This window comes from Corvus moneduloides, chromosome Z, assembly GCF_009650955.1.
Source record: "Corvus moneduloides isolate bCorMon1 chromosome Z, bCorMon1.pri, whole genome shotgun sequence".
Taxonomy (NCBI): domain Eukaryota; kingdom Metazoa; phylum Chordata; class Aves; order Passeriformes; family Corvidae; genus Corvus; species Corvus moneduloides.
In genome coordinates this window covers 11,156,733-11,445,090 of record NC_045511.1, presented here as the reverse complement: position 1 = coordinate 11,445,090, position 288,358 = coordinate 11,156,733, and the positions used below count along the sequence as shown (strand labels likewise).

General features: G+C 39.7%; 6 protein-coding genes and 2 long non-coding RNA genes across 8 annotated transcripts; 2 read left to right on the top strand and 6 right to left on the bottom strand.

Annotated features, from left to right (window-relative positions):
• Positions 1–57,266: 57,266 nt before the first annotated feature.
• LOC116438257 lies at positions 57,267–90,492 on the bottom strand. The gene is made up of 2 exons (XR_004237659.1): positions 82,978–90,492; positions 57,267–81,884 (listed from the first exon to the last, which is right to left on the bottom strand). It is a non-coding gene; the product is annotated as an uncharacterized LOC116438257 (long non-coding RNA).
• A 317-nt stretch (positions 90,493–90,809) lies between these two features.
• On the top strand, positions 90,810–101,449 carry PTGER4 (prostaglandin E receptor 4). Its single transcript, XM_032097083.1, has 2 exons — positions 90,810–91,995; positions 99,291–101,449. Exons 1-2 carry the CDS (start codon positions 91,165–91,167, stop codon positions 99,882–99,884), a joined length of 1,425 nt encoding a protein of 474 aa, XP_031952974.1. The 5' UTR covers positions 90,810–91,164; the 3' UTR covers positions 99,885–101,449.
• A 4,124-nt stretch (positions 101,450–105,573) lies between these two features.
• Positions 105,574–150,853, bottom strand: TTC33 (tetratricopeptide repeat domain 33). Its single transcript, XM_032096365.1, has 5 exons — positions 150,744–150,853; positions 150,339–150,567; positions 126,451–126,532; positions 117,675–117,806; positions 105,574–108,914 (listed from the first exon to the last, which is right to left on the bottom strand). The coding sequence occupies exons 2-5, from the start codon at positions 150,557–150,559 to the stop codon at positions 108,564–108,566; spliced, it is 786 nt and encodes a 261-aa protein (XP_031952256.1). The 5' UTR covers positions 150,560–150,567; positions 150,744–150,853; the 3' UTR covers positions 105,574–108,563.
• A 1,015-nt stretch (positions 150,854–151,868) lies between these two features.
• Positions 151,869–174,771, bottom strand: PRKAA1 (protein kinase AMP-activated catalytic subunit alpha 1). Its single transcript, XM_032096143.1, has 9 exons — positions 174,368–174,771; positions 168,679–168,820; positions 166,837–166,930; positions 165,011–165,155; positions 163,241–163,328; positions 162,136–162,360; positions 157,585–158,071; positions 157,082–157,208; positions 151,869–155,007 (listed from the first exon to the last, which is right to left on the bottom strand). Exons 1-9 carry the CDS (start codon positions 174,756–174,758, stop codon positions 154,763–154,765), a joined length of 1,944 nt encoding a protein of 647 aa, XP_031952034.1. The 5' UTR covers positions 174,759–174,771; the 3' UTR covers positions 151,869–154,762.
• Positions 174,772–183,065: 8,294 nt separating this feature from the next.
• RPL37 (ribosomal protein L37) lies at positions 183,066–185,815 on the bottom strand. The gene is made up of 4 exons (XM_032097164.1): positions 185,723–185,815; positions 184,927–185,062; positions 184,531–184,615; positions 183,066–183,255 (listed from the first exon to the last, which is right to left on the bottom strand). The coding sequence occupies exons 1-4, from the start codon at positions 185,723–185,725 to the stop codon at positions 183,186–183,188; spliced, it is 294 nt and encodes a 97-aa protein (XP_031953055.1). The 5' UTR covers positions 185,726–185,815; the 3' UTR covers positions 183,066–183,185.
• A 14,488-nt stretch (positions 185,816–200,303) lies between these two features.
• C7 (complement C7) lies at positions 200,304–223,853 on the top strand. The gene is made up of 18 exons (XM_032096794.1): positions 200,304–200,490; positions 200,784–200,839; positions 201,539–201,614; positions 202,542–202,683; positions 203,484–203,625; positions 204,398–204,536; positions 205,197–205,319; positions 206,486–206,729; positions 207,375–207,488; positions 207,915–208,081; positions 209,092–209,320; positions 209,900–210,071; positions 210,439–210,526; positions 211,748–211,880; positions 212,664–212,855; positions 215,018–215,114; positions 220,031–220,215; positions 222,164–223,853. Exons 1-18 carry the CDS (start codon positions 200,485–200,487, stop codon positions 222,349–222,351), a joined length of 2,493 nt encoding a protein of 830 aa, XP_031952685.1. The 5' UTR covers positions 200,304–200,484; the 3' UTR covers positions 222,352–223,853.
• A 12,454-nt stretch (positions 223,854–236,307) lies between these two features.
• C6 (complement C6) lies at positions 236,308–260,309 on the bottom strand. The gene is made up of 18 exons (XM_032097146.1): positions 260,036–260,309; positions 258,338–258,495; positions 257,330–257,486; positions 254,926–255,070; positions 254,169–254,310; positions 253,189–253,327; positions 251,004–251,204; positions 249,036–249,276; positions 248,239–248,361; positions 247,127–247,293; positions 245,973–246,198; positions 244,608–244,779; positions 243,497–243,608; positions 242,911–243,043; positions 241,730–241,921; positions 241,096–241,186; positions 239,419–239,660; positions 236,308–237,518 (listed from the first exon to the last, which is right to left on the bottom strand). The coding sequence occupies exons 2-18, from the start codon at positions 258,493–258,495 to the stop codon at positions 237,337–237,339; spliced, it is 2,823 nt and encodes a 940-aa protein (XP_031953037.1). The 5' UTR covers positions 260,036–260,309; the 3' UTR covers positions 236,308–237,336.
• Positions 260,310–274,949: 14,640 nt separating this feature from the next.
• LOC116438638 lies at positions 274,950–282,077 on the bottom strand. Its single transcript, XR_004237858.1, has 3 exons — positions 281,808–282,077; positions 275,760–275,807; positions 274,950–275,239 (listed from the first exon to the last, which is right to left on the bottom strand). It is a non-coding gene; the product is annotated as an uncharacterized LOC116438638 (long non-coding RNA).
• Positions 282,078–288,358: the final 6,281 nt, after the last annotated feature.

Genomic DNA, 288,358 nt, shown 5'->3' with positions numbered 1-288,358 from the left:
AGGCAGAGGTGTGTTCTGAAGTCTGCAGTCCCTGGAAGATGGCAGACTTCAGAAAATGGCACACATGGTCTAAAGGAAACACCAATGGTTTTCATCTGCATTTGTGTACCTTTTCTCAAATATGATGAAAAGAAATCTGAGCCATCTTTTTGCCCTTTGACCCCAAACTTCCCTTCAATTTACTGTTTATAACTATCTGAAATCTTTGTTCTCTTGCTCTGGAAAACATAATTTATGCAGTCAATAGAAAGACCCATTGTTCAAGAGTTAGTGATAGTGTTTCCTGCAACTGCCAGATAAACATGCAATGTCCTACCCACAGAAGTTTTATTACTAGTGAGACAGAAGCACAACAGTCTCATCAAACAGATGGATCAAGTGCAATCCACTTAAAATGGAAGCATGTAAACCAGGAAATCTGGGACTTTTACAAGGCTAAGCTGTAAATGAATTTAGTAGAAAGACATATCAAAGCTTAAAGGTATAAAACATAAACATGCCCATGAATTCCAGGATAGTCTTTGATCTCAGCTTTGACCTTATTAGTATGTTTGTCATTAAATGCCTTCAAGAAAAAACAACTTTCCCTTTATTCTCACAAACACTGTTACCACTCCTATTATCTCTGCAATGGCACAAGAATGCAACATATGGGGGGTTTTATCTGAGTGGAATGACAGTTAACCAGGCCTCTGGACTTGGAAATCTTAAAAAGCTTTCCAAATGTCAGTTAGTATCATCATACTCATAAAGTTGGGGAAATCTGAGAAAAGTGATGCCAAAAGCAGACTGAAGTTTCATTTTGATTCTCCAACGTGGGTTGCATTTCCATGCACTTACTCTGCATTGACTCTTATTTGCCATCCATATTAAAATGATCAGAGGAGAGACAAGTGATTGGAATCCACACACAGGGTGATTCACAGCTTCTTGCCACATGAAAAGAGACATAAGCACAGAGGAAGAAGAAATGAGGTTTTCCACTTCAAACATTTCAAAGTTGTTGATAAAAATGCAAGCACTCAGGTTTTAATGACTTTTCTGGAAGCTTAGTTCAGCACACGGCTGAAAGCAAAAATCTGGATTATGACCAATAACTCTGTGCACAGTTCTTCACCTAAAAACATCAGAAATTCATTTTTGCTCCCCTGTAAAAGGTATTTTTAATGAAATTCACAGATTACAGCAGTTCTGGACAACTAGAAGAGCAACTTCACACAAATTGTTGCTAGAGGAGGGACTGACAGGTTAAATCTAATTCCTCAGAATGTACATTGTTATTTTAATGGGTAAAAGATGTTCCGAAGGGTGGCGCAATCAAAGAGATTTTCTTCCTCTATTCCTTGGATTACACACACAGCATTTCTGGTAGGTGGCTCGAAACAGTAGCACCAATGCTAGAGGTACGTCCAGACATACACCAGTAAATACTGAATGATGTTCAAAAGCTTCCTTTATAGACAAGATCACATGCAAAGCGTTTTAAAAGAGGCACCCGTCTTAAAATTTTGAGTCGGAGCTACCACGTTGCATATGCTTCTTGTGACATCCTTGTCATAAATAAAATCAAAGTGACTAGCACTTTCATGACCCCACTACACTTATCTCCACTATATGTCAGGATACCTAAAATGGAAACTGTTCTGAGGGTTCTCTTATATCAAAGTCTGGAAAGGAATTACAGAATACTGTAAAAGAATGTCTGGACAGCTGAGAGTTGGCAGAGTTCACCAACATTCAAGTGTGATGAATATGAATTAAAGCTCTGACATTTTGCAGCTCAGAATCAGTGTCAGAGACTTCCACAGATCATCTTCTATCAGCTTCCTTCAGGGTCAACTTGTGATGAAAAAAGTTCCAAAAACTTTGTTTATTGTTATAAGCTCAACAACTTTAAGAACCATTTGTTAAACTTCAGAGGAATCTGCAGGAGACAGCAGCAGTGTATGTCAGCTTTCACAGCAGTTGGCAGCAACCAGTATATTCATCTGCTGCAGAAGTGGTTTTCTTGAAATTCTGTAAGCTGCTACAAACAAGTTTGATGACAATATGAAGTCACTGTGAGGTCAGTCATAATCGACAGCAAACCCTGCCTATTACTAAGTCAAGGTAAATAGCAATAAACTCTGTCTGTATTTGGTTTAATTTGAGGTTCAACTAGTTAATCTTCTTTAACCTCACCCCACAGTCCTAAAACAGACTAACACCAAAAGCCTTTCAAAAAAAATTTTTTAGGATTGTGACATATGTGCCACATAAGTAATTACATAAGTAATTACGTCTTGCTAGTATTCACATGTATGTTGTTTGTTTCACAGCAATTTCTTATAATTTTAAAATAAGAACCAAAATTTAAAAAATCTTAGTTTCCTTTGTTATGCCTTGCATCTATCTTATCATCAAATTTCACAGTTTACAAAAATTACTCCAGGGAGACATTTCAAAATGCTATAATACAAGAAAAGACTGGGATTGTATGCAATTCCTTCCCTACCTCCCTCAGATTTCAAGTTTTCCAAGCCCTCTGCTTTCTAGACTTGACTTAATAACCCTAAATATTTCAGGGCTGTCAACACTTCACCAGTGATTTATCTTGTCCATCTTGAAGATCATGAAATTCCTTAAGGGTTACAGAAGTGTCATGCCAGAGTCTTTTCTGCTGCTACCCTGTTCTGGCAAAACAGCCTTTACAATCTGATAGCAAGCAGTTTTACCATTTTGGGGAGTACATATTGCCAACACTGAAGCCATCGAAAAGGCAAATCAAACTGAAAACCCCAAGGAATCAAGTAATGATTAATATCCAAAAGCTTTTGTAAAAGTTTAAAAGTTTATTGAAGAAAAGGCCATATGTGAAAGCAATGTATTTACTGAAGATAGATCTGCATTATCAGCACATTCTGACAGGGATTGCTGCTTTTGCTTAAAAAGTAGAGCAATAAAATACCAGAGAAAATGTCAAGCAATGAAGTACCGTTGTTATTGACAGTGTCCTTTTTGCATATCTCTGAAAAGTTAAGTAGTTATTTCTTCAAAGATAGGAATGAAAAAATACTATTAAAAGATCCCTGCAGCAAGATAACCCTATATTTTTCCCTCATCACTTTGTACCTCTCTACTCCTGCTTTCAGTGTTTTAAATTATGAAAAAGCCTGGAGTCATAAGATGAAATTCCTTTGCATTCATTGGCAAACCAAACTGAGAATAAGGGATAGTTCCCATTTGGAAGATCTGTTGATCTAAGCAACAACATAGACAAGGGAGCAACAACATGGACAAGGGAGAAAGGAGGGATTATTATTGGCAAGTTAAGGGGAAAGTCTAGGTCCTAAAACATAATGAAAAGAACCCTTCTTGGATTTGTACATACATGTCTGTGTATAGCTACCAGTCCACAAAAGCATGACCTGGTCAAAGTGTCTTTGGCAGAGCCAGTTGTGGCATCCTGATTTTTACAGTGGCAGTCAGCCTGAGTAATTTCATTGTCTTACCAGGTTTTGATATCCTTATCCATCAAACCATACATTTTATATTTATATGACAGCAGTATGATTAAGTTTCATCCAGACCATGTGTTCAGAGGAGCTTGCCTCTTTCCCTCTGCCCCAGCCCCAGACAGGGTTGCAGCTCCACAACAATTCGGTTCCTTTATTTACAAAAGGCTGAAAACTCTGTGGGTATATTGATCTCCTGAAAATTTGGGTCTAGTTGTGATTGTGAGATATACTGGAAATTTAGTTTTTCACACACAGAACAACTGCCTGACCTAATGAGGGACTTTAGGAGAGGTGTATATTCACAGGGGAACTAGGTGGGTAGGAAGAAAGTTGTGGAGTCTAAAAAGAAGTGATGAAGGATCCAAGCCAGGGATATGATAGTTCATGGGAATTTCATTTGTACTTTCAACTGGTTGTAGACATGACAGTAAGCTAATTCCAGGCTGGAAGCCAGGGGATGGGCAAGTAAGTCTGCTTGTTGGGTCATGAAATATTCTAAAAACTAATTCAAATTATGTTTGAAATGTTAATTTTCCAAGGGAGGAATAAAAGAGGTTTTTATGTAATAAGCTGGGATAATATTTTGCTTAATCTAAAGCAATTTGTATTTTTACATTTTGTTGTATATGTACATAATAAGAAAAATAACAAAAGATCAGAATAACAGGTTTGCTGGGGATATTCCTGATCTCTTTCTGGTTTACTGCTTTTCAAGAGATACTCTGAACTTAAAAATTAGCCTGTCAAAGGAGGAAAACTATCTGAATCAGTTGGTTTTGCAGATGTGTTTATCTGGTAACGCTAACTTCAGTTCTCCCCTAACCTGAATAATAGCATCTCCTGTAGCCTCAAGCAATGAAGCCTGCTACCCTGGTTTTTGAAGGTCAAACTGAAGGATTTTGTGCATTGCTTTAATATGGGCCTTTGATATTTCAGGCATTTGGGGAATGATGGTCAGAGGTCCTCCAGCAAACCTTCCACACCTTGGGAAGGGTTAGTGATGCAAAATAATGCTAATGAGATTTATATGCATGCTTTAGGTATCAAAAAACACAGGTACAGTGTACAAAACCGTAAAGGATCAAAGTGTTAGTGTGACAGAGACAGAATTTAAATAACTTCACCCTATTGCAGTTGCAGTAAAGCCCCCAAAACAACGACATAAATTCATCTGAAACAACACCATAAGTTGGTGCATGTAGCGTATGCAGCCATGCACAGGTTTCCCAACAGCAAAGCCCTGGTGGAACTCTCCTGTGCCAAGGAAGGTAGGTAGGGACTGTGCAGGGATGTGGTGATTGCACAGTGCGGAGGCAGGTAGTCACAGTCTGGCACTATTCATAGCAACATGCAGTCTGCAGATGCCCTTCCGAATGACTTTCCAGACTAGCCATGAAGCAGGAGGAACCATCAGTTTGCTACCTGTTGAAACTACCTTTCCTTGCCTGTGCCAAAGGGGGACTGGGTGCCATCCTTTGAACTCATGGTTTCTCACTCAGGCCCAGAAAACTAGGAGCCAGACCTTGCAGCTCATTCATTTTGATCAATGCAATCTCATCTGGGATTAAACCTTACACTCCAAATAGGCAAGATCAGACCTACTGATCTGCCCGAGTATCCCTTTAGGCAGTATTTGTGCTCACACTTCCAAGAAAGCATGCAGCCAGGTCCTTCCCAGCACTGACTGGAAGCATTTCTAGCTCACTAGGCAGCAAAATGAAGAACCAACACATGGTAAGAAGCACTCTCTGTCCTTGGGCTGGATGCCTAACTTTCTCCTAAACTCTGTCATCAGCAATGATCCAGAAAGAGAAGTGCCAAAATATTGGGTTTACTGAGTCTTGTGATTGGAGCAAAAACCATGTATTACCAACCTTCAAAATCAAATTAATAAAACACTCTTCATGGTCAAGATCCTGAGTGGATGGGAATGTCTCAAAATCAGTTCTGGTTGCAGGTACTATTGCTCCTAAGAGAAGCTGAAGGGCAGAAATATTCCTGAACTTGGGTTTTAATTGGCAGCTGTCAGAGGTCAGTGCCTATGGACCACCTTTCCAAGGTATCCAAGACAAGTGGCACTCTGCATAGCCTTCCTTACAAATATTATCTACTCTCAGTCTTGCAGTGCTTACTCTGAGCATCATAAGGAAGTGGTCTCCAAACATCTTGTTACCAGTTTCTGCAGTCCTGATCCCAAGATCACTTGTTGCCCTGATAGTTACCCAGCTTTACAATGGACCTACTGCAAACGGTTTGATGTGACCTGCCCCAGGCACAAAAAATTTCTTGTAAATTCTAAAACGTGTTCCCAGGAATCTCTGGGGCAATCTGTTGTTACCTTCCCACAAGGGATTCTGTAGAAGAAGCAATTATAGCCAGATTTTGGGGAGCACAGATTCACTGGAAAACGAAACTTTTGCGTAAGGCCACTGCAGGATGCCTGAAGAAAGAGACATTGAGACACCCCAGGCTTCTCAAGGTGAAGAAGCATTCAGAAAATATTTTCCTATATAGATGAGACTAGAGCACAGAGGAGAACTCAATGGAGTTGCAATACAGCATTCATTTCTGCAGTTCCATGCAGAAAAGCCCTCACAGGCCCTGAAAGCTATTTTGCCATGTTGCCAAATAGCCCTTTTGCCAGTAAAGTTAAACAGTTTGAATTAAGCACAGTGCGGGCTTTGCTGTCCTTCCCATTTGTTGGACTGGCTTCTTTTTCAGTTGTCTTTTAAGTTTGTAAACTGGGTTGTATTGTAGGGTTACACAGACAAAGAATCCCCTTCTCTTTAATGCAAGGCCTCTTCTGCTACAATAACATTCTCACCCTTGGAGAGTCTGCCAACAGATAAGTAAGGATGACACCATTGTGTGATTCATGGGTGAACCTTCCACAATCACCTTATAAAGCAAGAGGATTAAGGACAGGAACCCTGTGACTCCATCCAGTTCAGGTATGCACTCCCAATAGCCTCGTTTGCCATGTTGCTAGGTGGTCTACCTACATGCCACATGCATCCCACACTGCTGTCAGGAGTTTAAAGAAATTATCAACAATTAAATGTTACTGATGGCCAGAGCCAGGCACAGTGTCAATATCTATTATGCCCTCCTGACATGCTTCTGCCAATGTACATGCACGTCTGCAAGTGTGCATGCCATTATAGGGCGTGGGCTAGTGTTAAAGATGGTGTCAAGATGGAAGAAAAATACTAAGAAAACGGAAACAAACAAAAAACCAAAAAAGCTCTGAGTCACCAACTAAAACCTGCATGCAGAGTTTTCCCTTATTCTGAGCTCTTAAGTAAAAAGAGAGCATTTACTTCCAAAAAAATATTAAAACCTGGCCAAAATTATTCATAATACTCTTTTCCTAATTATTGCTGTACTATCAACAAGGTTTTTCTTTTTAATAAAGGATAGCATCCAAGTATTTACAACTCATTTAAGCTCAATATGGGAGATGCATAATAAATAGGCCAGTACAATGTACAATTTGATTTTAATGTTAAAAGGGGAAGAGAAGCATCATTAAGTACAAAATAACAACCCAAACACCCCACCCAACCATCCAGAGCATGTCCTTATGCTTAACCCTTTCTTTTGGCTCTCTCTCAACAGCTTACGGGGTTTGAGGATACCATGCTCGGGCACCTGGGTGTTCCCACACACTGCAGGAACCTTGCCTACACAAATACCTCTCCATCCAGGATATCACTGTGGGAGTCAGATGGAGTAAGCTGCTTTGGCACCAAACGTGTGGGCATCACAGTTTCACACTGGATCTAACCCAAAATTCCCAGATGCAGTAAAAGAGCTCAGCACATTTAAAGCCAGAAGAGTTGAGCTGATTAGCACTACCTATAGAACTGGTCCTAATAGTACAATACATCATTTAGAGGTTTTGGATGACAAACAAATTCTTTCCACTGAATTCAATTGATCTCGAATCTCTAATTCTGTGAAAAGAACATTTCCAGGTGTATTTACAGCAAGTCTTTTCTTCTCTATTATTTAACACTACCATTAAAATCCAAACAATTACTGTGATTTTTATATTTTATGCAGTGATAAGTATAGTCCACACTTGCCAAATTGATTCTCACTCTACTGTAATGTCTCTCTGGAGTCATGGTTGGCATGGGGGTCTCATTGTCACCTTCTCTACACTGCCAAAACCAAAAAACAATCAAGGTATTCTCACTTTTCCAACATGGTGAAGCAATTTAGCAACGCATAAAAAAAGGATCCGGGTAGAAATAATCAGAAAAATAAAACACCCTGTAGATTGATGTCTGCCATCGTGAGAGGTCCAATTTTTCCTCTGTCAGTGCAAAATGATCACACTACCTCTAGTCATGTGCTTGGCCTCCTGTGTGTGTTTCTTTAAGAGCTGAAAACCATTTTTTCTGGTGAAACATTTGTCTTCCAGGTGGGGAAGTCCCCAGACTTGTGTTGATGACTCTCCTCTCTGACCACTGGCTTTCTGGGACACCAGGGACTCAGACTTCTCTGTGGTTTTCATTTTATTCCTCTTTGAGACTTACATCATAGGAATAGGTCACGAATGACCTTTAGAGACATGTGGTATGCCTAGCAATATCTGTTACTCTAGATAAGGAGTGACTGCCATCCATTTCATCGGTTGTAATTATAATGCTCAAGAGTTTTGCCTTAGGGCTAGGTGTGCTGGGTTGAAAATACTTGACTGTCATACCTGAAGAAAACTGGCAGAGCACTCCATAAGCTCATTCACTGTTTTTCTCTTTCTTTGCAGGAAAATTAGCCAGTCTATAAGCTTCTGCTTGTGTAAACAGATATGTGTTGTATCAAAGAAAGTTCAAGTGAATATCTTTAAAGTCAAGTTCAAACTATACTCCACTTTATAGCACAGGGCTTCCCAGAGCTGATTTAGCTGTGTGGTGAGTGAATGGTGGAGAAGAGAGAAGGGAAAATATCAAAAGAGTTCAGGATAAAGAGAAAGATGAGAAATCTGAACTACTTGGGGTTAACAATGTCAGTAAAACATGTAGATTTAGATCACTGAGTCACAGTGATTTTTCTTTCCTTGTACTACTGTATACCCTCCATGTACCACTGAAGTACTTCCCTTCTCTCTGTGATTCCAGCTGATCTAGACAAGGAGACCAGAGCCACACAGCTCCTATGTCAGAGCAGAGAGTGCATCACTCAGGGACATGATTGTGCAGTGTAAAGGAGCAAATTGGTGCAGTCTGTGGATTTATGTCCTCAACTGTAGCACCCAGTCTCTCTCATCACACGTGCTTCATTGTATACTTGAAGTAGGAAAGCGCAAGGCTTGGATGCCAGGATATGCTGACCAGCTTAAGCTCACACAGTTCAGGCTACAAGAGCTGTCAATATGATATTTGCTGTTTCTGTAAATGAACTTTTCCATCTTCCTTGCTTTCTGCTAAGACAGGAAACAGTAACACAGATCTAAAGGCAGCACATTTCATATAAAACAGAAGTTCTTGTTAAAGCTCTCTATTCTGCACTGCATTGCATCAAGCAGCCTGGAAACACTGGCCAGAATAATTGTCAGTGCTGTAACAAGAAGATGTGTAATGACATGTAAATATTTCTGCATGTTAGAAATTATGTCATAACAAAATTGACTTGGCTTTTACACAAAGTTCTGCATCGAAGATGAATCACTTTGGTGCGTAATCTAGTAACGTTCTCTTTTTTTGTAATTGTGTTATACAAATGCTTTTACAAGGCACATATAATCCAGGAACACTGTGAGGACTGAATTTCCGGGACACCTTAGTATGTTGTTCTTCACTAAGAACATGTGCGGGTGAAAAAAACACCCTGTATTCCAGTGAAGGCTTCTTTGCACTCAAATTAGCAATGAGATAATTAGCAAAAGTTAACATCAACATGATTTTAACAATAAAGACTATGTAGAACCCAGGAGGGGCAGAGCCCTTTGAACAGAATTGGAAAGCGAGTCTGCATTGTGCAAGGGTGTGCAAAGCGAGAGCCTGAGCTAGCATGTACCCAAACTGGTCTGTCTGCATGGCAGAGCAGAGTGCTAGGTTACCCACTTGTGTCTTGGAAGCAGGACAGCAGCAGCAGTGCGATACCGCACCCAAGTAATGAGCTTGGCATCCCTGTGCTGACACGGCCACCCTCCTCCAGATTCCAGGGCCCCATCGGCCCAGGCATGCATGCAATGTGCTGTGCCACACTGCAGGGATAGGCTCGGAGTTACATGGATCTTTGGATCAAGTGCAAAATGAACGCTTCAAGAGAGTGAAGAAAAGCAACCCTCAAGTACAGGAAGAACAAGATGAAGAAGATTAGAGATTACTTTAAACAAGGAAGGCCAGTGATAGAAACCTAATAAAAATCTGGGGAGATAAGCTAGTAAAAGATGGGGACATTAATAAATTCTGCAACAGGCCAGTGCAAAACATATGCACAGTAATAGCCATGCAGCTAAGTAATATGTGGCCTTGTGCTGAGTCACTGCATCCAGATGACCTTCATACCCAGGGATATATTAAATTAAATCAATAGCCCAGCATATTTTGAGATATCACATTTGAGCTCAACCAGTATGAGAAACCTGGGCTTTATTCCCTTCTCTGTAGCTCATTCTAAAATAAATATTTGCAATGCTACCTCTAAATCAGTTTTCAAAATGTCTCATGAAAGATATAAATGTCTAAAAACATTTCAGAAGTTAAGGGATCTTGGAACTCCTAATTCTTTCTGGTGTTATGCTAAACATCGTGTTTTCATGAAACATAAGATCTCTCATATAAACCTTCTGTAAAATACTGTGGCAGAAGATAATCTTGCTGGTTGGTGTGGTTTTACAAGCTGGTTAAAACCATATTTAGATTATGGAGCATATATTATGCAAATGAATGACAATGCACCCAATGAATGCTTTGTCAAAAAGGTCTTGGTAGTCACTGCTAACATGCAACGACTTCTGGAATAAAACAATCAGGAGCACAAGTTGGAAAACCGATAGCAAAGGAGAAGGAAAAGTCCTCTCAGCATCGGTGCTGGAAATCAAATAGCAATTTGCTCTGTATAAAGCAGTTAACAACGTTAGTTAAGGCAGAAACTTTATAACTTAATAGCTACAGTCTTTGAAGTATTTATCCCATTTTAAAATCAGCTCCTTCCATAGCATCACAAACTGTGAATACACCTCAAAAGTTCAATTTTTGTTTGCTTGTGTATAGAAATAAACATCCCTGTGGATTTAACAATATCTGGAGAAGTTACAAGGTCGTCTCCTTCTGCCAGCCGCTTAGAGGAATCAGGAACATCTAGGATCTCAGCACACCTCAGATTCCCTGTCACCAGCTCAGCAAATGAAGTGCCAGCAGAGAACTGATGAATCCACATGTCAAAGGTTACGTTTTTCCTGACTGAGGAAAGGCTGCTTTCATTAAACTCCCTGAACCACCCTTCCTACCAGTGTCTTATGCTAAATAAATATTTTTAAAAGGGAAGAATAGAATTGAAAGGTCATTTTTCTGCTTGCATTGCCTCATATTTGTCACTTCTTATGCTACTTCCTCTTCACATCTATTTATAACTTCCTTGTATGAGCTGTCACACCACAAATTTATATGACCCAGTTAACATGTATACAATTGCTTCAAAGACTGCACTAGTAACCATCTTGGATTTCTAGGTCATAAATTTAGATCCTATTTCTGCCTTTGCCCTACTTAGGAAAATGACCACACTGCTTCCAGAAGATTGCATAAAACACACCAATGACTGTAACCTGGCATTTCCATAACCTATACTGTTTAAAGGAAGTTTCTGATTTCTGCCTTACTTCCCTAAATGTAGCTTCTCTGCCGTCTCACTTAAAATGCATGACCTAAGGAGCATGTTGAGGGGAAGACAGAAGCAACCAAAGGTAGCTGCAACCAAAGCAGAGGATGTCTTTTTACATGCTCTGGCCAAAGTAAATGATTGTTAGATCAGGCAAGTCCACACCTCTACAGTCAGGGAGAAATTTCAGCAGAACAAAGTCTTCTGTTGACCAATTCCAGAGGTTCTTAGAAGGTTTCCATCATCAGTCTCAATGCCACCTTCTCAAGTTTCCTCTTGGAGATGCTGTAGAAAACTTCACTTGATGTGTATACATATTGTCAAAATGTGTGCTGATGGCTGTGCTCACGACAGTGTGTTACAGTGCTGAGCCTAGCAAAGCAAAGGAGTGGCCATGTCCAAGCTACTCCCAGAACACAGAAAGGACACAACGGACAGTTGTGTTAAGGTGACAGGACTTAAGTCATGATGTTATTACCTGTATCACCCAATTAAAACTAACTTTACTGCATCTTTCACAGGGAGGTAGAAGCTCCACACAGCTGAGATGGTTCTTACTGAACTCATAACACTGTTTCCATTACAGAATCATTGCAAATGCACAGGACAGCCCCAAGACTCACACCATGTGCCTGAGAACATGTTCCAAATGTTTCCTCAGCTCTGGCAGGTTTGGTGTCGTGTCCACTTCCCTGGGGAACGTGTTCTACTGCACGACCATCCTTTGGCTGGAGAACCTAATCAAGAAGCTTGACCAAGCACCCCAACACAGTGACAAGAAATTTGAGACTTTAAGAACTGTTCCTGTATGGCAAGATTCAGCACAGCTAAAAGCAGATGTTGGCCAGCAATGTTTAGGTGAGCTACCCCAAGATAAATAGAAACTCACAGCAAGCGCTCCAGGAAACAGGGTGTGGGCAGTGTCTACTTCTATTTTGGTGGTTCTCGCTGTGTCACAAGTTGCCACGTGGGGCTATGATTCAGTTTATGTAGAAGGCCCTGTGTGTCCCTGGCAGAACAGATAGCTTAGAAGGTAGACTGGACAGCACTGTCATTCGGATAATCACACATCATCCTGTATTGCAGCGAGCTGCACTGGACATGTAGTGCTGCACAGTTGCATTGTCTTTCATCCAGAACACATTCTCTCCATCACTAACAGAGGTTGTGAGCTATTTGTTTGCACTGATGAGAATCACTGTATTGCCAGGTGGTATTTATTAATCTTATTTGAATTTGCTGTCATTGCTTCTACAGAGGCACCTTCTGTCTCTAAATTGAGTTTAGGGAAACCATAAAGACCTTGAAATTACAATTTTATGAACAAGTACTTCAAAAACAAGCAATTTCATGACTTCATGAAATAGGAGAATTTAATTCTAAATATAGTAATACACTAAAACAGCAATCTGTATTTGACAGCATGACTGGTGACTGACTTGCTTCTATATGCCTATGAAGAACTCCTTTCATTTGTGGAAGCAAATATCAGCATTACGCTTGAAGCATTCTGGAGTCTGATTAAAGTTTTTTGCCAAAGTATGTGCCCCTAACTCATTACAATTTTGTTACACTACAGACACAAACATACCCATGCTCTTACCCAAGCACACAGAAGGAGACACGGCATCTCCTCAAAGTGGGCCCACACTTTAAGTGCTGTCCTCAACCTGGGACTTGCACAGCAGGGCATGCAGCAGCCTCTCCTCCAAAGGAAGGAACAGATTAAGAGAACTCCCAGAACACTGAACATGACATTTTCCTTCACCAAGAAAAGTCATGTTCAAACTACATGTTTCTCATAATGAGTCCACATGATCCTGGTTGTTACCAGCAGAGCAGATTTTCAATCACAGGAATTTCCAACCTCTGAAAATACAATACTTTTTATTTTATACCCAGCATTTATCCAGGTATTACATCACCATTAGCAGACTTGAGCTTTTAGTGGCCATCCTATCACGTTTTCTGATTTTTGAAAACATTTGTGTTTCTGTTTGAGACCTGAAATGAACTCCAGTCATACCACTGTGCATGCAATACATGGGGACTGCAAGTGTTTTCAAGAAAGTTTCCCAGGCCATTTTTTTTCTTTTATGTCTATGAATTGTCACAGACCTGCCCTTCACCATCATTTTCTCTTGTCCAAATTGCTTGTGTTATAGATTTTAGTCTTACTCTTAGCTTTTCCCTCACATTCAAAAACTGTCTTGCCTGTCTTTGTTGTTAACTGTGTCTATCGTGACCTGCCTTGCCTATGCCTGCCACAAACAAAACCACCCTCAGGACAAAAATGATGATGTGGGTATTCCTCTGAATATTCTTTCATAAGTCTCATTACTATGGGGTATTTGAAAGCCCAATGTGTTACAACATGGATTTTTATTTACTGTGCCCAGCAAAGTTGAATTTAGATACGCATTTTCTAGACACTGTTCCAGTTCACTCCATTCCTATTCCCAGCATTTGAGTCTTTGAAAAATCAGTGTAGCAGCAGAACTGCAAAAAACTTCAAAACGAAAATATCTCAAGGAAGGTTTTATGGCAATTTAAGTTAAAAACATATATTTTCAAACTTCACAGAATCAGGACAAACTCTAAAAAGGTTTATTTTTCCAGAATATCCAGATAATGTTTAAATAATATTTTCTCTATCAAATGGCCTGGCCTACTTTTACCTTCCATCTAATCCCGATCAATACAGAGTGAAGAGTCATCAGATTTTGCTCACAGAGAATCAGGGTACTTGAATCAAATTGAGGTCTGGAGGGAATGACTCATAACTGTGCTGAATAAAGGACATCACCTATTTGTGTAAATATAAATATGCAATATCAACATAAAAATATATAGTAAGATACAATCCACAGAGTGTTTACAGTCAAAACAGACAGAAGTTCCTTCAGGCACCAGCCTCACACTTCGTGAACCCTTGCTTTCATATGGCATTGTGTTTTGGAAAGTGTTAAGGTAAATAACTTGAGATCAAGTAACCCTCTCTGGTGAATCAAAACAAGGGACTGGGACAGCATGACCCTTGGTTTAATCAAGGAATTTTAGAATCTATAAATGTAATCACCAGGCCTGATTCTGATCTCAGATATATTAATGTTGAAACCACATATTATAAATTCAGGACTAAAAGAATGATAACAGCTGTGGTCAATCTTGTTCTGTTTAAGAAAATGCATCAACAGGTATTTCAATAGGTTTGCATGAAGTACCTATATTTGATAATGATAAAATTCCAAGCATAAGGAGAGCATAAACCAAGTAGATTTTAATGATAAATCTGTACCTCATGGACTTATTTAGAAGTCTACTAGTTTAAAAACAAACCAGTGGGAGGTACTAAGTCAGAATAACAATTTAATAGGGAAATTTAAAAAAAAAAAAAAGGCAGAAAACACTGGGTTAAACTGACATAGTCAGGATACAACCTGACACCCTGGTAGTCAGGGTGGCAGTAGAAGTCCAATAAAATGGGGGCTGCAGTCCTCCTGAAGTGATGGTTGTGGTTCTGTCGAAGCAGTGATCCCATAGAAAGGGCCTGCTCTTCCTCAGAAGGTCGGGTGGTGGCTTTGTAGCTCCTGTCCTCTGGGAATCCAGTGGAAAGGCTGTCTGCAGTGTTTGGAACCCCAGATTATATCCAGGATGGAATGCTTGCTTCCTCCCTCTGGGTGGAGCATCTCAAAATGGGGTGATGAGTCATGAGGCCAAGTGTTGATAAGGCTCATTAACAGAAGATGGTCTGGAGGGAGTTATCTCTGAGTCATGTGGAAGGGCCATTAACAGAGAGATAGTCTGGAGGGAGGAGGCAAGGAAACACTGCCCCTCCTGGTTTCAACAGCTCATGAGGATGGTAACCCAGGACAAGAAGTTTTTTTACACAAATTATTTCTATAATTTACCTATGCATTGCCTAAGCAGAGCTCCACATCTATTAGCATCTGCCACAGCTTTTATTAATGTGAGCATTTTCTTACTCTATATTACTTATGATTCTGTCAAACCAAACTCGTTGTAAACCAATGTAGCATAATTTAATATACTTCATAGACCCATCAAACAGGATAAAGAAATATTGCTTTGAGAAAGACAAAAGTTAGTATTTTTCAAAGAATTAACTGTAAGACAGAACTAATATTTGTAAGGTGACCTGCATGACAGAGTTAGGATATTTATGGAAAATATATTTGGAAGTTATTCTATATGACAATGTTAATTACCCACAAGAGATGGGTGTTGTGGGTAGGAGAACTACCTACATTCATTTGGGGTATTCACATATAATAATTATCTCAGTTATGCCTACATGTTTATAATAAATAGTTCTTCCTTTTTTATATTGAAATTCTTCTTAGTTTAGTAGAAAAAGATTTTTCATCAAATACCAATCCGTTTCTCTACTCAGTAACACCCACTGAATTTAACAGTGCAAAAAACAGAGAACATCTGACTCACATCGTACAGACTGGAGTAGAGATTTAATATAAGTGAATTGCAGTCGTGCTAAACTACAAATATACCCAACCAGTATCTTTATAACCCTCTAATGAACTTCAGAACTATATAATTTTTTACGAAATATAGTGTTATAAAATAAGTATCTCGCACTATAATGCCAAACAGACAGATTAAGTTGGCTTTGGAAATGTAACAATCTAGTCTCATCAAATCACAGCTTCTGACACCAGCAATTTTTTCCAAGATCCATATGACTAAAACATATCCTTCAGCTGAACAGCAAGAAAAAGTAGTTCACACTGAGACAACCCTGATGAAGCTGCCTCGGTATAAAACCAGCCATCCTGGAGCACTAGGAATACTGTTTACCACATGCAAGTCAAATTAATACAAATATTTCCAGAGAAGAAAGCTGCACCTATTTGATTAAATCATGGGTTTTTACTGATATGCTTAAATGTTTTTTTAAGCAGTATACTGATTTATTCTAATCTGTTTTCAAAGTATAACATAGCATTATAATGATGTACATTTTTAGACTTTTTAAACATATGTGAGGCAGAATGAATTGTCAGTTATATCAATCAATTTTAAGGGTTTAAAAAAAAAACCAACAAAAAAACCAACCAAACAAACAAAAATGAAACAAAAAAATAAAAGAAACAATGTCAAAAAAATGTAACATTAAAAAAACAAACAAAACAAAATAAAAGCAAAAACAAACAACCAACCACAACATAAAACACTAATCGGAGCTAAAGTAAGAGGAGTCTGAAATATGTTCAAATGTGATCAATGTCAACCAACAGTTTAACAGGCTTCACTTACTAGGACGTCTGCAGGAACTGTCAAAGTGCATACAAAATATCATCCCTGATTTGGGACGAGTTTTTTGTATGAGAAGTTGACTGTAACTCCTTTCTGAAACAGTAAACTTTTTTAAAACGAGTCACTCTGGTTAATTCTCATAGAAATCACTGTTTACAAAAAGGGAGGATTCAATTAAAATAATTGTGAAATATGGGCTGCTCATGAAAGGGAAAACCTCTTGTCATTTACACTAATAAAAGTTAAAAATTTCTGAAAGACAAAGAGGCAACTGAGATCATCTTTCCCCACACTGAAATAAAAGCAAAAGCCAAGTCAAGGATCAAAGTCCTCAGGTTTGTTAATTCCTGTTAAAAACTGAAATGTTTTTCCAAACCCAGGACTGGTGTAGATATATGAAATGTTCAAAAGAAAAAAATCATTTAATCAGCATCTTTTTTTTTTTTTTTGGTCTCATAGATAAGTTAAAGCAAGGCTATTCATATTTGTGCCAGCCTTATAATTTTTACTGCAATTCTTGTAATTGAACTCCCCTTTGAGTTTGATTTGTAGAAGTTTTCTCGTGCTGCAGACACTCAGGATGTCATCAGGTTTTTAAAAGACATTTGCAATGATGTATGACAGCACAGACACTCTGAAAGAGACAACACATACAACAATATCTCCAAGGGGTTAATATTATGCCTTTTTTTCTGTTTGTTTACTTGTCTGTGCAGAATGGACATGTCCACTTCAAAATGGAAATGATGGATTTATTCTTTTAGCCCAGAGGAGACATGCTGGGAGAGATTTGAAATGGTCTTCTGGTTTGACAACACCACATTAATTAATACTATCAAAATGAGCAACAACTGAACACATGCATATGCTGATTTAATCTAGATTGTATTTCCCCAGTTTTCTTGAGGGGAAAATAAATATGGATAATGTCAAAATAAGACTACATAGTATGCCCTGCTTATACTTTTTCCATTAGACTCATTAAAGACAGAAAATAAAGACTCTGAACCAGACTTCTGCTTCAAAATAGAGATAAAGTGCATTCTATTGACTGCTTTTGGAGATACAGGTTTTGTACCTGTCATAGGGATACAGTGAAGTTCTTTTACTAGACCAAATTTCCCCACTTAACTAATGGCAAAAATAGTTTATATTAGTTGCAGTAGTACTTGGACATGTTGGGTATGAATCCATGCATGTAAACAAGGTCCCTTTGAGGAAGAAGGGGAATTGCTGCACAGCTTTTAGTTGAACCACCTGCCCAAAATGTATCACATATGGACTTCAGTTTAGGTTTGGGTCTCCGAGAGCAGCAGAGCAAAAAGTTCATGTAGAAGCAGCTCACTGTTGTGTCAACGTTTGCAAGTCAAGTGGACTCTTAAAAACACTTAAGCTTGGGCTTTAATAATTTTTTTGCTTGCTCTGGATTTGAATTTTTTCTCCATTAGCATTGCAGAAGGTGATTCTATCTCCAATTAAACAGCTTTGTTTTGCTGCTTCTAACCAAAAGCAATTTCTCCTGGCTCCTGTCAGATTCCCTTTTAAATCTAAATTGTTACTAAAATAACAGAAATACTTAGGAAAAACACTTCTGTTTCCCTTGAAGAAGCACAGTAGCCAGACTGTGAAGCTGTGCAACAAGTACACAATTTTTTTTTTCCATTGGCAGGTAATATTGTCTATATAGACATAAACTACAGCAAATCTAGAGATGCTGCAGCTCTCACAGTGCACAGCAGCAGAGCAGTTCTTATTCCTGCTTTGCATCTTTTGGATTAGGCAAGGCCCCAAGCTTTCTTTGATCAGTATGCTGTGGTTTGGGTCCTACCCCAGATGACTAATGTCTTGGTGGAACTATTTTCAGTCAAGGGATTATTTGTGTACTCCCTCTTGAATACTGATCCTGCCACATCCACTTTGTGTCACAGCGCTAAACAACAAGAGAGGAAGTGCTGCCAGCACTTCTCCTGTGATCTTTGTGTGAGCATCCCCGTCCAAATTGCTGCCCACTCACTCTTCCTGGCACTGCAAGACTGCTGTGGGAATTGTACAGCCATTGAAATGGCACCTTCACACACAGACAAAACACAGCTTCTGTTTCCTCATGCCTTGTTTCCAACATCACTCCATTTGGTTGTTATTTTTCTGGGAAGAACCCCTTTGGCTTTCCCCTGTTGTTAAAGTACTTAAAAAGTACATAAGAATTAAAGCCTCTGTTAATAAGGTGGTAATGAATTCAACCAACAGGGTTACTACTGTCAGACTGACCACAGGGAAAGCAGAAAGAGCACTTGGCCTCCTTACATTTCAGAAAAAAGTAGTCCTTCCCTGGACCCTGAACTATTAGTATATATATTATTGTTGGTTTAACATTCAACAGCAAATGACCATAGCCACCTTGTGGTCCTCAGATTTTCCCACTTTTGATTCATATCGGTCCCTACTCAATGTGCTTCTGATTCTGATTCTGAGTAACCTGCTAGTCCTTGTTCATTGCAGGTGGGACCAAGGGCCACTTTCAGCTTTGGACTCCTCCACAGAGATTATATGCCTTAGCTGTGCAAGCCTCAGCATTGCAACACTTGAATTTCCATTTGGATGCAGCCCTAATTTGCTGTACAGCTCCTCAAGCCTCGAGTAGTATATTGGTAATGCATTCAGAAACACTGAATAAATTGCTATGTCTGATAAATACACTAAAAACTTCTCCCTGGAAGAACAGTCTAAATTTTCACATACAGAAGAAACCGTGGCACATTTTCACTGTTTGGGATTCAGGGCCATATGCAGATTTTCCCTCTGAACTTCAAGAAGACAAGTGGACCTGAAAAAGTTGTCTGTCCTCCTGTTAGTAGCAGGATGCTGAACAAAATGTCCATGATTATATGGACAAGGCATAGGCAAAGCAACATTCCTTGATTTAGAGCTGTGGGTGTTGTGCTCCATAAGATATTAACAGCCTCATGACCTGGATACACACTGCTCTCCTTGGCTGAGGCAATTCTCCAAAAGCATGCTGGCTTTTTGGTTATGATTTTCATCTTTATCTATTTATCTATCTCCATTCAATGTATGCAAACCTCGGAGCCTAATTGAGGGTCAGAATAAAAACAGGCATCAGAGTATGGTGGTCTAAATGTCTTCATCTAACTGTGGACCTACCTAGGTCACATAAACTGGCACACCAGTCACTCTCCATCCTCTGCACAGCCAAAGGAGCCAGCTGAGGGCACCTGCAGGGAACCAGCCAGATCCCAAGTGTGCTGAATTACCTTCCAGAGGTGCTTGTACTTTCCAAGTAGACATGAAGGCAACATTAAGTAAGCTTCTAGTCTAGATGCCTCAGGTAAGTGCCATGGCTTAGATGGGATGTATCTGGGCTCATGTGCCCCTGTGTCAGCTTCAGGAGAAGCTGACAACACACCCAGCTCTAATGTGGAAGTGCAGAATGTTATTCATAATTTGTAAATTGGCACCCTGACATCTCCTTCCTCTCTGCAGCTCTGCACTCAAGGACTTGGTTGTGATTTACCCCACTGCAACAGCTGCCAGGTCTACATCCAGACTACCTTAATTAAAAGCAATTGTGTTAGATAAGGGCAAGTAAAAACACGTCATAAAAGAAATCAGACAGAAAGAATAATCTTAAATATGCCTCAGGTTAAAATTACTCTGAAAATTGCTAAGAAGGCTAAATATTGTGGATTTAATTTTTAATGTGCCTTTAATATGATGACAAAGTTTTAGTTTGTAGTTCCTTGCCTGAGAAAATTCACCTTCTTCCTTTTGTCTGTCTGGTACCCCAAATGCCTGTAGACATTTGTCCTTGGTAAGCTCCTTCATCCCTAGCTACTTGAAATTGCATTTAACCTAACATTACGTCTGTGTTTCACACTGGCTAACATTCAAAAACAATTGTAAGGGTTTAGGAACATTTCCTCTAGCCAAACCAATGCTTTTGCATGAATAACTGATTGTTCTCTTTTTCCTCCCCTGAAAGCTGTTTGCACAATATAAACAAGTTTTTCTGAGGGACTGCCATGAAGAAAGTCAATTTGGCTCTGTACTGACTGTGTTGGAAAATGATTCTCTGACCTGCCTTGTGTGCGGTATGTGAGCTAAATCTCCCAGGATAAAGCAGTTACATATCTACACAAAGGGAAATCAGGCATTGCATGCACAGTACATTTCTCACACAGATAATCAGGAGCAGCTCTAGACTAAGACAAGGACAGTCACCTTGAGCAGTTTCTACAGGACTGGCAAAGAAGCCACAGACTCAAGGTGCACTGGAAAGGCAAATCTATTGGTGTTGCTTCCACCACCAACTCAGAATCAAGATTTATGAGAAACACAGAAAGTTTTTCTGACAGCAAGGTCACTTTCCTCTCTTGCCTGCACCTGCAGCAGCAGTGGTAGCAAAACTAGGATTACTTTCTCTCACTCCCCTGTCATGCCTTTTTTTGCTCCCTGATGACAGTGGGAGAAACCTTGCAATGGTTTGCAACCCTTTGTGTGTCAAATTCCCTTGTTCCCACATGACTGGGATGTCTCAAGGCAAGTCTAGTTGTCTAGCTGTCCGTTTTTGTGAACACATGGGGAGAAATGAAGTTTTAACATTAAAATCAAAATCCAGAGTTAGATCCAACTAACAAAGGGGAGGAGTCCCTATGTCAAATAAAGACAAAGAACCCAAAAGTGGTAGGGAGATGACTGACTTCCCAGAAGGACCTCAGAACACTGGCATTTCAAAGGTGTGACCATGGAAATGTCTGATTGCAGAAAATCCTAGACAAAGTCAGAAGTCCTGATCCAGGAGCTGGAGACAAAAAAACATGGAAGTCCTTTGTGGAAAACACGATATGAAGTGGACTTCTGCTTCTATGGACTTACGTTTCTCCAGAACACTTGGGGAGTGTATCTTGCACATGATTTCCATTGCACACCATGCAATTATCGTCTGCATCCATGCAGGTGCACTCACCTTAGAACTGCAGTAGACCGCCTGACTAAGTACAATTACGATACAGCTCCTGGATTTTAGAAATTATACAAAGGTCTATACTCAGCAGACAATTAAAATTTGAATATTTGCAGAAGCAAGCTGTTCCCAGACCTGCAATTAAACAGCTAACTGGGTTAGAAGACTGTTTCTGTGAACAAGCTTTTCTGCTGAATCACATTGGCTTTCATCAGCATGTCATAATATACAGGGTTTCAGAAAACAGCATTGCATGGGGAAACCTAGATAAAATCTGCTGGTTTTCATACAAAAACAGGGTCAGCCTTTCTAGAAAAAGGTTGAATTCAGAGAGAAGCACTTTTGCATCAAAATGGTTTCTGTTATGTAATGAAACACAGACATAAACATTTCATACACAAATACATCCTCATTTTAGTGACCAAACTGCAAGATTTACATGTATGTGAACTACATAAGCATACTGTCTGTAAGTTAACCATAGATACCCCTCATCTCTTCTTTGTTGCAGTAACCTAAGTCCCAAATAGCATATAAAATGTCCTGTTTTTTCATCTGTGGGTTAGACTCATCTCACCAAATACTACCCATATCAAAGGTACACAGCCAGGATAAACTACTATCATACTTAACCAGGGAGAAGCTTCCCGAGAATGACACATCATACCTACCCCATCTAACAGGAATAGTCTTTCTCTACCACAAACTACTGAGAAACATCCAATTTTGGACTAGATGACTGATTCGCTGGTGGCCAAGACGAATCCCAGTCTACATATGCAATTGGTAGAACAAGAAGCCATTGTTTTGATATCATAATTAAAAAGCAATAAAATACTATTTAGAAATGCGAAAGAGCAGAATGAAGATATGTTTTTGGATTTATGATATGCTAATTTTAAAAAGTATTTAATATTTTAGAAACCATCTCTAGTCTTTCTTTAAAATGCACCAGCAAACTATCCTCTCATGCCACTCAAGCACTTGATATTATCGTCCTGTCTGTTTCTCCACAATCTTTCCATGTTACAGACCAAAACTTTGGTTCTCTGCAGCTGATGTCAATTTAGACACATTCTTATAGGCGTTTTTACTGCTTTTCAGATCACAGAATTGTTGAAAACTTTGGAAAAGACCTCTAAGATCAGCAAGTTCAACCTTCAACCAAATACCACCATGCCCACTAAATCATATCACAGAGTGCCGTGTTAATTTGTTTTTTGAACACTTCCAAGGGCAGTGACTCCACCACTTTCCTGAGAATCAACTTGAAATCTCAGGATATTTTACCTTCTTTGACTATAATGTCTTCCAATGTTTTTTTTCTCTTCATTTGACAATAACTCTTAATTCTCTTTCCAATATTTTTAAAATAATTTCCACCAAAGTCCTTCACTTGCAAGTAATCCATACCTAGTTAAATATTTACATGCACTTTAGTGAAACTGGGGGTGCAAGCTGAACAGTTTTGAAAATGTGATTTTACAACTGTATTGGTTACTGTTCATTTTTCTTCATTTATCTCAAAGATAATTCAAACATTGATGAAAGAATCTTGTCTCTCCAACTTTGTCTTTACAGCAGAATAGTTTAAGAATCAACTAATCTGTTGATTCTTAATTTAATGCTGTGGATGTTGATTTTGTCATCAGTAGTTAAAGCTGCGATGAAACAACTGTCTCTATAACCTCTGGGTAGTGCTCTGAAACTTTCAGCTTCAGGCTGAAAACCTCTTCTTAGTGTCAGCTTGTAGCTTATTTATGTAAAATTAAACACCCACTGTAGCAAAGTCTGCTCATTGAAAATTGAACTTTACCAACATCTGAAGATGCCACAACCACTACTTTGCAGCTTGGTGACAAAGATACCATGAAAAATAAAGGGAAGTTGCAAATGCGAGGATACCCTGATGTCCAGTACAAAATATATTTTTATGATGATATGGGAATTGCCAAAAGCTCCAAAATATGGCCTAGGATGGATAAGATTGTTTGTCCTTTTACCATCAGACTTTTTTAAAGAAAGGAGACTGGAATTTCTCTAGCTTGTGCTGAATTCATTTCTGCAGTTTGGGCTGCACTGACTGTATTAAGCAGGGTCAGAGTGCCACAAATAAAATGTTTTTTCCACACTCTTTTGAAACCAAGAGATACTTTGAGTGAAGAAAACTTGGTGGTCTGGTCTCGTCTTTTTCCTTCATGGTAAGATATTAAATCATTTTTTCTCAGAAAAATGCCCAAATTGCCAGTTAGATTAGATACATCATATCAATCACACAGTTCCGTTACATACATCCAGAGGGTTTCAAGGAGGTCAGAATATTTGATGAGAGTTAAAAAAACACTATTCAGCAAAGATGACTTTCACAGCTGAGATAATGTGGTTTCAGAGAGGAACTTCCCAATCTTACAGTAAAAATCTTAATTTTCTTTCCTGTGGAGAGGTATTTTTTTGTTATTATTATTTTATTGCATTTAAGACTCACTAGAACATTATAATTATGAAACTATTAGTTTAGGTAGTTAGCCCTTTGACACTCTTTATCAATAGAAGAAATCAACACACTAATGGAAAATAAATTACAAATCAATATAGCAATATTTTAAAACAGCACACCAAATAAAAATGAAAGCTCATTTTTACTCCAGTTTCTGATGATATGAAATACAGTCTGAGAAGCTGAAGACAGGAGTCTTGTTTTGTTGTTGTTTTTTAACAAACAATTTCTTTAGAGATTATGTATCAACAGATCAATTTCATCCAGATTTACTAGCCTCATTGATTATTGCTACAAAGATTGAAATTTTTTTTATTATTCTTGGTTTTGATCAGAATCAAAGGCTGTTTGGTTCTAGAACTTGTTTGAAAATATTTAAACATTCTTTACTGGAATTATAATTTTAAAGTAAAAAAGTGATAGGCTCATGCAAATAAACAGTAATCTTTTGCAGATCATTCACACAAGCAGTGTTAGATGTATAAAACCAACAACATATAAAAGCTTCTAATATTAAAAAAAAAATCAAAGCCCATATCCTTATTTTAAATCTGTTAACATAAGAACAAGTGGCTGCTAGATTATCAATGTAATGTTATTTTCTATCAGCCTATTAATGACTGAGTTAATCATGAGTTATGCAAAGTAACTGACCCATGAATATTACCTATGATCAGCTCTGGTTACGTTTTGATCTCTATCCATGAAAACACACATTTTCCATGTATTAACAAACACACTAGTTATAGAAATTTTTTTCTGATTTTATTTGTTTTCTTGCAGCTGAAGATGCTGCTGGTCAAGATACATTTTCTGTACAATTGCCGCTTACCTGTCTGAGCTATGCAGGACAAGTGAATTTTCTCCTCATTCTTTCACAGTACAGGAAGGAAAGATGCAGAATTCAGTGGATACTGCTTTCATTTGACTTTTCAGTTGACCCAAATCAGATTTAGTTATTTATTTATTTTAACTTCCCTAAATGACTGCAGATATTGGGAAAGGTTTAATTTTGTCATCTTAATAAACAATTGAATTGGTTCCCTGAGAATTAAGTGTAAAATTTGTATTGTTATTAAAACCTAGGCTTACTTTCAGTCTCAGCAACTAAAAATACCATGCAAACCTGCACAGAGGCAGTGTGACACCCACACATAAGTACAAAACTACAAGGAAATACTCTGTATCTGCAAGTACTAAGCAGTCTTGCTGTCCTGCTCTCAGAGTAAATTCAATCCTCTAAGCAACAGCATCTGGCAAGGAAGTTTTTGTTGACAGGGTTTGCTCATAAAGACTGAGCCTGGTTCCCCCTCCCTTATTTCTCAGGCTCTGACTTACCATTTTCCCTACAGCTGAAATACATCAACTGATGAAAATTCTGGGCCAGATCCTGAATTCTGCTGAGATTTCCTAAGTAGCTGCTTGGCAAAAGCAATGGAAGAGGAGTCAGAATGGTGGTGGATTTGGTAAAAAGGGATAGTGTAAGGACTAGCAACAGGATCAGAATCTGGAGACTGTGAGAAGAGTCAGATGAAGTCCTACAGCTGTGGTCAAAGAAAGCTGCTGTATCTCTTTTCATCAAAGTCTGATGTGGCAAGTGCCCATGATGTAATTGCTGGGTTTTAGTTCTTCATATGAAAAAAAATCCAACAAATTTCTTATTAAAATTGAAAGTCAGGACCTACAGCAGTTGACAGGAAGATAAACAGAGTTAATTCAAAGAGAATCCTCTTCTGACAGTAGATCACTGTATTTTTCCCCCTTTTCAGTCATTAACAACTTGTGAACCTCCATGAGAGCAAAGTTAAAAGAGTTTTGGTAGTTCAAGGGAAATATAATTGCTTTCTATCCTCCTACCATTCAGTCCCCTCATGGAAGCTATCCAGTTGTCATGAATCTAACAATATCCAGACAAAATAAAACATCTGCCATTACTAAAAACCAAGATGAAACAAATAACATGCTTTACCAACTTAACAAACCAGAGCACTCTGAAAAAAGCCAACAACTTCAGTTGTGCACAACAAATCTGAAAGCTTTATCATGCCTTTTTCATAGACATACTGAGATCAGAGGAAGACCTCATGACACCATACAAAATATCATGCTTACCTGTCCTTGTCTGGTGACAAGTTACTTTTAAGAAGTATTACCAAAATCTGACAGTACAAAGCTCAGGCCAATCAATCTCAGATAATGAGATATTAATAGTTTTTCCTCACCTCTTTTTTTCCTTCACAATCCTGAGAGCTAACTATGACCTTTAATGAAATGAGAACTGAGATTCTAAAACCACATGATTCAAAACCTGCTGAAAAATACATGAGTCTTGACATCATAAGACAAGCTGTGCAAAGTGCACAATATGTAGGATTTTATTACAATTATTATGATGATTCTTCTATTTAATTTGAACAGGTTGTATAAGGCTTTGCAGAGAACACAAAACTACTCTGTAAGAAATGCAAAATGTGTAACAATTTTATGAGTTCTGAATAGTGATACAGGTAATGCAACTGTATGGGTTTTACCCTTTGTGTGTAGTGACCCAGCTTAATAGAGGCACTGGAAAAAATAACTGGGAAAGCCACACAGGACATTTGGATAACTAACCTCCTAAAAAACACTGCAAAGCAACTATCAGACACCAGTTCTCTTCCAGGCTAACTCAATATTGGTCAGATTTGGAAACCTGGAGATGAAGGCTGTTGAGAACTAAATTTTCTTTAGAACCTACTAATAGTGTATTCAATTTCCAGAAATGTAACTCTTAACCTTTCTTTAGTACATCCTAACTCATAAAAATAACTGCCTCAACAGATGGCAACAGGGGTCTCTAGATTGAATGCTGCTAACTGAACTCAAAACTTTCTAATTTTCTAGTTTTTTCTAGTTTCCAATCTTGAGTCCTTTCTAGTACATGGAGAAGAGAGGCACCTAAAGTCATCAAAATGTGCAGGGACCCACCCACCTATGCACAGGAAGGCACTGTAGGCAGAGTGCAAAGTCAGAGTTGAAGGACAGTCCTGGAATGGACTTTACTGCACAAACAACTGCTGCAAAGCTTTTTTCTACCTCCAGATGCTTTGAATCACCAGAAAATCTTTCATTCTTCAGCCTTACTTTAAAACTTACAGTGTGCAAGTTCTGAAACTTATAGTGAGTCCATTCAATTGAGTTTTCTCTATGCTTCCCCTGTTTCTCTCTGCTTATGCATTTAAACTGAAGCCATTCTCCAGGCCCCACCTTCCTTTGCGCATATATATGTATTTTTCATATTGCACACTAGTTTTTACAAGAAATTTGTCAGAGAAAGGAAAAAGAAGGCTCGTAGCAAATCCTAATCAGGTATTGGCAAGACATCTACAAAATAAATCTTTAACTGGAAATTAAAAGTATATGTTTTATTAAATTTAAAACCTCACATTGTACTTTCTGTTCTATTAAAATTCACTCTGAGTTTACACTATATCAGCTCCCACCACAGGGCTGCAAGATTAAACTGTCATTGAAGAACTGTCGTGAAATATGAAGTGAATCCAAGAGAGAAGTGCCCAATGATTCTGAATGATGTAATAATTCCTTCCCACCTTCTACAATGTAGAACATTTTGAATTTTTAATCTTGTTTTTTCCAGCAAGTCTTCAGTGATGTCTTCTTTTTGTCAAACATCATCATTTGTACTGATGATGCCTTAAGAGGCCTCCTAGAAACAGAGACTAGACAGGACTAAAGGAACAAAAGTAGGTATTTATTTGAAGGGCCTTCAGAGGTACCCCTGGGGAGCCCAGAGGCTACTGCCAAAATGGACCCCAGGACGGATGACAGGTCATGAGTTCTTCACACTTTTATAAGTTTGGTTCATTTGCATATCAGGGTTAATTCTCCAATTAAAGCTTCAGTTTAATGATGTAATTCCCCTCAGCTTGCCCCCCTTAGAGGCTCTTTGGTTTACACATTTTGGGCCTACAATGGTCTGAGTGTCCTTGAAGAGCGGGCCCGGAGAGGCTTTGTTATGTCTACCTAGCATGAGAGAGCAGAAATTAAGAGGCTACAAGAAACTTCAGAGTTACACACTAAGCACTACAGGATTTGAAAAATATTAAAGTTAAAACCTAAGGTATCACTGGGGGATAGCATGAAAGTGGAAAAGGGAAACAGTCACAGGTCTCCCAGAGGGTCTCATTATCTGATGTTCCTGGGACAGGCACAGTGAGCTGCTGCTTGCTACATGTTCTTTCCTGAAATCATGCTGCAAGGAGAGGGCATCTCCCTGGAATTAAGTCATCACAGCTGAATCTCAGCTAGTGTAAACTGTTTGCACTCTCTGCCCCAATCCCTGGCAAGGGTGATAGGACACCTGTTCCAGAACTCTGCAGGAACAAAAGTTTGCATTGCTTTCCCATGCAGCAAAGGATACACAAGTTCTTTTCCTCCATCACAAGGACCTAATATTTGCTTCCTTTTCCTTAGGAAGTAATATCAACCTTGAGTGCACTAAATGCATTTAGTGCTGTCTGAGGCGCAGCAGCAATCCACAATAACCGCAAAGCTCTGAAGATCAGCTGCAAAAATATCAGTGCTCATGCTACTGCTTCTCCATAGGTGTACCTGTTGAAAACACTGCCATAGGAACTAGGCATGTTTGCTCCCAGTTATGTTCAGTAGGAGCCAATCCTTAATTCACAGCTCTCTGAGAATGAGTAACAGGAAGACCTGAAGCTCTTCTCAGGACAGTTAAACAATTCCTCAGTAGCACTTTTAGGACTGTAGAATAAGGGTACATCAGAGTCTTCTAGTCACTTTTAGATTAAATTTCTCTCTAATTAATATAAATAAACCAACACTTTGTTGTTGTTGTTGTTGTTTTCTATTTGGAGCCTAGACACATTGTTTTGAGAGAAGATGAAGGGTGTAGACAGGAATGAAGCACCACCGCCGTTCTTGTCTGCTAAAACAGAATTCCAAAGCACTAATGAAGTCAACATATTTTTGCTTATATGTATGCTGTCAAGGTTGTGTCAAAAGAAAAGGCACAGAGTAGATGGTAAGGCATGAAAATACTTGTCCAAACTTATAAATGTTATTGGAAAAATTACAAGTAGAGCCACATCTCCAGAATGCCAGCCTGGTGCGTTAACTAGGAAAGAATACTGCCTCCCTTTTAACTTATTGTAAATTCTCTTTTTTATCTGTCAACAAACAGTAAACAAGATATTGCTCACAGGACACTATAAGCTACATATATATGCTATGTGTATATAAAATTTTAAAATTATATTAAACATGTTGTGCCATTTAATTCATTACTTCCAGGAAACAGAAGTTGGTTTATAGCAAAGCCAGCTGAGCACAAACTCTGTAGGTGAGCTGCTCTGCAAAAAGTGAAATCTGCCCCCTTCCTAAACACATTTTTTTCTCTCACTGTTGCATTTCATTCAACTCAGCTTTCAAGTTTATTGGTAACTTGCATTAGAAGTTTGGAACCAAGCTCTGAACAGAGAGATTCATATGTGCAAGAGTGTCATACCAGCTTCATGCAAACTGCACTCCAATTCCTTGATTCTTGTAATGTTGAAATTTTTCATGGCATTCTCCTCACTTTCAAAATTATATCAACAATAGAAAACTTAAATAAGAACTTTTTTATTTATTTCGTTTTTAAATTTTTTTCACAATATGAAAAAAACACCACATTGTGGTTCCACCTAAACCCTTTCCTGGTAAGGATTGGTCATGCCTGATGTTTCTGATTAACATTCTTTCCTTGAGAAAAATTTACTTCTTTTTTTTTTCTGTGAAAATTCATAAAATTCTTAAATCAACACATACAACATGCATTTAATTTGTTCTGTTACGCTACAAATATTGGCAAGCAATTCTAATAATATAGTAAAAGGCTGCACTGATGAAAGTTTACTTTCAACTACCAGCATAGCAAGGATACTTACATGGGAAACATTTTCTTTGTCAGAGTTACAGAATTCTTAAATTGAACATTTTCACCTCTATTTGTAAAATACTTCCAAATTGTATTCTAAAACTATAATCTAAGTGAATATAGTTCAAAAAAACCCCAAAAGTAAACGTGGGGGGTTGAGGATGGAAACCAAGGCGGACAGGCTAACTCACTACCTTCCAGAACTAGGCAGTATCACATAACTTTCTGGAAAAGATCTACAATAATGAGAGTTGTGTTGTACAAGATTCAAATGACATAGGAAAACAGACATACACTTTGATGAGAACAGGACAAATTGGCATTAACCATAAACAATGTGGATAAATAACACCTCTCAACCACATAAACTCAGAATGGAGAAATTTTGTAAGACCTTTACTTACCAGAAACTGAGGTCTCCCCTGCACCTTCAAATTAATATTATTGCAAAATATAGAATCACTCCATGAAAGTTATCTCTTTGTTTTAAATTCTTTTCTTATCACTTAGGTATTTTAATTTTCTATTTTACACCAATTTTAATATTCAGCAGTAATTCCAAAAGACATTTTTATTCAAAACTATGTAGTGTCATAATGTAAAACAGCTCTTTCCATTTCCCTCTCCAAAAAAGAGTACAATTTTTTTTTTTTTTTTTTTAAAGTTTAAGCATTCTCTCTCAACTGAAATAAGAATTGGAAGTTTACTGGACACAAACCAATAATTTCTGCACACACAGATAATTTAAATAAAACAAGTCATTAATCAAAATCAACCTTCTTTCAGGAGCAAACCCCTGCACAAAGTACTCAACCCATCTCAAAGTTAGTAAATGCTTATGTGTGCTGGGTAACTTGACACCTTGAGGAATCTGAACCTCTTGTGAGATTATAAACTATAGCAGGACTTTGGAAAATCCAGGTCTTTCAGGAAGTGCTCAGCTCCCACCTAAATAATGTTTTTAGAACATTAAGCTTAGTTTAGTTTTGGGGCTTATTAGGTTTGTTTTGGTTAAGGGAGAATATTCTGGAGCAAGTCATTCATGGCTTAAAATGTAGAGTTCTTTTCTGTGCTTCGCTACAACAGAGGATACTTTCTCCACGGGTTTGGGTCAATGAATGTTTAAAACGCATTTCTTAATTTCATCAGTGGAATAAAACCAAGAGGAAATGTAAATAATAACACTAGAAGTTGTCTGAAAAGCATGTATAGCTGTAGATTCTGTACTATTTATTTGTCCCACAAACTTTTGTGATTTTAAGCAAAGCTTACTTACTTTTACTGAGTGAACCAACTGATGTCACCAGCCCTGCAGACATCAGGGATCAGGGCCCAACATTACAATTGGCTATCCTCTGTGTAACCCCAAATGTAAAATAAATATTCAGAGAATCATAGAATGGTTTGGGTTGGAAGGAACCTTAAAGATCATCCAGAGCCAAGCCCCCCACCGCAGTCAGGGACAGCTTCCACTAGACCAGGTTACTCAGAGCCCCATCCAACCTGGCCTTGAACACTGCCAGAGATAGTGCATCCACAGCTTCTCTGGGTGACTTGTGCCAGCGCCTCACCACCCTCTGAGTAAAGGATTTCTTCCCAATAGCTAATCTAAACCTGCCTTCCTTCAGTTTAAAGCCATTCCCCTTTGTCTGTCACTACATGACTTTGTAAAATGTCCCTGTCCAGATTTACTGTAAGCCCCCTTTATGTAGCAGAAGGTCTCTACATACTCTAAGGTCTCCCTGAAGCTTTGTCTTCTCCTGGGTATCAAATCTCTCAGCTGAAACACCATAAAAGAGGTGTTTCAGGCCTCTGATCAACTCAGTGACCTCTTCTGGGCCTGTTTCAGCATCTGCATGTCCTTGTGTTGGGGATCCCAGAGCTGTTATTGTGCAATATTTAGTACAGCCCAAACGGGATTATATATTTTGTTTTGGGGTTTTTTGTCTGATTTCAGTGGGAACAAAGCTGGGCCTTAAAAGCTAAACCAAAAAGATTAAAGAAATTGCTTTAAACAAAGTTGATGTAAACACAGTGGTATTTTGATAGTGTTATCAACATTCCAAAAACTGAAATGCACTCAGATCCCTAGAGAAAATATCCAGAATGTCTCATTTTATAGTTGCTAAGCAAGGAAAGCTACTGCCAAAATACACAGTTAATTATTGCCACATGTGTTAGAAAATTATGTGATTTCGTATTTATTTATTTATTTATTTATAGACAGTTCTTGTTTTGGTTCTGTTTGTCCATTTTATACATCTCTGCATTATTTCCATGTGCAAAATAAAAGAAGTGAGTACTTATTCATGGGACATCCGAGTCTCAATCTGTCATGACTTGTTCTTCAACAGTATTTATTGAAGTTATTTATTAATATATGAAATAAACTGTCCTGCAACTCTAAATATATTCTGCAGTACTATTGCATTGGGATATGGAAAAAAAAAAATCATTGGAGAATTTTAGAAGACATATGTACATTGAAAAGAGGATTTGATCCTTCCCTAGCATCCATCAGCCACTTCTAACCCAGAAATGTCAGAAGTGACAGATTTCAGCAAATGTGGCCTTTTGTTCATACAACAATAGATTTCACATGGACACAGGTGCCTATGGACCTACTTTCCATCAGAAGAACAGTGAAATATTTCAATGTTTGCAGTTAGCATGGCAATGATGAGCTTCAAACACATTGCTTGCAATGCTCAAATTTTAAGTGTCAGTTAGTGTCTTTCAATATCTTCAAACGAGTTTCATTACATGGTTTGCCAGATAATTGGGGGAAGTTATGCCAGAAAATCAGGAGAAGTCACACATAAATTTTCTTTGTGAAACAGAGAAGAAAATTAAAAGAGGAAATGGGCAGAGTACCTTCTTACTGGTATCTTGTTGTGGAGTACAGGAATGAGATACCCTTCCTTGAAGTCATGTGAACACTTAAAATTAATGGGCAACTTTGGAGCAATGAAGATTCATACTGAATCTAAACCTCTACTGCTCTTTGTAGTTTTATTTTTAACTTTTGCTCAAAGTCTATTAGTTTAAAGTTTCTAATTTAGTTTAGATAATCCCCAGGATTTGGGATATTTCAGGCACAAAAATGCAACCCGGCCTCAGTTGCCATTATCTAGTTTTACAGTTCTATGGATGTCCTAGGCAATAGGACTTGACCACTGTAGCGGGTTGAGTTCGAAACCGGGCGGAAACACCAATTAAATGTAGTGGTTTTGATTCAAAATATCCATTATTTACTTATTTTCCTTCTGTGAGATAAGAATTAGGAGAAAAGCAAAGCAGGCACAAACCTTAAACAGTTGCAGTACAATGAAAGAGCTTTATTACTAACAGAATTAAAAGTAAAGAGAAAACAACAAAACAAAATTAAAGTAAATTCCCCCCCCCCCCCCCCTTTCTAGCACTTCTCTCCTTTTATCCAGCTCACACAAGGGATAACAGAACATGGGATGTTAGTCAGTGTTGCAGTTCTTGAAAAGTCTTTCTCTTATGCTTAAGGAAGAAAAGGTTTTCCTTCAGTTACACGTGGTTCCCAAACTGCCACCAACAGCACACCCGCCCGGAAACAAACAGTCTGCTGTGTGTAGAACATCTCTCCCATGAAGAATTTCACAGTTCTTTCATACTACAAAACATGGGCCATCACATGGGGTTATTCATCTTTTTAAGGATAAGTTATTTTGGCCTGCACACAGAGGCTTTTCTTCGCCACAAGTCTCTAACAGCCTCTCACTACTTCTATATAGCCTGGCATAGGCATTCTTCACAATCTTCACAGGCACACGAGGATACTCCATCCCCCCATGTTCTTTCATTGGATTAAAGAGACAAACAGTTTGTGGTATTACGGTTTCTTACCACGGCATGCAAGAAGGTTTCTTTTAAGCTGCGCGCCAGAATTGCGGCACCGCCCTCTTCTCTCCTGTCGCCATTTCCAGCTCCGTCCCACGTGACTCACTTCTCTTTCTCTGACTCTGAAGCCGCCATGTTGAAGGGTGTTCTTGTTCGGGCTTGACGGTGGGGAAAGCCTCGCTCCCTCTGTGCTGCTGGCTGCACGGTGTCCTCTTCAGTTCAGCACGAAGTGTGCTGGCTGCAGACAGGAGGCTCTGCTGGCTCCCGTTGACTCCGCCGGCTCCGCATGGAGAGGAGAGGGACCCGCCTGTCCCCAGAAGCTGCGCTGGATGGGTTTAGCTGTGAGCAGTCCATGGCTGGTTTTAGCTGCCTGCGGCTCTGGGACAGTCCCCCCCAGCGACCCAGGGTCCGTGCCGTGGTGCTGAGAAAGGGGGAAAGGGGCAGTGGCCCCGGCCCGGCCCAGCGGGGCCGGGAGGCTCGGAGCCCCCCCACCTTCCAGCAGGCGAGCTCCGACCAAAAGGGGAAGTCCCGCCTTTCTGTGCGGTTTAAATATGTAAATTGTGAGAAGCGTAATTGGTCTTAAAGAATGTCCATCAACTCAGGGTCAACCCAACACAACCACCTGTAAGTGAAACCCTGAGATAAGTTTTATGACATGTAATTGCTCCCAAATAACTCCCAAATACAGACCAAGAGTTAGAACAGTCCATTCAAAGGGGCATGTTGCGCATGGACAGTGTGTTTTGAAGGGTTGAATTTTGTGAACATGGGCTCTGTGTGTTGGCTGAGCGCTAATGCCAGAAGGAAACATTTATGCAGTGACAATCTCTGCTTGTTACTTCAGACTGACTTTGAACCCTCCTTTTATTTTCTGGCAAATATTTATGTAGGTGATCCCATCTCAATGCTAGGAAATGTGATATTTTAACAACATAAAAGCAGAGTCTATATACCTATAAAGATACCATGGGTTAGCTGGTAATTAAACAGACTAACCTCTAGTGAAATACTATTGAGAGCAACATGTAAAAATGAAGGACATACTAGGTCCAGTAAGTTACCTCTTCAGATTTTGTTATGATCTTGTTATTTGATAAGTAGAATACCCAAAATATCTCTCTGGAGCAACATTTCTAAGAACCAAAGCAGAATATGTTCTTCACTGGGTCCCTTTACTCTCCTGTGGACAAGGTCAATGAGACTTAAAATGGCTATAAATCATATTACTGGGGTGAAGTGCTGGAAAAGGACTCTGGCGCAAGAAAAAAAATATATCCATATCTGTGGCTTTCAGCATGTTCCTGCTCTCTCACCAGAACCTTGCATTCCAATGAGATCACATTTGAAATTCTCTGCCATAAACAGTTAATGGGTACAGGGTCCAGCCAGTTCACAAACAGGGGGAAAGACAAGAAGCAGAATATAGAACATTCATTACTTTCCTACTCCCTGCCTTGAGGAAAAAAAAATCTTCCAATTTTTCACTCTCTTAACCTTAGATTTCAATACATCAACACTTGTCTGTTTCTGGAGTAGGTAAAATCCAACGTCTGAATGAATATAGTGAGAGCCTTAGAGGATTCTCAGATTGAAATAAATTGCTGGGGGGAGGGCAGGTGGAGAAAGAAAGTAAAAAAACCCCAACACTTTACATTTTTTGCTATATGTATGACATTTTTACCAATGGAGAGGACTTTTCCCAAAAATTCTGCTGTTTCTCCTGGACACAGCCTGATCATTAGAGCCAGCTGCTGCATCAGAAACAAAAGTAAGATGGAAGGCTAATGACCCCAACCCTTTAAAAACCTTGCTCAGGCAGTGCTACAGAGCAGAAAACACAGCTGTCTTCTTTCAGGTTCTGACAGGCACAAGGACATATTTTTGCTTTATCATTTTTACTGAAAAGTGTTACCAGGTGGGAGAAAACAGTTGTGGTGGCTTGAAACTATGTCAGCTGGTAACTTCAAGTCTGTGTATGACATACAAGTTTCTAATAGCTACAACCCTGCCTTAATATATTTGCCTTGAAAATTTTCGTGTAAATTAGTTTTATCATGGGGATATAGAAGAAGGTCTCATTGGTCCTGCTGAAGAGATCCAAGTGAGTTTGTATAGAAAAAGTTCATGCATAAATTACAATTGATGATATTTGAATATTAATTATGTATCCATTTTTGCAGAAAATGAGCCCAGTACTGGAACAATTTTATTACAGCTTTTCTAACCAGTGTTTGTGTATGTGTTGCTTTCTAACCTGCATACGTGACACACAAGTTGTTACAGATAATATAGAATATTATTTGTTCTCTGATACCCTTATGTGCATCTAAATTACACTGAAATTGAATGGTGCAGTTATGAAAACCCTGGGAAAACTTAGCTGGTCTTCATAAAAGTATTAACTCACATGCTCATCCCCCATAGTTCGCAGTATAGAAGACCTAGTGGAAAAGCAGTAAGATGTAGAAGATATTTTACACTATAAGTTCAACCCAGAATATTTTATTGAAAATTTTTTTATACAACTACTCTTTAACCATACATTGATGAGCTGAACACCTGTATTAATTTTGGAGCATTTATATGTTTTAACAGTTTTGTGCTACTCATTTCTGCTACTCATAAATAAACACTTCTAAGAACATCGGTGACCAAGTTGTTTGCAGGCTGCTACTGATCATGGGCAACTTTTGATATCAGAAAACACTTTCAAGACATTTTCAAAGGGCACAGATGTCTAAGACAGAAGAACTATTAGAAACCAATTTTTGTAGTCAATTTTGTAGAGTCTCTATATACACAAAGAACTGATTGTCCATAAACTATAAAATAAATGAAAAAATAAAGGCTGAAGGATCCAAGGAGATTTTAAGTTTAAACTACTATTCACTTTCTTGTCTTTAACCAACCTTCAGCCCATGGAAAAAGTTCTCATCCAACCTTCTGGCAACTTGACTTCTTTAATAATCTCTAATAATCTATGGTGGAAAACAAACTGCATCTCTGGCTCTCTTTTATCTTTGTGCTTTAGAGATGCCCTCAGAGAGCTCCAGAAGGCCAGCAAGAAGAGAATTCTCTTAGCAGAAGCCATGCTGACTCCTTCCCAACAGGCCATGCTCATTCATGCACACACTGATCACATTCTTTATTGTGCACTCCAGCATTTAATCAGGAACGGAAATAGGACCCACTGGTCTGTGGTTCCCCAGACTCCTCCACACCCTTTTTCCAGATGGGATTACACAGCCCCCTGCTCTTAAACTGCAGCTATTGGCAGCAACCTTGGCCAGCTCTTCTGCAGCTTCACATCGGAGTTTATTCAGTGCTGTCAGGAGAATGACATCTGGCCCAAAGTGTACCTACTTTGTCTAATGCTTCCTTTACACTTACCTCAAATTCACCTACCCCCTCAGACCTATCTGCTGCATCAAACCTGTGAGGGAAATCTTCCCAGCTATTTCCCAGCAGCAAAGTCTGCATGCTAGAAAAATATCCAATAAAAATCTTGTCACTGTGGCTGGCAATTTTCCTGTGATTTACCATTTCCCCTCTCATAAGTTCAATTAGAATTTTAATCTGGGTACAAAATTCTATTGTCTCTAAAAAGAGAGTATTCCAGGGAATGTATTAAAATTTTTTGACGTTCACACCATAGTAATTGATTGCAGTATTTAACCCTCCATATTATTTTAACATAAACAGTGCATATAATTACAGATATTTCTACAACAGAAACAAAATATAATGCACATTCTTATCAAGAAGAAAGTTTGCAACAATGGACAAGTATTAGTTTTACATTTCCTTTAAAAATTAACTGGAATCCCTAGGTAAAACTACAGCTTGTCACACCACATCCTAGTATTCCCAGTATTGCTTCCTGGATTATTTCTTTTTATTTCAATTGCCAAAGAGTGTATTGTTTCCCAGTTACAGTTTGCCAGGAAAATAAGCATAATAAGAAGAAACAGACTAAACAGCTTAGATGATGGGGAGATCTAAAAAGATTTCCTCAGATTCACCAAGCTATGACTTTTTCTGGGATTTTCAATTTAAAACATAACCCTCCCTGAATTGAGGATTGCATTTGAAGGATTTTGTGCCGTTTTTCTTCAGAGCTCATTTTGAGTATGTATTTGCCAAACAAGAGTTAGACTACATAAACTTCCTCTCTTATATTATGAAGAAACCCACAATTTTTTTGACAAATATAATCACAGATAAATTCCCTACCTTCATTAGTTACTTTAAAAATCTACTTTCCTCATTCAAGATATAAAGGTGTAGTTTTACTTTCTGAATTAAAAAATGGCATTACTATTATTTGATAATAGCATTATCAATCTCAAATTCTCTATTTTATGGATATCCCTTTTTATAAATACAAATAATCTATCCAGTGCTTATCGTTTATGCCACCTGCAAGTCAGGAGAGCTTGGAAAAGTTAGCAGAACAAAAAGCATTTTGCTATCTTGAACAGTCATAACTGAATGTTTCTGTACTGTCTGTAGTTTGGCATTTCTGTACTTCCTATATACTTGAAGTTGTTGAAATAAATTTAGTATAGTCAAGCAGAAATTCTGGACTCTTTTCCAGATTTAGTGTCACATCTTGAATCAACAATTTTATATTTATAGTGCCTAAAGTACACTAGCTGTTCAAATCTGTTTTGGATGGTTGAGTAAATCACCAAAACCCAATGAATGAACTTACCTGTTAATTCTTCAAATAAGCAGAATGTTAGATTTAAAGAAGTTTATATTTAGTAGCTAATTATCAGTCTAAACTGCCATTGAACGAGCTGACAAGGTGAACTTAATACAACTAAATTAGTAATACACAGCAGCTTCAAACACTTCAGAAGTGTTCCCAATCAGGAATTTAATTCAAGATTAAGGTCTTGAATCAGAAAACTATGTCTGCACGAAACTGAGTCTGCACTGTTTTTACAATGCCAAGTGTATCTGGCAAATCATGATCACGTAAACACACAAAAAGAGTTTGCCTGTTAACAGTCCTGGCACGATTCCCAGTGATTTTGTCTATATGAACTGAAAATAACAGCACCTGGAGGTCATGAAGTGAAGCATTTTCATAGTTTTTTCCTGTTCTTGCTAACATTCAGTGTAAAGTGAGCCTGAATCTGAGAAAATCTGTACGTGTTTAAGAAACGTATTTTAAAACTTTCTTAACTCATGTAATTCTGGAGAGACTGATAAGGGAAATCTAAATTCTGAGACATTTTACAGATACTGGGAACTGAAGTGTATGGCCACCATGAGGACAGAGCTCTGCTAGCATTCTCATAGGATTGACAACACTCCAAACCTTCACCAACTCTAGGGTTCCAATGCCTAGTTTTAAAAGCTTTAGACCTGCAGCCAGTGCTCTAATGAGATTTAGTACGATCTCTTACAAAATGAGAAAAGAAAGAGAGAAAGAAAGAACTGAGGCCTCTTAACTGCTCTGATTGTCTCACTGTACTACATCAAGAATCAGGTAGTTTGGCCACATCTTTTCAGACACCATCCGTAAAGACTAAGATCTTATTCTAACAGAATATAATAGACAATATCTATTTTATATATAATATAAAAGAGAATAATATGATACTAAGATTCCAAATACTGTGATCTTACACAGTGATGGACCAAGGGGATCTCAGTGCCTTGACCTGGAGGACCATGACTGTGACAATGATCAACCCACACTCAATCCTGAAATTGTTTGAGATCTGCTGCTCCAGCTCCCTCCAAATCTATGGGGCCTGATGGGATTCATCCAAGAATCCCCAAATTCCTGGCTGATGTCATCACGAAGCCTCTCTCGATTTTTAAGAGGTCTTGGGATTTCAGAGAGGTCCCAGCTGACTGGAAGCTGGCAAATATTGTCCCAGTTTTCAAGAAGAGGAAGAAGGAGGACCCGGAAACTACAGGTTTGTCAGCCTCACTTCAGTGTCTGGTAAAGTTACAGACAAGATTATTATGGGAGGTATAGAAAAACATCTGAAGGATGACACAGTCATTGGTCACAGCCAGCGAGGCTTCATGTGGGGAAAGTCCTGCTTATCAAACGTGATTTCCTTTCATGACAAGGTAACCCACCCAGCTGACCAAGGAGATCCAGTTGACTGAATCTTTTTGCATTTTAGCAAAGCTTTTGATATTGTCTTTCACTGTATCCTTCTGGACAAAATGCCCAGCTCACAGTTGGACAAACACATCATGTGATGGGTGAGCAGCTGGCTCATGAGTGGGGCACAAAGGGTTACAGTGAATGCTGGTGACCTGTCACTGGTGGGGCTCCACAGAGCTCCATCCTTGGCCCTGTGCTCTTCAACATCTTCATAAATGACTTCGACACAGGACTGGAAGGAACACAGAGCAAGTTCACAGATGATACAAAACTGGGAGGAGCTGTTGACTTCCTTGAGGGCAGGAAGGTCCTGCAGAGAGACCCAAAACTTAGAGAGATGGGCAATCAGCAACGGTAAAAAGTTCAATAAGGGAAAGTGCCAGATTCTGCACCTGGGATGGGGCAACCCTGGCTGTATTGACAGACTAGGGAATGAGAGGCTGGAGAGTAGCACTGCAGAAAGGGACCTGTGGGTTGTGGTCGATGGCAAGTTGAACATGAGGCAGCAGTGCCCTGGCAGCCAGGAGGGCCAACCCTGTCCTGGGGGGCATCAGGCACAGCATCGCCAGCCGGGCAAGGGAGAGGATTGTCCCCTCTGCTATGAGCTGGGGCAGCCTCACCTCGAGTGCTGGGGGCAGTTTTGGGTGCCATATTATGAGAAAGACATGAAACTATTAGAGAGTGTCCAAAGGAGGGACATGAGGGTGGTGAAGGGTCTGGAGGGGAAGCCATATGACAAGAGGCTGAGGTCACTTGGTCTGTTCAGCCTGGAGGAGACTGAGGAGAGAGCTCATTGCAGTTACAACTTCTTTGTGAAGGGAAAAGGAGGGGCAGACACTGATCTCTGCTCTGTGGTGACAGTGACAGGACCCGAGGGAATGGCCTGAAGCTGAGTCAGGGGAGGTTTAGGTTGGGTATCAGGAAAAGGTTCTTCACCCAGAGGGTGGTTGGGCACTGGAACAGGGTCCCCAGGGAATGGTCACAGCACCAAGCCTGACAGAGTTCAGGAAATGTTTGGACAATGCTCTCAGGCATACGGAGGGATTCTTGCGGTGTCCTGTTCAGGGCCAGGAGATGGACTTGATATTCCTTGTGAGTCTCTTCCAACTCAGTATGTTCTGTGATTCTGTGAAGTCTAGATTCTCTGACGCAAAACATGGGAAAAAAGTAAAAATTTAAAAAGGAGCACATTTTCAAAACTTGCTCAGCTTTGTCTACAGATTCTGCTCTGCAGAAACTCTGAGTGTAAAGTTTAGACTACAAACACATGCATGTTTTCCATAGCGCATTGCCTTCCCAGGCTTACAGGAAAAGGAAAGGCTTAAAAAAGCTTCCAAAGTCAGCCCCCTCACTAGCAGAGTGTTTTTAGCAGGAATGGTGGCATCCAGTTTGACAAATTATCATTCTTACATAAGAAAAAATAATGCTTGTGGTGATGTAGCATACAAGGACTAAGTGATATTGCAAACATGTGATTCGTGTACCTGAACTGAGAGAAGAACATTTTCATTTAGTCCGAAACTAAGAGCCATCAAGAATTCCCATGAATTAGAGGTTTTCTAAGTCTTGAAGGGAAAAACTCAGTATATAGGACTGTCTTATATAAGATTATCCTTAGGGATAAAGCTTGTTTATGTGTTTTGTCCAAGAACAGATAATAATGAATCACTAGCTAAATATGAGTCAACAAAGTACTGCTCTTGCAAAAAAACAGACAAAGGCATACTCAGATGTTTATCCACAAGTATTGCTTTCTGCTTTACTGGTCTTTAGTCAGGCCCGTGATGGAATGGTGCATTCAGTTCTCTGAACTGCACTTCAAAAACTGTGAACTAAGTGCACGGGATCCACAAGAAAGGAAATAATATTATCATACCTATAGAAAGAATAAATATGAGAAAGGACAGGACTGTTTAACCTGCAGGTAAGAACAATCTTGAAACAGATACCAATTTGCTGCAAAAAGAAAGGGCTTGTTTCAATGGTCAAAATAGATTTAAAAGAAGAAATAATTTTTTGGGAGAAAAACTCCTGTTGAATACTGGAAAATCTTTCTAACACTGGGGTAAATGAAGTATTGGAATACTTTCCACAAGAGGAGATAGACATTTTTGATGCTTGCAGCTTTTAAAAACGCACATGTTCACCAGGAACACGAGATAATCTCTCTTTGAGGTTCCTATCACCTTTTCTTCTTTAGATCTTGCAAACTATATAACAATTCCTGAGAAAAGGGTTCAAAATTCAAGTTATTTCTCTTTCTTTGTAGCAAAGTGATACTTTGCTACAAAACAAGAAACCCTTTTTGTCACTGAATCTTGATTTTTTGATGGGCTCTGGATGAGCTGAAAGGTTCTTACACCCTGCTGAGGGGTAAGAACTCTGGGTTTAATTCTTTTTCAGCGGAAAAAAAAGTTATAGCATCTCCCACACTATGTAGAAGCACTAACTGTAGCCTGATGCAAATGGCTTTAACAGTTTTTCACAAAAGCCATTATCCTGAAGCACAAGTGTGAAGCCAGGCTGTAGCACACTTCCCTGAAGCCCAGCATGATGCTGTCTACCTCTTCTCTTCCAACAGCCACTTAATAGCTGGTGTGCAGCAGAGATCATCTCTGTCATGCACAGAGCGGATATAAAATACTTTCTCTTCCCATGAAGGCAAAAAAATGTTAAAGAAATGGAGATTCCTTTTATTCCAGGATCTCTGTCTAATTTTAAGTTGCTTTACATTTCAGTCTGGAGTTGGAAGGTCCCCAGGAGCAAGAGTGGGTATAGAAACTGCATCCTCTTGAGACTTCAGGTGAGCAAAGGGCTACCATTATTACTTCTCTCAGTGGAAAAGGTGCAGATTTGGTGCTGTAGTGCATGGCCTTCACCCACCGATCCCTCTTCCTATCATCCACCTCTGTATGAGAGGAAGGAAGTGGCACATGCTGCAGTTGTCCTGGTCCTTCAAAAGGCAAAAATGAGTGGCTAAAAGGAGCTAATTACATCCTGGTACCCATACTGAGTATTTTTATAAGATCTGGCACTGTGCAGACTTTAGGAGCCTCTCATTCTATGTCATGCTTAATCAAAGACAAGAAAAATAAAATTTGCAGGTATTTTTATTTGATCAATATATTCTGTTCATTTGATCATTTCTGATCATTGTGATATTTGATCAAAATATTCTGTTTTATTAGCTGTGAGATTGGTCTCACATTTCCTCAGATGTGTCATGTTAATTCTTGCCATACTAGATTGCACAAATCACACTGGGTTGCTGGATCAGACACAAAGGGAAGTGACTGCCCTAGTTTTGTGTAATATCTACATGGTCTTCCAGACATTTAACAGATGGAGAGCTTCAGCAACAGTGCTATGCTGCCAAAACCATGGAGAAAAAAACATTACAGAATGCTTGGAGTTTTTCTTTGAATCAGTGACAATTTCAGGGATAATAAAGGAAGCTGGACTCCCCTCAAGTTTCAGCTTTAACTTCTTCCACAGGAAGGTATTATTTTCAAAACTGGAGATATAGGGATCAGCTGCTACACATATAGAACTCTTCTGCAGAGAACCTTGCTGTTTCTCAAGTGGCGCCCCATAATAAGCCCATCCCAGTGTTTATTCTGTACTGCTGTATATACCTATATTGCTCTGTAGTCTTCGGAATTTTCTGTAGCATGGTTACCTGGTTACTGGGCTCTCTCTGAGAGAATTCAATCAGTTGCACTCTCCCAGCAGGAGCTGGATCTCCAGTGCTGACCAGTTGTGAGTTTTGAAGCAGGTAATTCCCTTTCTGCATCTTGCTGTGTTTCACAACATTTTCCTCAAGCAAAGCCATTTTACTTGTCTTCTGTCCTGCTTCTTGGGCATTGCTCCAGCAAAGACCAGAAAGATCAGCTTTAGACACAGTCATACAAAAGTATTTGCATGTAACACCTAACAGGCAATAATCAGTTCATCCCATATTTAAAGATATAGAGCTGGTTTTAAAAGCAGATAAAAGTCTAACCCCAGCAGTATTTATTAACAAAGCTAGTGAGTACAGCCCTCAGCCCCACATGGTCTGATTTACAAACTGAACAGAGCAACACTGTCCTTTTCAAAAGATTGAATCAAATGAGTCAGCAGGACAGGTCATTCTGAGATACACAAAGAACATCTTCCAGCTGAGACAAGCAAAGAATCAGTGACTCAAATACTGCACTTGATAGCAGTACCTGCTGCACAAAGAATATCTCAGTCTGATACAGCAGGTTCAACAGGATCAATAATAAAAGTAAAAATAGAAATAATTCCTAATGGATTATGAGAGCTACACTAGCAGCTCACTAATATATTCCAGTTAGAAATTAATTTCATAAGGTCACTCTTCCCTGCAGTAGATTTGCTAGAGTGACATAGCAGTTATGGCTCCTGAAACATACACAAGTAGTCTCTGCAGGCAACAGGAGTCCACAAAGGATTCTGAGGCACGAGAAGCACTTACAGAGAAACAGAGAAATTTTTGTTTAACACAGCTTGAAAACATAAAGACTTTAATTATCAGGGGGAAAAAACCAACATGCACATAGACCCTTGATGTATGTATGTATATATCTTCCAGATATGTTATGTAAGTGTAAGGGTGTACATATTATATGAGGCTGCAGGAAGATGCCAACTGTATAACCAAAAAAATGCGCATCTCTTAACCACAATCAATCAGAAAGTTTTTGCATTTTAAATTGGGGGGGGGGGGGGTAAAACCAGCTTAATTAATAAGAAAATAAATGCTTTTTACCAGTTTCCTACAGAATCTGTCTAATTTTAATATCAATCGTTGGACCGACTCACAGACTTAAAGTTAAGCACGTGCCAAATAGGGATTTCAATCACTGCAATGTCAAAATCCTGATTTACGTCATTTGTGAGAGCTCCTATACTTATGTTCTCCAGAACCTGATATATTCTATTGATTCATTTTTCTTTGGCTGACTGTGTGGCCCAGACTTTGGCTGGGAAAATCATTACTCCTTCAAATATTTTCTTCTTCAAATGATTTCTCAATGGGGATAGATTACCTACTTCTTGCCTTTTCAGAGTTTATTCAAAGGTATCTTCTGCAGTTTAAACTGCTTTCTCTTCTCTGTTGCTGTTGAGGGAGACTCAGCTTGCCTGTAATTCTGCTTAACATAAGTTAATAATTACTTTTCTGGTAAGTCTCCAGTGCTGATAGGACTAGGTCAAATGCCAGAATCCGTTGCTAATGGAACAATTTTTAAATAGTTCAGAGTGGAATTAAGTGTTAAACAAGTGCGTGGTCATATGGTCCATATGTATGCCCATAAATTAAACAGCCCCAGTGAACAACCCCAAAAGGATTCACTTTCCTATGCTGTTACTGCCTGGGTTGTTTCATGCAACCCACATTTCATGTTTTTATTGCTAGAGCACAGCCCTAACACTTCAATGTTCTCACACATATCTATGCAACCACTAACTTACTCACTTCAACCACATACTGACACTACACTTTTTTAGCCTAAAAGCAAGGATTAAGCTTGCAAGTGAACTTCATGTAAACTTGGACATATAAACATTAAACAGTATACAGACATATTGTCTGCAATTTTATTTGTTGGTAGGACAGACCATTACAATTATTAATTAATTAATTTATTTATTATTTCATTGTTATTATTACCTGTGCAAGATCTACATTATCATGATGTATAAAGTAATAAATGAGATTAAGTGTTATTTTAAACTCTTTCGAGCAGACAGGAAAATTACTTAATGCCCTGCTGCCACAAGAAGTTATGCAGCCTTTAGAAGTATTTTGGAGTGCACTGGAGACTACAGAAGAATTTCAATGATCATTGAAAAATATTGTGATTGAATTTTCAACTCATAAATCAATAACATGACAAATAAAGGAAGCAGATGTAGATGGAAACGGCCCACTGTAGGAAATAATATGAAATATAATACTTAATAATATTTATGCCAATTCTTTTCCTGTATTAGGAAAATTAAGAAAAAATGAAGTAGGTAGGAAAGGACAAATAAAATGGGCAGTTCAACAATACGTGGCAACCAGATTTAAATTCTGCCCCTCTCATTCCTAGTGAAGATCAGGAACTAGAGCACTGTTAGCTCCTCCAATTCACACTGAGGATGTTCTCATGTTTGACCCACCAGTAAAGCAGAGTCCTAAAACTGACTACAGTGGATCGTGACTCAGCCTCTGTTAAGGAACTGTTGTAATCATGTGTAAAGCACCATTCCATTTGTTTCTTTAGGGGAAAAAAGCATGCGCACACAGAGGCTAGAGGTTATCCAAGTCTCTTGTTACATTTCATGGTTTGTTCTGCCAGGACAAAACTGTGATGTGCCCAAGGAGTTTTCCAGCCAAGCAAAACCATAACACGAGCATTACCACTTGTACGGGAGAACTGGTTCAGTACTCCTGTCTCTGAGGTCAGTGGATGATACAGCAGAAAAACACCCCTGGCATTTTATGCAGCAGTGTCTCAGCTAGTTCAGGAATGATTCCAGCCAAAAACCACATGTTCTACATTCTCAGCCAATGAAACATCGTAAGTGGGACTGTGACACAACAAGACTGCCATGCCGAAATACAGACTGACAGTGCTCAAGGATGTGGGACATAGGAATAAGAGTACTTGATTTTCTAAATTGGTTTCTGACAAGTACGATATTGAAAAAAACCCCACTTTTTAAAAGAAAATTTTAATTACCAGAGCAGTCTGAGAAATAAGGACACACAAAGTGTAACATTTATTCTCACATCCCTGTGAAACAGGCACCAATTGAAGACTGGCTATTTAAAGATTTTTTATGCAACTACAATCATAGTATGATTTAAAACATTAACTCATTCATAGAAACCACACTTGTGAAGGAATTACTTAAAATATTTGAGGAATAATTCTTGTGAATTGATACCAAAAACCTAGAAGTTGACTATGGAATTAAACCTCAACCAAGGAAACCCTTAGCTAACTTATTTTTGAAAACAATATAGCAGAAAAAGTGAGATAATGCTAAATAAAATTCAAGCCTAAGTAACACTAACAAACCTAAGCAAGGTTAATTTCTGAGGAGATCTCACTGATGGAAAGAAAAGTCCAACATCATGATAAGTTTTCTCTAGGTGTACAGAAAGAGGAAAAATAAAGGAGTAGCATGAATGATAACCATAGAGTTCTGGAAGAATGAGGGTTTGCTTTTCTCACTAAGGTTTCTCTTACTCTGTGTAAAAAATAAAACTAGGAAAACAAAGACTGACATAAAAATCATTTACAGTGCTTGAAGCTTGTTCGAATTGTGAGAGATCGAACAAGAGCCTAAATTCCAGATACTCTTTCAATCTACTTCAAGAACTGGATTAAGAATTAAAATTATTTTGATTAGAATCATAGAATCATAAAAATCATAGAATTGTAGAATCACTGATTAATTGAGTTGGAAGGGACTTTTAAAGACCATCTAGGCCAAATCCCCTGCAGTGACATCTTCAACTAGATGTGGTTGCTCATCATGTCCTTTCAATCCCACTGGAGTTTTAAGACCTGTATTTGCCAGTATATTTTGCAGTCTGTTATAATCTCTGGTAATATTTCACTTTTACGCTTTTGAAAATTTTCAAAACTTCTTACATAAACAGGTATATGTGTGTATTTTTGGATGGATGGATGGATGGATGGATGGATGGATGGATGGATGGATGGATGGAAAACTGTATATTTCTCTCTGGAATTTTATGTGAGTAACATAAAGTAACACCCACGGGGCAAATTTTAGCTGTACCATGTAACCAGAGAGGTGTTTTCAGCCAAGTCATGGCACCAGCATTTACTCCACCTCGTTGAAGTCCGTCCTGTATGAAAGCCTCCTATTTTCATATTGTCTCGGCACTCGACAACATAAAGAGATGTGTCTGCTTAATACCAAGAGGCTGCTGTATAGAACAGATTTGTGAGTGAAGCTTCTACCAAGTTGTTGCAAGAGACTTTTAGAACCGAAAATCCTGGCAGTCAGAAGAGATAGACCATCTCCACAGTATAACAATATCTGTGTATGTTGACTTCATCCTGAAAACCATGAGGCAAGAAGATTTAAAATAAACTGCCAGCTATTTGCGAAGTTCTTACAAGTTTTATGTGTCACTAAAACATTTAATACAATTGCAAATGACTACTCATAATAAAACACTTTTTAGGTTCTTAACTACTAAAATTAAATTCTGTTGGTTAACTCTAATATTTATTAATTTTATCATTTAACAAATTAGAAATCTCTGATCACGAATTTTTATTTTTATTTATATTATGCCGATAGTGAGTCAAGCTATCTAATGCTGTGAAAAAGTAAGTGAACACCATCTAATGGAAACTTCTCTTCTAAGTGTTACATTTAATCTAAAGCATAGAGAGGTCATCAGGAGTCTTTCTGTAGCATTCAATTAAATTAAAATTAAATTCATAAAACTGAAACAAATTAAATTAAATTAAATGCACTCTTAAGTGCTTTTCTACTTTTGCAGCATCTTAATATAGCTGAAAATACTACATCATTATTTATATGCAGTTGTATAAATTTCATTCTCATAGGCAAGTACTTATTTAATACAAGTCTTTCTTCCTTTTCACATAAAATCTTTGGCTGCCCTTCATTGTAGACCCCAAAGAATTTGGATTCCTCGTGCACTAGGAATGAAAGGATTTCCTTCCTATACTCCAAGAACAGTTTTAATAGCCACTTTGCAAATTTATTGTGTAGATCTATTTGGTCTGTTAGGTTTTTAAACTAACCACTGGTTATTATTTCTCACTCTCTGTGGCCTCTGCTTCAAGGGTGATGAATCTCAGTTAAGATTCTATTCTAGCACATATCATCTCTTTTTGAGTTTCTCGTAAGTAAAGTGTCTTTGACTGACAGGGTACAGAATAATAAACAGATACAATGTCAAGTGATTTAAATTTTCCATAAATCTCCGTGAAACTGAGTTCTGCCAAATATTTACTTTTCCACTCATTTCAGCTGAGAAAAATGTAAATTAATGACTCAAAAAAAGGCTCTTATTATCTTTACCAAGATTAAATAAGTCAAAATAAAAATATTGACATAATAAACTTAATTACAATTAAAATGATGAAAATATTGATTTTATTTCTTTGTATAGTGTGCTAATTATTGATTTAAATAAATTACTTTACTAAGTTAAAAAACCAAAATATTTTCATATCACATACTGAACAAACATGAGATGAACTTCATTAAGCTTTAAGCACTTTAATTGTATTATGAATAATTCATATATTTTACAGGCAAAAATGATTTTACTTGGCATCACATCAATAATCTCTCATCTCTGAATCTCTTTGTTTCATTCCTAAGGACATGTGTCCCTAACACAAAACCCACTGTTGATAAAGCTAGCAATCACTTACTAACTATGAAATATAACTGGTAACCAAACAAGGAACAAGTCACAGAAGCACAAGGTTGGAAGGGCCCACTGTGGGTCAGAACACACGGCACAGGATTGTGTCCAGATGGTGCTTGGGTAGCTTCAGTGAGAGAGACTCCACAGCCTCTCTAAGCCCGTTCCAGTGCTTGGTCACAGCACAGTAAAGAAGTTCTTCCTCATGTTCAGGTGGAACTTCCTGTGCATCACTTACTGCCCATTGCCTCTTGTTGTATTGCCCAGCACCACTGAGCAGAGCCTGGTCCCTCCTCTGACCCCTCCTTGCAGACACTGACAGACATTGGAGAAGTCCCCCCCTCCGTTGTCTCTTGTCGAGGCTGAACAGGCCCAGCTCCCTCAGCCTTTTCTCGTAAGACAGATGCTTCTGTTCTTTGATAAACTTCGTAGCTCTCTGCTGGACCAGCTCCAGGAGCTTTATGTTCTCTCTTGTGCTAAGAAGTCCAGAGCTGGACACAGCACTCCAGATGCAGTCTCACTAGGGCTAACTGAAAATTATGTATGTATATACATACATTTCCCAGTAATCCCCCATAAAGAATTCATATCTTTTTTGCCATTCATTGAGATAGATTGACTTGATCATTCTGTACCTGCAACCTCGACTTTGGCTTTCAGAATAATTAGTTAAACATTTTGAAGTTTAATTCTTAGCAGTCTAGAGTATTAAAAGCCAGCAAAGCACTTACACATAAATAGGTTTGATGTTCTCATTAGGCCCAGTATCACCTATTGGGACATATCACACAAAATAACTTTAGTTAAAGTTTCAGTCTTCCAGCTGAGCATGCACTTAGGCCCACTATGAACTGTGTCCACTCACCTGAGATCAAATTTTAGGATCCAACCCATAGGCAATGTATCTACTTTAAAAGTTTATGAATGATGTGGGAATGGACTCTAGCTTGGGCTGTGGCTTTTGAACATTCCTATTTGTTCACTGTGTATTGCTATGTGAAGTCCTTTTGATAAGATACCAACATTCCTCTTTCATCTGGCATGATTAGATTGTCTCTTCTTGAAACGTGAATTTCCCAATAGGAGACTCCAGTCTCTTCCATGCAGAGACCGGGATTACATGCAGAAATGGTAAAGGCTCAAAAATGGAGAAGGAAGTTTAAGAGAGCTCCTCTGCAGAGATACAGGCACATTTGCATGTTTGTCCACAGACGGTAAATATAACACCACAGCTTTGACAGAGGCATGGCTCAGGGTTTGGGCCTTGGTCTGTCTGGTACCAAGGAGGGATAAATCTGACACTTTGACATATATTGATATAGCCATAAGACTTCTAAGGCTTCTCTTAATGTGAAGATAACAGCAGAAATAGTTGGTTTATTTCCATACTCAGATACAAAAAGAGGCTGCAGTTCTATTCCCTCTGTTTGAGGTTAATTCACCAATCAAGAAGGAATTACGAAGTGGGTTTTTTTTAAGATCAAGATGCCAGTGATTCTTAGATACCAAGCCCCAGCCTCCAGTGTATGCCATCTTCATTGTTTGTTTCCTGATCAGAGGACAGAGCACACAGCCCCTCCACTGCAGCAATGGGAGGAAGGCATAGCAAATTGCAGAATCAGGGAAACACCTACTTTGTTACACCATTCCAAGGTTATTTGGGAGGGTAAGAGGAAATCACTTGCTCACATGAAAGAATTGTACAAGTAAAAAATTTGGGACTATATCACTGAATTAGGACCAATCTGAAACTGGAAGTACTATGTCCTTCATGCACTTTTAAAGAGAATGGTCAATGAAAAACCATCTACTAGTTTAGGTAGAAGTACCTGCCTATTTTTCCATGCCTACACATGGAAAAGTTCTGGGACTAAAGGCTTTTTACAGGATTTTTTCTCCTAGTTTTGAACAACATATCATCAATTTCAACTATGTTTGTTAAAATTCACATTTCATTAGCAATGTAGCAAATTTTAGAACTCAGTCTTCTCTTTTCACTTCAGATTCAGTTTGCTCCTTATATGCATCCTAACCTAGTTCCAAGAACTTATGTAAATGTTTGGTATTAAGCACAAAGAATTCTATGGTGCCATGAGTAAACACTCATAAAAGTGATCAAACATTATAGTATATAAATATGAAAATATTCAATTAAGCCATACCTAGTCAGTGTAAATTCCCATCTCAGAGAAGGAGGCAAATCTGCACAAAGAATGTAACAATTTAATTTTTTGTTGTGAGTTCCAGTATTCAGGACCTAAATGGAAATCTCAGGTAACCAAGAAAGGAACAAAAAAAGAGAGAGAAGTTAAAAGGTGATGCTTTTGAATGAGGGACACATATAGGTTTTAACAAATGCTTCATTTATATGGATTTGAGGTTACAATCTCAGAACAGACATTTTGAGAGATTAGTCCAGAGACTCTTCAATTCCCCATCTCATTCAGAAAAGCCACATGGTAAATTCCTTATTACAGAATCATAGAATATTCAGAATTGGAAGGGACCCACAAGGAACATCAAGTCCACAGGGATCAAACCCACAACCTGGCGCATTATTAGCAAAATGCTAATGTCAACTGAGCTAATGCTGGCATCTGTAGACAGGATGACTTATCCTCTAACCTTCTACAATCATCCTGTTCAATAATCACATTCAACATTTATGGGAAAAGTCTTCTGTAAAGACAAATGGAGAAAAGATGGCTCCCACATCTCTTATCAGTCACCGTTATTCAGGCTGTTTAACTTAAACAAGGAAAGTCTCTTGATCAAGAAAAGAAGAAAACTAATTCCTTTGGATTATTTACAAATCACTTAATAGAGATTAATCCTTCATAATGGGTGACAGAGGATCTGGTACGTCTGGTTTCACACAACTTTTGATAGATCTATAATTAACCCAGACAGAACTTGATCCAGCAATTGATCGATTCTTCATTATGAGAAACACTCCTATCTTCCATTTACCTTTGTCCATTGTGAACATATTCACTAAATTTTCCCTACCAGCATTCTACTTTCATGCAAGAAAAGTTTTTTACAGGATTACTTATCTTTTCCCCTCCACTTTTTTCCTTTACTTTGTCAGCAGTTGAGCAGAACGCCCAGTACGTGCTCTATCGTCTTTTCACTTGTGGATAAGGGCTCATTGTTTTCCACTCAGACACGGAATTGCTTTACGAAAACTGTTTGGATTTGCAGTCTCTTCCAGTCTACTTTGCTATTAAAATTTCCCTTACTCACTGTCTTCATGTGGTTTCTCTCCTATAGGAATGACTCTTGCCGGGTCTCAGGAGAGCGCAGTTGTGCCGCAGCACCTTTCTCAGCTTGCGTCACTAGAACATCATAGTCTGGAACCGGTTTTCCATCTTGCGGTTCACCCATTTTATTTCCCCTGCCCGCCCTGAATTCTCAACAAGGAGATTTTTTTTCCTTTCTTAACTGTGGGGCTTAAGGGATCACAATGTTGCAGTTATTTGTGGCTTGGCTTTCACTCTCTGTTTCTCTCATCTTACAATGCTGGTCTCCCACCAGTTCAAACTTCTAAGGTAGTTAGTTCTCGCAAGTCTAGAGCCAAGAAAAAAAAATTCTTTCTACGTCTCTGTTCTCATTTAAAGCTATTGTAAGTGAAGTGTCATGGTACCATCTAGCAGTTAGGGAGATGATATGGTGTTCTAATTACCTTTGTTATCTGTATGCACACACAAAAAAATCAAAGGGACGTGCCCCTTTCTGACTTGGTCCAGCTTCTGCATTAAGGCTGCAAATGCATAAAGCTTTAGTTAGTGACATCTGTTCTACCCACTGAATTCGGGCTTTTGTCAACTGCTTCATCGGTAGAGGAAATTCCCCATGAAAGAAGATACTAGGGAGGTAAATTTAAACATGGAAATTTTTCAAAATGTATTTGTCTTTACATACCATTGTTATTATACTTGGATTACACTTTTACATTTCAGCATTTTAACAAGAGCTTATTTAAAGACATTAACCAACTACTAAGGCAGAAGCAATCCCTATGTCAGGGATAATGATTACCCACCTACACTGGATTTAGAATAAACTGCCTTGTGACAGAATACCTTCCATAAAGATAATGAACACAGTGCAAATCTCATGCATGTCTTTTCCTTAACAAAGGGATAGATTTTAATCTAAAAATATAGTGATACCCTTTTAATAGAAAATTAAATGTAATGCTTCTGAAAAGTCAAGACACCTAAGTTCACACAGTTCCTGGAGATGATACTGCTAGAACTGATTCAGACTCAGCTGTTTTGGCAGCTTTCAGTCTGATTAAAAATGCTTCTGAGGAAACATCATTAGGTGAACATCAAGCCCATGGAAGGCAAAAGGACACACGAACTTCTGTAATACAAAGCATATGTAAAACAGTCAAACCCCATGAGTTTCCCCAGCACCCTGATGTAATTTTACTTTCCTCAGCAATTTACACAGTCTAATGTGGCAACACAGCCACACTGCTTTAGGGTGATAGATTGAAACACTGAGTTTGTTACTTTTAAATATTAAAAGCTGTGTGTTTTGTGGTGGATTATAGTCCAGTTTTAACAACACAAATGTTCTCCACATTCATCTGAAGCATACAGTCTGCTTGGATGCACAATAAGGAATTTAAATTAAGGCCTTTAGAATGCCACCCTCAAAGTGGACTCTCAACTAGGCTTTACCCTTGGAAGCACATGCACTCATATTGTTCCTTTATAGCAATAAATCCCTTTCAGCCAGTCACGTTTCTCCCTTGGCTTCAATGAAGGCTGGATCACATCCTTAAAGACAATCAGTTACAGAAACTGTAGTCTATAATCTTAAATAATAACAGTGAGTGCAGCAGGGATAGCCCTACAGATGCAGCTACTCAGCCAGTCAGAAAGACCCTTTTCCTTCACAAGGAGGAAAAACACATGGACACCTCCTTGATGAATTGTGGGACTTTGTTGACATTTCTCACAGGAACAAAATGCAGAGGGCACAGTGACTGCTACACCACAAGAAAATATGAAAATAGTGATTATCTCATCACCAAAGCGTCTAGTTTTTGGCTTCTAATGCTCATACTCCTTTAAATACTCTTTAAAGTACTTTACTCCATTTTCTCTCTGAGGCACCAAATGGTGCCTAGAAAAAGTTGACAGTTTTTTTCAGTCCAAAAACTTTTTCCTGAATTCAGATACCATGTGAATTATAATACATTTAAGAATAAAAGATAAGAAGACAGCTATCTGTTATAAATGTATTCATAAAGGAACAACGTTTTTCACTTTAGAAATTGTATACCTTGTTTATAATCAAGTTTGTCAAGGTCAGAGGAAGATACACTTTCCTACAGGATACAAAAATTTTCCACAGGTACAATTTTCCACAGGATACAAAAATTTTCCAGGGACTTACACAGTAAAATGTATTGGGTGCACAAAAAGTTTCAGAATCAACGATTTCTGCTGTGGCATTGCTGTTTTGAAGAGGCAGGATAAGTCTGGCATTTTGTTACTATTTGGACTTTCTCATACCTGCAATAGCTGCTGATGCTGGAACAGGGGAATAAAAAACCCTTTCCTTCCAGTACCCGAGACCTTTTATACCTTTGACATGCACCTTTCCACCACCACTCAACTTATTTAAGAAATGGCAGTTTGATATTGCCAGTTATGAAGCAATGAATATTTTATGGCATTTCAAGTTTCCTAACAATTTGCCAAAATGTAGAACTGAAATTGATAATGGCAAGGCCTTAATCATTATCCAGCAACCTTTCCCACTGCCATGTAGTACCACTCTCACTGTACTTCACTTCCTTAAGTATTACCACTGGCTTATGCCAGACTAAAATGTTTATGAATTTGTTGTACCTGTTTGCTATTTTGAGAAATATTTTTTGCCTTGGTAAAGAGTAATTACAGGTGTGAATTTTACTTGCTCTAAAAAGGATCTACATGTATGACAGCAGAGCAGCACTGAAACAGGCAACCAAAGAAGTTGTGGAATCTACATCCTTGCAGGTTTTTCAGACTTGGCTAGACAAAGCCTTGGCTGACCTAATGTTGGTAGTCTTCCTTGGAGCACAAAGTGTGACTAGAAACTTACAGAGTTTCAACCACATTTCCATGACCTGTGATCAGAGGTACTGAAACAAACCTGGTAAGCACTCACTTGAATAAGTCTCTCACTGTCTGTGTAGACAGACAGACCTGGCATTACCTCTCAAATCTACTTTATCCTTATAATGCAGATTTTCAAAATACTCCATAGATAGCAAAATGGAAAGTCCTTTATGAGAATTATACGAAACTGAGATTACTTCAAATTACATTGTCTTTCCCTCACACTTGAAGGGCAGAAAATTGGAATCCTACTTAGCCATATGTTCTCGATAACTTGATTTTAACTGTTCTAAATACCTGGTTATCAGATTGGGTCCTTCTTGTGGAAGCCCATCCCTAAAAGTGGGCTTTAGGAATAAGGACACCACACATACCATTGCAAGAGGCTTGCAGAATATAACTGCAGTGGGGAAATGATTACCCAGCTGCATAAGGAGTGCTGGGTACATGGATATGCAGGAGGCAGTCTAACTCCATAAGGATCTCAGAACATGTGCTGGGAAGTAAGAGGGATACATGAAGAAGGCAAAAAGAATGGGTCACTGATAGGCCAAGATGCATAAAGGCAGACCTGCTTAAGATATGATACTTACAGGATATACCACCGTGGCAGATATTTTTTCACTCTGTAATCAAGAGAGTACTAGATTATTTCTAATTTAAAATGAAAGTGAAGATTATGGTCATGAGATAGGAAAGTGAGGGTTACTGAAATGTTCTTAATGTCCTGGTGATTTCCTGAAGGAGTCTCTTTGCCAGGCTGCATGGAGTCCTGTGCATCTAGAAATTATGGCAATTGATTGTTTGGCCAATGCACAAGCTTTGCCCAGGTGGCAAGGTTATAATGCATTCCCAAAAAGGGTAATGGAATGATGTTCATTAACAAACATGAGCTTCTAAGCCTCATCTTGGCCTTAGAGCCAAGGCTTTGGCTTCGGCTAACAGCTTAGAGCTCAGGGCTTAGATTTTCATCTAGATCATCATTTTAATAACACAGGAATAACTTAAAGCGCCTGAGAAGTCCCAGTGAGGTCCATGCAAGCAGGCACTCAGACATCTGCCTGGACTGACTCACACAAGAGCTAACAACCGAAACGCTGAGTAAGTATTGAAATAAGACCCTTCCCTTAACAGTACTCCTTAACAGTACTCCTTAAAAAATATTTTCAAAATATCACTACACCACACCTTTTAAGAGCTTCGTTGAATAAATATCTGAAAAAGTTTATTCTAAGCATTTCCTACACATGCTGTTTTTTGCACAGTATGCTAAGCAAGATTACTGTCACTGCATTGGTTTAAAACAAGGTGTTTATCTATGCATTTTCTTAAAAAATATTAAATTATATACCTCTCCATTTATACCTCGTGGCTGCACAACTCTAGAAAGATATTCACCTTACATTTTTTACCCTCCAGATGCACCTGTTCTTCAATCATAATAAACTAGTGTGCTATACTCACTGTACAATTTGTTGATGTCATGTGCAGAAAATTTCCATAGCACATTTCACAGAGCCCTGTCAAAAAGATTTGGAAGAGTCCTTCACAAAAACTAGAAAAATATTCTTGATTAATATTTCAGAACAATGATTTTCTTATCAAAATCCACTGTTGAGAAAAACAAGCTGCCATACTACAGGAACTGGTATTATTTCAGCTGATACTGGTTTTTATCTTCTGTAAGTTTAGAATGCTTATATCACCTTTTAAAGAATAAATCATACAAACCAGTTGATTAAGACAATACCAATTCTTAGGAGCTCCAAGCTAGTAACTGTATCATTACTCTCATTTTGACTAAATGGATTTACATCGCTATACACATAAACTGTTAAGCAGCAAAAAGTATATAAAGAATATATATATATATATTATATAATATATTTTTTGTGGTAAAATCTGCTATAAAGTGACACTGTCTGTGTGAAACAGGTTTTGATTACAGAAGAAACAGAGTATTTGGAGTAGTAGAAAAAAACCCAAGAGAACCAGTTGGTACTTTCAGGAAAAAAAACCCAAAACACCTCAGTAAGTTCTGATTATGAAACTAGGCCAACCTGGATGGGGCTTTGAGTCACCTGTTCTAGTGGAAGATTCCCTGTCAGTGGCAGGGGGGTTGGAACTAGATGATCTTTAAGGATCCTTTCAATCCAAACCATTCTGCGGTTCTATGGTTGTAACGGTTCTTATGACTATTTCCTGGTAATTTTAAGAACTATAGTAAAAACTGCCTGTTGACAAAAAAACAACAACATTGCTGTCCAACCAAAAAACTCTTTGAGAAATAAAGAAGGTTGTAAACACTGAAATATGAATGTACTAGTAGTCTTTTGAGTAGTGGAATTGATATATTCTCTTTCCTCCAAATTCGTGATTTGTTTTACTATGCATTCCACTGCAGTCCTCCCTACCTTCCATAGATTAATAACCAAGTACATCTAATCAGACTGAGGTCTAATCAGTGCTATTAGAGCTACCAGAATAGTCTTGTGCATTTGCTGGTCCACCAGCAAATACCGAGTAAGTTGATCACACATGGAGATGGACAAAGTATTCCCTTAGCCAGCTGGGTTTCTGCAGTAACACTACCTAGGAACTGCTTATTCCAACACATTAATATAAGAGAAAGCCACAATTACATTCCTGCTGTGACTCACCACAAAAAAATTCTGGCCTAAATTAATAACTGAAAGTGTTCTTAAAAGACACAAAAACTATTTGTAAAACTCCACACCTTTTCTTACACAGTTAAATATAGTTTGGTACTCTTAATAAAATATTTTCTTCTGATGTACTTCCCAAGGAGCAGCATTCATGAACACCACTAGGGCTTTTTACTGTCAGGGTAACACCTCTGCAAACTCTGGTGAGAGAACCCAGGATAGCCATGAATTTATGCTGCAGGAAGAGTCTCAATTGCTGGAGCTGTTAACAGTTATATTTTAACTCCACTCAGTTCTCAAAACTTCAAAGAAAATCTGATGGCTCTCTGACTTTTCAAGGATTTTACATAAAATACACTTAACAAAAACAGAATATTTCGTCTGCTAAAGTCAGAGGAAAGTCTTCTGCTGACTTCACTGGAACAACACCAAGCTGTATTCTTAAAAATAAGGATAGGCATTATCCAAAACAAAAAATAAAATGAAAAAAAAATTTCTTGCCTAATTCACCATCAGCTCTTTATTTAGGACATCTGATCAGAATTTAGGATCCTGGATCTGCTGATCCAGACTTTATCCCAAAATAGAAACAGTGGTATTAAAAACCTCTGGGAAAACAGGTGCCCAAACAAAGAGTTCCTGTATTGATCATCTGTGGGAGTAAATGCATGTAGGTTGCAAAACCCTTTGATAGCAGCAACATTTCACAAGAGCCAGCAACCTGGCCTGTGTGCTTTCTAATGCAACACTGGAAATCTCTCCTGCTTAACTCAGGAATCCATGTCCTACTTATATTTGCCTTAGTAATCAAGAGTCAGAGTAAGATGTACTCCAGCAATGCATGTTTGCAGGATCAGAACAAGGTTCATGTGTGTATTCACCTTTTCACTTGTTTAACAAGTGGGCTTAGCCTGAATGATGTCTTTGCCATATACTGTACCATCAATGTCACAATGAGACAGAAGAGTTTTTCTACTTGCTATGAAAAGAACAGTTTTGCTCTGTAAGTAGTCATTTGTGAACAAAATGTTAAAATTAATTGTTGCTCATAGCAAATGAGCATATATAAATGGACTGATTCACTGTATTTTAAAAAAGAAATTAGAATATTTTTCTATGATTATCTCTATGGAAAACCTATGACATTAATCTTAGAGCACTTATAGTCCTAATTAGCACAATACAAGCTGAGAAATTGCATTTTCTTCTGAAAATAAATACAGCCTAATGTTAAATACGACAGAGGAAATGAATCTTTAAAAAATTCAGAGAAATTATGGTGAGAGAAAGTCAAACATGTCCACACTACTGTCCCATGCAATACTAGGAGGTTGAAAACCTGAAAGATTGATGATTCCAAATAAGTATTTCTTGTTTGCTTTATCCAGAAAGCTACAAAAGACTTTGCCAAGTGCTGTTCAAACCAGTTACCCTCATTGCTGAGCTCAAGTGGAACTTCACATTACTGTAAAAATTTTTAAATTCTAACATTTTACTCTTGCCTGTGTAGAAGGACAATTACTGAAATTATTAAAATTAAATTAATGTAGATGTCAGTAGATATAAAATGAGATTCACTGTATTTCTTCAGACATCTTCACCCTTCAGATATGGCTTTGCCTTCAGTGTGGAAAACAACTATCTGATCTTGATAAAGAGAATAAGCATCTGCGAGGCCTCCTACACACTCCCATGTAGGTGGATGCTGGAGCTATGTGGGTGTATGTACTTATGAGCTTTATGCCTCATTATTTTTCATTTAATATTCTTATTAATTAGAAAAGTTTATCTCATATTTCTGGCATGTGATCAAAATATTTATATCTCCTCAAATCAAATGTCCATGAAATCAGACATACTTATACTGCATAACTGTGCACTAGGCTTGATACACTTTAATGTCATCAGCTCAGTGGTTTTCCCTGTTTCAGTACAGCAGGAACCAAACCAGAATGACCCTGGCAAGATAAAACCTACCTAGAGAATCCAGAGAGATACTAATTATATATGTATTTAAATATGAGTGATGTCTGCTTAAGGAATGAGCTGAGAAGTTAAATTTCTCAATAGGCTTGTTGTCATTTGCCATGCAGAAGAAAATCACTGTGGAGCTCAGGAAGAGCTAATTAATTTATCAGAAGCCTATCAGCATTACAGAGAAACACCATTTGCACAAAGCATGTGACAGAAAGCTCCTGTCATTTTTCTCTCATTCCTCTAAAATCAATTTTGCAGAAGCATTATATCTGAATACTCAGGTTATACTAGCCACAGGTCTAGCTTACATGTCAGGGACAAGGGATATGAACCTGGCAGTTTCAGTCACCTGGATTTATTGGTCATCACATCATGACCAGCTGTTTAGCATCACAACAGATGCCAGCACAGATATCAGTGAGTAGACTGGGATTTTTTTTTTCCCTAAGGAAGAAGGATTATTCTTTCCATTTGTAAACAAACCTTTTTTTTTGTTTGTTTTTCTGAACTGCAGGGTCATCCTCAGTCCCAGACCTTGTCATTCCACCATGGAGCAGATGGCCCCATTTGTCTAAGGAATAAATTCTGCCTAGCATTTCCAAACTAGTCTACAAACATGGGCATCTGGCTTTATGAGAATAAAACGTGACAAAAAGCATTTAGTCAGACTGATGACACATGAGCATAATAGTGCAATAGAAAATGAATAGGCCCAAGGGTAAAATTGGTGTTGTGTGAGTTACACTCATCATAAACCTAAAAAAGCAAGAGTATTTACATTTGATGTCATGATGGAACACATCATGGCAAAAGACATGCAATTGAAACAGTAATTGCTCAAACAAACCTTTTTGGAATGGACATTTTTTTATCATTGAGTACTTTTGCAACAACATGGATCTTGTGTTTGAGTTTGCTCTTGTGCCTTACATCTCAGCTTATGGCATACTTGCCTTATGCATTTGTAGGAAGACCTATCTTGCAACACATTGATTAAAAAAATACTAACAGCTGAATTGATTTTGCCCAAACAGAATGAAATAGTGTTACACATGACATCATAAACTCTTTCCCACATGCTCACAGACTTGAAAGAATGACCTTTCCCTGGAGAGGCAGTGAAACAGATAGCAATTAAGGCTGGAAAGCATAAATTGAGCCAGGGATTAAAAGCAAAGTTAGCAGAGAGGTTAAAAAGTGTCTTAATATAGACAAAGCAGTGCCTTGCAGGGAGAGCAGAAATACCCCAACATGAGCCACCGCCAGAGCTGAGAGCAGTGGGGTGCTGGCACAGAGCTCTTCAGGCAACAGCCTAATTCATACCGAGCTGGTAATCACAGGCATTGCTACACCAACAACATCCCAGGTAACATTCTCAGATGCAGCTTAAACTACCTCTGCCCACACTGTCTTGTGCCATAATTACAGAGGGCTCTTACTGCACAGGGTGAGTTTGGAGGCCACAGTCTGACAAGGCTAGTCACTGAAAATCAGTTGTAGGAAAGGGAGGAAGAGGGAGAGCAGCAGACTCCACAAGTGAGAGTTACCTCCTAAAAAACAAGTGCTGAATACCTTGGGACATGTCTTCAGCAACTGTCAGCTGGCACAGAACCACCAAAATCTCAGAGCTCTGCAAAATGCCTGTGGTTGGGACATGGTCACACAATTAAATCCAATGCTGAGCAGTTACTTCTGAATGTGTTTACTTGTGCATTATGCACTGGGCTCTCCTTTCCTCATTACAGGAATCATCTGTGTACCTGCCAAGCTGTGTTGTACATGTTCCTTAGGCATTAATGTCCCCTTTCAGAAAACATTGTCCTAAGGGTGAGAAAAAAATGTGGACAGCCAAAATCCACAGATGTTCAGACTGGTGAAAAGTGGGAGAATTTTATCACTGAAAAGACATCTAGGCATATTTAGTAAGAGCTGATAGGTGATAAAAATCAATTATATATTTAACAAGACTAGCAGGATATGTTTAGAAATAGGAGGGGAGTTTTATGCAAACAAAACCAAGGATGATAAAATTTCCAGGTAGAATAATTCATTGATTCTCAGACAGCCACATTACCTGACTATGCAAGAAGCAAAACAGATGGTAAATGTTAATACAGCTGGGTTTACAAGCAGCATATCATAATGAGCAAATATATACTGTACAGCATGTGCAAAGGACATTCAACCTATATTATCCATCCTTTAATAGGAATACTCTGGATGTAATACAGTTCTTAGACATTTCATATCCAAGTTGTGTGAGCAGAGATACGGGCATGTCTGTTGCAGCTGAAATGCAGGAAACCAGAGGCTACCAGGTCAAGTTTATGCATATTCTACAACCCCATGAAACAGAAGGCAGAATCACAGTACAGACTTCCCAAAACCATCTACGTAGTTTAAAAATAAAAAGACAAATTTGTTCATACTGTCCTAATGGAAATCCTCCAGTGGTATTATCTTGAAGTATTTAGACTGCACTTAAAAGACTGATTACACCTTATGTACAAACAGTAGCTGACTTGGGGATAGATAGAGCACTACCCAGGGTAGGAAAATGCAATGTGATAGCTGATCATTTGAGGTTTATATAGCTTTCCAAACATACATTGCATTGCAAGCTCAGCCCCACAGTTATGTGGTTATCAGCAACAGAACTACTTAATTCTGGTTGGGCATGTTGGTGTGAATTGCTCGCATACCTAAGACTTCCACACAGATACTTCCTCCTCACCCTCCCCACAAGAAAGCCTGAATTGGTGAAGCTTTAGAGCCTGGGCTAATTAACCCCTGGCAATCCCAAAATCTTTGTCAATATCTGAATGTCAGCAAAATACTAATTCTGTAAGTAAATATTTGAGAAAAACTTTATACAAGTCATCAGAAGAAGCTCTCACACTGGTTGAACATCTGATAAAAGACTGGCATGGTACAGACTGAAATTTGAAGGGTAAATACATAGAAAAGAGCAATACATTAGTAAATTGAAGGTGGGACATCCAATCTTCCACACTAAAATGAGTCATTCAAGAAAGGTAACAAGCAATGCAACAACAAAATCTGCAGATGACACAATCTTGTTGTAGATAATCAAGATTAAACGCTGTGAGATTATCAGAGGATCTTTACAAAGCTAGGCAAATAGAGAGCAACAAATAAAAGTCAGGACTGTGCCATTGGAAGCAAAAATGGCCTAATCTGAACCTTTTTTACTTCTCAATTAACTGCCAATCACTGATGATCATTAGTTAAGAATGCTAGCCAGTGTGTAACTATGTCCCAAGAGGCAAATATTCAGCAAGAATGTTCAAAGAAATGTTAAAAAATCCATTCACAAAGCAATATTGCACGTGCACCTACGGGACACTGTTCAGTTCTACTTATCTTATTTCCAATAAAAACTAACAAACAAACAAAAAAATTTAAAAAAGATTCTGTGGGAGAAACAGAAAAAGAAAAGGTTTGGCAAAGCTACATGTAGCTTACCCTTGCCAACTGAGCCAACTGACAGCTTTGGCTGGGCAACAGCTGGTTTTCATCTGCAGAACTCAGAACACCTTTAGTCAGCTAAACAATGTACTCAATGGCCCACCATTCAGGATCAGAGCAGTGTTCGTTCTTTGCTTCATTTAATTTTTTCCTGTGGAGTCCATTCTACAAAACACCATTCTACAAACTCTGCCTCTTTGTCTTACCTCTTTCCTCTGTTGTCAAAACACATGGTACTCCAGAGACAGCAGAGTATTCATATTTGCAGAGTGCACACCTAAATCTTAGCACTGTTTTACCTTGTCTTAGTCACATAAATACAGTGAATTTCCAAGGGTTCCTCAATTCTGGCTTTTATTTATTAAGCCTAAAATATGTTACACCCTCTTCTTTCTGATCCATACTACATAAAAACAGATTTCTTCACCACAATTTGCCAACCTCTCTTCAAATACAAACTGAATTATCTGGGATCTGTAAGGTAATCGTTATATTTTCCACATATTTCCCGCATTATTGTAAAAATATTTAATAGGTGTGTCAAAACTGTCATCTAGTTATTTATGAAAAAGCCGGAAAAAGTTTAAGCAAATAGTTTACACCAGAGAAGGCATGGGCCTTCTCATTCCCTCCCAGACCAGGAAGACAAAGAATCATACCACCAAGAAAATAAAAAGTCTCTTACTTTTTCATAATCTCATCCTTGAAAGTTCTTTAAAAAAAACAAGATATTTAGCAAAGGTATCTCATAGATTTTTTAACATTGTGTGGAATGATACTGCAGTAACACTTCTACAATGAAAATATCAGCTGGAATGTTCAACAGAATCATAATATAAAAGTCAACAAAGCCAAACTTGCTGAGGCTATCCATTCTATCTCTCCCAGCAAACACACTTTTCAGTCTTGATAGCAAAGTCTCAGGAGAAAAACTGAGATTCAGAGATGACAGCTGATGACAGATATCTGGGAACATCAATGGAACCACCCCCTGGAGATACTAGTGGAACAAACTGCAGATTTGGGGCTTTCCTTCTCTTTGACACTCTCAATGTTTTTGCTTTCCAGTGTTTGAACCTGCCTTCCTGAGATAAGCTTTATGTGACTACCTTGGTTGTGCTCAGCTCTGTGAAAGTGTCAGCTGTGTCCAGTCTGTAGAACTGCACTGCACAGAAGTTGTGCATGATCTGAAAATGATACAGCATAGAACAATAATAATTAGAAACTTAGAGCTCATGAACACTGAAAAAAATAATAGAGAATGATTACCCTAAGGAAGAAAAGACTGAAAGTGAAATCTAAAACCACACTACAGTTACTGTGATAACACAAAAGAATGAGGGAATAATCTGTCCTCTGTGTCTCGGATGGACAGGCAAAGAAGCCATTATTTTAAATTTCTGGAACAGTGATTAGGTAAGTAACAGGAAAGTCTGGAAATGTCCAGGAAATTTTTGTAAGAGTAAGGACAGGTTAAGATCTGAGACAAATGGCTTGAGAGGCATCATCAGAGACCGTAAGAAATAGATGAAACAATATGAATGACACATTTTACACCATGCTTCACCCCATCTCCTATGACATTCACTTACCCTGCTACTAAACTGCAAGAACACAAGACCTCTTTTCGTTTCACCATTGAAAAATATGACAGAGAGGTGATAATTAGAGAAGAAGATTTATGCAGCAGCACTCTGAGAAGCCACGAGTTCATGTGTTACAAATCACCATGCACAGAACATGTATCTCAACAAAACATTTTAAAAAATCAGATTTCAAAAAAGTCCGTTTCCAAATGTCAGTAGAGTATATTCAAAATTTGAGCTGTGAAGTATTGTCACAATCAAAATTGGCTAATACACAGAAAAAAAGCAGCAGTGGTGAAGCTCAGTTTTCTTTACTGAAAAAGTAAGTTGTCCAGTATAAAATCAAGGTGGTTGTTTCTTTTCAAGTAAAACTGAAACAAAAACTGGGACAAAGGCTGAGTAGTAATCAAGGAAAACTGCAGGTGCTTCAAAGTTATTTAGGGTGGTCAAGTCCAGACAGGACTGTGAGAAGTTTACAAGAGAAACCAAAGTAATCGCCAAAATGGCAAATGAAACTCAGTGTTAGTACATACAAAATAACCCACATTGGACAGAAGAAAAAAGGAAGAGTGTTCTTTCATCATCCTAAATTAACTGTATGAACTTTTGAAAATAGTCTGGTATCACTGTAGAAAACTCATTAAAGACCTCAGCTCAATGCTGAGCTGTGGTAAAAAAAGCAGACATGATGTTTTGAAGGATAAGACATAGGATGGTGAATAATGCAGAAAGTATTGTAATGCCACGATATAAATCAGTGGTGGAGTCTCACCTGGAATGCTGTACGTGCTTCTGATTACCCAGTCTCAAAAGGGATACTGCAGAACTAGGCAAAGTTCAGAGAAAAGCAGTGTAAATGATCAAAGGCCTGGACACCTCACATACAATAATCAGAAAGGATAAAAAAACATTAGCTTCTGTAAGGAGCAAGCCAACAATGACAAATGTGCACTGCAATGAAGTATGGAGAAAGCAAATAAAGGTCCTCCTTATCCCTGACTCATGACACGAGCACAAGGTCATTAACTGACATGAAAACACTAGAAACTTAAACACAAACAGGAGATACTTCACATCTAACACATAATTAATCTGTATAAAGCATAAATATAACGCCAAGTACTTACATTCTGCCGTTTGTTCTACACGTTACAAAGCAATTAAACAAAAAAAATTTAGGAACTACAGAGTGCTAAAAAAATTTGGATGGAACAGTAAATGAATTAGGATTACGGAGTAAGCCAAACCTAGGAGGCAGATTACCCTTTGTTTTAGAAGCAATTTCTCATACTTCCTCAGCTAACTGGACAGAATTGACTGCAACTTGCTGAAATAAACCAACAACAAAACTCTTTTTACTCTGGTCCTTTCCCTACATCTGTGAGAGAAAAGGGAGTGAAGGGTACTGTACATCAGTGATGGAGATGGCTAAGACAGAAGCTGTTAGGAAATTGAAATAAACAGTGAAAAGCAGTTTAAAAGAGGTTGTCAAAATACACCAGCAAAGTTGAATTTGAGAATGACAGGAATGAATGGTAAACTAAATGAAGGTACAAGGGTTCTCTGAGCATAACCATAAAATCTACACATACAGAAAATAAAGTGGCTTTACTAAGGCAGAGATGTGAATACACAACTAGCAGAGGTCAAGCTTAGGTAAAGAAGATAAATTGTAGGCCTCTATAGTGTCAACTAACCTATTTAAAGGTGAAAACATAATAAATTGCGCTTTCTTTAAAATGGAGCATATATGCATGAAAGCAAAGGTGTGCTGGCATAGGCCTAAGAAAAGACACTTAAGTTTTAAAGCTGAGTTAACATTCTAAAAACAGATGGGAAAATGAAAACTCAGTCCAAAATGTGACTTAAAGAGTGACTGTAGTGTGAGGCTCCACAAAGACACTTAGTAAACTGACCTGTATTTCAAAGCATGTGCCTGAGTGACTAAAAATTTTAGGCACAACTTTTAGGGACTCTAACAGGAGTTACACTTTCAGGGCCCACTGATACTCAAAATAAATTGCTGATTGCATATGATTTGCAAATCTCCTCTTTATAGAGCTAAGGTTTCTGTCATATATATATGGGGGGGGTTTTTTTGTTTATATATGCATATTTTCATATGTGTATTGAGATAGATATAGATATAGATATAAGGAAAAGTGGCCAGGACCATTTTCTGACACTGAGGCCACCTGGCAATGAACTCATCAGGCACTACTGAAGTGCCTGAGTCTGCAGAACAGAGAGGGTACAACCTAGAATTAGATGTTAGACAGAGCCCACTCCCCAGTCCTGCCCAGGAACTGCCTGGGAGAGGGGCAGCTGGCCTGGGCCAGGGCATAGTGGTGGCTGCCCTGGTGACACAGCAGCAGAGATGACCCAGTTCTAATGCCATCAGACATCCTGGTACTGCTTCCTGGCACAAAGCAGCTCATGGAACCCTGTCCCTGACTACCAATGTCTGAGCTATGTTCTTTTTAAATTATGGTGGTATTTTCTTCCTTACAGTGGGGGTAACATCAAATAAAACAGAATTAATTATAGTTATTTTTCCTTACTTCATTGCTGGTTTCCTTACTCTCATTACTTAAGTCCCAAATAGATAGACAGTTTTCTCTCTTGCAGAAATCCTTCTCCTTCCCCCCTAATACGCTTAGTCCACACAAAATGAAATGCATGTGATACTCAGGTAATGTCAGAGCAGGCATATGGCAACAACATAAAAGCCATATATGGCCAAGGAGGCAGACTGCTGCCTTCTACTATGCAAGGACTTATGACAACATCATGCTGAAGGGTTTGCATGACTAAAATTAGGCAAAACATACTCTCCATGAAAGAAAGGCAAGGCAATCTATAAGCAGTAGCCAGAGGCAGCTTCAGACATGTCAATTCAGCTGTGTAAAGAATGTGCCAGTCTCACTCTTGGAACAGTCTCCACACTTAATATACAGAACGAGTCATTAAAAATGAGGGGGAGAAACATGAAAGGGTGAGGCACATGGCATACAGTGTGCTACCACAGCATACCATATATTCAAGATAATAGCGTGCATTAGAAAATCCATTTACACTTTCACTGATGACAAGTACAGCTATTGCCAATTAACTTCTCTCTCCATCTCAACTTCTGTTTCAAGGTAAATTCCTGACCTTAATGAATCCACAGAAAATTTGCTATGAAGGTTAGTAGGAACAATATTTACTTGTTCAGGATTGTGCAAGTGTTTATATTCTTCTAACTCAAATACACACATTTATTATATGTTTTAATACATATGACCTGTTTCACCCCTCCATGTTACTTTCCTCAGTTTTTTGTATTATTTGGTGTAGCAAAGGCTGAAAAATATTAAACTGCCCAGACTACTGTTATATTCAAAAAGACGGGTAGCTATGTAAGATGCTGTCCTCTCTCATTTCCAGTTCCAATCCTCCTTTAAGCTTTGTACTAGTGTCCTGCAAAAATGGACACAGTAAGGCATAAGCAACAATAGCCAACTCAGATCCTGGAGGTCTGTGTGGCATGAGTTCAACATTTACACCACTTTATATTTGCCCAGTGCAATGGCAACCACATTCTGATGGTTCAGGGCCTAATCCTGATCCACAAACTTCAGTGCAAGCCATGGACTTCTGCTTTAAGGAGATTCAACCCTGGATTACAAGTGACGTTCCAGTGCCTTCTTGGAAAGAAAATAGCAAATATTGTTAATTCTCTAGTGATGACATTGGTAGCCTAAAGGATTTAAACAGATCCATTCCATAACTATATTAAAATTATAATATCACATGCCGGATTGTTTAGTTTGCTCTTCTGTACGCAGATGGTATACATAGTGGTGAATGACTAATATTGACAGTCAGGAAGGAGCTACCCACACCATTTAAAATATTCCAGTGCAACAATAGAAGATCACTTTGATCCATTACACAAGTAAGGAGGCCTGAGCTGACCCAGGAAAAAGGGAAAAAGACCATGGAGAAACCTGTTCCAGTTTTGAGGCTGTTGGATTGAATATTGTGCTGTGCACCTAAGGGCTCTGCGTAAACATACAGCTACTGAATGGACTCTGACGAAACTGATGATACACACACAGAGCATTCCTGGCACGGACATGTGAGCACAACACCAAGCCTCACTGAATAAATTTTAACTTTCATATACCCTCAGTGTGGGGCAGTTTAATTTTGCCAGAAATTAATGTTGACACACTCCCTCTGAAGAAACTCCAACCTATCTGCAAAGCCCACCTGTACAACCCTTCCAGAGACTCAACAGCCCCACTGATGACAACAGTACTGTCCACCAATTGCAGTGGTTCACTATAGGGAATTATGCTGTGACTCAGGCTGGCCTGCACTTTTTATTACATTTAACCATAAATCTTACTCATAGAAGTAAAACTGCATGAGCTTTAATTTCATAAACAGAAAATATAAGTGCTTATTTTATTGCAGTTAGTGTCTAAAAGGCCACAGGAAATCTACCCACTCCTAGACGACTACACATCTTCATATTGTACAAGAGATTTTTAATTCATGTCCTGTATGAAATTCCTCTATTTGGGGTAAATTAGTTGTGGATATTTAAAAGCAGTCCCCATTCTGTATGAAAAATCCATGTCTCTTTAACATTTACAGAACTTACGTACATTCTCTAACCAGGAGGGAATTTTTTTCTTACACCATAATAGAGAATTGCACAAACATAAAAAATACTTAGTCCACCTTTCTGCTAGTAATTAATTAAAAAACAAAGCCAAAAAACCTTCTGATGTTATTTTATTCTGTCCAACTAAATTAATTAGTCCAGTGCCTCTATACCTTATTTTCTATTTCCAGAATCACTATTCCCTCAGTAAATGACCAAATTCAACTACATAAGCAGGAAGATCAATGCAAAGACCTTGTGCTAAGGGTGAGGGGTCCAGAGGGATGATCCAAGGCTATAATGCAATTCCTAAAATATAGAAATGTAGAAATTGTATGACCTAATGCTTCAGTGTATAAATGAAGGTGGTGAAGAAGTGGAAGGAAAAGTCAGATGTATTTCTAGTGCTTCAAACTCATAGAACCCATCTGTACTAAAGTCAGGATAACAAGCAACTCAAGTGACTTCAAGGATGCAAACACCAGCTGTGTTTTTTGAGTCAAATGTAGACATCATTTGTTTTGTTCTCAAGAAACATTTTCGAAAAAAGGACAATGGAACAAACATCAAGCTTTAATCAAGTGCCAAGTTTGTATACCTGATGATTGTACAGGCTTTATTTGTCAATCTTCTTTCTTTTCGGAGTTGTCTAAAATGAAACACCAATGAAAAAATGCTAAGAAAAAGCAGTTGTCCAAATAAGTGGGACCATCAAAACACATTCATATTATTTGACTTAAACCAATTCCTCCTTTATTGCATTCATCTAACTTTTTTAGTATGGGAACACACATCTGCAGTCCAAGCCATCAAAAGAGGAAAAATTAAAGCAACACAGCTGTCAAGTGAAACAATTATCAAACATTGTTCCAAAATACCACCTCAAAAATGAAAAATCAGACCTTCCAGATACAAATATGGTCTATGATTTGTACACTTTGTACCTCTGAGATTGTTAGTAATGTATGCAGTGACAAATGGCCTTTTTCCAGTACAGGAGGTCGATGACCAATACTCTAATCCTAACTGAGTCCATCAAAGGCAATCAAGAACATTATTCACACAATTTAAGCCAAAGGTGAATGTCAATAGTTTACATCTAAAGCAACAACAAAAATAGTTTCTTCTATGCAGTATTTTCTGTACCTGTCATGTGCTAGAATGGTTTATAAACAAGAGAAGTACATATCAAGACTTTGGCCATACAATTTGAAGAGAATGAAATATATCTCTGGAATGTTCAGGTCCAGAGCCAGACTAAACTGTTATCTTTATGTTGCACTTAAGCTTTGGTGCCAATCTTTAGTAAAATTCATCTTGAAGAAGAATTTTAAGCAGGTTTTGTTCTAAGTGGGAATTCTCTTTCAAGAGGCTGCTGATATCAAGTTCTTAATCCCACTGCAAGCTGCTGCTGACTGCAGCAAAACCAGGCTTTTAATTCTTTTTAAAGGTACTTTAACTGTCATCAGAAATAGAAAGGTAACATAGGCAGTGGCTGCTAACATATCACAGACAAACAAGACAGAAGTTTCAAAAGCTAAGATTTTGAAAATAAAGTTTTAGCTTCATAGACATACAGCCAGAAAACATCACCTTAGGTGCCTATGCTTTTGCATCCTGAGATGAGAATGCTAGCTGTGGAACAACTATCTTACTTTACAGTGACCACATATAAAAATGAAAGGCACAAATGGTGATATGCTCTGGAAATTAATGAACTTTTCTTCTTAAAAAGCATAGAAAAAAGTAGACAGATCTTCTGATATCAAAGAAACAGCTAAGAAAATTCCATCTTTCTTCCACAGAACAGTCACACACATTTAATTCCAATTGAATCAATGCCATTTAGCATGCATGAAGTACTTCAGCCTAAAGGACAATGACAAATTGATCTAAAGAATTTACACCAGTTGATACTGAACAAGATGAACAGAATTCAGCCCTTGCAGGTAGGCTGCTGAACATGTGATTTTTCGCAGGGCTGGTGTAAGTTTGCAAATAATTTGGACAAAAAAAGTTTGAATCAGCATTATCACATGCAGGACAGACATTCAGAACAGTCTCTTTTGATTCCGAGATAATGTTTTTTTGAGTTGTGTTTAACAACAGAGGACACTGGAAACAAAAATTAAGAACAAACCATCCCTTTGTGCTTTGGCATAGTCCTCACAGTATTGTATCACTACAATTATTTTAACCTCATAGACACATTTTCCATTATTTCACTTTATTACCCAGTGCTTCAGTGAAGTGTCTTTGTTCTTTAATACCATGGAAATTGGAAGCTCTGTAGTAGCTGTGTTCAGGTCAAAAGCATGCTTCTGTAAGCCTCTTTTTTTCCTTTATTTTGTTTCTCCAGAATGAGTAGTTCAAAACGAGAGCCAAAGCACACAAAGAAAGTTTACCTCCATGGTAAAAAAACATCCGGCCAGAAGACATGTCCGTACAAAAAATTCCCTAGTCTTTCCCTTTTCTATTCCTTGGAACAGGTTTGAAAGCTAAAGTTGAAGCTCAGTTCCAGATTAAGATTAATGAGTAATATCTTTATAATGCTTACAGTACAAAAAATCCCTGGGTTTTATTGAAAGAGAATGCTGTTTTATTTACAGTGACTGAAGCACTGTCACCTTCCTACAGTCATTAAGAAAAATATTTTTTCCATTGAAAAAAAAGATTAATATTCACAAAGCATTCTTGGAAAAACACACTGTGGCAAACAAACCCACAGCTTTTCCTTCTATTTTCTTCACATACCTAGCAGACTTCTGAAATCTGCTAAGGAAAAGTTAGAAGAAAAATTAAACGAAATTAAACTAAATTTAGTGGGCAAACAACAATAAGAAACACAAAGACAGCAAAGGGGAAACAGGAGACAGATTTCTGAACTATTTCCCAATTAAACCCAAAGACATTAACTGGATTCAACATTAATAATTTAAAGACATGAACTATGGGTTCACTATAAATTTTGACACCAGTTTTCCAGTTGTTAATTTCATGGTGTTATTCACATAGACAGCAGTTTCCAGAATCAAAACCATCCTCCATATTTTCACTGCAAGGAAACCTAAATCACAATAAAATTATTTTTTTGTGCAACATGAGTTTTTTTAAACATAAATCAAATTACATAATACAAAATAATTAAATTAATTTAATAGATTTCTATAAATATAGTCCTTTCAGTTGATTCAATTGAGTTTATTGTTGCAACTAAGTGAAATCAGTAGGGTTAGTTTATAGAATAAAGTTGTGAGCAACAAGTCATACTCATCAGTAGACAGGACAGTGAAAACAGATTATTACTTCACTCATAAAATAGCATCAAGTTTAGAAAATGTCATGGAAATTGATTTTTAAATTAATACTGTTTTCTTAAAGGTACCTGCCCATATCCCAGCACAAATACTCTCTTATGTAATACAATATTCTGAAACATAGACTTTGGGAGCAGGATTGATCACATTTGCTTTTACTATTTAAGATAAAGAATATTGTTTCAGCAAGTTAAGAAGATTCCTTCTGTGGTCAGATGAGATGGACTGCCACTGTCAGAGGACAATTCTACATGGTCTCAGAGGACGTCTCTGTGGCACCTGAAATACTGCTGAAGTTAGGCTGCTGCTGAAAGGAACAACCCCATCCTCCCTCAGCTGCACATTCCTAAAGGCCTTTGTATGATCACATTCAGTGAGATCAAGATACAGATTAAGGGGAAAATTAACCTCCAAATTCAGGTGAAAGCACTCCAGGCAACAATCTTTCAGAAACATAAACCCCAATATGAGTCAACAAACACCTACAGGAAAAAGATATCCGTAAGTATAGCACAGCAGCCCACACTCAGTTTAATCTAAAATGGTGACAAAACTGCAGTTTAAAATAGGAGGAATTTCCAGACTTTCCCTTACAGAAGACATCTGAGTAACACTGTAAGACTACTGAAATCAGACGAAATCTGCCTATTTATCTCAAATTTCTCTATACTACATAGAGCGTGGTTACAAGATTTTTCCCATGGTGCTTGTGGAGCAGATTTTTTTTATACACCATTCAATTGTTTGCACAAAATTTCTTTCCAGGGAAGATGCAAACATCAAAGCAAGACTCTAAATGTAAGATCCTTCTGTCCTTGCCTTTATTGCATTAGTGCAGCCAGCTATGTTCATCTTTAAACTTTCACAAAACCGAAGTCATAAACTTCTTCATGTGCCACTGAGTTCCACGTTAGAAAGTTTTTGAGTAACAATTTAAGAAGACTTTGGATTGCTTCTGCAGAATTGATAGTTATGGAACCTGAGAGCTGCAGACAAAAAGCACTTAATGAACACTGCATAGAATTTCTAAATCCCTGCTACGTTGTTCCATGATTTTTCTTTTTGTTAAAACTTGTATTATTCCTGTTAGTTCATAAAGTTAAGAACCCTGAAAGCTGATGCTGCAGGGTTTCTCAGCACAATGAGACAGTCTCAACAAATTATTTTTAGGAAATAACTCCATATCTTTAGAACAAATAAAAATATCGTATATCAGAAAGCACAGGAAATAATCTGATACATATATTTTTGCAATTCCTGTGCTAAAACTTTTGAGATTTGCTATTTCAAAGCTTTTGAGATTGGATATTTTATATTTCAGGTTAAAGAGGAGACTTGCTTTTTTAAGTATGAGGATATATAGATGTACATTGAATAAAACTTTGTGTTAGGGTTTTCAATTTCCATTAGTTCTGTATCTCTTACGATTTTGGTAAAGCTCCCCAGGCTGCTTATAAGGCTTGAGAAGACAGCACCAGACCTTTCAGATTTCCCTATAAATTGTTACTGTCACTTGGTGCAAGTCACATTTTGAAACCTATTCCAACAAGCCAGTCTAGCAACAGAAAGACCAAATTATTTCTCTGTCGGAGAGCTTACAAAGTGATGACCATGGGACCATAAGTGTCCCAAGTCTGATGCTGGCACAAGGTTCTTGGCACGCTGAATAAGAAGACTTCAGCCCTGGCCCTCTCCCCTCACTCCAGCCCAAGAAGTCTCTATCTGCCAGCAAATAAGCTCTCGGTAAGACCTCTTTTAAAAATGTATCTGAAACCTAATTTTTAACTCTGGGTCTCAGTATTGCTGTTTCAGACAGCTGTGCTCTTTACCACTTGAATTAGCCCCACATGCTCAAAGCAATACAGCCCCTGAAACTGTCAGCACACTTACACAGTAACACCCTCCCATGAACCTCTGATCTCCCTCTTCTCTCTGTCCCTCCAGCTGACACACACTCACTATTATGCAATCAGAACAACAATCCCAACCTCAGTCAATTTGTTCATTTTCACTTCTGTCCCAGGATGTTGTCCATTCCTCATTACAAACAGGTGGCATTCCTAATTTTCTAACTGTATTGCATTTTAAAATAAATACTTCAACCAAAAAACATGATTGCTGAGTGTTTAGGACTGTATGTTCTATGTATGTTCTTCTGTTCTGCTGGGAGAATGTGTCTCCTTATTTTAATGCCAGGAAATAATTCATAGCAAAAAATATCTTATAAATTCTTTTTTTCTTCATCTGTTCAAATCTCATTCAGAAAGGATTAATTGTGTAAAAAACCAACAGCAGTTTTGGTTTTTAAACAAAAGGTACTATATGCAATATATACATAGAAAATATTTACATTACGAAGTATTATTGCAACAGGAAAACATCTGTACTTGCAAATCTGGAAATGGATAAAATAAACAAAAACACTAGGCATTTTTCCTGGTTTACGGTATACAGAGAATGCAGGCACACATCATCAGGGATACAAGACACATGAGGCAAAACCAAGAGTCAGTGTTCACAGAAGTCACTGACAAATGCAGGTATGGTGACAGAAAGAGAAAAAAAGAGAAGAAATTTAAAAAGAGTAGGAGAAAAACCATTACTCAGAGGCAAAAGTACAGAGAAGCTCATGGGAGAAGCTTGTAACTACCAAGGAAATGGTGACATGGGTAGTCCTCTGACTCAAGAGGAAAAGAGGGAAATGCTGGACTTGCCAGGGAAGCATTCTTGAAAAGCAAAAGTGCAGCTACCTAACAGAGGAGATATTTCAAAATGTATCTTTCTTTCATAGCATCACTGAGAGGCCGTACTGAAATCAAGCAATGATTTTCCTCTCAGTGTCTCATCCTGAGCTAAATATCATAAAAAGTATAATATTTATTGACCCCTACAGTATAGATCAACAAATACAGATCTGTAAAGGCCTGCACAGGGCCATTATTTGGGTGAAAATCTCCATATTGGTAATTTATTTGCGATCTAATCTCTATGAAGACAAAGATTTGCCTTTCAGTCATCTAAAGCTGAAATGCAGCTTCAGTGGAATGCAGGTTTCAGCAGGACATCAAGCAACTTCTCTGTTAATTCTTCTCAAACTGCAAGTTTACTTTTAGCAAAAAGACAGCATCCATCCACCATGGCAAAGGCTCAGAAACAATTTGAAGATTAAATAGCAAGAGCAAGCTGAAAAGCAGAGAGAAGTGGCAAGAGTATGTACCCCTACTGAGAAGACAAGTTCTACTAAAGTCTGAGCTTCCTTTTTAAAAACTGTCAGCAGCATCTCTCAGCGTGCTTTTCAGACATAGATCATTAAGGCTTAAAACCAGAAAAATATTAAACACCTTATTAGCCCTCCATTGCTGAGGCTACAATCTCCACAACTAATCTGCTGAGTCTATTACTTCTACCGGAAACAGAGCTGCTCGGCTGTTCATTTCCCTAAACTGTTCATCTGCTGTCAGGCTAAATCTCTTGTGCAATATTTGAGCCTTCCAGTTACTGTAACAGCAATTTTAGCTTTCAGAAGGCTTCCCCTTCCTCTTACAGACTGAAATTTGTTTTGCAATTCAGTTCATTTTATTTATAAATATTTAATTTTCATTTGCCTCCTTAAAATTTGTTCTGAGTGGATAGTAACATGAATTTATTATGAAGTGTATTTATCTTTCTGTATCTCATTAGTGCTCAAGAGTTCTGTTGACTCTAAGGATTCTGCTAAACAAACTTCTGGAGGCCAAATTAAAGCGCATGTAGGAAATTAAATGTAAATTTAGGATGCAGTTCTTCTTTTATGCCCCTCTGAAATCTTCCTCAAAAACATATGCCCCACAGGAATTCAGAAATGGCTTTAAGGTTGGTGATCTGAAGACAGGAGACATGGTCTGGATTAGTTTTAGCCCCTCTGCTCTGTATACAAACTGCACCATTTCCAGGAATAACCCAAAGTGACAGTTTCAGGGGTTACAAACATGCACACAACGTAAGAAAAAGGATTATAAAAAAGTCAGGTTTTAAAATGAAACAAAAAACTCCAAGCTTTTAGTTGTCACACAGTGTCCCCAATACTACTTTTTATCAGGTCTGCACACTGTTCATGTTTCTCTGAGACAACAAACAAATCAGATGGTTCAAATCAAATAAAGCTGCTTGAAAAAAAAAAAGGTGAAGAATGAAATGAAAAAGACACAAATAGTCTCAAGATCAAAAAAGAACAAAAATGTGAGTGAAAAATAGCTGACAAAAAAAATAATGCCCATTTGTGCATCTCATCATGTCAAGAGTTGATAACATTTTCAACATACCTTCAGTTCCATCAGTTAGCAAATATTCTGGTAACATAAATATCCTGAAAGCACGAGCCAGGAACAGCACAGCATGATTTCAATCTGGTTTGACTTAGGTTTTCATAGGAACAGGTCACAATTAATGGAATTTAATTTGTCATTTTAAAACCTTTATGATGTAACTGTCTTGGCTGGATATCAAAAGCTCTTTTCACTACTCCCCTGCTACAGGGAAATTAGAAAGAAATTACTAATTGGGCAATTCCAAGCATATCTGCATACTTTTTCCCCTAAGACCAGTATCATAACTGCTTTATTGGTAAATTCACAACGAGAATCAGGTTTTATCATTAATACTAAATTATTTGGGAGATGGAGAATAAAAAAGTATAGAGACAGTTAATTCAGATTTGAATTATGATGCCAGAAATTATTGCAATGCTAAACACCTTGGGCACAGTAACTGAGTTCATCAGTCTGAATGAAAATCATACGTTGCACTTAGTGTTGTTGTTTTAATGCAGGACACAGATTAAAAAAATTAAATTAACAGGGCAAACATTTAACAAAAGTATCAAAAGAATACATGCTTCTTACTCTGTCTCTGCATAGATAAAAGACAGATACTTTATGTTGGGGCTGAATGAAAATGCATTGTGCTTTTCAATCAGTGGGTAAGCACTTAGTCAAAAGTACCTCTACTAATGCTCTCAAAATGTCGTGGTGATCCATTTTCTTTAAAATGGAATGATACTAATATCTGTGTGTCCTTCAGATAAAACAAATTGTATTTTTAAAAGTTCACACTGGTCTACTAAAATGGATACTGCAGTACTCTCTATCACTAAAATACTCAATAATCTGCCATGCTGTTAGATATTTCAGACAGCTGAAGAAGTTTCTGGTTACGATTAAAAAGCGCTTGATAGCAGGTTTTTTAGTTTGTAAATGCTTAGGTGTTGTTCTAACACATTCTCTTCTCATTCCCAGACAAAACACAATGCTGAGAATTTCCAGTAAAGTCCTGCAAGAACAGACACACTTTTTCAAAATACTAAAATTTTTCAAAATATTCACTACAGCTGCCACTGGCATATAAACTTCCTGAATAGGAACTGCTCCAAAAATTGACGTCTACAACATCATCTTTTGTATTAACAATTTCAAGACAGTAGAGCTTACAGATGTCACATATTTTATTACAGAAATGTCTGTAATACTCTGTTAAGTGGGACTCTCTTAGCTACTGAAAGAGTCTTAAACGCACACTATGGTATTAGCAAAGCCTTGTGACAGTGAAAGAAAACTACCACAGCCAATTTAGCTTTCTTGACTGGGTTCTGGTAAAAAACTTTAGCTTGCAGTAAAGTGCTAACTTTAACACCCACCACCACTTCGAAGACTGAAGGTAGTACTCTATGCTTAGTACTTGACAAGTAGAAATATATCAGATTACATCTTAAAAATATAGTTAGCATCCCAGTTCCTTCTGAACCAGCAAGGAAACTGGGAGGGAAAAAGCACGTTCTTTTCTTGATGGTCATACTTATTAAAGAAATAGAACAAAGTCCTATAAACTGCATAATCCCTAAACACTGGAAGAGATTAAATCACTGATAAAAATGTTATTAGTACAGACAATTTCTACCATTTATATCTTTATACATTTTTATAAGATACTGGATGAGCCATTTATCTCTCAAAAGGAGATTACCAACCACTATCCAGTAAAATAATCATCAAAAACTAGGATAGTAATTCAGATAAAATACATTGATTAGTTCCTGTAGGAAAAAAAAGTGAGCAGAAGGAGCATCAATACCATCATTGCCACACATTAGTCAAGTTGGTTAATATGGCATCAAAAGCACTCCAGTAAGGAAGTAATGAAAGCTAAAAACAACCTGCAGAAACCACTGGTAAGCCGATCAGCCTTGATACATGGCACAGTGTATTTGAAGAAGCAGTTTTAGACATGGAATCCAGCAAAAAGGAACTGAGGGATTCTTGATAGAATAAACTGAAGCATGCATGGAAATGGAAAGCTGTGAAAGCGAAAGACACAAGGAGGAGGTTTGAGAGGTACATACAATACAAAAAGGAGCAAATCAATGATATCAGCACAAGAGGTTGCACAGGACTGTAAAAATACCTTACATTTTCAGCATGCATTAGCATTTATGGTTAGATCTGTATAGGTAGGATACCTCTGTAGAGGTAGGATTTAGACACCTAATTTGGTGCTTAAGTTCCAAAATTAGATACTCAGCATCATCCCTGTTAGTTAAACCTGCCTATCAGCACACTCAGCTGCTATTGCTCAAGAGAGCTGACACCTCTAGTACTATTTTAATTTTTATCAGTTTCACTTCTGTTCATATCTATGGATAGTTCCACATTCTGCTGCTTCCCCTAACTGTGGCATTCCAATCAAGGACATCCTCAGAAAACCAGGCTGAAGACAGACTGCAGGACCAATGACAAGCACTCCCTGGAGCTAGGGCTTAAAACTCATGTCTCTCTACTCTCAGATGTGTGAGCTAATCAGTAAACTGATCTTCTTTCGCACTCCCAATTAATATTTAATTATTCCACGCACAGCAAAACACCTTCAAGAGGAGACACTGCAACCATCCCACCTCAGTATTTTATAGCCAGGATACTTTCCTGGAAGATAGGAGATGCTGATTAGAGCTCCCTCAGGCAGAGAAAGGAACTGAATGCAAGCCTGATGCCTTTTAACTGCTGAGGTAGTGCATAGCACACGTTGGGAGTGGCAGGCAAGCAACAGAGCAGTAAGAGTTTTTGAACAAAAAAGGCCATATGGCTAATTTCAGGAAAGGGAGCCTGCCTTGAAGGACACCAGTCCCAGACAATGACACTGCTTAAGGCACTCCTCCTTTTCAAGATCCCTCCCAAGCAACTCTCCATTCAGCCTGTTGGATTTGCCATGTAACTCACCTTTTCCTAGAGGCTTCGTAATCATCTAACTTTAATGATGCAAATTCACAACCAAGCACCTGGGTACAGCAAACCTTGAAGCTGCAGCAGTTTTTGTGATTTTTTTTTTTGAGTGTAGTGCCCAGCAGCTTAGACAAGAGATCAAGAAGCACAATGTCTCTGCCAGAGTGGGGAAATACCTCAATCACTTGGGGTCAGCACAATTCTGGGTGCACACAAAGCAATAGAGCGAGCAGCTCAGACTGAGAGCATTTACTGTAACCCAACAGAAAGACATGAGGAAATGGAGTGAAGACCACCTTTAGGATATTCAAATAATGAAGTTCCACGAAAAAGAAGTGCACCTACAAAACAAGTTTTCTCCAACTCTGTTTCTCCACCTGCTCCCATTGTATTCCTCTCTTCCATCATTTGCAGTCTTACCACCAAACCTCCCATACTTGTATGCCCCACCAGTTCTCTTGAAAGCTACCATCTTTCCACAGCCTTTACAGATAATATTCCTTCTCTCATCACACTAATAAAATTAATATGATTAACCATTAATCACTAAAATAAAACATTCTCTCTGCCTGAACATATAAAAATAGTTTAGATTATTTGTAAAACAGACTGTAATTTCTGACATAGTGGGCAAACTGGGTTAGATTCTGACTTGTGATATGAATCAGTACATTTCCAAGAAAGAATCCGATTTACATCACATGAGTATCTTGCTTGTCTAATTAATATGCATCAGGACATTATGCAGGAATGCTCTCCACATGGCATACATGTCCATGAACTGAGTGATACATCACACACATTCCTTCGAGATCTGCCATGTCAGAGACGGTGTCCCACAACACTGCTATATTTGCACTTGCTCAGGTGGGTGAGGCTGAAGCATTACTGCAGTAAGCATATCACAGATTTACATGCAGGAAGAAATTACAAATGAGATGCCATAAACCTTTGACATCTCCAGAGGCCCTTATCATCCAACAAGAAACATCGCTCCTTTGCATTGTTTTCCTTCTTCTTTCTTGTCAGCATGTCTCAAGGGGACTCTCATACCACAGAAATACTTAAGATATCCTGGGTTATAATTTTCATTTTTCTGACATCATTCCCAGGATTCAGGAAATGAAAAAGCCAGTTTATCTACGAAAGGATGGGAAGGACACAGACACTTCATTTACCATACTAAAGCAAACAGTCCTAAAGTGCAATCCTTCAGGTGACATGATTGCAGCTTCAATCTTCATTCTTTCTTCCCCCTCAGATCAGATGAAAACTGCAGGCACTCCACTTCCTGAATCCAGAATCAGGTTCTTAAATAATTCTTTCAGCTGAAAGAAAAAAATAATAACACCACATTAAAAATAACTCACCAGTGAAGCACTGTGGAGACATTGTAAAGCACTGAAGTGTTCATGCTACATAACTAGGAAAGAATCACATAGAGTTCCTTGAAAATGTTCAGACCTCAGCAACCAACAGCCTTTCTAGAATTAATACCAGGCTCAGCAGCACTGCACAGGATATCACAAGCCTGTAAGATCACAGGTAATTACTCACTGCAGCGTGATTTCAGCTGTCATCACAATACCAAAACTGTTACAGCTGCACACAGTAGCTGTAGCAACCCAATGTTTTTCAAGAGTACTTATATTATCCAAATGTCTCATGTGCATACACGTAAAATTCAGCTACAATTCGGCAATATACATACTGAAATTATATAGAAAAGAGCAAGGTGCCAAGACACATAAACCAAGGTTTATCTTGTGAAGTTAAAATTCCTGTTGACATGTGGAAGTTCAGGCTGTTGCAATCCAAAGGCATATTTGCAAGTCTAACATTTATAATTACACAAACATTCCCCCACCCTTAATGTCAAACGTACTGAATGCCTTTCCGACAGTGAGAGGCTTTCCAGCTGGTGAAGAAAACAGCATCAGGAATTCAATGTGTGTATTATTTAAAACTATTATCTATCTACATTTCTAAAGAGAATGGAGTTCATTTTTGTTCTAGTCTGTAACTGTACTATAGCCAAATGCCAGAATAATGGATAAGATATATAAATTTGAGAAGTACATAAGAACATTCACTTACAACCATCTCAAAAATATTACTAGGCTAATACATATCTTTATACTGTTGTTATGGAGTGCAGTGGTTCAAAGTTTACTTATGCCTATTTTAAAAATATTAATTGCTAACACAGACATTCCTCATCTGTAAGACAAGCTTACACTCTCTATTAACCAGGCATTAGCGCTTTGCGAACTGCTTACCAGTGAAACAACATAAAGTACAAACTAAATACCTTAAATCAACTACAAATGGGTCTGTCTCCTCCAAAGTTATTTCCACTTTGAAAGGCAGCAAAGTCTACAAGATTGCAAGGGACTGGCAAGTAGCAAATCAGGCACTAACCTTTTGTATGACTTTGGAAAAGCTTTCCTGGGTTCCCCCTCCTTCTTTTGTCTGTCTGGTGTTTAGAAAAAGGGATCTTGGATTGGTATTCAGATCTGAAATCATCCCATGTTAGTAAAATAGCTTATCAAAGCACCTGCAATAAGAGATTAATTGCCTAGGCTTCTTGTATAATTGGTAGAGAGTACGACGTGTCTTCTACTGATCCATGCAAAAGTTTTCCTATATTCCTTTGATCATGTAGAATATTGGTTTAAAAATTAGAAGCAAGTTAACTGGTTATACCTGTGTTGCTCCAAAATAAAGAATTTAGACACATTATTCATCCTTGATATAGTTAGGGCTTTCTTACCCAATAAATAGAAAATTATAAATAGAAAACAATAACGTGTCATTTCTGAAAGCAAATTCAAAACTAGAAAAGGGGAGGGAAAGTCTGTAACACAGAGGGATACAGCTAGATTTGAATTACATGCCTATCTGATGCAAACGTGTTAACAAAAACAAACAAACAAAAAGAACGAAAATACAAAAAATAGAAGTCCTGCGCACCACAGGGAAAGCTCCAAGTGAAAGTAACACCAAGATCAATCAAGCTAGTCATGGAAGCATGGACATGATTGACACTGACCATATTCACAGGTTTCTTACAGGAATACTCATTGACGATTTTTTTTAGAGCAAATTATACAGAAGTTTAAGATATGCAGCATAGTGTTAACCATATTACACCTCTCACTAAGACAAATAGAAAGATAGATATTAGCATATTCTTTTTAGAAGCCAGGCAAAAAGGCCAATATCCATGAGGAGCTGAAACGCTGCTTTGAAGGAAACAAATTCTGAGTAATAGGGCTCCATTGAAACGTGGCAACAGAACAACTGTGGATCCTCACATCTCTTCTGCTACCCTTTCATATATTCAGTCATCACTGTCCTCACTCGTGCTTTCTCGAGTTTCTGCTGCACCTCAGAACTGACAGTCACAAAAGCTTACTTCAGGACTACTTCCTGATGACTGATTTAAAATAAAGTATCACAGAAGAGGAGACCATAGAAAGAGCATCCCCCAGTCAACACCCCCTACCAGTGAGCAGAGCAGAGAGCAGCTGCAGGTGGGTACTAGCACAAACACCTGCAAATATATATTCTCCTCGCCGTCAGTTGCTGCAGCAGTGGGTACAGTGGCAGAAAGAAGGGCTTTTAAGCAACAGCAAACAAGCCAAACACTCTTCAAGTGGAGTGATTTATGTATTTGAAATAAAAAATGCTTCATGTATCTACTTCACTAGCTGATAAAGTGAAGTAGCTCTTAGGCTGATAATGCAACTGTTCTCAGCACAACAAACTGCAGTAATTCTTGAAGGGCAAATGAAGCCTTTGGTAGCAGGACAGAAATGGGACTACTGTTGAATTTGGCTGCCCTTTCCAGTCCCAGCCTAAGAACATATCGTAGCCTAACAGTATGTTTTAGTATTTGTTAATCTGATGAGGTCAGTCAGTTGAAGTTAATTTTTATTGCCTTATCTAAAACAAGAGGAAATGGGAATCATTAAGTTACCTTTCCCAATCATTCCTTCAACACACCTAGCTTCCTAGAGGATAAACTACCCTCTGCTGGAATAACAGAGAATTTACAGGCAAGAAAACATTTCCTTGAAAACGTCTTACGGACCTTCTTAAAAACATTCTGCTGCAAATACAGTTTGTCATTTGTTGCAGAATTACTAAAGCTGGAGCTTATTCCAGTGATTTTGCAGCCAGCGTCCTCTTAGTGAAAGATAACTGACTCACCTAATACATGAATCATTCCCACAAAATTAGCCTTTTTTTCAAGGAGCTTTAGTAGATTTTCCTAAGAACCAAGCTGCTGATTAACAGATAATATCCAGTAACTTGTTGGTTTGTATTATTTTTCTTGATCCAGTAATCTTTCAGAATTCAATACTTAATGTGACATAATTCACCCCACACAAGAGTTAATCACATACAGTAGTTACACAGTGTACAAACTCTTTCTGAGTAACTGCAATAGTAAGCATTTAAAAACCAGAAAAATCTTTCCAAAGAGCCCAGCCTTAGCATTTATTCAGATAGTTCTTCCACCAGTAACAAAAGAGCCATTGCAGTTCACTACTAGCTAGTCCATCCTGACAGCTGGAAACACTTCAAGTCCAGCCCCACAGTGGGCAGGGTGGTACAAGAAGAAACTTCTATTAAACTTTCAGCTGATTTTAACTCACATCTATTGTTGAATTACATGCCCAAGCCAGCCCTCATACTGCAAAAGTAGCACAGAGACTCAGCACATACTGATTAAAGGATTCTGCCCTCTTTCCAAAATGGTCCAGGTACCTTGATGGAAGAAAACAAATTTCACCTCAAAATTACTGACCGTCTTCTTGGACCACTTCACCAGGATAGAAAGAGAACACAATCTGTACATAGGCAGTATACTTTCCAGAGAAACTACAGTTTATTTTACGTGGAGGTGTTGAATAAAAAAGCAAAGCCAAGTATGACGACAGAGAAAGGAATGCTACAAAACCGTATCATGAGTTAAACCACTTCCATGACTGTTAAACCAGATGCAAAAATCACAGGTCCACTGATTTCACCACAGGTGCCTTTGGTGCACAGCTTTTAACACCTGATAAAAGTTTCAACTTTCAAACAGAAATGCACAGCTCTGGTTCTTTCTTCAAATCCACAGAATATGGGTGTATATCACACCCTGACAACATTATCACACCACCTGAAAAAAAACTCCAAAATAACAACCATGAGAAAGCCTGCTACTTTGTTGAAATTTCTGGCATACACATACTGTCACAGAATTACAGCCAGGATCCTTGGAAAGGGTCTTCAGTTTTACGATCACTCATGGAAAATCTGCAGAACAGCTAGACAGCAACAGGACCTGCCCCATAACTGCTTCCTGTGCAGTGCCAGGCTGCTTCTGCTTCCACCACAGCTGTCGATCACTGTACCTTCTCACAACAAAATGAAACAGCACACAGCACCAGCCACGGAAAGTTTAAAAAAGACAAAAATTTCCAACTACTAATATTAACAAAGTATATTCTAAGGCCCCTGTACAACTAATCCAGCATATATTCTAAAATACTAGTTTACTTCAGTGAAGGTAACAGCTTGTACCCAAGAGGAATTTGACATTTTTTTCATAACATAACATTTTTTATGCATAGGGTCTGGCTTAGCTGGCTACATGTAAGGCATCAGGTAATGCCTAAAACAGTCAAAATTATTTTAAGGGCTCTAAAAAAAAGAAAATATGTTGTCAGCTATTTATCAGTACTCTTCTACGAACTTCTCATTTCTGCTGTTGGTCTCTGAAAGGCAAGTAAAAACTGCCAACTTAAAAATAAATAGATAGATAGATAGATAGATAGATAGACAGATAGATAAATAAAACAGTATAAGCAACAGTTGAAGCACAAGCTTTTTTAACCTACACGGTTCCAAAGAAACAGATTGAAAAAATAAATTGAAGTATTTTAAGTATTTTAACAACTAATGCAGACTTCAAAACTGCTAAAATAGAATTGTGTACTAGCATAGTGACAAATGTTATTACAGAGGAAAAACCCAGTGTACTACAAAGGTTAATGGCATCATTTAAATAGACAAAAAAAACCCCCAAACCTCAGTAGCATGATTGACTAATATGGAACACATGACTGTGGAGTAAATTATAGACCTGTGCTACATATAGTGTCCTACGGGGGTTCAGAGGTGCCCTGCATGCCGGGCACCACTGTATCCCCTGGCAGTGGCATTTGCAGCTCCCTCCTAGAGCAGTATGCAACAAGAAGAGTGGGAATGGGACAGAACTGCTCTCACTCCACAAAAATTTCCCACCCTGGGAAAGCTCCCACTCATCAAGATGTTATCAAGAACAAAGGAAATGTGCCAGAAGGGCTAGTAATAATGTTAGTAATAATTAGAATTCCTTAAAAAAAAAAAAAAAATACACCAAAAACTGTTACCATCTCTGATGATTTTATACAAAAGTATGAGGGCAGGAAAATATTCTACATTTTAAAATATAAATTTTTTATCTACTTACAGTGCCACTTCTGTTGAAGTGGTGTTAAAGATTCCCCAATTCCTTTGAAATAGTTTTTCAGCTTACTCCTTGCATGATCTTTCTTTTCTAATTATTGATTTAAGAAAGACTGTTATGCAACACTTGGTTCAGTCTATCTCCATTGTCTATTAATAATGATTTTATTTTGGCATACGGACAGAGTTTACTCTAACAGTTGTTTTTTTTTCCTGAAAAAACTTTATGTGTCAAAAGTATGACAGTGAAAATTAAGCAAAAAAGCAGCAATAAAGTTTTCCCATGGCCAAATTTTCCACGAAAGGAGAAAGGCTGACAAACTCTTAAGTCAAGAATTTTACTGAACTCCAAATATGTAATGGGAGTTTAACATGCAAAATGTTTTTCAGACCTGCAGCATGCTCAGAGCAGTCCAAAATTTCCAAAATTGGCTGCATACACACTTCCACTCCCTGCTGAAGACATCACTCCTCTGGAAGTGGAGCTCATAGAACCACTGCCAGAAAATGCCCATCAATTCAAACGTTTACTTGGGCATTTTAGTATCAAAATCACAGTTACAAACAGCAGAAAGGCCTTTACATAGTTTATTTGGCTATGTTCCAGCTGCCCCTGAGAAATGCAGTAAGCTTTTGGAACCATCAGCTAGCTAAAGGAGATATAAGGGATATCATGTGGCAGCTGAGACATGCTGAATAAATATGCCATGGAAGAAAAAGTAAAAAAAAAAAACAAGAAGTCAAATATTTTAATTAAAATCTTTCACCAAGCTAGAAATATGGCCACAGTTAGTTATACATCTCGACTGATCAAGCTATAGTAGTTGACGCATGTGTGTCACAATTAACCTTCTAAAAATTGTAACACTATAATCAGAAAAAGTTTACTCTGAGGCAATTAAGAGTAAATCCTAACTATTGTGACTGTCCTAATATTTCCTGATCTAGAATTTTTGAAATTAATTGTGATTTTTTTCCCATGTGTGATTCAAAGCTTTTATTTTTAACTCGTGATATTTTAACTTCTCACATAAGTGGTTTTGTCACAAACATAAGTTCTTTGGTGGTTACTCAATGCTACAACGTGTGACATTTCTGATATGAGAGGATGACAAAACTCATGTTACAAGTGGAACTTCTTCATTTTTTCAGTTCCACTTCAGTCCACAGTGTCTGCTTTGCTCTGAAGACTACGGATTTCATGTGATTATGCTTTTCATCTTGACTAGGCGTTCTATATATCAAAACCATCAGTTCAACAGGAAACTCCCAAAAGTTACTGTATTTTTCTAATAACTCTGAAAGCTAGACAATGGGTAGACACAGTAAGCTCACATCCCCAGAAACCCATCCCACAATTGTGTGCTCGATTTCTATCCTATTCTCTAATTAAAGAACTAACACTATTTCACAAAACTAATCTTACTATCCTCACACTCAAAACTATACTTTTTGTATACTTTTCCTTTTTTTAAAAAAAAAAGTGCGGTTTCTTCATTGATTTTCCTGACTTTCTACATTTTTCAATTAGCTCTTCAAGTGTATCCACTATAAGACAGACCTTCTAGAACAAAAGATAGCATTCACTCTTTCACACACACACTCACGTCTACAAACCCACAGAGGGGCCTGCGCACCTTATGCTACAGACTGAACCTTCTCAAGACAGTCTGTTATGAGATGGACAAAATACTTCATAAGATGGGATGTGCAGATGAGGAAAGAAGTGAAAAAAAGGCAGCAACAAAGAAACACAAATCATTTCCTCTGCCTTTAGTCATGAGAAACTTTTGCACCGCTTCAGGGAAGCAAGGTAGTTCTTTTTCTATACTAGTAAATACTGCTGCACCTGTGTTAAATTAATCCCATATAATGGCCTCTAAAGCCAGAGCTGCAAAGCCTCGGTGTAGGGAAAAAGGACTGTTGAGAAAGCATGTGCAATTACACCTCCCAAATTCAGAGCTTGCCCTGCACCTGGGTCAGCTTCCCTGGAACAGTCAGAAGACTGTTTAAAAGATAAGAAAAACAACCTTTGTGCTGCACTTACTTTGTATATTATTTTGAAGAGCTTCTAATTTGCTTCTGATAACTAGGCAAGTACAACTGATCAACCTCTACTCCCACGTGTACCCCTGCACTTCTGACAGAATGACTTTCTAATTTTGCAAAAAATAAAGATGCACCAGTACCAGCAAAATGTAAGGAAAACTGCTGTTTGTTTTCTCTGAGCAGACCAGATCACCACCACTGCTATAGTTTATCTCTGTACATGTTACTTAAAAATCAAGTTTTTTTTCCTAAAACTGTATTTTTAGTTTTCAAAGCAGTTAGATAATAACACTAAAAAGCGGATCAAATAAAAAACAGGGTTTTTTTCTTCATGTCTGCCCACACAGTACTGAAAACTGAAACTCTTTGTTCTTTCCTACAGTAGAAACTTGTCCTCATATATTTTGTTCTGTCAGTACTTTTGTCATCAGTATATCCTGATGTTATCATGACTTTACTGATAGCAAGTCCACAGTCATGATTTTCATAGGCTTGAAAGAAAAAAAAAAGAGGGAAGACGGTAATTAAGACAGACAAATAATAGACTTTTATAATATGTTTTGCCTCTGTCCCAGAGAAGAGATTCTTATAAGGATATAAATGTCATGCTTTGGGACAGAGGTTTTGTGTTCTTTATAACCACAAATGTCACCAAGTGTACAAGAAAGGGCAATAGACCAGCTGGATCTGGGTGTGAAATCCAGCATGACAATGTGAAGCTTCGTTCCTGAGCCAGAAGCGACAGCACAGATCACTAGCACAGAAACACCCATGGGCATACTTGTGGTCGCAGGTCTTGTATAGACATTTCTGGACTAGGGACGACATCACCACCATCACCGCTTGGGTGAAAGCTGCACACAGGCACTGCATAAAGTGACCGCTGTGCTTCCACCAGCCCAGATAAGACTGACTGTAATCGTAGGGCTTTGCCAACAAGTGTAACCCTACTTCCAATTCACACGTGATCGCCTCACAGTCAAGACCGAACAAGTTCTTGGAACAAACATACAAATGCATCCCTTGAACGTACACACACCCTTCCTGTGCTCGGTACCCGCACTAACAGAGGCCAGAAACAGATCTTCCCTTTGGCAGCGGGACCCTCCGGTCATGCTGCCCTGATGCCAGAGCATCGGCTGCGGGCCGTCCCCTGCGGCGTCACCCCGCCGCGCCCCTCTCTGTGATCGCGGCCCGGCGGGGCGCGGGGGTGACACGGGCTCGGCCCGGCACACGGAGAGCGGGACCCCTCCCCGGCTCCTACGCTGGAGCACGGCGGGCCGGGCAGCGACAGCCCAGCTCAACGACCCCTTCGGTGCGAGCAGCCCGCGCTCCCGCTCGCCGGGCCCGTGCCGCGGAGGCCGCGCCGCACGCACAGGTGCCCCCACCGCCCCCGGCGGCCGCCCGGCCCCCGCCCGCACCCGCCCGCGCAACCTGCCCTGCCCGGCGCGGCCAATGGGGCGAGAGGGCGGGGAGCAGCGGCGGAGCGGCCCGGGCCGCCCCCGCCCTCCGCGGCGAAACTCGGCGGGAGCGCCGCGGGGACTGAGACGGCGCCCGCGCCCCGCACGGCCCGCACCGCTCTGCGCAGCTCCGCACCGCCAGCCGGCGGCGGGGAATGAGCCGCGGCCACCGCGCTCCGGCACCTTCTCACGCCGCCCCCGGGGGCACCTGGAGCCGCCGCCCCAGCGCCGCGCTGAGCCCTCCGCGGCGTCGGTGCGAGAGGCGGTGAGGCGGCTCCGCTCGGCTCGGGCCGCCCCGATCCCCCTCCGGGCTGGGCGCGGAGCGCTGCGGCAGGAAGAGGCAGCCCCGGTTCCCCCGGCTGCGGTCGGTGGCTGACAGACGGCACCCCGGTTCGGCTCCATTTTAGGACTTTTTTTCTTTCTTTCTTTAATTGAAATACACCACTTTTTTTTTTTTTTTTTTTTTTTTTAATAACTTCTCGCCCATTTGAATTTTTACTTTCGCACAGTACAACCGTCTCCCCTCACTGAGCTTTTCCTTTTCGGACCCGATCTTGCCGTCTCCCAACTCGCCGGCTGCAGCGTGGTTATCATGTCATTCGACCCCACCATCATGCCACCTGCGAACGGCTCCGCCAACGGGACTGCCAGCGGGGCCGAAGGCGGGAAGCCCCCCACCATCCCCACTGTCATGTTCATCTTCGGCGTGGTGGGCAACCTCATAGCCATCGTGGTGCTGTGCAAGTCCAGGAAGGAGCAGAAGGAGACCACTTTCTACACGCTGGTCTGTGGACTGGCAGTCACAGATCTCTTGGGGACCTGCCTGGTGAGTCCAGTCACAATTGCCACTTACCTGCAGAACCAATGGCCAGGAGGAGCTGCACTGTGTGAGTACAGCTCCTTCATCCTCCTCTTCTTTGGGCTGTCTGGCCTCAGCATTATCTGTGCCATGTCTATAGAGAGGTACCTGGCCATCAACCATGCCTATTTCTACAACCATTACGTAGACAAGAAGCTGGCAGGGCTCACGCTCTTTGCCATCTACGCTTCCAACGTGCTGTTCTGCGCCCTCCCCAGCATGGGGCTCGGCAAATCTACTTTGCAGTACCCTTACACTTGGTGTTTCATAGACTGGCGAACAAACGTATCCACCCATGCAGCATATTCCTATATGTACGCGGGCTTCAGCTCCTTCCTGATCCTGGTGACCGTGATCTGCAACATCCTGGTGTGCGTGGCCCTCATTCGCATGCACCGACAGTTCATGCGACGCACGTCCTTGGGGACAGACACCACCTCCAGCCGTTTATCTGACTTTCGCAGACGCCGGAGTTTCCGTCGGATGGCTGGAGCAGAAATCCAGATGGTTATTCTGCTCATTGCCACTTCCCTGGTCGTGGTCATCTGCTCCATTCCTCTGGTGGTGAGTAACATCATGCAACCTTTCTTCTGTTCCATCACCCTTACTGCAGTCTTTTCTCCTCCTAGTCTGTGTTTGTCAAACAGATTCCTGTTGGAATAGGTGCTTATTTGTGGCACCTATAGTTGGTGTCACAAACTATTGAAATAATTCAAAGGCTGTTAGCATACATGCATGGTAAGAGAAAGTTAGTAGATTTACATTTCCACAAAAAGAAACCTGCTTATCCCAAGACCTAGACTTCTTTGCTTAGTTAAAATAGAGCACCAAAATTTCTCAATAATTGTTCAACTGGAATCCACGTAGCAAAGTCCTACTGAGAGCTAAATGCACTTTAAAGTTCACCTGTAAAATTAATTTGTGATAAGTGAAGTTTGGATCTGGCCTGCATTTCTGGCTGTTTAGTGTGTTTTAAAAATGTGCATGCTGTTGCTGAAGGGTGCAACAGTCCCTGATGTGCAAAAGGAGGACAGGGTTGTGTTCACGTGGCACTAGCAACATACAGAGTTCTTCACAACCAAAACCTGAGCTAAGCTTCCACTCCTCAGGTATTCATGCACTATCTCTGTGGTAGATCCCACACAGGCATCCTTCCAGAAGATCCCCACACAGTGGGAGGAGTGAACTCAGTGGAACCACCTGTCAGTGTGTTGCTCAGTGAAATGAGCCTTAGAAGAATCTGGCCCACATAAACCTTGAGATCATGCTGAAATGTCAAACAACATTACAGCTAACCATTTGCTCATTTTCTGAAATGGCTGATACAATTAGTGTCATTGAACTGAACACACAGGATCCACTTTTTTCTGTTCTCCACCTTATCCTCAGGAAAGACAAAAAAACCCCAGATCCACCAGCTAGAGGCTTAGTTCTTGCTTGCCAACTGCCATAATAAAGCTTGTCAAAATCCTGTTCTACTCTGGCTCAGAGACATTAAACAAATAGTTGGCTTGCCTTATTTGCCATCTTCCAAAACGCAGTGTAGGGACTCAAGCAGTGGCTGTGAGACAGAAGGTGCTTTTAGAAGGACTTTTTTAAGGAGGTTTCTCGTCAGTAGGATGATCCCTCTGTCATAGAGAGGGAGTGCAATGTATGTCAAATAGATCTGGCCAGCTGGAGAGGCAGGTGTATATCCCTATAAGGAAGTTTAGAGAAGTGCATGTGAACAGGACTCAGCTGTCGGTGAGTCTGTCCCCCCCCACTCAGAGGAGCTGTAATCACAAGGGTTGGGCCAGGGCTGCCACATTACTGACATAAACGGGAGCTAGTGAAGTGTGGCTGTGCTGCAGCACCAGGGTCCCTGCCGTTACCAGAGGCCATCTCCTGTCTTTCGGTGTTGTCACTTTGTGTGGTGCCGAGGCACGACCAACCACGGTGCCATGTATTCATTGCCTGACATCCGAAGGAGGTCGAGAGGTGCTGTCTAAGCTGCGCACAGGGTGTCCCCGGGAGGAGCACATGCCTTAGACAGAAGAACTGTGCCAGCCTGCCCTGCAGTCCAGCTCCAGAAACGGCAGGGGTAAGCTGACTTGTTGCACTGGGATGCACCAGGTGGCCAAAGCCCTGACAAGTACTGAGGGGTGACAGTACTCGATTTGATTAATCTAGTATCAAAACAGCTACTTCACAAAAGAACAATATTGCCTTTTCAAAAGAGATGCTGGTAAATGTAGAGAACGGGTTCTCTAAATTAAATACAGTGTCATGATGTGATGGACTTAAGCAATTTCAGAAAACAAGCCAAGCTTTATCCTGCAGCAAAGCAGCTAGAGGAATGCTGAGAAGTCTGAATGTGAAAGCAAAATGAAATAGTTTATATCCATTTGAACCTAGGCAGTCTTTTACCTAATATTTAAAAAAAAAAAAAAGGGGGGGGGGGAACCAAGAGGGAGGGTTTACCAGAAAGGGAACTGGATTGTTGAGAGTTAAAATTAATGAACCTGGGTGGGGCAAAAGGTTTATTATTTAAACAGTAGCTAGTGAAAAACTTGCATATAGCAGAAATATGCGAAGGTGCAGGTGCTAAAGTTGTACAGCTCTCCCAGACCTTGATTTCACTTCATACAAAGGCAGAGTGTTACCTTGGGAATGTTCACATAAGTTAGCTTTTACCTGCTAAAGCAGTACATATTTTCTCTATCTAAAATGATGTAAGAGACTCTCAGTCCATTTAGATGGATGACTAAAAATAAAAGGAACCTTTTTCTAAAAAAACAAACCCAAATAACCACTTATATATACATCGTCACAGTGTGGTTAAATTTCTTCATTGTTAAGTAGCTTTTTAAAGTCTTCTGCCTCCCTCTGTGGGAGTAAGCCACAGCCACATTTGCTGCTTTGTACCATGATGAACTGCCATGTATGCTGCTGTGTTAAGCCCTCCGGATGCATCAACACTGAGATTAAGAATGGGGGAAACTCAGAGAAGTGACACCTTTATGCTATAAAGCCCTAGAAAGAGCCACTAGCAGAAGTAGGTAGATTACTAATACATAGACTTAAATTTTCATGACTCGGAGGAGTTTTAGGGAGTCCTCACCGAGTGAGGCGCTCACCTGTAACAGGTCAGCCTAGCAGTCATCCAGAACCATAAAAGTGGTGAGGTGGTGGTGCCAGCATGATTCAGACACATGAAGCAGGCTCAGGGGCTGCTTTGTGACTGAAGTTTTCTCTTGATGAGCTGACTTACCACTGATGATTTCAGATCAATAAACCATCACTTAAAGAAAAGCAACTTCTGGAAGAGACACAAACCTCTAACATTTTAGAACAAACACTTCCGCAAGATAATAAGATATCAGATGGGGTCAGTTCAACAGGATCCACTTACAATTTGACAGAAAAAATTTCAAGACTTGAAATATTAAACAGCTCTGAAATAACTGAGTCACAGATAACAGCAGTTTTTAATAATGAGATGCTTCAGCACATGATTTACAAAAAGGGTTGTTTAGAGTTTTAGTGGTTTTTCATAAAATCAGCAAAATTTTAAAGTAGCAAGTGGTGTAACAAAATTAGGTTTGGTTGCAAAATCCTGAATGAACTTGACAGAACTGAAGGCTGGTCAAAAATATCAAGGAAAGAAAAGATTAAAACTGTGAAAGGAAACTTTTTATATACACTGGTGTGTTCTCAAGATGCAGAAAAGAGTGTGAAAGACATGAATCTGACAATTGTTTAAAAACTTAAGTAAGAAAAATACATAACTTACGTGCTGACTTTTATCTCTACTCCATGTGGGTTATGTCATCTCTTAAAATATTTGGGTTTTTTTAGAAACTAGAATTGCATAGTGTAAAATGTAGGGAATAAATTATGTGAGGAGGGATTTTGTCAAGACGAGAATAGAAATTTTTATCTGGCCTGTCTAAAATCACCAAGCTGTTTCAAGAGTAAATAGGCACACATTACTCAAAGTCTGTAATTCACTCCAGCAGTCTGTCAGATACTCTTACAAATTTTAACTGTGTGATCTTTTCCTCATTGTGACCACTGAACATTGTTGTTAAATTATGGTAATGTTTCAGGGCATACATCTTGTTGATTGCATGAAATGATCAGGAGTTTCTAACTTGATGTTTAATTGATCTAAAATTGGATTTTCTATCGGCTTGGCTGGTTTCAACTTTTTAATATCAGAGACTGTCCACAGCCAACTGCAAGGTGTCAGACATGACTTTCTGGCAGTGGAGTAGTCACCAAGCAGACAGTAAGACCTTGAAGGGCAAAGGTTTTTGGCTTGTGGAGCTGAAAAACTTGTCCTGCTTACTACCATATGTTTTTTAAATTTATCATATCAGCATGTGGGGAGATTTTGAGGGCAGGTGGAAGCTGTGGAAACAATTATAAGTGTGACTGTAACTGTAAAAGTCAGTTTATAATGCTTCACAGGATTAGAAATCATGACTTGCATCTGTAGTTTGTAAAAAGGAAAGCGCAAACAGCACAAGAACTCTGATCCTACAAGTGCCTGTCTTGAGCATAAACTTGACGTACCTTAGAGCTGTGTACTTCTTAATTGCAAATAAACTGCTGGTATTTTTAAGATATATTGTCTGGATTCTACAACTGCGGATCTAACATACAAACTCTATTTTTTAGAGATCCAAATTGTTCTAGTTTGTTTCCTTCTTTAATTAGGATTTCAAATTGCACAAATCCAAGCATCGGATTAGATAACTAATTTAGTAGTGGCTTCCACTTGGCACTTGCTTAGAAGATGACAGGCAATATCTTTTTATCGTGTTACCTCCTGCAGCAGAGGACTCGTAGCCGAAACAGGGTACATCTCTTGCCGTTATTTTAAGTGATATGTTACTAAACTTTGTTTCACCAGTAAGTAAAGAAGGCTAGAACTTAGATTCCTACATGGATAAATTTTTACCCTATTGTGATTAATGTAAGCCAGCAATCAGTCTGAATTGATAAATTCTGACAATCTGGGGAGCTTTTCTGTGGGACTCTTCTGGGAAGTAGAAACAGTTTTGTACAGTTTTCACTGACTAGGTCCACTCTGTGAATCGTTAACTTCTACATGCTGCATAGCTGTCAAAAGGAAATAAAGCACGCAGAGATAGCATAAAACAGGCTGTGCTGTACCATTAGCAATAGTCCTTTTCAGCTATTCTTTTCAGCCACAGAGTGAACACTTGGAGACATTTTCACCTTTCTGTAAAGTGTGGCAGGTAGCAGAAGGAGGTGGAAGAGGTACCTCAATTTCACGTGCTGCTTATCAAAAGAACAATCCGACTATTAAATCACTGACGTGTAACTATAGCTCTGAGTTTAAAAAAAAAAAAAAAAAAAGGCAAGCCAGGTCTCCTAGTTGAGCTGTGCATTTCTTCAGCTGTCTTCAAAGTGTGCCTTGTGTGGTCTGGGTGGCTTTGTTACACACATCATACATATACCCACATACATATTGCACATATACACATACATGTGGTACATATATACACGTACACATTATACATGTCTACACATTACACAAATGTACACATATCTATTATACATATGTACACATACACCTTAAACATATGTACACATTATACACTTACACACGTACATATTGCCATATACACATACATGTGGTACATATATACACGTTATACACGTACACACATACATATGTACACCTTAAACATATATACACATTATACATACACACATATTACACATAGATCCACACCCACCGCGGGGCAGCCACGCCATCTAGCGCCGTGCCCAGGAGCAGCAGTTTATTTATCAATCATTTTTTTAGGAGTCCTTTATTTACATAGCATAAATAGGGAAAGTTGCTTACAGAACAAAAAATCAAAATTATAAATAAAATAGTAAAATTAAAATCTTATAAATAAACTTATAATGAAATTATTTATAAATGAAATTAATAATGATTAATTTATGTCTAAAGTAGTTTAAAATAAAGCAAAATATTAAAGATAAAGGAAAGATTCTTAACAAAATTTTTTTTAAAAAGCCATAGAAATAAGTTCATCATGCATAGGAATACTCTTTGAAGCACCTGAATGGCATGTTTGGCCTAACAGATAAATAAGGCCAAGAAATTAGTGGTCAGAAAGACATCTGCAGTATTATAAATCATTAGGAAAGTTACTGTGGATAAAACTGGCATCACTATATTGCTTTATAAATTCAAGATTATCCCATTATCTTGAGTTCACTAGGTTGCCCATAAACCTAGAGAAAAGTACTGAGAAAGAAAATACAGTCAATCTTCAATGTGACAGACCGTTTGAGAGAGACTGCAGGCACAGGGCTTCCACAGAGGGACTCTGCATTATACTAAACATATCATTGATAGCTTTGGAGAACATTCTATCTCTGGATACTGATGAGGTTGAATGCCACCACACTGCCCTCCTGCAAGAAAATTTATCAAGAGTTGTTAAATTTTTCACCAGACTTGGAAGGCTTCACATGCAGAACTTCTAAAAATAGTACTTATGAGGGCTGTCCTAATTTGGCTCATATATTTAAATGCTTGCTTGCCTCCATGTCTGTAACCTCACAGCTACGCAGGCCTTGATTCATTTCAGGAGCTAAGGATGAGATTCTAAAAACGTCTTAATTTTGCTACTAGATTTTTGCTGTATTAGATAAAAATATAATTAAGGGATCTATTTTGACTTACCTTAAGGAATCTGAAGAAAATAGAATCTTCCATGATCCACTTTTCAGTGGCTTTCCTAAGCCTTTCTCTAACTGGACACTGCTTAGGTCTTGCAAAAATGCAGAAGAGCTATTTGAGACTAATCAACACAACAAACTCCTGTGATGCCATTGTGGTACTGGAAAGATGATATCCAAGAATTGGACTGTGCCTCACTCACAGTAGCATTTACAAAACTGTCTTCTAAACAAGGAGAGAGACCAGCTGAAAAATAAAAGAATAAGCTGAATACATTTCTATGAAGAAGACAGGGCCTTTCAGTTTTAAAATTTATGCAGGATAAACTAGAATCACTAATTAAATAGTCACTTCACACATCACCTTTGACATGTTAAACTCTTGACCACTTCATTAGTATTTTTGTAAGTAAAACCGAATTGCTGGCTTATATAGGAGAACAGAGTACTCTAGTCCAGTGCTGAAATAATCTCATTATCTTGGCCTGTTAAAAATCTCCTAGCTGGGCAACCTGTCTTTTTGGGGTTTTTTCCCCTTTTTTCTTTTTTTTACCCTTCTGTTTTTCTAAACCATGCTGCAGCAAGCAAACATTTGCGGTTATATAAACAGTTCCAGTAAGGATAGGTGCCAGGAAAATACATTTCTAAACTTGGGAATCGACAACTCTGGACTTGCTTACAGAGTCTCATGTACTTGGATCATCATGTGTGTTTCCTTTCATTTCTAAGTGATTATTAGACCTTGCTAGAGGAACTGATCAGGTCTCCCCAGTCAGTTACCTCTTTGCAGGTTGCATGAGACTTGAGGTATACCAAGGAAGAAGGATACAGGTCTATATCTTTGTTCTTGGGAATTTTCAAAGACACCAGCCAAAACTTGGAGGTTCAGGGATTAATAATGAGGTAAAAGAAAGAGAAAAAAGCCAGTCATTTTCTACATGTAACAAAGGTGTTACAATTTTCATCTGATATTTTTTTCTGTTTCCAAAAACGAATTGATGGCTGCCAATCTGAGATGCCTAACTTTGCCAGCCTCCTCTTCTCTCGTAGCTTACATCCACAAATCTAGAGCTCTGGTTTAAAGTGCAAGCTTTTCTCTCCTGATGCAATTTTGTAATTGTGTCTTTCTTTTCCTCCATCTCCTTGGGTAGGTCCGTGTCTTCGTGAACCAGCTGTACCAGCCGGAGTCGGTGCAAGATGTCAGGCAAAACCCTGACCTGCAAGCCATCCGCATTGCCTCGGTGAACCCCATCTTGGACCCATGGATCTACATCCTCCTCCGCAAGACTGTGCTCAGCAAAGCCATCGAGAAGATCAAATGCCTCTTCTGCCGCATTGGAGGGGCTCGGAGGCAGCACTCGGGGGGCAACTTCAACTGCGTGGATGGGCGCAGGACCTCCTCTGCTATGTCCAGTCAGTCACCCTCCTTCATCTCCCGCGAGCTGAGGGAGATCAGCAGCACCTCCCAAACGCTGCTGTACCCTCCAGAGCTGAGCGAGAGCAGTGTCGGCGGCCGCGTGCTGCTCCCAGGCCCCAGCGCCAGCCCGGCGCAGTCCGACACCACGTCAGTACGGACACTGCGGAGCTCCGACACCTCGGACTCCTCACAGGGACAGGACTCCGAGAGCGCCTTCCTGGTGAACGAGATCAGCTCTGGTGGCGGGGCCAGCTCTGCGTCTAAGAGTGGCCCTCTCCAGGTCACCTTCCCCACAGAGACATTGAATTTGTCAGAAAAGTGCATATAGATAGCCATGAAAGGCATCAACCCTGGGGATACTTCCTGGTACATTGGAAAAACTGGTGCAATAGATAGGTGTTCTGCCTATTAATGGGAAGAGGGGTTCAGCTGTGCTTCAAAGGGCTATTTTTCTCTCGCTGTGATGGGTACGTTTCCTTTAGACTACTGAGGACTGTGTGGAACAGACATTGCACTTGGGCCCTGCCATCAGAAATGGTACAGAGCAGGTCTGATGGGACTGGAAAGATGAACTGCCTTGTCTTGTTGTGGGACACAGGAGAGCTACTGCATCTCTGGAAATAGAAAGACCCCATCACTTGCTTTCTTCTTTTTTTCTTTCCCTTTCCCAGTCTGGTAGAATTGTTTTTGCTCCCTCCCTGTGGCTGCTCAGCTATCAAGAGTTTAAGCTTCTGGTATTAGAGGTGAGTATGAGGCAGCTGCTAGGAACTGGACACAGCTACTCTGAGAGCTGCCTGCAGTAGGATTTTAAAGTGTCTCACTAAAGCATGAAAATGTGAATTTTTATCATTGTATATATATCAGGATTGAAAATATTTAAAAGTGTATTCTTCTCTATGAGAAGGTTTGTTATTAATACAAGGTATATAGAAATGATTGCCAGCCTTCTCTTCCCTCAGTATTTCCTGCTGATAAGGCATTCTTGGCTTAGATTTGTTGTCCATGCTAGATTCACAGCTGATGAGGTAATTCTTGAGCTGAGAATACATAAGCACTTTCTGAGTGAAATGGGAATATATGCCTTTTTAAGAGAGAAAAAGAAAACACATCCTTTCAGTTAAGAATATTAGTTTTCAGTATATGTATATACTAAAAAATCAGATTTTATTTATGTTCTGAGAATGTTTTTCTGTGTAACACATGCGCGCCTCTCCGAGTACTTTGGCCCACAGCCCGCACACCATAGGCACACACTTAACATTGCCCATCAGAGTGGTCCCTCTGCTGCCAGGGAGACTCCTTACGTGTAAAGTTAAGGACATATAGAAGTGCTTTCAATATCAGGGCCTAAAACTTTCAACTCCTGGTTAATAGTCTTTATATTCACTTTAGGTAAAGCATCACCAATGTAATAAAGTTATTTTTTCATAACATTTATCATTTTACTTTAAATAGTAAATAGAATTTTATGACTGTGTAATCTGATACTCCATCAAATAAATGTATGAAACCATGGAAGCAGAATCTTCATTTAAAGTATAGATTATATAGAACTATATCTCAGTCTTGAACACCTTGAAAAGCATTTGTTGCTAGAGTTCTAATGACAAACACATCACCAAAACCAGCTGTTAACCACTGACAAAAAGGAGTTTTTGTGTTTTGTGTTGTAAGGGTTAGATCTTGTTCCAGAAATACTGTGTATCAAAATAATTCTGTAGAGATATTTGGGGGATGTTTTGTCAAATATTAAGCATGTTATGCTGCTTAAAGTGTTTTCATATGAATGCTACATTGTAATGAAAATCTTGAGCCTTATGTTGATATGTTTAAGCAGTTGTACCGACCAAAGTAATTTTGGGGATCACAATTAAATGGAAATATTCTGCTTGATCTCAGATGTCTACATGAGTCTGCCATTCAGTGCCAACTCCTCGCCTTAACAAGCCTCCCATCTTGGAATGCTTTGCACTCAGCTACTGCCAAAACATACTTTGTCTTGTAAGTTTCTGAAACACCACAGCATGATCACCATCAGCAAGAAGCAGCTGTCTTCAAAACTGTCCCCAAGAGCACTGACACAGAGCCACAAAAATTCTTTATATATTCCTTTAACAGGGGAGCAGTAGAGCTTATTTGCCTTGATACATACAGAAAGTGAAGTTAAATCTCTACACAAATATTTGCAGCAGCAGCCACTTTTCACCAGTTAGGCTGGAGAACAGTATTACTCAAGGTCCCACTGCAGCTACAGATAAAGATCTGCCTGAATTCCTTGCAATTAAACCACCTAACTATGGCCTGTTGCTTACCAGTGACCAACAAATAGAACAGACTCACCATACTTCCCAAAACAGGAAATAGCACCTGGCAGAGCAGGAAGGTAGGACTGCCACCAGCAGGTAACACCACATGTACCAATATGGGACCAAACCTCTGCAGCTGGCCCAGAGCAGCACACCAATATTACTGGTACTGTATGCAATTACAGAATTAATTATATACAGTGTGTATTTAAATAATTGCTTACTATTTTTAAAATTATTTCATTAATATGCTTTTATTACTCTTTACCATCATTACTGATGAGAAATACATGTGGTCTGAAAGAGCTTTAAGCAAGAATAGACCATCTTAAGTAGCTTCCCTTAGCAAACACATATGATAAGCCAGAGGTGTTCTTCCTGCCTCCAGCATTCACAACGTGTCAGTAGTGGACTCACAGACCATATCATCAACATGAACTCCCTCACTAATGAACTCACGATTCCCAAACAGCCCACAAAGTCTTCTGAGCAATACTGGAATTGCCTGCCACAGCTCCATGGCAGTGCACAAAGGCAAAATAAGAGTGCTTCTGCTGTCTATTTGCAAACACGCAAGTGTTCAGGAGCAGTTGGGCTGAAGGACTGGGCAAGTGTGCCTTTTTTTAGCGTGACAGTAATATCACATCTCCCTCACCTGCCCCATGGTCCTGCTCAGGTTTAGCACCTTCCTCCAATGCTGACCACAAACACATTACTGAACTACATTCCTTGGCCTCCCTGAGCATAACAAGTCTCCTAAAATAAGGCTACAAGTTTGAAGAGTCTAATTTGCCACATGGAGGTTAAAAGGTTATTTTCTTGCTAGGTATTATGAGTCGTTTCCATATATACAAAAGGGCTTCCTTTCTTGCACATTGTTCCGGTTTGGCCAAATTTAGAAATATATATATACTCTGAGAGAAGGCACAACCACCCCTCCCCCCACCAGGTTCGGGAAAAAAATAAATTTTCCTCGAAGGAAAGTGAAGAAGATAAAACTATTTATTTAACAAGCACACGGGAAAGGAAAATAATGTTAAATGGTAAAATCTTTCGCTGTAGAGGAAAAACCTGAGAAAGTGTTCGAGTCCTCCCTTTGGTCTCCTCGGAGCTGGGGCTTGGGCCGGGGCCAGGCCCTCTGTGCCCGGTGAAAAGTCCTCCCGATGTGCTCTGATGTTACAGCAATCAGGCAGTCCAGTAGAAAAAGGAGAAAATCCGAAATTCCAGAGAAGGAAAAGTTCAGCTCTCAGCCTCTCTCCAGAGAACAAGGAACTGCAAAAAAACTGGCCAAAAGCTGACTGGAAAAGCTGCCAGCCGGGTGCTTCCTCGCTCCCCCCTGCCCCAGCTGAAAAAAAAAAAAAACCTGCTATCTTTATGTGACCTTGAACAAGTTTCAAACTGCTTTGAGAAAGTTTTGCTCAGTTTTTTCTTCCCCCTCTCAGGTTCAGTTCAGAGGCATAGAAAGGCCAATAATTAATTTCTGGGCATAGGCAGCGATATGGGATACACATCATAAGGTCACCCCAAGACACACATTAATATCTCCCCTATATTCCCAACCCCCAGAGATCCATATTCCCTCAGAATGGCCTTTCACATCTGCATCCACCTTCCCTAGTTCTCTGTGTTCACAGAAATTTACTGATTCAAAAATTTCTCATACCAAACTTGCATCTCTCAAACTCCATCCCACCCTGCCAGTTCTGTGACTGGCAGTTCCCCACCCTCACTTCCAGCAGTCTGTCCTGCCCACACACGCCAGATCACCTTTCCACCCAGAGACACTGCCAGTCCTCCAACCCCACAACCACACCCCAAGCCCCAGCCCTAACTCAATTCAAGCCCCTGTCCTGTGGCAGGGCTTGGAGGATCCACCCACCACAGGCAGGATGAGAACCAGTATCTACACCAGACAGTGGTTTCTGTGAAGATCTGTGGATTAGTTTGAATCTCTGATCCATGGTAAGTTAGCCTTATTGAACAGTTTAGGGTGTAGGATGTATTGTCAGAGGACTTGGCTGTTTTAAATCAGGCTCACACATTCCTGCTGTCGGGAACACCCGTGCTGCCTGCCCCAAACTGGCACTACAGGCCCAGTGCCAATGCACAAACAGGATCAGTATAATCTGCTATCTTCAAGTGGCACAGCCAGCATCCTAAGTCAAGAAGCTTTTGAGTTTTTATTTCTGCTGCTAGACACAATGGCAAACCTGTTCCACTTACGGCAGATTTCTATTAGAGCTACCAAATACCACTAGGCCTTTGCACTCCGGGCCTTGTTCTAGACCTGCCAGCTTTACAGACACTGAAGTCTGAATCTCCTGCACTTTGATCCCCATATCTAATCTTTCCCTTTGATCATTTATCCTTTACAACCCTCCCAGCTCCTAGCCTTGTGGCTCTTAGGAAATCAGCCCTCAAAGCCAGGCAGCACTCTGGCAGGATTCAGCAGTCATCCATGCCCACCAGTTCCTCCTGCTGCTGAATCATCCCCTCTGGAGATACCGCAGCCCAAGGACTCCAGCACATCTGAGAACACCACCTTAACATGACAGTGAACTACAATAAACACGTGGTTCCTGTAACCTGCCAACAAACCAAGCCCACATGCTTCTGCTTTCCTGTGCCCCAGTCCTAACTACAGTCATTATAGTTTTATAGCTATTCTATGAACTCAAAATTAATTAAGATAGCACCTCAACACTAGTATTTTACCTCCTTTCCCTTGGTTTTAGGATTGGGAGGGAACTTACCTTGTGTGGGCAAGCAAGTTTCCAATGCTACCTCTCTGATCTTGATCTCTAAAACCAACAGATACTCAGACAACTTCAAACAGCTTTGAGGATAAGAAGAGTAAACTGCTCCACTTGCTTTTTATCCTTCTCCATGACTTCTTTTAAAATCCAGTATCTTATGGCATTATCAAGTAAGAGTCACTGTTGTCTTATCTGATCCATATTTTTTTTACCCTCTAGTATTTTTAGAAAGGATTTCTTTCTCTCTCAGTACATTTAAGCTTTTTAAAGATACTTATCTCCATCTATGAGAGTGGAAGTCACATGCTCTGTTTCAGCATTTGAGGTTAACTGCCAGTCAGTCACCTTGAGCTTCCTTTGTAGTCAAGGGAAATTAATTAGGCACCTTGGCAGGCTGATTCAGCTCATTCTAAGATACCTATCTAGCACAAGACATATAAATGGCCCTGTGAGGCTCTGTATTTCTTTCCACTGGATATAAAGGGACTCAAAAGGAAAAAAATATATTTAAATGTTTAACTGTAGACTTTTAAATCAAGGAAAATTAATCCACCTGACCCACTGTTGTTCTTGAGCTTTCCTCTTGAATGGCATTGCAACATTTAAATATGTGATTCATATGGAAGACAAATACATGAAAGCTACTACAGTCACTACCACTAATGATAATGAAGAACAATAAAAATTATTTCCTAGTGTCAAAGGGGAGGTGTATTTCACTAATATCCTATTTTGGATAACATCTCCTTTTGTTCCATCTCATGAGGATATCCCGGAAAGGTTTAAAAGCTGAGCATCACATTTTATTAAATATTTTTCCCCGAGATGTCTTCTTTTCTTTTTTACTGTAACACATTAACTTGTTCACCACAGACAAAAGCAAAAATGAGGAACATTCCAGAATGGGAAATAATAACTTATTTTTGTTATAACCCAAAGAATAAACAAGCATCACTAAGCAGCAAAGAAGTCAGTATTTTATTCAAAACAATCCAGAAAATTCCTTACATGCAAAACATGGCATGCTGTACAAAAAACAATGCTGAAATCATCAGTATTGGAACTTCTCCCCAGTTTGAGAACAGTGTCACAAGAACTTAACTGCTCTACAGAACACTACAGTTCTGACAATACCAGGAATTCACAACCTGATCTAATCAGAAGGAAAACACATTAGTACATGGGATGGAAACCACCACCCCTCGAGCCCAGCACAGCCTGATGGTGCAGATGTACACCCCTCCAGCAGTTTGGCCCTGCAGTGCTGAAGTCAGTAGGAACTTTGTGAATCACTTCAGTGGAAAGAGATTCTGTGATAACATGGGCCTCCGAGAGGAGGACAGCAGTCCTTCCTGTATGAGTAAAGACAGAACACTGACGCAAGTACAAAGCGCAAAGAAAGAAAAGACGAGGTGGATACAGCCAAGCTCCTTCAAAAAGAAAACATACCCTAGAGCATCTCACACATTTCCTTTTCCAGCCAGAGAAGATCTCTTTTCTGAAGAAATCTTTCCAAACCCCTCTCATGCTAACTCTTCCTATGGCTGACTAGATTGTATTAAGTTGATAGGAGAAAAAAGATTAGGAAATCTTTCAACTCTAACAATTTAAACTATCAAACCATATCTTAATCAGGTGCCTATCCAGCATTTAAAATCTTTAATGAAGAAATAAAAATGTAGCATGATGATGTTTTACATTTCTTAATATATTTAGGTCACTGTAGTTATAATTATTTTGAATATTCAGAGGATAGTAAAAGGTGTGATTTTTGTGAATGTGTGTTCATGCAAGCACAGATCTAAAAATTCACACACACAAAAAAACATTCATGGAGAATCTTGAAAAACATTGAACCCTTAGTACAACAAGGCAATTAAGTCTTTAAGAAAGATAATTAATTTTTTTAAAAACTGTATGTATCCTTTTAAACAAAGATATTCTGATATCAGATAAACAGAAAGTATGATTTGAGACAGTTTTTCCGCAATGCACTTTCCACTGCAAAAAACACTATACTTCTCAAGCAACATTTTCTTTTAAAGCGAGTTCTTTTGAAATTAGAAATCAGATTTGAAAAGTGCAAAGATTACTGATTTCAGAAGTTTCACTTGTCTACAAAACTCTCTATTATCATACAAAATGTTATCAAAATCAAGTAAAAATTATATGTTCTCAAACTGAATTCTTCAAGAATTCCTCAACTGACCATTTCTTCCAGTACAGTTAGGATGTGATCATCTCTACCATGTCTCCAAGACAATGAAAGGAGAACAGTCTCAGCACAGAGCACATCAAAGAAACAGCCTGATTTCATTTCTCTGACCTGCCTGTGTGACAAACCAATTGCCACCTTCCCCTGAAGAAAAACTAACATTAAAAAAATCTCCTACAGTATGCCTTAGTACCCACCACGGCATCCAAAATCCAAAAAAGGATAAAAAGGGTGACTCCAGCAGTGCTATCCTGAAAAACTGGCTCCCTAAGGACATGCTTTTAATAGCAGGTTATAAGAATTAGGAAAAGCAAGCTGACTTCCTTTATCAGATTAGCCTCATTAGGAAAGAAAAGCCCTGAATACAATACAATTCAGCCATATCTATTTCCTACTCCCACCATTCCAGTTTTGGTGATCTCTGCAGCACAGCACTCGCGATAAGGAAAGGCGACTTTCAGTCATAACCTGAAGTGTTCTTTCTTCTGGTGAAACATTCAGTTGTAACTAAGCATTCAGGGCCTTGTTTGGTATAGCATTTCCTTTCATCTAATCAAAAAGTGTTTAGCACACTCACTGATGAAAGCAAGATAAAGGTTTCTACTTGATTTGGCTACAAATCAGATCTGTCACACACACAAAATAATAATCCATCTCTGCTTCATAGGATACTTTCTCATAGAACAAGTAATCTTAATGAAAGCAAAGACTGTCAATAACGAAACAGTTCACACTTTTACTGGAAGAAAAATAATGTTAATTAATAGTGATTGAAATAATTTTTACAAGTTCCTATTTCTTTTTGTGCTGGTTTTGGCTGGGATAGAGTTAATTTTCTTCAGAGAGGCAAGCAGGGGGCTAGGTGTTGATTTTGTGCTGGAAACAGTGTTGATAACACACAGTTGTTTTCATTATTGCTGAGAAGTGCTTCCGCAGGGTCGAGACCTTTTCCTGCTCCTCATCCCACCCCACCAGTGAGAAGGTTGGGGGTGCACAAGAGGCAAGGCTGGGAGGAGACAAGCCAGAACAGATGACCCCAACTGACCACAGGGATATTCCATCCCACAGCCATCATGCCCAATACATAGAACTGGGGAAAGAAGGAGTTAGGAGAAGGGAGGACATTTAGAGTGTCTTCCCAAGCCACACATGTTGTAGCCCTGCTTTCCTGGGGACAGCTGAACACCTGCCTTCCCAGGGGAATTAGGCAAATCCCTTGTTTTGCTTGCATGTGCAGCTTTTGCTTTCCCTAGGCTGTCTCTGTCTCAGCCCACAAATTCTCTCACTTTCCCAATTCTCTCCCCAATTCCACCAGGAGGGAGTCAGCTGTGTGGAGCTGAGTTGCCAGCTGGGGATAAACTACAGCACTTTTATAGTTTAAATAAAACTTTCCTAATTACTGGGAAAATGTACACATTAACTTGTAAAATTATGAAATACACAAAGATGAAAGCAGCTGTTGAAATGCAGTTAAGCATTTCAGCATTACATCTGGTCATAAGAATTCATAATTTTCAGAATCAACTCTTGGCTTTCTTTTTGAAAAATACAGATGGAACGACAACTCAGGCCACTGCTTTTTTAATTAGCGAAAGAAAAATAATTTCAGTTCTTTAACTTTTGCAGGCTATCCTATCACATAATAAAAAAAGAACAAACACAAAGCAAGCAAAATACAATAAATAACAGTAGTTCTTGAAACTATGGGGATGACAACTCACGAGGCTGCCCTACCGGGCCCTGATGAAAAGGGTTTCATCGGGAGTGGCAGGACGATTGTCTCGCTCAGTAACAGTCTCTACTGTACCTGAAGCAGACACGATCACCATCGTTTTAGCAGCTGAAAGAGCTTTCTCCTTCTCTGCAATGGCAGCACAGACTGCCACAATTTCATCACTTTCAAAGTCATAGTCTGGGATTGACTCTTGTGCAAGCTCTTTTCCTTTTGACAGTGCTTGCACTGCCTCAGTCTTTGTTGCCTTCTGCTGTTCCTGTAGTTTTCTTGCCCAGGAAAGGTCTTCTTTCCATACTTCAGGGTTCATTGGAAAGATGTGTAAGGATACCTGGAAGCTTCGGATTGCCTATAAGCAAAAGAGGGAAGAAACAAAGATAGGACACTTTAAAGCCGACCTATTCCATAAAAACTGACAGCAACAAAAAAATTACATACATCATTTGAGCAAAGCAAAAAGCTGTTCTATTGCTGTCTTTATTGGAGCAATCCTCCCTCAGCTTAAGTTCAATAGCAGCCTCACCCCCAACCAACTGTATCTGAAAGGACAAAAATGCATGAATAAACTAGGTACCTGGCAACAAGGGCATAAATAAAGAGTTCATACAGGAAAAACAATATTGTAATTTAAAAGGTAAAAGAAAAAACAAATTCTGGATGGTTTTCTATTCCACTTTTCTCTCATCATTAGATGTACGTAAAGGCAAAAGCAGACAGATATGGTTTAAAGAAATACAGAAAAGGGATGACTGGAATTTGAAGTATCACTGGTATTGCTGCCTTTAAATTAGAATGCAGTCGTTTCACATACAGACCTAACACTACACTAATACTAGCCACATGGTAAGCAGTTTCTGTAACAGCTATGTGGTTACAAAAACACATAAATAAATGCTCAAAAGGAGCCAAATAAACTTCAAACTTGGAATATTGCTCTAAGAAAGAAGTTCTATAATCTTATAAAGAATGTAATATTAGTAGAAGTAAGTGTAGTTGGCAATGCTTCTCCTTTCTTTCAGTTCAACTGGGAAAATATTCCTAAATACAAATCCTCAACAGAGAAGCTGTGAAATTTAAAAAAGAGTGTGACCATCTAAAAGTAAGAAGAGGTTGCTACAACTAGAAAAAAGCAACACCAAGAATTACAACTGTAGTGTCTTTTAGTTATATTAACAGTGGGCAAGGCTGAACCTACCTATTCAAACTTAGGTACACGTACACAAAAGCATGTGTGTATTTCATATTTATGACTGTACAGTCAGTTATGAAAATGGGTTAGTGACCTAACTCTTGTATGATGGGTACAGAAGCCTTCCCGTAAGATGAGAAAATTGTGATGATAATGGATTTGGATTATATTTGGGAAGAGTTCTAGCAACTTGCATATTGAAACTTTAAAGACATATGGTAAACCACAGATTACACATTCTGTTGTAATTTATAGATATTTAAAGCATGCCAATTAATTTGTAAAATCACAACTTTTCATCTGCACTGACAGAAGAAACTCATGGTTCATCCTTCTGGTAGCACAGATGAATATATGGGCTCCACATGATGGGAACTCAAAAGAAAGAGATACAAAATCAGACTTAAGAAATGCTGATTATGCTATCAGTATTACTGCTGTTGTAATAGGCAACCTTTCAGTTACAGATGGAAAAAAAAAGCTTGATTATTGGTCCACGGCCAGCTCTAAGTGCAGGAGCATGCTGAATTTTAAACAGGAGGAGGACTGAAGTTTAATTCTTATAAAACACTTGTCACTTTATTCAACTTTGCTAGCTTTTAATTTTCAGGGACACATAAATGACAACTAAACACTACATGCTCTTTTTTTGTATTTCTGTTGAAAACAAAATATAAACAAACACCATCTGCTTTTAAGCTTTACATGAAAGAGGTCCCCTAATTAAAACCTGTCTATATAGTTATGTTCATGCACAATAAATAACATTTGGTAAGCGTCAAAGCTGCTTTGATGATTCATACAACACAGCATAAAAAGATCATCTCAGCAAATCTGTTAGAAAAGAATTTTTGTGCCTGACAATTTTATAAAGAAATAACAAAATATTAAAGTAAATTTTTAAGTGCTGCAAAAGATTAAAGGGATTAATTTGAAAGCAGCAATGTAAAACTGAAAAATACACACTTGTCATCCATTTAAAATTTTATGCTGCCAAAGGAACAGCGCCCAAAGCCACTAATTTCTATTAAGACAGAAGAAAAGAAAATAACAGTGCTACTTTTAATTCTTCTCCTAATGGAGATGTAAATCGCTTTCTCCAATTGCCTGTCGCATTATAGGAAAACACAGTGACACTACATAGAATTGATATTTCTAGCCTCATTTTAAAGAGTAGCTGAGATTTTAGAGACCCTGCATCTAAGGACTACAGCACTTTAAATCAGTACAGTCATGTATCTGCTTTTGCTTCTGTAGGGAAGTGCAGTGTAAAACCTACTGCAAGACATTCCTGCTTGTGGAGTTACAGTATTTGAAAAATCTGTATTTTTAAAGTATTTTATGTTTTTCTCACTAAATAGTATTCCATAGCAAACAATCTTTCATTTGTCCCATGAGCACTCTCTTCTGCTGGTTGGAACAGTCTTCAAATGTGAAGGGCAATTCTGATCAGACTGCACTTTTTTTACAAGTTTCTGTAACACATGGACTTAGTAACTGTCGCTACACAGAAACACCTAAAAAAGCCAGGGGGAAAACTTTAAGAGTCTGTATCTGCTACCAAGGTATGTATTAGGCCTTTATGTTACAATTGGCTGACACTTTCTGACCTGCTTCAAAGGATGTCTATCAGTGAAGCAATCTTTCTGTGTTAAATGATCTTCAGTATGCAATTTTTTTTGTTTGTGTGTTTTTATAGCAGTCAGCATAGTCCCTGGGGGTGCAGGTGCATGAAAAGCTGGACATGCCCTGGCCATGGCACTCACAGCCCAGAGAGCCAAATGTGTCCTGGGCTGCATCCAGAGCCCTGTGGGCAGCAGGGGAGGGAGGGGATTGTGCCCCTCTGCTCGGCTCTGCTCTGCTGGGACCCACCTGGAGCACTGCATCCAGCTCTGGGGTCCCTACACAGGAAGGACAGGGACAGAGCAAGTCCAGAGGAGGCAAGAAAGATGATCAGAGGGCTGGAGCATAGCTCCTGTGAGGACAGGCTGAGAGCATTGGGGCTGTTCAGCCTGGAGAGAGGATTCAGTGATACCTTACAGCAGCCTCCCAGTACCTGTAAGGGGCCCATAAAAGAGCTGGAGAGGGACTTTTACAAGGATATGCAGCGATAGAACAAGGGTTAATGACTTTAAACTGAAAAAGGGTAGATTTAGGCTAGATGTAAGGACAATATTGCTTACAATGAGGTTACTGAGACACTGGAACAGGTTCCCCAGAGAGGTGGTGGATACCCCATCCCTGGAAACATTCAAGGGCAGCTTGGACAGGGCTCTGAGCAACCTGCTCTAGTTGAAGATGTCCTGGCTGACTGCCAGGGAGATTGGACTAGAGGACTTTTACAGGTCCCTTTGAAACCAAAGCTTTCTATTATTCTATGACAATATATTACTGGAATTTAAGTCTTATTTTTGTACTACTCACCATGAACATAAATAATTTTTACAGAGGCATTTATCATAGTAATGCAGAAAACAGGGAACTAAGACGTTTTAGTATATTTAAAGAGTCCTCGTGACATTTCTCTTCTTCAAACAAGAAAAATAATCCAATCCTTTCAGGAACTTTCACACTAGTTTAATAGTTTCTATGGTATAATCTGAATGGCAAATTTGTTTTGTTTGTGCTTTTTTTTTTTTTCTTTAAACTGTCATCTTGAACTTTTCTGTGTAATTTTCTGTTCAGACTATTTCTTCTTTTCAATAAAACATTCTCTCTGGAAATTTCATAAAAAGTAATTCTAGTGTCGTACAAAATGAGGTGAACATGTAATATTTTCCTCTTCTTACATTTACAAAACCATTTTATTCAAAGGTTCCTGAGCTCTCATGTTTTGGAGAAAATACCTGAAATACAGTAATTTTCCAGATGTGAAAGACTATTTTTGTCTTAGGCTTATTGGGATTCCATTAAGTTACAAATGCATGAAAGTCTTTGTTCCCATCTGGTAGATGTGTGTGAGATATACTCATTTCCCCACCTTCCTTCTTCTCTTTTTGAAGAAGTTTGTATCCTCCTTATCCTCCTCTTGTACTTTCTTTTGCTTCAGTGACAGATTTCACAGATATCATTTTGCACCAACTCATTTCTTCACAGCCCTCTTTCCTCACATTTAGTGCCTTTCTGCCCTTACACCTCAGTGCACCCCCCTGCAAAGCTGCAGCATGTTCTGCTGAAGTCACTGCTTCAGGCTGCTTCTACCACAGAGACCTCTACACTGTGCTCTACCAGATGCATGGATATAATCCAGGATAACCAAGGAAACAACCACAAAACTCAATCCCAGCCTAGAAACTGACACAGTTAGCCTAAGAAAATAAAGCTTAAGTGATATGAGTACTTTTACCTTGCAAATCAGCAAAATCCAAGAAAACATTTACTTCTTTATTACCAAATTATACTGCCAAAATTATTGCAGGAACTTTAAAACAGTTTTCAAATAAACTTTCTTCAACATCCCTGTTTGTCTTACCCTGTTCATCTGTTTTAGCTAACACTTTCAATTACATGGTCTAGATGTTGAGAAATGCACTCCTCAAAAGTCCTGAGCATCTGACAAAGGTAACTACTAACAGGAGGTGCCAGCTAAATCAGCCACAATGACTTGCAAGAACTGAGTACCCCTGGCAGAAATGTAGCATTGAAAAATGTAGCTGAAAAGGGCATTTAAACTTTCAGAGACTTGCTTGCCCTTCTGCTTTCTTGATGGAAAATAAAAATTGCCTCAGACTGTAAGATCTTTTTGTGCATTAACAAGCACTATCACAAAATCTATTTATGATTTCCAACAGTGGTTAAAGAAGAAAAAAGGGTTACTCTATAGTAGATGGAGAGGGCAGGACTAACACAGGACTGTCCTGGCGAAGCTAATGTTACTAACTATTACCTCAGTAACTCAGTTGGACTGTTTAAAGCTGTTGAAAAGAATTTAACAGAACCCCACTTTAACTGACAAAGCATGGTACTTTTTCTCTTAACTGAGCATTTCCTAAATACTTTGACTTTTCAGTGCAAGGTCAACCACTCATTTTCTTTTTATTACCAAAATACTCTATGTTTCTAAATGCTAACATTAGTAACATGTTGAAAAATTACCTCAAATTCAGAATTAGTTATGTTAATCAGCTTCATTCCAATAAAACACAGACATTTCTCTCCTTGGAGTACAAAGCTCCCATCATTATCTAGAAGACCTAAAACTATTTCTTTCAAGAGAGATGAAAGGAAAGGGCTCACCTGAGGATTCATATTGTCAAGGCGTGATTCTCCTGACAAAATATTGTGTCACACTTAAAGACCACTAAAGCACTAACTACTTAGCAGGAATACAGGGAACCACATCCTTCAAAACATCAAACACAACCCATGCACGGCTGGTGCATATTTACACACCTACCCTCTCAACTTTGTGATCCTCAGTACTCCAGATTTGACAGGGACCCAGAACGGGGTGAAGCTGAAGTCACGGAACCACAGAATGGCTGAGGTTGGCCAGGACCTTCTGAGGTCATCTGGGCCAAGCCCCAGCTCAAGCAGGGCCACCTGGAGCCGGCTGCCCATGACCATGTCACATGGCTGATGAACTCCACCACAGTGGAAGACTCAGTGCTTTCATTCAGTCCTTGATTTTTTTGTGGGTTTGGTTTTGGTTTTTCTTTTTAATATTGCTTTTGTTTGGTTTTCTTTTTTTCTTCCTTGATTAATCAAAGCATGGGGCTCACTCTGTCTCACGGGAGGAACTGTTCTAATGAAGCTATTAGTGTGAAATTGCTAACTGGTTAAGATGTCATCAGAAGTACAGGAAATGTGATTTGTAAAACCAAATATTTACAATGAAATGAGAGAAATACTGCAAGCCTGAATATATTTCTACAGTTTCTACATTCACATTGCAGGTTTACTCAGGTGTGCTCTGCACATTGATTTGTAGAATTTAAGGAATTTCTGCCTTTACAGAAATAAAGTTCTCCTTGCTCACATATAAGTGTTACCGTTGAATTACCCTATTTAGTAAATTCAGAGAAAAAAAGAGCAAACAACTTTTATAAAAGCTAAATAAAATGGGACTAATTTACCTCATTCTTTCTGTCACAAGTTTGACAAAAACTAAGCAAATCTTTCTTTATTATTACACAGCTCATAATATAAATAAGATTTGTTTGGAAGCAGCATTTTGGACCTGGGAAACTTGAAATTAAAATACAGTAAATTGGTTTTTTCCCTAAGAAAAAATGCATCATTCATTGTGAAGTAATAGAAGTATTCACAACAGACCATTTGGCAGGATGTGGGTAATGAAGACAGATGTTGATGGGGGAGAAATGAAACAAAGAAACAGAAGAAGCAGTTTTTGAGAAGGGTAGTAATTCCCAAATCTCAAAAAAAAATTACTAAAAAGCCCTGATATTAACTTTATTAACTTTTCTTTGTAAAAAATATTATACAGGGAAAAAACAGAAAACCATGACAATGAAGGACTAGTAGAAAAAGGATAATTATGACTTAAACCACTTGGTCAAGAAGACTCCCACTCCAGTTCAATAATTATGAAATCATTTAACATTTTAAAACTCCTTCAGTCTTAACCGCTTAAGACTTCTTAAAAATTGCTTGGTTTGAAAACAAATAGTGATCATTATCTGCATTTTAGAGTAACTCCCCAAGTTCTCTGTATTTGAGAACATATTCATCAGAAAGCAGTTCAACCTAAAGACAGAAAGGCAGTGAAGTATGAACACGCAGTACCAAAGCACTGGAGACACCAACAGGAGCTTGCACACCTCGGGCTCTCTACTCAGAGACAATCAAAAACATTAAGAGGGCAAACTACCTGATGATAACCCCTCCTCCCTCTTCACCAACAGTAAGGTCAATTTAACAATTACGTGAGCACCTAGAGTGGTGTTTCAGATGGATGAAGTGCTTTGATGCAAATCTCTGATTGTTCCCACTTAAAATGCTTTGCTTTGCCTCACTGAATGGTCTCAGATGCATAAATTAGATCCCTTTCTAATTAAGCTCAACAATGTATTCTAAGAGGGCACCTGAAGTGCTACTCTGAAATAAAACAAAATTAATAGAACGTGAACACTAGGTCCCCAGCACTCAGGATATCCACTCCCACTGGTGTTTCATGATTTGTCTATGTAGACAAAGCTTATAGGATCTGGTGAATCGACCTGGTGGGTGTAACTAGTATGGGTATAACACTATATATAACTGATATTACAGCAACTGTAGCATTTTTTACAGAATGAACAGCATCAGTTACTTAGGATCCTTGAAGGAAATGGAACTTTGATTTTCCTGAGACTAGTGCATTTAAAATTCTCAGACATAATTTACAGTGACAGCTTCAAACACTTAAAAGGAAAAGATCCAGACAGAACAGACTATCTACTCTTACCTTCTACACCACAAAAAGCCATGGAATGTTACCAGTGTTGAAATGCAGATATGCATGGATTTATATGAGATATTTCATATTATGGTACTGCACCAACAAAGGGAGCACACATCTGCAACACACAGCTATTGTCTTAGGTTTTGTCTAACAGGACTGGAGCACCTCCCCTGTAAAGCCAGGCTGAAAAATTGGGGCTGTTCAGCCTGGAGAAGAGAAGGTTGAGTGGAGACCTTATAGCAACCTCCCAGTATCTGAAGTGGGGCTACAGGGAAGGGGACTCTTTGTCAGGAACTGCAATGGTAGGACAAGGAATAATGGATACAAACTGAAAGAGGGGAAATTTAGGTTAGGTATTAGGAAGATATTCTTTACTGTGAAAGTGCTGAGACTCTGGAACAGGCTGCCCAGGGAAGCTATAGATGCCCCATCTCTGGAGTGTTCAAGGCCAGGTTGGATGGGGCTCTGAGCAACCCGGTGTAGTGGAAGGTGTCCCCGCCCATGGCACAGCAGGGCTGGAATCAGATGATCTTTAAGGTTTCCTCCAACCCAAACCATTCTATGACTCTAGGTGATTCACATTGTTTGCATTCGTTTTGGTTTGTTTGGGGCTTTTAATACTGCTCCTTATTACATTTTAAAAATTAGTTTTGCATGAATTGTTAACCTCCATCAAAAAAAAACCCTATTATTTTTTTTAATTCTTGAAAATTTTCAGACCAAACATTGTAACTTTGCAAAAACACTCTAAATTACCAACAAAATTATTTGTATCAAAACAGCACACAGCTACGTCTATTCCAAATACAACCAGTATCTCTTTTCATTTGAGTGTTCATGATGCACTGTTTTTCTAATGGACTTCTGTGAATGTGTCTGAATTTGAAAGTTTACCTACTGTGTTTTCACAGAAAGTAGCAGAAAACTATTATATTCTAGAAAAAAAGAAGCACTTCAGCTATTGCAGAGCATCCCTGGCTTTTTGCTATCTTATTAAATGAAGAAGCAACTTCAACCATTTGAGTTAGGGAGCCAGAGGAAAGCAGGAACGTGATTTGCTGCATGTGAAGCAGGAGAGCAGGACACAAGGAAAACAAGACACTAGAATTTTATAAGCAGGCATGTATGAAAACTGAGCCTGAATTATCAGCTGAGGCTGAGACTTCACATTACCCTCATCTTTAAACCATGGTGAGCTGCATTGTAGCAGTACTACACACAGAATGTAGTGTGTGCAGTTATGTCAATGTAATTGTTCTACTGCCTAAAGCCACCACATAAATACAATATATGACACAAGTCTTGGAGCTAGACAGGTCTTCCACAAGTCCAGCAACAAAACCACACAAGAAGCATTTGTGAAACACAGTAAAGCAGAGGGAATACTGCTGATAAATAATAATAAATAATAATACCAATCTTTTTCCTTGTCTATGTTCAAGTTACCATAAGGATATACAGCAACCTTGGTATTTCTGTACTTTCCTTCTCACACACAATTAATTTTGTTATCCTACCAGTGCTATCTCTCCTAATCCAAGCTGGGCACGTCCCAAAGTTTGCCAGGCATCCCAGGAACGTGGGTTTCTCTGGACAGCCATTTCTGCTGCATGCACTGCTGGGAATATTTCATGTAAAGACATCAGGACCTGTAACAGAAATAGCAGAAGAAAAGGAAGAAAAATAAGCAAAACTGAAAATAAATTCAAGTTTTCTGTGATTTCCCAGGCAACAACCACTGTTTCAATAACTAAGAACCAGATTCATCTTACCTAGTTTTTCTTAGCTTAAAAGTTAGTTGTCTGATGTCAGATAGTCACCCAGACTCATTTCAATCCCCACAGAGAGAAAGAGACATGCTACAGGATGATTCGCCCAAACAATTTAAGTGAATCCATTAGAAGTAGATTAATTGCTTCTGAAGGTGTCTCTCCTTGTCAACAAACCCTAAAGCCAATAGAAGCATAACAGAATACTCTGGACAAACACATGGAGAACTAAACATAATAAATGTGCAAGTATCGTTGAAAAACTCTTGGATTGTATTTATCCTTTTTAATAGAGAACTGAAATCTACCAAAGACAGTTGCAGTGCACATGATATAATTATAGAAACAATCCCTGCAACTCAGCATGGAAACAGACTTTAACAATGACTTGTATTTAGAAAACAAGCGTTCTGCAGAGCCTAACTTAGACATGAAGTCACCTACGTTAAGTAAGGAAAAAATGTGAAAATGTGAAAATCTGAATGTGAAAATCTCTGTTACTCAGCAGCTATCACAGGATTATTCTTCTTGCATTGAATGTCCATAATTAAGCCTATAAATCACAGTTAGCAATACATAACGTGGCTCAAAGCTTGCCTTACGTTTCCAATACCACTATGAGATTGGCACATCACCTGAAGACCTGCATCACTCTGAGATCATGATTTCAGACACCCACATGCTACAGTGATAGATACCAGCGTAAGAAACAAATGACAACTGCATTCCTGCAGTATGATGAGAATGTCAACCACAAGGGTAAGACTCATATGTGGGCAACCACTTTCATCCCAACTGACCACAACTATGATGAATAATATTAGAACGTATTAGGACTATTGCTGAAGTCCAAAACAGATTTAACCTTACTGTTCTATGGTATGAGTGTGGAGTAGAGAAAGATTCAAATGTGACGATCTTGAGTATTTACTCTAATTAACAAACAGTACATCCACAACATAGAAGTGAGCAGCACACTAAAAAAAAAGGGGAGGAGGGAAAGGAGAAGGCAAAGATTTACTACATAAAGTAACCCTGTACTGAAGAAACCAAGGAACATCATAAGCATAGCTTCTGATAAACCCTTTGGGTTGATACTTCTGATGTTCTAGTATGTCTAAACTTTTCTAAAGACTAGTCTTATGGCTTCACTCAAATTCTGTTCAATAGACTGTACCTTAGAATTCAGAAATACCTAAAAAATATTTTTTAAAAAATCCATAGTTATATATCATTTTCCCTTCTTTTTCTGCTCAACAGTTCTCAATGACTGCATTTTGTATCAAAGTTTGTGACGAATGTTATGTATTTTTCCAAAACTTTCAGATCAATTACATTTGTACGAGTAGTTTCTCTTACCTGCAGCAAATGTGTGAAGTGAATCAAACTGTTACTAGTGGATAGGTGTACATTCTATCAAGATGAAGGGATTTTGCATCTATCAGCTACCTTTTATATCAGTGCCTTAATGTCTTAACATATTTATTCTCATAAGAGAAAAAAATCCAAGTATACACTCACAGGAGCATTTTTATGCATCCCAAGTATTTAGTATTTCCTACTAGTACCTTCTGCTGCAAACTAATTACAAAACATCTGTGTAAGTGCTTAGGATATCTTTTGTAGTGTTTAATGAATTTTACTGGTTTGTTTACTGAATTAGTATCTTACTAATAAAGGCAATTATTCCACTTTATTTATGACTACTGTGTGTACTAGCGTAAACAGCTACTTTAAATATGCTCTTCCAGATCATGTAGTAATTACTTTGCTCCTAGTAACTCTTGGCATTAGATTCTCAAACTACATTCAAACAAACACACATTTGAATGTATACGCATTTTATCCAGCATAGGTAGTTTGTTCAGTTACTAATAAAATGACTCAGCTATTCTTGTCAGTCATTGCAAAAGAATAAACTCATTAATGCACACTGTTTTCCTACACTTTTGTTTTCAGGTGAGGAGGTCATCAAAATGAACAGACAATGGCAAACCTGAATGTGTGCAGCCTTGTCCTGGGTTACTCTGCCTTTATATAATTATCACTTTAAAAAAACAGCTCTGCATGCTACTTGGAAAGTGAACCATCAAACCAGCTATTCTTCACCTGAAAAACCACGCTGAACAAGGAATAAAAAACACCACAAGCATGAAGATTTCCTGTGCAGAGATTTGACAAGTGGTGCCCAGTCCTTTTAATGGGGTAGGCCACATGGGCAAGACAAAGCCAAACAGGAACTACACATGCTGTAGCCCCCCTTGTCACACAACGTGCCTGTCACATGCAACGTGCAGCCACATCAAGCGTGTGTAGATATATATATACACACACATACACACACTCACAGAATATACAAATACAGTATACAGGTAAAGTGATGTGTGTATAGATAGTGATATATAAATATAAAATATATATAAAATACTCGATTAGAAAACAGTCTAAAAACGGATCCAAAAATTACAAGAAAAAATTTACGAAGCAGAAAAAATATCTCAAGACTCTCACTGCACGCGCACACACACACACACACACATCCCTTCATGGAGTGAAATGTCGTATAAAGATGTTGAGTATGTGGATTTTCAGGACTTGCTTTATTCCAAGAGATTTACCCTTATTACATGCTTTAAAACAAAAAACATCCATGTCCCATAAATGACTTATTTTAACAGATCTAGCTTTAGAATAAGTCATACATGAGAGATTGGAATAATTAGAAGAACTCAGTGGCAAAAAGCCAATTAAACATGGCAACTGTCATCAGGAGACTAACCAAGTATTAGAAATCCAGGCAGTAGAGTGACCCATCCTGTCCTACCCACAATATTTTGGAAGTGTTATGAATCTGAGTAAGTTCTGGTTTTAAATGAGCTCAGTGGATTGAATCACTATATATAGATACATTCCACGTCCAGTGAAACTGATCCAATTCCTTTTTCCATCCAGGAACCCATTTCAAAATACGGATGAATAAAATTCATCATACCCATAAAAGCAGTTTACATTCATCCATGCTCTAAAGGAATTACACCTTTATTACAATTACACTGTGTGGTGCAATTACTTAATTGCACCACACAGAAACACTTCTTTGCAATTTAGATTTCTGGAGTTCACACTAATGTTTTGATGGTTAACTCTTCTCAGCACATACCCCATTAAAAAAAAAAGAAATTAAAAATAATCACACTTACTAGTTGATTTGTTATAATCTGAAATTGGGATTCTAAGCCTGGTCATGTCTTAGCAACCTTGTAATTTCTTAAGTAGGAAGAGAGATGGGTAGAAGTTGATATTATTTCTTCACTGAGTTCAAGATTAAGAAAACCTTTAGAAGAGGGGAAGTGGAATTATTTGTATATGATGGGTTTCATATATAAAAACAAAGAAGAGACATATATCTGAAATCCTGGTCCTGTTCAATGAATGCAAATTGAGAATGCAGCATTGTAGGAAACTAGATTCTCATACAGCTGATGAAAAAACATCCAAAAAAATTATTATAAGGAACTTAACCTGACAGTTTACATTTGAATTCACTTGTTTCTAAAAATATGTACAAAACAATTGTATTGTCTACTTTAAAAATTCTGTCATAGTTGCATAGTTATCTGAGATCGGAGGTGCAAGTACCACGAGATAAGCAACACGAACCAGGTGAATTCTCAGGGGCAGTACTGAACAGCAGAACAAGATCATTTGTTATACACATCACACAATGTATCAAGTCCTCTGATAGCTCTCCTCACCCAACAATGTCCCAGATGGTCCAGTCGCCAAATGTTCAGATACAAAATCAAAGAATATGTCAAAGTCTGCTCTTCCATCTTTGTAAGCCAAAGCAGTAATAAAATAATCCAGTCAATATCTAAGATATTAAGCCCACAATTAAATTCAAGCAGTCTTGGTGACTGCATTAATATAGGCAGTCTTTATACATTTCTTTGAATATACTTATGGTACTATTTATCTAACATCAGAATCAACACTGAGCTGCTGTTGTTGGGTCTTTTTTGGTTTTCAACACAAATGCAGAAATGGAGTTGCATAAACATTTACCTGCCAGTCATTGTTCTTGCAACTTAGGCTGGTAATGGAATATCAAGTATGTATACTGACAGATCTTGCACGCAAAGAAAAGTGCACCCCTAACCTCTCAAAAACCATAAAAATCTGCTTTAAAATGATCAAAGAGTAGCTGAAAGCAATGGAAAAAAAATCTCATCAAGTTCTATGGTTTTTTTGAAGCAATTGAGTAATTCCTCAGTTCCCATGTGATTTTCTGGAAATACATTTACTTCAAGTATCTTTGACAACTAGGAACTTTTAACACTATTTCCACCCTTCTGAAATACTGAAAGACATTTGTCCCGCATCTGTTAAAATACAGATCTTTAAGAACTTACCACAAACAGATTCCTACAGTGCCATTAAAATATCTATCTGAGCTGGACATTAAACAATTCAGTATTGAAAATTTTAAGTTTGCTGTTGAGAAAGGAAATATTAATGAATGGAGAAGCTGCTATGTAATCCAACATAAACTTATCCTAATAAATGTAAGGATATAAGACAGATACTCAAGCCTGAGCAAAAAACCCCCACTTCATCCTCCACTGTTAATTCTCAAAAGAAGTTACTTCATGAATAGACATTTTCTCACTGAAAGAAAATTAATATAGACCATAAAGAATCTCTGCATATTGCACAAAGTCATTCCTAACACGAGTCTCCTCCTCCATTATATGAGCCGCATACCAAGACAGGGGGATTTTTATAGACCCAGTGCTGGTCAAGGCCTTGCTGAAGTTGGTGTACAGTTCTTCTGAAACATTTTCACTGAGCTACACTGTAATAGCTGCAGTATTTGTGCTGGTATGCTGGACTGGAATAACACAGCTAGCTCTAAGACAGTATCCTTTAAATATTGGCTGCAATATTTTTTGAATGCATTACGTATTTCTATTTTGGCAAAAGTGGGTTTTTACAACTCACATCAGTACCATTAGAAGTACAAAGGTATCAAATTACACATTATACTAGACAGCTTCCAGTAAGCCTAAGTCATACTGCAAAACAACATCTGCAATAATTATTCGCATGTACAAAGAGACATTACCAATTGAAACATTAGGTGTTTTATTAAAAAGAGTCAAGAAATAGTTTTATAAATATATACTTTGTACACAAGCTTTTCTTGTTTAACAGTCACAGTGTAACAAGTGTTAAGCAATACAAGAAAGTAAAATCAAAAAGAAATGGTGCTACTGTCCAGAACTACTCTCAGGAAACAAAGCAAAGGCATGGTGGAAGCAAAGGCCTCGGCTCCTCTGGTTTTTTCAGCTTTCATTACTCTCCAATGGTTTCACTAGACAAGGAAAGCTAATTCACAAGACGAATCAGAGTCACACAGCTGTTTCTCAGTTCCTCTTGGTCAGCAGAAAAGCTGCGTGCCTCTAGCTCACCTTTGCCATTTTGCTGAAATACAGGGACTAGGAAGCCAAGTTATCAACAGCCCCTCAGTATTAGGTATTGCATCTGGAGCACTGATTAAAGCACACTGTAGTAAGCTCCTCTTTGGATAATTCATTGCATCATAGCTCAGATCCAGGTAAGCTTACACACTTCAAAATTCTCCTGCTATTTTCAGTGCAAAAATACTTAATTTTGGTATAATTTCAATTAAATAGAGCGCTTTTGGGGACCTATCTTAAATTTTTGCATTCACTTAAGACCATAATAAAGTACAGTTCAAGGGAGCTGTTCACTAATTTGTCCCACTGAGCAGAACTGTCCTGAAATTTTCAACAGCTTTTTGTTTTATTCAAAACAGAGTTAAATGCTTAGACTATGATAATAAAACTTACCAATACCATCATCACATCTTAACAGATTTTCTTTACTAGTGGAGTCAAAAATGAAATATACAAATAAACTCCTACATAAGTTAACACAATGAGCAATTACAGCAATCTGGAATGCTGCTAATTAAAGCAGGATTATATTATACCATGTCTTCCAATAATGCATAATCAGGATTTGAAATTCCTTAATACATAGCTCTGCAGATGCTGGAAGTTTACATGAGAACAGAACGCATTGAGAAAATTTTTTTTAAGAAAAATCTTTCAAGCACTTCTAAACACAGAGAAGTCCCAGCGCCAAAGCTTGCTGGATCAGGAGAGAAGTATTGCTACATGCTCGTGCTATTTGTGCAACTCTTTCCCAGCCATCCCACTAGGCCAGACAGACCTTTCATTTACACTAACACTTACGGAAAGGCAACAATACACTTCTCCCAAAACAATTTAAAGAAAAACCTTTAAGCCATAAAATATCTCTCAGACCACATGTATAACCCAGTAAGATCTAAACCTTCTGCAGCTATATAAAACAAAAGCATCCTTCTGTATTACTGTATTTAAATGAAGTTATGATTATTCAATTAATTCTTTTGCAGAATCAAACTTTCTTCACAAGACAAGATGACTGTGAAGGGAAGATGTGGAAATATCCATTAAAAAAAGCAAAAAGTAGCCACCACATCTTGGAAAAAAACCAGCATTGGTTCTTGGGGTTTGTTGGGGTTTGGGTTTTTTTGGCTTCTTTTTTGGTGAAGTGGGGGTTGTTAGGGTTTTGACCGGGGTTTTTATACAATGAAAAATTAGAGGAACAACAAATATTTTAAAACTAAACAGTACAGCAAATTTCCTAAAAGTTACATAATACATTACTGAATAATTTTTATCTCTTTTCCTCTCTTCTTCAAAAAATCTATTTTTTTCAGACTGCTTGATGAAACTAAATAGCCACAGCTCTACCGGCATCCCAGAATCCTGAGGGAACTGGCTGTTATCTCCAATATATTTGAAAATTCATGGCAATGAGGTGAAGACCCAGTGGCTGGAAAATGGGAAATATCACCCTCAGTTTTAAAAAGGAGAGAAAGGAAGACACAGGGAGCTGCAGACTGGTGAGCCTCACCTCTGTGCCTGGGGAAATCGTGGAGCATAACCTCACAAAAACAATGCTGAGGCACGTGCAACACATGATCCAAAACAGCCAGCATTGCTTTACTAAAGGGCAAGTCATGAAGTCATACCTGAGCAACCAAGTGGTCTTCTCTGATGGAGTGACTGCAACAGTGGACACAGGAAAAATGACTGATGTCATCTACCTGGACTTCTGTAAGGTCTTCAAAATGGTCTCATACAACATCGTTATCTCCATATTGGAGAGACATGGATTTGAAGGGTGGAATGACTTGTGGGTCAGGAACTGTCCATCTGGCTGGATGGACACAGCCAGAGGGTTGTGGTCAATGGCTCTGTGTCCAGGTGGAGGCCAGTGATGGGTGGTGTCCCTCAGGGCTCTGTTTTGGGAGCAATGATCTTCACTATCTTCATCAGTGACAGAGAGTGGGGACAGGTGCACCATCAGAAAGTTTCCAGATGACACAAAACTGAGTGGTGCCCTTGACACAACGAAGGAAGGATGACACCCCAAGGAACCTGGAAAACTTGAGAAGTGGGCTCCTGGGAACCTCATGAGGTTCAACAAGTGCAAGTGCAAGGTGCTGCACCTGGGTCAGGTAATACCAGACCTGAGCACAAACTGGAAGAAGAACTCATGGACAGCAGTCTTGCCCAGAAGGACTTGAGGGTTCTTGTGGATGAAAGACCAGACATGACCCAACCTCATCCTGAGCTGCTTCTAAACCAGTGTGAGCTGCAGGTGAAGGGAGGGGATTCTGCCCCCCTACTCTGCTTTTGTAAGATCCTGCCTGGAGCACTGGGGTCCCCAGCATAAGAAAGACATGGACCTATTGAAGCAGGTCCAGAGGAGGCCACCAAGATACTCAGAGAGCTGGAGCACCTCTGCTATGAGAAAAGGCTGTGAGAACTGGGGTTGTTCAGCCTAGAGGAGAGAAGACTCAGAATCTGAGGCCTCACTAGAATCTTTCAGTACCTATGGGAGTCACAAGAAAGCTGGGGAGGGACTTTTTACAAGGGCATGTAGTGACAGGACAAGGGGTAACAGCTTCAAACTGAAAGAGGGCAGGTTTAGATTAGATATTACAAAGTCTTTTACACGACTGATTTATCTATGTAACACTTAATACAAAACCAGACTGAAGCAAATCCTCTGCATACAGCATCCGAGTTTAATATTGACAGTAGATAATATTAAGTCCAATCTTTAGAAAGAGCAGGAAGATTTTTAGTGGTCAAATTCGCTAATCTATCACACTAAGGCTCTCCTTGATCCCTCCAATACAATTTTTAAGTATTTCCATTTTTTTCCTGCAATGTAGCATCCTAATTCACGACCCAACAAAGATGTTTATTATAACTAGCTGGGAAATTAGCATTATTTGAATTCCTGTTAAAAGACACCTTGTTGGTTGGGAAAAATTAAATACCTGAATTGTGCATACTTCCTGCGTACAACAATTAAACAATGTTCACAAACACAACGTTTTCTAATTTCGAAACTGGAAAGAATTTTCATGCTTTACCTGTGATTTCATCTCATAAAGTGTAGCATCCTCTGGAGTTAATTGAAGTGCTTCATCCCACTTGACAAGAGCCTCTCTGTACCTGTAGTCAAAACAACATTACAGTGTCAACATATTTAGAGGGACTGGATATTTCTATTTATATCCTGACATTCTCCTAAATAAACTGCCATGGCATATGATTAGTATTAATTATTTTTCTACTTACTTCCCCATAAGACATACTGAACTGTTTTCAGAAACTGGACATTTTTTGTTCTGACCAAATGGATTCATAAGTACTACTACAGAAGTGACCTCAAGTGAATTTACAAAGCAACATTAGAAACCTGAGGCAAAGCTTAATGACTTAAAACTAGAAATCTTGAACTCAGTCAAGTTCCCCTCATTGTCAAAATGATCCCTAGCCAGGCATAAAGAAATATATCCAGAACCCTACATGCCATGATACAGTCATATTTTAAAATTTCTTTTCATTCTAAAAAGCTGGTATTTCTATAGTGTAACATAATGTAAGAATCTAAGGACATCTAGAAAACTTTGGTATTTAAATATAAGAAGGAGGTTGAAAGTAAACAGCTATACTGAAATCACTCAACTTTGGGAAAGCATGAACTATGTTGCTCTTTCCTAGGAAAAAGAACAAAACAGAAGAGCTGACCAAAACCAATAAAATGTAGCTTTCTTTTGTCTTGAACAATGAGGTAAAACTTGAACCACAATGAAGAACTGTAACAGAATAGTGAGATGCAGTTACAGATGTGCAGTCTTTTCAGCCCTACAGGTGGCCTTTCATCAACATCAATGAGGCTCTGGGGTTATCACATGTTCTGTGAAACTGTTTCAAAATCCACATTTGTTGCAAAACTCAGTGGGAACATAAGTATTTATATTAATTATACTGCAAAGGTATGAAAACAGTTAGTCTTGGGAGATACACATGCTTCAACTTTAATACAGTGTGGATAAAACTACAGTAATTTTCACATGCACTTCATATGAAACAATTTTTATCTTCCCCTACTCATCATTCTTCCTTCCCATTCCTTTCCCCATTTTTCAATTTTTCAGAAGTCCTCTGGGTTGTATTACACCTCCAGGTTTTCCAGAGCAGTCATAAGAAGACTTCAGAAAGTTCTGAGCCAACTCGGAATAGAAAAACAGACTGGAAAAGCAATGCAACTGAAGTCAAACTCTCCCTATGATCCAGGTATTATTAGTTTGCAAATTACACTAATAAGTGTGATGTTTGAGTGCTAAGCAAAGGACGTTCCAATAAACTTTCACATTTCCTCCAAGTTTAGCCACCAGCTGCACACTTTTCATCTCAATTCATTTGCAAGGGCAGGTGTTCACCCTAAAGAAAACATGACATTTTCCACATGCATCAGTAGAAGCTTTATGCTGTTATTTACCTAGTGTGGACTACTTTTGGAGTAGAAGATTATAGTTTAGTTCAACACCTAGCACAGACCTTGCAAATAAAGCCTACATGAGTAAGGGTCCTCAGCTCAGTTAGGTGGTATCCTGGCCATGCAGAAAGGTGCAATGTTGTGAGCAAAGAGTTTAGTAAAAACAGGTTTTGGAAAACAGAGCAATTACAGTAATAACATCAGTGACCAGAAAGGAAGGAACAGCACTGGCATTCTGCAAGTAAAAAGATGCAAGACAAAACGCTGCATTTCAGGAACCTTCATTTTTACTTCTATGAATGGAACATAATTGTTCAAAGCACCAATCTGAATGGGATATAAACTCATAGCAAGAACATGTTACTGCTGAAAGAAGGGTCAAATAGAAGCCAATATTTCCCCAAATCCTGCTGGGTTTTGCTACCAATTTGTCAACAGTCTGCCAAGAGAATAAAGATGGACAAGAGAGAAGAAGTTGCACATTCACAGAAACAATATGCTGCATGTGCTCTGTATGTGAATAGTAAATTATGTAACTCCACCTGTGAGCCCCAGAAAGTGTGATCCAAGAGAAGGGACAACAGAAAGCCAGAATCACTTCCCAGACTAAGAACACAACAGCAGAGGGCTGGAACAGGAAAGGTTTCACCCACTAAGGAGACTGACTGCTGACTACCAGCTTACAATGTGGAGATATCCACAGGGCTGTGCAATAGTCATCTTCTCAGTACATGTATTTTCTTGAGAGAAGGTCTGATAAAACATTTCCGTTCTATTTGAAACACTCAGAAAAAAAGATCTTTCTATTGCTGCTCCAGGAGAAACTAAGGGCACTGTCCTTACTAAGAGAAAATGAGCCATGTTGCTTCTCTAGTAATGCAAAACCAGGAAAAATCCTTTATAAAAAGATAGTCCATTAATCAAAGAACATTCTATGTCATTCTTCTGAAGGAAAACATAGATTATATTAAATATCGAACGCCATACTGAAAGATTCCTAGGGATATAAGATACAGTTGCAAAGTCAATGTTTCAGTAAATGCTTTATGAAAATCATAAACCTTGGCTGAAATAAGGAGGGAGTTAACACAGGGGTAGTGCTGCAAAATAAGTAATTTAAAAAATAGATCATTTTACTGTTTCTCAGGATCTTTTTTGAGCTGAACTGTACAGCTTTTCCACTGTATGTTACCACTGTGAGGAGAACTAGTCTTGAAAAGGAAAGCTTTGATATAAATATGGCATCCACTTAGGGCTTGGAGTATCTGTCATATAAGGGAAGGCTAAGAGAAACAGGACTATGCAGCCTGGAGAAGGGGAGGCTCAAAAGGAATCTTACTGAGGGGCAAAATTACCCAATTTGGAAGTGGGGCAGGGAGTTCAGAAGATGGAATCAACTCTTCTCAGTCATGCCCAATGACAGGACAAGAAGCAATAGGCACGAAAATGAAGCACAAAAATTTCTGTTTAAGCACATCTCCATCACTGGAGATACCCAAAATGCAGATCAACAACATCCTGAGCAACTCACTGTAGTCAAACTTGCTTCAAGCAGGAGCCAGAGCAGAAAAATCTCAGGGAGTTCACTAGGATTGTATGATTTGCTAAGGTATCAGCAAAACCAGTAATTTAAGTGATTTAAGATATTATTATCTTTTGGCTAAATGAAAACAAATTTTATACAGAATTTAAACTGACAAAAAATAGATCCATTAATTTTTAGATCTCTGGGATGGCTATAAAATTTTTCTATTGTAGCAGTGAAGTCACAAAACACTAACAATGGACATATCCTCTTTGTAACAGATTATAAAAACAGTATTTCCAGAAAAATTAAAACATTTATGCATATATACATTGTAACTAAGCACCTAAACAGTAACACAAAGCATTTTTAAAGAAAGACTACAATGTTTTGATATATCGAATTCTATTTATGTGAGTACACAGATACAGTACCCTTATCTACCTACAGTGATTTCAGCCAAGTAGCAGACTTCACTACAAAAAAATTATACAGTTACAATCAGAATTTAATTAGCATTTTCTCTTCTTTATTGCAAAGCTATAAAAAGGAATAAATTATTGACAACTGGATACATCTGGAATGGCTTCAGCGTACAAGACCTGATGGATTTAGACATTTTTTATTTAACAGCACATGAAATCCCATAGCTCCCCTAAAGTACTTAAACTGCTCTATTCAGACATGCTACTGACCATCTGGGAGCTGCAGAAACTTGGCACGTTTTTCTACAGTTTGCCAAACTTTTGAAACAAACATCTCATGCTTACACTTCACTTTTTCAACACCACTTCTGGGAAAGCAGGATCTCTTGAACTCTTAAACAAAATCATTAAAACAAATCTTAAAAAAAAAAAATGTTTGCGGCATCTTGGTAAAAAACCCAAAATCTAAATTACACAAAGATTGATTTTTGAATTACATACGTAAAATGCTAAAAACCATCACTACAGCTCATGCAGGATTTAGAGTCCTATATTTTTCTCTCAGGCTTGCTACAGGCTGATGTTTCAGGAACAGAGTAAGACAGGACATAATCAGAGTGCCACTGAAAATATCTCCAAATGTACTAAAAAGAGGAGATGGTATCAAATTCAGGCAAAATGAGACGCATATGCAGGAGAGAGGCAGAGTACAGGAGTACAGTGTCAGGAAAAGGCATGAAGAAACAGAACTCCTGGGATTTCTTTTAGAGTTGGACTGATATTCCTACCATCAGATGTTACAGGATAATGAGGAAAAACACAGACAAAGCTAAGAAAGGGAAAGCAAATTTTAAAAATAATATGCCTAATTGTCAAAGATTCCTATCACAGATGAAGAACATGAATAGTCTGCAGCCACCAGCAACTCCATCAAGAACAATTTTAACTCAGTGAAGGGTCAAATTCTGAGTTTGTTGGAAACCAGAGGAAAAGAACACTAGTCAGTAATTATACAGAGTACATAAAAAGAGAAATGAAAATTAAAGCAGAAGTTGATTACAGGAATAAACTTCCCTTTTTAAGCTGGGAGATGATGCAGGGCTAGACTCTGGGAGAAAAGATTCAAACAACAGGTGAATGAGGAAACTAAGAAGGAAAACAGAGAATGAACATAACACAGCTTTTTTGTGTTTAACAACTCTGCATTTCTCTAACACAGCTAGGCTTTCACAGCAAAGTACTTCCTCTGCTGGGGGTGAGGAGGGAGATGTACAGCACTTCGTAGAAGCATTTAGAGAAGAACAGTGCGTAAATAAGCAACAAGAAGTTGTTTGCTTAAATGCACACAGAAAATTCATGTCCACAGCATATTTAGACTGATAAAAGTCATAGGATTGGTACACCTTACTATAGTGCTTCACATGTTCAAAATGTTCTTTTGAAGTCTTAGCAACCTCCCAATTTTTTGTCAGACAATTCTGACAACTATTGGTGAATCATGATCACTGCAGCACCAAAGTATAGCTACTTTGTGTTAAAAGTGCCAAAGGTGGTAAAGTGTCACTTCGGATTATGTACAGAGCAAACAACTGCTTCACAATCCACCAGAACTTTCAATAAAATGTTTTAATTTAACACTTTCAATTAGGTGTGGCTACACAAGAGGTTCATGGCAATTCTTCAGTGGCACCTGACCATAAACGAGGTCTTACCCCACAGTAGAGATAAACACAAACAAATCACTGCAGCTACCCTTTGAGAAGGTAAAGTCTTCTGAAGTGACAAAGTGGCAAAACAGCATGCACATACCTGAACTACATCATTTCAAAGCCTACGTATTCAGAGTTACTATTCTGGCACACACTAGACTATTCAAATTGAGGTCATTGACAGCCGGACACTGGTAGTGCACATAGTGAAAATAAGTCTGGTTTATACGGCAAACACAAAAAGCTGTTACATGTAAATCAGCTGAACATACCACAACACTAAATAGCTAACACAAGTACTTCAAAAAGACTTCTCTCTCTTAAAAACTTCCACAGAAGAACAGACAGGAATTACCATTTCATCATGTGCCAAAAGTAATTACCATCTATCATCACAATGAACTACAAGATCAAGTTTTTGATGTAAGTTCCACTCACCAGTTTCCTAATTTTTATTCCAGCCACAAATGTAAATATGGCTAATTCCAAGCACTGTAACTATTAGGCAAATGCAGTTTTGAAACTACCTTTGTCAAAGAAAAAGTATGAAACACAATACTGGAGAAAGCTGAACAAGTTCATACCAAAAAGCAAATACCCATAAGCAAAAGCCACAGAATCAGGATTCTGGTACCATCTCTGACAGGCACCCTCTCTCACACGGGAATAACATTTGATTTCCTACATATGATACAAAAAAGTAGTCTCAAACAAATTATTCACTACTATTTCACAATCATTTTTTTTGGACACAGGAATGGAACATATTGCAGTAAATAATTTAAGCGACAAATGACAGAGGAAATGGGGAGTGAGCAACCCTGTCTTTCACAAATACATTTCATATGGAATTGAGAGCTGAGGGCTCTGCTACCTTTGACTTATTTTACCCCATTCTTTACAACCTGGTCAATCACTGTTTCATGGTCCACCACACTCAGATACTGCACTTACTTGTAAGCAGACAAGAAAATTAGCAACACAAATGCAACACATCCAGGTGCTAATCAAATCCTTTCCAGCTAACTTCCACAACCACTTTCATTCCTGGGCCATCAGTGTGTGCAATTTCAGGGCTTTGTCCCCAAAGGAGGCTTTGGAAAGCATGTAAGCATAAACCTACACGTGTGTTTAGTCTTCAAAAATGACATCATTATTTAAGCTCTGCCTGACTAGAATTATATAGTTGGTTAACATGAAAGTTCAAAGCACATGTTTTCCTTCTAAAAAACCCTTTATATTCAGGGAAAGAGAACAAGTTACATATTACTAAACAAACTCTTAGTTAAACACACCAATCACATGCAAAATTCTCCATACTGGACATTCTACAACATCGTTTCTGTCCTTGCTGCAGATTCTCCCTGGACTTGGCACTGCTACTCCGTATTTCTCTCTCAAAATATGGATTTAATAGATAACACAGAGGAATTTACTTACCTGCAATGAGATTACATCACGATGACTGTCAGAAGTGCTAAAAATACACTGCTAATCATTTGCAGTAGTCCTGAGAACTTGGTACTGTAATTTTTAAGTGAGAATAGCTAGTATCTCAAGTTCTCTCTACAAGGTGTTAACTCAGACACAAGAGCATTATTTGGATGAAAAGAACTCCAGGAAATGACACTTCTTTCAATTAAGTCGTTTTGCTGGTTTAATTTAGTTATGAAAACCACAACTTTTCAATGAGAAGTGGCTATTGTCACTGACTGATACTGATTAACTACAGAATACCTGATTAACTACAGAAATATTAACAAGTAGACTGCAGTGCAAAGTTTTTCCATGTAAAAATTTGAAACTGCAGTATGGATTAATGTCTGACCTTCAGGAAGAGACAAAATAAGCTATTTCTACCCATATTCTATTAACACCAAACTATCAAGTAATTACAAAATAGAACACAAAGATGTATAAAAATACTGCTTTTTCTTTTTTTCCTTTACATCTCAAGTTCTTTTACTCAGAGTCTGAATTGAAACACAGGAGATCGAGAATTCTTGTTCGGACTTAGTTGTTTATTATATCTTACCAGTAATACAGCTGTACAGTGTGCCTCCAAGGCTGGCAGGGTGGAAAATGGCTGTGAGTTTTAATTTTCCAAGGTTTTTAAAGTCTAAACTAACCCATTATGAGATACGTTTTTACTTACAATCCAATTACTAACTTTTCATGTTCTGCAGTGGGGAACTTTTGACCCAACGACAGAACATTCAGGTTTGTGAAGAAGAGAAGAGAGAAGACATAAATCCACACCCAAAATCCTCCATATTGTAACCTATTATTATCTATATTTCCTAAACCTAATTTTCTACATTTCTACATATTTCATCCAGTGACATAATTTTAATTACACAGCAACAACCTCAGTGTTATCACACAATTTAGGAAACTTTTCCCAGGGTTTTGGATCGAATACAGCGTGTTTCTGAGGATCACTGCTTCACAGCACTGAAAGGCTGAAATTCTCAGAACCCAGGGCTCCAACATAAAAATGCACAATGAAATACCTTAATTCACCAGAGAGCATGCAACATTTGAGAACTTCTTTACAGACAGGCAAACCTTTTACCCGTGTTTCTCCAATATCTATAGCTGCAAGTTACGTAACATACCTGTTCTCTATTCAGAAAGGGAGTGCTAACAACAGACTTGTTGATACAGAGGAAACAACAGCTATATTCACATGCTGAAAGTCATATCACAGTGCTTAAGAACAGAAATTGTCAAAGACATTCCATACCACTCAGAAATATTCTCACACAGAAGAACATTTATTATATTGTATAACTAGTGCTCATTTATGAACATTAAAAAGAATAAATATAAATTACATTCATATAGTTAAAATCCAGTTTCAAATGCTTTTATGTTCAACATTAGTATCAGACTAGACCACAACTGGTAAAAAAGACAACACCTAAGACTCCCTCTACAGGGTCTAAAAGCTGCATTCCAACCATCTATAAACATGTGAGGCGCTTTGTTAAATACCAGATTTGTAATTTAACATAATTAAAATTGGGTATTGATTGTCATTTTACAGCTGAGAGCCCTGTAGGAAGCCCAAATAAACAGGGACAAATATGAGCAGCATGGAAATACAAGAAGGAAATCAAGTTTTATTACACCTCAACCTGCTATTTTCATTATTTAAGCAGTAAGAACTGCCTATGCAACTGACTATGACTAACCCTGCAAGCTTCAAAAGAGAATTAATTGTATCATTTCAGTAAAATCAATTCACCATTTTACTATTCCAAACAGAAGCTGCAAATTAATATAAATCAAGTATCAGACACTGCAATAGCTGTAGTATTTTAAGTATTCACAGAGAAGTAATGCATTCTTATTGCTGAAATGAAATTTTAAATAGAAAGCTTTAGTTCCTCAGAACCGTTTCAACAGCAGTTCCTCTGAAAGCAGCAGGAAGGAAAAAACTGTTATGTGGCATTAGAAGCAATATTCTGGTGAAGAGAATTACTTGTTCAGATGCCGTTTAGACATACAGTAGTAGAGGCCAAAATGATAGGCATCATCTCTTTTGTTTTTAGCTGTGAAGGCATTTATTCCTTTTAACATTTTAATTATTTGTCCACAGATGGCAAACAGATCTCTCTCACTTCACATTATGATCCTAATGGTTCTTAGCAATCAGACACAGAAATATGGCCCTAAGTCAATAGAAAAAAAAAAAAAAAAATCTGGGCTTTAAACACCAGCATTCCTCTATCTTTCTCAAAATTATTTACTGCCAAATTATCATGCTCAATGGCAGGGTATTAACGTGACAAAACATTTTTGGGACAGATGGGACAGATCATACAAGTAAAGCAATAGTCTGCTCAGATTGTATTCTGATCAGTTCCATCTTGTCTAGTTGACATGCTTTTGTTATCTGTGTTAAATAGTGTAATTTTGCTTAATTTTCTTTCTTTCTGTAACTTAAGGCCTCTTTACAATGTTTGCTGATGAATAAAAATGACAAAAGTTATAAAAAAACAGAGAGAAAGACAAAGATAGAGGAAATGTATACTTCTCTATGATATTTTCCTACTTAAAAGGCAATTTTTATTTTTCCATTGAAGTTACAGTAAGTTAAGTAGGCAGGCAGTCTACAAACCTCCCACATAGCTGAAACTATTAGAAAGTACTGATTTCAAATTACTATGAAGTATTAATGCAAATACTAGTCAGCAAAAGCCACAAAGTCTCCTGTAGTAAGTGAAATACTGATGTGTAATAAACAGAACCACCTACCTACAAGGACATAATATATATCTATACAGACTGTATGGATACTGGCTATCACTACTTAGAATTAAGGAAACTATCACACTTTTAAATCTCAAGATAAGTAAGAACTCGTCCACATTAAAGTGGCAAGAAGAGCAGCAGCTCTCCATTACCAGCACTACAGCAACAAAGAGCTGTGGGCTTCAGTGTCACTAGACAAAAATGTTCTGTAAAGGGTCAGATGAGTTAAGTTTGTGCTTCAAGTACCACGACAGAGCTGGTTAATCACTTACAATGCTGTTTCTACTGAAATGCAACCTTACAGGAACCATTCAGACTGACGGTTTTGGCTGGCACTGTCATTTTTCACCCATAAAGCAATGCCTCTCAAAAGAGAGGAACACCAACAACTGTTGGAACTATCTACTTCAATGTTTTTTCCCATAGTACAGCAGGCAATGCAAAACAAAACATCAAAGATTCAAAAGAAGATTAACATATCAGATGATTTTATCTGCAGTGACTACCAGATAGGAATATTTCAATGATTTGTTCAGGTTATCCCATGCTTCTGAATTCTAACCTGTAAAATTCATTGTTCCTCTTAGTCTTACTGTATGACTCATATCCTATGCTCCACCTAGCAGAAAACATCTACAAAGAATATTCTGAGTTTTGAAAGATAGTACCAGAAAGAATCAATAGATTCACAACACACTTTCAGAAGAGCAAACAGGGCAACAGACCTAAGTTTGTTGTGATAATGTACAGAGCTGTAAAGCATCTATAAACTGGAAAATCCCTTCTGGGGAAAAAAAACCAAAAAGGAAGCGAAGTTTGATAGCTCAGGGCTGCATTCTGGAGCATGGATCTGTGTCTCAATCATAAAAATATGATCTTTAACATATATTCTTTACTACCTTCTCTCTGTACACATTAGGTAGATTACACTGATAAGATGAACGTAATTAAGTCCGACTTACAAAAGCCTATCTCTCTAAAATTCCTTTTCCTGAATGTGAGGAAAGCTACCATCTACAAACTCTAACAGCACCAATAAATTTTCTTTAGACTGAGACATACTGAGACATATACTACCTCACCTTGGTGGTTCTTTCCCAGTTTTGCTCAATATTTATGATTTTTCTCTCTCATTGACAATTTATTATCAGAATATAATGACCAAAACTAAGTAATCTGGACACCTTCACAATCAATTAAACTAAATAAAAACCAGTAAATTACCCAGAAAAAAAGAAGCAGATTAAAGATTTTTTTATACTTACACAATGCTCAATGTAATATACCAGTAATTTGCATAAAACTTCCTTAGGTTTTATTACAGCAATTTATTCTGTAAATTAATTAGGACATTTTAATTATTATTATTCAATTTCAGTATTAATTTCTTTCATTTTGTATACCAACAGCACTTCTAAATCTTTTCCCAGTATTGCTTGCAATTCTTTCTCACTTTTGAAAACCATGAAAGAAATCAGCTACTAATTTGAAACCTCATTCATTCAATTCCACCCACAATACCGAAGTATCAGAATTCTGCCACATTTCTGAAAGGCAAACACCTTCTAGTGACTGCAACTTTCTGATTGTTCCAGTTTGGGCAAATTTAGAAATATATCCTCTGAGAGAAGGCACAACCACCCCTCCCCCACCAGGTTCGGGAAAAAATAAATTTTCCTCGAAGGAAAGTGAAGAAGATAAAACTATTTATTTAACAAACACATGGGAAGGAAAACAATGTTAGATGGTAAAATCTTTCGCGGTAGAGGAAAAAACCTGGGAAAGTGTTCGAGTCCTCCCTTTGGTCTCCTCGGAGCTGGGGCTTGGGCCGGGGCCAGGCCCTCTGTGCCCGGTGGAAAGTCCTCCCGATGTGCTCTGATGTTACAGCAATCAAGCAGTCCAGTAGAAAAGGGGAAAAATCCGGAATTCCAGAGAAGGAAATCCAAAGTCCAACTCTCAGTCTCTCTCCAGAGAACAAGAAGAAGAAAAAACTGGCCAAAAACTGACTGGAAAAAAAACAAGCCGGGTGCTTCCTCCCTCCCCTGCCCCAGCTAGGGAAAAAAAAAAAAAACCTGCTATCTTTTTGTAACCTTGAACGAGCTGCAAACTGCTTTGAGAAAGTTTTGCTCAGTTTTTTCCTTCCCCCTTTCAGGCTCAGTTTAGAGGCATAGAAAGGCACAAAAATTAATTTCTGGGCATAGGCAGCGATATGGGATACACATCATAAGGTCACCCCAAGACACTGATGAGTCCTGAAAAGTTGTTCTGCACTCTTCTCACCTACCTCAATTTACTTTCTTGCCCCTGCTTTGCACCAGAACAAAAGCTTTTGCTCCTTGAACCAAGTCAACAGCCTAATTCAGGTTATGACCTCTCCAAACAGTTTGTTTCAAAGCACCAAGCAGCTCCCTGGTGTAATTCTCCATTTGGAAAATTACACTGGAGAGTGTTACACTGGAGTTACACTGCAGAATTACTTTACCAAACAAGACAGCTGTTGTGATAGTAATGAAACTGAATGCATTATTAAAAAAATGGCATTTTACCGAACAGTGTCCTATCACCTTCATACTCAGAACTCTGCAAAACGACTTTCTAATCTGACAGTGACAGAAAGATGGTCTAGCAGGGGGGCCTAAATAACACAAAGTTTATTTTCAGGATTGGAAAATTTTTATTTCAATCTCAGCATGTGATCCTACCCCCTAGAATGCTTTTAAGTACTCCTTTTCTTTATCAAGCCCCTAGTGAGGTCTCAATTAATATTAATCAAATTCAAATCAGAAATGCTCTTTGAGGACTGGAAGTCAAAATACTTAACTGAATGATAAATCTATTTTAAAATATACAGTATTTCACATATGTCCAGGAAAATAAATTATATGTGAAAAACACCGGGAAAGGTTAACCTTCTGGCAAACAGAAGAGTTTCACTCGCAGCCTAGAATAAAACCAATATAAAAACATCGATGCCAACATCCAAATCCACTGAAGGTGAATTTAGCATCACAAGAGCCTGTTCCTAAGAAAAGAAAAGTTTCTATTAAATCTTCCAGACAAACACAGTTTACTACAGAGAAGTCTAGGCTTTCAGTAAGTTTATGCTATTCAACATATTTAACAGGTGTTTCCTATTTTTAACAGTAAAACAGGACTGTGGAGCCAGCTGAATACAATCCATTATTCACTACAATGATCTCTTATCCAAAGTCAGTAGCTGAAAAAACCCCTACAACTATGAACTGCCTTTTGTTTAAATGTCATTTCCCGATTTCTGCAGAAGACAAAAAGCTTAAGCCATACATGGTCTACTTCACTGAATTTCTATTACCAGCTGACAGGTCAAAGAAAAAACACTGTTTTCAACATTTGCCACGTAGTTGCTAGAGCCAGTAAAACTCCAGAGACTGGCAAGAAAATATATCCAATTCATGCTAAGAATGGCAGCCTGTAAAAATGATTAATTAGTTTGAACTGGCTACAAAATAGCAAACTTCAGTTCTTCAAAAAACCAAAATTTCTGTGACTGTTTTTCAGATGGCACAAAAAAAAAAGGAGTCTTGCCTTACTTCTTTCACTGAATGGTATGAATGTACTGGACAGCATTCGTAGGTAGAAAGGTATGGTTCCTGTCTAAAACCTCTGAATTACAGTATTTAAACACAATAATATAAAATTGAGAATGATACTGTAAATACTGTGATTGTTCTCTTTGCAACCAGGAAAAATGTACTGGTCACACAAATGACTGTACTAAGAAAAATGTACAATGTCTATCACCCATTTTGTATAGGTCAGATGGTTTACCAAAAGTACTGGACTATATATTTTAACATTTTTGTTGTGTTAAGACTCTCTGCACCTAACCCCCATCAAAAAAGTGTACTTTAGTTTGTACTGCCAAAATTGGAGAAAATAACTGCTAGTAAAGTCTCTAACAGCTAATTAGAAGTAGCTTGTTCACAGTCTAATGATAAGACAATTACACACATTCGAAAACAGATGAGTGTTTTTTTAAAAGGGTAAAAACAGAAGTCTGGCCTACAGGTGCAAATAAATTCACAGATAACCATTTCAAATTTTAAGTGCAATACAGTAACATAAGACAGGCCACAACTAGACAACAACAGAGCATAAATGAAATAAGTTCTCTCTTCCCCTGTTGTTTGGCCATTCACTCCCATTTTTCTGGCTATTTTGTCAAAAGCATTTGTGAACCAGATCAGAAACAGCAACCAGAAAGACACTATTTTCCAGCCAGGCTTTGTCTCCACTTCTGTGACTAACTGATACTTTGAGTTGGCTTCCCTCAGGGTAAAAACAAAAAAATGGGACCACGGCAAAGTAGTGGAAATGAAAGACCAGCAGAACTGGATCACACTGACCCTCAACTCAATTCAGTTTACCCCGTGATGGAACTGCAATCTTTGACCAGGTACTTCCAAACAACCAAAGCTAGGGAGAATACACACACCAGCCCTCGCTTTCGGTTAACTCAGCCGTGACATAATTTAACAACTGTCTACAGAACTACTGCATTGTTAACTGCCATGTAAATAAACCAATAGGACAAAAAACAACAGAGGAAGTCAAGATACACAATAAATTAAGTTATAATAAATTTGATGACCACGTTACTATACAGGACCCTTCCAAACAGTTATTCTTGTGGTAGTAGTTTATGTTATGAAGTCAACTCATTAACAACCATCACTCCTACAACAGCAAATACTTCCACAATGTAAACTGAGAATGCACCACTCTCAATTTTTCCCATTTGCTATTTGAGTTAACCCTTCAAAAGACCTGGCTGAACAAGATGTTGTTGATAGAGGGTTTTTATTCTGAGTCTTTACTGTCAAGTATCCTTTTCAGTGTAAGGATATGCTCACAATATGCCACAGGATATGGAGGACACCATTTAGGGAACTAGAAGACAAGCTGACATATATATAGGAACCAAGACCTTGTAACAAAATACACTGCCATCTCCTACTTCCGTAGAAAACCACTGAACCAAACGGGCAATTAAAATCCCTTAAATTCAGTACAGTTTAATTTTGGAAGATACAGACAACAGGTACACATCATATTCAGTAAGGATCACACAAGGGATATGAAATTACTATTTCAAAATTAAATTCCATCAATGACAGAGACAGTTAAAACAACAGCAGTGGGGGGATATTACCTTTGTCAGCAACAATTAAGTAGACTTAAAGAGCAAGTGGACAAAGATACTAAACTAGGAAAACACTTAATTTTTTTTCCCTGATGCTTCCCCTATGAAGGAAAACAGTATTTTGAAAAAAATAATTTCTAAGTACAAAGATTTTATTAATCAAGTTTTACTGGTTGTATGCAACTAGATGTATTTAACACTAGATCTGGACAAAGAGCAAAACCACAAAACTGTCACTTTAAAAAAACGAGATATGATCATATTTTACAGTATCCATGTTGTAACACATGATATCATTAATACAGGGGATCCTACAAAGTATGTGGAAAAGGCCCCAGTTTGTATTTCTCTACAAAAACTGCTTAGATTATTAACGTAAATTACTAGGTTTTGCTAGCTGTATTATACTAGGGATATAAATAATAGAATTGCCTACATTTAAAAGCTGCACCATTAGAACACCTAACTGAAGTTACAGGCAAAATCTCTAAGCTCAAGCATGTTCTTTAACCTGCTAGGTAGACTTCTGCATCCAAGCATTCTCACAAACCTCTAGCTGCCATCTACCAGCACAGACCTGCTATCAGAAATTGGTTTTTGCAGGATCGCAATAGTGCTGGCTGTACTGCCACCATGTCACCTATTTTAAAAGACGACCCCTGTCTCAGATAGTTGCCACAATAACATGCAGGAAGAGAAAAGGAATGAATACGTTCAGACAGTTTCAGTAATCAAGCCAGCTGTGAGAGAAACTCACACTGAAGCACTTCACCTCAACACAGCACTTGGAGGAGAAAAAAATGCACCAGTAGCACTCTGCTATTCACACTCAGTGCCCCTTACACACAGCAGAAGGTTGTGAACGTTCATGTGGGAAAATATCTTAAAGACTGGTGGCATACACACATCAGATTCAAGGAAAATCACAGACTGCCAGAAAAATTAAGTGAAAAAAGGTGGAGTTAATTACTTCACCTTTGTATACCTTACAAGGCTAAAAATATGCCAGCCCATGTGCTTTCACATATTGTAATTTTTCAAGCACAGCTACAATAATGAGCGATAAAAATTAAATGCAAAATATTATCATAATAAGTAACAAAAATAAAAGTAGTGCGATAACAATATTTATATTTTTATATTATTTATTTACAGTCCATTATGTTAAATAGTTAAGAAGTACCACAGAAGTACTCTGAGATTAGATGCAACTGTCCTACTGGGTCACAAACAAAAGTTGTCTGGAAAGCATGCTAGGAATGGGACAAAACAAGGGAAGCAGCAAGCAACAGAAAAATTTAGAAACTATTGATTACTGCCTATAAAAGTTTGAGACAAGTATTCATTCATTTCCAGTAACATCATATACATAGAAAGGATAGGAAAAAAGGAACTGTCAGGCATGAACCCTTTTTTTAAAATTTTAAGATTTTATATATTAACATATACATCAAAAATTAATACATACTGATGAAACACTTAAGAAAACTTTTTTTTAATGTTTTTTCAAATCCAGTAACATTCTGTACGTATTTAAATATGAGGGGAGATGTTAGGTAAACAGACACATTTTCAAAGAGTTCATTTTTAAAAAAAAACAGTGCATAGGACATATCCAGTGAAAAACACAGCTTTTCAGTTACAAAATTCTGTAAATTGTATTTAATGCACAGAAGGAACAGACCTGCTAGACATAAATACAAAGGCAGGTAACACAAATTACCCTTCCTTCACCTCCTAAAAAGCACTGACAGGCCCAATCGTCCTCACCTAAGTTTAGATAACTAACATGAAGTGTTTACAGGAGGACTGCAGTCACCCTGTAGAGCCTCACAAGCTGTACCTTTTTCTCCTCAAACTGTCAAGAGACCTTGAATACTGAATACTTTTACTCTTTAAAGAATACTGATTCTTCTCTTGGCTGACAACAATAACTGCCTAACTTATACAGGATGATACACAGGCACCAATTAAATTATGCTTTCTCTGAAGGAAAATATAAATATATATATATAAATGATTCCACAGTCTACAGTTGGTGTATAAATATTCCTTCTGCTTCTATTTACAAATACATACATACAGAAAAATGCACACATTCAAATACAGATGGCTCATATGGTGTCACATTTCAATATCCTCAAGGAGCAACAATTCTAACAAAAAGATACTCTCAAAACTATTCAAACTCTGGCTACGGTTTAAATAATCTACAATTCTTGCACTCTCAGAAAAATCTGCACTAAATTAGTAACAATTTCATAACTGAACTCCTGCTTTGCCAAATAATAACCAGCTGTTGGAAAATAATGTTTCCCAGAATGAAAAGAAAATAGCCAATTTAAAGATAAATTACAACTTAAACAAGGTAACACTTAAACAGTTTGCAAAGAACTTCCTCCTCAATGAGAGGAGCCAGCTAGAAGCATCACCAGGAAGCAACAACTCTATCAGTAAGTGATGGAAAAAAATAAAGCTTGCAATAAAAATTAACTTAGACAAAAAAATTAATGTGTTACTTCACACAACAGTTTAGAGGAGGGTGTTAAACACTGCAAAACATCCTCTGCAGTTTTTTAATTCTGTAGAAAGGTTATGAGGCCTGAAAAACAATCCATATGTTCTGACTAATAAGAGAGAAGCTCTAACATGCTTTCTCCAAAAAAACAAAAGGTACAAAGTCCATACTTGTTCAGTATTTTCTGTTTCAGCTCATGTGTTCTGCACCCATGACTTCCAGCTTACACACGCTTCGCCTCTTCAGTGAGCATATCATGTGTACAGCATTCCCAAGAAAGCTAATGGTAAGGAAGTTTTATACAGACACAAAATAGACAGTAAGGCAAACACTGGAAAACTTTAAAAACTTACCAGGTATTTTGACTAGAACTCATGACCTTTTTAACTAAGCCCCTATTTGCACAGTATAATTTTACTTACACTGTGAAACCTACTTATGTTCTCTGCATTTTGGCATGACTGACCCAAGAAAACTCTCAACCTAATCAAATAATTACTGATACTAAAACTTTTCATTTTTTTTGCAGAATACTGGTATTGGTAATTCACTCTGAAGGATGTAAGCATTATATATAATAGCTAATTATACCTCGTATGCAAATTACATCCAAACTTATACCCAACAGTTATTTTCAGCCTACAAGGAACAGTAGGCATGAGTACTTACTACATCCTCCTGGTTTCCTTACTAGCATTTTCCAGCAATTTCTCCTACACTTAATCATAAAAAACCAAACTGTGTAGGGCTTTCAGACTACTCTTACGAAAGAGTCATTGCCAATACACTATACCAGCAGCCTAACAGAACTTTAGACTTTATTCTTGAAGCCAGAAATAAAAGTTTATAGACACCCAGATTATCTACTGAATCAATCCTCTTAATTTTTTAACTTCTAAAACACATCTTTACTTTAAATGAGATCAGTTAGCAGAGATGGTAAGAAGGCAGAGCAGTTTTTTGAATTTCTTTCTGCACTCAAAGTATTCCACCAAAGATACTTGTACTAGTGAAGCAAAATTTAAAAATTCAAATTTAAGTCAGAGGAACTATCTTCTGTACTCTAAATGTGTCTGAAGTTTTAATGGGATATACTTACAGAATGGCCAAGATTGGAATGAAACTCTAGAGATCATCTAGTCCAATCACCTGCTCAAAGCAGGGTCAGCTAAAGGAGGTTGCTCAGGCTACTGCCCAGAGTATCAACATGGATGGGAAATCCACACCATTCCCTATCAATGTCAGCTCCCAGGAACCATGCCCTGTTGTCATGACATTTCAAATGCAGTTGAAGATTCTTTGTGATGACATCAACCAGCTCCTGCAGCACTGTGGGAGGGACTTCATCAGGTACCATGAACCTCTATACATCAGGTTTATCTAAACATTTCAGTCTGACTCACCCAGAGTAGGTCTTCCTTGTGCCAGACTTTCCATCTGGTCCATTGGACCTGGGTTCCTGAAGGCAACACTCATCAGCAAAGACCAGTGCAAAGCATACAGTGAGTGCCTGTTCTGCATCCTTTGTCACTAGATTCCCCACCCACATTTCTCTGTGTTTTCCTTTTGTTGCTGGTACACCTGTAGAAGCCCTTCTTCTTGCCCTCACATCCTTCCCCAGATGCAACCCCACATGGGTTTTGGCTTTCCTAACTTCATCCCTGCATACTCTGACAGAGTCTCTGTGGTCTGACTGGCTCACACAACTCTGCTCTCACCTCTTATAAATTTCCATTTTATGTTTGGATTTTGTCAGGAGCTTCCTGTACATCCACAAAGGACTCTTATTCACCTTTTTGTGATTTCCTTTTCATCAGGAAGAACCATCCTTGAGTTCAGGGGAGAAAACTTGAAACAAAAAACTTGCTCTCCTAGATCTGTCTTCTCTCTAACATACCCCATTTTTTTCTAGGCTACTCTACAACATAACTCTGCTGATTAAACTGATGAAATGTTTTTGCCAAAGACAGCTGCTGGGATCTTCTGGGAAACCTCTTTATTAAGACTGTATTATGTAAGTAACATCAGTTTTATTGACTTTAACTTGAAAAGCAATTTCAACACAATGATCTCTATCCTCTGCCATGTTAGTTGCATCAAAATGAATTAGCACTATAATCTGAAAACAATTTTATTACTTTCATAACTCCTTTTAAATCAAGTACTTACCATAACCAAACCTAAAACACATGGGTAAATGGAACAAATACAACTGTTAAAATCTGCTCCACCTGACAGACATTTTTTCAGCAAACACTTGACTTACCACAACACTACGCATACTTTTTGGAGGTATGTGCCTCATCATCTGACAACCTACAGTGTCTAGTAGAAAAACAAACTCAATTATAGTGTATATAGCCAAAGAATCACAAACTGCACATCTCGGAGTCATGCTGGCATTCACATCAGAGAAAAAAGTCACAACTGCTAAAATGCGGAAAAAATGACTCTTCAGAGAAGTTCAATTTTTTTAACAGATTAGAAAATTAAGCAATTCTAAAAAATTAATCTCTCCAGAAAAGTAAACAGTTTCATGAAAATTGGCCTGTTACCTGGTCTAGTCACTGAACTTTGACACGTCCTTGTTTAATTTGCTATTGCAAAAGCTAAGGGAAATAAAAAAAGTAAAATCTTATTAATCAATCTAATTTAGACACCAAGTGACAAAGTGAAAGAAATTTTTTTTAATAGAGGAGAACCTCTAACGTAGGAGTGTTCCAGCTGAAAATGTGACCTTCCCAATCAAGATGGAAACTTTTACTCTTTTTTACTGCAATGTGCAATAAACATTATCAGAAGCAAAGGCATTATCAACTTTTATTTAGCAAAACTGAAAAAAAATGCAAATCATCGAGAATTTAAACCCAACAGTGTCTACTTCCAACAGAAATCCTGCACTTCTTCAGGACACATTGAGAAGAGCTCTATCGCCACTTACTGGGCAGCTGCAGAACTGTGTGTGGTTTGAAAACAGCACAGGGATGACTGCAGAGCTACTGCCTGCATGGACAGGCAACTCAGTTACACTGAGGACACAAGTCCGACAGAAGTTTTTTTTCCAGCTGTTACCTCTCACATGCCATGCATTTAAGGACATCATACTTCACTGTTTACCTGCACCTCAACCATTTCTTAACCGTGTGGCCAGAGCCAAAGGCTTACCTCCCTCCCAGTCAAGTAACACTGTAATGGCAAATTGCTGTGTTCAAAATACTAAGGCTGAGCACTGTGAACTCTTGCTGGATTTAAAACAGTGTAGGACTTCAACGCAAAAAAACCTGGATTGGGGATGTTGGGTTTTGGCTTTGCTTTTCGGTTGTTTTTTTTTCTTAAGTCCAGTGTATGTGGGCACATCCATACTTGGTGTCTCAAGATGGATAATCCACCAGTATTTTAAGTTTCCTATAAGCAAAAAAAAATTCTCCTCTAGAATATTCTCCACACTTTCCACCAACAGACAATATTTTGTTCATAGAAATCACAGAATACCCTGAGTTGGAAGGGATCCACAGGGATAATCAAAGGCCACCTCCATGCCCTGCACATGACAGCCCAAAGAATAACAAAAACCATGAGCCTGTTCCCAAAAGATTGTGTGTGTTTGTACATATTTGTTTCATTGCTCCTTCTCACACATCAAAAGAGCATAAAAATGTGATACTTCTTCTACAGCTCTGCGTTTTCTTGCTGTTCTGACAAGATCGCCCATTCACAAGCCATCTTCAACACTGCCTACTTCTCAAGTTTCTAGGTCAGCATCTCCTAAACAGTGTTTTTCACAGTAACACATCCACTGTGATGATCAACTTAGTTTAACACCTTTTTCTGGCAGACTCCTAATCTTTCCTCCCATCCCACAAAAAAATACAAATTATGGATCAGAAACTGTCATCTTCATCACTGCTTTTCTTCTGTGTATCTGTCTGTCTCAGCTTATCAGCTTCATGCACACACATTACAGCAGGTCCAAATACTCCTTAAACAGTTCCACAAAAGATGAAAACCCACAGAGGGCCACCACCTCCCAAACAATCCGCCCACTCCACTCCGAACTTTGACAACAAGCAAATAAAGCAGGCTGCATAAATTCTGGTGCCAAGAAGCTCATTCATTATTCCCTCCCGAGAGAAGCACTGACACCTACTTTACCAATACCAAACAGTGAGATCTCACTCATCCACACAAACAGACTTACTGTGTACACAGAGACTAACTAATGGTGGGGCTTGTAACACCCTCACTGCCTTCCCTTACCAGAAAAATAAGAAAAGTAGACTAATAAAGCATAAACATGGTAATGACTATTTTAGCTAAGTAATATGGGCCTTCTTATAAAATTCATCATATTAATTTTTGCCATGCACATTACCTCAGTCTCTCTACTGTAAGAAATTAAGTTGAATTTATAACTTTTCCTTTATTTAGCCCCCTGCTTCTTCACGAGTTTCTTTTCTTTTAGGATCCCCTTCACTCCACAAGTAACACCAACTAAGAACCAATCTTTCTTACTTTCTAGTGCTCAGTCTTTGCTTTTCTTCTAGAATGCTACACAATACAACTCAAATCTTTCATAAAGTGTTACCACACTTCGATATTCCAGGAAAAAATCCACCTGAAGTATTTAATTACTTACATGAGTCTGCTTATACTGTACAAATGTATATTCAAGAAACAGACCACATAAGCCTGAACACAATCACAGCAACCACTTTCTGCCAGAGAGAGTAAACATTCCTTTCAGTCTGCTTCCTCAAGTTGTAATGGTATATCTATTCCCCCTGTTTAAGTAATAAAAGCCTTACACTGTGAGTTTAGCTTCCAACCCATGTGAATTTTTTTTTAAGGAGAAAATCTGTCTGAAAGTTATGTACCCCAAAAGCACCATATCACCATCACGCCTGAACTGTAGCGTGTGCTGGAGTAACTGACGGAAACTACAATTTCAAGTGAGAACTTCTGTTGAGCCTCAGATATGAATGTTAACTTCTTTCTCATACCTTATAAGCCATTCAGAGTTTCTCAGTAGTTCTTACAATCCCTTCTGATGAGAGATATTTCTTACCAAATTTACAAAAAATGCTTATAGTGGGACTTATGGATGGGTTAAGCTTTTGTATTGTTTTCTAACTGACAGGCAATGGAGAACTCAATTTCTAAGACCAAGCGAAGATATTAAAAGCATCAAAAATTACCTGCTGTTCAGTATGTCCCTGCCCTAAACCAGTATTTGTTGCTGTTTAAGACACGTACAGCACTTTAAAAAATACACACACAAAAAAACCCCACCAAAAAACATAGAGAAAATATATACAACAGCCAAAGTAAAACACAAGGAAGGCCTATGGAGAACTAAAGGCATAAAAAAGAAATAAAAATATCCATCTGTTTAATATATGTAAGCACAGGACGTATCAGAGTTACAAGACTAGAATGAAAACATTTAGAAATCTCTATATTCCTAACAGGACAGAATGGATCTACCTTTCTTTATACCAACATATGATTTGTTTCTGGTGTTAAAAACGGAGATGTTAATTGACTATTAATTTGTATATCTGTGTTTTCAGCTATTAATATTCATGTAACCCACTTATGCTACTACTGCTTTAAATCTGTGAATTAACACAACGGCAGGATGATTAAAACTTATTTAGTTTAACTTGGTTTTAATTTAAACTCAACTTTAAAAGTCTTCAAAATTTCATTCAGGAACTATAGGCCTCAAGAACACAAAAGAATCAACAGAAGTCACTCACTGAACAGTGTCACTATTTTAGTGACCACTAAAAAGAGGAAACTATTTAAATATTTGAAAATAGGCCTTTTCTCAAAGAGATTTTGTATTTATTCACTATTTTTTTTTTAAATCAGACCCAACCACACACATAGTATGTTTATTATAATATATAAACTTGCCTGCTTTAAACTTCCAAGTTGTTCTCTCTTCCATATTGCCCAGGGAACCCTATTTCAGCATGATATTTCTTAAGACAAAAAGTGTAACAGCACAGGAGCACATACTGACATCATGGTAATGTTTCCACCAGGAAAACAAGGTTATTTCTCATCTGGGACAATAAAGTGAAGATGCTCTTAAAAGTAAAGACAGGATAAAAATTTAGATGTCAAAACATTCTGAAGATTTTAAGGAGACTACTCTCAGAACTGTTTCTTCCCCCTCTGGTGAAGATCTGGCCAAATTAGGTACTCAATATGCAATTTATAGTCCACTTCTCCCTCTTCTAACACACCTCTACTACAAAGAGACTTCCTGCTTGAAGTGTAACAGGACAATGGAACCACTTTTGCAATATCCTTCCAGAACTGCCAAACTTCCAGGACTCAGAAGGCATTCAGAGCAGCTCCCTGAACCTGACTTGACAAAGCATTTGGCAGATTAACAGCGCAATAAGCTGCCTGGCAGTATTTGCCTGGGCACTGGGCACTGGTAAATAGGCTTACTCTCTGTAAGAGAAAAAAGACACATTTCCAAGAGTGGCTGAAGCACTACTTACACTATGGCTTATCACACTGCATCCTATTTACCCTTTCAGCTTTCAAATCCAATCAGTTTTTCGACTTCTATAATCTTTGGTGGTGGTGGTGGTGGTGTTGTTATGAGAACAAGCAGAAATAAAGTGGAATATAGACTTTGTTTCGTATCTGACAACACCACCAAAGGCAAAAACTTATTTAGTACCAGACAGTAAAGGCAGAATGACAGAAATTACCACTTTTCAAATTACGAAAAGTACCAATGCAAATACTAGCAAATTACTATTGTTTAGAGAAGGGATTAAAATAACATGCAGCACTTACTCAGTCAATGAAAAAAAAAAAGACAACATTAGTACCTCCGATTTTCCGCCAAATTTGCACCTTCATCCTTGAGCTCCTTACTTTTCCTTACACAATCTTCTAAGAGAATTTCCTTTCTTCTCTTAGCTGCATGCACCCAGTTAGCATCATCATCGTCACCCAGATCCTTGTCATCCGCAGCTTCTGCTTCGAACTGCTGAGAAGTAGCTTTTGAGACCTTCTCACCAATCTTTCTCTTCCACCCAAAAGAAGCCATCTGGAGAACTAGGGAAAATGCATTTTCAGTAGTCAAGTTATTAAGCTTTTAAGTACACAGCAGAAAAATCACCCCTCGCTCATCTCGAAGCTAGAACAGTAATACAGAGGGGCACGCTCCCACAAAAAACTCAGCACCCGAGCTGTCACTGAGGCACGCACAGCCCCGATCCCCGCGGCGGTACCTGGCGCTGTCGCCGGCCACCTCTCCCGGCTGGAAGCGCCGCGCCAGCCCCGCTCCGCGACAGGAAGCGGAAAGGCGGAGCGGCACCGCAGGAACCCGGCAGGAGCCGGAAGGAAAAGGGGCAAAGCAGCGCCCATGGCCCTGGCGGCGGCAGGGACAGCCGGGAGCTGTAGTTCGCCCCGGCCCGGGGCGGCAGTGCCGCTTGGATGCCGTGAAGCGCCCGGCGGGCCCCGCTCCTGTGCGGGCTGAGGCAGCGGCGGAGCGCAGGAGCGAGGGCGGAGGGGAAGAACACCCGGCCCTGGGAGTGGCACCGCTCGTGGTGCTCGAGTGTCACACAGGGACAGGGGCAGGACGGCGGGAATGCCCCCGCATTTACCGACTGCGCCCTGGGACAGCCGCCACCCACCATGGGGAGGCGGCTCCGGGCGGGAAGTACCATAGGAAAAAGTGACCCAGGCTCCCAAGGACGGGTTTTTCTTCTAAAGGGGAAAAAAACACCACCACAACAAAAACACCACGCCAGAAAGAAAAAGAAAAAAAAAAAAAAAACAAAAACACAAAAAAAAAAAAAAAAAAAAAACCAAAAACAAAAAACACAACCAAAAAACTCCACACATAAGAGCCCCAAACCCCAAAATGCCAAAACAAACAAAGGCACACCCCCACCCCCTCACCCCCAAAATACAAAAAACCCCTAAGCCAAACAGAAGATCTCAATGACAAGAACAGAAGATCTCAATGACAAGAAGAGAAGACAGGCTGCAGGGTTTAAAACTGCTCCCTACTTACAGGGGCCAATACCGAGAAAAAAGCCCCATCCGTGGTGCGAGCAAAAGGCTGAGTGAAGATGCGAGACGAGGAAGGTTTTTACATCGTGGTCAGGGTTTGTTCTGTCCCAAATTCCTTTTCTACAGCAAAAAGGTTTACACGATCTAGGGGAAAAGGGTCAGTCGGATCAGGCGAGCACTACTGGTGCACGAGCCTGTGTACCTCGGAACTCTGATGTAATTAATGTTGTGTTGCTGCTTTTTTCTAAAATTGTAGTACCTGCTGTTTTTAAAAAGAGTTAACAGCTCTTTTGCACTTAACATATGTAACACTAGAAAACAGCATGCACTCCAACAAGATGGTTCAGTATTTCATGTTTACTTAGGTTTTAGTTTTGAAAGTTTAAAAAGTTATACATTTAGAAAGAAGCATTTTTTGCCATTCAGCTTTGTCAAAAGAAATTAACAGGAAGTAGGCACATCTTTGTTAAAGAACAGGACTTCATATCTTACAATGGTAATCAACTGGTAAAATAAAATTTAGCTCAAAGTTTGTATTCAACACTCACATCAAGACAAACATGAAAGATCTTTTTTTTTTCATATTGCACCACGAAGATTAATTTTTATCCATTACCTAGTGAGTTATATTGCACATGGACAGCCCAGGTACATCCATGTTACCGAAAAAATTACAATACAAAGACAAGTTAACTCCAACAGGAGTAAATTTGGGGATACAGAATAACACACTTTACCAGTTTGTGTATCTGCATAACCTGCCTCACAACTCTGGCAGCTCTCTTAGTGAAGTTTCATTTCAGAGCCCATTGGCAGTTTCTAGTGCAATGCTAATGAAAGGTCTGCAAGATCAGTAGGAACACGTGAAGAAAGCAATTCCAACAACAAGATCTACAAAGCATAGGAAAGTCACACAACAGGAAACTGGGTTCAACTAGGTTGTTAGTGTCCCTTTGTACTCCTCCCACTCCCTATAAAAATCTCAGTTCAATCAGAAAACCTTTGGCTGTCAAAATTGATCTACCATAAAAATGTACTTTATTTAAAACTACATCTATTGTACACTTCTGCCAGTAACTTGCTTTAACCTCCTGATACCAAAACTAAGGACAAACCAGGGTTGTCTTAATGCACAAGAGAGCCAAAAAGGTATATAAAAAACTATTTTGCATCTTTACACCTTGCACGTGTTGTCAGAATTACAAGTAGCAGATAGCATTTATAAACAGTTTAATATATGCAAGTGATCCCAAACCAACTCCAGATGAGGAATTACTACAATTTAAAAACCTGTGCATTTGTAGTGTTTATACAAGTGCAATACATAATAATTCCAAAATAAAGAGTAACAAAAATGAACACACTGATTTATTCAGAACATCAGAACCAATTCTTACAATACTAAAGACAGGACTTTTTTGTAGGATTTGCAGCTGGTCCCTCACGTTGGCATCTTAAAAGTTTTGGGTTTAAACTTCCGATACTAACTTCCACTTTGGAAAATCTTCCCCTTTAAAGTACACTGATACAGCCAATGTCCCTACAGGGACCTTCTACGACACTTGAGGATAAAGAAGTGAAGGTGTAATTTGTACCTATCTACTAGACAGATCTCACAATCACCCAGTTCAGAACACAGTTACAGCAGTTCTGGGGCTTAAAAGTTTCTTCAGATTCTGTGAATGTGAATTTCTGGACTGCAGCCAGCTGGCCAGGATTTAAACTGTTCTTGTATCTATAGCTAGCAGTTTCCCATGGATAAAATCTCAGCCATTGGCAAGAATTTCCATCAGCATGAGGAGTCCAGGTTTCACTGTTCACAGTAATGCCTGGGTTTCCAGCCTCTTCCTGGGGGAGCAACCTTTGAAACTATGTAGGACAAGAAGATCATTTTGAAGTAAACATTAAGTCTTGAACGCAAAACTAAGTATTTTATGACTGTTTATATCTACTAAGTGCTAGATGAAAACAAAACCATGGCTAATTATATCCAATTTAAGAGAGACTAAGGGTTTTCATGCAAGTACTACCCGTGATTTTAATGTAAAAGGTTCAGGGTTTTTTTCTGGAATGCTGCAGAAACCATTAAATGCAGAACAATTTTTATTATGGGTAATTGCAATCTACTCTTGAAAACCTTTTGAAAGTTAGCATTCAAATTGTCATGATCAGTTTTCAATGCTCAACGGAGCTAACTAATTCAGTTACATTAAATAGCAAAGTTTTCTATAAAAGTGCCCTTGGAAAAACTAGAAACCTATGTGTGTAGTTTTCACTTCATACTGAATACTATATAGTATATCCTAAGTTAACCTGATAACCAGCTGTATCAAAGTATTAACATGCATGTTAAAAAACGGTCAATTTCAGATTCTGGAACAGCGTGAAGGCTGTGCTCTTAACTACAAGGACATGTTTATAAGGAAAAGGATTCTCAGCCTGCAGTAGCAGTGGGGAGCTGCTGTGCTGCTACCACACTAAGATAACATGTGCAGACGAAGAGCTTCCTCACAGCAGCATTGCTTCTTCACAAAGCAACATTTTGGTTTAGCCCATGGGATACCACATCTCCTCAGCATTAAGTCCCCTGCCATTGTTATGGACTCAATCGTTTCACTCACTGCCCACAGAATTTTCCCCCTCAGTTCATGACAGAGCACCTGGCTGGATCTGCATGCATTTAATAACATTTTCTGTTAAAAGTAGTACATTGTAACGCATCAAAGTATTCTTCATTATTTTCTGTCAAATAAGGGGGAAGAAACATAGCAGTTTTAACACATTACTGTTAAGAGATGTTGATAGGTCGGAGTCACAACTGTAGAGGGTGACCAAGAAGTCATATTGAGATCACTGAACTAGTACGTGTATGTTAACTTACAGTGCATCAGATATATGTATAACCAGAGGAAAAAAACAAGAAGGTCCATCTAGCTTAAATGTTATAGGCAGCCTATTTTGCACTCAAGGTAAAATGTTACAAACACTACCCAAAGAGCATGTTATTTCCTGTACCTGTGTTATGCTATTGGACAGCAGGCAATCAGAATTCACTCCAGCTTCAAAATAATATACAGTAACTGCCCATAATAATTTTAATCCCCATGCAAATTGCATTCTGTGGCTAGCTTTTTCAGCGCCTTAGTTAATTTAATTTGATTATAATTGGAAGCATCTTGACTATGATTTAGGCATGCTTATTGCTATAAAAGAAATAAGCCCATCTTCAAAATTATTGTGCAAGTATTTTAATAAGATTTGCACACATCTCAAAAAATTCTATTGTATGACTCCCTGGTCTTGGAGTTACATCAGCTGTGGAAGAGTCAAGCGAAGAGTTCACTGATGAGGTAAGGGATGTATCTGCAGATTTTCCTTGAGCATCAGCATCTGAATCTTTTTGACAAGATCTGTAGTTGCTCACAGAACCTGATCTCTGTGGAGTTGCAGTCCCAGACTTCGCTTCAGTGATTTCATCTGGGGACAAGAGAAGAGAGAAGGAAAATGAGGTATTAGTATCAAATTGGTTCTAGGTAGAGCAAGTATCTTCCCCTTCTCACACTTCTTAATCTTGTCTTTAAAGTCTTGATTAATAAATAAACAGCTTTTGCAAACTGTATTTGATACAAAATAAAAGCTTATATACATAGTAGCACAAAGCAAATGTTCTTATGCTAATTCTTTCTGTACTCTGAACTGTACTCCAGAACTATTTACATCTTGTTCAAACCAATACTAATTGTATTTTTCATGAACTGATTTCAGCAGCTAATTGTTCAATTTAGGTTACTCAAAACAGAAACAGGTCGGCATCATAAGATTAAGCTGAATAGCAGTTTGTAGATGGTTTTTTCTACCATCTACTTTTACCCTATTTTTGATCTCTTTTTGGGATTTATACATTGTTATTATTTCTATTTTTATGGTAACTCATTAGCACATTATAATTGTTAGTATCTGCATTAATTTATTCTTCTCTTTTGAAAGTTTTTCACCATTGAATGTTCTACATTTGGTCTGCAGCAACTTATGTTTACCCTCACTATGAGGAGAAAATAGTTTCATCTTAATAGTAGTGTTCTGCTGAAGCATCTCTAACTCTTATTTTACATGCTGAACATTAACTTGTGTCTAAGCTGGCTCCCAGAAGGTTATTTCAGGTGAAATGACAGAAAAGGCAATCTCTCCTGTTTACAGAAAGCTACCTTAAATTACAAATTGTTAAGAGGAATAGAGAACAGTTAACCATGGTGGAGAGAAGGAATGTCAGATCAGTTTAACTGTTGGAAGAGATATGACAAATCTGTGCCCTTGCATATTTTCTCAAAAGTGGAAATCAGGATTATAGCAGGCTGCCCTCCCCCAGCTGCATGGCTCTAAGCAGTCCAAAAAAGAAAAAAAATCCTTATTTCCGTGCAACGTTTTCCTAGGCATGCCATCTACACCACTGGATCTAAGTAATTTTCCTTTAGTCTACTATGCCCATAAACAAGCCTTGTGCTCAGTCTCTATTAGCTCCTCTGTTCACTTCATTTAACCAGGCTTTGTATACTCTGTTACTGTCACTCCATAAAACATATTTTTGTACAGGTTAAACTAAATGCTTTCAAGACTTTAGCTACTGCAAGCATACAATTCCTACCTTGAATTTTAGCTACTACCAGAACTGATGGGTTAATTTTGCCTTCTATCTGATATCTCAGTGCAATGGGGAAGAAAGTTAGAAAAGTGAGAAAACTCACGGGTAGGAATAAACAGTTTTAAGTAATGGGGGGGAGAAGTGATGCAAAGGCAACCACTCACTATCTCCAAAGCAGACTGCCCAGCCGGTCTCAAGGTTACCTTCCCCAAAATCCCTTTCTTTGCTAGGCATAACATAATACAGCATTGAATGTCCGTCCCTCTGTTCAATCTGGCTCAGCTTTGCAGAGCTGTTGTTCCCCTCCCAACACGGCAGTGTGGAAAAAGAAAGGCTGGATACTATGCCAGTGCTGCTCAGCAACACTCGTGTGTTATCAATACTGCTTTAGTCACAGATCCAAAACAGCACCATGCAGGCTGCTATGAAGAAAATTAACTGCATCTCAGTCAGATCCAGTACAGCAAGGTACAGTCCAAGTCAAATTTAAATGCCTAGATGTCAAGCTTTATCTTCACTAGAAAACACTGTTTGCATGCTTAGTTCAGATCTAAATTAATGTTTAAATTTGGGGTGAGGCTCCAAAGGCAGCTTAAGTTGATCCCAATCTCATTTCCAACAGTCCTGTCCCCCTTTTCCATTACTGGTATTAGTTCTGATGAAGACACAAAATGGAGCTCTTCAGGAGCTGATATAGCTTAAAAGCAATTATTTCAGGGATGCAGCAGCTAAGCTTCTATCACAGGAACACTAGTGCAGGAAGGAATAAGGAAACACTGATACAGATTATAATCGTTTAAAATAAAAAAGGGCCAACACTTACTTCATGTCTAGAGTAAGTAAATAAAGACATGTTTGCAAGTAGAATGATTTCCCATACAACTCAATTAACTTAAGGAACTCTTCACATACCATCAATACTACGGAAGTCCAGTAAGTATGTTCTGCTGTCTACCTGATACAACTGGAGATTCATTTTGGAATATGCACTTGTTACTGGATTCTTCCTCCGAACACGCAGATAATATGGATTTACAACCTAGTATGAAAGAGATATGAGTCAGTTAACCAGAACTGCTTGAATATCACAGCATACTGGTTTTGCCCTTTCAACTCACTAGTGTTTATCAAGTGATTTCTGATTTCATTACCTGTTGGATTTGAGGGTTCTTAGGGGTTTTTTTAGCCAAGAGAAATACATTCCTACAGCCCCAACAGAAAACTTTAGCAAGACTTTTTTTCCTGTCAGCATATACAGTCTCCCCCAAAACCCATCTGGCACAGCACACAGATAGCACACACCCATGAGACTGATGCCAGAACATGAAAAGAGTTTCAGACCTCTGGGCTATATAGTTACAAAGCTCAAACCAAAATGCATTCTTGTTTGCTGTAAAGGTCCTCTATTTTGTTACCTTCCATTCATAATCCAGTTGTTTAATTGCTCGACAAACTTCAGCCATGATATCATTTGGTCGACTCTGACTGCGTATTCCCAAGTGCCATTTAGCCCTTCTCACACCCTGGTGTTTTGACTTCTGTGGATTCAGCTCATCAAGAGTGTGTCGAGGACGTGGTACTTCAGCTACTAAGAATGGCACCCGTTCAGGGTGAGGGCGAGACAGGTGGTGATCATCCAGAAAAGAATCTGGTGGACTTGTAGCCAAGTAGAAGTCTTTGGCCTCATTCATTATTCTTCTGTTATCTATAATGAGGTGGTAAGCAACAGCTAGAGGGTCCTGATGATTTCGGCTGTACAGACAACTTAGCACTTCCTCTTCAGTGCATTCAAACTTCTCACACACTTCTTTTAAGGCTTCATCATCAATCATGGTAGAGCTATATGATGGGTCTTCAGGAAACAAGTATTTTGGAAGGTCCTGCTTAAACCATTCATGCTCCCTGGATTTAAAAATAAAAACTTCTGAATATATGTAAGTAAAGAAAACATTTTTAACAGGAAATTCTTTTAAAATATAAAATTAATTTAGTCTGTGCAGGAAGAATCATGTGCCAGTCCAAGACCCCTTGTAGCACAAACACTAAAACAGTACATAAAGCAATCGCTGCCGACACAAGATTTTATTAGACATTTTGCAGGAAACTGAAAAAAACGTTTTTTGCTATCTCACAAACCGCTTAGGGATAGGAATCAGGTGGTTACTTTCTCATTTATGATTTCATTCCCTTCCTCCTCTTGTTCTTTTGACTGTTCTGCTACAGAAAGGGCTGACACTTCTGATTCCCTCTCCTGGTCCCTCCTAGCAGCTGCTTCATTCCTGACCAGATGAGAGTCCCTTATTTGCTTTGGTTGCTTATTTTTAGTTACAGGAACAAATGATATAATTGAAAGCTGGGTTTCTGGCCTAGCGAAAGTGTCTGTTGGTATGTTTTCAGACCCAGAAATCCCCTCTTCTCCTTGAGGGTGCTGATCAGTATTGAGCAGTGTTCAATACAAGCAAGCCAGGTCCCAGCACAGCACGATAAGCTGGGCCTCTTTGGGATAGCAAGGGCATCTTTCTTTCAAACATTCTATCACTTCATGATAGAATGCCATTTCTAATATGTCCTACCTGCCGATTTTCTCCCACATGCCTTGCCACCCGTAAGCACACTGCTGTGAGGCCTGGGAGATTTTCCAAAACAGCTTGGTTTAGGCTTTTTGGAAGATTACCATACTCCTAAGAAATACCAGTATAAATATTTTGACTGCCCAAGGACGGTCAAGGTACAGAAGTTATGGCAATGAGGGAAGAAAGGTCATAGAAGAATGTAGTGAATTCTGTACTTGCTCCACAGAAGAAAAAAATCTTGGACAAATTGTCTCCCTGAGATGGTACCCAGAGGAGAGTAACAGCTTCAGTACAGAGGCCAGATAGCAGATGAAGCTCAAGGCCAATGTTCTAATAAAAAAAAAAAACAAAAAAAAACCACCCCACACACTAAGCACTACAAAGCACAGCAAATTGCAAAAAACAACGCAAATCTTCAACATGTACAGCAAAAAATGGAACATGGAAGAGATCAGTGTTGGGGTTTTAGTTTAGTCTGTTTTTTTTTTTCTCTGTTAAAGGAATTTTCTCCCATATGCATGTTGCTAGGGGACAAATAGCTGTACTTAAGAAAGACAAAAGGTGAGCGGCGCGGACCTGGCTACTCCTTTGTCTACACCTGGGTGTGGGGTCAGTTCGCTCTGAGCGTCCGGGGAGAGAAGCTGCAGAGAAAGGAGCTGCTGCTTCTTTCTTTTTGGCCGTTCTTTCTTCCTGCTGGAAACAACGCCGGGACCCCAAAAGCCGCTTTCCCTGCCCTGCTGGAGACCGAGCTGTGGCTGCCCTGCTCCGCTGCTGCTTCGAGCTTTCGCTACGCTGTAGCCCTGCTCGCCCTGCCTGCCTGGGCCTCCGTGGGTTTTTCCCATCTGGATACATCTCGTCTGCCACCCGGGATTTGCGTTCGTCCCTGCCGTTCCAGCCTGCTGTCCCTGAGAGCCCGGGATCAACTGCCCAGCGGTTTGTGAAGCCTTTGTTCCATCCCTTCCCGGGATCCCAGGGCACCAGAGCCGCGGGTTTCCCGAGCTCGCTCCGGAGCGCCCCCTGCAGCCGCGGGGGAACCATCGCACCTGCCCTGCTCACCGGGAGCCGCCAGCGCCCCTGCCGGCTGCGAGCGGAACTGCACCCGAGGGGAAATAGCCTGACAGCCGAGAAGGCTGGCACTGGGTTTGTGATTGCTGTTACTGCCGTAGTTGTTGTTGTTTTGTTTGACTGGTTATATACATATATATATATATAGTAAAGAACTGTTATTCCTATTTCCCACATCTTCGCCTAAAGGCTCTTGATTTCAAAATATAATAACTTGGAGGGAAAAGGGGTTATATCTGCCACTTCAAGGGGGGCCTCTGCCTTCCTTAGCAGACACCTGTCTTTCAAAACCGAGACAATCAGCTAAAACAATATTGGGAACAGAAAAATCAATATTCTGACCAACAACCCTTACACAATTTATAATTATTTTATCTAATATGGTCTGTTCAAATCTGTTATTATCTCAACACCTTCAAGCCCCACATTGGGTGTCAAACAGAACTGCTATGGTTTAACCCCATAATTACAGCAACTAAGGACCACACAGCCGCTTGCTTGGTCCTCTCCAGTGGGATGAGGGGCAGAATCAGAAGAGTAGAAGTGCAAAAAACGTGTGTGTTGAGATAAAAACAGTGTCATAATTAGAAATTTCTTTTTAAAAATTCTAAGGAAAAAAAACTCCAAAACCACGAGAGGTGACAAGGAAGCCCAAGAAAGACAAGTAATGCAAAGAAAAACAATTGCTCATCACCAACTGACTGATGACCAGCAGACCATCCCCATCAGTCTTCCTCCAACTTTCACTGCAGAGCATGACCCTGTATGGTATGGAATATGGCTGGGGTCAGCTGGCGCAGCAGTGTCTGCTCACCCATTCCTTGTGCACCCCCAGCCTGTTCTGTTGGGACAGTGTAAGGAGCAGAAAAGACTTTGGCTCTGTGCAAGCCCTGCTCAGTAGTAACTACAACATCCACTTGTTATCAAGACTGTTCTCAGTACAAATCCAAAACAGTTACTGTGAGAAAGTTCACTCTATTCCAGCCCAAACCAGCACAGTGCAGTAAGCTCTACTCAGTATGATCTCAAAACCACTGTGCCTCAGCACAAATGTGCTGAGCAAAATATAGTTTAATCAGAAAAAACAGTTAATTTGGAAGCAGAAAAATGTTTTCCCATACCACTACAAGGCTCAGCCCTAGCTGGGATGACAGAACCCAGAGGAATACTTTGTAACTGTTCATGGCACCAGGCCTTTCTCCTTGCATGCACTTACACACAACCCCTAGAAGAATTAAGGTATTCAGTTAAACTCAGTTTGTCCCTTAAACTGTGAGGTGACATGTCACATGAATAATAGGACAGAACTGTTTTGGATTCAAAATCCATCCATGTTCTGTTAACCAACATTTTTCAACATTTGTTTCACACCACTTCTTTGCCACACACTATTTAACACAACTGAGGAAAGTTAAGTTCCCACCCACTCGAGTCTTGTAACACTTACTTCTCGCAGTGCTTTGATCTCTGCAAGGAAGTACTTCCTATTGTAATAAAGTACTAAGGGATAAGTGTGTCGTGTTTTTTGTTCCACTAAGAAAATATGAACATTGCTGATTTCCTAACTTCCAACCCTAAAAGAAGCATCATTTTCATTATGGTAGTATAGCAACATTCTTTCCTTAAGAGCTTCTTGCAAAGAAAATTAAGATGCTGAATAAAGTACAGTTCTCTCAGCTACCTTTTTTTAATTTGATCCAGTGCACATTTCTCAACACAATCAATTTCTCCAGAATCTTCTCTTGGAATCTGGGGCCCATGACGCTTCTCTTTACCTACAAACTCTAACTTACCAGTACTTGGTGAAGTAATTACTGTTCATACACAAATTTATGCCAGTGTCTTGAAGGTAGAAATTGCTGTCTTAAATGTGGAATATTCAGAGTCTTAACAAATGACTTTTCAGAGCCCGAAGAAATACAAATAAAAGCAGTAGTTATCAGATTACATAGCTTCCTCAGACATTTACAGTAGACAGCACTAGTTCCTAACAGCAAATACAATTTTTTTCACCTAGAGAAGTCTATATAGTGTAATTTTTGCAAACCATTATGCAAGTAAACAGTTTTGCTATGGCAGCCTTATGCCTAAAGCGTCTCAGAATTTCCATATATAATATAAATAATTTGTTTTACTATGATCTCCAATAGATTCTTCATTGTCCACTGGAGATCAGCACTAGCAGAGCTAAAACCAAGCCATCAGAAGCTGAATTTTTGATCTTGGTCTAGAAAACATGGACAAGCTGTATGAATAATTTCTTTGTTCTGCATATTTGTGCTATTGTAATTCCAGTATCTTATGATCAGACATCAGCTGGTATTTTACCTAATGTCTCTGATTGTTGCTCTCTTCATTGGATCCACTTGCAGCATGTGCTTCAAAAGACTAATTACAGACGGATTCAGGTACTGAGGGGTATAAAAGATACCATCACATATCTTCTTAAAAAGGGTTGGCACGTGATCATCATCAAATGGAAGCGTTCCACATAACAAAGCATAGAGAATAACCCCACTGCTCCATATATCTACTTCTGGACCTGCATATAACCTGTGAAAAAATTAACTATAAGTGATTTGTGTTAAATACATTTAAATATTTTTTCCTCTCATTTTTCCATTGCATCACAGTAATTAAAAGCATGTGAACTTGGGACAACTGATTTGCAAGCACTGTACCATTTCAGTTCTATGCCATGCCTCCCTGGCACTTCAGTATTCTTCCCTTTATAAAAGGTAACAGGGCACAAGTACAGAGCTTTTCCTCTCTACCATGTAACAATAATCCACAATGCAATTTCATACAATGGCAAACTGAAAGAAACATACATCTACTACTAAGAAAGCCCATGCTATATATTGTTATAAGGGTTTTAGAGGAATCTGTGCAAAGTCTCCCCCAAACTGTGGCTGAAAAGTTTAAGACAAGTCCATATAGCAGAATGTGTCACATATTCTGTGCCACTGCCTGAATAAAACGGACATCTGGCCTCCAAACAAAAAGAGGGAATATTAGGGTAGGTAGCTGAAAGCAGATTTGACAATCACAGTTTACAAAAAGGGAAGTTACCTCCAGACTAAGTATCTACTCTGAAGCAGATATTTCACTGCTACTCAACTTCACCACAGACTTTGCCTGTAACTCTGCACCTCTGCTTCAAAGATCTGAGCTGTACATGAGATTTTTAAAACAAATCAGGCAGAGCATACACAATGGATTTGGGGCATTAGACATCACCTCTACCTTAGGGGAACTATTTAAAGCTAGTTCACATAAGCTTAGAACACTCATGAAAAATTATCAATACAACTAACAGCCCTCAGTTTCTCAGCATCAAGCTTGTCACCTGAATTAGTTTCGTAGCCTTTAGAATCAAGCAGCAAAATGACTGAAGTACATGCACACATGTATCCAATATAAAAGAAACTACCTTCCAGAAATTACTTCTGGTGCAGCATAGTTAGGGGAACCACAGCTTGTTCTTAAAAATTCTCCATCTGACATCATATTTGATAGACCTGAAAGTGTATAAGAGTAACTACTAAAAATTCAGGGAGCAAAATTATTTCACACTGCATATACCACCTAGAACAAACTACCTGTGATTCATATTAGAAAATTAACAAATTTATTCCAGTTAAGAAATGACATTGCTTGGAATTACAGAATTTTTACATGAGCATGCCACATAATCCTCCATTCATTTTACCAGAAATCTGAGTAACATCAATCCATTACTGCCCACAGCCTAGAGATATTTGAGAACATAACCATTCCTAGACCAGAACAGTTAAATTTGGATGACACAGGCATGACAGAGAACAAAGTTGCTCTAAGGGAGATGAAGCAGTACAGCAAGACAGGATTTTGGTCATTGGCATTTCAGAAGCAAATTAGGTTTTAACTTTCTTGTTAAAGTGGAAAATGCTACCACAGAATTTCCTAAAATTCTGTTAGAGGTTACACAGAACAAGGAAACTGAGGAGTAAACATGACTTTACCACAATTTACACCCCTACACTATGCACCTGGTTCCTGCATCACTGCAGTTTAGTAGTTTGGTTTTCAGACACTCTGTAAGCACAGAAGTGTGCTTTAGAACTAGGCCACCTGCATTCACCAGTGCTCCATATAGTCTAACAGCTGTAGAAAATATCTTCTAGTTTCCTAAGTGGAGGCTGCATGATCAAGATTACCATAAGCCAAAGAACTCAGTCTCCAAGAAGGAATTCTGCCCTTTCACCAGTCAGCAGGGAATGTGAAGAGGAAAGAGTACAGCTTGGCTAGCTTTCACATTCTAACACACAAGCTCTTTTATTAAGCTCTTGTTTAACACACCAGTCATGATTAACTGAGTGCTACAGTTTTGCTGACACTAAGTTACAGGAAGATATTTTTGTAAGTTACTGTACTTCATTTCTTCACCATGTGAGCTATTTCACCCAAAGCATCTTCTACACATGAGAATCCAGTATGATTCCCAGGGCCCATATAGTCAAACACTATACCTTTAAAACATACTTAGAATACTCAGCATTAAGAATACTCAGCATTACCTAACACCTTCCATTGAAGACTTACATGAGCAGGTATTATCCACTATGTCTACACGAGATCTATCATGACACAGCAGTATGGATACGTTACTATGCTTATGTGGTGAGGTTTTCCTGACTCACATGATTCCAAGAACTAGCTGCAAGGCTTCTCTGCAGCTGTGTCACCAACAGCTAGCATAAACAAATCTTCTTCACATCTTCAAAGATTAAATTTAGAGCAATTTAACAGGACTAGTGTATTTTTCTATAGCACTGTAGTTTCTTAAAAATGATGAATTGCCCCTGCACTGTCCTTTTTTTATCTACATTTTACAGGTGGTGAAACAGACAAGGACGGAGTTTGGAAGAAGAAAGGTCAGAAACTTAGCATTTTAGAGAAAATATTGTTTAGCAAAACCAAACTAATCAGTTCACAATTTCAGCCAGTCACAGAAAACACCTCAGAAGAAAGCATGAGAGGAAAACAAGTTCAGTAAGTATGCAAGAACATTATTTTGCTTTACATATATATTGTTTGTGTTCTTCTGTTGTATCACATCACCAAGATACTAAAGTATACGTATTTTATTTAATATTTCCTATTGTTATTAACAGGATCTAACACCAGAAATGCAAACATATTAAAAAAAAGCAATACTTACCAAAGTCAGCTATCTTGGCATTCATGTGTGCATCAAGCAGCACATTTTCAGGCTTCAGATCTCTGTGTACTACCATGTGCCTGTGACAGTAATCCACACCAGAAAGGATTTGCTGGAACAGACGTCTACTTTCCTTCTCATCAAGCTAAAACAGACAAAGATTTTAAATAATTAAGAGACAGTGGAAGTTAACTTGTTTTTCATTTTTACTAGCTAGAGGAAATTTTCCCATGACCTAAACTTATCAATTATACTTATCATTTGGTACCTTATACAGCAGATTATCAGAACTTGTAGCAAGAAGCTTTGTATCTTACATAATTCTGTTTGTACCACAGTTCTAAAATGATTAAAACAAAACATACCCATTTACTCAGAAAGTCACTGAAATTTCTTAATCACACTTTTGAAATTGGGTTTGGCAGATGTTACATACTCACTAGCTAGAAACATTAGCACTCATTTAACTTTGTCCAACTGGAGTATCAGCAAACTTTGATGTTTAAGAACAGCACAAGATTTAAACTGGCAAAAGCTGCTGAAATGCAGCACAGAAATTATACATTTCAGATGCTATTTATGCGATCAGCAGCTAGTCCCAAACAGCAGACTTAACTGGGCATTTCCTACAAAGACCCCTAATCCACATCAGTTTGTCCCAGCAAGTGAAGTATCCTATATATCTAAATGGTCTGTAAAAAGTGACTTCAGATCTTTCACAGAAGTAGTTCTAACAGTAGAAGACAGTAATAAAGGCATAATGGTAGCTTTCCATTATAATGGAATATATTGAACAAACAGTTTTCAGCTACTCCAACTGAGTACATATCCATCTGTTTTATTCCCAGCCACCGTAAATTAACAGATTAGTAGACAGGAAAAATGCTATGACAAAGTCACACAAAGATTTGAAATGTGTTAACATGTAATCATTTGTACTTTCAGATAAAAGCACATTATATGAAATATATATTAATGGATAGCAGCAAAATTAAAACCAAATACAAGAAAATACACCTATATTTAACAAGGTGTAACCAGTACCCCTTGCTCCCAGCCCTTGATAATGTGGTTATCTTAATTAACTCCACTTTATGAGGCAAGCAGCCATTCTGTGACCATGCAAGTCATGTGTTCATGCCCTCTCCCTCATTATCAAGCCCTGGAGGTTCTGTGAAGCAAGTAGACAAATCAGTGTTTTTCTTCCCCTCCCTACCAGAGTCAAGATTCCTGGATGCCAGGCTGAGTATCTGCTTCCTTACCAGCCTTTAGTTTCAAGGCACACAGCCATGGATGACTCTGTCATGGCATATGGAACTGCAGCAGCAGCCAGAGCAGTGTCTCTAACATCAGTTATGAGTCCTAAATGGGAATGAAACCTGTGACTTCTTGGTGGCCACAGACACCTCCACCATCCTCTGCTTCCTCTCAGGACTAAGTGACTTGTGTTCTTCCATATGATTTTCAAGGCTAGACTGTGATTGTTATATTGATATAGCAAAATATGTATTAGGATTTGACCAGATCTACAGAAGGTCTAGGTGAATATATATCCCAAGTCAGGTGGTGTTAAAAATTCTGTACTACACTACTTATAAACTGTACTACATTGATTCTCACAGAAATCCTGTGACACTCTAATAATAAATCCTGTGCTACACTAACCATAGTATTCTTTTGAGAAAAAAAACCCTTTAATTGTATCATTCTGATAAGGATACCCAAAAATAACCTGTCTGTCCCCCCAGTGTAGGGTGACAGAAGAATGTTGCAAATGCAATAAGAGAACCCAAGTCACTGATTTGCAGAGTTGGACTACTTCTTACCCTTCCATTTTTACAGATATAATCAAACAGTTCTCCTCCTGAAACATATTCCATCACCATGAAAATGTCAGTGGGTGTACTGATGACCTGGTACCTGATAAGAGAAGGTATCTATTAGTCTACACATTCAGTCAAACACTAGTTACATTTAGTTAAAACCGAAGTTGTACAAATAATCAGATAAAAAATATACTTTAAAATAGTTACCAATCTACAGCTACTGGAACGACAGTATTTTTCAGAAGCTTTCTCCTCTCTTTTCACTGTGTGATGCCACCATTGCCAAGACTAGTAGGAAATTTGTAATCCCCATCAGGAATATCAGTCCTTGTTCTTTCAGAGGTAGAAGTGATTTCTGTAAGACTATTTACAGTGCTGCCCCACCAACAGCTTGGTGTAGTGAAAAAGGACTTCAAAAGGACTTTGCTAGTATTGCAATAATACATGCTTTTCAACATTAATATGCAAAAAAATTCACTTGCCATAAATAAAAAATTGTACTTTCAGACTAGGAAAAAATTCCCCTTAATAATAATGAATATTAGCATTTAGGAGTATTGATCTCTGGTTATTATATTTTTATCGTTCTATTTCAATTAAATTTTAAAAAAAAACTACCTTTGAAGCTTTGAAATAACAAGTTTAGGGACAAACTCACAATTTAAGAGATTTTGATTTTTTTACCTAAATTTTTTTTAATTTGTTCCCTTTACAGCAAAAGAAAAAATTCTCTCCATAATTCCCTGAGAAAGAAACTGTCATCCGAAATCTGCTAAACTGTCTTCAGTTTAGCAACACCACAAGCACACATTGCTCTTTCATCCTGGTATGTCACTTGGTGCACTGACACTTTCTATTCTGTTCTGGCTATAGGTATGCCCTTTGAACTCATTCATAGATTAACTGAAAGCACCAGCAATTTTGCTGACAAATCAGCTCAACAGTCTTACGAAGACTAAACCACTGAAAAAGTGCATGAGTTGATCTCACACAATGTAATTTAGATTCAGTGTAACAGCTGTTGCTAAATTAAAGGGAGTGCATAGACATGGCATCTGCCAGTGGCAAGGGGGTCTTAAGACAAGATTCTACCAATAAAAAAACCCACATCATGACTAAGACAGTGGAAGTCACCCACACTTTGGAGGTGAAGGTTATCTTAATAGGAAATTAGAGTCAAAAGAAAATCAATGTTACTTATAATTTATTACCACAGATGAGACATGAGGGGTCTACTCTGGGACATAGTTAGTTGTACTCTGAAATCTACTGATGAACTATTGATCAACTAAGAGATGTAATCAGGCACATTTTAAATACCACATTTAGACAAAGGGTAGCCGCTATATTGAAGATTCCTGACATAGCAATCACATTTATCAAACTGTACATCCTTAATTCTGAAAATCTTGCAGAGCACCACCTACACTGAAAAAACATGTATCACTGCCCAGTACAGCACTAAAAACATTGAGAAAACACAATAAACTTACTACAGAAATTGCCTCTACACTCTTGTTCTTAGTAACTCATTTTCTAAGCAGGAAAAAAAAGATCAAATATAAACAGAGAAAGAAAAATGAAGCAGGCAATAAACCCAGAGATAACTGCCACCAGAAATACCTGTCCAAACAATGTCTAAGCAAAGATCTAATGGAAGCTCTCCAGTGAAGATCAGCTTTGTGAAAACACATTACAGAGGGCACAGCTGCATATTTTGAAGCTGGTCACTTTTCTGATGAGATACTGTTTGTAGTATTGCCCTTTAAATGTACTTCAGATCAGTGAGAGCAAAAAGAGATTACTGCCCAAGTAAATTTGATTATAGTAAGCAAAACTTACAGCTTAATTATATGAGGATGCCTGAAGAGCTTGAGGTTCTGAATTTCCCTGCGGATTTTTCCTACAACATCAAGGCTGCGAATCTTCTGTCGATTCAGGATCTTCACGGCAACTTTATGCCCAGTTAACTCATGTTTTCCAACTGCAAGAAACAAGGAAGTATTTAGTCAGGGCTCTCAGTTGCTCAGTAAAGACATTGTTTCTCCTTTCTGAATGTAACCAAGTTAAGACACTAGCATTCCACATACCCCCATTATCTTTTGGGGAGGCTGAAAACCGGATGGTATGGAATTTCTCCAGCCCTACTCCAATTTGTCCCACAATTCTACCAGTAGAATATGTATATATGTAAGAAACATCTTAAACCTAAGCCACAGAAGTCTTGCAGCATGACATTTTTTGCAATATTGGTTTTAAAAAAAAAAAAAAAAAAAAAAAAGCAAAGCATATCCCAAACACTGCCATCCTTGCTCATTAGAGAGAGCATTTTCTCTCCCTGTGTAAGTCACTTCAAGCTTTTGGCTTACATAGCAACCCAGTCAAACATGTTTTCCTGTATCTCTTCTACTTTATCTGAAAGGATCACTCTTACTGAAGAAATCACTCCTATCCCTCCCTCAAGAAGCCTGTTCCAGCAATTGCTCTGAATTACCAGTATAAGTACCTGATCAGTTTACTTATAAAACATAGCTGTCCTTGAAGCTGACAGCTCCACAGTCTGTGCAGTTAACACCAGAGCTTTAATCTATTTAAATAAGTGGCAAATGCTACCGGAAATGCACAAAAAATAGAACAGAAACTACAAAAAACAACGCAAACATGCAACCTAGTGCATTCCTAGAAGTGGAAAAGAAACTGAGGACAGTTTCACTGTTCTTTAAACAGAGGAACTAAAAGTGTAAACTATTTCACAGTCAGCTACCCTTCTTAAAGTCCTTACCTTTGCAAGTGCTTTTGGGGAGTAGTCACAAAAAAAGTTCATCAGAATATTTTTCTTAAACCCAAAATAGGATCACAGATGGAACACCAAGAAGCTACGTATCTCTTTTACTAGAAGGCTTCACTATCTGCCTGGCTGCTGCATGCAGTGATGATAACAATACCATTCCTTTGCCATTTCTGGCATTCCTACCTTCTGAAGATAAACCAGATCCTCGAGACACCCACAGGGTTCATCCTCATCCACATGAGCAGACATTTGTAACACAACTGTGCTGAACACAATACTCACTGATTTGGGTGCCTACCTTCACTCGAGAATTTAAATAAACCCTGAGCTTCAACCTTTGTTAAAATATATCCATGGGAAACTATGATTAAACAGCAGTGATCCACAAAAATCTTTCTGTGTTCAACAGATAATCTGGATAGAATAAACAAACACCCATCAATCTGTAAATCTCATTCCAGCACAAAAGACCTTCCTCTTGCCTCTGTATCGAGCTAAAAACCAATGCAAGTGAAAAGAAGTTCTTAGCAGAGAGACGAAGATAACTATAAGCATCTGAATGATTATTCTTACAAGAAGACAGCCACCTGTAAAATGAAGCAGACTAAAATTCCTGAAGGGAACTGAACAGTGGATTACCCAAGACACCGAACCATCACAATGCTGCACTGATATATGTCTAGTACCTGAAAAAACAGAAGAGCTCTGACTAGGATGAAAAGACCTCCTCTCATTCAAAGGGGCCATTACCTAACAATGACCACAATAAACAGAGTGCTGGGCAGGCATATTTGCACTACTGAGGAATGCAGGACAAAGCTCACATCCATAGCAAGTTCTAGAGAGACCACAAAGCAGTGACAGGTGAGTGCCCAGAAATGCAAGAGACTTATTTGCTTTGAACCAGATCTACAATTAAAGTCATCACATTCCCTTTGCTTTCTACAAATGTGATTGAACTTTTAAAAGAACCAAACAAATTATATCACCTGTATTCAAACTCTCGGGAGTAAAGAATCATCATAAAAAATAAAAAAAATTCGAAAAGCAACTATTTTGATTGAAAAGTCTTTACCTATCCATAATGGGAACTGAAGTAATCCAGCAGTATTTGAAAAAAAAAAAAAAAAACCAAAAAAACCAAGGTTTAATCAGTAAGTTAAAATGTAACTTTTTTTTTGTTATCAAGAAACAGCTTCTTAGAAACCAAGCAAAAATCGGTTAAGACACATGAATCAGCATCCTCTTTTGCTGTACAGAGTACATTTAAGAAGGTGTTTAATACAGTAAATAACATATTTATTTGACCAAGTCTACAGCTTAGCATATAAATACACAGTTCTGATAAGCACTGGGTTATAAAATATCATTTTTAAGCCACTTTGTTTCATTTCTGATTTGCCAGTCTACCTTAAACTAGGATTAACTTAGCACTCAGGAAAACATTAGAAAGTAATTCATTAGCTACAATCTGTGTTCAGTATGCAAGACACATAAGAAAAGAGCTGTTCAAAACAAATTTTTCATTCAAAGTAATTAAACAGTAACATTTGCAGTTGACTGAAACAAATTCTAGCTGTCACAGCCTTCAAGGCTGTGAGCCTCAAGCCTTAATTTTATTCACTGACTGGAAGAAAACAAGATTTTCTGTTTCTTCAACTCGACCAGCTTTGAATAAACTATTGTAATGAAAACATACTGTGGTTCAGTGCAGGTGCAGAAAGATCCCAAAAAGCGTATTCTCTTGCTTAAGACATTTCAAATTCAATCTCTATTTTTGCATTCCTTTACTTCAATTTGAAATTATAACAAACCTAGCCTTTTAAGATACAAGTTTCCTGGATACAGTTCAAGGTATCTGTTACCAGTAAAACAGCAGATACTAACTGGTAACAGGCTGCTGACACTTTTGAATTCAACATTAGGGCAGAAATGAAAGCGTCACCCTCGATGATAACATCATGTAGAAACGTAAGCAGCTAGTGTTGTCTTTCTGAAAACTACTTTGCATTACAGCTTGACAGAAGTTTCACCTATAAAAGGGAATGCACCCTCATCTTCAACTAGCCACCAGCCCTTCAAAAAAAGTACTGCAAAAAAAAGAAATTCGTTTAACAGACCTAGTACATCCCTATATTTATTTTCTGGTAATACCAACTGCCTTCGGGCTTCACTGTGGCTTTGCATAGCACCAAGATTTTCATGACAGTGGCAGAATCTCAAAGCAGCAGCAACTTATTTTTAACTGTAGATGCAGAGGAACAGTCTCTAACCTTGTTCGACAGTTCTTCAATTGGAAAAAAACCTGATTATGAGGCCATGTAGCCAAATACAACATTATCATGAAATACAGGTACCAGTCATTAAGTTTGTAGGGGGAAAAAAATCTGAAGAAGGCTATGTTGCATTTAATGAAACAATTCTGCAGGAGGTCAAAAAGCCAAGCCAAAGCTCAGAGGAAAGAAGTTTTTAAGAGTATGAGCTAAACAAATGTAAAAATAAAACCCAAACAACAATAGCTCATGCTGTGCAAAGCCATATTGGTGCACAACATCAGATACCATACTGCGCTGTTCATTTCCAGGTCTCCTACTGCTCCCTTGGCCCAGACCACCTGGTTTGCAGTCTATATAGACCAGTGTTGATTACCTAGATCTTGAGAGATGGAACAACTATTGTATATCTAGAGTCTTAAGTAATATCCCTCATATTCTCAGTATGGACCACTGAAAGACTGAGAACTCTTCCTTTTATGAAAGATAACTTTAAAACAAAAATACCTGGAAATAAAAGTTTGCATCTGGTTTCACAAGAAAACACCAGCAGTGTTTAAATAAAATTGACAAAAATAGGGATAGATGTTGTACACTGACTCATGCTGAAGTCTGAATATGAATCTGTCTCATACAATTGGTTAAGATTCAGTATTCTTCCACCTCAGCTTTTCACTTTGGTGGCATTTTAGCTTTGCCTAGATGCTGGCTAGGAACAGCCATCTCTGTGACTGCCCATGGGAGGCACAGTCAGATGAACCAAGTCCCTCAGAATTAATTCAGAGTGGCACAGCCAGGTGAACAGATAAACTGGACAGAATCACACCAGTGAGAACTACCAGCAGCTGAATTCATCTGACAGCTACAGGAGAAGACCTTTCACAATTACCAAGCACTGATTTTCCAGTTCAATTTTTTCAGGCTGCAACCACCACTGTTAAAATTAAACACTGAATATCAAGAAGCCATATGCCTGACCCCCCACATCACACAAGTTCAATGTAAATCCTAAATGAACTTTAAGAAGTGAACATATTTATTACAGTTTTTCACTTTACGTCAATTAATGAAACCACATCACCAGAGAAGGAAATGATGAAAACAGGAAAACAATTGCACATCTGGTATGAAATGAAGAAAATGTGTGCTTAAGAGGAAAACCAGTGCATCATAGATAAAATGTTCTTTATTAAGCACAGCTGAAGCAAGAAAAAAGTAACACAGTACATCAGATGGGGACAAGAAAAGTAGTACTGCAACAGTGCTCTCCTAAATTTAGGATCATACTACAACATTGATGGTATGACAATCTTAAGTCTTCTGCAGCGTGCTGGGTAAAAGACCACTAAACAAACACATCTTTGACCCCTCCCCTCAACCAGGTAGTCCCTCCACGAGGAAAGAGAACCTAATGCCTGTCTGCTACATTACCTTTTTTTCTCTCTATTCAAGGAAGTTCTAAGTTCCCACAGAAAAGAATAGTACCCCAGCAGCCAGCTGCAGGGTCACTGCTCCCAAGTGACTGGGGCTGTCCCTTTATAAACTTGACTTGAAAAAGAGACTCGAAGAGCTCTGCTCTCAAAATATTTTTTACTGCTTTCCTAGAACAAAACATCATCTGATTTCCTACACATTAGAAATTTATTCAGAACATAAAAGAGCTTGAGCAGAGGACAGACAATAGATTATCTACACTGAAAAAAAAAAAAAAAGCTGGGTTTTTTATACACCTATTAAGTTAACAAAAAAAAAAAAAAAAAAAAAACCAAAAAAAAACCCTGAAGAATACAACCTGAGCCTAACTCTACTCATTTGAGAAAGGATGTTTTTGATTTGTTTGCCCCAATATTTGAAGTTCTCAAGAAAAACACGGCAGGAACGGTGTAAACTAATGTACAGTCCTTCCACCTGTGGTGAATGGCACCATGGGGAAGTTCAACTTCTATTTTATTTCTACTAGCTTTCAAATAAGCAGTACGGCATCCACAGCCCTACACTGTAAAGTTTTAAAAATCTGAATTGAAAAAAAGTTTTGCTAACCCCTGGTTAAGCAGATCAAGCATAAAGTTTTTTCCGTATCTGCACATCAGCTATGTTACCAATTAATCCAACAATCCCAGACTCATCTTTTTACGCTTATTTCTATTTGCAGAGAGAGAAATCTTGCCTTCCTTGCAAGGGCATCGAGAGTTCGTACATGAGCATCAAAACGCAATATGAAACAGCTCGGGAGTTTAGACTCCCTACTTTCGCTACACGCCCAGTGCTGTTCTAAGCAAACGCAGCATTTAGCTTCCAGTGGTTATTTCCGCAAGCACAGACGAGGAAGCGTCTCTGCCCCAGCCACCGCTTCCCGCCGCGGGACCGCAAGTCCCACCCCGGCAACTCAGCCCAGGCAAGTCCCCGCTCCGAGAGGCGCTCCCGGACGGCCCGCCAAATGCCCCGCGGCCCTGCTCCCGCCGCTCACCCTTGACTTTCCCGAAGGTGCCGACACCCAGCGTGTCCCCCAGGATGTAATGCCCAATCTTCACCCGCCCGTGCTCGTGCTTCTGTTTATCCCCCACAGCCGCCATCTTGAGGCAAGGGCCGAGCCTGCGCATAGCGCCCGCCCGCGCCGCGCCAGAGCACCGGCAGGGAGGAGCAACCACAGAGCGCCCGCCCGCACCCGGAAGCGAACCGCCCGCTGACCGCCCTCCCGCCCGGCCCCAGGACGAACCACTGCGGCTCTCGGGGGAGGCCGGGCCGGCCCACAGGCGCCCGGGGGGGAGCGAGGCCTGCTGGGCTCCAGAGTGGGGTCGTGGCGGCGCGTACGGGGCTGCTTTCCTGGAGTGGCAGCGTTGCAGCGAGGCCGCCCTCATAAAATAGACCTCCGAAGTCTATATATTCCAATAAACTTGTAAATTAAATTTGTTTTTTCTCCTGAGTTCCTCCTCCCAAATTCAGACCCTATTACGGGAATACGAAGAAAAGAAGGAGTCTCTTAACTCCAGCTACCTTGACCACGTAACCTGCCCTCTGGCTTGTCTTGCCTGCCATTCACGCCACGCATTCACATTGCATTCAAGGCAGTAACCTGCCTTCCATTCCATGCATTGGATATTTTTTACATACCGAAGACCATACTTGTTCTATTGTTGACTATAACTGGATTAACTTTTTTAATTGCACTCCAACCCCGCATTGAAAGAAACCCATAAACCTGTAGAAAGAGTGACTATTGGATGGGTATTTTCAAAGGGAGAGATCATCAATTGAAAAGGAAGGTTACGGGCAACTCCCATGCCTTCCTTTCCCCAGTACGCCAGATTAAGTGAATGATTCAACCTAAAACGGTTTCTCTTGCCTACCCTACACACAGCTCCTGAATGTGTTTGCAAATAGATAAATACATTAGACAGCAAGAAATGAAAATTTTACTCTAGGAATAATCCTAAATCCGATCCAGAGAGCCTTCAGTATTACTTATATTACAGTCATTAATTTAACAGTTGGAAAGCAGTCTATGGAAAAATTGTGTATTTTAAGAAATTCCTCTATGCTAGTTGCACAAAAAATTTCATAGGGAGGCAACCTTGAGGGGTGTTCCCAACTCGTGGCAGAAATCTTTATACACTCACTCTGGAAAGGGAAGGGATGTATCTGAAATGTGTCCAAACTGAGCCCTTGTAGTATATAAATCACATATAAAAAGTGATTGTCAGATGTTTCTAGGTGAGCTGTGTCAGCAGCCTTTAGCTCAGCAGCTTTACTTAAGTTATTAGCACTGTCATTTGTGGGTTCCTTTCTCAGGAACTTCGCCACATCCTCACCAGTGCCAATTTCTGTCAGGAAACATTGTTCTTCACATCCTCAGGATGTTTTAACTTTGAATTGTTGAGTCAGGCTGGTCTCAGCATTCTTCAACACCAAAAGGCAGCATGACCCCCCTCCTCCATCCACCTCTGGTAACTTTTGCAAACAGGACCAAGTTTGAGCTGTTCTGCTCCACTTAGAGCATTCTGCTACACTGCATTAGTAACATTACACTACATTACAATAGAATTGCACAAGTTTTGAAGTGTAACTATAAAAATTATTTGGCCTGGTGCTAGATCTTTGGCTCTAAAAATCTTGTACATCACAAGTAGGAAACACACACAAGTCAGAATATACAAACTAGCATAACTCATGATCTGAGATTTAAGGGAAAAATATTTATTGTCAGGCTATCAAATTTCAGGGAGGGATTGGAGAGTAATCTAACATCAGGAAAAGAAAAAATGGCAAGGTCTCTTTGAAGCGATGCAAAAAGCATTACTTTAACCTTTTGGAAACATTAATTGCAGTATGAGGAGAAAATTATGTATTGAATATCACACTGCGAAAAAAATAATGGATTAGGCCATAGCTACCTGAAGAGGGAAAAATTGTATTTGGGAAGTCTGCACAGCTCATAAGTATCTTGATATCAAATGATTAAAAGCTATTTTTGGCTTTAACTCAAGCTGTTGTCCTGATCATGACAACACAACGAGAATTCAAAAAGTTCTACAGGTCTACACTAGAAAATGGTATCATTTCATGAATTACTAAGTAATCTCTTAATCTGTTAGATACCAGAGTGTTATAAACAAAGCTTGGACATTTTTTGGGTGGAATAAAAGTCTGCTCGTTTATTAAAAAGAAAACTAGGAGCAGAGACTCGAGGTAAGCCCAAATTCCACTTGACAACCCAGAAAAATAAACTGTGCAACGCACAGGGTGTTCCCTTGGACTCAGGTTCCTCAGGAAGACGGGGGGGCTGAGTCCCAGAGCAGTTTTTATAGTCTCTTTTGATGCTGTGATTGGTGCAGCTCAGATCCTCCCTCTGATGGCTCGTTGCTCGGGTCCTCATTGGTGTTCAGTTCCGTCAGTCTCTGGGGCATTGAGTTATTGGTTGGCTCCTTGACCAATAATCCCCCGAAGTGTTTACATCATGATTATTAGGTTATCTTAAGAACATTCTAGAACATTCTCCTCCTTGCTGTAGACCCACTACTTTCCCCCCCCATTAGTGTCCCCATCTAGTGGGCACATAGCAACATTACACCCCTACAATCGCAGTAACAGTTCACTGATTAACTGCATACCCCCACTCTTCTAACAAGCAACTTTTAACTTCTTCTCAACCAAAAAAAGAGAACTTTTTAACCATTTATTACAAGAGCATTTTAGAAAATGAAAATAAATGAGCTGTTAAAGTCAGATGGGAACTAGACTATAGAAGCTATTCATTACTTTTATATTTCCAGCCAAAACTGAGTATTACCAAAATAGTTGGTCCATTTGTATAGCAACTTTTATGCTTATATCACTGCATTCAGTTTTACTCAAAGCTCTTTGTCACACCTTAAGCATTAAGTTGCTTTAAAAAAAAAAAAAAGCATAGAACCTACAATAGGTAGTCTCCCAGGCTGAGTCAAATCAAGCATAATCTAGGCCAAGCCTTATAATAAGAACACAATGGATTAATAGTTTAATATTTGATGCTTATGTACAAGACATATGAATCTACACATCTACTTGAACTTTATTCAGCATGAAAGGTAATGAGAAACACTTTACTAATCAGCAGCAATGCTTCCTCCCTCATCTTTTGCATGTAAGAGTCATTGTCAGGTTTTTGCGCGCTAGCTCAAGGACAGGCCGGAGGTCCAGCCGCACCCGACTGCCCTGCGGCAGGCACACACACACAGAAGCGCAGGCAGACGAGGGTGCGCTCCTCACCCAAGGGAGCCTTCCCTGAACAGGGTGTGAAGGCACGCAGGCAGAGACAAAAAACAAAAGAGAGAGGGGACTCTCCGTGTAATTTCTGCGCAGAAGGTTCATTGAGAGAAGACAGTGGGGGGGAGGAGATGGAAGGCCAACGATCTGAACAGGGTCCAGGGATTTTATAGTGGGGATTGGAAAGGCGGGGGATAAGGGATACGGCAAATGGGATACTTGACAGGAGGCAGGGCTGTGTGCAAGGGAACCAATGGAAATAACACAAAGGAGGGATTTAGGGAAGGAACCAATGAGGCACAGAGGAACAAAGAACTTTCTAGAACTGATACATATTAAACTTGGGAAATGAATATACACAACCTCATACATAAAGCAAGAAGGGAAAAACATTAACCAATCAGGGGAAAATATGGAAACAGCAGAACAAAGGAATCATGGGTTTTCAGCATGACTGCAAAGTTACATGCTAAACTTGGGTAGCTGACTACCACAGCTGGTTATCTGAGGTCTTCTCAGGAGACAGAGAAGCTGGAGTCACCAGTACTCCCCAAGTCATATTAGAAGATTGAGCATTTTTTTTTGGCCCGCAGTGCAACATGGAGTAATGTATTATATGGGGGTGGGGTGCAGGTTGTCCTGTTAGAGTAGCTGCAGGAACAAGACATAGCAGAGGAATAACTCCATGAGTCTTTTAAGCTGACTTGCTTTCTGATTACCTTTCCATTACATCATTTGTCTTGAAAAGCCCATGCACTACTTTAAAACCACTTTTTCTCTTTGTTTATTCATACTGGGCATGCCTCTACTTTTAAGACAGAATTTTAAAACAAAAAATGAACTCAAAGCTGACTTAAAGATTTCTATCAGTTATCTCCATAATCTTATTTTGAGACAGAAAATTGCTGTTAAATTCCCCTTGTAGAGTTTATTTCTTTAAAATGTAAATTTTTTCTATATTTTCAATAATTTATTCCCATATGTGGGAAGACTCAGGGCACCCTGGTGTAAATAGAGCTGCTGTTCTGTGGAAACACCCCCAGCCTGGTGTTACCTGGGGTGTTACAAGTGCCACCTGTGTGGAGCTCCAGCATGCATGCCCTTTGTGACACACAGGGAGCGAGTGCTGTGGTTCAGGGACACAGCAAGGCTTTCCTAACTCATCTGCCCAGACACTGCAATGCCATCAGGCCACTGTACAGTTCAGGACCAGCAAGGAGACCAGAAGTAGTAATGGATCTCATTATTAGATGGTATAAGAAAACAAAGGATTGAAGACAAAAGGAAAAACATTCTCAGGTTTACTAACAATATTAAAGGGGGAATGTTAATTTGGATTGTTTCTGCTAGCTGGCATTAAGACTTCCTTGGCATCATTGGTGCAATTTGCAAATAGGCACCCTCTTTTTGATTTCTCATTCTACATTACCGCTGAATGTACAGCATGTTTCTTCTGCAAGCACCAGGTACTATTTCCACTTTCCCTCTCCTCCCCCTAAAAACATGTTTTGCCCAGCTCCAGGCTTGTATCTCTTCTGCTGTTTCTAGCTTCTAAGTTGAAGACACTGCAGAAATCACAGAATCACAGAATGGTTTGGGTTGGAAGGCACCTGTAAATATCCTCTAATCCAACCCACCCTGCAATCAGCCAGGACATCTTCAACTAGACCAGGCTGCTCAGAGCACAGTCCAATCTCTCCTGAAACACTCCCAGGGTTTGGACATCTTACAGCTTCTCTGGGCATCCTGTTCCATTATCTCAGCAGCCTCATTGTAAAAAATTTCTTCCTTTTACATAGCGTGCATCTACTCTCCTCCAGTTTAAAACCATTACCCTTTGTCCTATCACTGCAGGCCCTGCTAACAGGTCTGTCCCCATCTTTCTTCCAAGTCTCCTACAAGTATTGAATGGCTTCCTGGGAACCTTCTGTTTTCCAGGCTGGACAATCCCAACTCTCTGGGTTCATAGGAGAGGTGCTGCAGCCGTCTGATCTTCTTTGTGGCCCTTCTCAGGACATGGTCCAACAGAACCATGTCTTTCCTGTTCTGGGGATCCCAAAACTGGATGCAGTGCTTAGAGTGAAGTCTCTCTGTAGAGGGAAGAACAGAGGGCAGAATCACCTCCCTTGACCTGCTGGCCATGCTGCTCTGGATGCAGCCCTGGTTGGCTATATGGTTTCCAGGCTGCAAGTGCACATTGCTGGCTCATGTCCAGCTTTTCAAGAACCATTACCTTCAGCCCTCTGTTGTAGAGCCTTTGTCAGTCCCTTCATCTCTCAGCTGGGATTTGCCTTGACCTAATGCAGGACCTTACACTTGACCTTGCCAAGCATATTTAAATTCACATGAACCCACTTGATCTTGTCCATGTCCTTCTGGATGGCATCCTGTCCCTTGAACATGTCAACTGCACCACTCAGGTGTCATCTGAAAATTCTCTGAGGGTGCACTCAATCCTACTACGTCACTGATGTCATGTTGATTGTGGGGGAAGTAGCTCTTTGACCTTCCCTTTTATGGCTCACATGCCTACAGAAGCCCTTCTTCTTCTTTGTGTCCTTTGCCAGGTTCAGCTTTAGCCACATCTTGGCCTTCCCAGCCCTATCCTGTCACAACTGAGCAATGTCCCCATGCTCTTTCCAGGATACCACTTCCTGCTTCCCTGCCTGTGTATTTCCTTCTTGTCCTTCAGCTTGGCGAGCAGGTCTTGACTCAGCCATGTTGTTGCCTTTCCTTTCCTGGTTTCTTACAGACGGGAATTGAGAGCTCTTGCACTCTGTGGAATGCACATTTTAAGATCTGCCAGCTCTGTTGCATTCCCACTCTGAGGGCAGTGGGTCCCATTGACTAGCTCCTTCCATCTAAGAATTGCTGACCTCTGAGAGGTGTTCCTCCTAGAGGGAGATGCTCATGCAGCCTGCTGTTGTGAGGGGGAGCTCAAAGGGCCTCACTTAAGACCACTGTTTATAGGGTTGCAAGATGACTGACTTCAGTCCTCAGCCAGTATCCATCGTGGCCGCAATCCAAGACAGTAATTACTGGAAATTTTCAAAAGTCCATAACCATAATATTGTCCCATTCAGGCTGTTCCAGGCAAGTAACGTTCCTAGGCTGTCAGGGGATGACTTCCTATCTCTGTCGCCCTCCTTGGTTAGGCAACAAAGGTCCTGGTATGGACAGTCTTTCCAATAAGTTCAAGGGCAGTTTCAGTGGGGGAGAGGAGGCAGGGGGAGGTGTTTGGGGAGGTAATACCTCACCACCCAAGGATCTTTTACTAAAGGCAATCAATCTTTCACCACCAGAGTCACTTCAACACCTCTCTGCCTTTAAGAAAAACTTTCCTCAGATACACTTCTGTCTAAAAAGTGAGACTCGTACACTGAACTATATGAAATGTAATTTCTCATATAATTTGGACTACATCTCATCTAACTGTGATGTATCTATCAGACTGAAGGAGGCAAAAATCACACATTACAGACTGGGTATGACAATACTTCTGTACACTTGAAGGGGCTGACCTAAACTGCCAGTGAGCATTATGCAGAGGTACAATTGATAACCCTTGAGTTAAAATGCTTAATCAAGATCTTAACAAAAGATTATGTACTTATCAACCACCAAGGCAGCTGTTGTCATTATTAAAAGCAGCCTAGCTTTCAATGCTTAATAACACACTGCAAAGAACAGAAGCGCATCAAAATCTATTTCCTGTACAGTGCAAATATAACTGATACATGAATTACACAATCTTTTCTGAACAGGACTAAAAAACCACAAAAAACTGATTTCATGCCCCTCACAAAGAATTTAAAAACAACTGAAAATGCAATGGCTGTGAAAATTCTTGCCCATAATATTAATTCCTACTGCAGGTAAAATTCCTCCTGAAATAAAGGGTTTCAGTTACTCCAAGTCATTGAAAGTTTCAATCACTGTTACCACGGTGTGTTGTGTATTATACAAATGTTCATTTTTCAGGAGCAGAATTCATGATAAGCTAATAGGTAACAGCAGGAAGTGGCTGAGCACTTGCCCTTGTAGTGTTTTCTCATGTTTGCAGGCCAGGCTGTCCAGAGCAAAATCCCACACTACAGAAAAATCACCTCAGACTTGGCAAGCAGAGGCCTTCACTCCCACCCATAGTCAGAATACCGGCCATACCACAGTCCAACTGTACCGTTGCTTAAAAAGGCCTTCCTTAGAATCCTGCTGACCTGTTTTTACAATGGTCTGGAGTTTATTCTCAAAGAATAAGGACACATTTATGATTGCTTCCTTCTACATCCAATTGTTTCCCAAACCACCAAAAAACACATTTCAGGGACACTCCTTAGCCCTGGAAATACATGGCCAGTAGTGTGCACAGTGTATTTTCAGAGCATCAGTACCACTTACATTCCAATGTTCTCAAATGGACCAGTTGAATCTAGTGAGTACAGTCTGTTACATACTAGAGAACAGCAGCGAATGACTTTTTAGTTTAGAAACAGCCCAAGTTGATACAATGAAGTATCCAAAAGCTCTAACTCCGCTTCATTTAAAATGTAAGAAAGTGCAGTTGGGTACTCCAATTTCACACCTGAAAATGTCTTCTGTGATTTTGCAAAAGGTGATACATTAACTGCTCATCATTCACGAAGCAGTATGGTGCTTCTGGAAGTTCATGACAAAACTAAAGAGCAGTAGGAACAGCCTCAGAAGCTTAAAGCATTTTGTCAGTTTCTAGTTTTGTCTCTGCAAGGCACTAAGTCTTCTAAACCCTCACAGTGATTACTGTGATTGCCCCAACTTTCATAGCACCATCTTATGATCACTTTCTTAAAAGTGCGTTTGAATGCCAGTAATGAACAAGGTAGGTACAAATTCATAAGGCATCAATCTGTAATTTTTATGTAACTTCAAGTGATTTACTACTGTCTGCTATTACACACCCAGCAGAGTTAACTCAGATCTGTGTCAGCTTTCCACACCAACCCCACCAGGCCACTCAGGCAATTTTGTCCCACCTACAGCGAGTCTCCAACCCCTCTGTACTTGCAGTACACATGCTCCAACCTTCGGACTTTCTTTTTGCCCAGGAAGCAATGACCCACACAGTAAGTAGTATCTTTGCAGGCTTTTCAGTAGCCCAGAGCAGTGAAAAATGAACAGTACTGGAAATCCCTCTTTCACTAACACCTTCCAAGACAGCTACCATCTTTAAAAAAAAATTCTTGCTTTCTGTGCTAGGGCATACTGAGATTCAGAGGGACACAGGGCAAATCCATAGTACCAATATTCCACTTCTCTGGCAGGGGAGTTGAGTAATACATACAAGCCTTTTTTTCAGTTCAGTGCAGAGATTATGGTCCTCTTCAAGACAGAAGTACTATCAAATGGAAAGTAAATTAAAGGATTGTTTGAAATTAACCAGTTCAGAATTTGTGGTTTTAAGTATTTATGTATTTTCAGGAACACTACATTTCAATGAAATAAAGTATGTAAAAAAAGGTGACAGATTTTCTGGATAAGACCATTTATTTTAGCAAATAGATGAGTCTTTAAGATGAACTGGAGGCTGCAACAGCTGCTCTCTTGGGCTTCGGTGTGGTTCCCTCACGGAATCCATTCCTGCAAGTAGAAATATGGTTACCACTTTTCAGAGAGTTGATTTGTGCTCCAGGTTATTTTTTTTTATTCTGTTTTAGATGAAGCTCACTAGCTTTTTTCAATTTATCTCAGAAATGCACTGAAATCACTACAGAAATCACACATTTGCACCTTTTTACAAAGAAACACATTATTAACAAATGTCTTGAATAAGCAGTATGGTTTTCACTCTTCTGCTGAAGTAAATTTGACTTCTTGGAACGAGAAGATTTCATTACCTGAGTGAACACTGCAAGACTACACCAAATACAGCACACCTGCTGAAAGCAGATCCTAGTTCATGTTTTTTCTAAGCAATCAGACTAAAGAGATCCTGTTTATGAAGCCTAAGTCTGTATCTTACAAAAATCCTCTCTGCCTCCAACCACTCTTCAGCCCCAAGCTTGCTTTTGGATACAACATTTCTACTTGAACAACCCTCAGTGGAAAGCAAGCTACAGATGTACACTGGAAGGTGCTTTACAGCTGCCACTGGAGAATAATGAACTAACCAAAACAAATTAATTGATCCCTCAACCACACCCAAGACCGCCACTTAAAATCTCCTACCTTCTGCTAATAAAGCCAATCTACATTTTTATGACAACACTCCTGAGTTACGTGGTATTTTTCATACAGCTTCCTTGTGTAGTAGACCAGAAGCTATAGAGTTCCAAGGGAGTCATACAAAATGAGTGTAACCTTACAACACCCTAACCACTACCTCCTAAGTACAACTCAAAAGCTTTGTAACAAGTCTTAGAAACCTGCAACTCAGGATCTGATGTAATACCTACTTAATTCTAACTGAACTCTTAAGAGAGGGACCAGAAGTTATTCCCATCCTGAACTTTTTTCTGAGTAAGCAAATGGGGATTGGAGTGCATTTTGAGACTAATCTCTATGAAACGCCTCACTTTAATCATCTATTTAACTGAATCACAAATAGAGGCAATACCACAAAAAGCATTTTTAGATGTAGGCATCTTATTACAATAACCTCTGTGTTCTGTACTACCTTCATTTAGTAGAAACATCAGAACATTTTATACACCCTTTGTCTTACCAGTAAGGATTTTTTTATCCTCAAAGGAATATGCAGCCAACTATACAAAGTATCACTTATTTCATGATGTATTTCAGAAGATTAAGTGGTACTAAAAAAATTGAAATGTTAACTTTGAATGGTAAATTTTATCATTAAGTAGTGTCTATGCAGGATTTCACACCCTGCTAGTCTGTAATAAAATGTTATACCTGAATCGACGGTAGACCTTTTTCAGGTGCCTCATGCGACCAGTACCAGTGGTGTTGCGTCGTTTAGCCTTGGCACTCCAGTTATCTAAAATATATAGGCTACTGTTACTCATCTGAGCCAAATATTTCAAGTTGCATGTTACATTTGTATGGTACAATTATTCAAGCCGACAAAAAAAAAAAAATTAACTACAATTTAAGTCAGTTTCTATGCAGTAATACTGCATATTACCTAACATATAGTTTAATCACCATTAATTTAAACAAAGCTCCAAAATGCAAAATGATAAAACTGCAAAATGACACAGCATTCCTCGACTGGAAAAGAAGTCAAACTGCTGAAAGAAAAGAAACACTTTTTTTTAAACTAAAGTCAGTTAAAAGTTTGCTACTTACACTTTCTCTTACGCTTAGCAGGATAACCACATTTCCCACAGGTCGATTTTTGCAGATGGTATGCCTTGGACCCACATCGACGACACAGGGTGTGTGTCTTATTTCGTCGCTTACCAAACGACGATGTACCCTTCGTCTGAAAAGCATTTCAAGATACAGAACGTTAGAAATATCTAACAATAACTAACACTTCGAAGTCACAAAACTAAAAGAAGAAGCCCTAAAAAACCAGTTGCAAACCGAATCGTATAAACACGTCAGAGGCACTCTGACGCTCAGTTTCAACTACACGTAGCGTCCATTTTCAGGACTCACTGACGCCACTCCTTATGTGCCCCCGCGCTGAACTAAAACGGAGCCACGGCGCGTTTTTTCGGCTCCCCTTTCCTTCCCCACACCCATCACCCTCAAGCAGCAAACTGCTCTCTCCTGACGAAAAGTGACTCGCTTCACACACAGCAGCCGCACACTCACCCTTGGCGACCGAACCCTCTCTTGCTACGTTACCGCCCAGCTGCTCGGCCACGGCGGCAGCAGGTACGAAGCAGGAGCCTCCGGAGCGCCCAGGGCCCCGCGCCGCACCACGGCCTCCCCGCCCGGCCCGGCGCGGCAGCCGCTCCCACCGCCGGCCCCAGCCCCGCCGCCAAGCCCGGCCGCGGAACAGCGCGGGGCCTCCTCCCCGCGGCCCGGCCGAGCCCCGCGGCGCCCCCGGCCCGGCGCGGCAGCGGATGGCAGCGGATGGCGGCGGATGGCGGCGGATGGCGGCGGATGCCCCACGAGCAAGCCCGACACTCACCATCTTCGCCGGCCGCCAGCACCAAAGAGGCCGCGCCCCGCCCCGCTTCCGGCACGGCCCCGCGAGCGCTTCCGGGGGCGGCCGCTCGGGCGGGCGCGGGCGGGGGCCGTGTGTGAGGGCGCGCTCGGCGGACACTGAGCGCCGCCCGGGCACCGCCCGCAGCCCCGCGCAGCGCTCGGCGCCCCGGGGCTGCCTCAGCTCCAGGTCCTGACCCTGCTCCCACCGACAGTCGAAGTTACTTTGATAGAATCACAGAATCGTGAATTTTGGAAGAGACCTACTAGACCATCCAGTCCACCCGTCCGCCCAGCAGTACCCCTGTAACCCCTGAACCACATCACCCATTGTCATACCCAGACGCCTGTTGAACACCTCCAGGGATAGCGAGCCCACCACAGGGTAACCAATTTCTGACCACCCGAGCAGTGACAAAATTTTTAATGTGAATGTCCCGTCTCTCAGTTTAAAGCCATTTTCTGTTGTCTTCTCTGTAGACACAGTAGAAGAGACTGGGCCCCACCTCACTACACCTTCCTTTCAGGTAGTTGTAGAGAGCAATGAGGTCTAATGGGTGAGTTTAAATGAGTGAAATTCAGGGACAGGATACTCCTGCCCGTAATGCATAACTGTCAAAGTAAGCTGCCTTGAACAGCACGCTGTCCTGTGCTCTCTGTCCATGTCCTCTCCCATACCCCTCCATGGCACTAGACAGTCTGCCTGGAGTCAAAAGCATTGCCATGGACATTATGGGGGCACAAAAAAGGGAAGTGTTCACAGCACCAAGCCTGAGTCCGAGAAACATTTGGACAATGCTCTAGACACATGGTGTGTGATTCTTGAGGCTGTCTTGTGCAGGGACAAGAGATGGTTCATGATCCCTGTGTGTCCCTTCCAACTCAGCATATTGTGTGATTCTGTGAAAATCTCCTATTTAAATTCTCACATGCCTGCCTACTGTGCATCCTCAGTAGGCTCACAATCTATATACAATTTTATCTTGACAGAGTTCATTTCAGGGGAAATAACATGTACAGAGAGAAATTGGAGAAATTTGTGTGTATCTTATTACCAGATCATTACCTTGTCATCCCAAACAAAGCCAGAAATCGACACTATAGCCAGTTTATTTATCTTTGATTGTAGAATTATGTAATTTATCTTACAGTACTCGATGAAAGCATGTCTTTATCTGGCAGGCTAGATTCCTGGTTTACTGACTAAAAATGAAGCTTTTCAAAAGTAAACTATCTGGGCCCACTAGAAGCCAACAAACTGTGTGGAACCCTCCCACTATGCATGGGTTGAAACCCTGTGACACAGAGCTCATTGATCAGAAGAAGGTGTAGCCCCATGGCACAGTCCCCAGATTAGTGAAGGTGTGTCTGACCTGCTGCATTTTCACTCCTGGACAAACCATGTTCATATGATTGTCTCAATATTGATTTATCCTCACTTATTTCAAAATGCAGCCTCTTGTTGAATTCTTTCAGTGCCAATTTATGTGCTGGGAGACTTTTGACCTTTGCTAAGGTTGAAGGATGGGGCAAAAAGCCATTTTGACTTCAGCAGCACTGCTTCCAGACCCAGAAAGGTGTGGCTCACACTGTTTGCTCAGTTCTCTCATTTTGGGTGGCAGTTTCTGTTTCTGAAATAACAGAAGTCTTTGCCTGTATTCATTTTACCTCACATGAAATCCAGACATTTACTCCATCCATGGTCCTGCAGTAGTTAAAAAGGAGAGATTGGTTCCAAATGGTAAATCATCCCATCTTAAATTAGGTGTCTAAAATGGGGTAAAAAAATGATCTCTGGGAGGAACCTTCTTCCATGAATTCTGAGAGAAGCCTAGGCAGGCCCCTTAGAAGCACATAGGTGGCTGAAATGAAGTAAAATTAATTGTACCCTGACTTGATTCAATGAAGATATTTTATAGGAATTCTGTTTTCCTTACCAGAAATCAAAAGAGAAGTTGCAGTGTCCTATGGATGAAGTGCTATTAAGAAAAAAAACCAAAACACTTAAACGGTGTGAATACATCCTAAAGGCTGAACTGGAGTCATGTTTGTCCCAGCAACCTTGCTGCGTGCCTTTTATCTAGTGCTTCCTTTGCTCTTTCTATCTCACTAGATCTCAGAAATCTGGAAGATGACATGGGCATTGGACAGGTGCCATGGCAACAGCCTCCAAAGGAAGTCTGTTGGTTTGACTGCCTGCAAGAATATGCAGGAATTATTCCTGTCTCCTTTGTGGGATAAAAATAATCTTCTTCATTTACATGTCTTCAAATCTGTTCAGAAAGTAAGATTTTTGCTATCATCATGCACTTGTCTTTAGTATACAGGAACACTTTTAGGGTAGAGAATGGGCAGAGCTGTGGCTGACCCAGTACCATTCCAGAAGCTCTTAGCCTGTGTAAGCTCTCAGGGCAGAACAGAGTTCACTGCCCATTGCTCAGAACCCACAGGCTCCTATACTGGTAGCTGCTGAACGGCGCCCATCTAAATTCAGCACTGACTAATTCACACTGCTTCTTTGTTGCCTAGAAAGTAATCCAAAATTTGGAAGGTGACATGTCTGGATTTCAGAACTGTCTTTTTGATGTAGGAAACAGCAGTCTGTCACTGCAGCTGGTATCACGTCACAGCTTCTGCACAGCAATTTTGGTCCAGCCAGGTTTGTTGATGGAAAAAACCTTTTGTGGTGCCAGCAAACAGTGATCCTATTAATCTTCTAGGTTAAGGTTTATTGAATACTGTGTTCTGCACTGTGTTCTGCAGCCTGGCTGATCTGGGTGGGGTTAAAACACTGAAGTAAAAAATAGATATGCCTTTAGAAATAAGCCTTAGAGACAAGTCTATCACAGGGACAAGGAGACCAGAATCAGGGCTGGCTAGGCATTAGAGAGGAAGGGGGGTGTGACCAACAGATAACCTCAGTGGCGTTTGTTTTGCTGAGGTTTGATGTCATGCTACTACATCACACCATCACTGGTGTGCAGTACAGCCAGGCACACTCTGTGGTGTGACTTGATTGAAAAAACTGAGGAGTAGAACTGGTTTTACAGAGACTGAGCTGCTGAAAGGACTAGCGTGTGTCAAACACACAACTGATATCCAAGCAAGTTCTGCCTAATGTCATCATATGGTATCACTCATTTGTGCACATGTGTAGCACCCTTAGCGCCAGCAGGGATGAGTTAAAAGGATGGGAATAGTGACAATTCAATCTTCATACATAAACATTTGATAATACTTAATATTATCTTCAATTATCTTCTGTGCTGCAGACAAACTGAAGTCTTTATTTCTTATTGTGATCTCTTAGATCAAAGGAATGCCTTTTAGTATCCTCTTGAATATTGAACACTTTGACATAGATAACATCATCTCAGGAATGCTGCAGGAAAACTGAGGAATTCAAGGACAACATTTTCATGAGGGCTGATTTGGATGCCTTTGTTTCTGGGTATCATCTTGATTTGCAGAGGTAGATATCTCGGTTGGAATTATTGGGGAAGACACTGATTATTTTTTACTGAGCAGGCAGAAGGAGTGTAACTTCATTTGTATAATATCCAGATTCTTCAGTTTGAAAACTATTGTATGTGAGTTTGAGCCAGAAACGGTCACAAGATGACAGTAGAGTTCAAGTAAAACCTTTCTACTAAACAACTCAGTAAGAACTCTCAAACAGTAAAAGTAAGTTAGGTTAATAAATTGAAGTATTCATATTATCTGTACAGTTCTTACATCTCTATAACAATAACAGAAAATTTTGGCAAACAACAGTGCTTATGAATAAGCCTGTTATATCCTGCTAAGAAACTAATAAGCATAATAGAAAAGTCTTTCTATTTAAGATGAAAATGAATAGAAGAAAATTAAACAGCTGACACTAACGTCTGAAATTGCTTATTAAAATACAGTGAAAGTGATAAAATAATTATAACAACTCGATATTTTTTATTACTATTTTATGGCAGCCTTCCAGTACCTAAAGGGTGCTTACAAGTAGGATGGAGACTTTTTACAGGGGCATGTAGTGATAGGACACGGGGCAATGGCCTTAAACTGAAGAAAGGCAGGTTTAGATTAGGTATTAGGAAGAAATTCTTTACTGCCAGGGCAGTGATGCACTTGCACAGGTTGCCCAGAGAAGCTGTGGGTGCCCCATCCCTGTAAGTGTTTAAGACTAGGCTGGATGGTGCTGAGTAACCTGGTCTAGTAGAAGGTGTCCCTGCCTACGGCAAGGGGGTTGGAACAAGATGATCTTTAAGGTCCCTTCCAACCCAAACCATTCTATCCATTCTAATATTCTATTGCCACTCCTTAACATCAGAGAGAGAGAGACTAGATAATAACCTTCAGTCCACCTTGGGGGTAGCACTAATACTTGTAGATCATGGCAGAAGCATGACTACCATCACAAACATAGCAGGAAGAAGAGCTCCCCACCCATTTCCTCAGCTGCCTTGAACCTTTATCTTAGAGTAGTTGTGGGGGGGATCCTGGTTTCCTCTCCACTAGAAACCACACTAGAATCTTCCTTGTTCCATTTGGCTAGGGGAACAGGGAGAGTGTCCCTCTGCACAGCAGAAGTAGGAACAAGCCTGGGACACATTTGCTACATAGTGCAACAGAATTCAGAAAATTCAGAATTTTAAAATGTCCCTAGTTTTTGTTCATTTGGTTTTTGCTTTGGTTCTGTTTTTGTTTAGTTTTGATTATTTTTTGTTTTCTTTTTAATGCTTATGCTTAGACACATTACAGGTTTGTGGGGCTTTGTTGCACCAAAGTAATTCTCAGAGGGGGTTTCACTGATTGCAGAGTGGTTGCATGGCAGTTTGGGCTGAGCATCAAACAGGGTACATAGGAGAAAGCCACAAGTTCCTTTACAAGGTGACAGCCACTTACTTCTCAGTTGTATAACAACACAATATTCTTGTCTTGTTAGTATTATTTTGATAAAAAACCACCTTTATTGATCTGGTATTGTTTGATACTGTTGTCTTACAACTTTGTTGCATTATTCATGTACAAATGTGTGCACACACAAGCCTAGAGCAAACTTTTCACTGGGGAGGAACAAAAAGCATTTGTGCTACCACCATCTGGTATTGTAGTCTGAATCATATTCTACACCTAGCTTCTACCCACATTCCTCTTCATTGCAGCAGGAAATATTTTAGTGAGTTGTGAGGAAAATGTTTTTATCAGTACAGACTACAAAGTACTGGACTTAGTTTTCCTTCAGATGGATCTGGAATTTTTGAGAAAAGGCTAGTCAAATGTTTGTCTGAAATGGCATAGGTGTGGTGGATCCTCTGTGGAAAGGCAAATAAGCTGGATGACCTTCTGAGGTTCCTCCCACCTGTACTTTTGTCGTACTGTGATTTTATAAAAGGCCTCTAACTGTAGAGACATAACTGTATCTCTAATCTCTCAGGCTGTCATTTTCTCAGAAAAATGCATTTGACCAATTTTATACTTGGAAAAGAAAGGTCAGATCTTCATGAATTCTGCTTTCAAGTTTTGTCTGCTTTTCCTGTTGTGGTGGCTGGCTGAATAAGTGCTATGGCCCCTTTCTTACAAGCCTACTGACAGGCCTGCATTTTAAACATTTGTCTTTCCCCAAGGTTGTGTAAGTCTCTGACTTGCATTTTTGGAGTTATTGTAAAGCACATTAAATCCAAAAGATTCATTATTGGAAATAATTGTGTAAATGAAAAGGAAATGTTACCTAGTCACGAACTTGAGATCAGCTCAGTAGGTCAGAGCATGGTGCTACGAATACCAAGGTTTTGGTTTTGATCCCTCTGTGGGCCATTCACTTAAGAGCTGGGCTCAGTCATCCTTGTGGGTCCCTTCCAACTCAGAATATTCTGTGATACATGTGTATATCTTTTTGTGCAGACACATACACAGATGGTACACACTTAGCTGTACTAAAAATGTTTTCTTTCCTTTCTTTTGTTCTAAAAAAACATCGAAAGCTTGTCTCACTTACAGCTAGACACAGTGTATACCTAAGCCCAGGCATTATGGTTGAAATTTGCTAACTTGGAAACCAAGTGTCTAAACATAACTTACAATGTCAATTATTTTATAGTTCCAAATGTTCTGTATGAATGACAGATGGGCATAATCTTTGGAAAAGAAGTACAGTATCAACTGGTTGGAGAAAAAAACAACTCTTTTCTGAAGGAATGTTGGGTGTAAAAGTGTTTGCCAGAAGCTCAGTAAAGGAAGCCAGCTTAAATTTAAAGCTGGATTCAAGCAGTTAGCTATCTTACCCTCTCAATTTTCTCACTTTTTATGTGGAATTACATACTTGCCTAGTTATGTCTCTGTCATCACATTCCCTCCTTGTGTTCCTCAGCTATGCTTTAAGTGCATATGTGAATGATTTAATCTTTCATAAAAGTATGGTTTTACTAAATGTGAATGATTTTACTTCTCACCAGCCATTCCTTAGAACTCGGCATGATATTCTCCTCCTGGAAATGCTGGAGAAATGCAGATGCATGCCTTTTTACACTGCCTTTGCTCTCCCAAGGTAAGCAGGTAATTCAGTTTTACAAAACCTATCCAGGTTTGGCACCTGTTAGTGTTAAAAGAACTGGTACAGCATATACATGGTACAGTAAATTTTCAAATTTTTCATGTATGTTCAATTAGAAGTATTCAAGTCTGTGAGTAAATGCAATGCTGTGCACAAAATGTAAGGTATCTGGTTTTCTTTTAGAAATATGCATTTCTCACAAACATTTATTGTTTATAAGCTTCAAGTTTTACTTTAGATCTGCCGTTCAGGAAGAAAGATATGTCTCTGCACTAAAGTGGAAGGTCAAAGAAAGGGGCATTGAAGAAAATTGGGGCATTCATGTTTGATGTGAAAACTGGCAAAATGAGCCTAACATATTAGTTGTTTGCATATTTATTTATTTTATCTCACATCTCACTTCAGGAGTCCTATAGAATTTACATTTTTCTTGCTCTGGGACTACTGCAAGTGATTGCTTTCCCTGGACACCCGGTCCCTTCTCTAGAAATAAAATTATAAGCTACTTTAAAGTAGAAAAACCTGTCACTTGCATAGCACTCTTTATCCTGTATGGATTTGTGGGGTTTGACTTTAATTTTTGGATGTAAGACACGAGCTGTAAGAAAAAAAAAAAGGCTTTGCAGTGGAACAGACAAATGCAAGTTCTATGTTTACTGAAGATAAAGGCTTATTCCCTAGGTAAAATAAGTTCACTTTCCTTCATCAAAATCACTGTTGCATTTTATTATTTTCACCGGCTGAGAACCTTCCTGAAGTACAAATGAATTGCTAACAAAGGTCAGCTCAACTTTGCAGTTACAAATGCTATCTTCTGTTTATTCTGGAATATGTTTTCCCTGTATCAGGCATTTTCAGCTTTGCATTTACTGTAACTGAGGCATGCTGGCTCCATCAGGGAATTCCCCTAAAACCCATGCACAATTTCACTCTTACACTACTTCACTTTTACAAAAATAGAGGACAAAATAGTGGCTAACCTTATTAGTGTGTGCAAAGAGGACACAGAGAAGAAATTGAGCTTTTTGAAGTTCTTCTTATTTGATCACAAAGTGGAACTCACAGTCCTGTGGCCACAAGACGTGTATTAGACTAACACACACAGCAGGGACAGTCTTCCAGATGATGCAGGGCAAACTCAGTTTCTCTGACAGGCAGTGGAGAATATGCCAGTGTGTACAGTTTTAGATTGGGGTTAGCCTTTTAGTTAGTCCTTGTTAACTAATTGTGCAGTTTTCAGCAGAGCTTGAACAAGTATAAGGAGGAGATGTAGCCTAAAAAGTGTTTGCTCAAGAAGGGAAAAATGTCTGAGAGGAAGTTGCACTGTGAAGAAGTCACAAAACTGTGACAAGTCCAAGCCTACTTACTCTTACTGTATTTTAACAGCAGAATAAAATATGGTAGCCCTCCCAGAGACAATATCCGTAATTTACTTTCTCTGTTCTGTCTCTCGACCAGTTTACAAGTTTGTAGTTGACCTCAGTGCAAAACTGACCATCAGCCTTTCGCAGGATACCTTTCTCATGGTTGAGGCGTGCTTTTACATGGAAGCGTTTCCCTGTCCTGCTGTCCTGGCTTAAAACCCAGCTGGCAACTAAGCCCCATGCAGCTGCTTACTCACCCCACAACAGTGGGATTGAGGAGAGAATTGGAAGGGTAAATGCCTGAAATCTCGTGGGCTGAGATAAAGAGGGTTTAATAGGGAAAGCAAAATCTGTACAGACAAGCAAAGCAAAGGAAGGAATTCTTTCACTGCTACACATGATCAGGCAGGTGTTCAGCCATCTCCAGGAGAGCAGGGCCCCATCACACAGAACAGTTACTTGTGAAGACGAACATCATCACTCCAAGTGTCCCCCACTACCACCTGCTTCTCCCCACTTTATGAACAGAGCATGATGTCATATGGTTTGGAATATCCCTTTGGTCAGCTGGGGTCAGCTGTCCCATCTGTGCCTGTTCCCAACCTCCCATGAGCCCCCAGCTTCCTTGCCAGCATGGCAGTAGGAAAAGCAGAAAAGGCCTTGGCTCTGTGCAATCCCTGCTCAGCAATAGTAAAAACATCTCTATATTATCAACCCTGTGTTCAGCTCAAATCCAAAACATAGCCCTGTACTAGCCACTGTGAAAAAAATTAACTCTACCTCAGCAAAAACCAGCACACCTGCTTTCATTACTGTTTCAGAAGACCAAATGTGTATTCACCAATAAATGATCAGAATTGTGTACTTCTCTTGCCATGAGGCCCTACAAAGGAAGAAACAGGAGGCTTCCTTGTCTGTTGTTACCACAAACCTTATGTTTTACATTCTCTCTTCGGAATTATTAGTGTTTATCTTTTTTTCTCTCTCTCTCTCTCTTTTTTTTTTAATGATTTATAAAAATCTCAAAGTTATTTGCTAGTTCTAAAAAGTCTGGACATTACTGTTTGTGGAATACTTTTTTTGAGCTATTAAAAGTTCTACAGAATGCCTATTTCAGAAACACCATACTTTTGATTACTTTCATTATGGTCTTTCAACCAAATAAGCACAGAATGGGATGTCTTTTCAGGCTAAGTGAGGACAAATCCAATCTCCAGAAATTAAGATTCTTAGTGTTTAGTGATATGGTCTCTACTATCAGATAAAGCATTTCCTATTTATATAACTCCAAGTAATCCAAACTGTTGCATAAAATTAATTGGATGGCTGGATAGGAAGAAATTTTCTGAGAATTTTGTATCTGGAAATAAAAAAGTACATCATTAGTATGGTCACAGTGACCCTGTGCTTCAGTCCTGCTCCTTTTAACTGAGCAGCAAGTACAGGCAGAAGCCAGAATAATTCACTAAGCTTATAAGCTTGTTGCGGAATAATAGCAAATGTTGAGCACATCTAAACTTCTCTGGGCTCAGGTGAATCTCTGCAACTGCATTATCCCTTTCTCATTACTGGTACATGTTTTCAATTATCGCATTCTGATGGTGGTTGTATGCATAGCCAGTCCAGAATGAGGGAGAGGCAGAGTCAAGGCTGTGTCATTTCTGTTTCTGCACAATGTGCTGCATCTCTGTTGCCTCTATGAAAGTTTACAAAACCTTACTTTATTTGTTGAACTTTGTTTCCAGATGGAACGTATCCACAAAAGCTTATTCCAGGAAGTTTCACAGTAGCAGTTAGGGTTAATTACTGACTTCTCAAGTAAGCTGACAAAATTTAAATGAATTCCAGATGGTCCTAAAAATGTTGTAGTTCAAAAAGATATCCTAATAAGATCTGTTTCTTTGAAGTCCTGCCTTCATTTTGTTCCCTAACTATCCTTTATAGGAAAGGAGACTTTGTTCTGTTTATTGGAAAACATTTTTAAGGTTTTAATTTTAAGATACTTGGAAATTTTCAGAGGGAGACTAATGGACTTTAATGAAAGATTTTGTTCAACGTTTGGTGCTTGAAGCATTTTAGCTTTTCAGCTAGTTAGAATAAGTCTTGAATATATTCACTGATTCAGAAAGAACCAGAAATATAAAAGCATGGGCAAGGTTGCTAATAGTTGATATTTGACATTCTATTCACTCTACAGAGAAATCAGAAAGAGATGATATTTTAAAAGGCACCAGGACCTCAGGCCAAAAGAGATCTGGATTATCAATGTGAGATACTGCTCTCTTAGGCAGTCATATAAAGCTCCTCATGAATTTATTAAAATGTAGGAATTAAACTTAGAGTAAACAATGTAGAAAAACACAAGAAAAAAATCAGCAAAAACTTAAATCATTGGATGCTTGTGAAAAATTGTCTTTGTTTGGGTCTGAAGATTAATTGCAGAGAACAGGCTCTGCAATCCTCCCTGTAGTTTGACCTCTGATACATGCCTTTATATACTGTGTGTGGTTTTGTGTCACTATTAATACAGATGGAATAATACTTCCTCTCTAGCCTGTTTCATGTGACTCTTTTTGTGTTGGCATATTTAAAGTGCTAAAATCTTGATACCACCCCTCTGGTTCATGAAATTCACCTATTTTATGTATGTATGAGCCCCTCTGTTGCTGGACACATGAGAGCATATAGTTCTGTTGTAGACACAGTACCTCTGCTTCTGCACACAGCTGGCAGGCAAGCTCTCAGAAGAGCTTTTGCAGAAGCCCTTGACCCCTGTGAGCTCTGTGGGCAAAATTTTCAGGTTGAGGACTTGAAGTGGATCTTGGTTGCCCCCAACCCTTGATGATGAAGACCACTGAAAATGCCTCTCGTATTTACTAGCCATACTTCGTTTGCTGTCGTCTCACCAGACAGATGGTCTGAATCTGAGATTTTTGTCAGCTTGAAGGAAGAATGTCTCAGGAAGGCAAGGATCAGCAACAGTAGCAATGAAAAATAAGTATTCACCTTTATCAAACAGCTAAATCAGGCCTGTCTAGGCAACTAATCTCTAGAGAGTATGGTGCATTTGGATGCCACAGACCTGTCCAGGGGAGTCCTTTGAAGCAGTGAGCAGTATCTGCTAGTCTGGGATGAGCAGATGAAGAATTTGTGCAAGGTGGTGGTTCACTGGCACTTGAGCAGATGCTGTGGCTGGCTGCATCTGCAAAGAGAAGGTTCTCCTCTTGCCCTCCTTCTTTTCCCACTTCCCACCTCTTTTGTCCCATCTCTCTTCTCTGTGACTGTGTATGTTTTTACCTTCTCCATGGGCCTGTGGCTCACCAGCCCTTTCTGAGAGATGATCTGACTCATAAAAACAGCTCAAACCCACCCAGATTTCTTTTTTTTCTGGACTTATTTTCTGCTATTGTGATAGATTAAACTGGCTCAGAAGGGACTGAAGTGTGCCAAAGCCAGCATCAGATGTGCAGAAGAAGCAAGCACGTGGTGGCAATTGGGAGTAAAAGCAGGCAAAGATGTGGAAAAAAACAGAACAGTAACTCATCTTTGGGCAGATTCAAGCTGCTGAGTTTGTTCACCATGTATTTTGTTTTAAGATCAGAACGAAACTCTAAAGAATAGTAATTATTTGTTTGCCTAGTGATGACCTTTGTGTATGTACAGAATGTCTGTGCTCTGGACAAGTCTGATGTATTGCCAATATACCACGGAAGCTCTTTGAATTTTGAATCCTAATAACTTGAGCTCTTTTGTTCTAACCCATTTCTTTCAAACCAGAACCAGCCCTTGTTTGTTTGGCATAGCTTCTGCCGCATACAAATTCCAGTATCTAAGGCAGTATCCCTCTACAAGGTCCCCTGAGAGAGAATCATTTGCATTAAAGTTAGCACAGCAGTAATGCTATTTGACATATTTCACGGAGACACATCCCAAGGCATTGTCATTAATCTTTGAAATGAAGCAAATACATTAAAAGCAAAACAGGCAATTAAAAAGCTTAAAACAAAACAAAACAAAAAAAAGGGAGATGGCCTTAGCATACAAAAACAAATACAAAAACTGTGCAAATCAATTTCACAATTCAAAACCATGATAACAGGATGTTCTTTTTCCACTCAGTTGTCACTGGAACCTTGGCATTTGCAGCAGTCACAGAGCACAGACTGTCTTTAGGGCTGTAATACATAATGAACTTGGACAATGAAGACACGAGACTATTTAAAGCTTGGTAAACGATTGAGTAACCTTAGCATCAATCCTATAAAAGGCCGGAAGCCTACAGGGAAATATCATTGATATAATTATATTCTGGCTGACCTTAGTGTGAAGTAGAATACAGACAATACCTTTTCAGGCTGTCTCTAGACCAGGCAGGATATCATTAGCCCAGCAAAAGAAGCATTGCATTAATCACTCCTGTGGTAGGACTGTCATTTGATGCAAGACAAAAAGTGCCCTGCCTTATGGCTAACCCTTTGTATCTCTCAGATGACTCCACTTTTAATCCCCTAAACCATCGGTTTTGGTTCTAAAGATGGTTTATTTATGAATACACAGTAGAAATGTTTAGCAAGAACAAAAAGTTGCTATGATGAAACAGTGAAATGGTTACCAGATTGTTGCAATTTTCATAAACAGTAAGGGAAAATCAGCCTCCACTTCTCTCTAAGTTGCACTTTGCCCTTTGCTACTGTTCCATCAGGGGAGGTCATTGGGGAGGTCCCCAGTCAGGCCTTTTATTGTATCTGATGGTATTGTAGAACTGCATGTCAGTCAACCTGAGACTGTACTAGGTGTTGCACAGTCACAAAATTCAAGTGTAAATAGATTTTTATGCTACTTAAACATAAAAATGCTTATTGCCTTAAGTGTCAATAACACACACAAAAAAGTAGGAAACTATATAAGTTGTTCAGAACTTAGATGCTAAGTAGAAAAAATCTGCTGTAAGTACCCTATGAAATGAAATAAGAATTAGCCATTCCCAGTCCCACTGTTCTAGAGGAGAACACCCATCCACTGCAAACGAGTGAAGTGCCATGGGGCCTCTGGACTTGCAGTCCTAGGAGCAGCACAAGTTCACCTCTAATCATCTTGGTTCAGTTTCTTTGCTTTTGTTACCCTGAAGAAAGGATCAATAAAAAAGCAGGGTCCTATTTCCAAATAAAAGAAGATAAAATCGTTAGGTTGAAGTACCTGAAAATGTGTACCAAAAGATCTATTGTACACCATCTGCCAGTGCAACATTTTTGTCTTGCTGAAGTACTTTTTGCAGGAAAACATTCTATCAGTATAAAGTCATTTGAATATGATACCCATTACTATTAATGATTTGACTACCTATTAACTAAGACCTGACCCCTGCCAACACACACACTTCCTTTTCTAGCTCTACTTGTCCTCTTTTATATTTATTTGCATATTTTGTTTGGGACCAAATTACAGTATATCTTGATCTTGAGGGTTATTATAGCTAATTATATACTTAGAGAAAGTGAAATTGCTATCTAAGCCATTGAAACAGCTGACTGAAAAATCAAGACATATGTCTGGATAGATAAAATATTTTTGCAGTTCCTGTATTCTGGGACAGGTATTAAAGGTCTTAACTCTGTTCTAATAATTTCCCTTAAAGGCAAATGACCACTGTCATTGTTACACAAATTGGTCATAAATTAAATAGGTGCATGAGGATTTTGATGAAAAGCAATCAAGTATGTACAGAAGTGTTGAAAGTCTGTGAATTACATTATCAAAGATATTCATAGTTGCTAAACCTGAAAAGTTCCAAAGACAGGCTCATCTAAATTGGCTCTGAGGAGTGGCCATAGGTATCCTCCACATGAATGGAGTAGTGTGACCCAAGATCTAGGGATCTCCTTAAGGAAAGCCGACCATGCCAACAGAGTGCAGGGCTTAGAACTCACCATGTTGTGATGCTATGACATGAAGCTTTTAGCTTTCTGAGGACTGTGCAAGCAGTTCAAAATTGGTGTAGTATCTGAGATCTAGTATATGAGGAGCCCTCACATAGAGGTGCTACTTTTCCATGAGGGGTTTATCTGGGGTACTCTAGGATAAATGAAGGTAAATTTCCCCAGCGGTGGTATTTTCATGCTGTTACTGCAATGGATCAGCTCTGAAAAGTGAAAAAAAAAAAAAATCAAAACTAAAAATAAGAGGACATGGCAGGGTGAGGAAAGAGAAAATTAAGTGTTCTTACTTTTGTGTGAGTATTTCCACAAAAAGCATGCAGAACCAGGCTAGAATTGACCAAAACTTGCATTCAGATCCATAAGCTGATTTTCATGTGAAATCCAATACACAAAAATCAGCATGACTGCAGAAGTGGAGAATGAAGATCTGTGCTTATAATGAAACCTTAGCAACATCAGCTTTATTCTAGAGCACCTCTTCCTGCTGCAGCTGTGAATTCAGCTGTGGTGTAGTGTATGTGGCCTGGGATTTCTCAAAAGTCTTGTTCAGGGGAAAGAAACTATGAGAGAGAAGATAAGGAAAAGATGATTCTTCTTTCAGTAAGTGCTCACAATTTTCTGCCAGCCCTAGTTAATATATCCAAGCCTTGATTTATATGTCTTAAAAATACTGAGCAGCTCCCAAAGCAGGCTGCGTCCCTAGAGAGGACTAGATGAGTTAAGGTTAAAATTCCTTGGCAATATTCACCCCTTTTAAGGAAAGAACAGCAGAATAGCAAGGCAGAGCGAGAAGAGATGAACAGCAACAGACAGACTGACTGACTCCTTTGGCATCCAAATTGAAAATGCTGGAAGTGCATTTTCCCTGGTAATTGCTGTATATCTGAGTATTTTGTCTAACATGAAGGTAAGACAATTGCTTACTTAATTTGTACTGATGAAGTGAATATGGAAAGTGCAGTGAAATATTAATTTATATGGAGAAATAGCTGAAAAAAGTAATTGGACAGCATTGCAAGAAAGAAGAAAAATAAAAAATGAGAACTTGCACAACAAAGCTGAGAAAATCAGTGTGACATTCTCCTTTTGTTTCTTAAGCTGACTAGTGTATAGATTGCAGAAACCTTGAACAACTGCATGAGCTTAAAAAGGGAGGAAAAAGCAGAAAAGCAAAGTAAATTTGCTTTTACTTCTTTTCAGGTGCTCGGGATTTTTCTGTTGCTGGAAGTTTCAGGATTCTTTCCCATTTTTTCCAGGTGAAAATTTATTTAATAAATTACATGCTGAAGGTTAAGCATGTATAATTGTGGTGCGTGATGTGGGACAGAGCTTCAAGGGGTCATCAAGTATATTTCCTGGGAGAAATACACATTGTTCGGTGTCAGCTCTGCCACTGTCACCAGTGGGGACAGCAGTGGGACATTATGTTGTCCTTTAACTTCTACCCAGAGGACTCAGCCAGCCCTGGGGAAGAGAGCGCACAGTGGTGGTGTGAGGCACAGCAACCCATGTCTGTGAAACAGCCCAGCTTACCCCAAGCCAGCCCCAGTCCCAGGGACAGGTCGAACCCCCGATGCCTCCCATGGAAACTGGCAGTTCTTTTGGTGCTGATCTTTAGGCTAGCTGTATGTGTCTAGTTTCTTCTTTTCGATGGCCAGAAAGCCCAAGCTGGGACTGATTTCATTCTTGCACAAGAAAAGCTAATACAAGTGGCTTTAAACCTGATCATACCTCTAATTATTATTGAAGGTCTGCTTTGCCTTTTAGGAAAGTTTTGCACTCATGGTTATGGATGGCAATCCCTGATGATCTTCCTTTCTCTTTTCCTTTGGATTTTTTTTTTGTTTGTTTTTGTTTGTTTCTGTTTGTTTCTGTTTGTTTCTGTTTGTTTGGGTTTTTTTGTTTCGTTTTTGGTTTTGGGTTTTTTTGCAATGCAAAAACCAATACTGGAGCAGCCCTTCATCTCCTGTCCATTGCCGCTGGAATTCTTTTGGCCCTTGGTCGGAGTGCAATGGCTGTACTCAAAAACAGGTATAGATGGACACATCTTTTCTGTATTCATAACCTCATAAGCATATACTTTTTTCTCCAGTAATTAACAAGCCACTCTATCATTAAAACCCCAAATCAGGTGTCAGACAAAAGCCCCAGCAGAACAAGAAGGCTGAAGACCAAAGAACTAAGAAGATAAATCCTCCAGTCTGTCCCAATATGTTTCCTTTCAAGGCTATGACGCTCATGTTTTAAAATAATTTGTGCTCTCTTTATTTTGGTGATAGTTTCAAAAAGCTCAGCTGAACTGTCTGGTAAACACAGATATTCCTTCACTGATGCTGGTTTGTGCCAATTTCACTGATTTTTCATTAGTGGCATCATGTCACAAGGGAAGAAAACTTGGTTGCAAAGTATTACCTTCAATGAAAAGAAGTTGGTGATTTTTACACTGCAACTTTATTGATGTGCAAGATGCTTTTGATTTTCCTTCTCATTTACTTTGATGTTATATCAATTAAGGAGGGATTAGTCAAAATTAAAGATGTTCCATGAGACAGTGCTTACTTTTTTTAGAAACAAGATCTAGCCCACTTGATGTAAGATTTTATCATCCTCCTTAATGACATTGTTTACTTTGAAGAACTTAAGTTCATATCAGGCATGGTTAGTCCTATTAAAAATGCAAAAAAACCCACCTAAATTTCTTAGCAGCTTTCTCTTGCCTTCAATTACATATTAGATTTTTGAACAAACCAAGACAAGCTCATGAACCAGTTTAAAGACCTTGTAGATAAAAGACTTGTCTATTAACTTGAGAGTTTGCTACCATATTATGGTAATACCAGGTGTGGTTGTTCTTAGAAAAAATAGTGAATGTCTAGAGTAGTAGCATTGTCTTCACAGTAGCAAACTATTCTGGCTTTGCATCAGGATTTTCTAAGATCTCCTTTGATTTGCATTCAGATTAGGAGACGGACAGTGGCAGTTTATGGCCAGTATGGAGGAAACCCGTGCTCTGGGGATGCCTTTGAAACAAGACCATGCACCCCCAGAAGGGGATGCCCAACGGAAGATGGCTGTGGTGATCGGTTCAGGTGTTTCTCAGGTACCATCCAAGACCAGTTTCAATATTTTCTGGTCATGAAGTTAAGAAAATAACCTTGTTATCTTTCAACTTTAGTAAATGGGCAATGTATTTGCAGAATTCTTGATCTACAGATGAATTTGACTTAGGTGAATGTTTCCTTTGTTTCCAGCCTCGATTATGCATGTTTTTAATTTCATCTGGAGTATTGAGGAGCATTGAAGATAATATGCTGTAGCCCTGGTACCCTCTCTAACTCATTCTGCCTTACTCATTTGCCCCAGCGAAGAGGTTTTTTCATTATAAGAAGGTAGTTAAGGAATGCAACCTTAGATTGATGTCTCAAAGCTGTTCTAGGCTATTTCCAAACATGAAATGACCTGGATCATGGAAACTAATGCTCCATAAAATGCATCCAAGCGGCTCCCATTACCTTCACAGAAGAGCATATTATCTCGTAGATAGGCATTTATCACAAAGGACCATGATGAACATGTTTTGGTGCTACTAGAGAGACAATCATAGTTAATCACAAGTGATTGGGTCAAAGGGTGAAAGCTTAGGAAGTAGATCTAGAAGTCAACTGTTTCACTGATATATCATAAGCCTTGAATGGCTATGGCTCTCTTGAGTGTGCTGTGCACTATTTCTTTATGTCCACATTTAATGTTCCACAAGGCCTCGTGGGCACAGGCTGTTCATCATGGGAGTGAATATGCTAATTAATGTAGTAGATTAATAGGACCTCTGCTTTGATTTTAGGTGATCTATTTTTAAACTAAGAAACACTTCTTTCCTGATGCATGTTTGTTCTGATTTAGGTCAGTGCATTAGCAGATCCCTAGTGTGCAATGGCGATCAGGACTGTGAGGAGGATGGTGCAGATGAAGATCGATGTGAAGAGAAGAGAACTGTATGTGATATTGACAAAACGCCTCTGAATTCAGAACTCACAGGAGCAGGGTAATGCTCTGTGCTGGGCTCAGTAGTACCAAAAGCACTTATATTTTGATGTGTTTGCAAGTTCTGGGTGTACAGGTAGATTTCCTGGGCTTATGGTAAAACATCCCATATGCAAGTGTTCAGTACAACTGCTTCCACCAAGCCAGTGGTTCAGTGCAGGATGAACAGGTCCTTTGACTTGAAGCACAGAATAAAGCTTTCAGTCTTTTGTTCCTGCTGTTGAAAGACAGCTATTAAGATATGAAATCAAGTTTCAACTAGTAACACGATCTTCAGCATGGAAAAATGAGCCAGCAATGCTCATTCTTTTTGTTCATTGCTGTTGCATTTAGCACTCTAGATTCACATGGATTTCTGTTTATAAATCCCAACTGCAACCTGGCAAAATAATTAAGTTTCTGTGGTGTTGCTTTATCACTTGTTATGTAATATACTTCCGATATAATAAAACCCCCCACATTTTGAAACACATGCCCTGTTTTTTCTGTGTGGCAGCAGTTGTTCAAACAATAAAACTTAAAATCACTTGAGATAGATATGAATGTCTTAATCTATAGAGACAACGATGTGTTAATTTTTGTTGACAAATAAGACCAACATTTCACTTTCAATGTTGTAACATGCTGTGCATACTGCAGTTCTGCATGTATAGAAATCTATCAGGTGATAACCCCTTGGTTAAATCAGCCTGTGATCATGATTTGCAGATGCAGCACTCAGTTATAATGGCTCTGTCATCTTTGTCTTAATGGCATATTTTTTCTTCTCGTAGCTTTGATATTATTATTGGTGAGACTAAAGGAAGAGTCATTCATACAAAAAGCTTTGGAGGGCAATGCAGAAAGGTCTTTAGCGGCGATAGGAGAGAATACTACAGGCTGAGTGAAAGTGTTCTCGCTTACAATTTTCAGGTATGTTTCCATTAAGCATAGCTTTGTATTTACGTCAGGATTCAAACTGGGAGAATGATACAAAGCTTACAGGGGCCCTTGGCAGGTACACTTCCCTAAACACAGCTCACTGACACCTGTACCTTCTCTGCAGTTGCTTATTATTTTGAAATACAAATTGGTGTATGTCTTGCTGAAATAAAAAGTAAAAAAAAGATTAATTCCTTAGATGTGATTTCTAAATCTCTCAGTTAGACTGAATGTAAAGCTAATCTCCTTAGCATAAGCAGTGGCCTGAAGCACCCTAAGAAATGCTTTGGGGGTGAAATACAGGGCTTTGACTTGCTTTGTGTAGATGTTCCAGAGATGTTTTGTTTGAAGTCACTGTCTCAGTGATTTGGTTTTTCTCACATTTATCAAAAGCATGCCAAACAATCCATAATGTACTTTACTTCATAGCATAAATACTTGAGAGATATATATATGTATATATCTATGAATGAATGCATTTCCAAGTTTTTCTGATAGTGTGCAGTGCTTTTTATGAAATCTAAAATGGATTCAGCCTGAAAAACATATCAACTTATTTTGCATCAGTAAGGCCTTGCTCTACTCTGTAAGTTATCATTTTTAAATCCTACACAAACCTCTTCATACAGACGTCTATCTTTCACCTTCTAGGTTAAAGTTCAGAATGATTTCAGTTATGAGTTTTTCAACAGCACCTGGTCTTATATGAAACGCATAGATAGGTATGAAAATTCAAACAGATACAAACACACACAGAATGAAAATCTGCAAAAGGTATGTATAACTTGTCACTATAGCTTAATATTTTGCATAAATATTTTTATCATTTTATTAATGTATGTTTGTAGTGAGATGAAAATGTTTATTTTATAAAGACATTTTTGGCACAAAGTACATGACAGTAAATATCCCATAAAACCTTTAAAAAGAGATCACTGGTTTGTTTATCAATCCAGAAGAGTTGGCTGCTGTTTCTTCTTCCTCTGCCTTACCTATTTAGTAGTAATTTATTTATTTACTATCTGTTTTTCTCCCTATTTAAGGGAGAAATCATTGGCTTCTTGTCATAATTGATTCATCTTTTTTTTTTTTTTTTTCAAGTGGTTTATTGTCCCCCTTTTTTTTTCTGCTACCTTTTGGTCAGTATCTTGGAGCAAAAAGATTGAAATAATTCTGTGGTTAAAATTAACTTATTTTATAATGCATTTTCCATTAGTAGAACTCCATTAAGAGAGATACCTGGTCTCTTTAACAGCCAGGATGTCACAGTGGTTATGCCTTTAACTTATTTTAAAAGGAACATTAGATGAATAATTGGAGAGTAATTTTCTATTATGAAGTACAATCTCTATCTTACAGCAAATAAAATCAAGTAAAAAATGTATGCATTTTATGCCACCCAAGCAGACACTAACAATGACATATTTTGAGACTCAGCATAACCAAGTTCAAAAGCACCTTTGAGAGTCAGAAGTGAACAGTATTGTATAGGGATATCCGATTTTATAATTAAGCAGCATCCTCAAAATGGCTAGAGCCCATTACAGCAAAAGGCTTACCTAGACAAAACAGTGCAAAGACCAAGTGTACTGCCTGTGGTTTTCTTTCAGTCGAAGCTTGTTAACCTTCTTCTGCCAGGCTTCTGATTCTGAAAGCCACCATTAGCTTTGAAGAGTGATATTCTCCTTTCTACCTTGTCTTTATGCTAGTTTTTAAGTACACAGGAGGAAAAGAAAGATGTTGCAGCAATTATAAATAAAGGTCCAACCATATTTCATGACTTCAGGGTGTTCTTTTTGCATTTACTGTGTTGCTTAGACATATCTAACAGCTCTGTAAAGCTGTTGGTTAGTTGCCAACAGAATGTGTGTGCCATCTGGCTATTAGGAGCCATTCAGATAGTGACATGGAGCATGACTGATGGCTTTTCCTTCCCCCAGAGTAAGCAGCTGATGGTTGTTGAGAACAGTGTGGAAGTTGCTCAGTTTATTAACAACCGCCCAGACTTTCTCACTCTTGCGGAGCCTTTCTGGAAGGAGCTGTTCAACCTTCCAGTTGTCTACGAGTACAGCGTCTACCGAAGACTTATTGAACACTTTGGGACACACTTCTTACAGTCTGGGTCTCTGGGAGGACATTACAAAGTTATTTTTTATATGGATACTGACAAAATGAAAGCAGAAGGTAGAGTACTAGACTATTTGTTGCAGAAAGCAAAGTCAGTAATCAAGAATAAAGATTTATATGCATGTTTTTCCAGCTAATGTCTAAAATCAAGTAACAGACTTATAGAAGTTACCACATTCTCTTAATGGGCAAAAGAAAGAAGACTATAAAACGTGCTGAAACCATGGCATTTAATTCTAGATCCATGTTTGTGACCTGCAGTGCTCTGGGTAGCAAAAAATTGATAGTCAGTTTAGGACCTTCTCAGGCTAAACTTGAATATAAATCTCAAACAGTAATAAAGCTTAAAGGTTACATGGAGATGAAGGTTGGGTAAAAAACTGTGTAAACCAGAAGAAATTTCAAACAGAACAAACATCAGAGTGGTGCTTATAATGGCAATCAGTTGGAGCAGTGCTGTAAGGGACTGCTGAGAAAATAAATGATGCTGTAAACTGTTCCCAAATACACCTCACACCTCTGTGCCTTCATCCATAAGCTTCAGCAATGTGTGGATCTTCCCACAGCACACAAATCCTAGTTAGTTACCTTCTAATTTAAGTGTAGTACTTCATGACCTCTCTAGCCAGAGGGAAACTTGGAAATGAATCCAACAAACTTTCTGTGTACAGTATTGTTAATGGATGGATGGATTATCTGCAGGTGTCAGCATAACAGACTTGTACAAGTGTACCTCATCAGGCTGGAATGCACTCATTGTGAGAAAGAAGAAAAAGGAATGCACCAAACTAGATGAACTTCTACTGACTTCTTCAGGTAAATGTTCAAAAGCGACTCACACAGTTGTCATGTATCCATCTGTCATCTCATCCTAAATAGCTGTCAAAATGAGGAGCAGGTGCTGATAACTTTGTTGAATTCTGTCCTAACATGCTGAACCCAGACATCAAGTGTCTGGCTTAAAAGGCTCTCCAGCAGTTGTCAATTATTGCTAATGCTTTCCCACTAAATAGCACTTTCCTGGACACCCTAAGTTAGAGCTGCCAAGACACCTGCAAAAACAGATACCTCCTATATATGACCAGTGCAGGAGCTCTTGATCCAGGCACAGGGGCTTGGTTGAACTGTACCAGTGAGTTCTTTCACTACTTGCTAACAGAGTTTTTGTGTGTACTGTTTCTATTTCCATTTGTAAACATAGCAATGCCTATACTTTGTGTATTTCCTATCCTGAATCTGCAGGAAGCAGTGGTAATAAAATTAAAGGAGACCCTTATATTGAAGGAGGAAGCCCAGGTGCTGTTGCTGGCCTTAGTTATCTAGACCTGGATAATCCTGCTGGGAACAGTCGGATGTACACCTTGTGGGCTGCATCAGTGACAGACTATCCCAGAGTAATTAAAAAAAAGGTAAGGCTATTTTCCTGAAGCAGAGGTGAGCAGATGGGATCACCTCAAGGGGAAAAATTACTAAGCTACAGCTGGTGATTAATCATACCGTGGTCTACACTCATTTTGTTTTCATATCATTTTGTAAAAAAGGAAAATACTCAGGAAGAAAGTGCTGCAAAGCCAGTACGATCAGGTGCATCAGAAATCTAAGTCCATTGACAGGTCAATACCAGCCGTCAGTGAATTTAGTGGAGTTCTGGTTAGGAATAGAGGGTCACATTAGCATTGGAGAAAGACCAGATTTGAGGTAGCCCCTTTCCTGAAACGCATATGGGCATGTCTGTGTGGCTTCCACTTCACTTGCCAACTTCTGCATATCCCTTTTATCTCTCCACCTCCACTCTGCACCCAGAAGTTTAACATAACTGGAGATTCTCCAGCTCAGACACTTCAGAGCTGGGCATAGCTCTATTCACTGCTACCTTGTCTATGTCCCTTTTGGGAACTGCCCACATAAACAAGAATGGTATAAATCCCAAATATTTCTATTAGGAAGTTTTCAGCTAAATGTAAAAGCATACAATATCATGAAGTAGTCAATTTAAAGGCAAACTATTTTCAATTTTTGTTACCTTTGATCACTGTTCAGTTAAATGCCATAGTGGGCTCTTTAAATGTCCTTTTTTTTATGCTGGGAACAGCTGGGTGAGAATTCAGGTTACTGTACATTAGAGGTCTGTGTTGTACTTTTATGTCAACTGTATTCTCATAGCTCAAATATGTTTAAACATGACTGATATACCAGTAGCTTTAAAGGATGCTTTTAAGCAGAACTGCCTTTTCATAAAAAGGCTAATATTAAATACTAACATAAGATTTTAGCTAATTAGCAAATTACAGCAACTAACGTGCTAACTCCCATGTGCAGAAGCATATGTCACAAATTATTTTGCGTGATGAAATGTGCTTATAAACTCTTATATTCCAATCATAACTATTTAATATGCTTGTTTCCCTACTCTGTGTAGCTAACACCGTTGTATGAGCTGGTAAAGGAAGTGCCCTGTTCCTCAGTCAAAAAGCATTACCTAAAACAAGCCATTGAAGAATATATGGCTGAAAATGATCCCTGCAAATGTCAGCCTTGCCAGAACGGTGGTGAGACGGCTGTGGAAGGAACACAGTGTGTGTGTTACTGCAAGCCTTACACCTTTGGAGCAGCTTGTGAGCTGGGAGCTCTCGTGCAAGATCAGCCAGGTCAGCACTCTTTAAAGCTGGGAGTTTAGAAGTGGCAAAATGTTCTCTCCTGCTTCCAGAGTCTGTCTGTCACACTGCATACCCGTGCAGTGGCTGCTAGGGTGAGATATCACTGCAAACAAACAGCATGGGGTGGGTCATGCCAAGCCTGAGTCTTTGTTTAGCATGTCTAGCTAAACAGTCCTTAGCAAAGGGCCCATTTTATTATCGGTGTTAAATACAGTGGACAATACTAACAGCTTAATGCAACCATCTGTAAGTAAGTACATATCCTAAATTAATTGTCAATGATTTCAAAAATTTTACTTTTTAATTTTGTAGTTAGTAGTAGGTGATAGCTGGTTTTATGTTCTCTCATGATCTGATAATATATAGCCTCTGTTAAACTGTGTAAAAGTTGGGGGAAGATGGAAGATTAGATTATTGCAATCTGGAATTTTCTGTAAGGGCACAGTTGGGGTCATCACTAACTTTGAACAGCCTGTGCCTTTAAACCACTCAAAGAAAATGGTTTAAAGAGAGAGTGGTTTAAGGAGAGTGGTTTTCGCATTAAACCAAATATTCCCAAATGTTGCACAGGTGTTGTTGATGGACAGTGGAGCTGCTGGTCTTCCTGGAGTCCTTGTTCAGCAGGAAAGAAATCTAGGAGTCGAACCTGCAACAACCCATCCCCGCGTGGTGGTGGGAAGGCCTGCCTGGGAGAGCAGCATGAAAGCAGAGCATGCGAAGATGAAGAGTTGCAGCATCTTCGGTAAGCAATAAAAAACACTTGGGGCACAACTGCTGAAAGATTTAAAATTTTTTTTCAGAGGGGTGCATAAACTATCAAATTCAAGGAGATCACTTACTGAGCTTTAATATTTAAGTTGAAAGAAAATGAAATTCAGAAGCTGCGAATGTCATACAAGATAAGGCTAGAAAATGAGGTAGAAGCCAGTAAACTTGACAGCATTCTATTTACTGCTCTCTTGGATAAGCTAGCAGTGCCTGATTTCAATATAATCATGATGTAAATGTATGCATAATAGTCTTGAAAATGGGCTTCACTGAGAGGTGTAGCATTTTGAAAGGAAAGAAGACTAAATTCAAACTAAACTGTACTTTTGTTTGCTTCATAGCTTGATTGAACCACACTGTTTTGATTTATCCATAAATCCTACAGAATTTTGTTCACTTCCTCCTCTCTTAGAAAATGGATTTGTTCAAGTAAGTTATTTCTATTGCTCTGTTATCTGTTCTATCCCTACCTGCAATGTCTTTTGTATTGTTAATACAGATGTTCACTTGCAAATTTGTATTTCTCTTGGTAAGCTTACTATATAGCAGCTCTTGCAGCATTTTTCACTGTACATGACAGTATCCAAAACTTGATACTAAAAATTGGATAAAACCAAAAAAGCCCCACCTCCAAAACCAGAAAAAACTCTTTGCTTTTCTGGACCATGGTACCTACAGAGAAAAGTCATCTACTTTTCCTTTATTCCATATATGTATTAAAAATTTGCTGAGCCACATGGATTACATATAAAATCACAGCAAACTAGAGAGAAAAAATGCTCAGTCATCCAGGAAGTCCATAACAAAATTATAAACAGATTTTAGGAATCTTCTCTCTGTAACTCACTATTCTACTTTCTTGTTCCCTGGTGAAACGAAGTCCTGGTAACATACTTGGGTCACCACAGCTTAGGCCTATTTAACGAGGGGAACTAAATTCCTCCCTTGGAGGAATGGATTATGCCTTCTTCATGTTATCAGGCTGTCATAAGTCTCTTTGCTCAATAAATAGATAAAAGGATTAGTTAAAAATCCATTAGTTGCCTCTGCACAACTGCAACCTGAGGAAAAATCCAAAATTTTGCCCTTCCTCTTTTGCTAGTGATTTTTTTTTTTTTGGTAATGAGTAGTTGTCTCCTATATTGATATTTTTGGTTCACAGACCAAAGGTAATCCTGAAATTCATGGAGTAGTCTTAATTTTTCATAAGATCTCTCCTTAGAAGACAGTAGGATATAAAATGAGAAAAACCTGTGTTTTCAAGTCCATCATGTTAACTTTTAGAAATCTGATAACATGCCGTCCTAAATATTGGCAAAGCCATATACTCTCCACTGCTCTCCCCACAGCCCAAGGCTGTTCAAGATCTTATCCTGCCCTGCTAATGCTTGATAACAGCCATATTTGCAGTTTGTTTATACACCATCAAGAGAGCACTAACTAGAGTTTCATGCCCCTTTTGATCACATTTAGTGATTTTATAACCAGGATTGCCCCCAATATTCCAGACTCTCTGATCAGTGCATTGTAGAGTAGCAATAATACTTCTCACTCTCCTCAGCTACCGAGTTCTGGAATCCAAGGGAATTCAGTGCTGCTGGTAGTTCTTATATTTTACATCCAAAATTTCACCTGTTTATTGTCTTTCAGAATGCTGAAAACTCCTACCCTGTTGGGAAAAGCATTGTTTATGCATGCAAACATGGATATTCTCTTGTTGGTGAACCTGTTGCTAAGTGTGGCAGTAATTTACAGTGGCAAGTTGGAGAGAGATATTGCCAGGGTATGTCTAACTGATTCTTGTTTTGAAATACAATTCCACTGCTGAATTCCAGTGGACCATCTCAGAACATTTGCTTTTCAACTACAATGGGGGAAAAGACACACCTGTATTTCTTAGTTCCCTAGACATAATCAGGTCTAAATTTATTTTTATTGTGAATCCAGATGTTGTAATGCTGAAGTAGAAACACACCCATAAAGTCTAGTTTTAAGGAAGGCTGAAACTGAGGGAGACTGAATTCCAGCCCAGGACTTACTTTCTGTGGAAACAAACATTGTTGCTTACTTCAGTGCTAGGGCTATATGCAAGAACCATGAGAATTTTCAGCACTGCAGTTCAACAGGATCCTTTCCTCCTTGCAGGCAGGACTGACTGCCCACAAATGCCACTCCACGCTGTTTAAAGGCCATCCCCTTGTGTACCAGAACATGGTCTCCCTCTATGAGAGACCCCTGTAGGGTTCCATATGTATGATGTCCCTCTACTAGGAAGCTATTGCCTAGTAGGGGACCCTGAACAGAAACATGAGTCCTAAGGACAGGAAAGCCCTCATACAGCTAGAGCTGCACCTGCAGGCAGTAGGAGAAGATACTGTGATGGTGTCCTTAGTTTTGCATGTTTGACTGGTGTGATGAGTTAATATCCTGACTGGTATGTTTCTGCAGGAATGTCAGCTAACCTCACCATTCCATTTGATAAGCAATTTTGGAAAAGATAAAATACATGACTGCTTTATGTAATCTACTGATTTACTGTAGCTATCTCAAATGCTTCAATCCATAGAAACTGCATGTCTCCTGCCTGACCTGGAGGGGGGTTTGCAAGGAGAGCCATGGAAACCTGTGTACGAGATCGGTGAGAGAATAGCTCTGTCTTGTCCACACAGCATGCACTTGGAAGGGGCACACTCCATTTTGTGTGAGCCCAGCCTCAAGTGGTCTCCTGATGTGAAGACTATCCAGTGCAAAAGACCAGGTAAGCCACTGCAGTCCTCAAGTACAATGCAGGAGTTTCTCTCCTGGAGATTCTTTCCAACTAAGCTTTATATAGTTTAGATATAGACAGAGCTATTGCTGAGACAGTGATAGAGAAGCCATACTCACATCACCAGCAAGAAGCACAGAAAACATGGGGTTGTGTTTTCTGTGGTCTGTTCAAACAAAATGCCTGAAGGCATTTCATTGAAGTTTTGTTAAGGCTTTTTGCTTCCCACTTCCCTATTGCTATCGAGTGTTGTCACTATTTTAAGAGATTGCCTGGGATTTATGCTGTCTATTCTGCCACCCGAATATGTTTCACTTTTCACATGTTGTATAACACCACCACCATATGAACTACACCTTAAGAGTTTTCTATCTAGAAACTGTTCAGTGCACCAGAGCCTCTTGTGACAGAGAAAGACAGGTCTGGGTGACTCCTTTTGCTGATCTGGCAGTCAGACAGCTGATACGAAATAAATATCCAGGAACTGGAAGCAATGGGAAAATGCTGCTTTAAGTTCATGATGTTGGCTGTTTAAGCTCTGGTTTGATACGGGCAGGCAGTGGCAGAAAGGGAATGGGCTATAGCTTTGAGCAAGTCTGTCTAAGTCATCTTTTCCAACTGTGGAAGACAAACAAGAACTGCTCTTGAGCACTGCTGTGATGCTGATCAGTGACACAGAGGCACCCAAGCAGCTTGTACTTCAAGCCTGCTACATCTTCTCCTGAGGTCCCAGATGTTCTTGTACACCTGGGGGGACCCTTGACTGGGGACGACAGCCACTGCTGCGGGAGACTAGGCACATCTCCTGCATTTCTTGTCTGTCCTCTCCTTATCAGCCAATGCTGCTGACATTGCCTCACCTGCAGAAAGAGGAAGGTGACAGTCAGGCTTAGACTTTAAAAGGCAACAGTCCTGTGAGATTCCTGGTGTGAATCATCTGCTGTCATAAACACATCAACAGGAAGTGTAGTGATTTTGGAAGGAAGAGCATAGCTGTACATAAATGACTCGCTGCTGCTAAACTGCCAGAGTAGCAGTGCTGAACTGCTGTTAGCAGTTACTTAGGCTTAGCCTTAGTGACTGATTTTCATTTGGTTTTTTGGTTCTTTTGCTAACATCATGTTCTCAAATTCCAGCAATAATTGGGAAGTTTCAAATTCTCCCTTCAGAAAGAAAGAAACAGCTTGTGCTTGGCTGTATGGGAGCATTATATTAGTATAAACAATAAAAGGACAACATTTGGATTAGTAACAGTTAAACACTCGAGTATAAGATAAGAAGGGTAAAAATTATGAAGATAAGTATACACAGACACAGTGGCATACATATGTTTAGATGGGAGTATTTAGTGACTATGCAGCCAACTACTGAAGAGATGAAGAAAATGCAGTGATTTTTGGTGAAAATTTCCCCTCTGAATCTTTAAGGGAGATACTTTTTTAAGAAAGGCAACAATCTAGAGTACTAAATTTTCATGTTAGCAAACACAATCTAAAAAAAAAAAAATCAGGATTAAACCTCCTCAGAAATGGTGTCCATATGGATTTAGCAAAGTCTTGCTGTTAACATGCTACAAAAACCTACAGAGATGTTTAGCAAAATTTAGAGTACAACTCTCTGCTTAAAGAATGGTACATCTGCAAGGATGAAAATTTCCCAAGAATTACCATTATTTTCATTTTAAAGTTGTTACAAAGTGAGGATTGGTGATGGAACTCATAGTTTTCATTATCATCAGTGTAAAAAGATATTTGGGTTACATAGGGGTTTGGATCCTTAGCTTTTTTAGCGAAAGCAGTGAAGTCAATGACTCTGAAAGCTAATGACAAAACTGTTCCCAGCTATGATTCAGCAGTGCTAAATTTGGCAGAAACAAATAACTGCTTCAGAAATGAGATGAATGTTTAAGCTTTAACATAGTACCTGTCTCTTTCCATATGTCTGGTGACCCATGGATAAATTACTGAACAGTAACTTTGCAAAGGGTCATATCTTTTTAATACTGTTCATTACTTCCCTGTAACTTTTAATGACCATGTAGGATGTGACTTTATCATGACTGTGTAATTCAGTGCCTTTTAAACTCAACTGATAATTTCAGAGTAGACCCTTGTTTTTCTGATCCTTGATATCACTGTGTTCTTCTATTTCAGTGCCCAGTGTGAAACCAGAAGTGACAGAGCCTAAATGTCAGCCATGGGAGAAAGTACATCAGTCACAATGTGTGTGCAAAATGCCCTATGAGTGTGGGTAAGTGCAGGCTCAATTTGGCGATTAGATTCTCACTTTATTCAAGACCAATTATATTTCCTAAGTCTTCAGTCCATGACAGAGGAGAAAGCTTTACTTTTATGAGAAGGAGATGTTGTACTTGGTTTGCTTTACAGCTCAATCAGTGTCCTGTTCATCACTTACCTGCCTTGTCAGAACTGTCAGTGGGTTTTAGCAGTGATGGAATTTGTTGGATGACAGAAGGTGAAGGCATAATTTCACTTGATCTGTGAAGTAGATGGAAAAAAATAAAATTATATTTTCAAGATTTAGAGGACTGAGAAAAAGTTAAAACAGAGGCCCTTGGGACACAAACCATCAAAGCAATAAGCTAGTGAAATAAAGCAGATTTCTTTTTACTGCTGAGAGACGAGGGGGTTATGAAAGGCACAGTAATCTAATTTCATCTCATATTTACACAGCAGTTTTCATAGACCAGTCACATCACTTTTCCTGGCCTCATAACTTGCAGATTAGAGTTTGCTATTTCCTGTTTTATCTAAGCCTCTATTCTGCAATAAGCAATGCAGAAGAAATAATGTAAAGAAATGAGTAAGTCTCTCAGTTCCTTGCGAAACACAAAAGTAAGAGAACCAAAACAGGAGTAACAGTGGAAGACACTTGAGACCAAATGGCACTGATGACCAGATGTGCCAAAGAGCTCAGCACTCCAGCATCTGGGCTGGTTTGCATAGACTGGATGACATCTCCTATCAAGTCACTCCTATTAAGTGGGTGTGAGCTCTAGATATGAAATCTGGCCAGGTTTATGTGACTGAGCTGAGTAGTTTGGAAGCTTCAGGATAACAGACCAAATTTGTCTTACCCATGTGTAGTAGGAGGAAGAAACTTTGATGTTGTCTCAAGTGATTTCAAGATAGCAGAACTTTCCATGGAGCATGTGTACTTTCCAGAGGGCACATAGACCAAGAGTGCTCTGATTTTAAGAGCATGGTGACTCTGATTTTAAGACAAAATTAGCACTCTTTGAACACCTCAAAATTAAAATTGGTGAGCTTAGTTCAGATGCAGATACACTGGGTAGCTCCCTAGGGTCTGAGGCCATTGTCTTGCATGCAAAGGTAAGTGCCAGGTTTGTAATAATTCTGCAATCTAAAATGATTCCTATCCTTAAACACCTAAATATTTTACATAGCCTGGTCCTGCTCTTTTTCTCTTGATACTGTACTGTATCTTACTCTTGATACTTACTCTTGATGGCTGTAAACCCAGTTCTGGTTTATGTATGTGTTGAGGTCAGTTACATAGAATACAAGGGGAGTCACAGAGCTAGGGAAGGCCTCGGGCAGAGTCACAATAACCTTGGAAGTTAAATGAACTACATTTAGTTATGCATTGAAGCTTCATTTGTAATTAATCTACTACTCCCGTGTTTCTATTTTCTATAATTATCTTCACAATGGCAAGAATATAGATAACCATCATTCCTTTTACCTGATGCCATTGTTTCACTGTTTTGAAATAATGCCTCTAATGATGGAAGGGTAAATCATAAGCTGTCAAAGCAGACTAATCTTCCAGCCTGTTAAGGCTATAGGAGTAAAGCATGTAAGCAGATCTTGGTCCGATCCCTCCTCAAAGAGCAGAATTAACTTGCTTTGTTGTGGCAGTGACTTTGAACAGCAGCCTCTTCTTTGAAGAGAGCTTGGAGCAAGAAGAGTTCATGTGGGAATTCAGGAACTCCATGGTTTCAGGCCTATCCTCCATCCTTTCACTTTCCAAGAGACTAGCAACAGAGACTGCCCAGAACAGCACAAGAACCCTGGAACTGGCTGGTAATTTGTCCCTCATGGATGCCTTAGGCTGCATCTGTCCTCATCAGTGACAGCAAGGGAATGATCCCCGGCACCAGAGCTGCTAAATTGCTATAGAAGTTCCTGGTAGACCTCTGACAAGGACCAATTCCTGGATAATTCCCAGGCACAGCTCAGGAGTGACTAAGATCAGAGACCATTCTAGTCTGATGCAGTCCCCATCTTCTGAGGAAAGAGGGACACCACTGATCTGTGTAAATTGTCCCCAGCACATGGAAGGGGCCAGAGTACAGTGTGTTAATACAGATGTAACCTCAGCCTCCTAAGAACTATCTCCACAGTGAAACATGAGATTTGATAATTTTTAAGTACTATCCCCTCTTTTTTTTCTCCAAATTTATTTGCATAGCATCTATGTCTCTCCTGAGAGTTCTTGGGCTGTGTTATATTAAAACTTCTCATCTCAAATATAGTTCCAGGAAGTTAAAATCATTCCTAGCATGATGGATTTTTCACTTCACCAGAAGTTTCCTACCTCTTATTGCAGGTGAAAGGGAGAGAAGGTATTTATGGACTTAACAGATATTAATTAATTTCTCAAAATATGTGCTTTAGTAAAATATTGTTCTTGTTCTTAACCTTATTTTTTCAGGTAAAAAGTATTGAATTTCTCACATTCACTTTACACAAGGATTATTCCTTGTCTCAAATAATTTTTATTGCACTGTTGGGATGTTGCCAGCCCTGGGAAATATACTTTCTCAGCAATGAGTGCAAATTATTAATTTCTCTTATGAGTGCAGATTCTCCATCCTTTTTCTTACTCATCTTAATATGTTGATTTCCACTGTCTTTCTTCTGCTGACCCAGCTATAGCAAATATGTAAACCACTCTCAAGATAGTATGAGGCATTGAACTCTAGTGAGAGTTTGGCAACATGGTCCATGAACTCCTGGGCTCAAACTTTGGCAGCTGGTTAAATTAGCTCCCTTTCCTCTATTGGGTGTTGCTAATGTGGTGCAAAGCAGACAGATTGTTGAAAAGGTCTGATCTTAATATTTTTAGGTAAATTAAGCTATCTTCTCTGCAAGATTTTGACCTTAAGACTCAGATATTGAGATTTATCACCTAGGCAAGTAAAGAAGACATCTGAACAATTTTAAATATAATTTAGAAATTTAATTACAGATTAGTTGCTTTCCCCGGAACACACTTTGTTCTTTAAAATTCAAGATGATGTATAAACAGGGAGTTTTTCTTATACTTCTGTCTGTAAATATAACTTTCACATAAAAATCAGAGCTCCACTACTTAGGGGCTGTGCAGCCAGATGACCAAACAGTATAATGCATACAAGTGGACCTGTTTCCTTTATCAGGTGCCTGGTGGTATTTTGACCCAGCACAGCAGTTAAGGGACCTGTTGTGGTTGAGGATGCTAACTTAAGTGGGAGACATAATACAATTAATAAAAATATTTGGGCACAGGTAGATACGCCAAACTTTTCAGGCTCAGCTAATGAAGTCCACACAGTATTTTAAATACCTTAAAGATGCACTATGTTACAGGTATCTTAAAATTTCAGTAAAGCCAGCTCTTTTAAATGGCTTCAAAATCATCTTTCTAAGAACCATTCCCAAAACTTGGAGAAGGCTCTTTTCCCTAGTGCCTTATTTATAGATCAAAACCCACTTCCTAATTCAAAGGGAAAAAAGAAAAAAAAGAAAACAAAAAAAGAAAAAAAAAAAAAAGGAAAGAAAAGTTACCTTAATGCTTCGACATTAAGTCAGCGAGGTTTGAGTTATGGCCTTCTTACTAGACTTCCATCTTCCAAATTCCTCTTCCCTTCTCCTACAGGGGTTACCCTCCCCTTCAGTCAGCCTCATGAAGATCATTAGGGCCATTTGCCTCTACCTCATAAGCCTCTTCTCCCCACCAACACCTCTTTAGCTGAGGTTGATTTTCAGAACTGGCCTATTAGACACCAAAAGTTTCAGTGTGAATGTTTGTGAGCTCAAAATGAGGTGCTGTGCTGAAAATTAGGCTAAGAGGCTGAATTTCAAAGCTCTTCATCACCTGGGAGCCTATCTCTGCTCTCTGGTACCCTATGAAGCCCCTTACCCATGTCTGTAAAGTGCATCCAGGAGAGCACAGGCATGCTCTGCTCCAGATAGTCACTCTTTTGTTCATTCCACACAAATGCTGCTGATTGCATTGAGAAAAAGTGGAGAAGCTAGGAGTTCGAGATTAAAACTCAGAAGCAATGGAAAGGGGTTTTTTTCTTCCCCTCTTACACTTGGAACATGAAACACAAATAATGACAACTTCCTGGAATTGAAGTAATGGAAGGGTTTTATTCCTCCCCTCCTACACTTTAGACCATGAAGCACAAATGATGGCAACTTCCTGGAACTGTCCCCAAAGCAAACACCATTTAAGGTTGTCCAAGAATTGTTATTACGAGTTTTAAAAGCTCATTTATGTGGGTGTTAAAGCTCTCTCCGTATTTCAAGAAATAAGCAATTTTTCTGGGTAATTTTTTTTCATAAAATTTCTGTGGATATGTATGTGTGTTTCCAGAAATATCTTGGTTTCTGATGGTCAGTCATAAGGTATTATTTAGTAAAAGCTGAGCATTTTAAAGGACAGCAGAATAAAAATCTTAAAGTATATTTGAACACCTTAAAATTAAGAAATACTTATAAAATATTTTAATATATGTACATGTTTGTATATGTCATATATGTATAAGAAGTGTTTTCTGTATATGTACTTATATTCATGCATGTGTCATAAATTAGAGAATAATTGAGATCTGAAATATTTTTAACTAAAGTCTCTCTCACTGCTGCTGAGGACAATGGCAAAAAGACAGTAATATCCCTGTCCTTCAGATGGGACAGATCTTGACTCGGCTGAGGTGCAGCATCCTGTGGAAAAGGAAGAAGTCTGGACTGTCCACGTGTCTATGTCTTGATTTCTTTGCTGCACTCAGGATGTACCTAAACAAACAGAGAAGTTGGAACTGGACTCTGAGTGTTTTCCACTCCCTCAGCTCTTTTTAAGAGTTACCAAGATAATGCACATTTAAATAGTGCAATTACTGCTTTTGTTTTCAGTCCTTCCCTGGACGCCTGTGCTACAGATCAAAGAACCAAGAGAAACATGCCTTTAACTGTTTGCAAGATGCATGCCTTGGAGTGCATGGGCAGAAAATACTCTCTGACTGATGCAGAAAACTGCAAAATACCCCAGGCAGCTGAAATACCATGCGGATCGTGCCGTTCATGGGAAAAATGCAATGGTAAGAGATTCTTCACAATTGTAAGCAAAATTGTTCATATAACTAAAAGGAAATCTTTATCCTCAGTTACACATCAGCAGTTGGGCAATTGGTCTGTCCTGGTACGGCAGCTACAGTCCCTCCCAGAAGTACCAGGCACTGCTAAGTTGGCTCAAACCATCATCCAGTGTTTGGTGTCCAAACATGGCAGGAATCTTTAACCCTGGAAAAGAAAACCCTGCAGGATATTGTAACAAAATGTGCTATATGCAGGGAAAGCTTATTCCTAGTCCCTGTTAATCATCCTTTTGGTCCACTTTCTCCTTTGGGTGAAAACCCTGCCCTACTCTTTTTCACTGTATCTACGTGTTTAGATTCCTTAAAACAGCAATTGCAGGAATCCTTACTGCCTGCAGGAGTAACTAATCCTTTCCTGAAATTTGCCAAGCAGTCTCCGCAGCAGGATCCTGTGGTTACGAATTAAAAATCTTACTGTATGCTAGCTAGGAAAGCCACTTACTGTTGTACTTCACTGTCTATGCCCAGTTTCTCATATAATGATTAAAGGTGAGGTCTCTTCCCTCAGAGGAAATAATTCCTGTTTTTTGTAACCTGTCTGCAGTGGAAGTTTTCAAATTCCCTGATTTATTTTCCTTAAGTGTCTTACACTACATTGCATTTAATGGAGGGTTGCCAGGAATGGGAAGATGGAAGTAATAAATTCGGGTTTTAGAAGTGCCCAAGCTAGAGGCACAGTTACTGTCATAATTTGAAAATAAAAAGGATTACTAGATAGGAGTTCATCTGTTTTGTCTAGCTGGGTTGAACAGACAAAAATAATAACAACAACAAGAAAAAAATCAAAACTGTCTGGAGCTTTAGCAAAGACAAACACAGGCAAAAAAAAAAAGCATACAACACCAAAAAAAGACACAGTTATGAAAATTAAATATCAGGTGGAATCTTCTTACCTGATTGTCACTGATACATTTACACACATTATTTATAGGGGTAGATCCTTTGATCTTCATGAAACTGTCTTTATGAAAATATAGATGCCACTTGTAAGGGTTTGCATGATCAGTTTGTTAGTGTTCAAAGACAGATTTCTCATCTTACAAGTTATCTGAGCTCTAGAGTAGTAGATACATGGACCAGTTCAAACAGTGACATCAGAGAAGCCTTTGAGTACAGCATCTGAGGCACCTTAAACAAGTTTTTACCACAAGCACAATCAACCTCTCCAAGCAGAGGAAGCCCCAGCAGTGCATGATTTGTTTCCACTTCTAGTTTTTTCACTAGCCTGAATGTCAGCTAATGTTACTGAAAGAATTAGGGAATTAGGTTAGGGAAATAATGATAGAATTACAGAACTCTTTGGGTTGGAAGGGACCTGTAAAGATCCTCTAGTCCAACCCCCCTGCAATCACCCAGGGCATCTTCAACTAGACCAGGTTGCTCAGAGCCCCATCCAAGCTGGTCTTGAATGTTTCCAGGGATGGGGCATTCACCATCTCTCTGGCCAACCTGATCCTGTGTTTCACCACCTTCATCCTAACAAATTCTTCTTCATATCTAGTCCAAATATGGTCTCCTTTAGATTAAAACCATTACCCCTTGTCCTAGCATTGCAAGCCCTATTGAAATGTCTGTCCCTATTTTTCCTATAAGCCCGCTTTAGGTACTGGAAGGTGCTGTAAGGTCTCCCCAAAGCCTTCTCTTATCCAGGCTGAACAACCCCAACTCTCTCAGTCAGTATCTGTAGGAGAGGTGCTCCAGCCCTCTGATCATCTTTGTGTTTGCCTGAGATTCTGCTCCAACTGGTCCATGTCTTTCTTGTGAAAGCTGAGCACACTCCAGAAAATTGCTTTCAGTCTTATAGTTTTCCTGGAAACATTTTAGTCTGTGTGGGGTTTTTTTGACGACTTGGATGCTATCCTGAGTGTTTTTCCTCTGTGCTTTTGTTTAGTGGCATCCAGCATCTGTGTTTGTGATGAAGATGGGCTGTGTGAGGAGGGAGGTGTCCAGGTCTGTGTTGAAGTGAGTGGCTCTGGTGCTCGTCGGACCATGACCGAGTGCGAGGTTGGGCTGCTCAGGTGCCGCGGGGAGACTGTCACCCTTGTCAGCATCAGGCCCTGCGACACGCAGAGTAAATAAGATATGTTACACTTTAGTTTGCTTATTGCTGGGGGATATGTCAAAATGTGTCAGCTCTTGGGCAGGACATACTTTGAACCTTGCTCTGCCAAATGTGAGCTCTGCTGTGAAATCCACTGCAGCTGATGAGACTGTGCATCTGGTCAGTTCTGAATCAAGGCCTGAGGCTCTTCATTAGACAGAGATGCACTTGCCACTACTGCTCACAGCAGAGCTCTTGCTTAGGCACCAGCCTTACCACCGGCAGATTTACTTCATATTTCCATCAGAATTAAAAAAATATTGCTGAAGTGCAATTGCCAAAATAGCTATTATAGTGATGGATTACCATGTCTGACATCATAAATATGTTTTTCTTAAAGCCACAGAAACATATGCTTGCACTGAGTAGATTTAGATTAGCAAAACATACAGACTCAGCTTTACAGTGGAAGAGGTATGATTCTTCTCTTTTAATAAAACAGCTTCTTTCTACCATGCACTACTCAGTTGAGCAAACAGTCTGCACACAACTGAACCTGTTGTTGAGCCTGATGCACTTAAAGGTCAAAACAATGTGCATTAGTAGTAATGCGACATTAAAGCAATGAGAATACATCTATGCTTGCAGCTTCTCATATACAGAACCACTTCATGAAAAATCACCATTTTACATTGTCATTATTATTATTATTGTGAGCTACACTTGTAAGCACAGGTAACTCAGTTGCATTTGTCACATGTATTTATGTTTGTGCCAAGACTGGTTTCCTTAAAGGCCGTTGCACTAAGAGGGCTTCTGCCTTAGCAAAACTTTCTCAAAGGCAGCTATTAGGGAAAACACATCTTTACAGCAATGAAGACATTCTGCATGCAGTCCCCTTGGAGATACCATTGGATAATCTTCAAAGACTATTCCTGAATAAAAGAAGTCTCCTACACTCTTTCCTCACATAGCTAAGCATTCTCTCTGGCATAGCTGGGCAGTGACATCTTTGCTTACATATTGCAAGTCCATTCTGGTAGCCATGCTGGCAGTCCCATCCCTTCTGACTATTCTTGGATGCAAACAAGGGCAAAGGGCTGGATAGCAAGTGGGTGTTCAGCCAAGTGCAGTACTACCAGCATGTATGATATGTATGTATGCTTTTACAGCAACAGATTTTATTTCTGTCAGTAATATAGTAAGATTCTCTTTTGATTATCATGTTTCTACTAGTAGCGTTCTTGCATAAACCTTACCCTCAGGTGGAAAAGCTTTGCTTTCTGTGATGCTGGCAATAAGGAGTAAGCCAGAACAAGAGTGGCTTTCCTTGGAGTCTCTCTCTGTGGGGGTAGCCATGTTGGAGGGGAAGGTTGTCACACACTAACTGAAAGGATCTCCTGACATTTATGACCATTATGCTGTCTGGAAAATAGTGGTGGGTGGTGGGGTTTGGGTTTTTTTCCTTTTTGAGCAAATAATAAATTTTTGTGAATGACACACAGATGAAAACAAGTAGAATAAAATCCAAATAAATTTATCAGCTATTTTCTCTTTATTATTTGCCCCGGAGTAGCAGGTAATAGTTTGTAGAGCACCCAGATGTTTGTTTACTTGATTAGTCTTAAGTCTCTTGTCTACAATTTCTAACCTTTTTCTTGTGGCATTTGGCACAACATGTGATTGGACCATGAGTCCACTGGGTAACAATAGCTTCTATAGCTGCTGAAGGCAAGAAAAAAATCACCTGGAAATTTCCTGATAGATAGCACAGAAATAATAGTGACTTGGTGATTCATGTCTTCAAACATAGGGAAATGTGGAAAACCGGCACAGAGCCTCAAGAAATGTTGAGAATTCCTGTTCCAAGAAATAATAAAGTTACCTGATAATCATCTCAATACATCAGCAGGAACAGCTCTCTGTGTCCATAAAATAAATTAGTCTGAGATAAGGCAGCCAAAATATTAATGAAGGCTGCATTTCAGATGCTTCATTCGTCCCTGACATCTCTATTTATCTGACCCATCTAAATCTTTGCAAAGATCCTTTTTGTCTCCTTTTTCTTTCTAAGTACCCACTCCATCTTTTCCCCTCCTACTTCTCAGCCCAGTCAGCTCCTTCTCTGTAGACTCCTCACAGACACATTCCGTCCTCCTGCCAGTCTGCAGGTGTCCAGCAAGGATCTGCTCCCCTTCCTGCTGTGATACCACACTCCTTTCCCTGCCTGACTTGTGAATTCCCTGCCCCATTAGGGGCGTTTCAGTTTCGTCACCTCTCCTGAAAACCTGAGTGTGTCTTACAGCATTTTAGAATAGACATTATGGGCTTTTTCGCTTTTGTATTTTTTTTAGCCAACCAGCTGACTGTCTAATGCTGCATGAGAGGAAAAGTAAGGTGAATAGGTAGAAGTTTTCTTCAAAGCAATATGACTATTCATTGAAAGAAAAACAAGTTAATGTAGGATCAGTGTCTGGGATGACACTGTCCACTCACACAATCATTCCTGTAGTATGCAGGTCTGCTGGCCACACTTTGTCCCTTTCAGTACACAAGCATCTCCAGTCACTGTGGTCCACCACATTGATATTAAACTGACAAGCAAGTCTTGGTAAGAAAGCAAAATCAGATGAGTGTCAGATGAGAGGAACAACAGGGGGACCATGGTTCCATGAAATCAATAAGCTTAGCAAAATTACCTGGCAGAGAGTGATAAACCCCTTTGTTTTACCTGAATTAAATAACCATGTATTTGCCCTATGACCATTTATCAGGATACTTGGGAGGAGTTTGATATTAGATGACCTGAGCTTTGGGCAGCTGTGGCAGATAAATTTAACTCAGATGAAGGTAAGGTAAACAGATCTAGGTAGGGTAAGCTTGTTATCTGTACTGCTGAGATCATCTGAAGCCAGTGACTTGGAAGATACCACAAACTGCTCAGTAAAAAGGCCTGCCTGGTTCAGAGCAATAGGTACGAGAACAGAATGGAGGGACCTTTATGAATGCTGAAAAAATTCCTCCTAGTTAATGTTATTTGGTAAACAGTATCAGCATGTGGGGTGAAATTCAGCCTTTGCTGCTGCCTTCCAAAAAAGTGGTCTGCTGAGCAGCAGCACTATCAAAACCTGGTTTTCTAGGAATTTTTTTGTTGGTATAGATTCTCAGAGTAATAAGAAGTCAGTCTGCACTGTGTCCTTCCTCTTGGGGCAGATAAAGGAGAAATCTTTCTCTCCCCACCTGCATATTTTCCTGAAAGATAACAAAGAATCCATACCTTTCAGATCTAATCATCCATTGCATGTTTTTAAAAGATAGACAACAGGTTTGTATACTATTGAAGGGACAACAAAACTGGACTTATGCTCAAACAACCCTGTGACAGGGTCCCTTTGTGAAAAATGACAAGCTGGAAAAAGAAGAAGATGCCCTAGAAGTGAAGGCGGGAAGGATACAGCAGGACTATCCCAGAGCAGTAGTGCCCCCAGGTTAAGCACAAGATGTGGAATATCTCCAAACAGAACAGTCAAGTAACTAATAGAAACTTAGGAAGGATTAAAACTCTTCTGATGTATTTTTTCCTAATGTGGGAGCACAAAATTAACATCTGCAGAGTGATAGAAAATTTGTCTGCTTATACAGTGACATGGGAGAAGCTTCCTAAGTTCCTGCCAGATGGGAGTCCACCTGCATAGAAAAGATTTGGGACCAGTGTATATCTGGAGACTAACTGAAGGATAGCAAGTTATGTCCACCAATCTAGTTGTTGAAGTACTAATAGTAGCACTAGTAGAGTGAGGTATCATTTGCAAATCTCTTTTTCATTGGAGACTATAATTCCCCAGTGTGCTTCTCATGGCTTCTTGAGCCCATCCCCTGACACCCATAGGCATCCTCTGCCTGCCAGGATGAGAGACACGTGAAGCAGGTTGCTGTGATTCCCAAAGCACTTCCTGATTTGCAGCCCTGGGCAAGACCCTCCCAGGTGATGTCAGATGAGCAGTTTAATGCCCTGCCAAAAGCAAAACATCATTAACCGAAAAAAATGTTTTGAAGTAGAACATGACTTGAAAACATTAAAAAGCTGTCAAAAATAACATTTACAAGATATACTTTTTCCCCACCACTGAGAAGTCCCTTTTCTCCCTGTTTTGTTAACATCTTCTTTGGACAGCTTTGGCCAGTGCACTTCCACTATTCCATCTCTCTTCTTGCAGTGCTTAACTTGCTGTTTCCCCTCGCTTGCCAGACAGAACCTGATAAAACACCCTCGCAATTTCTTTACACCTGATGATTTTCCCAACTGCTTTCAGTCTGAGAGCTGTTGCATCACTTCTTTGTTCATTCTCTCTCCAGCTCAAATAGAATCTTATTCAATAACTTCCTGACCTGGTCTTGCTACCACCTAAAGCCATTGTATCGCCACATTCATAATGCTATTACAGATCAGCTCCATTTCCACCACACCGTGGCTCTGCCGCATTGCTCACTGTGATGAGCTGCCACGGTAAGTAACAGCAGAGCCATTACTGTGCATGACAGGGGGCACAGGAATATAAACTGCTATTGATTTTTTAGTCTCTCTGCTGTAAAACACAGAGGAGTTGTTTCTGACCAGCAGAAGGATGCTGCTGGCACACTGGATCTTCTGGCTTAACTCAGGAGACGTGCTAATCGCTCAGAGCTCAGCCCCTGGGATCTGTTCTCCCGCATGTGTTCCTTAGGTGGCTGTTTTCACTTCTTGTGGTCAGGGGCCAGTGGGCAGAGCTCTATGCCACAGCATGCAAGAGAAAACTATCAACTTACTTTAGCACTTCTCTAAATGGATTTTTATTATACAGTCTCTAAGAACTGTATTAAGTGTGAATATGCAAAATAAACTTTAGCAAGAGATAAGCAGTGGCAAAGAGCTGCCTGCCAGCAGTGCTTTTGGGCAGTGATAGTTTAACCAGACTAGATCAGTAGCTTCTGGTAAACAAAGCCATGGATTTTATAACTTACTGTTGACATCAATTACACCAAGACTTTTAAAATTTTTGTATTATTCACTTTCTGAATAATTATGCAATTTATGATGATTGCTGAACTTGCTCATGCTACAGGCCTTATTAATCCCAACAGGCAACCAACCAACACAAGGAATGTTCTTTTATTTTGGGAACTATTACTCAGGTTATCAAATCTTATGATGAGGAGAGCTATATAAATACTGGGATATGCATAAAGCTGGATATAGCATTCTACTTGTGCAATTAGTCCAGGCACATGTAGAAGCAGAGGCTGCTGCAAATCCTCTCCAAATAGAAAAAGACGCCAAAGCTGGCATTTCATAGTGAGAGTGAATTTATTTAGATCATCTCCCAGGACACATACATGTTGATACTGACCTGAAAACAGGATTGTCATCTTTATTCCAGTATATACCATTGCTCCCAGAACACACATACTGGATATAGTCTTTCTCAGTACGTGAAGCTCCCACCAAGATGCAATCAAACTTCTCCTGGTCCTTCTAACACTGGTTGAAGCAGGAGGAAAAGGTATGTGTCTCTCAGAAGGAAATTTTGGGAACATTATCTACAGAACAATTGAAGTTTGATTCTTTTCTTCTCTCGACATTGTTTCCTCTACCAGATTTTATGGAAACTCACCAATAAAGTCTCATTCTGAAACAGCTAAATCCCTGTGAATCCCAAAGATGGTCTTAAGGCTATGTATACTGACTCTTCCTGCTCTTTAAGCTGTCTAGACACAAGATAGCCTGATCTGGAGACCATGTAGCTGCACTGGGGAAATACATTGGCTGGCTAATAAACACTGAGGAGGTTGGAATGGATTAGCATGAGCACAGGGCAGTGCTTTGAGACCAGTCATCTTTAAGGCTGTGAAGAGGTGGCACAAATAAAGAGCTGGGGCCAGCAGTGCCAGCCACACTGCAAGGACTAACAAGGACTGACTGCTCGTGCTGTTTTGATGCTGCACTCAAGGTTTTTCAGCCACACTGCAAGGACTAACAAGGACTGACTGCTCGTGCTGTTTTGATGCTGCACTCAAGGTTTTTCACAGATTAATTTTAGAAACATAGGACATATATCATAAAGCTAAAAACTAAGCCAGGACACTAAGACATGTACTGGTGTTAGCCAGTGCTAAAGCCTTTTCAGTACCTCCAGTAAATATATAGTTTTGCACCTATGTGCAAACACATACCTGCACACACCCCCAGGCACACCCATCAATCCAGTAATGAATGCAGCCACTACCCAGATGTTTCTTAGCAGGGCCCTGCATGCTGTGTCAGCCAAGAAAAAATTCACATTTACAGGAAAAATCACTGCTGGTCTCACCCTGTTACACAGCAAATAAAAGCATTGCACAACAAATGTTGGCACAGTAACTCTCAGAGGAATTTCACAGAAAAAACAACCATGTGTTCACAAATGCTAATGCAATAACCCAGGATTTCACATGTATTTATTAAGAAATTATTCCTTAGCAAACAAAACCAAAGATATGAGCTGATTATCATCTAATACCATCAGGTATTGTATCATGCAGATTTAACTTAAAAGAGCTTGAAGGCACATAGGGAATATTGCTTAAGGATTTGGTCAATACCAAGACAATATCTTGGTGTCTTAAAATTTCCCAGCCCCTTTTAGAGGTCTCAAGTGACTGAAACACTATGTCAAGTTTCATTTATACTCCAAAAACTGTAACATTTCTCTGGCCCTGAGCTCTGACCCTTTGGACTGTTGTTTGTCCCTGATGGATGGTTGTCTGTCCTTAATAAGCACGCTAGGGAGTTTCATAACAGACATGGGCCTGTGGATAAAGTAAACCAAGTCTAGGAGTTCCTGGGAAAGAGTAAATAACCAGTGATTGTAACTGGTTAATAAAACTAGACAGGCCTCATTTTGCAGTCCCAGAGGCAAAGGGGTGTAGGTCAGTTCACATCCAGCCAACAACCCCCACAAAAACAGTTGTCTTGATGGGAACAGTCCCTGGCCCATACGAGTGGTTCAGTTGAACCCAAATGCTCTTTTGGGGGAGAACCAGCAAGTACAGACTAAAATCACATTAAGTAATTCAACAGGAAGGAGAATCATGTCCACCTTTCTGGAGCCCATGGCCTGATCCTCTTTCATTTTAGCAGCACAGATACAACCAGGCTGCTTGACAGAGGACAAAAATGGCTGCAACGTGATGGTGATGCCTCTGCTGCTTCTGGGAACACAGAACAAAAATCACTTCTCTCTAAAAGTATCCTGAACTTACACAAGCAATGAAATCTTAAATGCAACTACTTTATAAAGTAACTGTTCTGAAATACTTCCAGGAAATTAGCCCGTTGCTAAAGTCCAACTCAGAAGTGTTATTTATTGCTAACTACTTTTTTTTCTCTTGGATGATCACTGGTAATAACAGTAGCTCCCAAAATGGTTCCATGAGAGGTACTTATTTGCCATGCTCATTTCTACCTTTCAAACCTTTGCAAATGAAATCAGCAGGTCATTACATGCAGTACAAAGCTTCGTAACCAGCAATCATAGAACTTTTGCTAATCCAAGGACTGGCCATCAAATTTAGCATTGAAAATGTGGACCTAAATCAAGGCATTTCCCAGTGGTAGCAGGTCTCTGTCCAATCCTCACAAAGACTTTATCTTTTCAATAGCCAATTCATGTCAATGTCACAATTAAGGGACCAAAATGGAGAAAGAGGGGTTGTGGGTCATTGAGACATTTTCAATCAAGTACTGGGCATGTGGCTTCATTCTCTTCTATTCTACACCCCTGACAAGGACACAAGTGTCTCCGGAGCGCAAAAAAAAAAAACAAACCTTAAATGGAAAAAATCCTTACTCCCCAAATTTGACAGAAGACCAGCTTACTTTTGACTTCTGAAATCGAAAGAATGTCTGTTGAATCCAGCAGCGTGGCTGGTGTGTGTCATGGCTCTTTGTCCCTGTAGTCCTTGGACAAGTTGTTTTTTCCATAGATATTTTTCCAGGTAAACCAAGATCACCACCTTCCTGTAATATTATCTGGCTGTGCTGGGGAAAGCATCGATGGGCTTCAATGAGGTCAGGGCCTTCCTCAGTCCTGCACCCCCCAGAGTGGCTGGTGGTGTGTTCAGTGACTCATTTTGGGAACGAGGCTTTGACAGTGACACATACACCACCTCCTTAATATAACCTGGATCTTCCTGATTAGATGTGCATCATAAACAACAATTGTTGAAATTGAGAAAAACAAAAAATTAAGTGCTTTCAACCAGTCATGCTTGATTCTGCTATAGGTTTCAATTGCCTCTAGCTGAGCTGATTTCCAGGAACAGATCTCATTTCTGCTTTACTCTTTATTGCAGCTCTCTCTTGGGACTGGTAATATGAAGCTACAGATCAGCTGCTTTACAGTGCCGTGTCAGAAAGCCTTCCTGAGATACACATAAACAGCCAGTGAACTGAGGATAGTCAGCTTTATTTTCTCCCTGAGTGGGTTTTAACACATGGGTCACAATGACCTTAACACATGGGCCTGAAATTCACACTTGGTCCCCAGTTACCCTCAATCAGTTGTGTGACAATTTTTTGTAGTTGATTTGTCTGAAAAGTAGGATATCACGTAAAAGCTAAAGCTCTTCTATCAGCTGCACAATTACACTATGCTCACAGAAGAATCTAATAAAAGAGAAAGACTGATTCTATTATTTAGCAAGGTCTCAGCAGCAGAGTACAGTAGAGGGAGAAAATCTCTGGTAACCAGGTTATGTGCCTAGTAAAGAAAATATCATTATAAGTTTGCACTTGCTGACATGTTTTTGATTTCCAGATAAGGGTGCACTTCTTCACCTTCCTGCATGCCATAGGGGCCAGGTCTCCCTATAGATCCCCAGGGCAGCAGGCAATACCTGGTAGCTCAAACCAATCATGAAATCATAAAATGCTTTGGGTAGGAAGGGACTTTAAAGATCTTCTAATCCAATCCCCATTCCATGGGCAAGGACACCTTCCACTAGACCAGGTTGCTCAAAGTTCCATCCAGCCTGAGGTATCCACAATTTCACTGGGTGACCTGTCCCAGTGCCCCAACACATTCACAGTAAAGAATTTCTTCCTAACATCTAATCTAAATCTTTCAGCTAATTTCCCCTTGTCCTATCACTACATGCTCTTGTAAAAAGTCCCTCTCCAGCTGTCTTGTGGGCCCCCTTTAGGTACTGAAAGGTGCTATAAGGTCTCTCAGCAGTCTTCTCCAGGTTGAATAGCCCCAGCTCTCCCAGTCTTTTCTCATAGGAGAGATGTTCCAGGCCCTGATCATCTTTGTGGCCTCCTCTGGGCTCATTCCAACAGATCCACTACTCACCCCACACCCAGAGAGCCAGGCAGCCCTAGCCCCAGGCACCTTCCAGGGGATGGGGACAGGCCAAGGCCGGCATGGTTTATTGGTCTATGGGCAGGGATCCCAACCAGTAAGGTCCATGACCAGGAGGGGCAAGGCCTGATGGCCTTGAGAGGCTGAAACAGTTTCCTGGGCCATGGATAGGTGGGGAATTCCCATGACAAGGTGGTCTGGGCCATAAGTGTGCCAGTACCCTTCATGCCCTGATGCTTGAGATACCATATGTGCCCGAGGTAAATGATTTCCCCAGACAAGGAAGATGCTGGGTGAAAGGCTCTGCTACCCCACAAGTTATGGAAGTAACAGCTTCCAAAGATAAAATGGGAATTTTAGCAACAAGGTTTAATTTAAGAATGAACAACAGTTGAGTTAATATCAAGTCCTGTCTTTTCTGGGTTTGGTTATTGCAGGTCCAAGAACAACTGGGCTCTCTGGGTAATTCGCAGGGCATGATGCACAACACCCACCCATCCCTGTTCTGCTGATGGCTGTGTCTCATACAGACACTCGTATCTTCCACCCACATGTGAATAACTCTGCATGTTTTCTGGTTGACAGAACATGCAATGGGAAGGAGGCACAGGCACCTCGTTTGGTGCTCAGCACCCTTTCAGGAGACAGTCTTGAGTTACCACAGTGCTGAACCCTACAACAGCTTTGGTCTTTCGTGGATGGAGCCAGTTATTCCTGAAAAGAAGTGGCAATACAAATAGTGCTGATCTGGAAGACAAATCATTTGGTGCTGAAATTAAATGTAAGTTAAACTTAAATATCTTAAACATATTCTATTTTTAAAAACAGAAGTAGGAAAGTTTAATCCAGTTTTGGATATCTATAGCATAAATATTTGTGTTTGTCCTAGTCACCCCCTACCTTCCTTCAAAGTCAGCACAGGAAGACAGGCACCACCAGGGCACAACTCACCCAGCTTGCTTTGAGATGTCTATATAAGAAGACAGAAATTCTGTCTTCTAAGGGTCTGTTTCTCTCCTCAATTGAGTAAAAGCACAGCCAAAGATTATTATCTTGGATGCAGCCATACACCTTTAGGAGCATGTCATTTGCAGTAATCAAGGAATGAAGATCAGCTTGCCCAAATCTATCTGCATTGGAAACCTTCATGCCAACCCACATATGAACACACAGCTGTGGGAGCTGTTGAAAGACCTCCTTATAGCAAAATTGACATCTGTGAGCACAGGTTTCATTAATTTAGTTACGTTTTGGTTTTAAAAACATGTTATTTGTGGCATCCTTATCACATCACCCTCAATCAGTGAAACGGAGTTGTTTCTGTTACAGACACAGTTGAAGCCTCCCTTTTCTGAAAAAAATTGTCAAAGCCTGTTGCTCAAGGATGTCTGGGTGAGGAGAAATGTGATGGACTTCTCCCTCTGAATACACAACTGAATATGTTAAGCTGGAACTATCATGAATGTCACAATTTATACTGCTGCTAGAGATGCTTCCCTGCCCTTTCTGGAGTGCAAACTCAAGAGTGCACTGGACAGCAGTGGGCTCTGCCAGAACTTACGGGAAAAACACTGGCTAAGACGGTCTCTGTTTTATCACTCACTGGAAAGTGTTACTAGCAAAACCACTGGTAGCTATTTTCTACTGTGTTTACTGTGTCTAGCAATTTTGCATTTAGTAGTCTTATTTTGCACCAAAATCTTAAATCAAGAGATAATTACCACTCTCACAGCATCTGAAATATAAAGACACCAGGACTCAAACATTTAATACCAGATGTTTTCATATTTTTAAGAAGGAACAGTAATTGCTATTACTAAGCAGTGGCTCATCAGCAAAAGTTCGGCAGTTGATATTTAAATCTATATATCTGATTTACCTTCAAACCCCTGAAGAAAACTCTGGATTACCCCTTTCTGAGGTTGCATAAGGATAAACATTGTAACAGACACTATTCAGTTCTCTTCTATATTTCTCAAATTTTACATTCTACATTACAATAAGTATTTATACAGACGCCACGGTGAGAAGCCCACATCAGCAGGTGCTAGTTATCCAGCCATTGAATCATGCCCCAGCTGTCTCTGTCTCTGGTAAGTGTACAGTATATACATTACACATACTCCTGTGCTAGTGAAAAGTTAAATATGTTGGAATTTGTATGGAAATTTGTGTGGAAAGGCTTGGTATACTTATTTTGTATGATGCTTCCTCTCTGATGTTAAGACCAAACAGATGGGGTTTTTTTCTGTGCGGTAGAAAAGGTGCATTACCGAGAAGGCTGTTCTTTGAGAACTAGGTGACCTAGGTTACCCTGACAGATTCACTTAATGTTTCCTGTATCTTCTCCAATTATAAGTTATGGCCCAAGGCAATGGTCCATCAAGCCAGGTATGTTACTCGGAGCTTACAATGGCAAAGGAGGGATGGCATTTCCTGCCCACAGTGAACAGGAAAACTATCGTTACCTAATATAAGTCATCACTTCTAAGAAAAAGACAGATGTTGCAGGAAATATTAAAGAACTTCAGTCCTTGATCTAAGAGTTGGGGACCCCTGTGACAGAGCACAGGAGCAAACCAAAAGTCCTTGCAAAGAGCAATCCAGACCCTACTGAAGCAACAGTAAAAATCCCACTGATTTCGGCATGCTGAAGATTTCCACTGAATTCAGTTTATGGCAGAATCACCACTTTATTAATGAGTGGCAGATGATGTCTCCATTCTGTGCTGTAATATTCAACTGCAAAACAGAAACTACAGAAATGATCCCCATCAGCAAGAGAGAATGAAACAAGTCTTACTGCGAGCACTTGCACAGCCACTCTGAGACCAGAGATGCTGGAGAAATGGGGGCAGTCAGGGAGCACTTGGCTGCCTTCTGTTTACCAGGAAATAACTTCTTCTCGCAATTTATCATGGTGAAAAGTGTCAGGGATAAAAAATTTCCTTTATCGGAAGCTTTGCTAGACAGTTACACTGGAATCAGAGGCCTCTAATGAAAAGCTAGTATTAAGGTTAGAGGATCAGGATCAAGAAATCTTCATTGTTTGTTGACAGTGCAGAAAGCATACACAACCATCCTTCCCCCACAGAATGCAACCAGAAAGAAGAAACAACACTAAAAACAAATCTAAAACCAATTGAATCTGCAATTCACTCCTAGATCACCACTAGCATATTACTGTAGATCTTCAGTTGGAGGAAAGAGATATAGAATTACAAAAGAAAGCCTATCTCAGGCTTTTATAATAAATTTTACTATACATTTTAAGCAAGAAAGCATCCATTTATTGTATTTAGCAGCAGGATTAATTTCTTCTTTTTCTTGATCTCCATCAAGTTGAGACTAGCTGCTGTTCTAGGGAGCTTGACAACATCCCAAATATGTTTCTTTGTAGGGAAAGATGGCCATTTCACATCCAGCCCACTCCCAGCTCCCAGGTGACTTTGCCCAGCCTCCAGCAAGGTGTGACATTTATACATAGGGCAGGTTGTTCAGTAATGGACGTTCCTCATGCATCATGCAATGGGTGAGCAACTGCCTGATGTTTCAGACATAAAGGGTTGCAGTGAATGGGGTGACATCAGACTGGCAACTCATCATGTGTGGAGTTCTGCAGGGCTCCATCATGGGCCCTGTGCATCTTCATAAATAACTTTGGATGCAGGACTGGAAAGCATACTACGTCTGCAGACAATACTGATTTGGGAGGAGCTGTTATCTCCCTCCAAGGCAGAGAGAACCTGCAGAGAGACACTTGATGAGAGGGCTGGGCAATCATCAACATTATGAAGTTCAAGGAAAAATGCTGGACTTTGCACCTGGAACAGGCCAATCCTGGATGTATGGACAGACTGAGAAATGAGATGCTGGAAAGCAGTGCCATGGAAAGGGACTTGTGGGTCGTGGTTGATGGCAAGTTGAACATGAGGCAGCAGTGCCCTGGCAGCCAGGAGGGCCAACCCTGTCCTGGGGGGCATCAGGCACAGCATCGCCAGCCGGGCAAGGGAGGGGATTGTCCCCTCTGCTCTGCACTGGGGCAGCCTCACCTCCAGTGCTGGGGCAGCTTTGGGTGCCAAAGGGAAAAAAGATATTAAGCTATTAGAGAGTGTCCAAAGTAGGGTCACGAGGATGGTGAAGGGTCTGGAGGGGAAGCAGTGCAAGGTCTGAGGTCACTTGGTCTGTTCAGCCTGGAGGAGACTGAGGAGAGAGCTCATTGCAGTTACAACTTCCTTGTGAGGAGAAAGTAGAGGGGCAGGCACTGATCTCTGCTCTGTGGTGACCAGTGACAGGACCCAAGGGAATGGCCTGAAGCTGAGTCAGGGGAGGTTTAGGTTGGATATTAGAAGAAGGTTTTTCACCCAGAGGGTGGTTGGGCACTGGAACAGGGTCCTGAAGGAAGTGGTCACGGCTCCAGCCTGACAGAGTCCAAGAAGCATTTGGACAATGCTCTCAGGAACATGGTGTGATTCTTGGGGTGTCCTGTTCAGGGCCAGGAGCTAGACTTTGATGATTTGTGTGGGTCCTTTCCAACTCAGCAAATTCAACAATTCTTTTCAATGATTCTATGGGGGTTTTTTCCTGATTGTCATTGTTCTGATGTCTGTTGGTTAAAAAAAAAAAAAAAGTACTTTCAGTTTTCCCCTTCTTAAAAGGCAGGTTTATACTCCTCAGATTTGTAAAATTCTGAGTGCTGAAGGGAAAATTCTAGTTGCAACTGCTCAGAAATGATGATTTGTGACCAAGAAATGCTGGGGGCATGGACCCATGGCTAAGCTGAGGTGCCCCATGCAATTGCTCTCAGGTTTGATGCTGGTGGAGGTGTATACAAGGAATCTGATTGTGATGTATTTCTGGAGACTCCAAGTCGAACCCCTCCAAGAAGAAACACATATTGCAGTAGGACTCTGCCCAGTGCATTGTTCATTAAACATTTCTTTTATATTTACGTACAAATGTAATTTCTTACTTAATTCACCTTGAGGGATATCATAAAAGTCCCTGACAGTGCCTAAAGATCAAACCCAGCAAACAAACACAGAAAGCAAACACCTCCTCTGTTCAGCCACTCCAATTAAAAATCACATCGTTTTGAAGACTTTGTTCGATCATTGCATAATTGTGGTTTTCAGTGTTTTATATTGCTCCTTCCATTTGTACCATGAGTGCAGGTAGCCTCTTGCTACCCGTTTCCCGTTTGATGTCAGAAGTGGTGCTGAAGTGCCTGCTCTGCCTGCATGATGCAGCAGGTGAACTCAGCCAGTGAGACAAGAGTGCAGAGCAGTCACAAGCACAAGGACAAAGCAACAAATTGCTGAGGAAAGGAAAAGTCTCATCCAGCTTTAGGGGACACCAAAGGCAGTGCTTCTTTTTCTCCCTTCCCATTGTTCCCCTCCCTTCCTGTGCACATCTCCAGAGCTGCCAGCAAGACAACCCATCTGTATACCCCCCAAACCCAGGTCATTTTCAGACAGAAAAAGCCACTGCCACCCTTCTCCCAGAAAGCTGTTAAACAAGCTGTATTTTTTTTTCTCATCCTTTTGTTTTGATCCATTTATCCTTTTATTATAAACCAAGTTTTTCTGTGGGTGGCTCAGTCTGCGTTCGATGCGATGATCATGGTGTCTGCAGAGAGGCAATGGGTTATGGCAGGCAGCTCCCCTGCTCCAGCACCTTCAGTTTGATGCCAGCACACTTCATGGCTGCCAGCATGCAATGACTGACTGTCTTCCTCCTCCCTGTTGTCTCCATTTGGATGCAGTGAGGGCGGATCTCTTCTTTGGGGCACTGGTAAGGCATCAGGCAGGAGCACTGGGTCTGTGTCTCTGGGAATGAATGTGTGGAAATCTAGCAGCAAATGTGATGACTAAAACCAAATTTTATACTTTGATGACATTTCAAAGTACAACAGGGAAAAACACTCTTGGACGTTTGCAATATATCAGTTACAAAAAGCCTGTAGTGCATACACTAGATGGCTGGATATTAGGAATAGAGACATAATCAGCTTTAAATAACAGTTTTTGCAGCAGTGGCCCATACAAAAGCACAATTGATCTAACTATTTTTATCCACTGGCTTTCCCTGACTTTTCTTCTAAACAAAGATATATTAAGTTGACTTTCTATTCCCAATTATCCTTGAACACAATCTTGCTATGAAATGGAGTCTTAAGGTCCATATTGTGTCAGCTCCTATTTCATTAAAGCTTTCTTTATGAATGCTAAGCTACCTACTGCTGGCCTGTGGTAAAGCTCAGTCCTGCTGGTTATTTCATTACCTATTTCTGATCTAATCAGGTTCTGACTCTTTATATTCTTTCCCAGAAACTCCCTAGGCAGAGTTTCTGCCTTCAGTTTCCTAAAACATGAAAAATGTGTGCTTTCCTCCATTTAGCTTCTTTCATGGTACTGCAGTATCTTCTCTGCAGTATCTTCTGTCCCTGAGTTGATACCAACTACTCACTCTCAGGAAAAACAGAACTTTCATTTCCTAAATGTTTGTGCACACTCATGAAAAGTGGGCTTCTGTGGAGATGGTGAAGAGTCCAGTTCTAATCTCTTGAACACCACACTGACAACTAATCTTATTTAATGTATTTTTCTCCTCTCTCTCTTTTTTTTCTGAACAGCCCCTGTAGGCTTTTGAGAGAAAAAACACTGAAGTGCTGGCACAGCTTGAAGACACTTGCATAGGGGAAGCAGAGCTAGGCTTCTTAGAGGCTCTGGAATAAGTAATTTTTGGAAAACTGTCACCTTTTTCCCAGGAGCATAAGGTACCTAGAGGTTCCACCAGAGCATGTCCATTGATGGACACACCTGGTCATGCCTTCTGCTTGAGCCCACAAGGAACAACATCTCATGCAGTAATTTTACAGCCACCTACTTCAAATTCTATGCTGCAGAAATCTTGCATCTTCAAAACAGGGGCTTAGGATTGCTGCTGTTGCTTTATTTATTGTTAAGTAGACCAGGTGCGATAAGAATCAGATTTGTCTCTGGCAGCAAGGGATGGAGTGAGTGTGTCTGTCACTCAGCCTTTACCTGGCAAGCACTTGATGTGCCTGGAGCCAGTCAGCACTGCAGACATTTACAGGAAAACCTGCTGCTCTTATCACCTGGTTACACGGTAAATAGCCAAGTTGCACGAGAGTGTTTAGAGAATAATCCTCTTAGGGATTTTACCAGCTTAGCTAGTTCATTAAAACTCTTAATAAACACAGTTTTCACATACGAGTATTTGCAAATTTTACCATTAAAATCCCATTAAGCCTGATGGCCCCAGTCTTGCTTTTGAAGTAGTATCATGATTTAATTTCACAATTTAATTATATGCCATAGAGGGTGTGGCCCAAATTAAATCCTGAAGTACAAATTAGGGGCTAGTAGCCTCACAAGGAATGGGTGAAAATATTACCAACTACATTTTTGTGATTAAAGATTCAAATGTTAATTCTCCTGGAAAAGTTCCCTTTATCTCCAAGTTCCTCTTGTGCCTTTGTAATTGGAAGTAACAACACTACACAGGTTGTGAGTAAAGGGAAAAGGCATTTATCTAAGTGTAACACTAGGTAGCAGGGACACAGGACTGACCACACTTTCACACTCCTCGTGCCCAGAGGAACCACAATGTCTGTAAATCCTGTTCTTGTAGCAGTGAAAGAGTCAGCAGATTTTACTTTTAGATCCAAAGGAATGGCTAAATCTCACCATTCAGAAGTCATACCTTGACAATCCTCCCAGTCATAGCAGGTGTCATAGCCACAGGGCACTTTCTTCAAGCTATTCGCAGAGAGTTTTGCCCTCTCAATAGCCCAGTCTAGGTTGGAATTACCGTGGCAAGGGCCAGCATGCAAGAAATGAAATGACTTTACTCCAAGGCACATTTCAGCTGAGTACTGACAGCTGGGCTTGGTCACATTCTGTTCAGAAACAGCATGTAGCACGCAGATGTCTTCTGAGTTGTGGCTGCCCAAAGGAAGAAAAGAAAAATTATTTTAGCAGGCTGTGGAACAAGTCCATGCTTTTAAACAGTCCATCAGCATCACATGAAACACAGCAAAGCTATGGACAGGCTGGATCTAAGGACCAGCAGGACCTGGACCTGATTAAACAAACGCTATGAGCTGGGGAAGCTTTGGTCCTGTCCAACAGCTGGGAGGTAAAGGACATGTGCCTGTACAGGAAAAAGGAGATGCTGTTATCTCCATGAGGATGTGAAATTTCCACAGCCCCTGGGGTGGCTTTTCTGAGTTAATGCATCCCTGCAGCTGTGTGTGCAAGTCTGTCTCTGACGCACAGTTATCATGGGACCAAAGGCAGGCGAAAACAGTCATGCTGCTTGCAGTTTCCTTTTTTCTGTATTGCTCTGGTTACTGAGTGAATTCATTCCTAGAAGGTGCATGCATTTCCAAGCAGCATTATTTTGTGGAGCTTAGTCATTTCCCAAAAAGAGGACCATAAAATCATAGAATGGTTGGAATTTGAAGGAATGGTTTGGATTGCAAGAAACTTTAGAGATCATAGTTCCAACCTTGCATGCTCCTTGTGCATGGTAGTGACGTTGGAGAAATGATGAGAAAAAAAGGAAGAGCTGGGGGCTCCAGTAGCAGAGAGCAGTGTAGATTAGAAAGATGTGCTGTGGTGTCTCATTACATTAATGTAATTGGGTAATGTAAATGTTGGCAGGTTACAGGAGGTGACCTTGCGTATCTCCATGTCAGGCACCCATGGAGAGCTGAGTCCAGTGCTGGACTCCTCAGCACAACAGAGACATGGAACTCCTGGAGCAGGTCCAGTGGAGGGTAACAAAGATGATCAAGGGACTGGAGTATCTCTATTATGAGAAAAAGCTGTGGGAGCTGGGCCTGTTCAGTCTCAGGAAGAGGTGACTGAGAGGGGACATCATCAATGTCTGTCAGTATCTGCAGGGAGGGGTGAGAGGAGGGACCAGGCTCTGCTCAGTGGTGCTGAGCAATAGAACAAGAGGCAGTGGCCAATAAGTGATGCGCAGGAAATATGAATATGAGGAAGAACTGGATTACTGTGAGGGGAATAGGTTGCTCAGAGAGGCTGTGGAGTCTCTCTCACTGAAGATATCCAAGCATCATCTGAACACAATCCTGTGCCGTGTGCTCTGGGGAGGCCCTGCTTGAGCAGGGAGGGTGGACCAGGTGACCACTGGGGACCATTCCACCCTGACTCATTCTGTAATCCTATGACTGTTCATTTATTTCATAGGCTATAAACAGAGATGTCATTTGGATACAGAGGAATAGCTAGTTAATATCTGAACAGAGAGTAGTCTTGATTTGCAGTTGTCTTCCTGCTCTTCCTGTTTGGTATCACAATGGCCTCTTGGTCTATCATTAGAGAAACTTTGACTTCTAATTACAGTACTTACCCACAATCTTCTTCTGGAGACATACAAACACACTGAGATCCAACTTGCTTTTGTCCTGGATTGCAAATACCTCTAATTTTAGTTTGCATATCTGAAACAACAGAGTGAAAACTACTGTAACTATTAAAGAGTGAACAGAAATATCTTACTCTCCTACCATAAAAGCTAAAATGTTTTTATTTTTATTTGTTCTAAGTTTCTCTCTTCAAAAGCTCACTGGTTGGCATGCAACAAGTATTTTTATCAGTCTTTGCAAAAATCACTGGAAAATCCTGTTTAACAAGAGAAGCTGAAGTTTCAATAAAATGAATTTTCCTACTTTGCTTTCATAAAGCCTTGTTAATACAGCTGGGGTTTTGTTTTGTTTGGTTTTGGTTTTAAGCAAACAGTTGCAGTGTCTCAACTTCATTACTAAAGTTTACAGTACACTGCATCCAAAAATTCTGAACTTAATGCAGAAGTTTAGAGCTGAAATTCTGTCACCATGGGAGGCACAAAGTAAAACCAAAATTAATTAACAGCTGCTATATGTCTTAAACCCAGTCATCAGCCTCCTAGTTCTAGCTAGCTGAAATAAACAGTACTGTTAATACCAGCCATGTGGAAACAGTAAAGTATCTGCAGGCATACTAACCTTTTTCACATGTAATAGACCTCCGAATAGGAGGTATCCAGGACAGGTCTTTCCCACAGGTATATTTTGTGTGACCAGTGACTATAAATCCAGCTTGGCAGCTCAGCTTCATTGTTTCACCAATGTTGTACTGTTGCTTAAATGGGGAAATTGCGACACTGTCAGATATTGGTGGCCTGAGGCATACTGAGGCTGTAACAAACAATAAAAAAAAGCATAATTCTTGTTGGTTTAATGCTGTGTGGATATTTACAGAAAGTCATAATGCTTTATCTGAAGAACCATATAAATAGACACTCAATGACACTGAACATTTGTCTGACATTCAAAACCAATAAAAATTTAACACAATTAAGTCTAGAAATTTTCAGTGCATTGTCATAGTCTTTAAAATATTTTTCAAGTAATAACTAAATAATGACAATATGTTTCTAATGTATACCAATATAAGTAATTTAATTTTGCTGTTTAAAAATAGTAAGAATAGCATTTAACAGCATATTTTAATTTTTCTTTTGTAAATTAAACAAAGTCAATGGCAATAGAAAGCCCACAAGTATATTCAGGCATGGGGTTTTTTTGTTAAAATGAAGACTAAGTAATTAAATCACACCAAGTTTTAGAAAACTACTGAAATCTCTCTTGTTAGCAAACAGACCAATTCTGATTCTTAGTTCTTAACTGACCTATAATTCCTTCAAAGCATTGATTTATGGTAGAGATTTTCAAGGCAGCCTGAGAGCTTGTGGTTAGAAACACATAATCCATTTAATATAAAGGATAGTAGACAAATTTCTGTAAGAATGATTTCTTCTTCATAACTGTATCAACTTAAAGATATCTCTGTAAGTCTGAAAACAAAAGGTGAGTCCTTTTGTTAAAAGTATTTAAAACTATAAAAGAGAAGGATCTCACAGCATCCATCTGAGGATTTTCTTATGCACTGGATATTACAATATCCTTATAAAGCACATAATAGCAATGCTTCTGAATTAAAAGAGGAGTGATGTAGTGACTCATGATGTTTTTGCCATGTCTACCTTAAGTGCCTTCTTAAAATGTTATCTTTTCAGATATCTTACAGATTCTTTTTTAAAAAACCTGTATTAAAATCTTTTTTGTGTCTTTTTCTTCCATTTCTATTTTGTTGCTGTGCAATTTGTTTGTTTCCTCTTGCTTACGTTGGCACTCAACGTGTTGCTGTGTCCAGACTTGATCTGGCAGACACCGAAGGTATTGATAGCCAATGAGGCTATGACCACTCACACAGGCAATTTCAACTTCCTCCCCCACAGCATACTGGTTCTTTTCGTTCTTTAAAAAAAAAACAACAACAAAACAAAACGAAACAAGAAATTAAAAAACCCAAACCAAAATCCTCTGCAAGAATCTATGGTAACAAGATTGGGCATTGTCAAAGGAAACAATAGCAAAATCCTGATAAGATGTAATAAATGCATGCTTTTCCTACTCTGAAATATGAGTCATCCACTCACCGATATAATAAGTTTGTCCAGTAGCAGTAACTGATGTCATGGCTACAAAACAAGGATTCAAGGACCACTTGAAAATGAATTTTACCTTGACTTTTCTTCAGTTGCTGGTGTAGTGTGGTGGGCTAGAGTCCCACAGCATTCCTTGAAGACAGCACCACTCTCACCAGCACAGTAGCTAGATTGAGTATCAGACACATACAGCAGAGAAGCTGTAAAATTTCCAGTCTCTGCAACTGCTATACTTTGCTTCTGTATCATTTTTCATGCTCACCCTGATAAAGCCATATTCTGGTGGGTCTGGCTTAGAACATCCAGACTCAGGTTCACCAATCAAGACATTCTCTTCTCTCCTGGCTTCATCATCATTTATACAAGGAGCACCTCTGAAAAGCGAAAATTTGCTGTAAGGATGTATCTTAAGCATTCATGTCACCAAATAACAATGGCAGAATGTCAGGAGAGCTGCAAGTGTGTCCTGTCATCCTCCCTCCATAATTTCATTCTGTTAAATAAAAGATGGTGGACAAAACATCAGGTTGACAGGGGGGAGAACGTGAGAGCAGTAAAAAGTGCTAAATGCATCTAGCAACATAATTAATTAAATATCTTTATACAGCAAGAAAAAGAGGCAGAAAAAGCAACATAGCAGGAAGTCTCTAAATAATCCATGTAATTCTGCTGCAACCAGGCAGTAGTTATAGGTGGCTGGTCTCTGTGAGTATGGAACTGTACAGCCCATGGTGTCTACCTGAGTAACAAAGAACTGTGGAACCACTGCTTGTAATCCTCTCCTATTCACTCTGGAATCCCCTGTGCAGTCACTATAGCAGGCATAGTGAAAATCCTGTTTCAGCTCCTGGTCCCAGAGGAAAAAAATGAAGACTTGGGCTTGAAGATGAAAAAAACTGAGTCAGTTTGGAGTTAGGATTTGAAGTTGAAACCATGCTAAAATGGTACATCAGGCATACTTAAAGTGGGAATATGAGAAACTTGGTAACTTCATCTGAACTCTCTGTGAGACTTTCAGATCTAAACCTCTAAGAAAAGAGGATGTGATACGAAAAAAAACCAGAAACTGTGAACTCCAACAAAGAGAAGCAAAAGATTTCTCCATGTCTTTGGAAAAGAAGCCATGCAAAGCAGCATACAAGATCTACAGGCATACTTTAGTGTGCAATTCATCAGCAATTTTCTAGGAATAAACAATTAATAAATCCAAATGTGAAGCAAATTTAAGAGATTTTGAGACTTTTCCCTCTCTCTGCTCCACTGAATTAATTCTGAGGGGAAAGCTGTGTGCTACTTCTCCTTGATAGTTACAGAGCCACTATGGAGGGCTCCTTAACTATCCCATGACTATGGAGATCTTTTGGTCTTCTTACCTGTCTGTGAACACAGAGACATAGCAGTCCTCCTCTTCTTCCCTCTGCCCTTCACACGGCTTCCCACCGTTCATTGGGGAGGGGTTATTGCATTCCCGCGTCCTTCTGGTTTTGAAGGAAGCATCGCATGGACTCCATTCAGACCAGCAACCCCATCGGCCATCGACAGCAACTGCAAGGAGTAAAAGAAACACCGTCTTTTGGCAGACAAGTACCATACACAGTATTTATTTTAAGGACACATATGACAGGGACAATGGTAAATTCAAAATAGCCATTTTAAGAAGATTTAAAATTGTTACTGTTAAGGGAGTAGATTGCATCTAGAATATTAAGTTTTCCAAAAGGTGGCCAGCCAAATTCCAGCTGCTTCATAAAACCCTAAAATACATTTACCTTTCCAGTTTTGATTGTAAGTAACATTAAAACCCAGAAGCAGCATATTTTATACTTTTATTGCACACACAGATGTGTGAGTTTTCATGGTACTGACAAGTTTCTTAGATAGGTCATTATTTAATGAGTTTTTAAATAAATCTGAGTTCTAACACCATGTCTAAACCCCAAATCTACATCCCATGCTAGTTAAATTAAAACATTACTACTACTGCCTTCTCTTAACCCCTGGCATGTTTTATCTGTACCACCATGAAACATGCATAAAATTTTTTTATTACACACCCTTTCTTTTGTGTATGCTATGGACTTTCTGTATCCATCTTTGTCCTCAGTTGTTTATCTCTTTCAAAATACTCCCCTCTCAGGGTCAGATAATGAGACCTGTATCTGCCTAAGTGACTTTACCTTATGTTCCCTTTTGGTCGTGGAATATAGACATGTGTAACATCTCTTTTGTTTCCCTTCAGTATGGCACTAGTGCCAATTTAATTCAAAAAGGTTTTGCATTAAATTGCTCTTTTAAGTTCTCCAGAATGATGATTATGTTCTCTCTCCTTATGACAACTGAGTTTTCCTTCTAAACTGTAATCAACAATTTTTATCTTCATTAGCCATTTAGTCTTAAGCATAATAGCCTATAGGGGAAACTAAGCAATGGCTTTCTTAATTTTTCGCATCAATTATCTTTGATCTGAATTCCTCCTTATTGCTGAATAGCTCATGTTATATGATCTTAATTATGTAGCTAAGGAATATTTTACCATATCTTACACTTTCTTTTGAGTCATGGCTATTCAGTTTGATTTTTTTGTTTTTAATCCCTACATTTATTCTTATGCTTTTTGGACATCACCATGTGGTTAGACGTCCTGTGGATTTAGTAAGGGGAGGTTGTGGCAGATTAACCCCTGACAAAGAGATACCAGAAGGACCATATTTGCACGACTAGGCCATCACCCCAAATACCTGCTGTGAAACCCGGAGCCCGCGTCTCGCAGTTGGTGCCATAGGTGCCGGCCTGGCACAGGCAGAGGCACTCTGTCCCGGATAGCACAGGCCTGCCGTTGTTGGGGCAGGGGGCACACTGGCATGGGTCAAACCTGCCCACGTGGTCCCTCAGCGCTCTCCTCAGGTGGCGGCGCTTGGTCACAGCGCATGGCACGTTCCTCACCAGGTCCACGATGGGCGACACCTGGCAGAGAGCTGACAGTCAGCAGGAACCAAAACACAGCAGGGCCCTCACGGGGGAGCCGGAGGATTTTTAAGGTGCTACAGCCTACCTATGAAGCTGTGTCACACAGGAATTATGGATGCTTTAAAGGTGCATGGCAGTGCTATACACCTATATTATCCTGTTCATGCTGCTTTTATTTCCCCAGTATAGGACTCTATGAGCCAGGGGAAAATCAACGAAGTGGGATACTATGTCCTGAAATTCAGGACACTCTCTGTTACACATCACATCACTATGTGATGTAGGGTTTGCTTACATCCAGTCCCTGCCATGTCAGACATCCCTATGCTGCCTTCAGGAGTTCAGCAGCTGCAGCAGGAGAGACCTCAGTGGATGCTGCATTCAGGCAGGTTTTGCTATTTGCCTCAAGTGCTGCTGAGCAGCTGCTGTACCAGCTGGGGAGGGAGACAGATCGGTGCACTCACAGCAGCACCAGCACTCTGCATTAAAGGAGCAGGATGGAGATGGGGGGAGTTACTGTTTTGTTTCAGTTTAGCTATGTGACATACTTTGCAGCACAGGCCTGACAAGGGAATGATCCCAGGGGAAGAAAATGTTCTCAGCACCATGCACTGTTTTCCTGTATGGTAACTACCCCTCAGCTACCCCTGAGCTCCTGTTGGTGCTGGAGCAATTCATTCACATTCCTCGCTCTTACTCCCACTGTCCATGGACAATGCAAAACCACTGTGCCTTATAAACCAAAATGCACAAGAAGTTGTCCTAATAAAAGTTCTGTACGTTTATGTTATGCCCATAGTTATGTACATTCATATCACACCCAGCATCATCCTTGTTTACAAGAAAAAATATCTGCACAGATCTATGAAGAGCTGCTAACCAGTTAGCCTTTGCTGTCTCAGTGTTTTTCTTGTTCTTCTCTTACCTCAAAGTCAATCACCACAGGATTGTCCTTTGTTGATTCCAGCCAGTCTGTGAAGACTCTGTGTCCTGGAAAAGCCCCCTTTTTCTCCCAGGCCAGAGCTGCTGCGTACTCTGACCTGCCACCTTTTACCAGGGAGACTGATCGTTCAGCTGACTCCAAAATGGAACCTGAAAGATGATTTCATCACAGTATTTTCAGACAAAGGCCTCCAAAGACAGTTGATATACCAACAGAACTATAAGAAAAAGTATAAGAGGATATTAAAGAATATACTAAGATTAATTTTTTGAAACTATCCTCGGAAAAATGAAGTCAAAGCTCAGAAGAACAATCCCTGCTATGACAGCAGCCTGTGATAATATTCCAAATGAAAGTGTTTGAGACCTGAGCCATGGGACATTCAGAGTGTAAGACAGTTGTGGAAAATGCAGAGGATGCAGCAGCCTCCTCTAGAACACACAACACGGCAGGAGGATCTTTAGTTCTGGCTGTAAACACCCAAGTAACAGAAATTAATCAACTATTGGGGACAAAAACATGGTAGAGGTGATGAAATCCCTATTCTTAGTGATGCCTGACTCCTGCCATTCTCATGGAAAATGTGCCAGCTTTCTGCAGTGTCTGAGACATATTTCTGGCATCCTGGTACCTAAATGTCTGCTTGGCATGAGGAAGGTGGGAAGGGAAAGTCAGGGAGTGTGTTATTGCTCTCTCAGTGAGCTCTGAGCAACTCTTAAAGAAGACCAGGGACTCAGTCATGGACACAAATTTCTAGCTGTGCTCATTTTCCAGTTCAGCATGCTTGGCCCTGGACCCAGGGACAGGGGTAATTTTTGACCGATCTGTGACCAACTGGAGAGCCAGTGCCACTAGATCCCCAATGATGGTGCTCCAGAGCAGAAGAATAGCACCCCTACATAATAATTTCTTTTGCAAATGAGAATGACCCCAGTGCTTGTGTCAGAGGCAGACAGTGAAACACCAGCTCCTCTGACAGTGGTGGAAGCGCATCTGTAGTTCAACAAAGCTGAGAGGTCACCTGGGGCAGCTGAGGCAAATGATAACTCTCAGGGTAAGTAACAGGACATGAGCCCTATTCTCATCATGGTCACCTTCATGTGTCACAGTCATCCTGTTTGTGGTGCATCTGGTACTGACTTTCTTTTTCTTCCTGAAGAACACACGCTTCGTTGTTTCTGTTCGGACACACTCTGTTGATTCATCAACTGACAGGCCTAGAAATACCAGAGAGCAGCATCTTCATCACCATAACCATGACACATGGCAGGCACCATGCCCCAGGCTCCCACACTGAGGTGAGCCAGCAGGTTCCTCTGCTCCTCACCCACCTCTGGAGACTTCACTACAGCAGGCACCTGCTTCCCCAGGTACAAAGAGCTGAGTCATGCTTTAGTTACCCTCCCATTCCCATGCAAGTTACAGCAGCCACATTAAAGATCACAGCTTTTAACTTTAGATTTCCATTTTTGTGCTATTGTCTTTTTATTTTGACAGTCTAGTAGTCATGGGAAAATTTTAAAGTAATTTCTAATGCAAACCATCAGTTTTACTGACTGTATCCCAAAAAGTACCACTTATACCTCTCAGACCTCAGTCCCATGCTGTAGGATGCTCAAACACCTTTTCCTGGTGGAACCTGGTCTTGGTCTGAAGGTCTTAAGTGGTTTCCCTGAACACAGTGACATTTACCAAATAAGGAGTCTCCTGAACTTTTCAAAGACAGTGTAAAGCAAAAATTTCTTCTTGCTCTATATGCAAGCAATGTGAGTAATTACCGAGTATGTGAATGTCAAAAGTTTTTTTGCTGTTGGAGAACTTACGATGTGGTGTAAGACCTTAAAACAGGGATAAGAAAAGCTGTTAAACAAATGATATTTTCTTTACATACCTGAGTTCTGCAGTTCCTCAGAGCTGTACTGGTAAAGAATATCATAGGAACCACCCATCTTCCCAGAGGTGTAGTAATGAGTGCCAAAGTCATCAAATATTCTGCTGTATAAAGCATAGTTGTACTCCAGGGGCAGGTGGTTAAGTGCTTCTAGAAAGGCATCTGAAAGCTGCAGATCTGACTCTTTCATTGTGAAGTTTGCAACAGAAATTACTTTATGGACTCTGATAAAGTTGGAATTCTAGAAATAAGAAAAGGGAAGTCTTAATACCTTATGTGCTTATTTATATGCATATATGCAAAATATATGCATGTGATATATAAAAATATATATGTGCATATAAATGTGTATCGATATAGATAGACAGATAGATAGATATACATATTTTAACATATAGATCTGAATGTGACCTCCCAAAGCCCAGGAAAATTCCTCCCTCCTTTTAAGTGATCAATATAAACTTCTTTTTTCACTGTTTAAGGAAATGTTGCACATTTACTTGTAGGTCTCTCAAACATACACAAGTACACATCTATCTACAAACACCCACTAATACAATTTATAGAGCTAGAGATAAAAATAGAGACTTCCTGTATGGTACAGTAGAGAACACGAAGAAGACCCAAGATAAAACTCTTACTGCGGATTCATTAACAAAGGATTTTAAACTATCATCTTTAGCCAACACCAGACTAAGTTATTGGCGTGTTTCGGTGATTTCACAGAATCACGGAATGGTTTGGGTTGGAAGGGACCTTAAAGACGTCTAGTGTCAACCCCAGTGCTGTGGACAGAAACAACTTCCACTGGACCAGGTTGCTCAAAGCCCCATCCAACCTGGCCTTGAACACTGCCAGGGATGGGGCATCCACAGCTTGTCGGGGCAACCTGTGCCCGTACATCACCAACTTCCATGACAACAAGGCTGAAAACCAATGTATGCAAAAGAACCTTTCTGGTGGACGTTTAATTTAAACTAACATTTCCATAATTATCACTGGTCTGGGTTTAAACCAATAAGAAGCCACTGTTCCAGAAAAAAAACTTGCCAATTGTACAAGAGAGCAGCTTGATCTGTGTACAGGTATCTACGTGGCCATGAAAGTGAACTGGTTTCCAGCTGTTGGAACTTCAGGATAGTTACATTCAAACTAGAAGCAATAGACTCTTTAAGCAATCAAGTTGCTTAACCATTTGGACAAGTGAGCAAGGCCTGCAGCAAACTTCCATCACAGGAAATCTTAAGACTAATATTTTCGCAGAAGTTTCACTCTAATCGCATTAGAACTCTTGGGTTTCAACAGGCCTTAGCTTCATTCAGTCCTGTGGCCTTTCCCATGCAGAAGTGCAAACAATAGCCTGTCATTTACTGCCATTAAGCTTTAAAGACACGTATTTTATACCCTATAATATTCATTTGCATTACAGATGCAGAATCTTATGGGAAAAATGTTTTCAGTTCTGAGAAAATTTTCTATGGATGTGTTATTCCTGAGATATCTTTACAACCAAGTGCACCTTGGCAGATGTGAGACTGCAGTATGTAAGTTAGTTACCAGATAAAAAAATAATGCAGATTAATACCCAGTAAATGCATATGTATGACATTCCTGAGTGCACTTCCTTTATTTTAGAGTTGTCTGCTACTGTTAGGTATTATGCCCTCTTAATCTATATATAGGATAGGGGAAGGAGTGGCTTAGCCAGTATGATAATGTCAAATCTACACTTTTTAATAAAAAGTGGAATAAGCCTATGGTTTCTGTACTAAACCCAGAAAATCATGTTGCATTACAAAAAGTATTTTACAACCAGGAATATCTTGTAGTATCAGAAGAGGATTTTTTTAATCCCTAATTCTAGTGGTCCAATGTCTTGATAAGGAAAGTAGCCTTTGGTAGCCCAGTTCCAAAATGAGCAGACAGAAATCAATCGAAAGAAAGAAACTGAAGGCAACATTCAATTACCTTTTCATATGAGGCTTTAATAGCTTTCTTGAAGGAGGAAGACGATGTAACTCGGACCCTTTTCTTTTTTGAGAATAAAAATGGGATACCAGAAGAACCTCGACTACTATGAGTGGATGATCTACTGTCAGAAGCACTATCACTCAGGGGAGTTAAATCTTTGTAGAAATCTGATGTTACATCATCCTCTTCATCTGTTACCTGGCAATTCAGTAAAGCAAAATGTATTTGCACAAATAATAATCTGAAACAGAAAACTATTAAGCAAAAAATCCTTGATTTCTTGATTTTTTTAATGGAAAAAATATGCCTGGTTATTTCAGATGGTAAAATAAGCTACAAAACTGTTCTTAACACAAAAGATGAGACTGAGAAAGGGTAATAGGCAAGATGAATACAAGGTAAGAAGCAGACTTACTAATAGTCATTTATACAAAAATGACAAAAAAGCATGTAACACTTTCTTCTAAAGCTTCGCACCCCTGTGCCCTAAAGCTCAGGAATAATTTTCAACAAGTTTCAACATACTTTTAAGAGAATTCCAGACATGTATGTTCTGTCCACATTATGACTAATTCCCAACCCCATGGCTTCTGTATTGTACAAGACGGAGTTTGATGTTTCCAGAACTTTTTTCTTAATTCCCAGCTGGAAGAATGAACAGGTTTCCAGAGGAGGGTCTTAGAGTATACTTGGACAGTTAGCACCTACACTACATGATGGATTAAAGGCAGATAAAGAGGAATTGTGAGCAAACCTGCTGATCAAGTTGCTAAACCTCAGTGGTGGTGTTGAGCAAAGCACCAAGACAACCTCAGCATCAGGTCAGAAATTACTTATTTCCCAAAAATTGGAAAAATCCCTGTGGGTTTTTGAAAACTGAGATTTTTTTTCCCCTCCTCTAGACTCGTCTGTTAAATAGGGCTGCTAAGGATTTTGGGAGATGAGGTGGTCCATTCCCCCACTCCACTTCCATTTTACAAGTCATATGGCTTTGTGGGAAAATACACTGGAGTTCCAAGAAGGCCTGATCCAGTGACCCTTCTATATGAGAAGCTACTCTAAATGTTAAAAGATAAGACGCACTCCTAAAGATGAGTTTCACAAACCCTTAACAGTTCTGCAAATAGACATCAGTAATTAAATGAACCTTATAGGCTATAAAGAGACCTGGGCAAACCAAGTGTTGGTTTTCCCCTCTGAATATTTCTGCACACAGTAATTTTTCACTGTTGTTGACAAATCCTACATGTCATGGCCAATTCAATTTCAGTCTCTGTGGAATGTAGCAGGGTGTCCTTTTTTCAGTTGCTTCTGTTGAAGTAATTCTAAAACCTCACAACATGTGTGGCAAAAATCAGCAGTTCAGTTTTCATCCATTAATTGAGTTTTCTTCACATCCTGCATTCTTTCCTTCCCAATGCAGCATCTACTGGCTTCAAACACCAAACATCTACTGGCGCATATGTACACCACCAGATGTTGTCCCCCAGCCGCAGTATTCAAAGCATTTTCTAAATGCTAGTGTCATACAAAAAGGTATTAGTGGTTCCTAGATTTTCTGTAAGATATACTCCCTGTTCATTTTGGCCATTCCTTGGCCTGTCCTGTAAGCCTCCTCTCCAGTCTGTGTATTTTTTTTCCTCCTGCTTCCCAGGCTCAGTGCCTGCCTCCTTTCCTTGCTGCACTGTGGAGGGGCTGGACAGGAAACAGGCAGGACTGAGGGGTTGAAATGGCTCAGGGAGGAACTGTGTTCCGAGGCTGCAGGTGACAGGAAGGGAGCTGGAGTCAGTAGCTGCAGCCATTGGTACTTCAAGGATACAGAAGTGATGCTGGAATAAGATTTGGAGTTGAACAAGCCTCTGCCTAGGTGATGTCTGCCTAGGAGAACGCCCTTGGTACAAAGTCAGAACAACATAAGGCCACAGCCACAAGGAAGCAGGAGAAATTCAAAGCAATCATATTGACTTTGATATATGATGCATTCAGTTAACACAGATCTTAAAGGCATGAGTGGAGCCAGAAAACTTATCCGCTTTCCACACATCAACTGAAGCATGTTCAAGCCTCACCAGGTTGACAAATCTTGTTCTAAAAAATATGGTACTGCCTAACACTTGAGTGCTTAACTTGGATTGTAATTTTAGCAAGGGTTTTACAGCTGGGAGCTGCTGCTTGAGAGTACCTGAAAGCTGACAGCCTCCAGATTCGCAGGGACACGATACAATTTCCTTGTCTCGTTGTGCTTCACTGTTGTACATTGTCCTCCATTGAATGAGTTACCAAGAACTTCCCCTCGGCTCTCTCCTGCCAGAATGTGAAATCTAACAAAAAAATTATTTCCAGGGATTAAACAACTCCAGAAAGATATATGGACTTGAAACATGTAATGATATATGGCTGCACTGAGGTATTGTAGATTTGACTGAGAGCATGAGCATCTGGGTGATGTTACTACTTTGAAAGAAATTACCCTACAACTACTTCTCATTCACACTGAATTCACCTGAAAAATGCAGTAGCATCAATCCAGTTTCCTACTTTCCAGCAGTGCCTAATCTTACTGATAACCCCAATGTCAGCATAAGGCAGTCTTAAGCAGAGAACCTAAAAATTGTTCTAGGAAAATGAGCTAGTGGTTGTCCATTTCTACCATAAGTGATGTTACTGGACAACACTGAGATCAAAATTCAATTTAAAAATACAAGCCTGCTTGGGACAGGCATCCCATGTTTAGGCTTTATATTGCTTTAATTAATAGTCTGGAAGTAGTTGGTACCCTGTGAAGTGTCACACAGACAAATGACATCTGTAGAGGAACATCCTCAAAATTTCTGAAGCACTTGGCACAATGTATAGGCAAGTAATTCCATGAGCTGGAAGTTGCCCGTACCTGATGCTCTGGTTGCTGTGAGACAGGAAAAATCACTCAGAGACAGTGTTCCTTGACACATCTGGTCTACCAGCAGTGCAGAGCAAGACTGGAAGATGCAGTAGGCAAGTTCTAGCCTGATAGGTTTATTGTATTTTTATAATTTCTCACCAGTTTTGAGAGATTATATGTTTTAATGAATGCTCTCACATGCTAACTGAGAATTATTTTGTTTATGTAAATTAGTGAGGTAACAACTAAAGCTTAGGAAAAAATTAGCGAAGTTGGCTTACCCACTGCCTATTAATTGCACACCTGGGATGCTCTCATACTTTCGGTTACACACAGTCTTTTTCCTTCCACAGTTTCTTTCATCAGAGTTGTCCCCACAGTCATTTTCTCCATTACATTCCAATGTTTTTGAAATACAGCGACCTGCACCAGAGAAACAGCAGCCACAAAGGTTCATCATGTCTGAATGCAGAAAAGGGCAGTCTTGTCTTTTTCACTTGCAAAGCTTGCCATAGATGTTGAGGCTGAGTTAGTGTAAAACCGGGATTATCCCAATTAAGAAATGACTGTTTCAATTCTGCGAGTTTTGCCTCATTTCAAAGTTGCAAAGGCTTAATTTTAGTTTGGCAAAAGGATATGTGGATAAAATTAGGTAGTCTAATCAGGTATATTTAAATTGAAGCAAACAAGAAATAGGCCCAAGCCTAATAAAAACAGTGAGAATTTATGTTCAGACAAGCTGTATGGATATGTTTGTAAATTAAAAATTTGTGCAAAGAAATGCTATTGGAACAGCGCTACCATCCAGCTACCATTATCATAGTGACATCCCAGGCTAGAGACTGTATTTTAATTACTTATAGAAGAAACTGGAGACATAAGCTGCTAGTAATATACATAAAATCCTCACATAGACTTTTCTCCCTGGTCCCTTTCCCCTGGAATTTATGCATGGAATGTATGGATCTCTTTTGTCTCAGTATCTAATCTTTTAACTAACTGGTAATACTGTTGTAACACAATGAGGATCATCATTACCACTCTCACACCGAAATTTATTCTTGCAGTCAACTTCCACTATGTTGCAGAGCTTAGCTGGGAAACATGGACGGGACTCCACCAGCGGCTCGGTGCAGGCCTGACCCCCAAACTGGGATGGTCGCAGGAGTGTCCGGGTACGGAACTGAAAGGCAGAAGAAATAAACCCTGGGTTGTTTTTGTGAGCTGTGTTTGTAGTTAAGTGCCACCCCAGGCAGAGCCACACACCTCAGCGCTGCTGAAGCTTTATTGAAACCAGTCCTGAAGGAAATAATCAGTCATTCTTGTCCTTGCATTCTACCATGCCATCATCCCAGGTGAGGCAGGCAGGGAACTGATATCCAAGAGTTTCATTAGTCCTGATGGAGCATGCATGATTAAACTGAGACAACCTGGTCTACATCACTGAAGGAATCAGAAATTCAGTCCCTTTATCTCCAGTTTTAAATGTAGAGTAGGAAATGGTGTGACAACAGGCTTACAGAGATTTTTCCCGTTCTTTGCCATCTCTATTGAAATAGAAATACCCTGACAGTGACAACCCATCCAGCTTGCCTCCCACATGTGGGACCTCTTGTCTGAGGAGAACTGGATGACTTGAGGGGACAAAAATGCTTTTCCTGAAAGTTTCTGGGAGCTCAGTGAGTTTTTCTTCCCCAAGACAGTGCCCTCCACACAGAACAGTAAAGTTGAAGGGTTGTAGATAAAGCACTTCAGATATGTTTTCCACTCCACAGGACTTCTGGTGAGACCTGTCCACATGTGACTGAACAGTTAGTTTCTCCTCTAAGAATTTTTCCCACTGGAAAAGTATGGTTGCCTGCAGACTTCCCTCCCTGTAGACAGACCCTGGAGACAAATAATGCAGGAAGATTCTAGTAAAAATCAGTAACCAAGTGACTCTGAAGGGAGAGTGCAAAGAGCAACACCAGAAAGTTTTCAAGCTAATGAGAACCATTCTTTACACTCTATTTCAGTTCCTTAAAACTCGCTGTATTATTTGTGAGAGCTTCCACTTGTTTATCCCTCCCCCTCAGGGAACTTGCTTACACTGATCTTCACTCTTACATTGTGAGTCAGGTCCTCCATTCTGTAGGTTGTTCTTATTTATAAAGGTCACAGGCAATGATCTTTATAGTTTGGAGGGGAAAATGGACCACAGTCCACAAAAGTACCTTTTTGCTTGAAGAAGCATATATGTTAAATCAATATTTAAAATTAGTAAAAATGAACAATTTTATATATGGATGTAAGGTAAGAAACTCAGACATATAAGAAGGTATTGAAATCAGTCGAGAGGAACATTCCCTTTCAGCTCTTGAAGTTTCTGCCTCCCAGTCTCTCACTGATTCTCCTTGCTCTGCTCTCACACTGTCCATAGTTGCAACCCCACAGCCTGGTTCACTTCCACATCTAGAACAGCTTTTTCATGTCTTTCTCATCCTGTTTGGGCATCAGAAAGTTATATGTAAATGTAAAGCTATACTTATGATGTCTGACAGGTTTTTCAGGATTGTTTTTCAGGCATGAATTTCTGAAGCCAAGGGGTACACACAGAGGGATGTAGGCTGTGTCTGCACAGAACCTCAGAGCTGCTCTCATGGTCAGTGTCAAAGCTCAGACCCACCAGCCATACAACTACCCCAAGCAATCAGCAGTCCACTCCCCTCTATCCTCTACTACCTTATATTTTTCAGGGCTTGGTTTATTTAGGTCAAATTTACTTGAATCTGACTTTTCATTTCTTCCCTCTCTGCTGTCTCACCTCTAAGTCTACCATTGTCAACAAAGAAAAGCCCAGGAGGAAGAAACACCATCCTGGGGTTTTTCCCACAGATAGTAGCACATCTACCTGTCAGGGGTTTTTTTGTGCATTCTGTGAAGGTTCAGGGAATGGTGCTCTGTACTTCTTAACAGCAATGTCAAACTGATCCTATCAGTGCGAGACACAGCCTGAGAATTTCTAGCCACTGGCACTTAGGATTTGTTGACTCTTTTCAAGAGATTATTTGATCCTATTTTTCTTGTCTTTAGAACATACAGAATGCTATGGATAAGCTAAGATTCTGTGACTTTCTCCTGCTTAAGCAGACATGTACATTTTACAGTTTAGTTTATTCTTTATGTGAAAAACTCACCTTTAATTATGGCAGTGGAAACTTTGAAGCAAGTTTATCATAAACATCACAAGCAATGTCATAAATTGATTTACTCTACTAAATCATCCCTTTCTGGTTTGCTTATTTTAACTTGTTCTCTCCAGCTCCTACTGTATAATTCATAACCAATTTCCCTTGTTAACTTAAACTGTCATTTTCCAGATCAATTGCCGTAAAGTTGAAACAAGGAGATCTCTTTAGCATAATTTCTTGCATTTAACCCATATAATATATTTTCTACCTACTTGTTTTTTAACACATGGGTCACATTCTGACCAAGGGCCAAAGTCTCCAAGCTGACAGTTGATAGGACATGTTTGCTGGTTACATGCTCGAGATTCTTGCTTTGTGCACAGCTGATCACAGAAGTTTTGGCTATAATATTCATCCATTCTTATTTGCCTGAAAAAATGTAAAAAATTATGCTAGGAAAGAATAGACAGATCGTAGGTGTTCTCTACCTGTGGGTGAAGCCTGACAAAATGATTTGAACCCAACTAAGAAACCCTGAGAGATAATACAAAATAGCAGAACACTGATTACAAGAAAAATCCAAATACGCCTTAAGTTTAAAGAGCAATTCTTTTTGATTCATGTCACTTCAGATGTCCCAGAGGATAGTTACAGGCCGAGTCAGGAAGAAAAGAGGGGATTTCTCACAAGTTTAGATTATACCACAGAGCTGCATCAAATTTGATGCTGCTGAATCTTTATTTGAGTTCAACTGCTGCCATAAAGCTAATGGTGCAGGGAGGAAATTCGGAGCTCCCCCCTCCCACAGCACTGTGCCCAGTGCAGGGCTCCCAGGGGGGGACACTGAACACCAGCTGCGTGTGTCCACAGGGGCTGAATGCTCAGTGCGTGCTGCCAGCAAGGACACTGTAGGACCTGGCTGTCCTCCTCACTACATCTATCAGCAGACATTGGTTTCTTTGGCGGCACTGGATCATAGGACTAGAATGGTCTGAGTTGGAAGGTATCTTAAAGATCATTTAATTCCAACCCTCCCCTTCCCTCCCTGCCTCACAGAGGGCTATTGTATTGTATATAGAATATATATGTTGTATATACAAAATTTTGTAATTTTATAGTCTTGCACTTAAAAGATGATCTATTTATCTGATGAACACTTGAGCATGATAATTTTTCTCAATATATTACGGAAGGTGGAGCTTTGGACACATGCCCCCCTCTCCAGAAGTGTTACTTTCACAGAAAAGAAACACAGAAGTAATGAGATGGCTTGGTCCTACCTGTGCCTGGTCTGTGTGCCGAAATTGCAAGTCTGTGAGCAGGCAGACCATGACCCCCATGGGTAATGCTCACAGTAGCACCCCTGGCTGGTCCCAATCACCAGGCTCAGCAGGACCAGGTGCATTGGTACAGTCACGCCCATGATGAAGGTGTCCATCTACATCACAGAGACGAGGAACAAAAGCTCAAGAAACTACCACTTAGTTATGCCAGAGTTCTTACAGAGATGTCTCTTCTAATATGCAGAGTCTGTGAATCTGCTTCAAAATACAAAGGTGCTAAGCAGGGCACCTAGAAAGGGGCAATCATGCATGATAGATACAGCAGTAATTCAGTCAATACTTTAAGGACCAGAAGTCACAATGGGTTTTATGGCCACTTATTTATCAGGAGTACTAACCACAGCTGTGCATTATTTCTGTTTCAGAAGCTGCTTATAAATTATTTCGAATGTGACTAATAAAGATCTGCTACTGTTCTTCATTGCTTAGAAGTATTCTCAAAAGTATTTTCTAGAAATACAATAACGTGAGTTATTCCTATACAGTATGTAAAACAACAAACAAGACCTTAAGACTAAGCAACTCCATCTATTAGCCTGTAACCAATTCATTTTCACATGCCTATAAATCCCCTTTGCATAAGCATTTTACTGCAGCGAATTCTCCCTTGTCAAAGTTTTGATTGGCTTGTTGAAACTGCAAACTATCACTATTCAAAGCTACTCTGAATTTTCCACCAGCAGTAGAAACAGAACATCTAGCCTATTTCTCACTCCAGTGGTCAATCAAACTTTATTTGCTGAGACAGAAGGTTATAGGCAGTCTTTAGGAAGTAATAATACTTGGTAAACTAAAAAAAACACCCAAACATCTTCCAGAAAAATATGTATTAATTGTAAAATGCAAACATTATCATGAGGTTGAATCAACACTAAATTTGACAGGCTGTTACAGTAGAGCATTATAAATTGGGTTTACCTCAAAAAAAAACCCAAATAAAACCCAAACCCAAATATGAAGTTTAAAACCCAAAGCATTTATTTCAAAACAATACCCTGAAATACTTAATTTCAAAAAGTTTGAAATTAATTGTGCAATTCTTTTCTCGTTTAGGTTTTTAGCCACATGTGCTATTTTGATTTGTATACTTTGCTGAAAAAAAGGGAATTGCATCAAATCAAAACATTACCCCCTCCCCTAGCAAGGAAAGACTGTAAGTCTTCACACTGCTGTGCAGTGAGAACTTGCAGCACTTTTTACATGGAAAGCCCGTCAATGAACAAGTCTTTCAGAGAGATTTAAGTATAATCAAATAAAAAATATGGTAAGACAGAGGAAGTAGCAGTCTTGCCAGTGGACCAAGAAGAGAACAGATATTACATCTTTTTCCTTAAGAGTTCCTGGCTTCTTGCACCAACAATGCTGGCTTAGAAAAAACATGAAGCCCTACAGAACAATTACTTGCTTCATTCCTTCACTGTGCTGCACATACAAAAACACTCTTTATTCTCATCAGTGAGCAAAACACCAACCAAACAGTGCATCAGAAGCCATACAAATATTAGCACATGAGAGAGTAATTCAACATTTTAAAGAAATAGAACAAAACAAACTCCACAGAACACTTCTCCATAGGTCTTGTAACCTGTGTGCATTGAAACCAACCAAAAAAAAAAATCTTCCTTTTTAACTTACTGTAAGACTGTTACCGGAAAAGTCAGTCTACGTTGCAGACTGGTGCGACCCTGGTGTGGTTTGCTGCAGTCTTTCAAGTGAAAGGCCAGAGGCTTTGTTTGATTTGGTTATCTTTTAATGAAGGCAGATTGATCTGGTGGCAGGAGTGCTCAGAACAAAACGGCCTCTGCACCTGCACCCCCAGGGAGATGTGTTCTACAGAAGTGTGGAGAACCACCTCTTTGTACAAATGCAGCTGCCCAGGATGAGCCAAGAGGAATCAAAGTGTATTTGCACTAGGCTATAGTGGCTCAATGCACTACAGATCTCTTTGTGCTGCCCAAGAGAGCTGCACAACCTCTCTGCTCTCAGCCTGACAGCAAGAGCGAGAATTTGGAAGAAGGCTCATGGTTGTAATTCATTACTGCTTTCACAAGGAAACGGGACAGAGTCCAGGCTAAGGCAAAATATCTGTCTGCTGCTGTACCATCTCCACAAATGGGGGAGCTCCCTGAGAAAACAGAAGTACAAATACATTTGAGGTTATTTACAGCCCTTTGCCTTTTGCCCTCGGTGGCAAGAGCTGTCCACTGACCCTGGGGAAGTGCTGCCAGCAAACAAGGACTGCTGAAAGCCTCTGTCCTTCAGCATGGGCACCACCTCATGACTGATGTGCCAAGGCAGGGATTAAAATAGAAGATGTGAGAATACACTCATACAGAACAGAAACAGCAATAGCAAGCACAAAACAAGGAAATAATGTGCCCTAAAAAAATAATCAAATTATGGAATGGAACCCCTAACATCCCAAATACCCAGCATGCATTCCATCCAGAGAGCAATGCTGCACTGAATCCCCTTGACTCCACTGGACTGGCAGAAACACGTCAAGGTGTCAGAATCCTCACAACATATTTCCCAATTTTTGGGGATCCAGAGTCATCTATATCCTTGAAAAAAAACAAACCTCAGAACTTCCTGCATATCTTCATTTTCCAGTTGTTTTTGCAGATTTTTTAAATTCTGAGCTTGGGCAAGAAGTGTGGTTACACAACTTGAGCACACAATTAGCAAAGTGATGTTCTGCCAGATCCTTATGACATTGTGTAAACTTGTCACAGGAAATCAAAATAGTCATCACTGGCTCTATCATTGCTGCAGGGTGGGATTTTTAAAGTCATGTGAAAAATACTGTGTTCTACCCTCCAGAGGGCATCTTCTAAACCTCAGCACTCACAGCTCACTGAGGGCAGCCCCTCCAGCCCCAATGAGACCCCAAAGAGGAGATGCTGGTTTCTTCCAGCCTTGCAGAAACAAACCACAGCTGTGAGTTGCAAGTCAGTGTTCACATTATGTAATGCAAATGGCTAAAACCTTCTAGCTGAGAAACTAGTTTTTTACTTTTTCTTATCAGAAAAACAAGAGTTACTAAAGAGCTTTTAAATTTTAAAAGGTTACAAAGGAAAGTGCTTCACATGGTGTAAAAGCAGTCATTAACAAAAGCAGTCTTTTACAAAAGCAGTCTTACAAAAAAGCCACTCATGCTTAGAGAACAAGCTCACAGACAAGCACCACACTTAGCATTAGCAGAAATATTAGGTGGAGACAGGCACTGGTAGACCTCTCACCAGGGCTTGAGAACAGCAAGACTGCATCTATATTGAATGCTTAGATGAGAGTTCATGTGAACTTAATTCAGTTGCCTGAAACTTATGGGCCACAGCAGCAAAGAGCCTGCTTGGGCTAACTCGCTTTCTGACAAAGCTGCATGCAGCTGTTGATGTGCCCCACGAGGCTGTCAGCTCATCTGCAAGCTGGCAAGGTGATCAGATGAATGAAGGGTCTGGACCAGAACAACAAAGTGGTCATCCATGTTGTCACCAAGGTGGATAAAGAAAGGATTTTTTTGCAAGCATGGCAGCTCACTGCCTGCCACTGAAGGACTGCTCTCAATTTTATACCTGTATCTCACAGGTCTTGTCTACAGGATATCCTCAAAGCAGTTTCACTCACTCTGCCCTGGATGGAGATTTGCACTTGCATATGTGCATCTTTCCCTTACACCACAGGATGTCCAAGGGCATCTTAAACATTGGGCAATACCCTAGTGTTTGTGTTCACCTTCTGTACTGACAGTCAGCTGGAGATACAAGCACTTAGAAATTCAGTCAGCAACATGGCAAATGATGGCTTGTGCAAATCAGGTTACTTTCTACAACTGATTTCCACGTGGAAAAGCATTAACATGGAAAGATATTCTCATATAATGCTGTCTCTTACTGAGTCTCCGGTCTCAAGTTTTGGAGCATTATTCCCTGAAGACCAAAGCACTAACACTGGAATGAAACTGGGAACAGCCCAAAGAGGTCAGTGTGTAGATGCCATTTTACTGCCCCCAGGCTTTGGAAATGTCTATGAACATATTCATGGCCTCAGTTTCATTATTTCTGCAAGAAATACTTATCCAGCAAAACAAACATAACATCTCTTCATCTCTGCTGCAATGTCTGTACAAAAGATCATTTTTCAAAGAATGTGGAAATGCTACCTCAAAGAAACTCAGTGAGTATTCTGTCTGATACTGTGGGATTTCTAGCTGGGTTTCACAAGATCATGTCTCATCTATTTCACCCTGTATCTAATTCCTCATACTCAGAAAAAGTTCATTATTCTCCCAAGCCAACCTCTAATTCCCCGCTTATAGCAGCCCATGTTCTCTGTGTAAACCTCTGCTCAAGGGAGAAAATCTAGAACTGCTGCAAAGGGGAAAGAACAGAAGGAAGGGGGCAACACCACAACATTTTCTGAGAGGTGAGCAAAACAGAAATAAAACAGCTCTTCAACTTAAATGGCATTCCATTGTGTTTCCCATATTCCCTGTGGACAGACATGGGAAAGGCTGTTCCATAAAATTTGTAGCTGTGCACTGTCGCTGATGCCTTTTCTTGGTCTTAAAATCAAGAGTCAAACACGGTTAGAAGGGAAAAAGGGATTTTACCATGGTATTTATTTCAAGGATCCTTAGGTGCACCACGTCCAGGTCGAATGCACTGAAATGCACACCACAATGCACCCCCAAAAGATCTGGTATAACATTATAGGTTTTACTAATTAGCATATCTATCAAAAATTCCCCAGTGAGAGGCTTGAATGAGTCCCCCCTCCCCAAGGAACCTTCCCTTGACTGGTTCTATCTTCATTTACAGAATGTGTTCTGGAGAGGACCTTGGGGTCTGGGGCACACTGATCCCTAGCTACGAAGCTTCTAAAATGTTTAGTCTCTTAGCTGAACAACCAAGTGCAAGAATGTAGGCAAAAAGCACTAAGAGTACAGAAGTTGTAAAAAGGTATAAAAGGGATAGAAAAGAAAAGGCAAAAATCATCATGGCATCATTACCACCACCCTTCAGTTCTTCAGATAATGAACAGCAAGAGTTTATGCACTGCATCCCTCATCTCACACTGATCTTACAGACACAGCTTCAGCTGTCTGTGTTCTGATGAAATCTGGAGTTTAAGAACTTTAAGTGGTACTATTCACTAGACATTTTTTCCCCTCAAAATCTTCCTGAAAACAAAGCACAAGAGAAATCTTTCACCTCTACATGGCAGACGAAAATTTACTATCAGGATGGAGTGGGAGGAAAATACACCTTGAACTTAATTTAGTAATTCAGAGAGTTGTTTTTCCTCCCTATACACCCCCCATGAGAAGGGATATTGAAGACACCTGTAAGCACAAAAGGCAGTCTGAATGGCTTCAATACTGAGCTGTTCTGACACATCCTGTGGCAATAAGAAAAGTGAACCATAAAACATCTTATATATGCTGTGCCTCACCGGGCTGTCTGAGGACAGGGGTGGCAGTGCCACTGGCATAGCACAGTGGTGGCAGGCAGCCCTACTTACAGCCAGGCACCTGTCGCTTGTACTCTGCTTCACCATGGATCCCAGGCCCCTGCCTCCTCCCAGGCTGCCACTGCAGAGCTGAAAGACGTGTGGGATTGAACAGCAGAGTCAAGGCTTTGAGAAGAGGGGTTGTATGAGCATGGACGAGTCTGTGAAACAGCAGCACCTGTGGAGAAAAACAATTTATGTCCAAGGATTGGACAAGCAGATCCAGCTGCTTTTTAGAATAAACAAAGTCAGGCATTACTTCTGTTATGCAGAATTTTCTGTTTCCTTGAGTTTAATTAACAATAGGAAGTATTTGGAGCATCAGTAGTAAGACTAAGGACTTCATCAGGTTGGGGAGTGTGGGCGTGTGTGCAAGTCTGATCAAGGCAACTTCAGGGCAGCAGGAAGCAGAACTAGCCACTGCTTCTGAAAATATGTTCAAGATGTTTTGCCCTGGATTAGGCACAGTTCAGGGTATTCAGCTCTGAAATGCACATCCACTGCTTGCACCACCAAGAAGACTCAGCACAAACCTTTTTTGCTGAGTTTCAGCCCTCTCGCTTGTACTCCATTGTCAGGTTTTTGCGCGCTAGCTCAAGGACAGGCCGGAGGTCCAGCCGCACCCGACTGCCCTGCGGCAGGCACACACACACAGAAGCGCAGGCAGACGAGGGTGCGCTCCTCACCCAAGGGAGCCTTCCCTGAACAGGGTGTGAAGGCACGCAGGCAGAGACAAAAAACAAAAGAGAGAGGGGACTCTCCGTGTAATTTCTGCGCAGAAGGTTTATTGAGAGAAGACAGTGGGGGGGGAGGAGATGGAAAGCCAAGGATCTGAAAAGGGTCCAGGGATTTTATAGTGGGGATTGGAAAGGCGGGGGATAAGGGATACGGCAAATGGGATACTTGACAGGAGGCAGGGCTGTGTGCAAGGGAACCAATGGAAATAACACAAAGGAGGGATTTAGGGAAGGAACCAATGGGGCACAGAGGAACAAAGAACTTTCTAGAACTGATACATATTAAACTTGGGAAATGAATATATACAACCTCATACATAAAGCAAGAAGGGAAAAACATTAACCAATCAGGGGAAAACATGGAAACAGCAGAACAAAGGAATCATGGGTTTTCAGCATGACTGCAAAGTTACATGCTAAACTTGGGTAGCTGACTACCACAGCTGGTTGTCTGAGGTCTTCTCAGGAGACAGAGTGGCCGGAGCTACCTGCACCACCACACTTCATGGTAATGGTTGGGCTGGAGCCAAGGAGGGAAACCCCAGTTCAACACCTTCCTTCGTTTTCAGGACATGGCCTCATCACTTCTTCAGCCACAGGTTACCTGGAAATTAACTTAAAGCTTTTCACTTTTGAGAAGCCACAATGGATATCCCCACTGAGTACCCAGCAATGGCTCAGACAGACAGAAGCATGACTACACGCCTGCCCCAGCACAAACACAGCATAAACACATTCCCCTGAAAAAAAAACCATCCGTTCTGCCAGGGCCTGGAATGCTCAAAAAGTGGGTTTCATCTATCACACAGTGAAGACCCAAAATTATGGAGGAACTAAGTCCCAGGTTCCATGCTTGAGCAGCACCTTATGAGCAAAAGAGGGGACTGGAACCAACCAGAAACACTGCATGCAGGCATCTTCACTCAGTGCTCAGCCACCTCACCTCATCATGAAGGGTGGGTGGGAAGGCAGCCACCATTTGCACAGCACCCTGCTTTCCAAATCAGCCTCCAAGGGAGAAGGAAACACCATCTGAATGAAGAGTTTGAGCTGGTCTGTCCCAGAAGAGAGCCACTGATCCTCGGTGGTACTGACTGCAGTAGAGAGCACCACCTGCACCACAGCAAGGAGCCTGCAGCAGCCACCATTGGAAGACCACCGATGGGTGAATGCAGGGGAGGGATGGCAGGGTTTTGGCCACATTCTCTTGTTCTGCTTCATCAACCTGGCCCACAGTTCACGGCTGGACCACGAGCATCACTGCACATGAGCTTGCACCACCACTTTATCCTACAGATGGTGTCTGTCACATGGCAGTGTGAGACCACAGTCTCCCATTTGCAGTTGCCACCTAAATTACTCCCTGCCACTGTTCAAGTCATTCAGCAAATTAACTCTTGGTGCCTATAGGCACTGGAGCACTGGAGTGAGAGATGGATGCTGAGGTCTGAGACTGTGAACAAGACCAGATTTGGAATCGCTGAAACATCGCCCAGCAAAATGTGCTGGATACTGCATCTGTGCTTAGTTATGTGAGAAATGCTACTTCTGGAGTGCTGTCAAACAGGAGGGACAACAGAGCTGTGAGGCATTTGTACCCCATAGCTGAACAATTATTCTAGATAAAAGACAGGGAAAAATACCTGTCATTTCATACAACCAGCTCTGCTCTGTTCAGATGGTGGTGTACCTGCAAGCATACCTAGAGTTCAGGAGGCAGCAGTTTGTGCCACAGCTGATTTCACCAATATTATCAGCAACATCTGTCTGCAGCAAGGAAGCTGCATACAGGGTGTGTATTGCCTGCCTACAGGCTTTGGATGCTCCCTGGGAACCATCTCCCAGAAGCTGACCCAAGTCATGGAAAGTGCATGGGAGAAAGGCTCTGTTCGAGGCCACTGGAAATACACTTGGCAACTGCAGGAGCCATCTGCTGTGCTGGGCTTTCTTGCCTGGGGAGGGAAGGTCCAGTAATGTGTGTACATAAGGCAACTACTAGAAATTGAAATTTTCCTTTACGGGTTCCACAGACTTATTTCAATTTACTTCCAGACAGTTTGCTGGTAGATCTCAGCTTCCTGAATGAGGTAACATGTTGCTGAAAACACTGAAGATAGGAAGATAAGATCCTGCCTGACAGAAAAAAAAAAGATAGAAAAAGCTTTAAAAGGAACAGGACGAAGCAATAGGATCCTTGATAAACAATGATAACTACTAACAAACAAGTCTGATAATTATCAATCAAAGTAAGTCACCTTGTTTGATTAAAACAGGACCTGAAAGCCACCTCACTGGGAAGAGGTGAAGGGAACTGGGTGTACCCCCAACATGTGCTCCTTCCCCAGTGTACCCATTCCCAGCTCAAACTCACTGCCTCTATGCGGAAAGTGGTGTTTCTTGGTCTCTGCTGTTTCCTCCAGGGCCTCTCATGGGACAAATTTCCTTTCTCTGCAGAATTTGAACCTGTCAGCCTTGCCCAGGATTAGCAGAAGTTTCCGTGGGGCACAGATCTGTGGTTCGTGGCTGTGTACAGCTGTTTTGCAGGCAAGAGTTGGCGTGCACAAGTCCTTCCCACAAGTGCTTTGTCCCCAGCCTGGCACGCTTGTGGAAAGGGAGCCAGGCACACTGCATTGGTGTCTGGCTTTCTGTCAGACACAGAGTGAGAAAAAGAGCAAGAATGGCATATCACATCTTATTTAGGACAGTTCATGTAGCACATTAACACCGAGGGCAGACATGAACAAAGCCCAGGAGGGAAAAAGGATTTTCTTTCCTGCAATGTACATTTTTCACATCATAAAGGCCCCGTGCCATATGAATGTTAATCCTGCAAACCTGCAATGTGTGAATGACCTTACACCTCCAAAGAGGCTTTTTGGGTGACTTAATTCAATTAAGATGTGGAATCACACAATAACTAGCAAAATTCCTCCAGCTCTACCGAAGGCAGATTTCACCAGTAGGGAGCACCAACAGACAAAGTTTTTCAGAGCTTTTCTGTGATGAAATCAAACTACAAAATATAAACTACAAAATGCATTTAACAATGATACAATAAATATTTTAAATTGCAATTTTTTATAACTACCCACTGAGAAACTAGATGAATCAGAAGTAATGGGGCAAGAGATTTTAGTTTATTTGATCACTAGGCAAGGCCTGTAAATTGACACCTACCAAGAGCTCTGCTGATTCATCTCTGCAATTCACGGATAATTTTTTTGAAGTTTCTGTATGATTGGTAACTTTATCATCACAAAAAACCCACGAATACTAGGCGATGAAGGAGTCTTTCTGTACCAGAGATGAACTTTCTAAGTCAAATCCAAAATACATTACAGAGCCAAGAGAACAAACAGCTTGTTTCTTTCTGTGGCAAATCAAGATCAGAGGTGCCTGTCAGTGTTTGGCAGTGACTCAGAGGCAGACAAAGAAAATTCAGAGCTGTAGCTCAAACCCCAGTCCACACAGCAGAACTGATTGACCAGAGACGGTTGTTAACAGCTCACCTGTACACCTTCAGTTCCCCTTCCTCTCGCTAGGACCACAAGTCCTCCTTATACTCTCTTTCTCTCAGAGTTGGACAAAAAACATCAGCATTGCTGTAAATGCCTATGCAGAGTGAGGTGACATTAAGGATGTGTCAGACTGCTCTGGCTGTTCTGGTTTTATCTGTATGCTCCATCAGCCAGGTTGCACCAGGGTGTTCAGGAGCCTCACAATAACAAAAGGAAGGCAAAGGCTCAAGTCAGCAGAAATTTGACTAGTAAATGGCTTTGTGGATAGAGATCAAAGCATATAATTGATTGTTAAAAGTAATATTTCACATCTTCAGTTTCCGACACCAGAAGATGGGATTAGACTTGATGATTCAAGGATTCAGGAACCACTCAAGTTGCAGGTCTTCCTAGTCTTCATATTCCCCAACAACCAGGATGTGCACCAATTGAAATGCAACCCCGGCACACCTCACACCAATTCCCACAAAACAGAGGAGGTTCAAATGGAGGCTGTTCTATAGCCTCTGTTCATAGGGGATCTCCTCTGTTTGGAGGCATGGCTGCAAGGACGTTCTCCAAACAAACATGCTTGTGGCATAGCTGTGAAAAGATGCATGATGCAGAGCTCTACAGACCTGATGCAGTGGATGATGGCACACTGAGCACTCTTATGGAAGCTGCAGTGGTTATTTCATAGAAACTAGCCTGCATTCATCAATGGACTACCATGATTTGCAGTTGGATTAAGGCTCTCACCTTCATCAGTGGTATGTTATTTCTTACCTTGTCCTTCCCAACAGTCACATCACTGTAGTGAATGTGCTCTAAATATCACGAGAAAGTGTAATTCAACTCAGTAGGAAAGCTTCTGCTCACTTGTACATTGCAGTGACACTTAAGGTGACATTCCTGATCCCATATAGAGGGACAGCTTCAGTGCCATGGTGCTGCTGGGCTGGCCAGGGGTGCCAATGCCCAGCTGAGGACTCCTTAGTCCACCCGAGCACTGTGGGTTTGAGGGAAATGGGAACGGAAGAAGAAGTTGGGCAGCTGAGGGCAAATTAAACTGAGAACAGTAGGTACACACCTGATTTATGCTTGATACTCTGCAAATCTGGATAGGAAAAATCATACAGAGGGTGAAAGCCTTGAGGGTTTCTGGGCGTTGTATGGACTGTACAAAGCAGAAATGAAACAATGCCATATGTTGGTAGAAGATGCTTCCCTTTTTATATTAGAACTACTAAATCCTGTCTTAGGATCCTGATTTCTGACCTCCCTTTATACTCATACCACCCATCTAAATGTCTGCTCTCCACAGTGCTTGTGAGCCACACTCTCAGTGGAACAAACAGTCAAAATTTGGTGTCAGGCAGGAGTGCATGAAATGAGCCCTGAGCTGTAAGGGGTCCCAAGGTCTCTGTTGCAACTCTGATGTGCTTTCACCAGGGATATTTCTGAGCAGATCTAAAAGTCAAACCATGGCTCTTGTCGGTTGAGATGCAAATGGTTAACATCAGGGCTCATGAATGCTGTTGGTCTGGAAAGATTTTGCTCTGGCTGGTACATCTGTGACCCAGCCTATACATTGCAGGACATTGCTAGCTACTAAAGAGCTGAAGATCAGCTTCAGCTTTGCACAGAGCCTATCTGTGTCTGACAGCACTGCCTGCCGTGCAAGGCCCCAGAGCCAGCAAACACAGCTTCAGCCAACAGGGGAGTGAACTGCCCAGGTGCATGCACAGGCTGCTGACCTCTGCTCATTTGCACTCATGTCCTGAAATACCCCTCTATGCATCAAAAACCCTGCTTCCAGTGATTCTGACCATCAGCTACCAGCGTCTGCTCATACTCAGCCCTCTTCAAACAAAGCATTATATGGATCCTTCTGCATTTTTCCGAGAACACAGACTTCCCTTTACTGCAATCATCCCCATGGGAAGAAGGAAGATGGACTAAGCCCTCTCTGCCGTAGCTTTTGGCTTTCCTGGACCACCCCATTCCCCTGTCCCAGCAGCAGCAGCAGGATCTGGTCCTGGAGACAGGCTATGTTTGTAGACATCAGCTGCAGCAGGACAGTGCTGTTTGTCCAGGCTCCAGCACTGCTGAACCTGCATTTTGAGAAAGGCCCAGGAGAACAGGAGGTAGCCCTGACCTGATACTAATGAACTCAGTCACAACTGCATAGCTATAAAGCTGTTTCAACATCATTCAGCTCAGCTGAGATATTTTTGTTTCATGCTGGTGCAAGTGGGAAATGTTAAACTCTAATGTGCTTGCAGTGATTGACAGGCTCACAAGGGGATCCAAAGATATCCCACTATCTATCTGAGACAGCTTTTGAAATCAAGCTTACAGTAGTCAATCCTTCTTTAGAGACTTTATGAGTTTAACAATCATCCCAGTAGACCGACACTCACTTTACAAAAATAAACCCAGAAGGCAGGGAGTGAATTCAGGTAGGTTTCAGCCCCCTAAGCAAGCCCTACCAAAGATGAAAGATGGTTTCTGGTGTACCTGTTCTGCAGAAAAACAGGAGACTTGAGGTATTTCTGTAGTTACACGTGTGCCCTTCTCTGGAAGCAGTGGCTACTTTCATACCTCAGCACAATAAAGGAAATGTGAGAGGCATCTGTGCTTTGTTTATAGCTCCATTAGCCTTTCTTGAACTGTAAATTACTTGGCAGAGACTGAGACAGAAGGGAAAGGCAGGGCTGGGTTGCAAAGGAAAAGTTTGAAGTTCACAGGTAATTCAAGTTTTTCAGATTTTACTGCCTAAAGTTATAGTTCCTTTGAAAAGTTACTGCATAATTATAAAACTCATTACAAGAAATCAGCACATTTAGTACATGTTTAATTGTAGAACAGACTACTGTAAAATACTTTTGCATATATTTTCTTTATAACCTTTCAGCTCTGATAATTTTCAGTGGCAGTCTTCACTCTTCTCTCTTTCTTACTCTTCATCAGTCAGTGAATAAACGAACGGGTTTAGGCTCTGCCTAGCACACTTGAAATTTTCAGAGAGAAGGGAGTTGGGAGCAATAAACTGTATTCCCATTTTTAGCCCCCTGATTTAACCACAATGACAACACTAAGAGAACATAAAGGCACAGCCTGTGAGGACCAGCAGCAGGAGGCACAGTGCTATAATGGCATCTGGAACATTATCAGTAGCGCAGTTGTGAGTAATTGCATTAATTGCCTTTAATTACACTCTGTGACCTGAAGCAGGCTGCTTCCAAGAAACATGACACAATACCAATCACGATGGGTTTAGAAAGTAACTTGAACAAGTATGTGGTTAGATCGTTCTAATGAGAACTGCAGCTGGAATGACAGGCGTGTGCATGCTGTATTTGTGTGCCTGTTTTACAGGTCACCCACAACAGAAGTAGAGGTTCCTCTAAGTAGCAGATTTTTCTTCATAGAGTGAACCCTATACAAAGGGCAGATCTGGAAATTATGCTCTGCTTTTCTTTTCCTGGGACTAAATATGACCTCTTTCTTCTGCCATTAGTGTCCCTATCCCTGTAGAAAAGCTTTAGAGATTGCAGGTTTCACCACAGCTCCTGCTGGATAGTAACATCTTTGCCTTGTGCACAATGCAAGTGGTCAATGACCACAGCTTTCCACAAATCCTGAAAGGATTCTTTTTCTCAAAGTCAGCTTTGCCCCCTTTTTAGTTGCAGTTCTGCAAACATGAATAAATGTTTACATGTATGAATTTTTGTGTTGATGCACATCTGTTCAGTGCTGGCCAGAACTTTCCAATGAAAGCCAAATGTCAATGGAGGAATTGCATTAGAAAGGCATTTTCTAAGCTCTCCACACAAGTCTTGGGATGGACCTAAACTCCCAGTCCAACACCCCAGCAGAGCTGGGATGGTTGCAGGTCCATGTGCCTCAGTGCAGGCAGACAGGCTCTCAAGGCGAGTCTGCTTGTGGAGTCACCATTACTGTTTCTCTGTCACTCTCATGTCCTACAGTGGGATGGAGCTGCTGGTGTTGCCATGCCACCTTTACATCAGCCACCTGCAATTATGGGAGCTGCACTCTTCTCCATGACTCAGAATGTTTTATTCATGATCTGTTTATGGTAAGACAAAGCACAGGGAACTCTGATGATACTGGAACTCATTTGCATGCTAATGGCAAGGGTTTCAGCTGTGAGTCCCTAACTCTCATGCTTTACACTGACATTGCATGCTTGAAGGAGAGTTGCATTCTGAACCTGCTGCATGTGCATTTATCTGCATGTGACCTGCATGCAGAGTGGAGCTGGCAGTGTAAGTTTGATGTGCATGCCTCTATGCAAAGGATAACTGCATGCATGACTCCTTGAACACCTGTATGAAGATGGGGAGAAAATTATACGCTATTATACGTCTTATGGTTCAGGCAGACCCTCAGGCTGACCCAGCTCCCAGCTTGGCTACATCTGAGCTGTGCTGTAAAGCCTTCCATACACAGGAAAATAAAGGGGGATCTATAGTATGCCTGCATGATCTACTCATGCAGCTATTTCCTCTGCAGCAGACATGGGTGGAAACCCCTACAGTTAGACTGATGAAGAGGGAAAACCAACTTCTGCCTTGCCCCTCACTGTGAATATTCATGCAGTCACAGGCTGTCCCTTCCCCTGCCCAAGGTGTCAGTAGATCCTCAGTGAGTCATTTTTGAGTGTCTGATCTTCAGCCTTACCTGTATTGACACATTTTGAGGTGTTCAAGGCGTGGATCCAGTAGGTCATACTGTGATTTTGTTGTCTTACCACCACACAATTCTTGGTTTTACATTTATTCTTAGTTGTCTTAAAAATGTATTGCAGGAGGTATATGTACATATTTATGAAGGAACTCAGTGGTTATATGCAAGTGCCAACAAACACAACAATCAACTGACAGCTTGACCAGGGTCCACATAATTCTTCTGACCTCCTGCTTAGGAAGTAGGAGGCAAATAAAGGAACTTCAAATCCCCTAAGCCACCATTTACAAGTAACTGAAATCTTGACCTTTCTAATTGGTTTCAAAAGCAATAAAATCGTTCTGGAAACCAGCAGTGAGTCTCTGACTCCCCACACTGTCCCTGAAAATCCTAGTCTAAGGTCTTGCTCCTACTGTCATTGAAGTAATTAAATTAATGAAATTCAAGATAGGGCAGCACAGGGAAGCATAGTCAGACAACCAAACAGCAGTTTATGAACTAGAAATTACAACACCTGGTCCCACATCTCCTTTTCTATGGATTATGCCAAGTCACTCACTTTTCTTGCCCTTCATCTATTTTTAGACTCAGGGGTTTATTCACCTCCTTTAAAAAAGGATTTGTTCATCTCTATGTCCCCTACATGATCTTCAAGTTACTAATTTTCTTGGATAAAGACATCACTGACAGCCAGGCCTGCTTCTCATGACATGTTTTGGAACAGCCTGGACTTCCCTTTTCACTCACTTCAGCTGTATGAACTCACACAAGAGACTGAGAAGACAATGTTGTGCAGGACAGGGGAATATACCAGAAGGGCTTTTGTTCTCTGCTTGTGAACCACAGGGATGCAGGATGCAAGAAGTCTGCTGATGGAAGAAGCTGGTGAAGATTCAAGCCTACAGTGCCCTCTGGGATTTAACTCCACGAGAAAGAGGTCTCATGACTAATACTGCACACTTGGCCCCCTGATGCATCAACACTGCTAACTGCAGGCATTTCGAGCCTTGCCTTCCCACCCACACCTCCTCCACTAAATCCACCTATTCCCAGTGTATGGGCATGGACAACCCTGCTCCCAGATTCTTTATGCATTCACAGTACATAACCACCACAGCCATAACACTCATCTTTCCTTGTCCAGATGATAACGCAGCAATGGCCTGCTGCCACTGTCCTCCATGAGTCCTGTTCTCTCCAGCCAGCCAGCCAGCACTATATGCACTCACTCAATCCTATTTGCACAGAGGCTTGCTATGGTTTCTCCTTCACAGGCTGCTCCACACTGCCATCACGGCACCACAGACTTGGCACCACAAACTGCATGTTGGCCTCATGGTGACTTATGAAAGGATGTTCCAAGATGGTGGGTTTGGCTGTACAAGTTCTCATTTCAACATCTGAAGTCAGTCTTGGTGAAAGAACCTGGAACAAGCTGAACACTTACTGCAGCATCAGCATACTGCAATTGCCAGGCACACAGAACATTACGTGAACACTTGCTCAACACCACCTTTGCAGTATAAAGACAGTCATAATGAGAGGGTTTTCAGCACTGTTAATGATAGTGAAGAAAGCTGACTGCATCACTGCAGTAATTTAGCCTAAGGGAACCTGTAGAAACAAATGAGGCAACATATATGACAGATTTGCCTTCTTTTCTCTGCTATTCACTCTGGCCAACAAGGTCATGCAAAATATCTTTCATTTCATTAAAGGCAATCTGAGTCATTAATGTCAAGCTGACACTGTAGTGTTAATCCTGCTCTGCAGAGGTAGGAAAATGGCCAGTGACCTGAATTTTGCATAGACACAGTGTAACTGCAATGCTGTGACCACGGTCAGTTCCATCTCTGGGTATAAACAGGCTGTTCCTTCTGACGAGGCTTAGAAAGGTCATGCTTACAAGAAAGGTCATAAACAGACATTGGGAAGAACAGTAAAAGACTCTTCATTTTAAAATGTTTTTGGTAATTTGTGATCATACTGGCTGGATTTTTTTTATTATTAAAAATATAAGAGAAAATCAAATGAGAACCTTCTCTGTGTCTCCCAGACAGATTCAGTGAGTGTAACACAACTATGAAGAGGAGGAATTAGTAGAGCAAGTAGGAGCAGGAAGTTTGGAGAAGCATATGATAACAAAGAGGACCACATTCTGTATGACCAAGCTCATAGAGGAATTTTATTTATTTTTGAACAAGGTACGTAAATAAAGGGGTTTTGTATCACCACATTAACTCAGCTTCATTTTTCCTTATGAGTGAACTAGCTGAGATTCAGCTTTACTGACAGAAATTTGGTTTTACTGCTTTGATGACCATAAAATCCTGGTGGAAGAATTAGAACAGTTGAGGAAAACAGCTGAGATGATCCATGGCCTATAAAAAAAAAAAAAAAAAGAATATGAGCTATCTAATTAAACATGAACCAGTTGATGCCTCATAGCAGCTATGCATATAGACAGTCCCTTCTAGAATCCTCACAATCTGACTAAAATGAAAGATTATGTGATCCAGAAGGAGTTTCAGGACTACCAGATTTAAATAAAGATAGCACCAAGTATACATGGTGAATATGTTAAGACGCACTCAGCACAGTGCTGTACAAGAGGGAGCTTGTGCTGAATATTCTCCCAAGAGGAATCACAACTTACTTGATACAAATATAGCCTTGAGAATGCATGCATGTTTATTATAACCAGGCTTACTCTTTTCTGCCTAACACAAGACAAGAATGCTGAAGAGGTGCTACTATAATATTGATTTAGTTTCTTAAATGTCACTTGAAGTCTCACTGCACTATTCACTTAAGAATTTATAAATATGAACAACAACAAATCTTTTTCAAGTTGTCGGGGATAACCATGAAAGCTGGATATGTAAGAAGTCACAGCAGAACCTTGTTATCAGCACTCAGGAGTGTGATTTGCAGACCCACCATCGCTCCCTGTAAAGGAAAGCAAACACAGTGCTAAGTCCAGGGCTAACACATGGTCAGACTTTATGGATGAGCATAAGAGTTACCTGTAGGTCATGGCAATATCACTTTTAGGTCACAACACCACTGAATCAAGCACCAGAGACTTACAGAACAAGTCATGCAACCCTGAACAGTGGCTGGCACTGGAAATAATGCAGTGAGCACTTGCAGAGCAACACTGGACTTCAGGACAAGACAAGCAAGTCTTAATGTAGGATTTTGTCAGCTGCTGACTGCTGTAAAGCACCAACTCATCTTGATTTAAGTCTTGATTTGTTCAAAGTACCACACAAACACGTTTCAATGTCTGGCTGGTGGCACTAAGGTAAATTGTGCCTGCAGCCTCACGGCTGCCCACATTACACATTCTTTGTCAAAAACCCTTTTTCACCCGATTTCATCCTTGAGCAACACTGGGAAAGGAATTATCACAGACTGATGCAACCCAGATCCTCTAAATGCTATCAGAAGTCAGTGCATTTAGGTTTCACGAGCACAGTTTTGGGTCAGGAGAGGATGGGGAAGGAGGGGACACTGTCCTGAAAGTAGATGTTTTCTTCTCCCTTCCCCCACTAAGAGAAAGTCCATGCTAGACTTGGGATTTGAAAACAGAAGAACCAGTAGATGTGCCTGAGGACAGCTCAGCTCACAACAAGCCACTGCAAAATACCTGTAAAACTATCAATACTGGTGAAACAATCTTTCCATGGGAAATGAAGCTCAGTCTGACCAGGAGTATTTTGAACCACTGATGATTCCCAGGGTAATGGATTCAGTTTGATTAAACATAAGTGAGACATAAACACAGATGAGACCCAGACAATAAGCTAGTACATATGCTGCTTCAGTAACTGCAGCATGGATTTTGTAATAACCAAGAAGTGGGTCCTTAAAGGCTGAGATTTGCACAAGCCCCAGTTTAGCCTGAAGAATGAGCTTATTACAGAGTCAGACATCTCTCCTGAATTTCCTGAAAATTCTTTCAGTGGCACACAACTATGGTCAGAATGGCACAGTTCATCACCTTCAAAGCAACAGGATCAATGTAGCATGGAGAAAGTGTTTCAAAGGAAGTATTCTATCTGCCATCTGAACACACAGCAGCGACACAAGGGCTTGCTATGGAGCCATGCTTATATCCTGACATGACTAGGAACTATCAGGCAGGTGTTACCCAGACAGGAGAGCCAGGTGCACCTGTGAAGACAAACTTTGAGACACCGTGAAGAAATGGAAGAGCCATCTCCATCAAGCATAAAAAAGCAATTAACAGGATCTCAAATAACATAGCTTAGATACAACAGTCAAAAATGCTGTTTTTGAAAACAGCTTGAAGGCTTAGAAACTGGCAGTCATATTTTACTTTAAAATGGAATATCCTTTGCAAATGATGCAAAGCCTCTGCTGGCAGATGGGAAGGCTGTTTCTTCTCACCCTTGGGCAGCTGGCCATGTGCTGGACCCCGAGCCTCCACCACTCTTGTCCCAGCTACTTCATCCACAGAGAAACTCCCATCCCCAAGGCTTAATGCTTTTTCCAAATGAATACAAAGTGTTTGCAAATTCAAGCACCCGTATTACCTATCCACTTTGCAGAGGTATAAATGCCTGTGAGGCAAGCTCCAGGGCAGAGGAGAAAAAAACCCAAGAACAGGCAAAAGAGCATAACCAGGGCACAACCCTACACCAGAAATGCTGTAAGAGGCAACCACAAGACAAGTATCTGTTAAAAGATGCCACATGACCCCCAAACACTTGCATATATGCAAATACATATCAGAATCAACATCTGCTTGCAGAGGGTTTTCTGTTTGGAAGGTGCTCTGAACCATCTGCCCCAGAGGTTTTGTACAGTAATTCAAGGAAAGATGTACGAGAAAAAAACAGTAGACCAACATGTTTTGTCCTCTCTTCTCCTTTACTCATCTGAAGCTACCCATCCCCTTCATAATCACAAAAATAGCAACAGGAAGGTCCCCAAACCATTTTGTTCCCTTCCAACTTGCCCAATTTTTAGGAGAGTATGGACTAAAATCAAGATACTCTTATTTCCCACATCAGTATTTCAGTGTTCTATGCAACACAAGAGCCCCAGGAGGAGAGAATGGAAGAGCTTCAGACCAGCTTGGCACATAGACCTGTTCCTGGGGAGTTGCCTGGGGCTGAAGCCCAGTGATCTTGCACCACAAAGATATTTGTCTAACATGAGAGAGATTAGCAACTTCGTGTTGAAAAAACATGTTTCTGGAAACAAGCTTCAAAACAGAAAAACCCCAATTAATTAATACATAATCTTGTAAATTATAAAAACACAGGACAATTCCTCTTTGAAGGAGGTCCTCTCTCTCCTTTAAGTGCATACTCACATGAAAGTGCTCACACTTATGCCTGCATGATGCTTACAGGGCAGAATCACTGCTTCTTTTTTTCAGAGACAGTAAAAATATATAAAAAATAAAACTAAAAAGTATTTACTGACAAATATTTTTGAATACAGTTTGGTTCAGCTCCTTTACATGGATTTTCAAAAAAAATTGACAAAGTTCCTAAAACTCGGTAGGATAAATTCCAAATGCATCAAAATGGCACTCAGATCATTAATGTTACATTATTTACCACTTGCCTTTAAGTAGGAGAGAGCTTCTAAAACCTGTAAATAATTCCCATTTATATTCATTAATAAACTATTTCTGAGCATGCACTGGGTCCCATCAGATAAAACAGACCAGAAGTTAATACTGATATTTTGCCCCCACAGAATTCCACTAGAACACTTTTCTGCACTCACCTGACCTAGGCAATGCTAAAAGTCTGTAATAGGAGCTGCCAAACATTGCCATGACACACCACTGGTTAACAGCATAAGGTTTTTGTCCTGGTTTTGTCCATCATGCCCAAGGAAGAGAAGAAAAGAGTGACTAACAGCAGTAGCAGGTCCAAGAATTTTGTTTGATATGCAAAGTGAGATATTCCAATCCAATTGTCTATTATTCTACTCAATGCTATGGAAGTAGAAGTTGTTACAAAAATTGTCAGCATAATTCTCTAAGCTATTTATTTAATTTTTCTTGAAGGTCAAGAGATTTCTTCTGAATGTCTGGGAAAAGGACCAATTAAAAAAAATGTAGCAGGAGGTTCACTGAATAATTCAGTAAAGTATATGTAAGTTCTCAGTATCAATAACTTGGTCTTTCAAACTAAGCTGCTTTTTTTCTCTAAGAGCTGTATTTATTTAATCCAAAAGCAGATCTTTATTGCACAAAGAGAACATTAGAGAAAAATCTCCTCAGAGCTCTCCTTTGATAAACATTATGATTACAGGCAAATGAAAGCACTTTTACACATACGTATTTGTTAACTGCAGCCTTTGCACAACTGATGCTTGAAACGTACAGAAAGAACAGCCCTGAAAGCTGAAAAGCAGCTTCATCGTAAATTGTTGATTTACATTTATCTTTGTCAAGTCCTTTTAGCCCTAATTGAGGACTCAGGTTTAATTAAAAATAAAGCAGAGGGAAAATGACAGACATTTGAGAGCAGCAGCAGCAGCAGCAGCAGCAATGTTTATTCCCTTCATCAGCAAACAACCCAAGAAGGATGGATTTGCATTTGCTTTCATCTGCTCATTTTTCTGATTTTAAGTCACTAATTCATCCTAATCAGGCTAAACTGCAGCCAAATATTATAAAGCTAGAACCATTTACCTGAACCCTTAGAAACCTGAGATCCTACCCAATCTCCTTGTCTCTGGACAGAGTGGATGGGTAGCCCAGGGCACCAGCTCTTAATAAATTATTGCCAATAAAAGCCAAAAGCCTAAATTTCTTGTTTCTTAAGTACTCTGTAATGGCTGGCTGGGTTTTTCATGCTCCTCTTCTGTAGTAAATGTAATGAGCCTTAGTCCTTGTTGAAACACCCAGTGTACTTCAGCACTTGCTAGCAACATGTGGTGTAACCCTCCATTAGCTTCCAGGAGCCATGACATACACAAGCTTGGCCTTGCTGCTTTTCAGCGAGGGGGCAGCTAATGGCCCTAGCCCGTACCTCTCTGTCAGCTGTGAGCTTGCAAGCTAAAATCACAGTTCAGACTACGTGGTCAGTTCTTACAGTGGTAATGTCGGATTTTGCAAGAAGCTTTTTGAAAAAGCTTCCTCCTGCTTTCCCCACTACACACAGACCAATTATGCAGATGTAAAAAAAGGTTCAGCCAAGTTTAGCTTGCACATTTAACTGTGTAAGTAAGGAGAATATAGATTACCTGATTTTCTTGCAGACTGCGTTGTCTGCACAAACAGATGTACAGAGTAATAATCCTCATATTACAAAAAAGCACCTGATCTGACCATATTAGAGCTTTAGTGATGCAATAATTCAAGTAGGCAACAAACTCATCTCTAAAATGTTTGATTAATTGCAGCGCTGCTATTTTGCCCAAGTCCCTGAATCATGGATATGATTACCTGTTTGTATAACTACGTAGTTAATCACCCCAAAGCATTCCAGGTGGAAGCTTGCTTTTCATCTGGAAAAGGCTATTGTAGCCCTTGTTTCCTTGAACAGGGGCAGAAAGACTCAGTATCTTGTTAGATTGGACTCTGGAGCTGAGGCATGAGGGTTGGTTTGATACCAGGCCCTGTACAAGCTGTGACTACAGCTAATACAGCACTCCTGGCTCTCCACTCTGCTCTAAATTACATGCACAAATATTTAGCCTACAAAAATACTGTTACAGAAATGCGGACCATGTGAATATCCAGGCAGTCTTATGAAAATCAGTACATCAAATAGATGAATGAAAACACAACAAGATCCCTTCCTCGCAGAAAATGTTTTCAGCACCTGATAATCCTGTCTAGTCAAGGGTATTATGAAGGATTAAACATGGAAATAAATGAAACTGAAGTATCTGTGACCCTATGACAACAAATCAGCAGGGTGCTCAAGGGGGAGCATCCAAGCAGAGCTTACCTTCACATGCATATAACGTGAACTAACTTTTTCTATTTATCACTAGAAAAGTGCAATCAGATTTTGATTTTTGTGAAAGATTACTCTTTATTTACTATCAAAAGTAGTATTTTTTCTTACTGTTAGGAAACAACTGCTCCTAAGCACGCCCCCGCACAAAACTGTTGACAGCATAGGAATTCCCTGAGATGAATCCACTGTCTCTGTATTAGCAAACTTCAATAAGTTTATTTTTTGTGAACCTGCCTAATGTTCCTTTGGGCTGATGAAAACATTTGACACCCATCCCAGCATCCTACGGCAAGAAGTGTTGTGGTATAACTACCCAGCAGGTGCAATCCTCTCTTTACGTTTGCTCTGAACATGCCTCTGGAAAGATTCAGGTGATGTCTCATCCCATTGCTTGTGGGCCACCACTTGCAGCCATGCCACTCGTGTTTTTATAGCCAGCTATGACACCTCCTCCTACAGTGTCATCTCCAGTCCAAGGAGTCCTGACTTCATCTTTCCTGAGCTGGAAGTTTGTTGCAACTTTGCTTATCCTTGTTGCCCTCACTGACTCTTTTTAGGCCTGCCACATGCTCCTTAATGCTGGCTAACAAAACTCCACTCAGTATTGATGATGCCTGGATGATGTGCTTTACTTTGTTCCTTTTTTTTCCCCCATGATTCCTACCGGGATTTGCTTTTTGACTGCCAAACCAAATGAATTTTATTTCTCCATTATTTAAAGTTTATTTCAGTGCTGATGGTAACAGTCAATAGAGGATTGAAAGGTCAACAGATGACAAATGCACATTTCTCAATAACCTGGAAAATAGACTGCAGACATTCTCTGTTTGTATTCACTGTTAACTGCATATTTCATTTCAATTAAAATATAAAAACAGACACTTTTTCTTGATGCAATCCCAATGGGATTATTAAAATGTATTGGCCACTTCGGGAACATGCAGTGACTCTATATGAGCAACAAAGTCAAAAGAAGGTAAAAGTATACCCGGAATGTTGTATTTCCAGCAGCTTTCACACTTTCTGTTTTTCAATGCTGTTATTGTGCTGCCGGCGTGGTGAGGTGGTCAAGTGCTGTGGCCTTCCAAAAGTGTACCCAACAGGAGGGAGCTGCTTCGGCGCTGGGGCCAAATGAAGGCGCAGACACACACCTGAGATAGTGCAGCCACTCACACATCCACAATGCGGCGATCAGGGGAGAAGAGGTGAGAAGGTTCTCTTGTAAGAGGTTCCAGCAACAAGAACGTATTCCACACAGAAAGGACCCAGGGACAAATGACAAGATGAAGGACAAGGGTACAACTTTTATATGGGGCTGGAAGGGGTGGGAAGAAACCAGAGCCAATGGACTGAGGGCCAGGAGGCAGGGTAAGGGCAGGACAAAGGTACAACAACCAGTGGGGAAGAGAGAGGGGTGGGCAGGAGAGCAGAGACCAGTGGGAGAACCAGGAGAAGGAAACTTTCTAGATAGGGACCACATAAGGTTTAAAGGGGCGGAGGCCAGCGGGCCAATCCAAAACACTGGAACAGCATATATTAATATATTAAGATGTGGGAAGGCTCCTTGTGCAAAGGGGTCGGTCCCACCAGGAGACCTGTTTTGTCCCTGGGCCAGCTGGTCCTCTGGTCTTGACCAGTGCAGTCTCACACACTGCAACATAATTGGAGGAAAAGCAGAGATGTATTTTATGGGGTTGCAGATACATGACACAATGGAAAAGGAGTTTGTTCAGATTTTGGGTCAAGTGTTTAATGAACATGGGCAAACCTTCCCATTACTGCAGGAAAATAATGTGGTGATTTTTTATCAAGAAACCAACCCTCTAAAACCTTCGCAAGATCTCTGATGACTTGTTTCCATGACTGCCAGATTTATGAGTACAGCACTAGAGAAAGGTGAAAGTGCCGTACCCTGGCTGGTGTCAGTGTTCTTGGCCACAGCAAGTCAGATCTGCACTGAGGCAGGCAGGACTTGGAAACTTGGGAATGAGGAATTCATTCAGGTATCACCCAGTAACACAGCACCTTGAATGCAAACTGGGAGATGAGGTCCATGTTTCTGAGTTTCTAGAAAAGCAAAGCCATAGGACTTAGACTGCTCTCTAATAATAATAGGCTTTTGTACTCCTAGGTAGGATCTATCCTGGCTATTTCACAGTGTGGTACCTGACATATCCGAAACACACCTCAGCTCATGCCCTCAAATTCTTCCTTGAAAACTTTACAAGCTTCAAGCTTCAGCAACGTGATGGCTACTCAGGGAATGGAAGTGGTTTGTTCAGACAATAGTTTTGCTAATGAGGGTGGTGCTTGCAGCCCTGGAAACTATACAGGAACAAGGAAACAGAATGTATCTGCATAGATGGCATGACATTAATGGGAAAGGAGCATGTGCATCCTGTAAATCAAGCAGGAGTTTTTAAAAACTCTCTTCCTTTTAATCAGAAAGCTGTGAAGGAGCAATAGCTAGCAAGAAGCACTGCAAACTCCTACCTGCCTGCAGATTATTGTTCAGTCTTTAAGTTTTTCTATTTCCATGGCTTCATCTGGCTCAAATATTCTTGTTTGAAGGTGAAAGTGCTCAGGTATGTCTTTCAGGCCATACTTTCAGGTTGGGCTGAACCTGTGTGATTGTGATAGAGACACAAGAGGGTTGGGTCTTCAAGTGCATCCTCCCCTTCCCCAGCATAGCCCCTCTCCCTTTCCAAGGTCTCTGATGTTCAGTGTAGTTTGTCTAAGATAGGAACACCAGGTGGGTGTTGCAGGAGGAATTATCTGTGTGACTGCACAAGCAATATATTCCAGAGATGGGGGAGCTGAGATGTTTGCATTGACTTTGGTGCATATTGACCTGCTAAAGGGTATAAAATGCTGCTGGACACTGGAGCAGCTGGGTCTTCAAGATTGCAGGCAGCTTCTGTGGGCATATTCCTGTGCCAACCCCACCCCCACACCCCCCTGCCCCTTCCCAGCAGGGATGCCTGTAGAGTACATCCAGCCTCAACTCTTGCTATTGGATGTGGGACTAAAAGCACAAAGAGCCATCATGCTAAACTGAAGCCCTGTGTTTGATGCCCCTTCCAGCTGACCAGCTCCTACTGCAATTTGTGCCGCTAGTCCAGCAGCACTAGACTGCCAAGACCTACAGATTTTTACTCCTTTGCGTGCAGGTTGGCGAGCTTTTAATAACCATATGAAAATTTGGTATTACTTCCAACATTTTAAAGAAGAGATAAAAACTTTGTTGATTGATACTGATCCAAACTAAAGTCTACATTTACTGTTTAGTAACCACTTCAGCAATGGTGGGAAATTTATTCTGTGTACTGAGCAATTAACATGTTCCTGTTGGTAAGACAGTACCTGTGGGGTAGGAAGAAGTGGGGAGACATTTTAAGCAGCAGGCAAATTTAATTCATGGGTTTCTGCAGGGACTCACTGAGAGACTTGCTCATCTTTCATGACCTCTTCTCCTGCAACCCTGGCAGCCTGCACTTGACTTCACCTGGGCCAAGTGAGAGGTCACAAAGAGTAGAAGGGCACTTGGGCTCAGTTTGCCTGGGACGCAGTAGGAGAGATGAGCAAAAGAAGTCTGTCCTGGAAAACATAATTTCTGGCCTTGCTAGGAAGATAAAATAACCCAAACATGAAACTTAAAGCTTCTGTCATGCAGAAAGGCTTTAAGGTTTTAGCACGCCACACCACACTTTTGCGGGACTCTGCGTTGCTGGCCGTGCTCCTGTGTACAGAGTGCTCATGCTGGGAAGTTGCCTGTGTCCCCTTCCGAGGGGGGTCCCCACACCCCATAGGAGACAGCAGGGAGAAGATGGAGGGACTCATCTCCTCACTGGCACATCCTGGAACCAGACTTGGGGCAGCAGCCAGCCTGCTCCACTGCACCTGCAGGCAAGCAGGGTTTGGTTTGCCTCGATGGTGAGCAGTGCTCACTGTGGCCAGCAATGCCGGGAGGGCTCAGGGGACAACAAGACATTTTGGAAGTGCAGTCCCTGGGTTCCAGATACAACCAGTAGCACGAGCCAGCAGGCTACACAGCTAGGTCTTGTGCTTCGGTGCTTGAGGCAAATTGGGGCTGGAGAGCCCCACTGGGGAAAAGAGGTGGCTGAGAGTCTGCAGTGGCCCTGCAGCATATTGCAGCATCCTGTGGTACTGAGGGTCCCTGTAACAACCAAGGGAAAAGGACACTCCCACAGCAATGCCCTCCCAGGGCAGTCCCTGTATGTTAGGAACTAACATGGAAAAGGAGTTTGTTCAGATTTTGGGTCAAGTGTTTAATGAACACAGGCAAACCTTCCCATTACTGCAGGAAAATAATGTGGTGATTTTTTTATCAAGAAACCAACCTTCTAAAACCTTTGCAAGATCCTAACCCCTAACATAACAGCACAGCCTGTGTCTAATATATGGCTCCACCCCAAAACCCCAAACTGTGCTTAAAAGCCTCCTACATGAAAAGTCTTAAATGAAGCAATGAAGCCATAAACCAAGAATACAGGTACCAGAGCTTTATTAGATGTTTCACTGGATACAAAGAAACTAGATTTCATATTACTTTTTTTTTACTCTAAATACACATTCTTGTCATAAAAATTCACATTTGCTATACAGAACTGTAGGCATTTTTAACACAACATTTATTAAAGTACCATTAAACAGATCCTAAAACGAGAAGGTGCAGCTCTGTGAACCTTTGTGGGCACAACACACAGGGAGCTCCATGTTCTCAATGTTACACAATCGTCCTTTCCACCAAAATGGAGACAAGTCATTCAAATGCATTAATGCTCACTGGGAATAATAAGGCTTCTGTACAGAGACCCTGAACAGTGTCAGGAGGCAGTGTGGCAATAACTAATGCTAATAATCATCACCTAGATGATACTAAACTACTGATGACTGAGGCAGTCAAAAACTTAACCATCCTGGCAAGCCCACATAACTTTTATTTTTCTTTTTAAATTGTGTTGTTAACCTCATATTTTTATTTTCAGTAATAGTAATTACATATAATTCCAGGATTCTGCTTTAAGGATCCCTGCTTCACAGCAAAACTAGTTACAGCTACTTGAGGAATCTCTTCCAATCAAACTGACCTTTGTAGGACCTAAAGCTAAAGGAAGAGATTAGTACATGCCATTTTACTGCAGAAAAAAAACCCTAAGTGCACCTCCCTCTAAGGAGATACTCATTGGCCAAGGTGATGCCTGTTTAAGAGGATATGTGTGCCTAACTTGGAGTGTGAGAGAAACCATCCTGGGACATCAGACAACGTTCACTGCCATCTTTTAGCCCCACACACTTAATCTCTTACACGACCCTATGGACTGCTATGGTGTACTGAGGCTGAAAAATATCTAATATTCACAGCTGGCAGGTAAAGGGATGTGCATGCAGAAGTCCAGATAAGCAGCACCAAGCAGAGGCAAAGGAGGGAAGTGGGAAATGCTGCATTTTGACTGGACAATGGAAGAGGGTCTGAAATCAGACTTGTCCCTTGCCTCAGTCTGTTCAGGTGGATCTGACCTCATACCAAATGTGCTGCTGGAGGGCAGGCACCCTACTCCAACCTGCCAGGCACAAGGTGGATACTCTCTGTTTAGTTAGTACCTCTCTTCTAATTACTCTTGGCATCATGCATCAGGCATCTTAAACATAAGCCATGAAGGGAGAGCTAGACCTGGCTGTGGGAATAGTACAGGAGTCATACCAGTAGGCAATGTAGAGATTCTTAAGTAGGTCCTGCAGGGACAGGGAAATTGTCATAGCTTTTTTTATTTAAAGCTGACACAGTTCCTGAAAGCAGAATACTGTACCTGGGCAGGCCAGGCCACACCGATCAGCCTGTGACATTCATAATTTTTACTTAAGGATTTTTTCTTTTTTTTTTTTTTTGATAGGTCCAACCTACACTGGAGCAAAGTTCAAAGCTCTTCCTGCAAATTTAAAGCTATGTTCCAACACAGGACATGAGCAGTATTGCATAGCATCCAGGCACTTCCTTAAAGCCAGGATATCCCCATCCTCCTATCATGACTGTATTCCAGAAGATGAATTTTAGGCCACTCAATTACATGATCACAACTCCCACTGACACCAGCAGGAGTTGTGTGTGCGCAGAAGTGATTTGATCTGTAACACACTGGAAACCACGTCTTTGCCACCTTGTACAATCAAGGCAGTTGATCAGGAAACATCCTATTCTTTATTTACAAATATGTAAGTGAGCTCCAAGTAACTTCAAGTTTAACTCCTTCGTGCCAAAAAGTGAGGGAGTCAGCTCTATGGACAACCCTTCATAACATCTGAAACAGAACTGATAACTATGAGATTTAACAATATTATCCTAATGCATTAAGGCAGGTCACATAACTGCCCTTTTCCTTTAGGATTAATTATTATTTCCTTGTACACTGTAGACAATCCATAATCCCATATACACACATACCTACGAAACAGCAACACAGTAAAAACTAAATAGACCACTGAACTCCAAATACTTGTAATCAACACATTACGCATACTATACAGCATATTTTAACCTCATCATTGGGTAAACATATACAATTCAGAACACTGACTGTATGCAACACAGAAGCTACCACTGAAATATGGCAAATACGTCATACACTATTAGCTTTTACTTCACTGAAAAGGAATTTAAAACTTTTAAACGGTGTTACCTGAACTCTTGAAATCATCCAATAGCCTCATCAGTTGCTAATAACTAGTGCTTCATATACTAAATTGAGGATAAACAGCACTGGAACTGTGTTTTCAGGGCACTCTGCTTTCTTTTTTTTATTCTGAGGAATTAAGCTCCACAATTTTAAATTTCCTTTGCAACACAGCCTATACTTACTGCACAGTGACTATCTGCTCACTCTCATCTCAGGGTAAAGGCTGAGTAACCATTTTGAAGTTAGTAGAAACTGTCTAGATTTGTATAGACAGAAAGATTGAGCCCAGCATACAGGATCATTCATTCCCTCTCAGCCATGCATGCATATATATTTGTATATACATACATGTGTATGTTTAAAAGAATGTTTTGAAATGGCAGGACCTACAAAACCAGTAATGTATCCAACAGCAAAAGAATGCAAATAACCCACTAATTCTAAAACTATGCTCCTGTGGTCTGATTCTGATTTACCCCTCATCATACAAGGCAGGAATTGCACTCCAGGAACCACCTCCTGTTTGGACTGGATTTCTGCAGGTTAGATCAGTACAGAACAAAGATGTCTCAGCATGTGTAAACTGAAAAATTGAGCCAGATGGGTTTACATAGCTGAGACACTCTGTGTGTGCAGCACAGGCACAATTTTTCAAGTATGGGTGAAAAGAAAGGATCGAGTAATCACATGAAACTGCCAGAAAACAACAGTACTTGAGGTATGCATCATGAACATAGTGAGGGGGAAAATAAGCAGAGGAAGAGAAAAAATGTTTTGGCAGTGAATGACGTGACAGTTTGATTAAGCAGATGCTTATACAGATCAATAGTGTAGACAGGTATTT

What these genes read in the sequence shown, in the direction of transcription:
- PTGER4 (XM_032097083.1), top strand. Translation starts at nt 91,165, where the DNA reads ATGTCATTCGACCCCACCATCATGCCACCTGCGAACGGCTCCGCCAAC. An exon ending in TCTGCTCCATTCCTCTGGTG is followed by an intron (nt 91,996 to 99,290) that starts GTGAGTAACATC and finishes CTCCTTGGGTAG; the next exon opens with GTCCGTGTCTTCGTGAACCA.
- TTC33 (XM_032096365.1), bottom strand. Translation starts at nt 150,559, where the DNA reads ATGGCTTCTTTTGGGTGGAAGAGAAAGATTGGTGAGAAGGTCTCAAAA. An exon ending in AATTTGGCGGAAAATCGGAG is followed by an intron (nt 126,533 to 150,338) that starts GTACTAATGTTG and finishes TTTTGACTACAG; the next exon opens with GTACAGAGAGGCTCTTGTCA. An exon ending in TTTATGAGATGAAATCACAG is followed by an intron (nt 117,807 to 126,450) that starts GTAAAGCATGAA and finishes TTTCTGTTACAG; the next exon opens with GTCCTGATGTCTTTACATGA.
- PRKAA1 (XM_032096143.1), bottom strand. Translation starts at nt 174,758, where the DNA reads ATGAGGGCGGCCTCGCTGCAACGCTGCCACTCCAGGAAAGCAGCCCCG. An exon ending in ATATCTGTAAAAATGGAAGG is followed by an intron (nt 165,156 to 166,836) that starts GTAAGAAGTAGT and finishes TGTCTGTTTTAG; the next exon opens with CTTGATGAGAAGGAAAGTAG. An exon ending in TGCCAAGATAGCTGACTTTG is followed by an intron (nt 163,329 to 165,010) that starts GTAAGTATTGCT and finishes ATACACTTTCAG; the next exon opens with GTCTATCAAATATGATGTCA.
- RPL37 (XM_032097164.1), bottom strand. An exon ending in TGCTAAGCGTAAGAGAAAGT is followed by an intron (nt 184,616 to 184,926) that starts GTAAGTAGCAAA and finishes TATATATTTTAG; the next exon opens with ATAACTGGAGTGCCAAGGCT. An exon ending in AAGGTCTACCGTCGATTCAG is followed by an intron (nt 183,256 to 184,530) that starts GTATAACATTTT and finishes TTCTACTTGCAG; the next exon opens with GAATGGATTCCGTGAGGGAA.
- C7 (XM_032096794.1), top strand. An exon ending in TTCTTTCCCATTTTTTCCAG is followed by an intron (nt 200,840 to 201,538) that starts GTGAAAATTTAT and finishes ATACTGGAGCAG; the next exon opens with CCCTTCATCTCCTGTCCATT. An exon ending in TTCTCGCTTACAATTTTCAG is followed by an intron (nt 204,537 to 205,196) that starts GTATGTTTCCAT and finishes TTCACCTTCTAG; the next exon opens with GTTAAAGTTCAGAATGATTT.
- C6 (XM_032097146.1), bottom strand. Translation starts at nt 258,495, where the DNA reads ATGGACACCTTCATCATGGGCGTGACTGTACCAATGCACCTGGTCCTG. An exon ending in ACCCATGTGTTAAAAAACAA is followed by an intron (nt 255,071 to 257,329) that starts GTAGGTAGAAAA and finishes TCTGCCTTTCAG; the next exon opens with TTCCGTACCCGGACACTCCT. An exon ending in TGAGGAACTGCAGAACTCAG is followed by an intron (nt 248,362 to 249,035) that starts GTATGTAAAGAA and finishes TGGTATTTCTAG; the next exon opens with GCCTGTCAGTTGATGAATCA.